At 37.4% G+C, this 243,793-nt stretch overlaps 3 protein-coding genes across 9 annotated transcripts; 2 read left to right on the top strand and 1 right to left on the bottom strand.

Moving 5' to 3' along the window:
- The first annotated feature begins 5,325 nt into the window (after window positions 1–5,325).
- terf2ip (telomeric repeat binding factor 2, interacting protein) lies at window positions 5,326–10,465 on the top strand. Of its 2 annotated transcripts, none has more exons than XM_026932478.2 (4): window positions 5,326–5,443; window positions 7,315–8,241; window positions 8,989–9,116; window positions 9,650–10,465. In XM_026932478.2, exons 2-4 carry the CDS (start codon window positions 7,329–7,331, stop codon window positions 10,244–10,246), a joined length of 1,638 nt encoding a protein of 545 aa, XP_026788279.2. In that variant the 5' UTR covers window positions 5,326–5,443; window positions 7,315–7,328; the 3' UTR covers window positions 10,247–10,465. The 2 variants fall into 2 exon arrangements, with proteins under 2 accessions (XP_026788279.2, XP_026788280.2); XM_026932479.3 differs by lacking the exon at window positions 5,326–5,443 and adding an exon at window positions 5,469–6,363.
- A 2,086-nt stretch (window positions 10,466–12,551) lies between these two features.
- On the top strand, window positions 12,552–149,031 carry LOC113538129 (E3 ubiquitin-protein ligase RNF123). Its single transcript, XM_053227327.1, has 39 exons — window positions 12,552–12,724; window positions 14,451–14,559; window positions 16,031–16,118; window positions 19,680–19,759; window positions 20,534–20,628; window positions 20,766–20,820; window positions 20,965–21,050; window positions 22,907–22,993; window positions 23,171–23,238; window positions 24,300–24,425; window positions 24,676–24,790; window positions 25,360–25,464; window positions 25,559–25,684; window positions 25,864–25,956; window positions 27,297–27,372; window positions 28,176–28,291; window positions 29,915–30,014; window positions 30,364–30,425; window positions 30,711–30,782; window positions 33,804–33,924; window positions 35,811–35,912; window positions 42,528–42,628; window positions 43,713–43,905; window positions 44,381–44,526; window positions 48,450–48,533; window positions 48,784–48,891; window positions 49,935–50,112; window positions 50,402–50,476; window positions 53,340–53,427; window positions 54,240–54,327; window positions 56,332–56,416; window positions 67,581–67,720; window positions 70,123–70,311; window positions 71,239–71,314; window positions 74,826–74,910; window positions 115,074–115,198; window positions 123,323–123,417; window positions 145,769–145,854; window positions 148,314–149,031. The coding sequence occupies exons 2-39, from the start codon at window positions 14,478–14,480 to the stop codon at window positions 148,411–148,413; spliced, it is 3,897 nt and encodes a 1,298-aa protein (XP_053083302.1). The 5' UTR covers window positions 12,552–12,724; window positions 14,451–14,477; the 3' UTR covers window positions 148,414–149,031.
- amigo3 (adhesion molecule with Ig-like domain 3) lies at window positions 87,200–106,224 on the bottom strand. Of its 6 annotated transcripts, none has more exons than XR_004580181.2 (3): window positions 105,243–106,223; window positions 103,256–105,047; window positions 87,200–94,204 (listed from the first exon to the last, which is right to left on the bottom strand). XR_004580181.2 is itself a non-coding variant. In XM_026933001.3 (3 exons), the coding sequence occupies exons 2-3, from the start codon at window positions 104,919–104,921 to the stop codon at window positions 94,127–94,129; spliced, it is 1,395 nt and encodes a 464-aa protein (XP_026788802.3). In that variant the 5' UTR covers window positions 104,922–105,047; window positions 105,243–106,219; the 3' UTR covers window positions 87,200–94,126. The 6 variants fall into 6 exon arrangements, 4 of the variants coding, with proteins under 4 accessions (XP_026788802.3, XP_053083301.1, XP_026788801.1 ...); XM_026933001.3 differs by having other exon boundaries at window positions 103,605–105,047; window positions 105,243–106,219; XR_004580182.2 differs by lacking the exon at window positions 87,200–94,204 and adding an exon at window positions 94,211–101,456.
- Window positions 149,032–243,793: the final 94,762 nt, after the last annotated feature.

The raw sequence follows: 243,793 nt of genomic DNA, 5'->3' as shown, positions 1-243,793 counted from the left end.
CTCAACAGTGAAACTATTAATATAATGAAATTACACTGACATGAACTTTGCATCAGGGTTTATAGACAATAGACCAAGATTGTGGATTAAATCACTTGAGTGACTTAAAAAGAAGAAAAATTGCCCCCATTATTAACTACTATTTTAATACAGAAAAGTGTGTACATATTCAAACACATACATTTTACATTAATAGATTGAAACCTCAAATGCACCCCCAGTACTAACCCAAGTTAGAGAAGGAAAAAGTGTGCTGTTTGATCAAAGGGTTAAATCAGTAATGCTTCATTCTGAATGTGTGTTGTTTGGCCGAGTGTTACATTTTTACTACCAGCCCATAAAGACATTAAGACAGAAGAATTTGTGATTTCACAGCAGCTGGCCATGAGCACTGAGCAAACCTCAATACTTCCTTCAACCACATTTCTATTTGAGGAAAAGCTGAACTGCGAGGAATAACTGGAGTGTTTACACAAGTCCTGTAAATATCCCAGCTATTTTCATACATTCTTTGCCTATTTTATCATCATCAAAAAATATTTTCGGGGTGGAAAATGATAACGAGGAATGATTGAATTGGGTTATTTTAAGCAAAGAGCGTAGTACAAAGAGAATGCATGTAATTAATTGTAATAAGTTGAAATAACAGTTAAATGTGAATGTTATATGAGGGGATGTGAGGTCATGGGAGTTTAAGGAATTGGAGCTCTTTGATTAAATGTTTATTTGTTGCAGAATTTAATTAGCAGGACTTATTATATACCACATCACTGTTGAATTGTCGAATCTTCGAATCTTATTTGCCAGGAGGTGTTGATTAGTTTTCTATTACAGCAGCTCTCACAGTAGTTCCGGCTGCAAGGTTTATATTAATGCCCTCGTTCTCATGTGTTATTGTTTCTATAGTAACAATTTAAACAGGGATTTAATCTACATAATCTAAACCTAATAATAAATTCCCCATAATCACTAATGTGGGGAAATTTTAACGTAAGTGTTTATTTAACATTTCTGGAAGGAGTATCCAGTCTCAGCACTTTGTAACACTCAGAGATAAAGCTGTAACTTTATGTTTTTTTGTCGTGGGAAAGTCGGAGGATGTTGTGTTTTGTGGTTTCTTGGTAACAAGCTGTGTTTTTTTTGTCTCATTTACTTCAAGAGAATGTGAAGAAATGACTGTTTATACTCTTCAGTGTTTAGCAGATGGTCCATAGCATTACATGTAACAATAAATGAATGAAAATTGTGCCTTCTTGTTCTTTTATACATAAAGAATTGTTGACAAATTGATGTATATAAAGTATAAATTGTGGTATGGGATGTGCTGTTATGGGAAAATAATCAACATCAGGGTGAGGTGGTAACAGTAACCACCCTGATCCTCGCGTCAGGCCACATCACATCACTCTGTCGTTGATTATTTTCCTATAACAGCACATCTTGTTATGTTTTATTCCTTACTTAAGAAACCATACTTAAGAAACAACAACAAAAAATGTATATAGAAAGTCTGTATAAGAGATTAATCTAAAAAAGGTTTTGAAGGGATTTGGAATTTTGTTGTGTGAAAAATGACAAGAATACTGATTACAAGAAATTTTGTGTTCATATTGGTGATGCTACTATGATAATGTCTGTAGAGGAAATTGGATTGGAGAATACTTAAGAACTGTTACTGAGAAAATGCTACAGTAATTATTGATGTACTGTATGTTTCAGCATGCAGGTCCGTCGACATGATTTAAGACACTCTCAAGCTTAATACCATTATTATTATACAGTATTTTGAATAAAATACTTTAAAGTAATAGGAATATGCAATCCTGGGTAAGCCCAAAATGGCAAAATATTAAGCTTTAATGATCTTAGCCACAAATCATTGGTCAGAAAATTAGCAAGAATGAAACAGATGCACTCAGATGAGAGCTCCGGTGCCTCCATTTGCTGTTTTACTTTTGGTGCAGTGAACTGTTTGGGGAAAAGCTAGAAACAGGGAAATGCACTTATATAGTCTTCTATATAAGTCTAATAAAAATCTAATCATTTTTTTTCTTAAAAGATTAGTCATTATTTGGTTATCTGCCACACCTGATGCAGCCCATCAAACACCACAAGGCTTAAACATTTAAAGAAATCAAAGGGAAAAGCTATCCATACTAAGTTCCTTTATCTATTTGTTTAATTTGTGCTAATTTCCTGACCAATGATTTGTTGTTAAGACCATTTAAGAGCTTAATATTATTAATATAAAGCTTAATATTGGGCTTGGCCCATTTTTTTTTGCCTAGGAGTGTACATACACTGTAAGGAATAGTTTAAAGTGAAATTAGGTAGAAATATTGTTGGAATGGAGTAATGGGTGGATAGCTTAAGGGTACATGGTTGGGGGACTAAAATTAGTTTTTGCTTAAAGTTTAGAAATACAGCAATCAGGTGGCCAGTGTTGGTTAATATCTTACACTTGTAATGTTTGTCTGGGATGCACCAACTACGTTTAAGCTTTAAACTCAATTCAATCAAAAAGATTCTATTCATTTTTAAACTTTAAATCTGGTTAACAGTAATCAGGTCGGGAGATCGCGAGTTAGATTCCCGACAATGCCACAGCCATCTGTGGACAGGAATCGAAAGAGCAAAAATTGACCATGCTCTCTTGGTGGGAGGAGCATACTATCCCGTGTCAATCACAGTGGCAATAGCCAATCATGGGCATCTGTGAGTTCATGTATGTGGAAGAGGGCAGATAGAGTTTCCCTCCGAGTGTTTTACGCTGTTCGAAAAGATACAAGGTTGATTGCACGTGTCTCGGAGGAAGCCCCACCCTCCCTGGTTGGTAGCTTTCATGTGATAGGGGGAGTGTTGGCTAGTAGGTGTGGCTTAGCAATACCAAATTGAGGGGAAAATGGGGGTGGATGGTGGGTGGGGGGAATAATGAGGATAATTTAATCCTGGTTTTAGTGTTAAGTTAAATCAAGATTGGTCCATTACTTGAAAAACAAATTTTAATTTCAGTTCTGGATTCATATTAATCTTGAGCTGAGGTAGTTAAAATTTCTGAAATAGCAGCATATATTAGATGGTTTGTGGAAAATGAATGAGCTCCTTAAGTTGTATAGTATTTCTTCCCAAGAATAGCATTGTTTTCTTTAATCTTTTACACCGGTGTATCCATCATGGCGGGTTATGTTCCATGTCAAGGTTTTTTTAAATCAGAGGTTATGATATGCTGAGCTATGTTTAACATTAAGTTTAACATTAATCCTAGATTATCTCTGAACGCTGTTTAATTTAATTCATGTTGGTGCAAGCCATGCTCTGATTTATGAAGATCCTTGAGCGCTACATGGATTTCCAACATAAACATCTCACCTATTGCTACTAAAAGCTCGCAGTTTATTACCTGTGTTGCTGTAAAACTAAAAAAAATAGCCATGTGACTTCAGTGTCACTTTGCCGTTCTCACTCGGGCCTAACACAAGCCCAATGATCACACGGCCAACATCAACAAGCCCACATAATGCCCAACTTTGTCTGCACTGGGACTGCAACACTTCAGAGTCCAGACATGATCGCTAGGCCAGCTGGAGGACTTGGCCCTGGACTGTAATGTTTTGTATAGAAAAAGCCCTCGGTGAAGTTGGTGAGGCTGAAAGCATGGTGTTATTGCAGGCTCGTAATCAAAACCCAAGCATGAATATTTGGAACGAGGCTCTGCATTGCACTGATTAATAGACTCTGCTGGGTTTTAAGAATGCAGCCTAGAAATAAAAAAGGTCTTAAACAGCTGCCTCGATGCTGTTGCATAAAATTATTCTCAGAATGTGGAACCTTAAAGGGACCTGTATGAGTAAAAACTGAAATATTTCCCATCTCATCAGGGCAAATTAATTATATTAAAGCATTTCATCATTCATCATTTTCAGCATTTCATCATCAGCTAATCATTTTATATGTGGTTGTTGATCTAGTGCTGTGTCTTAAATTGCGTACTATTATTAGTCTAGAGCACTTCTAAGTGTACATAAGTGTCCAGTCGGGTCACACTGATGACAGATCCAGATCACAAAAAAACAAAATGTGAACTGTCAAGGAAGAAAGATTAGATTTGTGCAAGGAGGCTAGTAATGTGAACACAGCCTAAGCTGGAAGGCCAGATTAATGCAAGCGTGATTTGGACAAATCATACAGTGGTGTAAAGGGTAGTACTGTTTCCTCAGAGTCCCTGGTTCGATCCTGAGCTAGGGTTACTGTGTGTGTGCTATGTTCTATCTGACTCTGTGTGGGTTTCTTCCCATTTCCAAAAAAAAAACACACAAAAAAAAACCTGTATGTATGTGGAATGGCTACTCTGAAGTTCCTAGGTGTGTATGAATGTGTGAATGGTGTCCAGGCATCCTGTCTAGAGTGCACCTCCACCTCACACCCAGTGTTCCCCAGATAGAGAAGAATAAAATACTAATTCTATTTCTAAAATTCATTCTGGGGTCACGCTTAGTTGTTACAATGTATTAATCAAAGTTAATATTATAAACATAATAATATATAATTTGCTGAAGACTTCATAATCCAATATCTCAGGCATTTATTTTAAAGTTTATGTTTTCTCCCCCCTTTTTTTTTTGGATGTTGGGATAAAATCAGTCAGTAATATTGTGGTCCAATAAACAATAGACTTGAGTAGACTTTTTCTAAGGCAGAGGGCTGTGAACTGTTTGTAAGCTGAGGTTAATCTTTTAAACTCTTTAAACTTTTACTTTTTAATTTCAGAAATCAGAAATCAGAAACAGAAAAGAAAAAAAAAAAAAATCATTGTTCGCCATCTAGTGGCTAAACCTCGGCATTGCAGTGCCACAAATCTGCCCCGCCCCCAGCTACGTACTACCGTACTAAACAGCATGGCGACGGTAACGTCACCTTCTGTAACTATGGTAACATGGTGGCGTACTACGGCAATATTAAGTACGCTAAAAAGGCATTTCATTTGTAAAATTATAAACGCCCATTAAAAAAACTTTATTCCTCATTCGCAAGATTATTTATTTATTTATTTATTTATTTATTTACTATGTGTTCATCAGCTGACGCTTTTCCCGCTAAAAGTTCTCAGTCTTAAAGAATGAAGCTACGCCACAGTAATCAATCTAACACACGGCCCCCATTATGGCACAATAAGAGTCCCCATTCGCGAAATTCCATTGCCCACAAGATTAATTTAAGTATATAATTTACAAGTTTTTATATGTACAGTATGAGATATGTGTATGTATATGTAAAATTATCTATATATACTATTATGTGCTAATGAAGGTTGATAGTGTGATTTTTTTTCAAAGTCTTGAACCACAAACAGCGTTGTCGTATGACTTTTAGTTTTATATGGTGTGTCTGTTTCTTGCTTCACACCTCAGCAGACAGTTCACCCCACTGTGAAACAAAAACAAAGGTAATGTTATTTAGATAGCATAGAAACAGGGCTTACTGTGTGGATATTAGCTTTCTAGCTAGAAGCTAGTTCTTTAATTAATAACTGATATTATCAGTGAAAGTCGGAGTCAACTGTTTTATGGGATATTTTATATTTAATAATTTATACTTAGCTTAGCTGCTTAGCTCTGCTTAATACTGTTTGGAGGCCAGTATTAATGCTCTCAGCTGAAGTTTGGCTTTTATTTACAGATTTATATATTTGTGTTATTGGCGGTTAGCAGGTCACGTGACGAGAGCCTTAACCGTCATTTTCACACCTCGCCATGTTGAGCTAATGCTAATATATTACTGAGGGGAAAAAGATGAGAAAGTGCACCACAGCTTTCAGTACATCACAATATCTGCATATTGGGTGTGTGCTGATTTAGAAAAATAATCAACAGCAGGGCTGTGTGGAGTTACTGTGACCACACCATGTTGATTATTTTCCAAAAACAGCATGTCGCGAAGTGTTTTATTCCTCTTATACCACAGCGGCTTGCCAGTAATTGCAAGTTTTAATTCATTAATGAACACATCATGGTTTTTATCAGTTTATTGTTTGTGTTATCGTTTAGATTATAGCAGCTATAAACACTCGTTCCCTCACCATCCTTTCTTTTTTCCTCTTTCTTGAGGTTAATTAAGGAAAAAAAAAAGAAACCAGAAAGTGCAAATGTCCTCCTCTGTCCTGAACACGTTTCTGTCTCAGAAAACCTAAAGTTACAGCTGTACCTAACGTTCTAAAGTGCCGACACCACAGACTAATTCCTAAAACGCCTAACAATATGCATTAATATAAACCTGTGATTTGAATTACATAAGGAACGCCTGTCAGAGCTTCTGTTGTAGAAAACTAATCAACACCTTCTGACCAATCAGATTCAAGAATTGATGGTAATTACAAATTTCCGACTTCATGTTTTTCTCAAAGCTTAGACTCAACAACGTTTTACATCACATTTAAAAAATATATATAAATAAAAGCCTGGCTGCAGCTTCCACAGTTAAAGGTAAAATGGAGGAATGTCAGGATTTAACTCTATAGCATACATCACCATCAGCTGTTCCTCATCATTTTTTCTAGTAATGACCCTAAGATAAAGAGTTTGGGGCTCTTTAGCTTGTATAATTTCACATTTAGAACAGTTAGAGATGCTAACAATATGCTTTAGCAGCACTATCTGTGCATTGTGTGAGTTGTTAAAGAAATGGCTCATTTTTTAATCAGAGGAAATGAATTGCTTGGCGTGGAATTATTGTAAACTTAAATATCATAATTCTGGTGTAACACAAAGATCTGATGCTGTAAAAAGTCGATGTGACATTCTTGCAGGATTAGTTTCTCCTGTGTGTAACTGATAATGTTGAAAGATGATGCTGAGCTTATATGCTTATATCTTGTTAGTGAAATTATTATTATAACTAGTTTAACCAGATAGATTAAAAATAAAAACCTTGTAATAAGTTAAACTGTTCATCAGCCGACTAGCAATGAGAAACGCTTTATTTCATTTTCCTAATGTACATGATTTATTAATTTTTTTAAATTATATTATGGTGTACCATATTATCAATCAGTGTGTTGTCACACCTCATAATAGTTCCTTTTATTTTTTGGGTTCATATTTTGCTATTTTTTGTGTTTCTGGTCCTGTTCTTAAAATTTTTCACTCACAATTCAAAATACTTTTGATTAACATAGTTATGGAAAATTTAAAAAAATGTCTTTATTATAGTTGTATATTTTTAAATTGTACATAAATTGTATATATATTTTTTTACATGTTTATTATTCTAAGTTCTGTAATTAATCACAGTTAAAATTTTTTATTTTTTTTTCCCCAGATCTGTAGTGAAGAATGTCAGTTATTAAAAAGGAATCTTCTGCCACATCGGCAGTCTTATTCCTGAATGTTAAAGGTGAACCTATGCGCTTCTTTATAAGACCCGGTCCCACCAAAGTGCAGCTTCAGCCTTTAATATCGAACGGTGGAGGCGTGCTTTGTCGGACCCAGGAGCCGAACGCCATTTTGTTAGCGGATCCGGGTGACATCACTCCTGCTGTTCAAGGTGCCGGCCATTTTTACATCTCCACTCAGTACATTCACGACTGTGTGGCGCAGAACCAGCAGTTAGACATCGAAAGCTACAGGTTCAGCAATTTACAGCCCGTCCAGACGAGGGCCGCATCACGGAAACAGCGAGGTACGGGACGCATGGGTTACTCTCTTGAAGATGACACGGCCATCTTGAATTTCATCAGCAAGCATCAGAAAGAAGCAAAAGGCAACCGGATCTGGCAGCAAATGGAGCGTCAGCGCATCACCAGTCATAGCTGGCAGTCCATGAAGGACCGATTTCTAAAGCACCTGCAGCATAAGCTGGAGCAGAAAACCCCTGAGCATAAAAAGAAAGTTAGCCCGTTGAAAGAGAGCTCATCTTCTGAGGATAATATCTCTCAGCCAACGCCAAAGAAGACGCCCAGAAAGAAAGCGGTGGTAGTTTCATCTTCTGATTCAGACGCCACACAGATCAGCCATGAGCATGAGGGAGGAACAAGAGAACAACCAGACCTCCAACCTTCACCTGAAGAAATCAGCAGTCCTGAAGATCCCGTCTCAGAAAAGAGGCAGACAGATGAAGTGAGGAAAGAGTGTGATGGTGATGAGTCAGTGCCTGAGGAGGAGCGACAGCACGACATCGAGCAGGCTGAAGTCTCACCCAAAAGAGCCAGAACGGACACGGACTCACCGACGGAGAACACGTCATCCGGTAATGTGCGAAAATGTTATGAGTCAAAGTCTGTGACTGAAAACTAATTTAGAAAAGACATCAGGTAGCAAATGACAAAGTGACAGGTGAACATTCGTTTTCTATTTCATCCCCAGCGGCAAGCGACAAAGCGGCGGTGCGAGAAGCGTCATTGAAATACGATTTTCTCAATTCTTTGACACCGTAAAGCGTCAAATCCAAACGATTGTCTCGAATGATTCCTTGGACCAATCCTACGCCGCGTCTGCTCAAACGGTTAGCTGCAAACTTTAGCTGCAATTACTGTTTGACACACAAAATGGAAGATAAACTAACCGTGATTTGTTTCATCTTATCCTGTTATATCCACCCTCTCATTAAATGTGTCTAGAAACAGCATGAACAAAAAAAAAAGCAGCAATGTAGCAAAGATCGTTGGTGCCTCTGGGGAGTGTATGGAGCTAGTACAGCTAGCTTCCTTTGCTAAACAATATAACAATAAACTCTAATCTTAGGATGAGACAGACATGAGAGAAATCTCCTCACAGTGTAACAGAGTCACTGTTGATTTTTACGTTATTTAGTTACCGTCTTCTTTACTCGCTGAAGTGAAACGTCCGTTATTGCTGTGATGATCATACACATATTATTATACATGTCATGGATGGAGACTAGTTTGAAAAATGCTGATTTACCACTTTCCTTTTATTTTACACTCTACATTTATTTGTGTTGCATTATCATTTTATTTTTGTTTTTTTCATTCAGGACCGAATGATCAGTTGTCGACTACCAGCGAGAAGCAAAACAGTAACAGTCGCAAATCCTCTGCACCCTCTGGGAGGAAGCTCGGCATACTCGAGAGAGCTGCCAGAGAATTTGAAGACTCTCAAGCGGTACAACCTTTACTTCTGTTTAAAAAAAAAAAATTGTAGATTTAGGAAAACTTGCATTACATTACGAAAACTAAAAAAAAATTTTTTTTTTTTTTTTTTTTTTTCTCCTTAAGTTTTCTTAATGTAATGCAAGTTTTCCTAAATCTACAGTTGCGTAGAAAAGTTTCGGCACCCCTCACAACCTTTGGTGATTTTTATTTATTTATTTTTTTGGTGAAGGAAACACCAACTCTGCAGCAAACTATGTAAAAAAATTCTCATGCAAATGTTAATGCATAGTTACGATCTATTTGATGAACGTACAAACTAGAAAAATAAAAAAAGTAATGGTGGCAAGTGTAAAAGTATGGACACCCTAATAGGCTAGTACTTATTAAGATATCACAGCTTGCAAATGCTTTTTCTAGTCAGTTAGGAGTCTCTTCTTTTCAACCACTCTTCCGTGATAAACGTTTTACTTCTGAGATGTTCTTGGGCCGTCTTGCATGCACAGACTAAACTTGCCACATAAAATGATTTATTTTCTTTTTCAGATTGATGGAAGTCAGGGAGACCAGCCTCTGAGTCAGGCATCACCCATTAATGCCTCAGATACAGATGAGTCTCAGATCATGGCAGCGCGTGAAAGAGCTTTAAGGGAACAGGAAGTGAATCCCGAGCATCCTAATGACGCAGAAGAGCCTGCACCAGCTACCCAAAGCCACAGGAGCACCCCAGGGCCAGACGACGATGACCCGGGTCCCAGCAGTGCCGCTCTACCCATAACGTCCAACGCTCACATGTTCCTCTTCCAGCAGGAGTCCCAGGAGGAGCTCAGCCAGCCGTCTGAGGAAGATCAGCTCTCGCAGAGTCTGTTAGAGACAAAGCAACATGTAGTTAGGTTGATGCAGGAATCTAAGAAAGACTTGGTTGAGGTCATGAAGGCGCTGCTCAAGGCCAGCGGTGATGTCACTTTGGCGCTGTCGTATTTGCTTGAAGGATATGATCCTGAAGTCCACGGGCCCATCTGGACTCGGCACGATGACGAAATGCTTCTTTCAGCCGATTCACTCGAGTGTGAGAGACTTCACGAGAAATACGGAGTCGAGAGAGTGTCCAAGAGAGCAGCTTTTCTGAAAGCAGACTTGTAGCATAAAAAAAAAAATGCTGTGTCGTGTCAGTAATCCTCCACAGCCTAAAACATGAAGTACTGTTTTTATTAACCACTGTCATTTGCTATAGACCACATTTTCTCCTTTATTATCAATACCATCATCCAAATCTGCTGTGAAGAAATGTTTTTATATCAATGCAATGCTTTTTAATGACTGTTTTGAAAACAGGATAATAAAATATATTTTATCATCCAATGTGTTGGAATCTTTATAGAAACTATGGATTAAATTACATTTTATTTTCAGCATTGTCCCTGAACTTTTCCTGCCCTTTCCATAAACAAGTAAAACCTTCTAATGAAAATGAAAGCGAAGCAAAAAAAAAAAAAAAAAAATTATAAATTCAATCTTAAGGCAATCACAAGCTAAACACAACCTGAGTTCTAATTTACACCAGTAAAATTCCCATGGTTTGATTTACCTTTTTTGACTAGCTTTTTTTTTAAAAAATAAATAAATAAATGGTACTGTGCAATAGTCTTAGGCACCCTATTTTTTTTTTAGTACAAACTTTGTTACAGATTTTTATTTTATGACTTCTACATTATTTGTACATCAGTACAAAAACATTAGTTTTCCAAACATTAGTTTTCCAGCACAAAATTAAATGTTACAGAGAAATGTTTGTATGGCAGTAAAGAAAGCGGCAGATTACATAAGAGACACTTTTCAGACAAAAAACATAATGAAGGCTGCTGGGTTTTGCTGCAGAAATAAGAAGCAAGTGTGACAGTCAAAGTCTCCAGAAGAACTGTGGATGCTTCTGCAAGATGCTCAGTAACACTTACAGCTCATTTCCTTATAAAACTGCACACACTGCACCTGAGACTACTATTTTTTTTTTAAGTGAAGGAACGTCACACTAAATATCGACTTTGTTTCTTTTATTACTGTTTACTGCTCTTCATAGTATTTTTTTAAAATGTAGAAACATTTAATTTCATTATTTTTGAAGGCATGTTTGCTCTACAGCATTTCTTTGCATGTCCCTAAGACTGTTGCACACACACACACATATATATATATATATATATATATATATATATATATATATATATATATATTCTCTACTCTTATGTCCAGCTGGAGCTTCTCCCCAGTCTCAGGGTTTTCCCAGCTGAAACCTTTTTCATCACACATTTTATTACCATGTATTACCATGTAACTGTAAAGCTTGACGTAAACAATTGATTCAGATCACTCTTTTAAATAACTGTTTCCTATTAAAGGAAAACTGCATCTTGACATACATTCACTGTGCTTATATTGAAATATTTGTTATGTGTTTAATGGCCATGGTGCTAATTTGTTGGTTGGTGCTGTATTTTTTGTTATTCCCGTGAGAAGTTAGCAGTTGTGCACTGTACTGACATGACGGGGGGACATTGCTAGCGCAGTTATAATGGTGCTTAATGGTAGAAACTAAGCTCTTAAAAACAAAAGAGCAAGAGCTGCTTTTCTCAGTCACTATTTCCCACTGACGTTCAGCATCATATTAATGAGAAATCCAGTGCTGAATAAGGGAGACATTGATGCAAATACTGAAAGTCCCAGAACACAGCGCAGGGATATGATGAGTATGATGGTGTTGATGTTGGTATTAGCATCAAAGCTGAAGGTTTGGAAGCTGATCTGTTTGAGCAGAGTTTACAGATGAGGAGGTGAGAGAGCTCAAATCACTAAAGCGCTGCTGCATCGCTGTCTTTAGGTGGAGATGAAGTGAGGGAGAAATCCAGTTGCACCGTTATCATTAGGTAGTATCATTAGGAAGTCTAACGGCATTGTGGGTCATTCACTCTGCACACCATTGACACTCCGCACACTGCACTTTGCCCTATATTGTTACTACACGTAACATACTCACATTTTGTACACGTAACATACTGCATATCTTGTACATCCATTTTTCCCTCATTCCTGTACATACATATCTTATTTCTTATTATCTTATATCTTATTATTCCTTATTTCTTACTCATTTCTGATTTTTAATCTAGTGTTTAAATGCACAGTCTGTACAGGAGTAAACCAGGTCTTCATTTCACTGCAAGTTATACAGTATACCGTATATAACTGTGTATGTAACAAATAAAACCTTGAAATTTAAACTAAAGAAAGCCAACTCAGAATTTCATTACAGAATTCATCTTGGAAGCCACTGAAGATGATATATTAATTAGAAGATTAGTTGTCCAGGGTGGATTTTCTTATTAAACACCCAAGCACTAGACTGAGTGTAAGCGCGTTTTTGAAATTCTAAGCGCGTTAGTCATTTGGCCCTGTCGGCGCGCCGTAGTTCGGACTCGGTTATCTAGCAGTGAACGCGACTCTTGGCGAAATTTAAAGAGGGGCAGTCCTGTGAGCAAAACAGGTAGCTCAGCGTTGAACTGTGGAGAAATAACAACACTGTCGGAGAATTCAGAGGAAAACCGAGTGTTATTTCAGCCCGGCTCGGTTCGTGTCTTTCTTTCTGCTTTAATATTGAAGTGTAGCTGGGCAGAGCTTCTGCGGCTGTCACTGTCAAATCATTGTAGCCCCTGAACTGGTAGTGCACGCGCGAGCTCGAGCTCGCTCTTATCGGTTAATCTGCTCACATCCTAATGAACTGCATTATCCGGTTTTTGCTTCACAAATAATTAGAAGCAGTAGCTGTTGCTAAGCTAACGCGCGCGAGCTGTGTGGATTACTCAAGCTTTGCTACTCGAGCTATCCTGCTTAAATTCTTTTCCCAATCGTTTTGTAAGAAACCCCGCCTCCTGCGCTGTGATTGGCTAATAATTCTTGCTCCTCATCATTCTGAGGATTGTACAGCAACTCTAGCCAATCAGAGCGCAGAAGGCGGGATGTTAGTAGCCAGTCATAGCGCAGGTGTCGGAATGCGGGTGGGACAAAAACAGCGAGTGTTGTCAGATATTGATTTGGCAACAAAACATATAAACAGACAGTAAACATGTTTGTGTTTGAGGTGAGATTTCATACGGATGGCTGTAATTTCAGTAAAATCCAGGAAAAGATAGTTAGAGCCCGTCGAAAAGATCTGAAAGCTGAATTAAAGATAATGTTTATAATACATTTTGGTCCTAACAGCATTGGTATGTTGTGTTCCAGTTATATACTGTGCATAATGGAAAGACTGTTTTTTTGCAAGCTGATATGTTCCAGCTGTTTTGTGCTTTCATGAGTGTGATGTGTGGTGGTGGTGTATTATAGGAAAAGTTCAGCTAAAAATAATATGCACAGAATTTTTAGTTGTTGAAAAATAACATAAAATCCACACATTATTCATAGGTATACCATCTTTACTCATCTTCTCATGTTATTAATATTAAAAGACAATTGTTTGGGAATAACTGTAAAAGAAATAAGGGTTTAATCCTGGCTGAATGTCTGGTGAATATATGACCTGCTGAACTTTTAATTGAAGTCAGTTCCCATCCTGCCTCGAAATCTGCCTCGAAATGCTAGTCTGATGTCCATCCCGCTGCAGATCACACTGAGATAAGAAGAGATTAAAGTGTGTAATGTGTGCTGTGAGTTTACTCAGACAGCTGTTTTACTGCACCAGGAGCCGTGCAACATAGACGGATAGATAGATAATAGATAGATAGATTCTTTATTGTCATTGCACAACGGAACAACGAAATTGAGTGTCCCTCCCAATGGTGCAGAAGAATAAAATAAAAGGAGTAAGGGGTAACATAAATATAAAAGGATAAATATTAACATAAATGATCAGATCTGTTCAGTGAAGATAGTAAAGCAGCTGAGATATTGCACTTAACATATTGCACATTTGAACAGTGTGATCTGGTAAGATTTATACATTTTAAATATAACAATAGAAATTAAAATTAAAATAAAACTAAGGTATTGCACATTACAGTATTACACATTCATTTGTGCAACATGCTCTTACATCAGAAAAATACTATGAGCTCTGACTTGTTAACTGAGTTTTTCTGAAACAGCTTTCAGAATTGACTAACGCTTGAAGTCAGTCAGTCCTTGTGCTCAGAAAGTAGTTACAAATATTTCATGCACATGACGTCATATCATATCAATTGTAATACTGAGCATTGTTATTATCACGCTGTTTCCTCGCTGATGTAAGTGTTGATCTGTTTGTGTGTCCAGCTTCGTGTTGATTTTTCTGGTGCGTGTGTATTTGTGTGTGTATCAGAACTGAGGTCCATTTTAACCTGGCAGTATGAGTTCAAAAGGGGGCGGTACAGCCCTGACCCGACGAAATTATCGCCTGGCATCAGATACAGACAAACCCAAAGCCACAGGTAAGAACGATTCACTCGGAATAACGAACTCTTGTAAGAGAATTCATCATTCAGCATGTACTGTGGTGATACACAGTACTGTGCAAAAGTCTTAGACACATGCAAAGAAATGCTGTAGAGCAAACATGCCTTCAAAAATAATGAAATTAAATGTTTCTACATTAAAAAAATACTGTAAAGAGCAATAAACAGTAATAAATGAAACAAAGTCTATACTTCGTGCGATCCTTCGCTTTAAAAAAAAAATAGTAGTCTCAGGTACAATGTGTGTAGTTTTATAAAGAAATGAGCTGTAAGTGTTACTGAGCATCTTGCAGAAGCAGCCACAGTTCTTCTGGAGACTTTGACTGTCACACTTGCTTCTTATTTTTGCAGCAAAATCCAGCAGCCTTCATTCTGTTTTTATCTGAAAAAAGTTGTCTCTTACGTAATATACTGCTTTCTTTACTGCCATACAAACATTTCTCTGTAACATTTAATTTTGTGCTGGAAAGCTAATGTTTGGAAAACTAATGTTTGGAAAACTAATGTTTTTGTACTGAATCAATAATGTAGAAGCCGAAAAATAAAAATCTTTAACACAGTTTGTACTAAAAAAAATAGGCTGTCTAAGACTTGCATAGTACTTTATACTTTAACATATAATAACGGTATGTCATCACACTCACATCCAAGTTTTTTTAATGTAGTGAGAATGTATCATTAGACTCAACACAATAGATACAGCATTGCAGTAAAAAAAAAAAAAAATTAAATGCATTATCTTGGCATCTAGTAATATTAAGATCACACTTAGACGGTGATTAAAGGAATACTCCAAGATTGTTAAACTTAATCTTTGCTCACAGCATTTGTACTGTATGTGTGGTTACCATGAACAATAGTTTTAAAATTTCCCTGTATTGAGAAAAAAATAGAAAAGACTTAAAACTTGCTTATATTGAAATTCTAAGTGCAGTTGTTAAGTTCTGTCAAATTTTTTTTTAAATGACGAAGTACATAAGACAAATTCAGAAAATACAGCAATAAATGTCTTAGGATGAGACAAACATGAGAGAAAGTCTTAACAAAGCTTTTCTTATGGAGTTTTTTTCTAACCTTACAACAGTGCAGCAAAACGGTAAAAAGTAGTTCCGGTTATTTTATAGTGAATAGTGTCCATGCGCCATCAGGTGAAAACTGAAGCGATTCCATGTTTACTGCATAAAACCAAATTCTCATTTCTTTATTAGAACATAGTTTGCTAATACCTTATGCCTGCTTTTCTAGGTTTTTGGTTTTATTAATTATGCAAATGTATGAAGTCTCATTTGCATAAATAAATGTAAGCTTTTGGAAAAGTTTCAATGCAAAAAAATACTTGTAAGAGTATCTGCAATCTGCAGGCAAAAATGAACCTGTTCACCTGTAGTGTCTTGCCTTAGCATCATGAATACAGTTAACTGTTATTCGTGCTGTTTTTTTTTTCCAGGTATTGTGAATGAGAAGTTGTTGAGTGACTACCTGCACCATGTCTTCCCTGCCTCCAGTACACACGGTCCAGCATCAGCAACCTACAGGTTAGAAAAGCTTCTTTCACATTTCTGCTCTGTGTTTTAATGTCTAAATCTTAGGCTACTCAAACTTTCCTTGCTGTTTAATCTGCTTATCTGAATAGTTTACAGAGTACATGTTAAAACAAGTTATTTATTCATTCATTCATTCGTTCGTTCATTCATTCATTCATTCTTCTTCAGATTTTGAAATTCTTAAATTGGCCTTGTTTGACAAACTGGATATGAAGAAATTTATTCATAAATATGTATGTAGTAGCACACAAAAAATGTGATATTTATGAAAATCCTGTTAGTTTTGAAAAAAAAATCATAACCTGTGTGAGCTCTTGAATTTGTATAAATTTGCTTATACTGGGTCTCATTAATTAAGCTGGATATGAACAAATTAATTCACACGAAGCATTTAAACAAGAAATTTGCTATTTCTGAAAATCATGTTAGTCTGGAAACTTTCATATCCTGTATGACATCCTGAGTTTGTGTAAATTTACATATAAGGAGACTCACTAATGTGAACGTCGACTGATTGGCTTCACATCGTATCGTTAGTGATGAGTTACTGCCATTTTATACACAGATTACATGCTCAAGTTTAAATCACTTATATATCTCATATATACACACATGAATTTAATGGAAATATGAAATTAACATTTTATATTAATGACTTGAAAAAAAAATCTAGAAATGAAGACAAATAAGGCTAGCAATTCAAGTCTGACAAAGGTAGTGATGCAATATAGAAGGAGTAAGTGTGTGTCTGCCGTTGCTGATGCGCTGCAGTGGCTGAGCTGCATTACTGGAAGATTTAGCACATGCCGTGATTATGAGGTGCTCTTTCGCTGTTTAGTTGCCATTTTGTCATTTTCAGCTCACTGCCTTTTATGGAGTTTTGTGGGCACTTGCTAATTTACGGCTGATTGATATTTGTCAACGTACACACATGAGTATAAAGAAAATCAGTTTTACCAAAACATTTGTAAATCTGGTGAGAGTTTATAGGTCAGTTTTGGCATATGACAAGTAAAAGGTTCATAAATGAGGCCCAGTACGTACACCTTCGCCATAGAGCAACATAGAGTCGGTTAAACATTTCTTGCTATCTATTTCTACTTCTATTTCACAGACTAAAGGATCCTCAGACCTCAGATCCTCAGAGACATGACAAATGCTGGTAGAGTGTAATTTGGCGCGAGGGTCTCGTTCTGGGTCCAGCGCGGGGCTCGGGTTACCGTTGCGGCTCTATAGATAGAGCATGATGGGAACTTGGAGAGTGTCAGAAATAGACATGGCTTAGCTGTGTGAAGTCACTACCCCTGATTCTGCAACACAGCTTTGCAGATCACAGTTTCGCTGGTGTGTGGTGCTGGTTATGATGATGAAGACCTTCTGTCCCATATGGTGCGGCACTTGGCACAAACACGATTTAACCTACAAATCATAAATATCGCTCACTTTAGGTTTGTTAACAGCTGCACCTCCTAGTGCATGCAGTAGTAAAGCGTACATCTGGTGCTCCTGGGTTTCTGGTATAAAATAAATGGCACATTTCTTCCCAGGATGTGAATTTGATTATACCACTGCGCTGTTGAATCTCGAATCTGATTGGTCAGAAGTTGTTAATTTTCTTCAACAGCAACTCTGACAGTTTCAGCTGTAATACAAATCACAGGTTTATGTTAATGCGCTTGTTCTAAAATGTTACTTTTCTATAATAACTACTCATTCATAAGAACTTGTATTATTGATGCTTCACATAATCAAAGAATGCTAATAAACATATGAAAAAAAAACATTATTTAACAAAGAAAAACATAATCCTTAATATTGTGAAGCATTCTGTTAGGAGATGGTTATTTAACATGTATGGAAGGAGTCTCCAGTGTCAGCACTTTGTAACAGTCAGAGGAAAAGCTGTAACTTTTAAGTTTTCTACCATGAGAGTCAAAGGATGGGGGAACAACCGTCATGTTTTTGTTGTTACTACGTAACTTCATGAGAATAAGAGAGGGATAGCGTGTGTATAGCGGCTGTAATGTACAAAAAAAAATGATGAGGACGTCGAAGATCACAGTGAAGAATAACTTTATTGCAGCATAGCAGTGACAAAGTACATGAAGCACACTGTGCTCCTGGGAACCTTCAATGCAGAAGATTTTTTTTGAGTCACAGTGTAGAAACATCTCAAAGATGATCCAGAGAAATAGGATGCACCTGAGCTAAATTTCAAGAGTCATAGCAAAGGGTCGGAGTACTTCTGTCAACGTGATATTTCAGTTTTTTCTTTTTAAGACATTTTAATAAGTCATCACAAATCTGGTTTTTGCTTTGCCATTTTGGAGTATCAGGTGTAGATTGATGTGAAAAAATTTTTTTTAAAGCATTTTAGCGTAAAAATAACAAAATGTGAAAAAAACGAAGGGGTTTGAATATTCAATTCAATTCAATTTATTTTTATTTGTATAGCGCTTTTTTTACAAAGGTCATTGTCTCAAAGCAGCTTTACACAAACAAAAGTAAAGTGAAGTGTGTGTGTGTGACGTCTCTGATGAGCAAGCAGGGCGACGGTGGCGAGGAAAAACTCCCTGAGATGGTGATAGGAAGAAACCTTGAGAGGAACCAGACTCAACAGAGAACCCATCCTCATATGGGTTTACACTGTAGTGTGCGTGTGTGTGTGAGTACAATGTGTGTTGGTGTAGTCCATGGAAAACAGCTGAAGCGTCTTCGTGGCAGTGTGAAGCATTGCCGGTGGACAGGTCCAGAGTGAAGGGGGGGGAGGTCTGGATCACCAGCAGCTCAGGAGTGATGCTCATCTGGTCCAGAGCGTAGGGGGGTCTGGATCACCGGCAGCTCAGGAGTGATGCTCATCTGGTCCAGAGCGTAGGGGGGTCTGGATCACCGGCAGCTCAGGAGTGTAGCTCGGCAGAAAGAGAAGGAAAGTGGTTAGGTACACTCACAGTCACCGTGTGGAGATAAAACTTAATGAGGAGTGCAGGGGACTCCGGCAGGACTAGCTATAACAGCATAACTAAAAGGAGAACCGGGGGAAACACAGACGTGAGAGATCCCTGATATGTAAGGCATACAGTCACTCTGCCGTCACAAACCTGAGTGACTAACGAGAGTGAGGAAGACAGCATCCAAACACACCAGATCACCATAACACTCAACATCCACGAGTCCCCCAGATTTACTCCTTTGTCTAAAACACTAGTTGCTAAATGCTAGGTTAAATAAATAAGTCTTCAACCTTGACTTAAACACTGAGACCGTGTCTGCTTCACGTACAATAACTGGGAGGCTATTCCATAATTTTGGGGCTTGGTAAGAGAAAGCTCTGCCCCCTGCCGTGGTTTTGGCAATGCGTGGTACTGATAGACAGCCTGCATCCTTAGAGCGAAGTAGGCGCGGCGGAACGTAAGGTACTAACATATCGCTTAAATACTGCGGAGCGAGACCGTTTAATGCTTTATAGGTTAGGAGTAATATTTTAAATTCGATGCGGAATAGTTTCAGAAGGCACTGTAGCTATGATCCTGATGACTTTTCTCGTCTTGGCAGAAAACCCTTGACGTTCCAGGACCTCGGCACTCACCTGGAGAAGCTGCTGTCCGAGGACGAGGCTGCTGAGGACAGCACAGGTCAGAGCAAGTCACTTCTCATTATAGTTATCACAGAAGAGAATTTCAGCGCACATCTGCACAAATTGCAGCATTAATTGGAACGTTATTATGGAATGTTATGCAAAAGTTAGCTACTTAGCTAACAGATCATTACCTAGCATTGCCTAGCTTTACATCTAGTTTAAACTTGTTGCGTTTATGCTGATTTGATAAAAGCTTTTTTTTAAATAAAAATATGAAATTCTGAAGTGAAAATTGGAAAAAGTAGCCAGACGAGGTTCCTTTGCTGCTTCAGGTAAATGTTTTGGCACCTTGTTTTGCAGTAAAGTTTTTATTAGTGTATATTTTATTGTAGTATTATAATATAGACACAGAAATGTTACTGTAGTTATATGGAAAGTTTCCTTCATACAATATTTTCCAAGAACACCAGATCGTTGAAATGACAGAAATCCTTTACAGTGCAGAAGTCAGTGTATATGTATTACAGAATATTACAAAACATGCTATATTATACAGTGGAAAACATTATAGATTATTGTATTATTATTAAATGACAGGAGGTACAGTGTTACACATTTCTTAAAGTAAAAATGTTAATCAAGTTCATTGATGGTTTGTGTCAGTTATCTTGATTTATATTATTTTAAGAAATGATTCAGTATCAGGCTTAGTATTATTTCAGAAGAACCACTTTTTGCACATGAAGTGTTGTCTGTAATCAAATATTTTAGGGCAATTTAACTCGTCTTTTTTGTTTTTGGCATGTATTCACCATGTTTTTGTCTGCAGATCATACAGATGGGCGACTCGGACCCTCTACCGTTGTCCTGGACCACACCAGTGGATTCGAAGGCCTCTTATTTGTGGATGATGATCTTTTAGGAGTAAGAATCGTTCATGTTACTCTGATGACATCACAGGATTGTAAATGTACTAGGTTTAGAGTTATAGCTGAATGATGTACTGTGAAGGTGACATTTTGTAGATATAATTTTAACAATCTTTCTTTTTTCAACTCAAGGTCATTGGCCATAGCAATTTCAGTTCAATAAGGGCTACAACCTGTGTATTCAAAGGTAATTACAACTTTACACTGAATCTCCTGAACCACAGTAGATCTTATGGTTATGTAAAGCTTTGTTTCTGTAGTGGAGTATATATTTTCTTGAAGCTCCTTTGTAATGTCTTGCTTGGGTTTAAACCATTGTGAAAACTTTCAGGGAAATGGATGTACGAGGTGCTGATCTCGTCTCAAGGTTTGATGCAGATAGGATGGTGCACGCTGAACTGCAGATTCAACCAGGAGGTGTGTGTGCTTGCGTTTAAAGCTGAATTACAGTAGGGTCCAAAATGAGTCCACACATTGATCTTTTTATTAAAAAAAAAAATAAAGGGTTCATAAACAAGATTCCATTCTTCTTTAACGTAAGAGAAAAGTTTGGTTCTTATTTATGTAGTGGTCTGAATCAGCTGGTAGTTGTTAATAAAGGCAACAATCAAAACTGTGTTTGGAGATTAAATTGATTGATAATTTAATAATTATTAATTAATCAATCATTAATAATGATCAATACTAATTTAAATTAATTAATTAAATAAATTTAGAATAAATGATCTAAAATTCCTGGAAGTAGAATATCCAAGTAATAACTAAGTATTCTATCTATCTATCTATCTATCTATTTATCTATCTATTTATCTTTTAAATAAACCTGCCATCACTACCCTTCTTTAGAGGACAATAAGGACTTTGTAGGCAATAAAATAAAGTTGTTTATGGGCTGTTAAAGCCACTGCTAAGAGAGGGAGGCAGAAAAGAGAAGGACGAAAGGGAAGAGATATGAAAATAAAAAAAGAAAAGCAGAAAAAATATAAAAAGGGAAGAAAAGAGAAAAAAAGAATTATGTACGCGTGCGTGTGCGCAAAACAGAAGTGAATAATGAAAATACAAAAAATATAAAGAGAGAAAGAAGAACAGCAAAAGGACCAAACTTCTTATGTGTCCTTTTTATTTTAATTTTAATTATTATGTGTACAAATTTTTTACCAAACACATCTGTAGACTTAATATTGAGACTCAAACACAGATATGGTGTCTATAAGAGCTCTTTAAAAACAACTGGAAACAATCGACACCCAGTTGGAAATTCTGATTTATTAAAGCACTTATTTGTCCTTTATATACTTTTATGTTACAATTATTACCAATCTCTGTAGGCCTAACTGATTTACTTTCCAAGTGCCTTTAAAAAATAAGTCATTTTATATGACAGCCTAGGTGTTTGTGGTAAAAACATATGTTTTCTTCTGCAATTTATGCTTGTTTGTGCTTCAAAAAATGCTAAATTAAAGAAAAAAATCTCCAAGTGTTTAAAATGTCTTGAGTGGAAGTGTGTCATCATTGTTCAAATAAAGGAAAAAGAAAAATTGTGTGCATGCAGGATATTCAGATATATTTTTCAAGGTTTCAAGCTTTAACAAAGAACAAACAAGAATAAAATAATAAATAATAAATAAATACATTTTGTAGGTAATTTAAAAAAATGTTTTAAGTATTATTCCAGGATAGTAGTAAAACATTGTTATTTTTTTTTAGATACTTTCGATGGAGCAACAGTTTTTGGATTTAGTTTTTTGGGCACTAGTTTATAATAAATATTTACACATTTTTTCTCTTTAATTTGAATTCTCTGCTGCATTTTTTCTCTTTAATTTGAATTCTCTGCTGCATCTTTTCTCTTTAATTTGAATTCTCTGCTGCATTTTTTCTCTTTAATTTGAATTCTCTGCTGTAGTGTCTCATGTGCATGAGAAACGTGCCCCATTTTATAAAAATGTATTTAACCAGCCCTTACATTATCGTATTCCTCACCATGTTTGTATAGATGCCATTTTGCAGAGTCAAGAGTCATGATAATAGACATGCTCTATGATCACACATTGTTCAACACCTGGAATAACATCAAGGGTTTAAACCTAAGTTTTTTTTTTTTTTCCTCTTGTGTGATGCAGGATGTTTTTTCATTTGTTCTTCTCTAATTTTCTGATTTTAACTACATCACACGGTGATGATTTAATCATTTGAACATAATGTAAGTTTTTTTGTGCCTCAGTCTTTATTCTGATCTCAGAGTCATGTGTATTTCTAAACTCTTTCTTTAGGAGGGAGTTGGAGACACTCCGGACTCGTATGCGTACGATGGTAATCGGGTCAGAAAGTGGAACGTGACAACCACCAACTATGGCAAAGTGAGAACACACACTGCTTCATGGAGTTCTTTGATTCATTACACACTGTTTCTCCATGACTGTGGATGTGTTTTTTTTTTAAGTTTATTTATTTATTTATTTATTATTATTATTATTATTATTATTATTATTATTTTTTTACTAAAGTGCTGTCTAAAATGTTTGTTTTTCCTCCAGTCGTGGGCTGCAGGGGACATCGTTAGCTGCATGATAGACCTCGATGAAGGAACAATTACTTTTTGTCTGTAAGTTATCTAATTCCGCACATTTCACTGTGAGCACGATTATTCCTCAAAAGTCGATTTACATATTATGCAAATTAGTCTGTAGTAAAGTGGGTGGAGCTAGATAGTCCCAAACATTAATATTTCTTATTTAATACATTTAATATGCATTAAATATTTTAAATATGTTACATTTTAATGTTAAGGAATAATAAATAAAGGTCAACGCTGTGGATAAAATGCTGCTTTCTGTTTATTTAAAATAAGAAATAAAAATGTGTGATCAAAAATTATTTTGATTTCAGTTTTGAGGATAATATTGTGATTAATATTGTAGCTATTACTGAATCTCATTACTTACTTCTGATATTTCTGTGGTAAATTAGTATTATATTAGTATTATATAGTTATTAGTATTATATTAGTATTATATATATATATAGTATTAGTATTTAAATTAGTATTATATTATTGATGTTGCTGTCAATCTTTATGCTAGTTTTGAAACTAAATGAAACATTTGAACTCATTTGAACATTTGGGTGGGCGATATGAGCTGACAGAAATACTGTGTTATGATTCACAAAAACATTTTTATGATACACAATATGCATCACTATATATAGGTTTGCTCACAAACTGTCAGAAATAAAAATGTTGCACTAAAAGTGTTATAAGTAATAATAATAATAATAATAATAATGATAATAATGATAATAATGTTTGTATCTTATTAATAAATAATTTATTATGATACATTTATTTTTATTTTAAAGCATTTTTATTCAAAAATATAAAAAAATAGAAAAAAGAGAAAAACTTTAAAAATCTATATTTTTATTGTTTAAAATGTATGTATCAATTTATTTTTATTTTATAATTTTACATATTAAGCTGCTCCCAGTCAGTTTGTAATTATTTTAAATAAATAAATAAATAAATAAATCACAGAAACATATTATGGCATAATTTATCATGATCTCGATATTACATTGCCATATCACCCAGCCCTATTTGAACGTATTGATTATTTGATCAATGTCGTGAGTCTGTATTCATGTTTGTGGCGTTTTATTTCTCAGGAATGGACAGTCCCTTGGTACGGCTTTCAATAATATTAAAATGGGTCCAGGGATTGCCTACTTCCCCGCGATCAGTCTTTCATTCAAAGAGTCTGTGGCCTTTAACTTCGGCAGCCGCCCACTCAGATATCCTTTTTGCTTCTCTCTGTTTGTTGTCAGGTTATTATTTTGTTATATTTGAGGACCTCAGTAGCCAAAAGATTGAAAGTTCAAATCCTATTGAGCTCTTGAGCAAAGCCTTTTACCCTCAACTCTGTGCCTGTATGGGATTTTGCCTGACCTCTGAGCCACTGTGGATGAAATGTAAAGGCTTTTATGTGAGTAACATAAACTGTGTAGCTTTAAGACGAGGTTCTTTAACCTTCTGGTGCTTCACGTATCCTGTGGAAGGCTATCATCCCCTTCAGGACCCTCCAACTGCTGACCTCATCAATGCCAAGAGGCTGCTGGGATACATGAAGAACGTGATGTCCACTGGTATAGACACACAGGTACAACTGATGCTCATGCCATTCTTCACTAACCTCTTACATTCAAGAGCAAAACTTACAAAAAAAAAAAAAAAAAAAAAAAAAAATTTATAGCAAGATACCAATTCAATGCACATGGAAAACGAACAGGAAATGACCTGGGCATGACCTGGGCAGATTTATGTCAAGGGAAAAGATTAGCCAAGATAGGAGAAGATAAATTTATAAGAACAAATGATTAAAAGCAAACAACACATATAAGATAACGCAGGAAGACAGAGAGAAACAGCAAAAGATAGAAACGAGACAACAATACAAAGCGACGGATTACAGTGAGCTAGGAGTGTGATATTGCTGTGTGGAGAAGAGGGTCTTCTGAATTTTAATTTGAATGATTTAATTTGAACAGAGAGGATCTATAAGGTCTTCAGGGGATCTTCAGGCGGTTGCAAAGGCATAAATGGAAGCTGAACTTGACAGTGGCTTGTGTCTTTTAAATCCGTTGTAGCGAACAGAAAATGAGGTTAAATATAATTGAGTACTCTTTTTTTTGTATATAATTTGTATATAAGTTTATTTCGTTTGTGTAGGAGGAGAAGCTCATCGAGAGGGATATTGCATCCTGGCAGCTTCAAGGAGAGCCCACTGTCCTGGTCACGCTCGCACATATCTTCAATTACTTCGCTCCTCTCATGGTTAGTATGTCTCTCAATACATCACATCTTAGGTGGAATTGTACTTTTGTCTTATCGGCTCAGGCAGAGTGTATAACGTGTGTGTATACTGCAGTGTAAAGTGTACCTGGTGGAAGACGTCCTGATGAGCTTCCTGCTGGGTATTCTGGAGGGCGGCGGCTCTGTGGATGAACATCCGCTAATCCAGCAGCTGCTCGAGCTCTTCTGGCTGCTCATGGAGGTGACGAGTGTGTGTTGTGTCTGTACAGGTGGGCTAGGAAGTCTAGGAGTCTCACGTCATTTGAAATGATAAAATACAATAAAAAACAAGTAGATGTAAAATCCATGAAAAACATTTCATAGTCAGTTTCATTCCTGTTTGCTTTTTGAGTTTTCTTTGTGTGTTCATTCCTCTGGCAGGACTTTGAGGTGAATGAGTGCCTGAAGCAGCTGATGATGTCGTTGCTCAGGGCATACCGCTTCTCACCCATTATCCCTGACCTTGGCTTCCAGGTAGGACACAGCAGCCCTTTGAGTTAAAACATTCTGCCCTAGCTGACAGAATCATTGGCAGGAATTGTTAATGGATGCAATACAGTACAGGAAGTGGAATATATCTCTGTCCAAGTTTTGGATTGTTTTTTTTTTTTTTTTTTTTTTGCTGAATACAACCACATTTTCTATCTTTTTGTAGATTAAAAAGTGTGGAGTATGCACAGCTGTAGTTCAAGGTCATGTATTAGTGGCAACTAAAATGGGAAAATGATTAATGTTAATGTTAAAAATGTTTAAAAATGTTAATGTAACTACCGGGATGTTATTTTACTTTATTTTCTTTTGTTTGCTTTTGTTTTGTTTTATTTTCTCTTTTGTTTTGTTGTTTGCTTTGTTTTTTTTTGTTTTGCTTTGTATTTTCTTTGGTTTGCTTTGTTTACCTTTGCTTTGCCATGCTTTGTTTTGCTTTGCCTTGTTTTGTTTTGCTTTGCCTTGCTTTGTGCTTTGCTTTGCCTTGCTTTGTGCTTTGCTTTGCTTTGCTTTGCCATGCTTTGTTTTGCTTTGCCTTGTTTTGTTTTGCTTTGCCTTGCTTTGTGCTTTGCCTTGCTTTGCCTTGTTTTGTTTTGCTTTGCCTTGCCTTGCTTTGCTTTGCTTTGTTTTGCTTTGCTTTGCTTTGCCATGCTTTGTTTTGCTTTGCTTTGCTTTGCTTTGCTTTGCTTTGCTTTGCTTTGTTTTGCTTTGCTTTGCTTTGCCATGCTTTGTTTTGCTTTGCCTTGCTTTGTGCTTTGCCTTGCTTTGCCTTGCTTTGCTTTGCTTTGCTTTGCTTTGCTTTGCCATGCTTTGTTTTGCTTTGCCATGCTTTGTTTTGCTTTGCCTTGCTTTGTTTTGTTTTGGCAGGCAGGTGTGCAGTGTGATGAAGGTGAAGGTGTTTAATTCTTAAAAGTAAATAAGTACCATTATTTAAATCACTCAGATTTGTTGTAATTGAAACTGGGAAATAAGAGTCAGATTAGTCAGTTAATATATAAGCAATAGATTCAATCAATGATCCAATAATCCACCAATAATCCATCAGTAAAAGAATATAGTTATTACATAACTTTTTAAATGTTTTTATCAGAAATACTGTCTGATAATGTGTGAAAAACTTGCTTGGAAATGGACATTAAGTAAAAGTTCACTTACACCAGTCTAGATTGTTTTTTTTTTTTTTGTTTAGGCTTTTTAGATTTTATTTAACAAGTAGAAGGGAAAAATAGTGGTCTAATAAGCCTGCTCATTTTCAAGCCAGTTTAAAGTCAAATGCAGTGAGATTGGGTGGACTTAATTCTGAAATTATTTCATGTGTTTTCTTCTAGATTCACTATCTGCGCTTGACAACCGCCATTTTACGCCATGAAAAGTCTAGAAAGTACCTCCTAAGCAATGTATTATATCCTTTCCGGACCAAAAACTGTAGTATAATTTGTAAAAGTCAGCTGATAATGCAGATAGAGCTCTGGAGCAAATCGGAGCAAATGTAATATGTATAGATGAAGGATTCATTTCGGCTTACACTTCCTGAAACAATAGATGTTGAAAACTAAACTAAGCTTCACTGAAGATAAAAAAAAAGTATCTGATAGAGGCTTGAAATACATTTAATGTAAGGAAGAAAACACTTGGGGATGTGCTGTTATAGGAAAATAATCAATGACTGGATGGTGTGATGCATCCTGATAAAAAGCTACTGAGTTACTGTTATTACCATAGTTGATTATTTCCCAATAATAGGACATCCTGAAGTGTTTTTATTCCTCATATACTGTACCACAGCAGTTTGCCAACAATTAGATTTATATTAATATTAAGAATGTCATATAGTACTTTATGTCCATTTATAGTTACACTTATATGGCCAAAAAATCTGTGAATTAATTGTTACTATAGAAACGATAATGTAGTAGATTAAGCACATTAATATATACATTCTGCAGTTATAGAAAATTAATCATCATCTTCTTCGCAATCAGAATTCAACAGAGCTGTGGTATAGTACGAGGTAACGCCCAGTTCAGAGTTACACTGTTGTTGTAGATAATAAAACTTAAACATAACTTAAATTGTAAGTTGATTTATTACAGAAATTGTAGACAATTTAATCCAAGCATAATATGAGCAGGAAGTGCTTCCTTTTCAGGAAGATGTTCCTGTTTCATTTAACATATACTGTTGAAAGCTCCTTGACATAGTTACATTCGACGTGCTGCGCTCTGTGGTGTTTTTCTACATCAAGACTCCTCTGAGGGTGAAGGAGGCCGGTTTGGAGGAGCTCATCCCCACCACATGGTGGCCAACACACTTCGACAAAGAGGTGAGGACTCACAGGTGGAGCTGTTCACCCTTTCTTTGGGAATTTGGGTTGGTCATGTAATACGTTTCATTTTTTTCGTTTATTTAAGAGAGATGCTTTTATCGGAAGTCATGTGCAGTGAGGTAGAGTCATGATCCAAGCACAGAGCTGACCAGATGAAGGTTAAGGGACTTGCTTAAGGGGAAAGTTCTGGGATTTGAACTCACAACCTTCTAGTGAATAGCTTAAAGCAACAGTTTGGTCAAAAATTTACAAAGTTTTTCCACTTACATCAAATGTAATCAATCCACCAGTACAACTGTGCTTCTTAAGGGTGTTTTCACATGGTTTCTTTTTATCTATCTATCTATCTATCTATCTATCTATTTATTTATTTATTGGGCCAAGGCACTTACCAGTCCTAGCTATTATTGGCTAACTAACTAGCCTAGCTTACTAGCTACATTAGTTTTAATATTATCAGTAATAAAGATGAAATAAAGTTTTTTTTGACTGAATGCAGCCACAGCTAAAGTCTGACATCACATCACATACTGCTAAATGGCCCAAAAATAGCCTTGCGACATTGGACATTTTGGCAGTGAAATATTTTTGATTCAACGTCTCTCATTAACGAACTAACAAGACCAATTTTTCGACCTGCAATTGGCCTTCATGTTTGTTTGTCTTGCTTGCTCTTTGCTCCACTTACGACCTGATTGTTTGATTGTTGAGGTCACTCCACTCTTTTCTGAAAAACTCTTACCTTAAAAGGAATAATTTGGAAGCTCTCTGCTGGGACAAACAACAATAACAAAAAAGCCAGACAGTAACACTTTTAGAAATGTCTGCATTCTGCCTTCCTTGTGACTGCTTCTTGTATGATTACATGAAAAGCGTGTCTGGTGTGGGGAAAAAAAAAAAAAATAGTGTGAAACCAACCAAAGTTTTCACTGGAGTTTTGCAGTGTAGGTAGCACGTGCTGAAAGGATGCAGTGAGACGTACTGTTATTTCTAAACATGAACAAAACTTGACCATGCAACTGAACAATAGAATGTTATGGCGGCCATCTTTGACAATCCAATTTGGTGTCTTTCTGTGCAAGATGACATACACGGTCCTACAAAGTTTGCCTGGAAGTTTGTGGATGTCAATATAATCCCAATTTTGTACTCTGTGGAACTAAAAACAAAGTTCGCCAAATTTGTAATATATGGGCTGCCTTTGCTGTTTTACCATATTTAAAATAAAATTCCACAGCCTAGGGTCGGCACCTTAAACAAGTTTATGAAGGTTTGGGAATGTATATCATGGAACAGATTTTAAGATGGAAGTATATTACTGGTTAGCTCTTCATAGCTCCAGTGCAAAACTAAAGAAGCAAATGTCAGCCACCAGTCGTCTTTTGGGGTAAGTGGATAATGTGTAAATGAGAATTTTTTTTTTCAAACCATTAGGCAGCTCTCAGACAAGGGTAGGAGCTTGGGGTTCTGCTGAAAGCTGTCTCATGTTGCCTTAAAGTCCTTGTTTTAAAACCTGCTGTAAAATAAGCTTTCTCATCATTAGACATGTAGAATTGTTGAGTGATGTATATATATGATGAGATATTATTGATAATATTGTAATATTCGGTCTGTATGTAGGGTAAGGACGAGAAGGACCCGAGACATGAGAGCGCAGAGGAGAGACTCAGGCGGCGAGCGTATGAACGTGGCTGTCAGAGACTTAAAAAGAGGATCGAAGGTATTAAACACACTTAGACCAAACATAAGATGTAACATTCCTGTTACCTTTTATCCATTTTAAGCCTTTTTTATGATTTTCTTTTTTAGTTTGGGATTTTTGCACATATTGTAAATGAAAATATATGAGAGGGCTATTATTATTATTAGTATTATTATTAGTATTAGTATTATTATTATTATATTATTCATTTAAGTTTTTTCTTATCAATATTATTAATTATCATTATTTTTGTTTGTTATTTTCAGTGCCAGCTTAAATCACTATTTAAGAATGTCACCCTTTCTGTGCGCGCGTGTGCGTGTGTGTGTGTGTGTGTGTGTGTGTGTGTGTGTGTGTGTGTGCGCAGTGGTGGAGGAGCTGCAGGTTCAGATCCTGAGGCTGATGCTAAATAACAAGGACAAAGGGACGGTATGTGAACCGAGCGGCCGTGTTTATTACACTTAACTGACGTCAGCAGACACAGCTGCGATTTTTATGGAGCGTCATCTGTGACCTTGTTTAATTATCCCAGACCTCGTTTAATCACTTCTGGCCTTTGTTTAATGATCTCACTCCTTGCTGACGTTATGAAATCAAAGTGTTTTTAACATGTTGACGCATGACACATTTATGTCCATTATTTATTTATTTTTATTTTTTAAATTAATTTATTTTTTTGCTGTCTTTAATTATATTCACATGTCTCCACCACAGGGCGAAGCCTCTCGATACATTTTCCTCAACAAATTCCGCAAGTTCCTGCAGGAGAACGCAAGCAACCGAGGGGTAAGAAAAGCTGAGAAAATCCCTGGAGCAGTAACTGTACAACCCAGTAGCACTGTTTTCACTAAATATCATATCAGATATTATATTATACTGATATATGTGTTGGGCAAACTGCTAGAACATTTTAAAATTGATGCGATCCTCTCTGAAATTTTTTTTTTTTGTTTGTTTTGGAAAGACAACCATCTTTCAAAAATCTAAAACTGTTAGGCTTAACATTGACCATGTAATTATTTCAGACTTTCAAATCCCATTGTACTGTCATGAAGGATTACAAAATTAATTAAATTGCAAGTATCGCTACCAGGATTTAGCAATCACAAAAAATGCTTTATGACATTTTCATATAAATTACATCGTTAAATACTATGGCACATGTAATTTGCAAAGAAACAGGGATTTGTAAGGTGGACGCTCCACATAAACAGATTAAAAATGTGTGTAATTGTTGATATGGTGAAGTTTTAAATTTAAGAGAGAAATAATAGAAGCTGGTGAGGGAGTTGTTTATAGCTGCTATATTGCAATTGATAACAGGAACTAAATATTCTGTGGACGCTACACAACATTAAATGAGACTATTAACGAATATTCATCATTCATGAGTTAAAAAATTGAAAATTGCTGTAGTAAAGGAGGAATAAAACACTTTGAGTGAAAGTAGATTATTCTATTATAAAAGCACACTCCTGTTTTAGTGATTACTTAGTTATCACAGTCTTACCATTTTTTTCTTTTGGAAAATAATGAGCAATTGTGATGTTCGTGACATCATCGTTTGTATTGGTTGTATGGGACTTTACTTGATCCCAGTGTTTTTATCAGTGAGTAAACCAGCTGTTGAAAAGTTCAGTCAGCTCCAGTTTAACTCTAACGGAGGCATTTGTTGTGTTTCAAAAGTCCTCCGACTCGGAACTGCAAAGTGGGTTTCGATGAGACAAATCGGTTGCAAACAATTTTTTTTACCCTGACATTTCTGTTATTATTTCCATCTCTGTGAAGAGCTTCTGTCCTGAGAAAACATTTCATGGCATTTTGTGTGACACCACAGAAAACCTGTTAGTCTCTCTAAAATGCTGGGGGAGAAAAAAAGGCTCCCAAGTGTGATTTTGTCTCTTCTTAGATTATGTCCAGCTCAGTGTTGTGGTGAAATTGAACATCGTTCCATTTGTACACTGCAGATGACTCAACAAATGATCTGTATAGTGTGTTCGGGGGTAATATAAAAATTCCTGGGGTTGAGGGTGAGTTTGTTCAGACATTATTTATCAAAGCTTGTACACTAGCTGACAGTGTCTGTGGTCTTCCTGCTATATTACTGTCACGCTGTCCTATTACACCACATACACTGTGCCTTGCAGAGGTATTAACCCTCTTGACACTTCCAAATTTTGTAGTGCTACTACTCGAAATGTCATGATCAACACAAAATAGCCTATAATATTGAAGTGGGGGTTTGCACAATTATTTACAAATAAATAAACTTGAAAGTTGATTGCGTAAGCATTCACCCCGTTACTGTGAAATTGCTAATTTATTTCTGGTACGACCAGATTCCATCAGAAGTCATAGAGGAGGTATCAAAACATGTCTGAGATGTAACCATAAGGCCAAAGGTAATGCTCAGTGTGATGCTACCACCACCATGCAACAATCACTACAGGGATGGTGTTCACAGGGTGATGAGCAGGGTTGGGTTTCTGCCAAATATAGTGCTTCGTGCCAAGCATCGTCAAACCAGATGTGTGCTGAGTCTTCCCCGTGTCTTTTGGCAAACTGAAAATGGGATTTCATACGGCCCACTCTTCCTTACAGCTCAGGTTTGAGATGTGTCTGGGCTATAGTTGTCCTGTGAACAGGTTCTTCCATCTGAACTGTGGATCTCTTCAGCTCTTTTAGAGCTATCCTTGGCTTTTTGGTTGCTTCTCTGGCTAATTCCCTTCTAACACCCGATCACAGACTTTTGGTGGACAGCCTCCTCTAGCCAGAGCCATGGTTGCAGTTCTTTCCATTTTTTAAAATAATGAATATAATGGTTCCAAAATACAATTGATACTTTTCCAGAACTTGCTGCTGTTTGTTTAGGTATGTTCTCTAACAAACTCTGGGGTGTTCCTGGAACAGGAATTTATATTGAGATTTACATTTATATTTACATTTATATTGAGATCATGTGACACACAGGTCACACACAGGTCAACTCTTAATTTAAACTAATTATGTCACCTTTGATGGAATGTGATTGGACCAGAATTATGTTAATGGTTTAATTTTTTTAATTAATTAAATTTAAATCAAAATTAATTTGTAAATAAATTTTAAGATTTATTAAATGATTTATTTTCAGTATTATGGGATTTTGTATACATTTATGACGTATAATCCCAATTAAGTCCATTTCAGGTTGTAACACTACAAAATGTGGGAAAGTTCAAGGGGGAGGGAGTGAATACTTACGTAAGGCACTGTTTTTAGAAATTTAGAAACAACCTATTTCTATGGTCTATAAACATTTGAACACTTGATGCTTGAATATTCCACCTCTAAGACAATCTGTCCAGCTATGACTTATGGTGAATATTCAAGATGTTTTCAGTCGCTATCACTTTTTTGCAGTGCTGATCGTGTTTTGATGTCTAAAATGCTCCCACTGCTGATTCAAGATGTTTTTTTGATGAGTATAAAGCTGAAGTGTCTCATTCCTGCGTCACTTTCTTTTACACCACATCTGCTCTACGTAGGCTAACAGCAGCGTTGGACTTGCTGACTAGCGTGTGATTCACTCGTGTACGAGGCTTCTAAAATAAGATTTCACTGTAGATTCTAAAATTTCCACAGTTTGTGAGCCATAATATTTTTTAATATTGTTTAATCCTAAACTAGTTAATCTCAGTAGTTTTAGCTGAAAGTGAAAAAAGCATTACTACTCAGATTAACCCCTCATGGAGTTATGGGTCATGTTCAGTGATGTGGTGTGTATAGTTGCTGTAAATGTATCTTTTTTTTTTTATCTCTGATTAGAACCCAACAGTTTTGTGCCCTCCTGAGTACATGGTGTGCTTCATGCATCGACTCATAACAGCAATCAGGAGCTACTGGGACGAAGGGAAACGCAAGAGGCCAGGAGCCATTAGCAGTGAAGGTGAACACACCCATCCTCCTTCTGTGTGTGTTAAAGTCTCAGTTATGGTCTGGCATCACTTCTATAGTTCAGCCATAATGGTTGGGTTGGAAGCCAAATTCAGTTATGCTGCTGTTTAGCACTGTAAAACACAGGAGAGCGGAAAGCGGAGATGTCGAGAGGAAGCTTCTATTCATTCGGTCAATACTACTTGACGCCTATTGAGGCTATATCTACTCACCTTATGTCCTACTTTCCTGCCTTACTTATTTACTTACTTACTCACTTTGATACTCCTTTTCCACTGAGACAATGATGGTGAGCCTTAAGAAACTCAGCAAACTTGATTAAGAAGTTTCTTAGGTTTCCTTAAGTTTAACATCCAAACCATTACCCAGTCAGACGTAAGAATTACCTAATGGATGCCATAACTTTAACAGCAACCATGGATAAGGTGTAGTTTATGCTTTTCAGAACATATTATACCATCCAAAGTCACACCTTTTAACATAAACAGACATGACAAAAACATGAAACAGAAAATAAAACACTTGGTGCTCTTATAGGAAAATAATCAACAACAGGCTGGTGTGGTGTGGCCTGATGTTAAATACTTTATTTTACTAGCAAAGTTGATTATTTTCCAGTAACAGCATGTGTTTTATTATTGTAATACCACAGCAGTTTGCCAACAAGTACAATTTTTATTTATTAATGTATGCCACATGATAGGTTTTGACACATCTGCGCAAAACATCCGCAAAACAAGTCAGTTCCTGTCACTTATCTTCTAACATCTTACCTCACCAACTGTTTTTTCATTATTCTGAAGTTACTAAGACAAAAAACATGAAGCTTGTCTTGTTGCCAAGAAACCAGAGAGCCTTCAGTCCTGAAGACTTTTATGTGTCTGAAAACTTAAAGTGCCACCAGTAACTCTGACTTTTATAAAGAGCTGACACTGGAGACTCATTCCACAAATGCCAAATAAACATCTCCTCTCTGAAAACCTCAATAATTATCAATAATTACACATTAATAAAAAATTTATTATATGGATTGTCTATCATTCAAGTCCCTATGATTGAATTGTTGCTATAGAAACAGTAATGTTTCAGAAACTGCTGATCAGAGAAGAATGGCTAGACTGGTAACTTAAATAACTTAAATAACTGAAATAACTAATAAGCATGGTTGTAATGAGTGGTTAGTTGATTTACCGTAGACTTGCTGTCAGCTCCAACACATCTGACCGTTCTCTTCTGATCTCTCTCGTCAACAAGGTGTATCCACTTGGAGAACTGTCACTCACTGGATGTTTTTTGCACCATTATATGTAAACTCTAGAGACTGCTGTGCGTGAAAATCTCAGGAGATCAGCTGTTTCCGAAACACTTAAAGAGCCCTTCTGGCACCAGCAACCAAAGCCCCTGAGATCACACTGAGATTTTTCCCAATTCTGATATTTGATCTGAACATTAACTGAAGCGCTTGCCCTGCATGTGCATGATTTTATGCATTGCGTTGCCGCCACATGATTGGCTGATTGGATATGTCACATTGTAATGGTGAAGAAATGATCCAGATCACCAGCTTTTTTTTTTTTTTTTTTGTCGGTGTAGGAATCAACATCAATGTCATGTCGGTGGAAAAGAGCAGAAATAATATAAATGGAAAATACTGTAAATAGAGAAACTATATAAAGAAAATGGTAGAGATATTGAACGGCTCCGGGAGATTGCAGTTCACAGTGTAATATGTGATGTATTGCACTGTATAAATGTTTAATCTTCTACACTATAAAAGTCCACATTTAGTCCCGAAGTTTACTTAAAGTGTTGTTTATCAGTTTTATGCTTCCTGCTGCTTTGAGTAAGGTTTCTTCTCCTTTATTTTGCTCATGATAGACGCCTACGTCCCCCCGCAGCTTTTCTACAACGGGAAGGTGGACTACTTTGACCTGCAGCGCCTCGGAGGGCTGCTCTCTCATCTCAAGAAAACGCTGAAAGGTTTGGAACATAAACTTGATTTCTTACTGTCACGCTGCATCATTGTGGCTGTGCTGTATCTTTCAGAAGAGGCAAGAAAAATACAGTAGGGAATTGTCTCTATCTTTAGCAACTGATCTTTATTGGTTGATGAACCACTAGGGGGAGATGAAGGTTAATTTGTCCAGTCATCAGTGACGTACAAGTCACTGAATGGCTTTCAAATCTATAAAATTGACCTTTTCAGAGGAATATGATGTATCTAGTTGCATTTTTGCTTTGTCTCAAGGATGTACTTTCCTTGCAGTATGCATCTGTCTTAAGCATTAAGTATTAAATCTCTGTTCACAGTTCATCATTAATCCTAATATCATAACATGTATATAACAATATGTTTATAGAAATATGGTATCGTTGAGAAACTGTTAACATGTTTTGTCCCCTAAGCAGAATTCCCAGTTTATAAGGATATGATAGAAATAAATAGGATTTAGGATCCTACGGATTAAATTTTTTTTTTTTTGGTCATTGAAAAATGTGCAGTAATAAATTAGGCTGTTCCTTTTTTGCACAATGTCAGCTTATTGCTTATTGAAAACTTGAGCATGTTAAACATAATAAGATAAAATAGGAAAAAGTCACAGCCCAAGTTAATACAATTATCACAGAAACACATACCCACCCCCCCCACCCCCCCACGCCAAAAAAAAACCCTCACACAGTAACACATACCTGCCTCCCCACGCCAAAAACACACCACAAGCATTAAATGATTTCTACAGAATGCAGAAAGGTAAATACAAGTTACAGTGCAACACCACCCTCCACATTTTAAGTAAATATACTCCAAACACTAAAGAATTTGTCAACAGACTTTTGCGTTGTAAATTAAATTCTCCCCAGGTTTAAAAAATTCATTGTAGCACAGATCCACTGATCTGGGGTGTAGATTTTTTTTTCAATGCAGAAGGATTAAATGCCTTAAAACATAGGTTTGGTTAAGACTGTCTGCCATTACACTAAAGAGGCTGATTGCGATCGAATGATACATTTGTCATGCTTCAGATATGGATACTCATCATGACTCTAAAACAGGACATGACCAAAATGAATGGAACATTCACTTAAACATATGCAGGCAATGAACAACCTGAAATTGCAGCAGGCCATTCCTAATGCAGATGGATGAGGAATGAATGTAAATCAGCCCACGGTTAATCACCAAACTCAATTCCTAGGTCACTCGCCCAAATTTCCTTTATTATGGAGAGGGAAACTTAGTCAGTCTACATAATAACTGTGTGTAATTTGGAAATATTTCCATATATATCATGGTTTAATGGCAAACCTGAAATTGAGAAGATTGTTGTTTTTGTCTATACTGTAGACCAGTGTTGAAATGGGTGCTTTTCCTTCAGCAGTTTCGCTCTGCTTTTTTAGATCATCAATAACACATAGTGAAACACTCTCAGGCACACATTATGTTCGTTTTCTTGTGAAACTTTTGAAGCGCTTTTTGTTCCTTCTCCATCGATCCTCTTGCCACTTCTAGCAAAGCGATGTGGATCACAAAGCTGCCGATTAATTAGCAAATGGAGAGCGAGTGCATCACGCAATACCCGCCATCATCATTCGGCGCAATCTGAGTCGGCCTTGCTCACCCGCCATCAGGAGGAAGCGAGGCTGCTCTGTTTTGATTTGTGACCTTGTAAAATTCGCAAACTGATGGGGATGCGATGCATGCCAAAGTCTTTTAGGGCGGCTCAGATGCAGATGGGTATTGATTTTCCTGAAGGTAGGCCCATCTTCTTAGAACAGCAATGAAGACGTCTGAATATAAAGACAAAGCAATTTTATACAGTTATGTAAGTTATATTGCAGCAGGCAAAAAGAGAATGGCCTGTGACTGTTATTTTCTGGTATTTTGTTCAAAACAAACAAACAAACAAAAAAACAAACAAACAAATAAATAATCTCGCTGCAGGCAGCGATTATGGGGCCAAGCACATTCTGGCCACACCCTGTAGTGACAGAGGAAGACCAGAAGCCATTGGGCTGTCATTGCTTCCCATGTTGCCATTGAGATATGCTAAATTTGATGGTAATATGTCAGTCCATCTCCGAGATATGGCTTCACTTCCTGCAAGTAAACACCTCACACACTTTAGCACACACACATATGCTTATTTTTATGCATATCTTTTGGACACTTTTATCCACTGCTTCACATCACACACACATTACCAATGCTAATTACAAAGGTTGGAAATACTATAATGTATTTATAATGGGTGGCAACATTCAGTTCAAGATTATTACATCACATTGATTGAAATTTTTAATTTTAAAAGCAATATGAAATCTGTGTTTCGTGTGTTCCTCCTAGGGTATAGCATAATTGCTTATGTAGTGCATGACATTTGATTTTCAGCCGTAGAAAAAAAATCAGCAGAAGAGCAGAGCTGAATGTAAAATGGCAAAATTACTTCTGTCATCACATTAAATTACTCGTAAAAATACAGTTTATTTTAAAAAAAAAAAGCTACTTCTGCTGACACATTTTACAGAATTCTTGGGACTATGATGGATTTTGCTTATAGCATGTTTATAATGTGCTGCTTTTCAATACTGATTTCTCTCTCACATTCCCAGTCCTCTCTTTTGCACTAACTTTGGAACAAAATTGATATGTAAAACATGATAAACTATAAAGGTTTAACCCATAACTTCAGCACAAGTGTATTAAGTGGCTGAGAAAACCCGTTTGGAAACCTTCCGGTCCGGAATGCTTGTTGGTGTTCGGACATGCCTCCTGTCAGTCATTTAATAGACCATTTATTCTACAGGCCGCCGTGGATCCTGGGGCAGGAGCTTTGTGAACATGGTGGGAATGGAAGTTGGGCGCAAGAAGTAAAAAAAAAAATGATTGAAACATCAAACTACTTAACTGTTAGAAACTCTATCTTGGGAAAAAAAAGGATTGATCTTACCGTAAGTTGGTTTACTGACCTGTAGGTAATATCAGCATGTGTTACCTGGTGGTTATACAGTTGCCTATTATATATTTTTTCGATAAAACGCACTTGTATGAAGTGAAAAGGAAAAACTGTACGGGAACAAACAGGAAGAGCCAATCAGAACACATCACTTTAAATTCCTGACCAATCAAGGAACATAAAGAGTTCCGATTGAGCTAAATGAAAAACATTCAACGTCATGAAAAGACCTGTAGTGTGTACTTTAGAAAACTTTAGAAAAAGTACTCTGTGTGAAAAGAGCAGAAGAAATATAAGCACACTTTTACCCTTTAACATGTTTGCATACTTCAATCACTAAACAATCACTAAACCTCTTATTTGCTATACTTCACAATACAAGCATTTGCATCAGTTTTCCAATTTTCATCCACTTTTTTGTTGCTTGATTAAACTCTTGATTACTTGTACACGATGCCTCTTTGGTGTCGCCTTTGAAAAAGCAGATTTTCCCGCTTGCTAATTTGCCACTGTCGTCTCCTGATTGAGTTCTTTCAGATGCCTATGATTGTTTCCATTGTTTTCGAGACGTAAATATGATTTTGACAGAGGAAAGATGATTGAATGCCTGTTTGCATTCTGTTTCAGAGTTGAAGTGAATCTTCTCTAATACGCTGAACAGAAGAGCATCTGAAACGTGAACTTTGCTCTCTCTCTCCACTTGATGATATTGATTCGTATTTAAGGGCAGCCCGGGATTTTCTATCCTGACCTTTCTTTCTGTCTTTCTTTCCCTTTAAATCCTCGTGCCCTTTTTATTCTCTTAAATGACTGAAGTGCAGTGTTTCACACGCTGCGTCTTCTCGTAGTGATTTTCTCTGATGGGTTTGTAGGCCAGCTTCGATTCTGTCATGACATCATCATCGTCATGATCGTTGGCAATTTTTCTGATAATGGCTATTGATGGCTGTCTTCTTCTGCGGGTTTGGCTGCATGTGCTTGACTTGAATGGTCTCATTATATTAGATCGAGTTTTAAAGTTTGGGTTGATAAATGGACGGTATCAAATTTAGTTCAGGTCCAAACACAATTTGAATCTGATCCAGCTTACGTAGTTTCTCGTTCCTCCAATTGTATCCAAACTTCTCTTGCCCCAAAATAATGAAAACCATTTGAGCTTGAATCGAGGACTGCCATGTTCCTTCGCTAACCTTTTTACTTTCTTCATTAAGTTTAATGTCCTATTTGCCCATTTCGCTCCAGTGTAAATCACTTGATTTAATTCAGCTCTTCTCAGCCTGTAGGTGAAAGATGGAATAAACCCAAGATAAACTCCAGCCTTATGGACAATCCCAGCACTTCCTAGATGAGCTTGGCACACACAGCCTGCTTCTTTGCTCAGGGCTGAATTTACAATCCTCGTTGTTCCATCGTTCTTGGCAAGCCAACCCAACAATAAAGAAAACATCCACTTCCAATTTATAACCCTTACACAGACACAGATTTATTGCCGGGTGTCATGGCAGAGGTCTCGGAGAGGTCACTTGCTCAGGTGTAATGAAGTTTTTTACATGGTCCAGCACGTAAAGTTAATTAAACATTATTCCTCACGTCACCAGTCCAGTTCAATTTCCTCCACAGGCTTGCAAATCACAACACATCAGCCTTGATGGGATATTACGCAGAGGGTTTGGTGATGGCACAGGCAGGAAATGTTAAATGTCGGTTATTTTAGTGGCCAAAATAAGTCAGAAAACAGCTGGAGCCAGCAGGCAAGTGCTTTTAAAATAAGTGAAAATGTTCTCAGAAGAAGAGTCATGCCACTCTGTCCCTGCTAAACCCCTGTTGTGTTATCTGGCACTATCTAACATAATGAGCGTTAGTATACAAAGCTGACTTCCTGTTTTCACTGACTTTGGACTCAAAGTGGGTGATTTAATGATGCTATATTATAATATTACAGTTAATAAACATTTTTTTTTCTATTGTTGCACTTGACAGGATACAGATGTCACAACGTTCATAGTTAGAGTCACAGTAACAATTGCATTCTCATATCATAGTGTATAGGATTTCAAGAAGGTACTGATGGTCCATACTAAACGAAGAACTAGAACACAGCACATAAGGACTTCAGATATGAAATAAAAAAACCCAATGTGCTCAAAAACAGAAGGCTTAACAAATACAAGAAGTATTTGTAACAAAAAGTAATATAGTGAATAATTTGATTAGTGGATGAACATCTAAGTAGGGTTTTGATATAATCCCAAAGAGGAGTTCGTATTTACCAAACTATAGCAGATCTTCATGTTCATTTATATAAATATATCAGATGTTCATTTCTCAAGGAGGAGAACAATACATATTTCTGAAAACATCAGTCAGTACGTCTGTAACACTGACCATCAACATACATAAAATGGATATTTTAGACATTAAATAATGACCCAAAGAGTCACACTGACAAAATAACTCTGTTATTAATATTCATTTTATTCAGTAATTACAGTGAAACTAATCAGAAAAGGATTTATTTGTTTGCGGAAAGGCTAGAGTTGTTGATGAGTTTTGGGAGAAGTAACAAGTAGCTGATTGGAGATTTGATACAGTACTGTATTTTTAGTAATTATACATTTTTCTTCATGCTTCATAATTTTTATATTAAGTGGTATTTTCCATTTGTTTTTATTTATTTTAAATGCTATTTAATTTTTTTAAATTTTTAATTATTTTATTTAGTTTTATAGAGTTTTTAAACATTTTTACATATTTTAAAATGCTATTTTATTTTTGTATTTTTTTTAAATAAATGCTGTTATATTTATGTTTATTTACTTTGTACACAGTTTTTCTTTATTCATTCATTCATTCGTTTTTACCTATGCTAATTTCCAAAAGAGACTCATTTTTACCTTGGGAGCAAAAACGCTGCCCAAAAATACCACACATATAAAAATAATATTTTGACATGCACAATCCTTAATCAATATTGAATTTCGTAAGTTGAATATTGCGGGATGATCAATTATCAGCATATTTCTAATCGCAATATATTTTTATCATATATCCCATGACTCATAGCTTGGTTGGCTTTCAGTAGGAGTTTTGTGTTGTATCGTCGTGATTTTGCGTTGCGCCCTTCACCTTTACTGCACTTAAACCCCCATACATTTGCATAATTCTATTTGTGCTTCATATTAATATTTATGTCAAGTGCAGAAATGAATTCAGCAGGAACACGTATTACTCTTAATATACATTTTTAATGCTGGGAGCTTGGCTAGACTGTTCGATCAGCAAGGCATCTCCAAAAAGAAGTAGTGCACAATTTTTCCCAAGGCTCTTGTCAAAAGCACAATGATGCATGACATGCAGAGCATTGATTTTTATTGTACTGCATATACACACAAACAAACACAATGAATAATACATGGTTATATGTCTGAAATTTTCCACTAACAAAGTCTTGGTTTGCAACTTTTTTGTCAGGTTCCCTAAAGGGACAGAATATAATGACTGCTGACTATAATATAATGAATTGAATATAATGACACTATAGTGTAAGTAATGCCTCTAATGAAGCTATGAAAGCTAGAACCATGTAACGAACAGTCACATTCTACACGTGTGTGTGTGTGTGTGTGTGTTAATCTACCAGATGACCTGGCAGCTAAAGCCAACATCATTATCGACCCTGCGGAGATCCAGGCCGCTTCTATGGACGATCTGGACGAGGATGATGAAAGTGGAGCAGCTCAGGTAAAGCCTCCTTCACGTCTCTGCTCTTATGCGAATACGTGTGAATGAAAAATGGTTCAGAAAGGGAATAAATGTTCCATGTATTTGGAAGTATTATTTCTTTCTTCATGTCATATAACTTGGTTTTGGATCTGATCTTTTATTTTCCTTTGCCTTTATTTAATTATATATATTTCTATTACATTTTTAGTAATCTTGTATTATATGATAGCGAGTCCTTTTGCTTTTTCATGACAACAAAGAGGAAAGAAAAAAAACACATGGGCGCATGCGGTTATAGGAATCAGCGATGGGGTGGTGTGATATGTGACATGACCTGACACAGTGCAGTTACTGTTAACACTCTGAAGCTGATTATTTTCCCATAATGGCACGTCATGAAGTTTTTTTTAAATTTTCTTCCACCCAAGAAAATTTTCCAATAAATATTTTTTTTAAATTAAAGAAACACATATTTTGTATCCGTTTATAGTTACATTTAAAGTTATGGGGCGTCTGACATTAGATCCTTACATAGTAACAGCTGTAAACAGTTCCTCCCTCACCAGGCTCTCTCTTTTTTTTTTTTTCTTTCATGAAGTTAATAAAACCTGTTAATAAGTTCTGTTACCAAGAAACTGCAAAGAGCTCTGTCCTAAAGACTATGGTGGAAAGCCACACCTCTTTACCATCTTTAACTCTCACTGTTACAGCGAGCTGATACTGGAGACTCCTTTCAAAAACCTCTTTACCATACCTACAATTATCAACAATGATCAACTGTATACATGGTGCCAGTGTGCATAAGTTAATATATACAATAATTAAGCTAAGCAAGAAATTATATTTTGAGCTTACACATACTGGGGCACTGTATGTTTTTCTTTAACATGTTTTCAAATGTATTTTTATGTAGTGCAATTCTTTGCTACAAAACTTTGTTTTCAAAATTATTGGCACCACTACAATTATCATTTGGTAAAAGCTGCTCCGTGCCTTTTCCTACTGTGATGGACCACTTGGACCATTATTGCACATTATCTCGAAGGGGGCCAATAGTTATGGAGTTGTGTGTGTGTGTGTGTGTGTGTGTGTGTGTGTTCAGAGGCCGTCTGGTGCAGCGGCGATGGGCGGAGCTTTGGCCAGGCCGAGCTGGCTGAGTTCTCCCACACTGGGCCGAGCCAATCGTTTCCTCAGTACGGCCGCAGTCAGCCTCATGACCCCACGGCGACCTTTGGCCCCGCCTGAAAAGGTCAAAGTGCGCACTCTGCCTGTGGAACAGAGGACAGAGGAGGACAGTGAGTTGCTTAAATGTTTAATGCTTCTGAGAACAGTTACTAAAGAAATGGTAAACATGGTAGACACACATTAGGATTGTCGGGTTCATTGTTCCTAGTCTGCAAATACCATAAGCCATCTCTCGAGCTTTATCGAGATCGTTTTGCACTTGAGAGAAGTCTATTTTTGTCAAATAGCACAGCATAATAATAAAGGCTTAATGTCACTGGTGCTTACATTACCCCCTGCACCCCCCCCTCCCCCAGTAAAACCCTGTCCACCTCCAGTACACTGCAATTTCCAGCCCTACAAAAGAAGTCAGCGGGAAACCAATTAGCTAGGCTAGGATTGGAAAGAAAAAAAAAAACAACTCCCCTGAGAAAAAGGTGCCACGTTTGTGAAACCTTGCTGGTGGATAATCTTTTTTTTCTCTTTAAAACTCCTAACATCTTTTTTTCCCCTCTCTGCTATATACCTTCACCCCTCCATCTCTAGTCGAGGGAAGCCATGGTAACGATGGGCTGTTGCTGGGGCGACCGTTGGAAGAGCCCGAGCAGCCAATCACGGAGAAGTCCCTGCTGGAGATCCTGGATGGGATTGTGATGATGTACAACCTGAGTGTTCATCAGCAGCTGGGCAAGGTGAGCTCCGCCAGTCTCAGTGCACTTCAGACTTTCCCTGGAGCACAGTGGTGGTGCATTAGACATCATGGAGGAAATGTTGTATCATCTTGCATGTTGCTTCGTGGCTCTCGAGGCTTGATGTTTCACTCCACTGTTTATGTGTATATTGACGGGATGTGAATAAAAAATTTATTCGATGTGCGCCAATTTCACGGCAGTGCTCAGGGCTGGGCTAGAACGAGGCTCAGGAATAATATTGTAGAAAACTTTATAGTAATATAGTTTTGTATTTCATCTTTTATATACGGGCATGCAGCTGAAACTGATTTAAAACAAAAATGGTAATGTGAAATAAGACAAATGATTGACAAGACAAAAGAGACACAAGAAGCGTAGGTCAAGCATGTGATTTGATTGAGTTGATTTTCCCAAGTTCCAATCTACCTTTGTTCCAGTGCTTCGGTTTGGAAAAACCTGGATGCCCAGAACACGGTCATATTAGTATGGCTAGTCGCTGAATTTGATTAACATATAAAGAAGATGAATTATTATTCCATGAATTATTTCTGTGTGATTAGCAAGAAGTCAACTGTGTTGTTCATCTTAGCGTATAAAAATGAGTAAAATTGGGCTGAAATCAAAGGAATTATGTCACAAATCTAAACTTGCAAAGCAATTAAGTAACCTTTTTCATAACACAAAAGCTGCATATCAAATAAAATCAAGTTTTATGGAGTAGAAAATGATGCAAAGGGAATTTTATTATTTTTTTTCCTTGTGACACCACGTGTGTTTATGTCAAAGAGCTTGGATAAGGTGAATGAATTTCGACTGGGAATTCCGAGTTGAAGAGTCCAGTCGTGCTTTTTCAGAGTTTTTCCAAGTTCCAAGTACAGTGGATTGCAGCAGTACAGATATGGTGTATTTATATCCAGCTTGGGTCACTGATTCTTATAGATACCATTTGTGTAAAAATAAGCTCCTCATATGGCTTTGGCTCTTGTGAGCTGTGCTTACCCAAAAAATCTCCCAGAAGTAAATAAATTAGTCCTAATTATAGCATGGCGGTGTAGCCGGGAGCGTTGCCACCTCACAGCTCCATGGTTTGATCCTGAGTTTCCTCTGGGTTCTACAGTTTCCTCCCAAGGGTTAAAAACATCCCAGTAGATGAATTGGAAACTTTAAATGAACCCCTCTGCGACTCTGACCAGGATACAGTCGATAATCAGGATGAATAAATGAACGTGACAATGAAGGGACATTTATAAAACCTAACTCACATTAACAGTTTTATTGATACACAAACTTTAGCATGATGAAACATTTACAGATTCTTCATTACCAATGAACATAAATCAAAAAGTAACAGTGAAACAATTAAAATGATATCTCTAAATATTGAAATAAATAGTTTGTGACTGAATGAAAGTCACGAGCTGTCCTTGAGAGTTGCAATTACTGCATGTGCTCCCTTGTAGACACGTTCTCTGTGTTTTACAGTCTTGACACCGCGACCAAGTTCCTAATTGAATCTTCAATCGAAACATTCAATCTCACTGACCGTAAGAACGGCATTAAACCCCACTACACACACCTGGCCGAGTAATTCCTCTCCCCGAATGAGAGTAGATTAGGATCTGACAGCAGCTTCAAGATATCTTTTTTGTAGTCTTCTCTGACATACGCTGTGGCAGGTGGATGTGATTCTTGCTCTGAGAAGTTTTTTTTTTTTCTGAGAAGATTCTTTTTCTGAGAAGTGCTTTGCTCAGCAGAGCTGTACAAAAACAGCTCCATCACTGTCAACACCATGGAGCATTGTTTTACCCGAATGGGATCCTTACATCAGCATATTTGTGCTGCCTGAAGTGTTTTACAAGAAGAGGAAATTTTAAGTTGAGTATCAGATGGATGTGTTTTTTTTCGCTTGATCTGCTTTCACTATTTTGGAATTCACTTTCACTTTATGTATTTATTTAATTAATTAACCTTCTTCTGCAGCACTGATGCTGTTTCTGAGAGATATCTTGTATATGGAGCTTTAGTTCACTGAGCTGTACCAACTGTAGTGACTCGAAAGTCATTACTGCGCAATGTGTAATTGATCAAACTGCGTTATTAAAAAGGAAGGATGTGCGAAAGATGACGTTCACACGGCACATCTCATTAACGGTATCCATAGCTGAGAGTTGGTCTCCATTATGTCATCGACTTGTATGCACGTTCACAGCAGTTAAGTCATATTTGATCATTAAAAAAGTCACACTATCTATACATGTTGATGGCTAATTCAGTGTTTCCTGGCATTACTGAATCGCTTAAATCTGCTCCGCCAGTGTCACAGGGTACTACAGAAATCGCCTGGGCTCTTCTGACATTTAATACTGGAGGTCATTTAACGCTAGAGCTTTAAGGAGGCTGAATGCTGGCCATGCAGTTGCTAAACCAGCTGTGAATTTCCCTGTGAAGGTTAAAGTGTTTACAAATTGATTAAGGTGGCTGGGAAAACTAGAGCTCTAAACTGGGTGATTTTAACAGCTTTTTGAAACATGCACTTGGTGATAGTAGTGGTTTTAATGATAAGAACAAAGTAATTATTATTATTATTGTTATATGTATTAATTGAAGTATATTCTTAATAATAATTATTATTATACAAGTGAAAAAAAATATACTTAGTTATGTATAGGTAATATAATACCTACACTATATGGCCAAAAGTTTGTGAACACCTGACCTTCACACCCATATGAGGGTCTTTCCCCAAACTGTTGGAAGCACAGAATGTCTTTGTTTGCTGTAGCATTACAATTTAAGAGGCTAAAACACGTTCCAGCATGACAATGCCCCTGTGCACAAAGCGAGCTCCATGAAGACATGGTGTGTGAAGGTTGGAGTGGAAGAACTCAAATGGCCTGCACAGAGCCCTGACCTCACCCCCACTGAACACCTTTGGGTTGAATTGGAACCTTGAATGCACCCCAGGGCTCCTCTCCCTACATCACTGAGATTTCTTGAATTGCAGCTGAACTCAGTCTTAATTTTTAAGCTTCACTGAGTTGGAAACTTGCTACAGCAGCACGTGCGTCTTAGATCATATCTTTCCATGCATTTAGTGGGCTAGATGCTGGGGTCAGCACAGTCAAGACACAAATCTCCGGACATAATCAGCTGTGATATTGGTAAGTGCACCTAATGAACTAATTGGATAATGTTTTAATAATCCGGATCATTAAAACATGAGCTCTTTGTTTCGGGTTTGGCGTTTGGCGGTATTTTGTGCTTCTTGATGGTGGTTTTGAGCTGTCCATGGTGCTGAAGTGCCAGAGTTCTTGCAGCAGTAATACTGCCATTTTTCAAGAGACTGCTGATGCACAGGATTATGGGATATGTAAGCCAACGGTTCATACATATGCACTGCCTTCAAAAATCAGCACCAGGATATCATCAGGCAGCATTATGCGGAAGTGCTTGATTCAGACACCATTGGATTCCGTCCTGATTTCCAATACCGTTCCAATAGGCAGCATTTTTTTTTTTAGACGTTTTTACACACTACACGTTTTACATCAGAAAAAAAAGTGAAGGTCAGATTTTAAGATTTCAGAGCTTAAATCAGTAACAGTGCCTTTTTTCAGGCATCTTGACTAGACTATCTACAGCAAAGCAATGCATCTTTTTTATTACCTTGTTATTTTCTGACCACACAGTAAATATCTGCTGGATTTAGTGTCCGTATTGCTTTCCATCTGCTTTCTGTGACCCCTTGACCTTTTCATTCTGCCACATTACTTCAGCTAGAGGACCACTGCCTGTTTCTATGGTACGGAGTTCTGCTGATGGCTTGCTAATGGTGACTTGATGACTTTCCATCAAAGGAATTACAGAATTTAAAGAATGTTTAGAGCTTGCATGATGACTGTGTTTTTGTGTGTCTCCCACAGATGGTGGTTGTGTCGGATGACGTCCACGAGTACGCCGTCGCTCTGAAAGACACGGAAGAGAAGATAGCCCGATGTCCAGGAAGAGTAAGACATTTACAGTTAGATGTAATCCACCAAGCCGAATGTACAATCCACGATTTTATCCGAGAAATTCCTGTCGTAGATTTGACAGGGAAGAGAAACATATTTAGTGCAGGAAAGTCTGTAGTTTTCAGAACTATATACTGTTGACAGTATCAAAATTTCACCATGTGAAGAGTTTTTCCAGGCAGCTGCACATATTTTAATGGTTTAAAATGACACGCTCAGGGACACTGTTCCATGCTGTGTGCAGAGAGCAGACATTCTGGAGGAACTGCAAAAGAGCCAGAAAGTGTTTGCTGAGAAGCTCGACCACCTGAGCCGCAGGTTGGCCTGGATCAACGCCACCATTTACTCCAAGGTACAGCACCACACACCATGAGAGAGAGAGAGAAAGAGAGAGAGAAAGAGAAAGCGCGAGCATTCTCTCTTTACTAAATCTACTTACAAGGACAAATTCGTATAGTGACTGATCCTTTTGCTCCATCAGGATATCAGGCTGCGACTCCCCTTTCTGACCTATAGGGTAATTTTACTGATGTTCTCTAAAACTTTAGTTGCTGAGGTAGACACTTTCATTCGTCCTTTAAAGAAAGGCAGACGTTTAAGCTGCAGCTGAGAAATAAACAGCGCTTGTCAGTGGTTATACTGCAAAGGCTCCAGGAGGTTGGCAGTCAAGGTGTGTGCTGTAAACGGCAATGCGTCAGAACAGACATTTTTCTGTAATGTGGGTGTGGAAGGGAATAAGCAGGAATCTGTATACAGAACTCTGAATAATTTGTGTAGTAAAAGAGTAGTGAGAAAACTAGAGGTGGGAATTTAGGCACATTATGATCTGGTTTTGATTCAGCTTGTTTTTATAAAATGATTTTCCCCAGTTGGATCACCTGCACCTTTGAAAATATAATAATAACATTTTCAGTCATTATGACAAGAATAGTCTTAATGTACTAGGTATGTAACTGTGTATCTGTTAGGGCTGAACTAATTTCACTTTACAAACATTATTTGAATTTTCTGCATATATACATATTTTAAGGCAAATAAAAGATACCACTTTCTGGTAAACAAAAGGTATTGAAAAACGTTTTGGCCAAATGAAACTCAACCAAGGAAAAATGGCATACTTTATATTTACGAGTTAGTATATTTAGCATATTTAATAGTTAACAATTCCTAACAGGGATCTGAAGTCACTGAATCCCTGAAGCCTTCCTATTGGTCATGTACTGCACTATGTATGCTCTATAAAGCCATTATTATTATATTATACCCTATGTAGTGAACATACATAGTAAAGAGGAAGCCATTTGGGATTTGATCTATGTATTGGAGGGGGCTTAAGTAATTTAAATTTAAACATCTTTAAAAACTGTGATCTTTCCTCAAATGCATGTGTTGTAGGAGAAGATGCTAGATGTCTACTGGCTCTTGCGTGTGTGCATCCGCACCATCGAGCACGCCGACAACACGGGCTCCTTGTTTGCCTTCACCCCTGAGTTCTACCTCAACGTGGCCATGAATAGCTACAGTGCCCTTAAGAATTACTTCAGCCCTTCCAACAGCATGGAGGAGCTCCCAGGTATAAACACACTGAACAGCTCAGTGCGGACTTGCACAGTGACGCTGGATAAAGATGTAAATTCTCTAAAACCTAGACAGTGAATGATCACATAGCATGATCTGATGTGCATAATAATTGTTTGTTATTAGCGTCCCCAGCACTTGTGTGCAAATTATCCCTTCAGAGCCATGTAAACATGGTGGAACAGCTTCTAAAATGGCATCCCGAGGCCAGTGTTACAGTACTGTTCTGTTTGCAAGTTCTCTTGACTTCACTTTTATTTAATAAGTGTGTGTTTGTCGTACAGGTTATGAGGACACGCTCACTCAGCTTGCTGCTATCCTCGCTAAGCACTTTGCAGACCCGCGCATCGTGGGCACAGGTAAAGCCGTGGCACTGCAGTAGACATTAGCTCAGTGTTATGCTTAGTGATAAAGATTTTAAAACAGAGCTCCTCTTACTTATACGTAGGTGTTTGTGTGGGGTGTGTGTGTATGTTCCCTTGTGAAAGCCCTTCATATCTTCTAACCTCAGTTAGGACTCAGTTCATTACATCATCGTAGCCCACACTCGGGTATAATAAAAGCAGACCCATTATGATTTATGTGGCAAATATTGAATTAGAGTCCTGGCCTGCATTCTCCCATAAGCTTCCTCTCGTACTTAAGTTAATGTACAAGCTCTTTCTCAAGACCTTTCTCTTTCTGTTTTTCCTCTCGTCCTTCTCCCATCATCTCCATCATGCTCTCATCACCTTCACCTCGTTCTCTCCCTTCGTCCTTCGCTCGCTCGCTCTCGTTCTCTCTCTCCCCCCTCCCTCCCTCCTCTTCCTCCCATTCCCCCTATCTATCTCTCCTAATGTCCCATCTATTTTCATTACCTGCAGCGAAGAGTACAAAAAGAACCTGAGCCAAAAATGTTCGGGTAATCTGTTAGGCAGCTATTTTAATGGGAATTTTTAAAAATCTAATATAGTCTGTACTTTTTGTGGCCTATTTGTCACGCAGATGAATTTTTCATATAAACTTCTCCTCTTTGCATGATTTTCTGTAATTCTGTGCAGCCCACTTGCACTTCTGTAGCCAATCACATCCGCTCAGACTAAATTCAGTTGTAACCTAGTGCAAATGTAAATTTGTCAGGCTTATAATCTTTAAGGATAAACGGATTACACCAAACCATCTCGTTTTAACATAGCATTAAAGGTGCAGTATTTATTAGTATGTGTATGTAATGTTTGTGTTTCTAATCATGTAATAATCTATAGTTTCATAGAGACTTGAGAGAAACTAACATACACCTATGCAATATCTGTGTATTTAGGTACAAATAATAAGAGATGAACCACTTTGTGTACTTGTGTCTGCTTATGAAAAATATCTCCTGGTTTATTAGCAGTGGCTAGTGAGCAATTAGTTACCCAATGATTAACAAAATAGTTTCGGTAATTATATTTTCAAGGGATTAACTACTGTTGTAGTAGATACTCTACTGTACTGTTGTAGAGAAAATAGCAAAGTAAATCATTGTGCCAAGGTTTGAAATTACACTTGCGTTGACCTGTGACACGTGTAAGCTTGTGGGTAGTTACTTGGCCTGCAAACTTTTTATTTTTTCTGTAAATTTACTTATTTACTTATTTACTTACTTTACTTAATTTGCTTACTTACTTTCCATACTTCCTTTCCTTCCTTCCTTCTTTGCTTAATTATTTATTTTCCTTCCTCACTTTACATACTTTACTTAATTATTTATTTATTTGCTTAGTTACTTTCCTTATCTTCATTGCTTACTTTACTTGCTTACTTATTTACTTTACTTACTTACCTTCCTTTTGCTTCACTTTCTTTCTTTCTTTCTTACTTTACATATTTTCCTTACTTACCTTAATTACTTACATACTTACTTTCCTTGCTTACTTTACTTTCCATACTTACATTACTTATTTTCCTTCCTTCCTTACTTACTTTACTTATTTACTTCCTTACTTCACTGTCCTTTCCTTCCTTATTTACTCCCTTACTTCCTTAATTTACTTATTTCTTTGCTTATTGACCTTTTTTCTTTTTTTACTTCTTACACTATATGGCCAAAAGTATGTGAACACCTGACCATCGTGACTGTGAAGATTTGGCCATTCAGCAACAAGAGCATTATTGAGGTCAGGCATTGATGTAGGGAGAGGTCTGGAGTGCAGTCGGTGTTCCAGTTCATCCCAAAGGTGTTCAGTGGGGTTGAAGTCAGGGCTCTGTGCAGGATACTCGAGTTCTTCCACACCAATCATGTCAAACCATGTCTTCCTGGAGCTTTGTGCACAGGGGCATTGTCATGCTGGAACAGGTTTGGGCCTGTTAGTTCCGGTGAAGGGAAATTGTAATGCTACAGTATACAGAGACATTCTATACAATTGTGTGTTTCCAAGTTTGTGGATACAGTTTGGTGAAGAACCACATACGGGTGTGATGGTCAGGTGTCCACATACTTTTGGCCATATAGTGTATTTACTTATTTATTGACTTATTTCTTTACTTTACCGGCTTCTCTACTTATTTACTTGTTTAATTAAAAAATCTTCTAACTAAAGTTTAGCTGGTGCATGTGGCTACTTGTCCACTTTATAACAATATCTGTTATGCAGTAGCAGATCTGTTTTCTCATTTTCACATGTAATAAACAAGCATCAGCGAGCTTGGCTGCTATCAGTGTGGGGGAGAAAATTGATCTCTGAAGCTATTTGGCACGATGCGGTCGTGCGTGATCAGATATGAATGTTAATAGATGTGGAATTAGATACCGTATAGCTTTTATACTTGGCTCTCTGGATGTAATGTATCTTATGACATGCCCGTTATCGATGTTATTGATTTAATTTCCTGTGCTTCTTTAAGCTCTTGTGTTCTCAGTAAGTCCATTTTTACACCCAAAGTGCTCATATGCTAATCAGTCTAGGCTTTTATACTAGGATTAAACGTGATTATTTTGCCTTGTATCTGTTGTGGAGGTGAGCATGCCATTAGTTTCTAGCTAGAAACGCTAGGTCCGGGTCGCAGTTTAAATTCCACTTAGGTTTATTGCAGGCTGCAACTTGCAGAGGTGGCCTTTGCAGATTGTCTTAATTTCAAACTTCTGTTCAAACTTCTGAGCATGGGAGTGAACATTTTATTGGAGTAATAAACTGTAAATGATTGTATATAGGTGGAAATGCATGTTTTCGCTCATCTGGTGGTCTTTCTTTTCCTCTGCAGACATTAAAGATTCACTGATGCAGGCTCTGGCCAGCTACGTGTGCTACCCACATTCACTCAGAGCTGTGGAGAGGATCTCTGAGGAGCAGTGAGTACATTACCCGTAGTCCCCTCAGAGATACACACACACACACACACACACACACACACACACACACACACACAAACAAACAAAGACACACACAGTGCTCCAGCTCACCTGCAGAACCTATTAAAGCAGAGCTTCACCAATAGGGTGCTAGCTGCTTTCTAAATTAACCTGCTGGGGATTTCAAATTAATGCAGTGTGAGAAGTGAATTTGGCATTTAGGGAAATGTCTTGGATTGTGACATGTAGAGATTCTCGTGGTGTCCGAAACAGAAGGCCATAATGCCTTGATGTCTTGCTGTCTCATAAGTCAGTTTTCTTATAAAGCAATGTTTTGATGGCTATAAAGGAATCTGGGGAAAATTGAGAGAATATTCTGTGACCACACCAACCAAATATTAATTCAGAAATCATTATTCGTCCATAAGCTGCTCCTCCTCTTGTCCACCGTTTTGTACAGGCTGGATGGTGTGCAGAATTATGGGTAATATGTTGGACAGTGAGGGATATTTGTATGCTGCCTTCAAAATCCCACAAGATGAAGGCAGCATTAAAAACTAATGTATTTAGATGTATTTGGACATGATTCGATACCTTTGTCATGGAATGCAGCTTTTTTTTTAATGTTTTCCATCCACTCTATGTGAAATTTTTAGTTTTAGGGTCAGGAGATGAAAAAAAAACCCAGTCAGATCCAAAAGTTTGATTCCCCTGGAAAAAAAAAGCTACTTTTGTTTAATCCGTAATGAAAAGCTTCCCCAGCAACAATAAGTCATACACTGTAAATAGTGTGACCTTTGACCTTTGTTTAGGCGGGTGGCTATGATGAGGAACCTGTTGGCGCCGTATGAACAGCGACCGTGGGCTCAGACTAACTGGATCCTCGTCCGCTTGTGGAGGGTGAGATCCCTTTCTCATTATCCTTCCTTTCGAATCCCTCCTTCTTCATCCTGCTTCCTTAGCCTTCTTCCTCATCCCTCTTCCTTTTCCTTTCTCTTACTTGCTCCTAGCTCACCACTCCTCCATTTTCATTTCTCATACCTCCTCTTTCTTCAGCCCTCTTCCTTATCCATCCTCTCATCCCTCCTTCCCCATCCCTCTTTTTCATCCCTTCTCCCTGTATTTTCTCATACCTCCTTCCACCTTCCTATTGCCTCTTCCACATTCCTCTTCGTCACCCCTTCTCCTTTTCTCCTCATACCTCTTTCCTCATCCCGTCCTTCCTTCCCTTTCCCCTTCTCCTTCTCTACTCCTTCCTCCTTTCCTCATCCGTTCTCCCTTTCTTTTCTCATACCTCCCTCCTTATTCCTCTTCCTCATCCCTCTCCTCACATCTCTCCCCTCATCTCTCATCTTTCTTATCCCTACCCATCTCTCCCTCTCTCCTTATCCTTTCCTTCGCATCCTGCCGTCCACATCCATCTCTAAAACTCCATCCCTCCTCATCTCTCCCATTACCATCTTCTTCAACTCTTTCTTCTCATCTCTCTCTACACATTCTCCCCACTTATTCATCCTCACGTCTCTGCTCTTCCCTCCTTTCTCATCCTTCTCAGGCTTCTCTCTAATTCTAAACCCATTATGTCATTATGTTATGTGTAAGAAGGTGATGCAGTCGGATGCAATTATTTTGTTGAATCCCTGTAGCCCTCAGCCCTTAGAACAACCGAGCACACTTTTATTAAAAGACTTGCAGCAAAAATGCAGTTATTTGGGATTTACATTTAAAAATCTTGAAGAGTTAAAACATGCATTATTATAGCAATTTACATTATTATTATTTTCATCCAATAAGAATCCAGTTAAGGATTTTTATAGTAATGTAATGTAATTCAGTGCTATGCTTTAGAACATACATTCCATACAGTGAGTGGATGAAAGTACAGAGAAATTACTTTTAAATGTTTCAAGATCTTACGCAATTAAAAGTGGAGGTCTCCAGCTAAAAATAAAACATCACAATATTCGAGTATTAAACAGTAAAAAGTAAAGATTTTTAATGGTTTAAATAAAGTGAATGTCATGTTTTCATGTGAAGAGTAGCCTTTATTACTTCTACAAAATCTTAGCTGATTTTTGTTTTAAAGCACCTAGACAAAACGTCTGAAATCGTCATTCAGTCCCTGTAAATCTGTTGATCAAAAGCATGATTAATGCTATATAGTTTGCTAATGAATTAATCATAAGTACAATATCATGATAATAAATAACCAATATTTACCAATAGCTAGAATTTGCTGCCTAGCCAGTTTGACGTAGCTACTGGAAATCGATGCTAGTCGAACCCGGTGTTAGCAAAGAACAACAGGCTAACTAAGGTGAATATAATCATGTTGGCAATGTTAGCAGTCTATTCTTTTTAGGAAGGCAAAATTGATGCTTCATTTTATACGAATCTTTGCTTTCTCCAGCGTATTGAAACATGTTGCTGAGCTAGGGCCAGGGACACTCGTCCTTAAGTTCAAAACCGCCGTCTGGGGGCTTATCCATCTTCATACACACAAGGATAACTTTAATGCTAACTACATTGCGTAGCATAGAGAGAAGATCACTGCAGATGACGAATTGGGATGATTCTTAATAGTGTTTTTCTACAGTCGTGAACTCAGATGCTAGAAAAGAGGTTGGTTAGAGAGCAATGCTTTAAAACTGATGTAACATAAGTGATAAAAGGAACGAACTTGTTTCACGGGCGTAGGTATCAGTAACTACGCTTCACATCAGGCTGTATCACACCACCCTGTTGTTGATTATCTTCCTATAGCAGTCTGCTGCTGAGTGCTTTATTCTTTACATGTTATAATCCAGATTGTCTGTCCAGGGTTTTAAAGGTTCAGCCTAACGCAGTTCCATCTGACTGAGTCTGGATTTTCATGATCACTTGTTATACTCTGTTCTTTTACAGGGTTGTGGGTTTGGCTACAGGTACACACGGCTGCCTCACCTGCTCAAAACCAAACCCGAGGATGCCAACCTTCCCAGCCTGCAGAGTGAGTCCCTCTTGTCTCTTACACGGTGTAAATCCATTTTCTTTTTCCAGCTGGATCATCTGTCTGCTCTAACTCGATACCGTTTTCCCATTTTTTTTAAACTGCCCCTACTCACTCTGTATATCATTTTGAATATTCTAGTCTATTATCATATGTAGACTTTTGCAGTATACACTATATACTACACTATATGGCCAAATGTTTGTGGACACCTGACCAATCACACCCATATTTGCTTGTTGAGCATTAGTGAGGTCAGGCACTGATGATGGCAGAGGAGGTCTGGGGTGCAGTCGGCACTCCAGTTCATCGCAAAAGTGTTCAGTAAAGGTTGAGGTCAGGGTTCTCAAGCCACTCGAGTTCTTCCACACCAACCTTGGTGAACCATGTCTTCCTGGAGCTCGCTTTGTGCACAGGGGCACTGTCATGCTGGAATGTGTTTGGGCCTCTAAATTCCAGTGAAGGGAAATTGTAATCCTACATCATACAAAGACATTTTAAACAATTGTGTGCTTCCAAATTTGTGTCAACAGTTTGGGGAAGGCCAGTATATGGGTGTGATGATCAGGTGTCCACATACTTTTGGCTATATTGTGTACTACACCATGATATCTAGAGACGTTTACTCTGATTATATCATATTAATAATTGTGCAAATTTGTCAGTTAACTCTTGAATGTACAAACATTTTTACAATTCGTTTTTATCGTGTTAATATTGCACTTAATATTAAATAGCTTGCTAAAATACTCGTTCGATTTTATTATGCACCCATCGTAATAGATCTCAGATAAGCTACCCGCTTGGCGCCAAACCACAAATAAGCTAGCCGCTTGGCGCCAAACCACAGATAAGCTAGCCGCTTGGCGCCAAACCACAGATAAGCTAGCCGCTTGTCGCCAAACCACAGATAAGCTAGCCGCTTGTCGCCAAACCACAGATAAGCTAGCCGCTTGGCGCCAAACCACAGATAAGCTAGCCGCTTGGCGCCAAACCACAGATAAGCTAGCCGCTTGGCGCCAAACCACAGATAAGCTAGCCGCTTGGCGCCAAACCACGGTTAATCTAGCCGCTGCTAAAATTTAGAAGCGCAGCTTTTAAACACTTAGTGATGGTAGTGCTGAACTCTGATAACAGAAAACAGAAAGAACCTAAGCTGAAAGAAAATGGCGGACAATGAAAAGGGTCAACCAGTTAATCAGGATGAAGTGACTTGCAAAATCTGTAACAGACAAGTCGTCACAAAAGATAGTAACACTGCGAATCGTTGGAAATGACCTAAATAAGGCTCTTCTGCAGGATTGCTGTGCTTAATCTCTGCAACAAGGGCAGTCTCAATACTCAACGTCACCACTTCATGGCTTAAACTTAAGTTACATTTTTTAAATTAATTTTTTGTCTGTTGTGGATGATTAAATCATTAATCAAGATTTTTTCTTATAATAAATTGCGATCTGGGGAAAAAAAAATCAATATCGTACAAGCCTAGTCATATGTCCCATTCTGTTTTTCTCAGAAGTGCTCTTCTAAATTGGGAATATTTTCCTTTTTCTTCGTTTTTTAAGTTTGTATAAAATAGGTCATTTACTATGTGTGTGTGTGTGTGTGTGTGTGTGTGTGTGTGTGTGTGTGTGTTGGGGGGGTATGCAAAATGTGTCAACCTTTCATGCAAAATGGCATTCTATTAATCATGCCAAAAACAATGCACTAAATCTTTCTCATCAGCACTGAAATGTGCAGCACAATGCGAGCGACGCAGTCTATTAATAGTATAAAAAAACGAATACTAGGTACAGCTGTCATCCATCATGTTCTGTAGTCTGCAGATGTGCGTTTATGGTACTTTTAAAAAAATGTCTCAAAGGCTGAGAAAGAATTCACCTGAAAGGTTTGTGTAGTTTTACACATAAAAGTAAATTTAAAATCTTGCTGATGCTTGGACCTCAGTTTTTGTGATGAACAACTGACATTCTTTCATCAGTCTTTTTGATTCCCAGTTGTACAAAAAATGACAAAGTGTTATAGAAATTGCACAAACTTCGTGCAGCTGGAGAAGGTGAACACAAAAGCGCTTGTACTTCTTAAAGGACCAGTTTATAATTTCTGAAATTTTTTAGAGCTCTCTATTGTCTGCAGGGTGAATTGCAATTTGAAGTGAAAAATATTGACATGACTTCCTTCTTATCTTCAAGTGACCCTATTAAAAATTAGGAACATTTCTGGGTCATAAATAGAGTATACTATTAGACTGTCAGATCTCCTGCATGGTAATATTGTGAATCACAAATTTTGACATTATTGCTATAAGTATCTTTGAAATTGTTTGATTATTGTAGGTCTAGAGATAAAAGTCTACTGATTTTATTCTATTGTCAATTATACTAGTTTTTAAGAAATAATAGTGATAGAAAATATTGGAATATTGCATGATACACTTTTATTTGATCAGAAATGAAACAGATCTTTAGTAATACCATTGTGAACTTAAATAATCAGCAAATCAAAATCTTAAAGCTGTAAAACAAAACCGATATTAGAAAAGTAATATAATATTTAATACTATGGTTATAATTAGTTACCTAAAGGAATCATTCAGATTGAAAGCTCATCAAATAGATTTGTGTTTTATGTCATCAGATATTATGTCATTTCCTGAGTGATGAGGTTGACAAGTTGAAATAAAAAAAGGAGGTCAAAAATACCCACAAATGAGTGAGTTAATGACAAACATTCTTAAACGGAGAAGGAGTTGGTGAAAAGTGTTTTCGGTTGTTGTTCAAAATTGCACCACATTCGTAATTGTTGATTTCCTATTAAATATTTATAGAGAGGTTATCACCGCTATATCACCGTGATTTACTGATACTGATCACTTCATAGGATCCGAGTAAAGATTGTCTTTTTCAACTTGGGTATATCATTCAGTTCCTACTAAAAACACCTTACACAATGCAACCTGAAATGATAAAAACAAAAAAGAATTATACTGCACCAGCCATATGTTTATTAAGGGAGGTGCAATGATGTTCATTTGGATGCACATTTTTAGTAGATCACTTGTCATACTGCCTACACACAAAGAATAGATGGCTAAGGGTCCGTGAACACTTAGTAGTCCATTTGTCGAGTCTAAATCAGAGAAAATGTCTACTTTTGGTTGATTTGCTACCTGGTTTGGTTTGGTTTCACACTGCACATAATTAAGTGACCGAAAAAGAGAAAAAAAAAAAAACATTGGCTGAAGTGTGTGTATGGCATCTAGTCCCATTATCCAAAACTCATGGCATTTCTGCTGCTCTCTCTGTCTTTTGGCTCAGTTCACGCCTTGCGAGTCAGTTCTCATATCTACAAACAATGCTGCAACCCAAAATACAAGTCCCGCAATTAGGTCCTTTGTTTGCTATTTGTTTTCATACTGCACATAATTAAATGCCAAAAAGCAAAAAAAAAAAAAATGTTGTCGGAGGGCCACGTACTCGTAAAACATACTCATAAATCTCTTTCATTAATTGGTCAGAAATATGGCAATGGGAAAATGAACTTTCCCCACATGAATGTTGGTATTGCAGAAATCACCTAAGCATTTAGAATATTGAGCCGCTGACATTCAGAACGATTAGATAATTATATCAATAACTAGCTAACTATATACATAACTAGATGTGTAACGTGTCCAGTGTTAATTTTCTCCTTTGGATTTCGGTTCAAATGTCCGGAACTCGTCGCATTTCTGCAGCACTACAGCTCTGTCCTTTGGCTCAGTTTGTGCCTCGCTGATCAGTTCAGCATCTTATAGGTACCAAAAAAAAAAAAAAAAAAAAGCTGCCCTTCACCCAAAATACACACCAAGTTTGATTTACTTCCTTCAGTTTCAGAGAACGAGGCAGTCGAGTCGCTTTCTCACTGCAATATAACTGTGCTGGAACCAGACCGGGACCTCCTCACTCAGCCGGTCTCAGACAAGGGTTACTTTCAGATGAACTAAACACTGCGTATGTTGTAATCGCGCCTCTTTTTTTTTTTTTTTTTTTAAATTTAAAGTTGGTCTGCTCTCCACCTGATTATGGGCATGTTGTATTAAAATGTCTGACATCCTGTGACATTTTACAAAACTACTAGTTGGTTTGGACCTCAGCTGGCCCCTTCAGTAAGGATGCTCTGAGTCAGTGGCACATAAAATAGCCACTGTGTGTGTGTGTGTGTGTGTGTGTGTGTGTGTGTGTGTGTGTGTGTGTGTGGGACATGATTGTGTGACTGAGTGAGAGTGTTACTAATGTGATCATTTTATTTATGCTTTCAGGTGAATAGGTTTTGTTTACGTTCTGTATGATTTTATTTTTTCATTTACACAGAGTAATGAAACAAGGAACACGTTCCTATCTGTTTTGATCGAAACAGTATATGATAATTTGGGTGGCTCTTTGGTGCAATAGGTAGAACATGAGACGATGTATGATGGTGATGTGTAAGAAATAAAACACTTGGGTGCATGCTTTTATAGGAAAATAATCAACCACAAGGTGGAGAAGACTTACTGTTACCTCCCCACAGTTGACTCTTTTCCTATAACAGCACATCCTGAAGTGCTTTACTCCTCTAATAACCACAACAATTTGCCAGTGATTTCAATGTATTTTTTTAAAATCCACATGTTGTACTTTTTATCCATTTATGGTTACAGTTTATGTTGCGAAACATAAACACATCACATCAAGGAAACAAAAGTTTGTACCCCCTTGTTTCTGTGTGGAGAAAGGAAGCTGTACCTCTATTTTACAATTTATCTGTACCAAAAATAATCATAGGAAATGTTTCTGTGTCCTTAAACAAGACGAGAAGCTAATGAAAAAAAGGTCAAAAAAACAACACTGCAAAAAAATTTACCTTGGCAAATGAAATTACTTTGAAATTATTTTGAAAATATCTGATGTGTCTTGTTATGGGATTATTATAAATCCAAATTATATGTTTTTAGATGCATTAACTCATTTTAAGCTTTATATTTTATATTATTATATATATATATTTTATATATATTATATTTTATATATTTTTATATTAAATTTTTATTAATTTAGAAAATATTTTAGAAAATATCAACCAATAGGACCAGCTTGTAATTAGTAAAGAAATGTGCAGAAATAGGTTCATTAATCTTATTTGTAATCTTATAATACAAAATACTAGATAAATATGACTATTTTTTATTTTTGTATATATTTATTTGCACTTGCTAAGATTTTCTTTACAGTGAACACACTGTGGTTTGAGAAGTGAAAGTTTCATCATAGTGTCCAGATCTGAGTTGAAAAAAGGCATGGTGTGACATCTGACAATATTCTAACAGATATGTCAGGACGAGGTAACAAAGATTTACCAAGCTACTTGGCAATGTTAGAACGTGGGTGTCAAAAAAACAAAAAGAAAAATGGTGGAGCGAAAATTACAAGCTCAAAGGATCCTTGTGGATTTTGTTCAGTTTGCATCTTGGATTGGATAGTCTAAAGTGGCCTGAGGTGTGAAAGTGTTTGTGTGAGATGGATGTACCCAGAGATGGATTAGCGTCCCGTCCAGGCTGTGCAGCCATTTTTTTTTTTCAGAATAGTTTCCAAATCCATATCCCTGAGTTAGGATGAATAAATGAATAAACATGTTGTTTGTTGGTTAAAAAAAAAACAAAAAAAAAAACTACAAGGTACAAATGAGTCCCATTGTGATTTTTCCTTCTGCTGTTCATTCTCAGTAGGCTGGTTTACTGCTGAGGGAAAAAAAAAAAAAAAAAAATTCATGATGCCTAAATTAGTGCCTTCCACACTGATACTATGAGGCGATGCATGACCTTACAACTTCTCAGCTTCTCATTTGTGTCTGTTCTTGACTTTGTTCTTTACGTGGGTTTTAATCCTGCACGCTTTACTCCCATTGTTCCTCTGGCCTTGTCTCTCTGCTAATAACGTCCAATTTTCTCACTCTCATTTGCATGACTTCCAGGAGATTTGTCAATTGCTAGTTTCCGAAGTAAGTTCCGCTCACATTTATTTTCCCCATTTTCACTTTTCTTCTTTCTGGTCCCCAGTGAAACTATTAGCACTCTTCTGCTTTACAGTATGGCTCGGCTCGGTAAATTACCCATGAACCCACTTTTAGATGTTGATGAAGCTGGTGCCCATGCTGAATTTGGTTATCTTTCTCACTCAGGTACTGTGCAAGCCAGTCTTTGCTGAGAAAGATTTTTGATTGATCAAACAAATTTTTAAAATTTTTTTTTATTTATTTACCCAGATTATTATTTTTTTCATTTGTGTGTGTTTACCCACATCACTGACATTTATTTTAAAGCTATTGAGTCACTTTGTTTTATTTTCATTTCACCTTTATTTTATTTATTAGCCATATTACTGTTTATGTTTAAGTTTTTATTTATTTAGACACATTAAAGTTTATTTACAGTTTCATTTTTATTTAGTTACTCACATTATGTTTTAGTTTCATATTTATTATTTCACTTATTACTTTTATTGTTTGATCTGATTTACCTCATTTTCAAGTTAGGCTGAATCCCAAATTTTTGGATTTCTGTTTGTTTTTTATTTATTTATTTATTTATTTATTTCACCCACATTAATGTTTTTTTACAGTTTCATTTTTTAATAATTTACTCACATGATATTTTTAGTTTCATTTTTATTTATTTAAATGTTTAATTTAATTTATATATATATATATATATATATATATATATATTTTACACTTTACTTTTTAATTTATTCCTTTTCTTATTTTATCTGTTACAAAATTATGTACCTGTGTTTTTAAGTGAATTCTGTCATTTTCAAGTTACGCATGATAAAACACCATTTGAGATTGAACCACAGAAAATATTAATGTGATCTGGGTAATTTGGCACTGGAACATCTCTCAGCTGTAACATCAGATTAAGATATTGGCACCTTATCTGTGTTTGGGTGCACTGGCACGGACTGTCTCATGATTAATGGCTCATCCTGCGAGGAAGACAGGCTAATAGTACCACCTCACTTTTTAATCCAAATGAAATATGTCTCATTTGAGTCATTTTTCAAAATTGTGAGTCTCATTTTACTAATCGTGCCACAAGTCACCTTCAACGAAACTCCTCCTACTTTCATATGTAGTGTTATGTGATGGGAAATAGACATAATGTTATGGCCAATTTCTTTATTTTTCTTTTTTCTTTTTTCTTTTTGATTTCTTTTACCGAGCCGTGCTGTTCTGTTCTATAACTAGCTACTGACTGCATCACAGTCTGTATGTCAAGTCTTCAAAGCTTTGCATATGGATTTTATAGATGCATGTAATTGTAAAACTTTCCTTAAGCTTTGTTTCAAGCTTCTCTCCCACTAGCTGTGCTACCTTTTCCGTACACCCTTTTGTCTAGTCTTCTTTCTTTTAGCTTATTATCATTTCATTATTAATAAAATGTGGTACTTCTAAATGGAAGATCTTGTTCCTCTAAGTTCTTACATCTCACATGCTAAGACGTCCTTGTTGCTGTTTGTTGACACAAGTACCTCCTTATTTGCTTTGCTAATAATCCTCTTATTATGGATTTGCATTCAAATGTATCAGTTGCTCTTTGAGCTCCAGTCCACTGAGACCTGTGGCGTAATGCAGACAAAGCCAATCTACTCAGGCCTGTATTGTCTAATCTAATGAAGAACATTGGGAAATCGACTTTGGAACAGCAGGTTCTACTAAACCGCAAACAAATGCGTTTTAAGAAGGGGCTACGGCTCTCCCGGAGCTCTTGTTGGAATAAACGCTCTCTTCATTTCCATGCACTTAATGCTTTGTAATTAGGAATTACCCATGCTTTTCATGTCATCAGCGCTGAAGCCCAGGAGGGGAAAAGGAGAGCACGTTTATCTGATTACATCCGCTGAGCTGTGAATACACTGCGGAGTGCGGACGTGTGTGCCGGTTTGTTTGAATCTATTAAAGACTGCAGATATGCCTTTGTGTTGTTAATGAAATCTCTGCAGTAGATCTATAAGGTTAGTGAGGGGGAAGTGTGGGATCAGTGTGATGTTGACAGTATCAGACAATAGAGTTTTACTTCAATATAAATCCAGCATTAACTGAGCTCTTATTTTCTCTAGATTGAAAAAAAGTTCCTTTTTTCTGCATCTGCTTCCTGCCAGATCAGAACATGTCTCAAACACACAGTTGGTTCCAAAAATCCCAGGCCACCACCAAGAGTTTTATTCCATGAAACACTCATAACACAGTGCGTATTGTCAAATTAAAGATGTGGTCATAAATAAGATCAGAGTTACAGTGTTACCGAGGTCATAATGTGACCTTTCAAGAAACAGTGTTTCTTGTAGGGACCCGAATTTCACTTTTCGAATACTTTACAAATTTTACATATATTTATATTCATTTATGTATTTCTGAAGGCACAACATTCACATTTGATCAATATTCCTACTTTTAGTCATCTTATATAATTTTCCTAAATATTCATTTACACATATTTTAAAATGTCAATTGACTAATTAAATGTTCTTTAAAAAAATTGTGACTTTTACATGTAAATAGCTCACATAACACAATTATGCTGTACCTTAAGCAGTATATAGTGAAAAATATTAAAATATTGTTGTAGGTGAATGAATAAAAATCTACAATTTGCAGCATGTAATGTATCATTATGATGTTGAATTTCTTTAGTTAAGCATCTACCACAACTTTAACCTTACGTAGTTTATTCAATACAAATGCATAGTGTAGAGCTACTGCTAATGTTAGCTCTGTCTATGGCAATATAAAATGAAAACTTAATAATATTATGCAGTCAGATAATAAATTGTAAAATAGTAAAAGTCCCTAGCAACGTGATTGTATTATACAAATATGACAAACATTGTCAGAGAATGTAGTCTTGGCTTTTCAAAGTTCCTGTGTGTAATGAGGATTATAAATGTGTTGATTACATAAAAATGCAGCGTTCCTTCATTTTACAGTTGTAGCTCAGCCCCACTGCTATTTCTCAGATCTGTCCCAAGTTAAAAACATGAAGTAGAACCTGTACACTGGGTTTGTGTATATAAAATGATAAAATTGTACCTCAATGAAGTTTTGCTCACACGTCGACGCCAAGTGAGCCGGCAAGAAGTCTCTGTTGTTTTTGTGGTTGGGGTAAAGCTAGGTAAACTAATTCTGTAAGCTAATTGATTTGTGTTTTAACTCGAATTGGACAGAAGAATGTGTCAAAAAGAGGAATTCAGAAATCTGTTATTGGGAAAAAAGAATAGAGTTGATGCTAAATTCATACAGAAGCTATAACTAATAGTAAAAAGCTATGTTCTAGGAGTTTTAAGTGCTTAAAATTAAAATTTGACAATTTCCTTTTTCGATTCACCATCAGACCCGTAGCATATTCAGATACACTTGGACAATTTCTGGACAGCACTGGCTCCTGCTGGATCGTAACCTCTTTGACAGTGTCCTTTTCTCCCTGTAAATGGTTTTGTCAGTAATACCCTCTTCAGAGCACCTTCATGGTGCAAAAGTGACAAAACAGTTGCACACCCCTGCCATAGGGAACATAAAATTGGACAAACCTGGGCTTGACTTTCATTTCCAAATTAAATCCTCCACCCCCAATTTGGAGATGTGCCCTGTCCTCACTTCTTCCTCTCTTCGTCTTGCTCTTTTAATCTCTTGCTTGCTGTTTTGTTCTTTCTTTTGCCCTTTTAAGCTCTATTGTTCCAGTGGGCATTGAGCAGCATGGAGGGACTCACTCCATCTAATTAAACATAAAGGTTATTTCGGTGTTAACGGACCACACCAGCCTATCAGCTGATTAGCTTCATTCACAGCTTCGTTTAGAGCATTTGCTGCAGTCTTCACATTGCTCTCCGGCTTTTAGCATGTCAGGTCAGGCTCTTTAACAATGGGTAGTATTGTATTACCCAGAATGCTCCGTGGTGCTCTTTTGTCTCACATAAAGCCCAAGAAATTGCAGGAATAACACTGGCAGATATGCCCTGAGTTTTTACTATTGGTATATGTACTTGATGCGATACTGTGGTCTGAGCATGCCTTGTATAGAGTACGTATTACCGTCCAACTCCAGTGATTCAACCCTAAGTGGACAACTGCGACGGATAGCTATTGCTTTTTCATGTGTCTCAAATGCATTTCCACTGACCACTGATCCGATTTTGTGAATAATGTTGCCTAGTTAAATGTTGTTGCTTTGTAATTACACTACATCCATTAAATTGAGTTTCCTTGTTGAATAAATACATTACTAGTTGGAATACTTACTTGTATACTAGATGGCCAAAAGTATGTGGACACCTGACCATTACACCCATATGTGCCCTTTCCAAAACCTTGGGCATTAACACGGAGTAGGTCTGCCTTTGCTGTTATAACAGCCTCCAGTGGAAGGGAAATCTTAATGCTACAGCATACAAAGGCATTCTGGACAATTGTATGCCTACAACTTTGAGGCAACAGTTTGCGGAAGGTCCACGTATGGGCATTGGACATAGACATTACACCCCAAAATATAGACTATATACTGCCTCTCAATTGTAGTATCCTGCTATATTATACTCTATGTAGTAGGCATAGCTAGTTAATATAAAGCAAATTGTGATCACCCAAATAATACTAGACAGAGCCATATTGTTTTTATGTTTTGCTGAAATCAACATTAAGGAACTTGCCATGTATTCAGAAACATTGACGTGTATTTTACATTGACATGGTTCATATTTTCATCTATCCTTATGGGTAATTAGGACTGTGACCTTTAAGAAAGAGGTCATCATGGATTCCACAAATGAGATCATTTTGGTTTAACTGTGGTCTTTTTACCATAGGGCAGAATAATTTTTGCAATCTGTTTGAATTAGCGTAAGAGAGGAACGTCAGTTTGTGATCATGTTGATGCAAACCTGAGAACTTTGAACAAAACCATGTCATCTGCTCAAGAACGCAATGCTCAAAGCTATGAAACCATTTCCGAGCCCCTTATTTTAGCATTTAGCTATCATTGCAATTATCATTGGAGTTGTAAGGCTTCTTTGGGTAAGGCTTCTGTATGGACTCTGGGTGTGGCCAACAGGTGTTTGGATCAAACAACATGCTTTTCTCTGATTGGTTGCAGAGCCTTGTCCATCACTCCTGCTCCAAAGGCATATGGCGGAGCTCCTGAATCAGGACAAAGAGATGGCTGCTAGCTTCCTCAACAGCGTCCTCAACCAGCTCAACTGGGCCTTCTCAGAGTTCATTGGCATGATCCAGGAGGTAAGCGAGTGTCAGTCAACACCTTTGTCGCCCTCTGGCATGAGCTGTGATATTTCACAGCTGTATTACCACCTTGTTGGTGCAGTTTGAAGCTGGTTGCTAATGTGCATACAAGAAAATCTTTGCATTGAGCAAAAGGCCTTGTCACAGTAGAGTTTAATGAAATATTACAGCTGTCTCCAGACTTGAACTGCTTGAAACCTTTAAATTATTCATGGCTGCAGTGTTCAATAATATTGTCATTACTGTCACCATTTGGTGTAGTGGATTAGTCTTTTCCATTTAAAGCAATATAATTTGCATACAAATGACTAAGTCAATTTTTAGGACTTGAACGATCGAGCAGTTTGTATTTGCAGCTAAGCGGAAACAGTGTTGTGTAGTTTTGTGGTAGCATACATGCTTTTAATTATTCTATTCCATCTTAATGGTATGCAACACTATGTTTACATCTTATCAAGTAAAAAAAACAATCTGGAGTATAGTTTAATTTTTCTGTTTTTGCAGTGCATCGTGGAAAAAAACCTCATGGTTGCCCCCACCATTTCGAATATATACATTATATGAAACATATATATACATTATATGTAATATGTAACAGTCATACATTACCCTTTTGCATGTGAGTCACCAGTGTTTCATCACCCCTGTGTATGTGGTACATGCTGATGTGAAACAAACATGACCCTCTTCTTTAATTATGCATGCAATCATTCTATAATGATGCCTTTGCATAAATGACCTCCACTTCAACGAGCTTGTGTTTTTTCCACATTCAGTCCTGTCTTCCTCTATAATTTGATTTCATGATAGAAAAAAGATGCCCATAAAGACTGATTTCGGAAGTGAAAACAGGCTTCCTGCCCTTCATACAGTCATTATTAGCAATGGGAGGCTTTAGACTCTCCTGGGAAATTGTGGGAAAGAGCAGGACTCCCTGGTCTGTCTGGCAGCAAATTAAGCTCTAGCAGGGGAGCTGGAAAAGCACTCTGCTCAGCCAGAAGCATCTCTTAACACAGCAGTGTGTGTGTCAGATAGACCCACCAGGTCTACATTTACTGATTGGGCTTTGATGGTCGGACTTCATGGTTAGCTCTTGCAGGGTGACTTTTATCTCTGATGAGCCCTAATTTAAAAGGCAGCAATCTTCAGAGGGACACAGTTGTTGTTTAGTAGCTATCTACTACTTAGAGTGGAGAAAACAGAGAGCTAGTGTAGCCATGTGGTGCTGTGGACTGATGAGAAATGCGGTCTTTACATGTTCTGTAGCAGAATAGCATTGTTCTTTTGGAGCCTAGCAGATATGTTAGGTAGCATTTGGTCTTACAGGTGTCATGCTAAACACTTTGGTAATAATGTATAGTAGAACTTTGTTAATCGGTTAATAATGGTCAGATGTTGGGACAGATGCTGTCTTCCAGTAGAATCCCAGATAACTTTCGGAGGCTGACAATGATAGATTTATCAGATGTTTTGTCATCTGGCCTTGGATCGTTTTTTTTTCTCACTTTATCACTTTACCCATAGAAAGGAACTGTCATCATGGACTATCAACCAGAAAAGCAAAAAAAACCAAAAAAACGGAAGATAGTGGTTAGTTTTCGGTTCGGTAAAAACTGGCCAAATATTTAATGTGTGTAAACTTGAAATAAAATGAGATGCTAAAAAATAGGGACACAAAGTTATTTGGGAGAAATGTGGTCAATAGAGTTTGTCCATTTTTTCCAGGGACAGCTGGAAATTATGTCACAGAAACAGCTTAACACCAGTAACTTGTGGTGTTATTGCAGTTATTTCTCTAGAGCTCCCTGGATTGGTAGGGCTCCCAGGGTTGGTAGAACTCCCAGGGTTCTTAGATCTGCCTTGGATTTGTAGAGTTCCCAGGATGAATGGACCTTCCAGGATTGGTGGGACTCCCAGGATTGGTGGGACTCCCAGGATTGGTGGGGCTCCCAGGATTGGTGGGGCTCCCAGGATTGGTAGAGCTCCCAGGATTGATAGAGCTCCCAGGATTTGTAGAGCTCTAAGGGGTTTTAGTGCTCTCAGGCTGTAGATCTTATGGGATTGGTAGAGCTAAGCAGGACTGATCGAGTCCCCCAAAATTGGTAGAGCTTTACGAGGTCGGTAGATGAGTTGGTATCCATGACTGGTAAACCCTCTCATTTTTGTCAAATTTTCTAAGCGGCAGTGACCACCCCTCCCCCCAGGTTTGTTGATTTCTGTAGGGTTTGTAGATTTTCAGCACTGCATTGCTAGATCTCCATGTTTGGTAGATACACCGAGGGTTGCTAGCTCTCCAGGGTTTGCGGATCCTCATAAAAAAGCTGGTTAATCTTTGTAAGCAGGATAACAGATAAACATCGTGGTAACAAATGGAGTAGTAATGAATCATTTTGTGACAGATCCAGCAGGCAGCAGAGCGTCCAGAGCGTAATTTTGTGGACACGAGGCAGCTGAAAGTGTGTGCCACGTGCTTCGACCTGTCTGTCAGTCTGCTGCGTGTGCTGGAAATGACCGTCACCTTGGTACCCGAGATCTTCTTGGACTGGAGCCGACCCTCAGCCGAGCTTCTGCTCCGTCGCTTGGCTCAGGTGGGTAAAGACAAATGATTGGCCTGATCACTAAAGTGGCCTTATTTTTTAGAGTAATAGAGCATTGAATATAGTTCTTAATGCATATTTTACAAATACATTTTGCCATGTACTTATATTATTAACTTTGTAAAGTGCCAGTGGTGGCTTATTGGTTAAGGCTCGGGGTTACTGATCAGAAGGTTGGGGGTTCAAGCCCCAGCACCACCAAGCTGCCACTGTTAGGCCCTTGAGCAAGGCCTTTAAACCTCTCTGCTCCAGGGGTGCCATATCATGGCTGACCCTGTGCCCTGACCCCAACTTCCTAACAAGCTAGGATGTTCTTCTTCTTCTATGATTATGCCCTCTATTTACACTCTTATAATAGAGGAGATACAATTAATAGTATTTTAATTGTTTTCATATTTCTTAATTAAATACATAAACATTTTTTTGGCCTCAGTGGATACGAAGGCAGTGTGTGCAACACAAACCTTTGTTAAGAATTTCCTCATGGGATTTCTCGTGTGCTTGTTTGTTTTGCACATTTTTTTAACACTTTATGTTTTGTGTGACAGGTGTGTGTGTGTGTGTGCCTGTGTTTTCCTGTTTGTGTTAATGCATGTGTAAGGTAGGACCTACCTACACATCCTGTCTTTGTAGGTGTGCGTTCATGTGTGTGCGTGGAGTGTGATTTTTATTCCTTTCAGAGGCAAGGTTATTCTTCCCTCTCATTCACCCCTTTTCTTTCTTTTTTTTCTAGACAAATATTTATATGTAGACAATATTTATGTTTGAATTAAATTCATGGCTGTCTCCATTCACTGTTCTGAACATCTTTCCTGAAAGCTTTTCACACCTGCACCCCAATGAGTGTGAGAAGCATAAATAGCTCAGAGTACTTGTGCTGTCTGGCTAATGACAGGTCTTTGTATATCTGTCCTCCAGCTCCTAAACCAGGTACTGAATCGAGTCACGGCTGAGAGGAACCTCTTCGACCGCGTGGTCAACCTTCGGCTCCCAGGTAACACTCGCACATATTCAGGATTGTTCTTCATAGATGGATATTCTGTAAGACCACCATAATCAGGACTGACCTTTTCATGTCTTTCCCCATGTGTATTATTCATTAGTATCCCTTGTACTTAGGAGTTAAATTTAGATTAACTCTTTCATTTATATGAAAAGCAAGCAAGCTGAGCTCCATTATGGTAATTTGACTGAAATACAAGTGGAAATATAACAATGATGCTGTATTAAAGTGAAGCAATGCTAGTTTAAAGCCTTTGCTGCGTCATGTAGCTCTGCCAGGAAAGAATCACACAAAAACTTGTGCAAATTATGCAGTGCCACCAGTTGATCTTTTTAAAGGATAGTCAATCAATTCATATCAATAGTCTATCGATTCACAATACTGTCTTCAATATTTGATTCATTTGATTCGCAGAATACTTTGAACAAAATTTGGATAAAGAAAAATTATGACTGAAAACACTCATAAACACTGCAAAAAAGTGTGCATTTTTGCCTGTGTAAAACTAAATAAATTAAAAATTGCTGTGAACAGAGCTTTAATATTGTAAACAAAATGTAATACAGGTTCACCATATCTTAGAAATAAATAAATAAATTTATAAAACAAAGTCTCTGACACAGGGAAAATGATTGATTGAAACATTATGAGCTCCGTAGCAGCACCTGAGATGCCATTTTAACTGGAAATAGAGCTACAAAGTCGGCTAAAATGCCCGTCCTCTTTATCTCTTTAAAATCTCTTTATTGGGCATCATAGATCACAGTGGCGCAGGGCTGATGTTGTTTGAAAGCTACTGAGGAGCTCTTTTTAAATGTTATAATGTGGTCATGTAACCATATAACGTCAGGTGTTCAGATAATACAATTGTATTAGATGCATTATTAATAGAATGCTGATTCCTGCAATGTGAATTACACATTCCCACGATGCACATTGTCAAATTTTTGCATTGCGATGCATCGTTACGCCTCTTATTTATACATGCATATCATTTTTGGCTAGAACTACCACTTGACCTGACTGGCTTCTCTCTTATTGTATTTATCACCTTAATCTAAATCCTGCTCATTTGAAAGTCATCAGAAGAGGAGACAGTCATGGCGTTAAACCATAACTCAATTTTGCCAGAGGATATTGAACTTCTCCTCAGCCCCAAGTGCCAATTTATCAGACACGACACAGTAGAATGACAATATTCATAATGCATGAAGTCAGGGTCACCCTCTTAGCGCTAAGCACCGTGAGCGGCAGCGCCCGAGGACGTCTTCGACAAGGTGAGCTGTATATAGATCTGTTTTTTAGCAGCTAGGAACTTGATGAGTTTGCACCGAACATTTTCGGTCCTGTTCTGAGAGACATTTTGTAAAAGCGAAATGCTAATGCGCTTGAGGCAAGCACTATAAAGCATGAGTAGGAAAAGAAAGTTAGTGAGATAGAATTCAGATAGCATAGATAGCATCTCATTTCAGTAACGTCGAGTCTTTTTCATTCGACCCTAATCGACATTTCTGGATGATTTATACCTTTAATATAGGCTCTATGCTATGTTATGGTACGAAATACGCAGGTTAAATCACCACCGCACAAGTAAGAGCTCAGCGTGAATAGGTGTACATGTCAAAAATGATAAATGTTTGAAGGCAAAAATATTGGACCTGACAGGATCCATCAGTTTCTGTTCACACCAGGTTTACACATAATCATTCAGAAATGCCACATGTTCTATTTAGCAAATAATCCATGCTCTAAATAATTGCACTAAAGTGATTCTCCACACTTCAGGAATCCAATTATTAGGTAAATGTCATCCAGTATCACCTCATCGTCTTGAATGGCTTGAGCCCAGTTTGCATTGAGGGCATGACAGACGCATTATCAGCAATGCCACACAAGTTACTGACACATTTACAAGATTGCCACACAAAATCTGCCACTCGGTAAATTGCCTTCTCCGTAAACTCTGAGATGAGTTGCACTGCAAATCGTGTTTATCCAGGCTACATGAACATGAACATAAGCATCTGTTTTACTTTTTGCTTTTCTCCAGCATGGCCTGTTTTTAATTTCTGATTTTCTTTAAGTTTCTTGAGCAAAGAATATGTCTCATTTTTTATTTTACTGAAAGAGATTGCTTAAGTATAATCAATCTGCTAAGACGTTTGCTGGCTGATATTTGATTTCTTTAGTTTTGCACTGGAGCTACGAACTTTATGTAGTTAACAAGTAAGGGAACCTAACAGCTCCTAGTTTAGCATTGTGCAAACTGCATGCAGAAATCATGATGTACTCGAGTTGTTCAGTATCTCAAACAGACTGTATGTACTGCTATGTTTAAAAATAGACAAACTGACATCACAGAGCTGAAAATAGTCAAGGAGACGGATTCTCTTTCTTTCTAAGGACATCTTTTGGTAGCACTTACACATCAGGCTAAGGTTGAAGCCTAGTCTAAAGTTTAACAGAAAAATCGATTCAGGTGCTAATCAGGCTCTTTTCCACTTCAGAATATTACTGCATATTGTATTGTTCTTCTCTCGTTGTACTTTTTAATAATTTTTCACTTTTTGTAATTTTAATCATTTTTGTATTCCTTTCTGTTTTGCTGTCAAATGTTTCTTTTATTGCTACATAAAGATGTTATTTTCTGCATATTTTTTCCATGTTTTTCTTTTTTTTTTTTTCTTTTTTTTTTTTAAATTTCAAATGTTCTTTTGCTTTTATCTGTTTATTATTTTTATTTATTAAATTTTTTTTTCTCTCTGTGTTTTAAGAATGTCTCTAATGGTCCATAAAATATAACTATATGGCTTATAAAATCCTACAAAGCAGGGAGGTGGGGACGAGTTAAAAAACAAAAATATAAACAAATAAAACAGGAACCTGAGCCGAGTAATGTCTTGAGGTGAGAGTGTGATTATTTAGACGTGCAAGTTGGAGTGCTTACTTGTTAGCTACATTAACCTCGTAGCTCCAGTGCAATTCTAAAGAAGCAAACGTCAGACTAGAAAATGGTTAGAAAATGTTTGATGGAACACTTCCTTTAAAGTTGGAGTGAACTTTTCAATTAGGTGTAGTTCTACAGGGTGTCCCAAACATCCCCATACATAGGGGCAATTAACACTTTTTAGCAAGATGACTTACAAAATTTTTCATACTTAGTTTATATTGTATATATTTTTTCAGATAGCCTTTAAGAATGCCTTTGACAAAAGATGAACGTATTGAAATCATTCTCATGGCTGGATTGGGAAGCTGTCGCAAGGTTGCGATGGACTTTAACAGGAAACATGGCAAGCACATCACACACGACACTGTTACCAAACTTATTAACAAATTCAAAAAGACTGGAAGTGTTGCGGACCAAATGAGAAGTGGAAGTCTACGAACATCCACTGACGAAGGCACAACCGAAACAAGACTGTTTGCCTAACCTATCTTTACCAAGGGTGCCAATAATTTTTTCAGCTGCTTATATCTGTGTGTGTTTGTGTGTATACAGGGCTGGAGAGCGTGGATCATTACCCCATACTGGTTGCAGTTACGGGAATTCTGGTGCGAGTCCTGGTCGACTCCGAGAGACAAGGGTGAGTCCTTGACCTTCTTGCCTCATTACAGCTTCAGAACAAATAAAGCTGCCATTTTTGGAGCTTCAAAGGCTGCCTTTAGTGTTGAAAAGTGAACACGGCCTTACAAAAGGCCTCTCAATGCTCAGTAAACAGAAGTCGAAATGTCTTGTTTACTGGATGGCCGATTTTTGGCAGCGCGACTTTCCCGTAAGCCTTCAGAGGTCAAGTTTCTTTTTAAAGACCTCGGTAGCTCAGAGGAACTGAAGCAAGTGACACAGTTGTGCTTGTGCGAATGTGTGTTAGTGTGTGTTAGTGTGTGTGTGTGTGTGTGTAACCGTGCCCTCACTGTTCTCCAGGAGCGTCTAACACTAATTGCCTGCTCTGTTTCCTGCAGCGCTGTCTGACACCTCCTGTGTTCCAGTGTTGCACATGTACACGTATCTCTAGACGTGTTAGTTATGTCAGTAGGATTAGGGGCAGCATGCAGCCTGTGGACACACTCATTAATTTTTTCACATGCTGGACATCTCAATCTGTTTTACTCCTTACCTATTTTCATGCACTGACCTACAAATGAGGCTCGAGTGGTGATAAATTCTTTGTGCTGTGTAAATATTCCATGGAAAAGCTCAGCGCTAGGTGGTGAAACTGTCATCTGTCACGCTGTGCTCTGTCTGGAACTTGTCAAAACCCGGTGTTTGTTTCAGTGCTTGTTTATCAGACCATGCTTGATAGAATCTGGCTGCCAGGATAAAAAGAAGATACACTATATGGTCAAAAATATGTGGACACCTCACCTTCACACCCATATGTGCACTTCCCCCAGACTGCTGCCATAAAAATGTCTTTGTGTACTGTAGCATTACACTTTCCCTTCACTGGACCTAAGGGGTCTATTTCAACCCTGTTCCAGCATGACAGTGCTCCTGTGCACAAAGCAGGCTCCATGAACACAGGGTTTGCCAAGGTTGGAGTGGAAGAACTGGAGCAGCCTGCACAGAGCCCTGAACTCAACCCCACTGAACACCTTTGGGATGAACTGGAACAATGACTGCATCCCAGGCCTCCTCTCCCAACATCAGTGCCTGACCTTACTAATGCTTGTGTGGCTGAATGAACACAAATCCCCACAGCCACGCTCCAAAATCTAGTGGAAAGCCTTCCCAGAAGAGTGGAGGTTATTATAACAGCGAATGGGGAATAAATCTGGAATGGAATGCTCAAAAAGGACATATGGGTGTGATAGTCAGATGTCCACATGCTTTTGGCCATATAGTGTAGATTTGTTGGTGGATCTTTACAACAGTTGCACAGTTTCTCCAGTATACAGGCTATTTGTGACAGTTTGCCACTTCGCTGGGGCATTCTGTCAAGCGTTCCCTTTTCACAACTCCTTAGTTCTTCACGTGTTCAGTCAGAAGGTGTTCATAACAGCAGCTCGAAAAGTAATGGTGGGCAAATCACAGGTTTGTAGTAATTCTCTGGTTCTGATAAGGTATGATTTCTATAGTAACAGCTATCACAGGGACTTGTAGAGAGGACAGTCTATATAATCTGAGTCTAATAATAAACAGGTTAGAAATGTGTTGTTATTTAGCAACGAAAAATGTGTAATTGTTGATATGGTGAAGTTTTCTGTGAGGACATGTTTATATAACATTTATGGAAGGAGTCTCCAGTGTCAGCGCTTTGTAACAACCTGAAGTTTTGCAGCATGGGAAAGTCCTAGGACAGAGGATGTTGTATTTCTTCAGTTTTGCGTTGGTTTCTCTCTAACAAGCTGCAATTTCTTGTCTTACTAACTTCAAGAGAAAGTAAGGGACTGAAATGTAATGTGATAACAGGAAATAAAATGCTTCATGGACACTCTATGACATTACATGTAACTATAAACTGATAAAAAAAAGTATAAATGCTCTTCTTTAATAAATAAATAAAATATTTGCAAACCTTTGTGGTATAAGAGGAATAATAAAACACTTTAGTAAAACACTTTAATTCACTGCATTTAAAAAAAAAAATTTGGTGTGTGAAGTGCTTGTTCTACTTTGAACCTTCTCTGTTGTAGGTTTTATATAAACTGTTAACTATTTGCATGTAAGACTCCTTTCAGAACATACTGTTTGTTTTTATATTGACGTAGGATGTAAGTAGTATTCATATTTAAAATATGTGAAAATTAGCTCTCCAAAATATAACATTTAGTCAATACGTTTAGGAAATGTGTTTCAAAATATATATGCTAGGATGCCTATATTTTAAAACGTGGGCTTTTAAACATTCGAATATAGATTTTATTGCCATTGCATTCATAAAATATGAAAATTCAAATTAGTATTCGAACAGTGGAATTCATTCTGACAGCCTTAGTATATGTGTCTAGCTATTAAAGTGATTTAATTTTTAAAAAATCCATAAAAACATTTATAATATGACTTCAAACCATTTAGTATTGTTAGCTAATGCTGCTCATTTTTTTCCTTTTATCTCATTGAGATACAGCGCCATTTTGCACCATTCGCTAATGATAACGTGCTTTTCTTCAGCTCTGCGTTTTGGCCTGTTAAGCTGAACTGCATTTGATATAATGGTTATGATTGTTTCTTCTGAAGCACTTCGGCGTCCATCAGGCTCTGCTGATCATGAGCCACATGTCTCGCTGTGTGTGGATAGAAACCCTGCCAAGACTCATTCTTCTGAGATTTGCTAATTTCTGCCTTTGTAGATATAATTTTGCTGTTTCCTTTTTCCTGCTGTCCATTAGAGGAGAGGCTGTGTGTCCATTACACGGCTGAAACTGTGTGTGTGTGTGTGTGTGTGTGTGTGTGTGTGTGTGTGTGTGTTCGGTCGTCATGTCCTCTATTACTGCACACGTTCACCGGCCTGAGCTTTAAAATTTCTGTCCATTTTGCTCTCAGCAACATTGAGTTTTTTTTTTTATCTTCAATTCTGTCTGCTCTTAAGCAGACATGCAGCTAGCAAGGGGAATCATAATTATTGTGTCATTATGTTAAAAAAGACAGGAAATCTCTCTCGTATTTTTATTCTTTTTTGTATTAGTTGAGTGTTATTAGTATTTATTTAATGCACGCTGTTACATAAATACAGTATTTTCTTTCTTTATACTGTATTGGCTGAATTATTCATTTTTTAGGGGTTGAGTATTATGTTTTTAAAAAGAATTTTTTAATAATAATTTTAATAATGTTATTCATTTTAGTACTGGCTAAAAATTATTATTATTTTTTTAGTACTTGGTGAGTATTAGTTCTTTTAGAACCAACTGAGTATTAATGTTTTTCTTTACTAGTACTGGTTGAGTATTATTGCTTTTTTAACTAGTAGTGTCTGAGTATTATGCATATTTTACTACTGACTGAGTATTATTAGTTTATTTAGTACTAGTTGAGTATTATTAGTTTTTCATAGCACTTGCTGAGTATTAGCTTTTTAGTAATGACTGAGTACTTTTAGGTTTTTCTTAGTATTTGCAGAGTATAATTTTTTTATTTACTAGTACTGACCGAGTATTATTTTTATTTTTTTTAAACTAGTACGTATTATGCATTTTTTTTAGTACCGATTGAGTATTATTAGTTTAGTTAGTATTGGTTAAGTATTTTTAGTTTTTTTAGTATTGGCTGAGTATTATTATTTTTTTCTTAGCACTGGATGAGTATTAGTTTTTTAGTACTGCCTGAGTGGTAGTACTAGTACTAGTAATGACTAATGTTTTTCTTAGTACTTGCTGAGTATTAATTTTTTATTTTTTTTTTTTTTTACTAGTACTGACTATTATACATTTTTTAGTATTATTAATTTAGTACTGGCTGAATATTGCGAGTTTTTTCTTAGTACTTGCTGAGCATTATCTTTTTAGTACTGGCAGAGCATTGTTATTTTTTTTGTACTGGATAAATATTATTGTTTTTTTATTAGTACTGGCTGAATAGTATTATTTTGTTGTTTGAGTATTAGCATATGATGATTGTGATTAGGAATAATATGATTAGGCTATACAAAGGTTACTTTAAAACACCAAGTATTACACATGCTACAAGGAAGCTGATGGCTGGAATGATCCAGATGGAAGTCAGGACAGATCAGCTCTGCCTGTATGGATGAACATCTTTGAGAAAATACCCATGTAATTTCAAAAATATATGACCTAGTTTGTAGGTTTTATGGTGTTTGCCAAGCCAGCAGAGCCCAGCATTTTTGTCAGGACTGCTCTGAAACCTGGAACCCAACAAACAAGTTTACTCAGAGCTTTGTTGTCTTCTTACCTATTACTGAGAAAAGGATTGGTGCTGTTTGCTCTGTCTATTTGCTAGAAGTTATTGCATAAACCTGGCTCGCCCTTAGTGTTCAGAAACTTTTTTTAAAAGCTGTTCATCCCTTGATTTTGTTTGTCAGAATTGAAGTCCGTCAATTTTTTTTTTCCAAAGAAGGTCCTTTTGCTCATACTATTGTTTTACCTGAGGCACTTTGAGAATAAAGAGTCAGAACCAGTGAGACCTTGTCAAAGTGTGAAAAATGTAATGTGAATCCGGCTAAAGATAGACTCGCCCCAAGGCACAGAATCAGAAAAACAACAGTCACCCAAGGCCTATCATTCCAGTTCTCACAGTATATTTCTGTCCTGTTGTGTGGAATGTCGTGACATCCTACCCAAGTTGTATTATTCACAAAGAATCTGGGCCAGACGAGCAGACACAGGGCTAGGCATAATCAGACTTACTTGGTATGCTGGACTTGAATTCTGTCAGAATTCCACCTGCAGTCTTACATTTTGAGAATTTGCTCAAAAAATACATTTGTATACATCATACAGGCTGTGAATCCAGGCTTGACCGTACAGAATGCTAAACATTTGCTCTTGCTCTTGCCTTCTCCTCCTTTTCACCCTGTGCTTGCTTATCCCTCCAGCCTTCTCAGATAAGACATGGCCTTTTCCTTTTAATGTCAGCCAGCTCGCACTACACGTGTCTCTATTTTACGGCTTTCATCTTGTCTACGCTCTTCACATAGTACTGATAGGCTGTAACTCAGTCATGATGTTAATTTTTCTATTTGAAGAAAATTCCCGCTTCAAAAGATGACCTTTATTGACAAAAATAATTTGACTGTATTCATCTCTTGGTTAGAAGGCACAAAAAAACAGCAAAGAAGACCAAAAAAAGCAAAGAATTTTCTTTGCAGTTTTGTGTAATGCTCTTGTAGGTTGTCGCTCAATTAAACTTTAGCGTGTTTTATTTAACTTTAAAGGTGTATTAGGCAAGATTTGTCCAAATCTTTCGAGATTAGGCCATTAATGGTTAAGTAGGTAGAGTTAATAAGAATGAAAATAAGACTCGAATGATTTTTTTTTTTTTTTAAACTCCTTCAGCCCACCCCCATTCCCACCCAAGTACACAAAGCTCCGATCCCAAAAGCTACAGCGGTTCCACTTGAGTTAGCATGCTAACTAGAATTATCAATAGCAAGGACTACCATGACACCACTTTCAAGCTGACTTGCCATTTAACTGCTTGAAAGTCAAGTTATAACACTATAAACATGCATAATTCGTCTCATGCTGATTTATGAGAATGGTCAAGACTGTCTTCGCAGTACTTTGCAGTATTTTGCTTTGTAATGAACGCTTGTAAGCTTTAAGCCCTGGTATTAGCATTGTTATCATTGTTAGCATCGTAAGCTACATGCTAGGCCATTCAGCTGCTAGAAAACCAAGTTATAGCACTCACTGTATATACGCAAAATTCGCCTCATACTGGTTTGTGAGAAAGGTCACGAATGACTTCACTGTCCTGTTTTTCTTTGTAACGAAGAAGAGAGGTATCTACTTGTAAGGCCATTCAGACAATTCAAAGTGTTATACGGATTTCGGTTATGTACCTGTACAGTGTCCAGTGCTAATTCCGTGTCCAGCTTCATTCACTTCATCTATATTACATTACTCCATAATGGAAACGTGCTGCCTATATTTATTCTGGTTTTACTGCATTTCTTGCTTAATATTTTCAAAGAATTATCTGGCTGTGCTGGGTGCGTTCCGATTTCAGACATATTTTTTTCTTTCCAAACAGACTGTGATGGGAGTGGAGTGAACGGGTATTAGGGAGTGTCTATAAAATGACTGACAAGAGGCCCATGTAAACACAAACGCGCACTCTGGACCATAACACAGCACTCTGGACCATAACACAGTTTTCCAAATGGGTTTTCTCAGACATGTAATGCATTTGTGCTAAGGCCATGGCTTAAACAATTATTCTAGTCACGTTCTATACATTTTACCAGGTTATTTGTGCACGTACGAAATAAAATACATGCTCTATTGCACCTTTGAAATGGCTTTTAGTCTAATATTTAATGCATAGATTCAGTGAATTAATGCACGGCATAGAAATAGGTTATAATAGAAAGGCCTGGCGGGGGTGGGGGTGGGGGGGTCGGGGGGTTCAATTAGCACTAAACAGTATGATCCCATTATTATATTCCACTGCAAAAATGCAGAACAGAAAATAGCCCCAGAAACACCTATTCTATTTTAAGGAAAGTGAAAGAAATTAAGTGCCACTGTACTTGGCACGTCACACCCAGAGCAAAATCCTTAATGAGGAAAGCACTGGTGTGACATGAGGCACCTTCTGTCATGCCGAATCCCTGCCGAGGGCTTTGCTTGTACACTGTGTCCTGTTTTCCTTCTCCATATTTATTCTTCAAATGTCAAATATTGTCATTGTTTTTCCGTATTGGGATTATTGAAAACAATGATTTGAATGTTTTTTTTGTTCTTCAGGTAGATTTGTGCCTTGAATCTAGCATTCAAGCAATAATTTTCTAACTCTTTTACTTCAGAATGAACTAATCAAGAACAGTATTTACATGACGATAAGCTAATATTAAGGTCATTCATGTAATAGGCTAATTTTGAATGTTTATATTAACGCGCTTGTTTCTGTTGCGTTTTACACAGGGATTCTAAGACGTATGTGGCACATGATATAAGACTAATAATAAATGGATTAAAAATGCTCTGTTATTTAACAAAGAAAAATGCACTTGTTGTTATGGTGAAGTTTTCTGTGAGGAGATATGTTTATTTAACATTTATGGAAGGAGTCTCCAGTGTCAGCGCTTGTAGCAGTCATTAAGAGGAGTGTGCATTTTGCGGTTTTTCGGTAACATGACAAACTGTCTTATTAACTTCAAGAGGATAAAAAAAACAGAAGCTGGTGAAGATACGACTATATAGCTGCTATACTGTAAGTGATAACAGGAACTAACTTGGTCTGAGGCCGTTCCGTAACATTAAACATAACTATAAATGGGTGAATAGTATGATGTTTGTTAATGAATAGAAGTGGTCATTGTAGCCAAATTGCTGAGGTATAAGAGATGTGCTCTCTTTGGATATGTGAGATCCTATAACAGTATGTCCCCAGATGTTTTATTCCTTGCATAAGCAACTGGAGAATGGCTATTTGTTTCATTGTAACTAATCTACATACAGCAGAAAGATGAACGTGTTTCATAAGTAAGTAGTTAACGTTTCCTTGAGTATTGTGTGAGAACCGTGCCGGTTACATTCTCACGATGGAGATGACTAAAACATGAGTAGTTAGCTTGTTTAATCTGATCTTGGAATAAAGTATTAAGCACTTGAAAGTAACAGATTTTGTTCTTGGTATTCAATGATTGCCAATTTAATACCAGCTAATTTTATTCCATTATATCTGGCTGGCAGTTCAGCTTAAACTGGCTAGGGACTGGCAGTGGTGGCTGAACGGTTAAGGCTCTGGGTTACTGATCAGAAGGTCAGGGGTTCAAGCCCCAGCACTGTCAAGCTGCTGCTGTTGGGCACTTGAACAAGGCCCTCTGCTCCGGAGGTGCTGTATCATGGCTGACCCTGCGCTCTGATCTCAGCTTCTTGGCAAGCTGGGATATATGAAAAACTGCATCTCATTGGCTCTGTACTCGTACTCTGCACAATGACAATAAAGTGGAATCTAATCTAAAAAGAAAATTTGCACCCATAGTTACTTACTTTTTACAGATATTTTCATCATTTGTGCCAAATGGCCTATGAATGCTTTATAGCATTTTAAAGCACTGACATATAACTATGTAAGTAATAAACCAACTGCTAGTATAATGTGTTCTAACTAGCTTTCGGGGATTAACATTATTCAGCTGTTTCCACAAAATTAGCCTTAAACTCCTTTTGTACCAAATCCATATGATGTTTTTGAGCTGAAAACCTGATCTGGGAGAAGTCTAATTGACTTTCTCTTAGGAACTTTGTATGAACCCTGTCATTATTAGACCTTCATGAACAATTTGACTCCCATCAGTCTGGTGATGTTGCAGGATTTTATCATCAACTCGCTCCCAGAGTCTTTCCAAAACTCCGCAATCCCATAATTCTGATCACTTGTTTGTTTGAGGCACAGTGTATCCACAGCGGTTTTCCAGAGACGTGGGCTCTTTCCGGTTGATGTGGCTGAACAGCATGTCCAGACTGGAGGAAGGTCTAATTCTAGAGTTCGCTTGTCCACCTGGGGAAAGCCAGACCCCTACACACTTCATTTACATATGCATCAGTAACTCTTTATAAAATAAGTCAGCGTTATGGGATTGAGATGCTGGCTAAGGGCGGTAAAGCTCACAGGCTCAGTTGATGGAACAAACTGTGAAAATGTCCACTTGACCAACAGGATATGAAAGCACTACAGGAGTCATAGTATTATGAAACAAAGCTGTATTTAAATAGGAAATGAAGGTCCAAATCGACTAGACTATCATCAATGCATGACAAAACAATGTCTTAAATACATAGGCATCATCTCATGACCTTTAATTCAACTGATAACAGATGTGATTAATCACTTGGTAAAATTATAGTCAGCAGGTTATGTAAATAGTTCATTAATTCAATTACATTGTATTAACTATTCATTGCAATGAAATCCAGTTACCGTTGCTAGACTAATGAGATTCAGGTTGTTCGAGAGAATATTAAACACTAATTACTAATTACAACTTTTCTTTCCTGAAAAGTAAAAGCTGGTCCTGATTCGTTACTTACGAAGAAGAAGCTTATATAGACCCCTGAGTGAGACACGTTACTCGGACATCAGCCGTGCCTCCTGGTTGGAGAAATAAAGTGGGAGACTATAGTGGTTTTTTCAGAGCAGAGCCAGAGTTTATTTTCTTAAATGTTGTGCTAGTGGGTGTCAGAATTGTAAAAGTGTTCGTAAACACATTTGTTTTTACTGCATGCTATCTAATCGGACACCTTTTGAAGCCGGCTGTGGTTACAATTAGGAGGGATAATTGGTCCAAGAAGCTCCATCTAAGTAGCTAACTATCATATCACTGAATTTAACAGAATTTAACAGGTGTAGCTTGCTACTTAGATAACATGCCTAATTTATATTTAACAAACAATGGATATGTTTAGCTAGCTAACTGTATTCAATTTTTGGCAGCTGTTTGGGCAGCATCTCAGCTTACAGTGCTACGATGTCCTGCATGCTGTAAACATAAATAATTACGTCTTGAACATGGCCACAAACAAGAAAACTGAAAGCCTCAAGAGACTTGAGAAGTATATATGTCTCTCTATTATCACTTAGCATCATTTAGCCTCTGACAGCCAACAAGACCTTAGTTTAGCCAAATAGCACTTCCTGTCTTTTAGTGCTAATCCATGATAATAAGTGGATAATATTTTAGCTAATCTCAATCCGATTCCTAAATCAAATTCTGGTTAGATACTTCAGACAGATTAAACACGTAGCATCAGGTTGGTAGGCTAGTTGCAACCAGGTTATATGCACATCTCTTTTTGTTTACAAATACCAAAGGGGTCTATAGTAAGTGTCTTAAAAGTTGTGATTATTAGCATTATTGTTACCGAGCATTAACTGGGCAGGGATGCAAATGTTTCCAAAAGACAACTGAAGGAAAGAATGAATGTTTGAAATTCAATGTTTTATTGATTGTGAACAGCACAAAAAGCTATTTAGGAAGCATAAAGCATAGGATTAACAGCTCTTCACACAAGTAATAAGCTATTTAAAAGCAAATAATTTAAAGAATATGCAATGCTATTGTACTTTATAATAAAAAAAATAATAAAAAAGGGGCCAAAGAAGAGATGATATTTTTTATGCTTGTTCAAGACAATATTTATAGATAGATAGCAAGTTAAATTTGATTTTTATATTTTATCTATAGTATAAAAGTGCAGCTAAGTAAAATGTTACATTACCTTGATTTTTTTAGGCTTGATTTTTTTTTCCCTCCAATACTTTTTGTGCTTATGAAAAAAAGAAAAGTCCAAACATCAAGAATTAATTTGTTCTTGATGTTTGGACACTTTTTTTTTTGGTCATTAAAGTATCACATTTTTCTCTTTGAAGCTTCTTTCTATCTCAGACAAACTGTGTTGACTGTAGAAGTGCTGATGTATGTCATCAGCCTAGAACTTGGATCCATTTTCACTTTGCAGTTTCATTTTCTGAGCTAAATTCACAGTTAAAGTGGAATTGAATTTGACTCTACTGAAAACAGGGAAATGTATTTTCCAGTGTAAAGCATTGTTATTCATTATGGGTGATGACTTTCTATATTACTGACATCCAAAGTGCTGGAGAAGTGAAGCAGAATCCAAGCTCAGCTCAGCACAGCACAGAGCAGCTAAATTTACAGGTTAACGAACTAACTCGGGCTTCAGTCTATCTATGTCTAAGATGATACTAAAGTGAGCAATTTCTTTTGTTTTGTGAGCAGCCGAACCAATAAATCATCTTCTCGCAACACGTTGTAGCTTCAGACTTGTTGTTTCCTGCTGCTGTCTCTGTGTGAGTCGGTCATTGGCCTCTTCAGACACTGTTATAAATGGCTGGTGCTTTCTTTTGATGGTTTTTTGGAAGGTGTGAGGAAGGTGGGAGTCGGGGTGGCAAAAGGGTTGCCATGGTGATGACTGGTGCTGAACAGAGTGCAGGCAAAGATAAAATTGTGTGGAGTTTGCAGCTCAGAGCTGGTGGAGGCACAAAGCCGCAAGAGTTACGCATACCACAGTCTGAAAGAAAATGTAATAATTGCATGTGCAGAAATTCTGAAAGTGACCACTTTTCATGGAAGCATGGTCTCATCACTGTTAGAATTCACATGATCTAACTTGTATTAAAGGTACATAGGGTTAAAGTGAGTGCATAGTTTGCCATTATGCATAGTTTTTTTTTTAAAAACAATTTAATTTAGGTGAAATTCACTCTTAGGTCATTACATTCCCATTTTACGTTTATTCATTTGCCTCATGCTTTTATCTAAAGTGACTCATAAGTGAGCCAGAATTTAATCTAGAGCTCTTAAAGGGATCATAAGGCTGAAATTATGCTCACTGACCAAAAACAAGTTCAGTATAGTTGTAGAATAAACAGAGAGAATCACACCCAGATGTCATCTCTGTGAGGAGCTGCTATTAATCGGTGCATTACTATACTAAATTCTGAAAAAGCAAAAACCTTTGTGCCTAAACTAATTCTAATCCTAACCTTAACCATAATACCCAAAGAAGTATTTTGGTTATTTTAGATAAAAGCTACTTTTCTTCATGGGGACTAGCTGCAAGGTCCAGTATTCATATCATTAACGGGACATTTGGTCATCACAAATGGCTAAAGACCTCCGTAGACACAATAACAGAGGTTAGAGTATGTGCTAGTACTCAGGAGTACCGTAATCAGTACACTCTTTAATTCTATCTATCACCCTAAAGCTTCACTCTATCGCTATGTAGAACCGAAGAACAGGTTACAAACAAAACCCCTTCATGATTCTCGAACGCTTAGAGAACGCTTAACCCAAGGCATTCACACAGGAACACAGACAGATTCCTTCCTTCCTAACTTCCTTCCTCCCTCCCTTCCTTCCTCCCTTCCTTCCTTCCTTCCTTCCCTCTTCCCAATCAGCTGTCCTTTATCAATCAGCTGTCCCTTGAAGCCAGCCAACCACATCTTCTCGAACTGTTCCCTCCCTCCCTTTTCTCCCTAATTTTGTCTTGGCCAATTCTTACCCATGAAGCAGCTCTCCATTTAAGCCAGCCAACCGCATCTTTTTTGAACCGCTGCTCGTGCTACGTCACAGGCTACGTCGGAGGAAAAGCGATATCTACCCTCTTCCATATACCAACACCTACGATTGGCTAGTGTCACTCTGATTGACAGGGGAGATAGAGTATGGCCCCAACCCCCCCCCCCCCCCCCCCCAGCTTTGCTGTCTTGGCTTCCAGCCGTTGATGGCTGTGGCATCGTCTGGATTCTCACTCGCAATCTCCAGGAGATAGGGCGTGCGCTTTTCTGTTGTGCCGCTCGGAAACCCGAAGAAGAATAATTTACAGCTTACTTCTTGCATTAATACTTTGTTTCAAAACTTGCATATATTAAGCTGGAGTTTGAGAACCACTATGTATATGAATTTATAATTCTTTTCAGAAATTTCACATACAGACTTCATGTACGTCATCTCATTTTGTCATTTTCACAGTTACATGTTTTAATAATAATAAGCCAACTGCAAAAATCAGGATAAATGAATTGTTTAGATGAACTACAGTTAAGATTAGCATCTTTACAGTTTTGGAGGCAAAGCTTATTAATGTAGGTACTGCAGCATTCATCACCTACAAAACTACAGCAAGACATGAAGGCATGTCAGATGTTGTAGAAAATGGCTGTAGCATTTCTGGCTACAAAAGATTTTTTTTTTTCAGTAGTGCACTAATGGCACATTATTGATCTCTTACCATTTCTTGCAGCCTTGCTCTTTTATTTTGTATTGATATAGTAATAAGAAGGCACTAAGAGAAAACTGGAGCCACTTGATTCTGCTCAAAATTTCATCTGAACACCCACCCACCCACACACACACACACACACACACACACACACACACACACACACACACACAGACGCCAGATGTCAGCTTTGACATATTGAGATTGAGATTGATAATTGGGTTACATTGGGATAGTTTAAAAGGCCTGGTCAATGTCAATGTGGGGCATCAGCACCTTAAATTAAAATGTAATATGTATAATCTAATAAAATCAGCTGTGTTTTATGCGTTATGAGATAGAGTAGTCAAATTTTATTCAGTCTGCTTCTCATCGCTGCTTGTAAGTCAATTCCAAGCTTTTCTGCCCTGATGTGAACTAAAGTAAAGATTTCTTTTAGCATACAGATTCAAGTTTAAGCCTCACAATATTAACACTATTGTGATATATTTATTTATTTATTTATTTTTTTAAATTTTAAATGTAATGTAACAGAATATGAAAATCTATGACCAGTATGCGAATATGTACGTGTATGCCCAAAAATAGAAATAAGGATTTATTCTCATGTCAATGTTACTTTCTAATTTAATTTTAAAGATTTATTAGGTCTGTAATAGAATATATCATACTCAAATAAACTCCATAAACTATCTATAAACTTGTAGATTCAAGTTAAATGGTTATGAATATGACTTTTTTAAGATTAAAACTCAATGGATCTCTGAAAGTAATGTATTCTCAAGAATAGATCTAGTATTATTGCTGTTTTATTTTAGATAGCCATAAATAGAAATAAAATTGGCTTAATAAAAGAAATAAAGAAGGATTACTCTGTTTTAATTGTTTTGCAGCCTATAATATCACCTTATTGTGAAGTCTACTGATTTTTTTTTTAACCCTGTCTATGATATTCATATATTTGTGACATCCATTAATCAGGGCACGCTTTCTGGTGACTTTCTGATAACATTATGATATTAGACCTGTTTTCTGTTAGTATTGTTCTCTTTCTAAGTCTAATTTAGTAATATATGAAAATATATGTTTATGTGTTTACTGCAGAATATATGATTTTATTATTATTATCATGCAATAAAACATAGCTGTCCAAAATGCAAACCCATGTCTGGCCTTCCTCGTACACCACGCCATAGTCTACTTACTCTAATTATGTGCACCTTTTATACGAGGTCAGCTTTCTGTGCTCTCGGAGCCTGGGGAGCTGAGCTCATCTCCAATTATCCCTTCACATCTCTCCTTTTCTCCTCCCATAGCGTCTATAATTATTGGGAAGAGCCAAAAAGCTTTGCGGGAATCGTGCCAACATGGCCCAGTCTGATTGCTCCGATCTCGCATCTCTCTTTCTTTCTTTATTTTCTCCTCCTCGGAACTGAGCTGGAGCTGACCCGAGCCTGAGCAATGCACCGCAGATGCAATATGATGCTCCGGCAGTTTCAGTGGCTCTGCTGATTAACTGTCCTCCGTCTTGTGTGCTTAGCACGCATGACGCATTGCCTCAGTTCACAGCTCTCATTATTCACCTTCAGGTTTCTGCTGAATGGTGGAATCGGGACTAATGATCTATGACTTGTAGCTTCATCATGTAAAATATGGGGGGAAAAGCTTCTGAGGTTATTAAAATCTCTGAAATTGGTCATTAACCCTTACATTATGTTTAGGTCAAGATTAAAATTTTTCTGTGATTGCAAGTGAAGTAGGTGACACAAGGTGAAAATGATGTGTTAATTAGTGTTTGCAAATACAAAATGAAACGGCGATGCCTCTGGCACTTCCACCATCTGTTACTTCCACACACACACCTGCTTTCAGGAACACCCCTACCTTAGAAAGGGGCTATATGTGCCGATTTACATCAGGTTTGTCTTTATATTGCTGATAACTGAGGTAATATTAGTTAATTAATTCGGATATACTGCCAAAACGATGCTGATCTGAAACCAAGAACACTAATGCAAATTATTTATGTGACCACCACTGGAAAAATATTATGAGCAATGTCTGAGGATTTGAAGTGAAACTAGTATAGTTACCAAATAAAAGAAATAATTAAAAGAAAAAAAGTTAATTGTGATAAAAAGATTTGACAAAATATCATAGACAATTGTCAGAGGAAAAACAGCAATGTAAGTCTGACAATATTCTTGCTTTTTTTCAGATTTTCTTCTCCCTATTTTCCTCCTAATATTGGTCATTTGGCAGTTCCCCACTCCCACCCACTAGCTAACATAACTCCTATCACATTACTGCTACAAACTGGGAACAGTGAAGGCTAGCATGTCCTTCTGCCAAGACACATGAAGCCACCACATCTTTTCAAACTGCTGCTCGTACTATCTCACAGGGCAGTGTAACACACGAAGTGAAAAAACGCTAACCGCCCTCTTCTGCATACACGAGCTCACAGACAACAACGATTGGCTCGTCTTGCTCTGATTGACAGAGGAGAGAGAGTACGCCGTCCCTCCCACCCAAACACCATGGCCAGTTTTCCTCTGTTGGACTCCCAGTCCCGCATGGCCGTGGCATCATCGGGATTCAAACTTATGATCTCCCGATGGGTTTTGTTCAGCACGTTGGATAGTGCATGTTCTCAGAAATTAACACCAATGTTAACATAAACAGGGTTCTGTTTCTAGCTGAGAATATGCAATGTGCATTTTTGATGCCGCTTTCTTTATTTTGTATATTTGACTTTTGTGTATGTTTTATGTTCTATTATTTAAATGTTTTGGTCATTGGCCGGGTTTATTTTTTGCTGGTTGCTGGTTGTGGCCGAGCTCCACACCCAAGCTTGGGCGACAAATTTCACTTTGCCTTGATCTTCCATGCATCAGTTGTACATTGGTTGGATTGGTGCCATTATCTGCAGCTCCATGGATCCCTGGAGCACCACTTGGAGTGGTGGTGCCCAGTAGTCATGCGCATGTGTGACAGTTTCAGCCATTTTCATGGTTTGATGTGTGTCCATGAAATTGATGAAAATTCATAGTTTGCCATAGTTTTTGTGCCAGGCTTTCCCGCTTCACTCCCACATTAACCACACGTTATCTGGATCTGTTCTGTTGGCTTGGCTTGATGAAGTTCTGCCAAAAGTGTGTCTGTGTACAACATTTTCATTAGCATAATTCCTTCCTACTCAGTCACAAAGCTTAGGGTGGGCAAACAAGTGATACATTAGTGCTAGCTTCAGCCTCCATTAACATGACTGGCACAGAAGTGCGTCTTAGTTTTTGTTTGTTTTGGGTTGATGTCTTCCTTATGGGTGTATGAATGTAAAACCTTCTGTACATTAACAAATCTAGGGAAAAAAAAATCATAAAATCATATATCTGTAGTGAAGCCTCAATGAATTTCTTATTTTTTTCTGTTCTTCGTTTTTGTCCCACTTTCAGGGATGATTCTGAAGACTGGAGACCAGCTAGACTTAATCAAAGGGTACATTGATTGCCACCTTGCAGGCAAATGTGGCCAGTTTGCTGACAAATGCAGAAAAACAGAGTGCATTTTAATGGAACTTTCATCGAGTGATGGAGTATATAGATTTAAGTAAACTGTCTCATCACCACTTCTTTTAAACTGAATGTTAAGGCTTGGATTAAAAAATGAGCTCTATTGGACACTCTATTTAGACCGACCTCTTGTAGAAGAATACATGACAATTCGCCTCGATTACAGTTGGTTAAAAGGCATTCGGTGCACTTTGTGGTAGCGCACTAATTGAATTGTGATACAGAGTAATCAGTTTAGCAGTATAAGTGGAAGGAAGCGGTTTGGGGTGGAGAAGATGCTACAATTCACCCTTAACCCACACCTACCCTTGACTTAGCCATAACCCTGGGTTTCCTTGGCAATTTGACTTTTTTGGTTTGGTTTTTCCATCATACGTTGTTGTGAATTGGCAGACTTTATAGGTGACATCATCCAGTGATGCTAGAATTGGCAGTTTGATGGTTCAGTGGCTGTTGTGGTTCTTATAACTTCGTTCATTCTCAAGATTAGATTCTTGTAGATAATTTGCAAGGTTGTATCTAGTGGCAACATCCACCATAATGGACATGGTCTGGTGAAAGCTTGGAATGTTTAATTTGTTGTTGCTGACAGATGTTTGAGACTAGGGTGCAAACGTGCTTGAGACACCAAGCAGGAAGGTTAAATATGGCCCTGAAACATGAATCTCATTAATATCCGTTTTACCGCGATGTAAACTCACCACTCATTAATGGCTTTCTGTCTTTTGACATTTGCTCTGTATATCTAATCATGTGTTGAAAAATATTGCAGAATGCATAGCCACCCTGCGGAGATCTCTGGCTAATTAATACAATTTTGATGCAACTTTTAACCCTCATATATTCCAGACATGACTGAACTTAGCAATTCTAAGCAGTGCTTTTGATGATAAATTACAGTGAGGCTAATTTCAAAAGATTCATTTTTTTGGAACTAGGCTTGGTGTGATTCTTATTTTTATCAGTTAAACTATATTGAAAAACTTCTGAGCAACAATTCTTTCATTCTGACACTATTTGCAGTTTCTCATTTTTGCTCATTATTGTCTGGAAATTGCTTTTTGTCAGAGAAAGAGGTTTTATTCGTGCTCTTGTACATTGCATTTCTTCTGTGCTTGGAGAATTTTGTTCTCTTTTAATGTGGAGAAATGATTGCTAAAAAATGGCTAGTGCAGGTTCCTGCACAAATAACTTGATGGAGGTAAATAATATTAGCTTGACTATTCATTCTGTTGATTTCTTTCTGCATCCAGAAGCTATTGTTTAATGGTATCTATTTGTTCTTCAGAAGACAGGTAGGAAAATGGGTATAAACTGAATCACTGAAGTGTGTTGTATCTGCTATCTGCTATCATTCTACAGTGTGGAAAATCATTCTATAATATGGAAAGCCATAACAGTAAGGAAAACAATTCTCTGAGCAAGTGTGTCTAAACTTTTGACTGGGTAAAGTAAATGTGTACTTAACAATCATAAATTCATTAGCTAGGCCACCAGGCAAGCAAAAGCTCCATTGCTGCCCAGCAATGTTTTGGTTGCCTGGAAACTTAATTGACTAAGTTATAAAGTGGTAGCTAATATAATTTAATTACACATGTCAAGCTAGTTAGTTTGTATAGTTAATACAGACTAAGATTACTGAATGAGTATATGATTATTATCCTCTTTTAAAAAGTTTCTACTGTAACACATCCTGTTTGTGGCCTCAAGAAAAAAAATTGCGTTTCAGCTACGAGCTGTGGTGTTCAGTCCTTACATCACACATAAAAGATATTATTATTATTATTATTAAATTTTGTGTCATGTAACAACAGTTTACTAAAATATCCTTCATATGGGATTCCAGTCTAACTGATTTGTGCAGTAAAACTTGCTCTTCTGTATTCCTCTTACTATCAGTCTTTATGTTTGCGCAGTCCCAGTTTCTTTGTTAGATTGTGAATATAATCCAGGCGATGGTTTGAGAACTTTTCCCCCCATTTCACTAAGCTGTTGAAATGATTTTCAGATTTTTTTTTTTTTTTTTTTTTGCTGACACTGTATGTTGCATCTTCTTGCATTTATGTGGCTGCTCTGTTGATTGATGAGCAGTAAACGATATTATTTATGTTCACCGCACTGGACACTCTTTCACAGATTGAACCTCACTATTGGGAAATACATCACCTTTGATTTGTGCTCTGTTGAAATCACATCACTGGGTTTGGCAACCGCTGAAGCGAGCTTTAGGCGATGGAGAATGCTTCCTATTGTGCTCAACTTGCATCTGTTTTCTTTGTCCATTATCTCCTCATCTTGGCCATGTTTGAAAATGTGTTGAATATAATAAGTGGTGTTTATCTTTTAGATGAATTTATTAGCACTTTGATTTGTTTCCTACAAAATGTCATTCATATTACTCAGTATTAAAATGTCATTCTCGTTACTCACACATCAGTAAAGTCACTCACACTACAGAAATGACATACTTTTGACACTTATTGTTTTATTGTTCAGACTTTATTGTTGTCCATGCCTTATTCTCGACATCATTCAGATTCCTTGCTGTCAATCCACACCCATTTTTGATACCCGCCTGACATCAGCTGGACCACGTTACTTCATTCCTCATTAAGAGCTTTTGAGAACCGTGACAGCTTCAACCAGGCATCTACAGTATCACCAGTTTTGCCGTGGCATTTTCGTCATGGCTTCTGCCAGTGAATACAGCGTGGGCAGAATCCATTCCATCTGTTGTGTCTGAAACAGTGTCCCGTAAATTCATTGTTTGCTCTGAGAGGAATTATCAGGGCTAAGCAGACTTTCCTTGAATTTTCTGGCCTCGCAGTTGCGTATGCACGCCTCTCGAACGTTACTGTGGAGTCGAAAGAGTGATCCATATGTCAGGAGTGAGTGAGTGTTTGCCAGCCGAGCGAGAGAATTGACACACCTGGAGAGGAGAAAGAGGAAAAAAAAACACAGAGCAAAAAAAAAAAAAAAAGGCTTGAAGCAAAAATTATACACAACGGTGATGGCTTTGTGTCCTTGTAATGCAGTTAGTGTTCTTTATAGTCGTATAATTTGTTTCCTATAAAGATGCACTGGTCAATATATTTAGTGTATTTACTATTACAAATAATGAGAACAACACAATGAAGTGTAATTGTCAATACAATGTGATCGAAGTAAGTGTATCATAAGGCTGACAGAAGAAGTGCTTGAAAAAAAAAAAAAAACAACGAAACATGCTGGACTCCTTGGTTGTGTTTATATCCTTCCTGTCAGTCAGGTTACATACACACCCTCAGTTTTACTGCTCATTAATGCAAACATGGAGGAATAAAGTGCTCATTGCTTAAGCACTGTGAGATATTGTTGTGGGGAAAATTTGTAATGCTGTTAAAAAGAAATAAAATTTGGAAGCTGGTTTTCGAAAATGGAGATACCTGCTGACTGGATACTAAATCAGCTACATTTCTCCTGGACATGTAAGTTATTAAAGTTATAAACAGTCATTAATGTTATAAACTGGTAAAGAGTTTGGATCACCAGCCAAAAAACAACAATAAGTTATTTGGTGTGTGTCAGTATTTTTTTTAAAGCTAACTTTGTCATAAGTAGAATGAGTGTAAGATAGTTAGCTATGTTTTGATAAACCAGCAGCCTAAAAACCAACCATTTTGTATTAAAAAATGTCTGCAAGTTGCTTAGATTGGATACATTTATCTGGAAATTGACAGGTAGAATGTTTCTGTAGACTTGTGAATGGTGTATCAGTGTTTTGTGTGTATAATTGCCATGTGTGCTAATTTTGCCTTAACTTGCTAAGTAGAATGAGGTGGATCTAGCTGGCTACCAAACTAACTCTTGGAGATTCTGGTAGGTGGGACTTTGTGAAGATGGTCATGGGTGGGAGGTAGGATCAAGGAGTGGGAAAAACCATTCCGATGTTTTTGGAGTTCACCTTTCAACATGTCCAAGTAGTCCAATTGAACAGAATTTCACAACTTGTTCCATTGCACACTTGCACATTTGTATTGCTAACCATCTGAGCAGCTCTGTGACTTGCTAAGAGTGACAGCTTTGCTCTTTACATGTTACCATTAATGAAGTGGCTGTCCTTTTAGGTGATAGGGAAGTGTTATGATCAGCATGACTCGATAAACCACTACATTCAGTTGTTTCCAGTGTGCATGTGCAGTTCCGGCTAATAGTGTTAAACACCAGAAGAAGACTTTGAGAATAAGACTTGAGAGTTTGAGAAGAATCTTCTGTGGCTCATTAAAGTCACATGTGTTACATGAACAAGCATTTTACTGTTGTGAGTTGTGTCATTTGATGTATTCTAACATGTAGTTTGTCATTGTCTATAAACAGTGTTGACACACCTCTTTCTTTTTGATGATGAACCCTATTTTCTGTTTGAAAATAGTTAATAACTGAAACATTGCAATATTTTGCAGATCTTAAATACTGCCACATTTATACCTGTAACCTGGGCTTTTTTTAATCTTTTAATTTTCTAAAACAGCGGCTCTGAGAATGAAGCAAAATACCCTCTGAAATGGGACGCCGCCATTACAGTACAAGAAAGTGCCATTTTATTAAAAATATATATTATTCCACTTTTGAGTATATGGTATAAAGAAATATAGAGTGGTTATTAGAATTAGCAACCTTTCTATTGGCTTCCCCTCAGCAGGTGACCAATGTTCCCAAGCAGCAGCTACTGGTTCAGTACTGCTTTTTTTTTTTTTTTTCTTTTCTTTTTTCTTAAACACACCAACCAAATGGAGCTCTGAGGGAAGGCAGTACAAAACTGTGCCTTGCTGTGTGAAAAGTGAAGTGAATAGGGGCCAATCTTGAGAACAGCTCTGAGCACATCCATAAGTAATGTTCAGGTCTACTGAACATTCACCTTAAAATAATAAATGTTGATGGAGAGTGATGGAAAAGGTGTATCGCCAAACGTATGTAGAAACCTGACCATCACACCCCTATGTTCATATTTAACATCCTATTCCAGATTTAGACCCCCCGCCCCTCCCCAAATCTGAGGCTGTAAGTAACCTCCACTCTTCTGAGAAAGCTTTCCACTGCATTTTGGAGAAAGGCTGTGGGGATTTGCCCATTCAGCCACAAGATCATTAGTGAGGCCAGGCACCAATGTTGGGCAGGGACGCCTTGCGTGTAGTAGGTGTTCCAGTTCATCCCAAAGATGTTCAGTGGGGTTGAGTACAGAGTTCTCTGCTAGCTACTCGAGTTCTACCACACCAACCTTGGCACACCATGTCTTCATGGATCTCGCTTTGTGCATGGGGGTATTGTCATGTTGGAACATGTTTGGGCTCAACCCTTCCCTCTAGTAAAGGGAAATTGTAATGCTACAGCATACATACATTCTAATCAATTGTGTGCCTCCAACTTTGTGGCAACGCTTTGGGGAAGGCCCACATATGGGCGTGGTCGTCAAGTGTCCACATAATTTTGGCCGTATAGTGTACATTGAGCCTGGGTTTGGACCCAGAATCAGAGCTGTTATGTTAAGTATTTCTCTTTTTAAGACTGTAAATTCAGGTGTTTGTGTTCGAGAAACAGACCAGGGCTGTTTAGCAAGTGTTATTCACCCAGACGACTTCTGTTTTGAATAGATATCAATGGCAGCCATTATCAGCGTGGGTTAATGGTAGAAGGTGATATTGTGTTGTGTTGACACTCTCTCCTGAAATGCTAATGTTTTATTGACTTTGTGACCATTGTTTGGTGCAGGCTCTCATTTTCTGAGCTGGTCTTTGTAAATTAAGTATTGTCAAGCCTCCACTCATCACCTGCTGATTTCGCTCTCCTGTTTAAAAGAGTTTAAGCGAGTACACAGTTGCTGGATGGGATCATTTTTAGTACCCTGCCGTCCTGTCATCTGCAGTGACTCCCCTGCTATTGGATCAGAGTGAATCCATTCATCTTTAGCAGGGTACAAATCGGCCCAGCAGTTGGCCTGCTTCAGTTATCTCTTTCAGCTGAGTTCACAGTAGACCATCCAACCAAATGTTTGGAGCTCTGAACATCTAAATATTTTGTCACCGCAGAGATTTATGTTAATATTCTCCAAAGCAGAGCATATAAGGCAATGGCCTTGGAACATGAGATAAGCTAGATTGTTTTTTTTTTTTTTTTTTTTTTTTATAAACTGATTGTCCATTTTGAACAACACTGAGCAGCACAGCTGGAACCATGTCATTGGAAAAGACCCCAGATGGCTTCTCAGTAGCGACATGATTTAGTCTTGGCTCTGGATTCTTATTAGTGATGTCAGATAATTAACTTAAGCCAACTCTAGCCTTTAGCTTCATGTCTAAACATCCTGTTGAGCTACATGTCAGAGAGTACACACACACACACACACACACACACACACACAAGGAGGAAAATCCTTCAGGGATCATGGTAGTGATACACAGTGCTGAGCAACAAATACAGAAGAGCAGCAAATGCCTCAAGTCAGTGATGTATTGGCAAGAACTGGAACTTAATATGTCAATTTGGAAGGAGGTAGTCCAGGAATAGCTGCCTTTTATGAGTCGGTATAATGGATTCAGTATGGAGCACGGTATAAAGCGCCTACATTAATGATGAATATAAAGTGACTGATAAACCAAGGTTTAGCTGAAGTGGTGGATCTTCATTTGTTTTGTTCAGGACAACTTAATTGTGGTTCACCTGATCAATCGCTTATGTCCATTTCCATAATACCAGCTGGTTTACCTACACTATTTTTCAGCACAGCACATTGATATTGGTTTGCTGCTTGTTCTGCTGAGAAGTGAAGTTTGGAGGATTTGATGAATTCTTAATGGAGGCAGCCCTCAGGCTTTCACTGGAAAACCATTCATTATGGAGAGTGTCCTCTCAAGATATACTCGCTTTACTCTCAAACACATTAGAGCCCTGGCTAAGACATGCACAGCGTATTGTAGTCGTGTTCAAAACACATTTAGAATCATCTTTTTTTAAGATAACACAATAAATGAGATGAGATTAATATTAACAAAAAAGGTTTGTGTTTTTTTGTTTTTTTCTGTGAGTTGGACTGCATGTGCCAATTCAATTAGCATCAACTTTAAAGGGCAAACCAGAGGCACTGTGGATGATTTATCTTGTGTGAAATTTACAGTCAAACACGTCCAGGCGTTATTTGTAGAGGTCCGCTGACTGTTCTGAACCCGTGTGCCTGTGTCTACCTTTGAGCACACATTGTAACAAATATAAGTATATTCATAAATACAAATGCTCTTGAGTGAATACTCTTGACGATTCCTAAACCAGCCCTATAAACTAGTAATAAATTAAAGGGCTACATACAGACATAGATGTAGTATTGTTTGGAAAAAAACTAACAAAACAGAAAATGAGTAATGCTGACATGCTGTGGTTGTGGATGGACCACAAGAGGTGTATTTTTGTGTGCATATATGGAAATGTGGTGTGTCATCAATTTTGTGTGTGTGTGTGTGTGTGTGTGCATATGTGTATACACTCACCGTACACTTTTATAGGAACACCTGTACACCTGATTATTTATAAAATAATGCAGATGCAGGTCAAGAGCTTCAGTTAATGTTCACATCAAACAGAATAGGGAAAAACTGTGATCTCTGTTACTTTAGTCGTGGCACGGTGGTTGGTGCCAGATAGGCTGGTTTGGGTATTTCAGAAACTGCTGATCTCCTGGGAATTTCACATACAGCAGTCTCTAGAGTTTACACAGAATGGTGTAATGGTGTAAAAAACATCTTGTGTGCCAAGGGTCTGCAGGCTGAAACACCTTGTTGAGCAGACTGGTCTGAGCTGACAGGAAGTCTATAGTACCTCAAATAATCAGCTTTTAAATCATAATTTAAATCATAATTTACAACCGTGGTGAGCAGAAAAGCATCTCAGAATGCACAACACATCAAGCAACGAGGTGGATGGGCTACAACAGCAGAAGACCACATGAGGTTCCACTCCTGTCAGCCGAGAGCATGAATCTTTTATAAGGCTATCGTGGGCACAGACTCGCCAAACTGGACAGTTGAAGACTGGAAAAAGAGCAGAAGATTGTTTTTTTTTTTATCTTCAGCTGTCCAGTTTGGGTGAGCCTGTGCCCATGATAGCCTCAGATTCCTGTTCATGGCAGACAGGAGTGGAACCCAGTGTGGTTGTCTGCTGTTGTAGCCCATCCACCTCAAGGTTTGATGTGTTGTGTATGCTGAGATGCTTTTCTGCTCACCATGGTTGTAAAGAGTGGTTATTTGAGTTACCATGGCCTTCCTGTCAGCTGGAACCAGTCTGTCCGTTCTCCTCTGACCTCTCTCATCATCAGACCCTCCGCTCACTGTATGTTTTTTTGATTTTCTTGCCACTCTATGTAAACTCTAAAGACTGCGTGAAAATCACAGGAGATTAGCAGTTTCTGAAATACTCAAACCAGCCCGTCCAACAACCATGCCACCATCAAAGACACTGAGATCACAAAAGATTTCTGATTTTTGATTTTTAAGTAACATAAAATAATTTTTCATAAAGTTCACTGCGAACACTAGCAAGTGAGCTAACAGAAGCTAGCTTGACAGGATTTCTGACAGGATTTTTAAGTGATATTAATAAATATTTATATTATTTACTGCAAATGCTTGCCAGATGACTAACAAACTAACCTGACATGATTTCTGATATGATTCTTATGTCATATTAATGAACGTTTGTATACTTTACTGCTAATGTTTGCTAATAAAGTAACCTGGCAGAATTTCTGATAGGATTTTTTAAGTAATATTCAAAAGTGTTCAAAATCTTCACTGCTAATGCTAGTGAGCTAACACGCTAAACTGACAGGATTTATAACAGGATATTTGAGTCATAATAATATATTTCTATTCTTTACTGCTAAACTTGGCCAGATGATTAACAGAATCTAACATGACAGAATTGATAGGCCATTTTAAGGTAACTTGACCTATTCAGCAATGTTTGCAGCCAATATATGAGCTCAGAAAGCAGTTTGTCTGTGCCACCTGGTCTGTAGTCTCTGGACAGACTCTTCCTGTATACAAGCTTGTGGAAATTGTTCTATTTTGATGTGATGCTGCTGATTTAGATGATATCCATATACAGAATTGGGAAAATCACAGTTGATTGCTATTGCATTCTCAAAATGTCACTGCTCTGTTTGTTCCTTTAAACTAATGATGTTTAACATCACGAACCTATCTTTGTATTGCTTTTTCCCATCTGTTAGAGATTCCAGTTTTAATTAGATAATTAAGTTGACATCATTTGCATCTTTTGCCTTCTTCTGCAACTTTTACATCCCATTACACGCTAAGAGCTAGCCAATAAACACAAGCAAATCAATTACACGTTCACCCGTTCACTTCACGGTCACAGACTGTTAAGCAAATCTAATTGGATTTCTCCAGTAGAGTGTCTTAACAGTGGAAAGCTTACTGAAATGTTAGAAGATGAAAAAAACGAACCACTTTTACCACGTTAAGCGAGACGTATTCACATTTCCTTTGGTTTTTCATTTTATCTACATCTATTGCATCCCGTTACTCAGATGTTTTTTTTCTGCATGGTGATGTCTGTCATTTCTCATAGAGTACAGGAGGGAAGCCCCTTTTTTTTTTTTTTTTATTAAATTGAAGTTATGTAGTGGAAACCAAAGGACGAGTAGGGAATCTTTAACAGCCGTGCTGCCTTCTGGCGCAAAATTGATGGGCGCTATAAATAAAATTAAGCTATATGTGACAATAAAATCTTGACTATGGGTTCTGTTCTGTTGGTTTTGAAAGCATGTGTCTAACAGAGAGACACAGATGACAGTCCCATTGTGTCATCTGTCTTTCTATCTATCGAAATGACTGTATACATTCATATGCAAGGAGATTTTTAGATTGATTTCAGAGACTGTTTGACTGTAGTGCATGTTTGATCATGTTGATCTGCACTTGAGGTGAAGGCAAGGTCAATATTGTATGTGTGTCTGTGTGTGCACGCATGTATGTGTGTATTCCTTTCCTCTTGGTCTTGAAAATCAGCCTCTTTCCAGACACACACAGATGGCAGAGTCCCTCATAGGCACAGACGTTATGCAAATGAATCAGGGCTTATCATGTTCAGCTGGCAGGCCTGGCTTCCTTGGGCTGTTATGGCTGCCATGGCTAATTGGGAGAGATTGGACCTTTTTAAACTCGGGACCATGCATGCACAATCTCACACACACACACACACACACACACACACACACACACACACACACACACTCTTGCGTGACATTCTATTGACATAATTATTAATATAGCTAACTAACGCTATGCCTACACCTAAATACATCAGTAAACAAAACAAAACCTGTTGGCTCTTTTACTTTTCCCTCCTTGTGAGGACCTGATAAATGACCAATTAAAGTCAAAATTTTAAATTGCTATTTTTTTGGGGACATTTGGTCCTCACCAAGACGTAAAGACACGCTCACACATACAGACACACACTCTGTCCCTCTCGCTTGATACTAATTGCAATGGATTGGCCACATGCATCCGCCTTTTTCATGTGAATTAAAGTTAAAATGTCTCCTGAGCCCTTTGACATTGAACTGTATGACAGTTTTAACCTGTATGATGATGAATGAAGTAATCAGGCCAGCCTGACAGAGTTGCAAACCGCTCACAGACATGGGGTTGAAGCCCTCATCTGCCTCAAGAGCTGCATACAATCCCCCGTATCTGACTTGCATCTTACATGGTATGAACGCAGACACTTGAAAGGGTAATGTAAAACTATGGCTATAAAAGTAAACATCACATAACACAGTGCTAAAGGCAGTGATGACGATGATGGTTTTGTTAATGATGTTGATGATGCTTGTCATGCATTTAGTGCACTTTAATTCAAAAACAGATGAAGAGGAGGATTTAGTATGCAGTTAGTCAGGAGGGGGAGGGCTTCGGCACTAGGGTAATATTCCGTAGTAAATATATTTTAGTTTGTATGTCACAACACTAATGCAACTAATGCAATTTAATTTTTTATCTTCCACTTACAGAGCACTTTGGAGGCAGTGTCTTAAATGGCCAGACTGAATTGCCTTTGTAGTTTATTATGTGGCTCCACTGTAATGTAATTTTCCAAAACAGCACAGTTGATCCTAGCTTTTTGTGCCGTGACAAGAAAGATTTGTTTATTACATATATGTACTTTCTCATACTTCAGTTTAATCAATCTTTGTGATGTGGACAACCCTTCTCTTGTTTCTTTGAAGCATTCATATGCTTGTGTACAACAGTGTTGCAGTCATTTAGACCCAGAAAAACAGTTGACAAATAAATATTCCATTGATCTGTTGATAACCTTTGCAGTAATCCTAATCTTTACCAATAATGAGGAAGGCATTTACCTCTGGAGTCGAAGCACAATGGTTTATTAAGAGTCTGATAAAGAAGGCATTTGTTTGGGGGTGGGGGAGTGGGGGATGGGGAAGGGTGGTGGAATGTCCAGTACACAATTTGTTTGCTTTAATCCAATGTATGGTCCATCTGTAACAAACTTGGTAAACAGATTGACCAAAAACATTTACAAGATGTAAATGATTCCCCTCAGCCTTATCCACACTCTCACAATTTGCCAAAATTCCTATAAGGGGCACATATAAGTAGAAAATCAGATATGGATAATTTCTTTTTAAATTTTAGACTTCTTGTTAAAAAATTAATTACTACCACATTCCATCCTCTATAATACTTGTGCTATTTTTGTAGAATAATGGGTTACAGTCCAAAGCAGAGGCATATAAGCTCTAAACAAGGCATCTACTGTACAGCTGTCATTCTTTCAAGGCTCAAGCAGGGTTAAAGGGCATCCAAAGCATCATGCATACCTTTCCCTGTACCACTGTGCACATTTCCTTTTAAAGCTTGATGTACATGTTCAGGGCAGTGTTTGGCTACATCTGTTTTCTTACCTGTCCTGTGCCATTTTTGCTTTCTACTCTTTGCTTTCCTGGGTTTGCTGTGTTCCCTGCTTTGCCAATTGGCTTGTCAAGCCCTCTCCCTGCTCTGTCCTGAGAGGCAGCAGAAGTTGCAGACTGCCACACTGAAAGACCCACTATTTTAGTGGAATGAAGGATTGGGGTTGAGGGCAACCTCATGCTATGCCACAATAGTGGTGTCTGAAAAGACTGAGTTGAAAGAGTCAGCATTGTTTCGTAGTACGTGCACCTTTGGATTCTCGGAGATCAGTGCCTCCTTGGGCCTCCCATTTTGTACCTCCTTGATGGGCTCCAGAAAGACCACATGCTTGTTGTTACTGACCTTGCGGCCGGGACCCTCCGTGGTGGCAGGTGGCGTAGGCGTCAGGATCGAAGACTGGGCACTGCATTCATTTGCAGGACTGGGTGTTGCAGGTAGTGGCTGCTTGCGGCACCAGCAGCGGCAGGGCGTCAGATAAAGGTATATAAGAACCAGTACTAGGCTAACCACACATCCCAACAGGGTGGTAAAGCCGGTGTTGAAGGGCTCGGGCTCATGGGAATGCATCGTCACTGTGATGTTTACCTCCCATGTCTCGTTCCGTAAATGTTGTCGGTCCAATGCCATGCACCAATAGACACCAGAGTCCTCCACTCGCACTGCAGTAATCTCCAGGCTGCCATTTGCATACATTCGCATTGCATCATTGTTGCCTGGTGGGACAATATATTCCTTGTGAGGTGATACCCACTGGTAGGTGAGATGTTGCCCCTTCAGTGAAGTCTTACATTCCAGCAACACTGACTCTCCCGCGTCCACTTTCAAATTATTCTCCGTTTCCCACAACTGGTTCTGTCCCTTTACAGTGCAGTTTTCAAAGAAGCGAGTGTGTTCAAGAAACTGTACTGAGGCACGAGGTTCCCCATATACTAAGCATGTATGCTCCACTTGGTAATCCCTGACTGAGATGAAGTTTTTTTGCTCCCATTGTTTGAACATGCTGTACATTGCACACTCACAGATCAAACTGTTGTTGTGCAAGAATAGTCCGCCTTGAACTGAAGCTGGCAGAGCTGCAATGTCCTCAACAGGTAGCTTGGGCATACGGTTAGAGCTTAGGTCCAGTGTAACAAGGAAAGGATGGCTGTGCTCCTGAATGGAGAAGAATGGGAAATCGGTCAGACGATTATGGCTGAGGTAGACCTTGTGCAGGTTGCTCAGTCTGATCAATGCTTTGCTTTCAACTCTAACAATATGATTATTGAAGAGAAGCAACTCCTCCATTCCCACAAGCTCTTGGAAGTAGTGATTTTCCACCTTGTTCAGCTGATTCGAGGAAAGGTCAAGGTGGCGCAGACTGCTTGTGTTTCGGAAGGTTCCAGGGGAGAGGTTGCTCAGATAGTTGTGGGCCAGCCGCAGGGTTACGAGATGGGGAAGTCCAGCGAAGCTGCCTTCCTCTAGCTTGGTCAGATGGTTGTGGTTGAAATCCAAGGTGGCGGCCGTCACCGGTAACTCTTTTGGTATCCACTTCAGTTCAAGATTGCTGCAGCTTAGGATGTCTGATACTTTAAGGCAGCCAGCAGGTAGGCTAGCCCTGGCCAAGTGCAACAGGAGTGAGCTAAGCATCAGATGGGTGGCCACACCCTGAGCACACAGCATTGTGCCGTCAGGATGCTGCTGGAGGTTGGCAGAGCAGCCAGAGTGCTACAGGGGTAGATGCCCACACATTAAGAACACAGTGGTTTAGATGGGATGGCAAGATGGGATCTGGAGCACACTCTAAATCTGATAGGAAAGAAAAATTGTAAGTAAACAAATTTCAAACACTGGTTCAACTAAGCTAAATAGCCAAAGAGGGAAAGACTGATTTATCAAGATGTTATGCTTGTAATTATTACCAGTTTGCAGTGACAACCACATTATTTACCAAGGTTCTAATTTAATCCAATTGATGAAAGTAACAAATAATTTTTCACCTACCAATTGTAGGAGTTTACTCCAAACATCCCAGTAGTTCCAGCTACTAGTAGTGGCAGTTTGCTTGTTAATAGGGCTGTTTTTTTTAAGCACATTGATTATGGAAGCTGCTCTAGTTTTGAGTGTGGTAGCTCTCACGGCAGGGAGCTTTCAGGAGTTCAGGAGCCAGTAGAGAGTTGTAGTTTCTGCCCCATGCCCGACACAGATATCACCACTTCTGCGCTCCCTAATCTTAAAAGTCTGTGTTGTCTTCTAGTTGTGGCATTTGATAATTGCGGGAGAGCCTTAAAAGAAGATTTGGTTGGCTGCTGCAGATTTGAATAAGATCTTGAAGAACGTCAGCATTCTGTCCAGCTTAGTTAAAATAAGTATGAGCTGAGTGCTGCACTCATGGCAGTTCAGAGAAGCAATCTGTTTGCTTTACGCAAAGGATTTATGAGTCATTACTTACAAGCAGAACCATGTCGTTTTTGAAGAAAGCAACAGCATCTCTTTATTTCAGAAGTTAAAAAAATGCGTCCTCAAATTATTTCATCAGTTCCAAACTGAGCGTTGCACTCTTTCAGTCCTTTGTTTCCACACTTTCTTATATCCACGTGGCATCAGGAGAACCGATGTTTATCGGAGGAGTTATCCACCCTTTATGCTCTTCTGGTGCTTCATTTAATTTCAGAAATTTAACATATCCCTCTCTTTTGTTGAGTCCCAGCCTCTGCTTTTCTTCCTTTGTTTTGTTTTCTGTGCTTTTCTTTTTTTCTCGATCTCTCCCACTCTCAGGCTGTCTCATACAGAGCCTGTGTGTAGACTATGCTGTCTCTCTCCCTCTGTCTTGCTGCCTCTCTCTCTCTTTCTCTCTCTCTCCACTCTTACAGTTTCACAGTCCTAGAGGAGGGGCATCAAGGGGTTTCTTCCCAGCACTGATTGGCTGGCGCTAGGAACTATGAAAAGAAGGACTGTTCACTGTTTTTCTCCTCCTTGTATTCTTTCTATTCTATTATGTATTTCTCTTTTTAAAATGTATTTCTTTTTGGCAGGTTATTTCTTCCTGGCTATGGCTCAAGGACTCATTGGTTTTGCTAGTGGTTGTTGGAGTCAACTTTAATTAGCGGGAATAATGATATTAATGTCAAGCAAGGGAATAATTTTGAGCCGTGCACTTTTGCCAGTAATTAAAGTTTGAGCTTTTTAGCAGATTTTAATAATGTATATATAAGATTTTAATATATTGTAATATTAGGCAAATATTATAAGCCAGAAGCATAAAGACATGATTCCATTATGCATTTATTAAAATCAGGGTATTAAGTTTGTTTTAAATAAAGGGGTTTGGATAATCATTTTCAATCAAAAGTTTATTGGGTTATGTTGTGATTGAAATACCAGAAAACAGAAACTGGTTAGTAGTAGTGCAAGTAAGAGTTTTGTTTGCCATCAAATGGAATTATAAAATCCTTGTCTACACAAACTGAGCAGTATTGTCACAATCTGCTTTTAGTGAAGTTTGCTTGCAGTACTGAGCAAGGTTTGACAATTTTCCTTTGACTTGGTTAAATGTAGGTTTCTACAATGTTTATATTAATTCACTCTGCATATTTTTATTCGGACAGTTCTATGCATTTTTTGCATTAGAATTTTTATTTTTGCCTTATCTGTGTAAAATGTTAATTATAAATGTTTTGAGGAAGTCATAAGGCATTGTTTTTAAATTGTAATATCTCTAAAAAAATTTTTTTTAGCATGTTTCTGTGTACTGTGTACTTAAATCCTTGTGATCTGTTTGTATGTGTGTATCAGTTGACCAGGACCTTTCTTTGCCTTTAAGTCATAATTGCACCAACCGTGACTGCTGTCATAGTTCATTACACTCTGTGTACCCACAGCTTCAGTACACTCCCACGCACAGAAACAAGGTCCTGCTGACTTTTTCACCATAGCAGCTTCTCTGCTGGAACTTATTTGAAAAGTTATGCACAGCTATAAATGAAGGAACGAAGGCAGCTTTTGCAGGTTAACTTGTGAGAGGATCTTTGGTCAGCTGATTTAACCAAAAAAGCTCAGCTACAAGAGCAAGGCCAGGTGATTTCATTTCACTGTGTTGTGTAATGGTCAATCCATTATCTGTTCTTGAAAGTGTCTGGATCACGTGATTTCTCAGAGCGTATTTAATAAAAGTAGACCAGACTTTACTTCTTGGTTATGTCTCTCTTTGGCCAAATTGATTCGCAGATCTTCACCTTGGCCATTTTTTCAGAACAATACAGTCTCAGTTAGAAAGTTTGAAGGTCAGCTTGAAGCTGCTTCTATATGCTTCCTGACAAGTAGCAATTTGCTCTTTACACCTAGCATTTTTTCTGTGTCAGGGATCATGAATAACTCATCAAAGTGCTAAATTATTATATCTCTCCTAACATCTCTACATTGCTGCTTACAGCTTGACACATCCATCTGCATGGGAACACGTACCTTTTGCGGCATGTGCAAACTGCTGGCATGGTCATTATATTTTGGACAGCAGTGCATATTCATTTCAGTTCAATTTTATTTTTTATAGTGCTTTTAACAATGGGTATTTTCACAAAGCAGTGGGATGTTCATTTAGATCCCTAATGAAAAAAAATGAGGTGACAGTGATAAGGAAAAACTCACTGACATAAGGAAGAAACCTTGAGAGGAACCAGATTTGAAAGAGGACCCATCCTCTTCTGAGTGGCACTGGGTAGTGTAATTATAAGCGTATGCTGTAAAGTCAAACAGCAGAAAGTGTGTTAGAAGGATGTTCAGTATGAGTATATTGTGAATAAGAGTCCTGGGTGAGCACAGGACAGGTTTTTTTGATTACAGCAGCAGCCTAACTCTTATATACAAATGTGCAGTATCTAGGAGAGATTATCCACAGGTAATGGTGAGAGATGGATGTAAACCGTTTTTGGGAATTGCAATATATATGGTATCCATGTGAGACCATCCACAACAACAGAAAAGTGTAGAAGAACATTTAGAACATTTATAACAGTAATTTTTTGCCAGTCGTGGAAGTGCAAGGTCTTGATAAAAAAAAATGAACCAAAAGACAGTTGTGTCAAAAAAGGGTGGGGCTGAAAATGGACTTCAAGATCTTTCATTCATTGGTCAGAAATACAGTCACAGAAAAATGGAAACACACCATTTGTGAGTGTGCATGAAAACCACTAAAATCAAGCAAGCATAAACAATTAAAGGATTATATAAATAACTAGTTCAAAGCATAATTAAATTTCTAAACTGTAACCAGCATCAGCGTTTTGTTTCTTTTTTATGTTCCAATGCTTGAAATAACAATAACACAGTGCTAAAACTGTCTTTTGGCTCAGTTCGGGTCTCACTTGTCAATTTAGCAGCTGTCTTCTCAAAAAATGCTTCCCTTAACTCACAACACACAGCTTGATTAATTCACTTCCTGCAGTTGGACTGAATCAGTGACGAATCACATTGTTAGTGCATTTAAACTGCACTAGGGTTCAACTAGAAGCAAACCAGACTCAATCGGTTCCTCACTTTTTCCCCCTCATATTGAGGGTGATTGTCTAACCGAACCGAACCAAAAGAGAAAAAGTGCAAGAGCTTCATGCATATGTGAACACGTCCTTAATCTAATTTATATTTCACAATAATGTTTATTTCCTTGACGTCTAATATTGACAGCTGATTTTTACAGACATGAGTGGAGGTAATAAATATAAATCATATGAAACTATCGGCTAATTCTTGGTTATTGAATGGAAAGATAATGTTTCATCACTGATTATGCTCTATAATCAAACGTGAGGTTTACTGTCCTTACATTGCATACCTTTTTGATTTGTGATCCTTCAGAGACGTCAAATTAAAGAACAGAAAATGGAAATGCGGAAATGGAAATTTTTTCTTTTCAGAAGTAACTTTTTTTTTAAGCCTTCAGGAGAACATTGACTCACTCAACAGACAAAAGGATTCCTGAGGGGTCTCTCAGCTGCTGTTGTCACGCATTAAACTTACAATGGTAATTATTCTGACTGGCATTCGCTCACAAATCAATCTCTCTTTGTTGCACTCTGAAGAATCTGTAGAAAAAATTAAGGCTTTCTATGCTGAGCTGACACAAGCTCCACAAAAGCCAGAAGAGAGGGTCAGCGTCTTGTGGTGGGGAACATGCCTTGGAAGATCGACCTGTATGGTCTGTTCTCTCAACTCAATCGAAATGCGTCATATGTGTAATTTAAAAAAATGTTTTTCTATTTTTTTTTCCCCTGATAATTGGCAGCAGCTACGGTAGACACAAGCATAAGAAGTACTTTAAAAAAACACAAAGGAAGAGTCTGAGGTGCTCATTTTTTCATTTCGGATATTAAAAGTCAGAATCATCCTTGCAAATTAAGAAGCACAGAAGATGAGATGGACGAGATTAGTTTCTGCCATCACTCGGTTTTGAGGTCAATAAACAGTCTATTGCAAAGGAAGATTTAAATCAGTATTAAATTATTTTATTTATTGTTGGTGTAGTGCCACATAAATCACCAAACAGAACAGTACAATAACACTAAATGGTACATTACAATATAAAAATACGGTTCAATACTGTTGAGTACAGAAATGCTGTACAGTGGAAATGACCATTATATTATAAATGTTAAAGAATTACAAAAAGCATACAGGTAAGCGCTGTGAATATGCAGCAAGCAGCAAGTGTTTAGTGCATTTACAATGTTACTGATAGATGCAGAAGGTGGGATTACATTACAATGTATATTATATACTGTGTAAGGAACAAAACAACTCGATGCATCCTGAAGCATTGCGGAGTTACTGTTACCACCCAGTTGATTGTTTTCAAATAACATGTCGCTAACTGTTTTTTTTCCCTCTTGCAACGCACCTACAAGTCCCAAGCTGTTTTATTTCTCTGTGGGTACAAGTAACACACCAATTTGCCAATGCTAACATTTTTTTTTAAATCCATTTATAGTTAAATTTAATGTTGTGGAATATCCACTCATCTGAAGACTTTCCTGTGTTGGAAAGCTTGAAGTTACAGCTTTACCTGTAGCGCTGACATGGGAGACTCCTTCCAAAAATGCTAAATAAACATATCCTCAGAGAAAACTTCACCATATGAACAATTACATGTTTTTTCCCTAAAAATCCAAATATACAAGTGCCTATGCAAGTTGTTACCATAGACAGATAATGTATTAGAGCAAGCACATTAATATAAACCCTATGATTTGCCTTGGAGCCAGAACTACCTTGCAGCTGCTATTATAGAAAATTAATCAACACATTCTGACCAAACAGAATTGAGAATTTAACAGCACTGCGGTATGTTTGCGTGTTATTCTTATATCTGAGTCCTCTCAGGGATTAACCTTTAGTTAACCATCATAGTCTAGCTTGCCTGTCTTCATAATTAGTGAAACAGCATGCTACCTCTGTTCCTGTCGATAGGACCTTTGCACGTGTAAAGTGTCTCCCTTGTGAATCGCACGGTGTGAACATGCCTGGTGAGAGAGGTGTGTGCCGTGTGTACGTGGCATGTGGAAGCAGGCCCAGAATGTCTTTCCCACAGTTAGCTGTTAACATGAAGCCTAGACTCAGAATGGTGCCTGTGACTGTGTGTGTGTGTGAGAGAGTGTGTGATTGGGGGGTTGCAGACCCTCTTCATCCACAAATCAGCCCACTGCTTTTAAAGGCCTCCATCTTGGAAACACCTGGTAGTTTCCTGCCATCACAGTTTTTATGAATATTTTAGCGATTTTAATGTTAACTAGAGTGCAACATGTGGTTGTGTGGTTTTGTGTTTGTGTTTGTGTGTGTGTGTGTGTGTGTGTGTGTGTGTGTGTGTGTGAGAGAGAGAGAGAGTATTTTAGTGCCAGAGCTAAGAGATGAGTGGGTGGGAAATGGTTTACTGTGACAGCTGTAGAGTAAGAGGTTTTGTGTGTGTGCGTGTTTGTGTTTGTGTGCGCATTTCTAGTAATGCGTTTTGGAAAAACCCCTCCCAGCTACATCCTGCCTCTTCCAGTTGATCAGCAGGAGGGCAGCCAGGTGTGTCCGTGTGTGTCCGTGTGTGTCTTTGTGTGTCTGTGGGTGTGTCTGTGCGTGTCGGTGTCTGTCTGTGTCTGTCCTTGTCTGCCTGTGTGTCTGTGTGTGTGTGTTTCAATGTGGGAGACAGTGTGATTTGTAGTCACTGGAGCCATGCTGACATTTATTTGCTTCAGTTGTTTATCTGGGTCACCTGTCCACCCCTGGGGCTTTAATTCAGAGTGTGAGTGTTTGCATATCAGTGTGAGTGTGTTTACTAGTGTCTGCATGAAAGATGACTTATATCTCTGAAATATTGAACATATTTCTCTGAAAGTAGCATTGATGCATCCTCTGATTGTCGTTTTCTACCAGTGATTAATCTCAAAATGCTCTATACACTTTTACCACACAATTGGCTGACAAAATTGGTTAACTTGATATTTTTGGTCATTGGACTGTCTCTCAACCCATTAGTGACATAGAGGTGTTTAAAACCCCTTGATGCACTCACTACCATGTCACTGCTGGCCCTGTGGTGGTGTCTTTTCCATGGATGGACGAGGTAAATGGGTTGAGAAACAACAGATGGATTACAATCAGTAGTTATATAGACACCTGACCATCACACCCATATGTGCTTGATGAACATCCCATTCCAGACTTAGTCCCCTCTTTGCTGTTATAATAACCTCCACTCTTCTGAGAAGGCTTTCCACTGTGGAGATTTGCCCATTCAGCCGCAAGAACATCATGCACTGATGTCGGGTGAAGAGGCTTGTTGCGCAGTCAGCGTTCCAATTTACCCATAGGTGTTCAGTGGGGTTGAGGTCAGGGGTCTGTGCAGGCCACTCAAGTTCTTCCACTCCATCCTTATCAAACCATGTCTTCATGGAGCTCACTTTGCACAGGGGCAATGCCAAGCTGGAACGTGTTTTAGCCTCTTAGTTCCAGTGAAGGGAAATTGTAATGCTATATCATGCAAAGACATCCTATACAACTGTGTGCTTCCAACTTTGTGGCAACACTTTAGGGAAGAGCCACATATGGGTATGATGGTCAGGTGTCCACAACCTTCTGACCATATAGTGTACCTTCAGAGTGACCTATATGTTAGCTTCCCAGATAAAATGGTCATTATAGTGGACAATGTGCATATAAATAGTTGCTGCACTGCTAATGGTAATGCTAAACAATCCTTTTCAGGAGCCTCACAGTCAGGAACTAGGTAAGACAATATAAACATGTATACATTTGTGCTGTATGTAGATATGCTGTTGAATGGTAAAATATGTTCTCAAGGCCAAAGGTAAAACAATCCCCTGTGCCATATTATACTCCTGCATTTGATTACTCAGTGGTTTGCTGGTTTCCTGAACTATTACCATCTTCATCACTGGCACCATGTTGGTGAAAAAGGGATATGATTCATTATTGCTATTAGCCAACCGATTTAGCAAACAGATGGTACTCTAGAAATTAAAATATCCAACGTCATCTACTATGGTTAAGTAATGAAAATGCTTTGATCATCACATATCAGTACATGAAAACCTCGTTTCCCGAGCGCTTACATTATGTATTCTGTGTAGGTGTTGAAAAAGTGTACGCAAAAGACTGACGAAGGGAAACTGGATGTAAACCGCATGGAGCATGGGCTTGTGTGGGTTAATCGCTGTCTTCTCTTCCTCGCTCACTTTGTCCTTGGTCTTGGATGACTGTGTGTTGATGGCAGGAGAAGAAGTGAAAGAGCATTGATGTGCTGTCCTAGACAAAGCTGTGAGGCTCGGGACTGTTTTTTTCCCCCCATCTTTGAAACAGTAATATGTTTACACTCTGTGTGTATCAGTAGTGGCTGAGAATGCAACAAGAAACAACAACAAGGTGTCTATTCTTAGACGCATGTTTGTTTCTCACTGAGGTGTTGTGTCTGTGTGCTGTCAGCACAAGTATGCTGCTGGTGTTGACCTTCATCACATGTAAGCAGTCTATGACAGGCTCTGTGTTTGTCTGTCCCTCTGTCTTCTTCTCTGTCTCTCTTTATCTCTCTGTCTCTCTCTCTCTCTTGTTTTTTCTCTCTGTCCTTTCCAGATATTCTTCTTTTTTATACGTCTGGAAGGACTATTTCGTAAAAGTTGAACACATCTTTTTTGTTTTATGTAGCTGTCTAATAAATGTCCCTGCGATGTCTAAAGTCATATCTGGTTTGTCGTCTTTCTCTTCTTTCTCTTCTTTCTGTGCCTGTAAAACAGATTGTGTATTTACAGTTGCATGTAAACCTTTGTATACCCATAGACTGAAATTAAGAAGACAGAAATATAATTTGCCTTATGATCTTAGTTTTGTCTATACATATATATATATATATATATATATATATATATATATATATATATATATATATATATATATAATTTTACCAGTTTTTTAAGTGTGTTACCTTTTATGGCTGTTCCCTCATCACATGAACAAAAACGGTAGAATGTTTAGGTTATAGATGATGTTTTGGCTTATCATCTTATCTTGCCTAAGGATTTGCAGATATTTCTATTTAAAAAAATAATTTGTAAAATTGTAATTATAAGTGTTTTATTTTTTTTTTTACCTATAGAAACCAAGGGGGGGTGAAAACATTTGCTCTCTAGGCTGTTATAACCAAGGCATGGCAGATATGCATCTTTTTTTTTTTTTTTAAATTAAAAAAGGACGGAGACTATGGCATGAAAGTGATATTGCATTTCTGTCAGGTAATTATTGTTCTGTAGTCACACTTTTTCTGTATTTGTATCTAAAATGGAGTTTTCAACATTATGTTATACCCTATGTAGTGATCATATGTAGTGAATAGAAAACCAATTGGCATTCAGCCTGTGTGTTCAAAAAGTGAGGATGACAGATGAGTTAAGGATGACAAATTTTTTTCCCCTGAATCTCAGGTAGCATAAAAATGTAAAACTATCAACAACAGGAAAGTAGTGTGTACTGTGGGTGAAACATTGTGGTTTATAATAAAGTTTATGATGCTTTCTTTCTTTTTTGATGACAGCAAAATAATTTGAAACTTTCTTGGTTTATGTGATATGAGCACATTGTGTATCACTACTGATATTCATTCAGTCTGTGTGTGGCAGTAGGTTTGTTAGGGGTCGCCACAGAGGCTCATTGGGCCATATGTTTAATCTGACACAGGTTTTATGTCGGATGCCCTTCCTGACGCAACCCTCCTATTTTATCTGGGCTTGTGACTGGCATTGAGAGTGCACTCCCAGTGGCTGGGTTATTAGTATTCGAATGTATAATTTAAAAAAAAAAAAAAAATGGTAGCCCTAACCTCGAGTGTTTATTTTTTGACAGAAATGTTTGATACAGTTGACATTTTTCAGTGAAAAAAGTATAATCCTACATAAATATCTGATCAGCAATTTTGATTGTTGTATCTAAGAATGGATTATTTTCCCTATTCCTAGTTGGTTGTAGATTGAAAGTTAATGCTTAGATTATTTTTGCACACTCATCCATGACGCCATGTTGATTTCTTTTAATAAAATAAATGAACAACACCCATTACCATTCTGAGTTTGTGTTTTGTTTGGCACTTTGTGAACCTGTTAGTCAGTGTGTGTTGCAGTGGATGTTAAAGTGCACATACTGGTATTGTGTGTGTGCACAGAAGTGTGTTCCTGTGGATGTTAATGGTTGCGCTTGGTTGCATCGTGTCTGTGTGATGTAATATGAATTCTTAATGTGGGATTATTAAGCATGTGCATATCACTAAAGTCAGATCTCGGTTGTGTGTTACAGGATCGCTAAGGCTGCCTCGGTGCTGCTGTCAGACCCGTGCTTCCAGCTTCACTCTATCCAGCACCTGCTGGGACGGGGAGAGGCCAGTGCTGGAGCAGATAACAAACACTTCTCACTACACTCTTGTGAGTTTACTCGTACAACTTTACAGTTTATACTTACTACACGGTATTTGTTAGCATTATTCTAGTCATAACTAGAAAAAGTCTTTGCAAAAGTCTTAGGTACATCTTAAGGAAAGATGCCTTCAAAAATAATGCAATTAATCTTTTTTTCTACATAAAAAGTTTCTTAAAAAGAGCAGTGAACAACACAAAACTAAACAAAGTCAATATTAGGTGTGACTTCTCTTTGGTTTTAAAAATGTATCAGTAGTTTCAGGTACATTCTGACAATGGAAATTACCTGATAAGTTTTTCTAAGCATCTTGGAGAACCTGCTAAAGTTCTGGAGACTTTGACTGCAACACTTGTGTCTATTTCTTCAGGTAATACCTGACAGCCAGCATTTATTTTGTGGTCTATTATGTAATATAACCTTCTTTACTGACATACAAACATTTTATGTAACATTTTGGTTGGAAAACTAATGTTTGGAAATGTAAAATGTTTTTTTTTCCTTTGCTGACCCAATAATATACAGTCATAAAATACACATCTAAGGCAAAATTAGTATAATTAAGCAATATCGCACAAGACTGCGAACATACTGAATGTCAGCACGGCTGTGATTCAGTCGTAGGCGTGAAGCTGCAGTCCGGGTGTCGTAGATAATCGTAGCCGTGCTGATATTTAGTATAACTGCATGATTGCGAGTGTGATATTGCTTTTATACCACAGTTCTGTAAACAAGATATTAATATTGAGTAAGTGACATTTCAGGCACAGTATGGACAAATGTTATGTTTAGTTTTGCTCCGCTAGAGGAAATAGATCCCAGTGAAGCCACACTCGCTTTATAGCACGTCAGCAAAACTGGCGTCCCTTCTTTCATTTCATCTTCATCTGATGAGCTTTCATATTTTCAGTCAGAAGTTATATTCCTGAAAAGTATCTTTTGCCACGTCCACTGATGATGTTGCTAACACTACTGTAATAACTGTTTCGAACTTGAAAGTGGAGTTTTACATAGAAAAAACAGACAAGCAGAGTGATACACACAGTGAAACGTCCTAGTGCGGTTGTACTAAATATAAGCAGTTTTGGAACGCCGCTCAATCAATCATATTAGTGGACCAGAACTAACTGTTATATTTAAAAAAATTTGGCGCCTAAGAATTGTCACAGTACTGTCTATCTTTTGGTGCACTTTTCTGGTCATGAATCACAAAAGCACTCTGTTTGGATCTGTGCACTTCTGGGCACTGGATCGTGACAGGAAAACAAGACATAGTCATTGCATTGAAAAACTTCATGCCATTACATCTGGGGAAAAAAAGAGTTTTTTAGTGTATAACACTCAATCGTTGGCTATTTCCAATGTCACTCAGACGCCTTCTTTTTAAAGTGTTATGTAGCTGTTCTTGGTCAAGTTTTGCAGTAAAAAGTATTAGTAAGTTAGGAGTAATTTATCAAACCACAGTACCCTTTATACAGAAACCTAACATTGACCTATAGGCAAGTCAAGGGCAATAGTTTGCATCAGCCAAGATTTTTGAATAAAAAGGAAACTGTATCTGGATTATATAATTTTATCTATAGAAAAAAAGGATGTTAAACATAGAATGTGGCTGCGTCCTGTAAGAAAAGTCGGTAGAAAATGGGGAAGCAATTTCACTATTTGATTTGACTATTTTTGTTAAACTCCACACTTAGATTGCATAAATTCCATTTACATGTAGCATTTATTGCTTTTACAGAACACTGAAGTGTTGTGTTTTATTTTGCTTAACATTCACAAAACACTGACTACACCTTTAATTAATTTCTTCTGTAATTGAACATTGTCATCTGACAGATAAATGGTGTTTGTGCAGATTGGCGAGTTTTTGCCAAGAACATTCCATGAAAATGTAGCACTAAGTGCTTTTAATAATCCCAAAAAGCAGTTAATAATCATTATCTTAGCACAGCCCAGAAAAATTACAGGTATCTCTTTGAACGCAGTCATGCAGCTCTTCTGTATGTCCTCCTACAATAGGTTAAAAGCCTATAATCATCATCAAGCAGTGTGAATTGCCAGGATCCTTTAAATAATTTCTGTTCAGCCTTATTGCATAATGAATAAATCAAGGTTGATTAGGGACCTCAACTGTTCATATGCAATCTATAAACTCTGTAGTCATCCATAATCCATTTACAGTACATTTAAGCTGTTGCTTTTGCATTTTTATTCAGAGGAGTTAATGGAGTGTGATTAAAAAAGAGGCTAGGTTCGAGAATTAGAACTTTTTTAAAAAATGACCGTTGCAGTAAAGTAAAAAGAAAGTTGCCTTAAAGGAACAGAGCAATATTTTTCCACCCTAATCTCTTTTTACCGCATGTGTAGCGTATGTGTAATTACCATGGACAAGGATTCCACGTTTTTAGAAAAGAAGAGAAAACCTGTTTACTCGAAACTCATTTCTAATGTAACTCTAAGGGCAGTTCAATTCAATCAATAAACATTTATTCAGAACATATTTTTGCTGAATACTTTCAGGAATTAATCAGTCAACAGTAATTGTAAATGAAGCTCTAAATCTGTAAAACTTTCACAGTCCATTCACAGAAGGAAATACTTTTCCACAGGGAAGAATTTGAGCTTGTTACAAGCACAATTTTGTGGGTCTAAATGCACGCACCACAAAACTTTTACAATCAAATAATTAATTTTTGACTGTTTTGCTTCAGTGCTTGAAAGTTAACCATATGAACAGTTCTGGTAAGATTTTCTCTCATTTCTTTCTCATCGCACTCGAGTCTAGCAGTTATAGTTTTTAATTTACATTATGTTGTGTATTTTAAATTGTCAAATTTCTGTCCTTGGCTTGATACAGATATGGTGAAAAGAGATTAGGCTGAAAATTAAAACATTTGATCGGATTTGAAAACGTTGGTCTGCTTCAGCTTCAGAATCTGGATTGCAGTCAATAGAGAAAATCTGTGGGAGGGGAGAAAAAAGGTGGTGGGTTTCAGTCATCTGTATGATGCACAGTGTAATAAAAATGCAGTCAATGTGGGGGGAACAATTAATTACCCCCTTTAGCAAAATCAGCAAGTTGTTTGAATAATTAGGTTTAGCTCCTTGAATGCGTTGATAAATAAGCAGTATCTTATTGTGATAGACCAATTCATAGCAACATTAAAGAGACTGTCTGCTATTGAGCAAAATTTTAAATTTAATTTCTACTTACCGTTAAGAAAAAAAAAATATCAGTGTAAAAATTTGGGCGCTGGAATCATTTGAAGGTCTGAGTGAACTTGATGCTCCTATATGTCACCTCTGTGTTCACTTCTATTATTTAAAACTGAAAGGAGATTGATATTTGACATTAAGATACCTGTCCAAGCCTGCACTGCAGTGCCATTGATTGTTTCCAGTCTTGCTTAGCTGGCCTCGTGGTGCAGTGCATGTTACAGACGTTAAGCCTTCGTCACCCTGAGCTGTATAGTGTCTTCATAAATTATTTAGTCTAAATGGATTTGATGCGTCTGCACTCCATGTAAGGCTTGAAACAGGTTTAGCTCGAGAGACTTGAATGGCAGAGGGGTCTTTAAGAGATTCCCAAATCAAGCTGCTTAGGCTCGAGTGCTACTTCAACCCTAAACATCCACCCAACATCATGATCATCTTCAACTGGCATTTTTTTTTCTTTTTTTAAAAAAGTTTACAAAGGGAAGAAAAGAAAGAATAATTTAACAGGGCAAAAATTATTTGTGGTGCTCATGAAAGCCTTCATGAAAACTCATGAAACTTTTCACACAGACCAATATGTTGTTCTCTATGTAGAGAATTAAAGAGAAGTAAAATATTTCACTGTGAAGTAGTAAACTCACCTATTTCTTTACCTTTAAAAGGCTCTTCATATTATCATTTGAGTGTTTTTGTCTCTTTCAACTACCAAAAGGTCATGGCAAGAAGAAATGTTACCTACCGGAGATGGAAAAAAGTACAGGCACCCTTTGTATTAAAGTCATTTCATACACAATCTATAAGATTTATTTATGTAATTCATTAAAAAATGAAATTGCCCCAATGAAATGCACTTAAAGAAGGTGACTAATGATGACTACTGTTTGTGTCCCTCACATTCGATAAGACTGATTTGTCAGTATTGTACAGCTGTATGACAGTTTATCAGATGACTTCAATTTCCAACTCACCATGAGGCCTGTGTAGCTTGGCCTCTTACTGAGCTGTCCGCCTGTTGGACAAGGACATGCCTTGGGCTGCCTGGTTCCCATGGGGACTGTAGGGTCTCCATGGACACCATGGCCAGTTGCCATTCGCTCCCTCCCCTCTTTTCTTTTCTAGCCCCCTCATTCTCCTCTCTTGCTTGGCACCCTTTAACTGGCTCGTTGGGTATCGGAGGCCATTTCTAATGCAGTGCCAGATGTTTGCCTGAAGCTTTGTTTTTACATTTACAGTTGCTCATTTGCATTTGTCCAGCAGGACTTAGAATTGAGGTCAGATCCAATCTGATCATAGAGCTTTTGCTCTGATCACAGCAAAAGAGATCACAGTGAAAATAGCTGTTCATTTATTATCACTAAGAATATAATTTAAGACTAAAAATAAGAATATTATCACAAGAAGTCATATAGTCTATTAATAATATATTATTGGTGGACATCAGTCTAAAAATTTTAAACCCCCCTTTTGTAAATGTGATATATATTATACCCAGTCTTTTAAGGCCATGATTTGCCTTTATAAAAATTACTGCATATCCTTTGAGCAAATATTGAATTCTCTCAACTGTATTATTCTTCCTGACATAGCTGTTCTAGTGTCACCATATTGTTGTGAATCTTTATCCATTCTTCCTGACATATCTGTCATACACTGCCTTCTTCAAAACAGGTCTGCAGGGCAAGATGGTCATGACAAAACCTTGCCCCTTTTCTTTTGGTTTTCTTTCAGTTTCAGACTATTTTTTCTCTTGATTTTGCTTTACATTTTCGATTGTTTTGTTGCAGAATAGAATTTTAAGGATAAACGCAAAACAACCTCTAACAGAGAATTAGGATCCATGCGCAGAGGTGCTTTAATACAAAATCCATGTAATACAAACATACAAAATGAAATCACTGCTGAGATCAAAGATGGTAAGCAGTCAGTATGCAGAAAACAGTGCAAACAGGCCAGAGGATAAGCCAAAGAACAAATCAAGAACACAAACAAAGGGTCAAACGGAGCATAAACGATCAGGAGAGTAACAAGACTCAGTACTTGCACAACTGTTTGTCAAGACTTCACAATGATTGAATGTTCTTTGCATGTTTATATACTAGAAAGTCAGGAAGTGGAGTGGAAATGGAATGGCAGACGTTGCATTAGAATTCCGGATACTGTGGCCTCTGTGGCCACAACCTTAAAGCGTTTTCTGCATTTGCGGGAAGTCAAACCAATTTACCATCTTTTTGTTACCTGTCAGAGATTAAAGTAATTGAAAGTCCCTTAATGGTGGTATTCACCAGTCTCTGCTGATTACTTCATTTTTTTTACTCCATTTTGTTAGAAGGAGCTTCCTGCTTCCTGAATTCAGAAATATTCCATTGCCTACAAAACGTGATTGTGTAATATGGACTATCAAAGCATTATAGGTTATACTGAGAAGTTGAAGGTGTGCCAAGGAGATCAGGTAAATGCACCATGAGTTCTAAGATGAGGAAGACTTCACAAGATGTTTTTCATAAAATGGGTGTGTTCATAGTCCATTGGTTCAGTGGTTCACACAAATGGGAAACCTTTGGCTGTCTTCCAGCTGCCAACTTAGTGGAGAGTGTGGATTGATCCAGTTGCAGGGAGTTGCAATATGGATCTTTTAGAGTGATTTGAGAAGCTAATTAATGCCTTGATGGCATGGGGGTGAGCATGGGCTTTCCTTTTGGGCAAATGCTGGAAGAAAATATTAGCTAAAAATGTCATTATCTAAATGCTTGTCTTTGCATTTGCATCATTAACTAATTTGCATTATGCTGTTAATTTTGCTGTTGTTTTCTAGAACTGTTGAAAAGACCTCACAGTTAATGTTTCAAATGTCTAATTTCTTCTGAATGCAGCAAATATTTCATTGACACAATATTTTCAGAACCACCTCATTAATATGCAGCGTCAATCTCACATGCATATTGAAGTTACCAGATGTGACATGTTCCCATCTGCTCTATCTCAGCTAACACATGTGGTCTATGAAATTCTGCTTGAAGTCACTGAACAGTTGAATATTGGCTTTCACTATATTTATTAATAGCCATATCATAACCTTCATTTTTTCACAGAGCCTTCAGCTTTGACAGGCGATAATTACAAAAGCATGGACGCTGAGCAACAGGAGGCAAAACAACCAGATTGAACATTCAAGAGATTTAACAAGTTAGAAGTTTAGGACTGTTGTCTAAATGAAAATCAAAGGAAGTTCTCACATTGGGGGACAACTAATTCCCCTTAATTATGAATAATTAAAACGAGCCTGCCCATGACTAAACATGCAGTGGTAAAAATCGAGTAGTCTGAGAAAATTGGGCCACCTGCACACAAATCCATCACTTCAGAACACAATACAATGCTGGTCACGTCAGCGATGATTGCAGATTCTTTCCCTCTTGACATCTTGCCCATCAGAATGCTGAGTGGGTTAATGCAGTTATTATCCAATTGGGATATTTATTAGTCTCATGGTCCATCCTCTTGTCGTTGAGATAGCTGCTGGCATCTTGCTCATTAGTCCAAAATGCATGGCAGGAGCAATGATGATTGGCAGTATCAAGGCCAACTTAGGAGCTTGCAGACTAGACAGGCATGAAATTGCAATTGGGGAATGAAACCGGAGAAAGCAAGGGAAGACTAGCAGAGAGATGGCTGGCTTCTCTCCACCCCACACTATAATCATCAAGTTAATCTCAGTGTCCAAATGCATTTGTGATGAGTCTGGCTGGGGCCAGAAGCACCCAGGGCTCAAGCTGTTGATGGATGGAGTAGCAACATAAATGAGACTCACAAGACACTGCCCCCTCCTTTTTTCCCCCCTTCTGTTCTGCCAGTCAAGGCTGATGTTGATGAAATGGAAACCAACAAAGGTTCTAAATTTATATTCATCTTTATATACTATGCTTGTATAGAAATTATACATTATTGGAATTATATACTATGCTTGTAGTATATGGAATTATATCCTATGCTTGTATACCTGAGAAGAATATGTAATCTGTTGTGAACCTCTACTCATAGTTCCTCTTAAGGATCAGTTGTCCAACTGTGGCATACATCCATCAAATCCTGCTTTACCTGCAAGTCTTATGATGATGATAATGTATGAGGAGTCACATAGACTCTCATTAAATGCGTATTAGATATGCAGTTGTATATGAAAGGAACAAACATGACGGGGTTGTTGTTGTAGCAAATAATTAATTGTGGGGTTTTTGTGGTGGTACCCAATGCCAACGAGTTACTGTTACCACCCAGAAGTTGATTATTTCCCCAAAACAGCATGTGCTCAAGTGTTTTAGTCCTCTTATACCATATTATACCATATTAAGTTGCCAACATTAACATTTTTTTATTTATTGAAAAAGTTACATCATCACTTTAATCCATTTATAGTTAAGTTTAAGCAGCTGCAAACAGTTATTCTAACAGTTATCAGCCTGTTTTTTTTTTAAGTTAATAAGACAAAAATGCAGATTGTTGTGTCCTAAGAAACCTTAAAACCCTCGTTCTGTATACTTTCAGATGTCAGAAAACGTAGGTTACAGCTTTACCTCTGACTTTTCCAAAGCACTGGTACTGGAGTCTCCTTCTAAAAATGCTAAATATAAATGTCTCATTACAGAAAACTTCACCATATCAAAAGTTTCACTTTTTTTTTTTAATTTGTTTATGACACGTCCACCAAGTCCTCTTAAGTTGTCACTATAGGATGAAATATATTAGAACAAGAGTGTTAATATAGAAACTTTCTGAGCGATCAGATTTGAGAATTGAGGTTTCAGAATGAATTCTTTTAACATTTTCTATCTGACAGAACCTTTTTGGGTAACATTTGTGAACCTGCTGCAAGGTCTTTGTGTAATATGTGTCACGTCTGTGTTTTTCCCTTAAAGATACAGACTACATCACTGCAGAGGAAGCACAGAAAGTGGAAAAGATGCTGGCTTTCCTGACCGAGGAGTCCAAGCAGGCTGCAGCCACAACAGCGGTGAGTACATAGATTTAAACACGTACCTATATCAGGATCCCCATACAATTACAGCTACGGCCCCCGCTCCAATCAAGGAGAGAAGTTTTAATATACATTGAACTCTTCAATAGTTTCATCTCGCTGTTTTTCTGTACTTATCGATATATCAATAATTAGTAGGGGTGTAACAATACACCCCGGTCACGATTTTGATTCATTTCACAATACTGGCTTCATGATTCAGTTAGATTCAATTTTAATGATGAAAAATCACAAAAATCAGAGTTCACCATATCTCTAATTAATTTATAAATTCTCTCAAAATGCATCGATGCATCATTACATTCCTAATAATTATCTATAATGCCTGTGAAATTGCTAGGTAAAGCACATTTATCAATAAGGATGTGCATATTAAGCCAAATATTAACAAATTGTCATTTTTCTAATTGATGTTATGTTGAAAAAAAAAAAAAAAAATATATATATATATATATATATATATATATATATATATATATATATATATATATTACACTGGACACTATTCTTGCACAGAACATTCATCTCTGTTTTTTTTTTGCTGTGCTTTTATTATTTACATTAATTATTGCTTTATATATTATACAAATATTGCATATATTATATCATATTATGCCTGTCAAACCCGTAAACGTGTGCTAGGATGAAGCTTTAATTGAAGTGGAAAATTGATACTTGATTACGCCACATTTCAGAAGTGTTTTTTCCCTCTCCTAACAGTTAAGTGATTATCTATACATTAACTCAGATATTGAAATTAGGCAGATGGCACTTGCCTATTAATCAGGGCTCTATTGTATACTGTAATGATTCAATTCGCATTATTAGCTGTTACAATAACCTGTTTCTCTTTGTCTCTTACTGTATGAAACTTTAACAACTATTGTACAGTTTTATTAACTTTTCAAAGTAGCTTATTATCCCAGCCCTTCAAAAAGTCTAAAAAGGTGACTAGAATAAATTTAATTTTTCCTTAATATTTTTTGCCCCGTGGTTCCTGCATGGCCTTTTCAAAACCCTGAGTGGTGAGACATCTTCATGATAATATAACACAAGTCCCATTGTGTTTCTGCTACTGAATCACTTCAAATGACCCGAGGACTGAAAACCTTTATAGACACTAGAGCTGCAGCACTCAAGTTCAGATCTTGGATTCTAGTTTGGTCTCAAGATGTTTTCTGTATTGACTTGGACTTGTCTTGGAATTATTGACAATTGTATTTGGACTTGTTTCTATGTTTGGCATTGATCTCGCTAAAAATGGTCTTCGACTTGACTGAGAGTTTGTAAAAAAAAATAATGTTTGTGTTGTCTTTTCTTTTCACAAAGTTTGAAGTGAAGAAACCCAATCTTCTAGAAAACAGCTTAATCACTGGTGTAATGCACAAATGAAGCCCACTAGTTGAAGTAAAGGCTTGGCCTTGAAAAGAATTTGATGGTTTTCATTTATGATCTTGACTCTCGCTTTCATTTGGCCTCAATCTTCACTTGGCCTCAACCCCCTTAACACTCAGTCTTGACTTGATCTCAGCTAGTCCTGGTCTTGGACATGTCTTGGATTTGACAGTGGTTGTCTTGTCTACAGCCCTAGTACACACATTGCTTAACCTCAAGCAAACACGATCCTGGATGAAGGCCATTTTTTTAAAATGACCTTATATCAAAAAGCACTCTAAACCCAAACACCTGAAGTTTGCTTCAGATTGGATAAAATGTCCACTTACTATCCTATTTGCATTGTATCACTTGTTTCTAAATAATTAACAAGTCATTAGTCATTATAATGCACTATAGAGGGTTTAGTAAAAGCCATTAAAGTGTTTTTGAGGTCAGATTAAAGAGATACAGGAGGATCCTGTGGCTTGGCTTTAATGGACTGAGTGTGTATTCCATGTTGGGGCGTGCACATTTGCTGCTCCCAGCTCTGAGAGAATACCGCATAGTTCGACTGCAGAAAACAGAGCTGTCTGCAGTATGAAATATGATCTCCGGTGCCTTCCCTTCCTAAGCAGGCCGAGGCAAAATCGGATTTTATGTGCTCTAAATGCATCCATGATTCAGCCAGAACCCTCTCTTACATTAGAAAGTCAGACTGGCCTTTAATGTAGTGCTCATGTGGTGAAAGGTGCAGGGCCATTTCTCAAATTCCACATGACTGCATTTTGGAGTATGAAGTTTACAGTGTGTTAGAGAACAGCTGCAAGTCTGGTCAGTGTCAAACCGGAGTCTACTCTGCATCATAAGGCAAGCACAGAGTGCTCATAATACATCATTAGAAGGTTGAGGAGATGAAATGAAACTTGGATTGGTTTTGAGTTTGCACTCCTGTGCAGGTGTTAACTGAGGATATTTACACTCATCATATCTAGAGAGATCTTTGTAAATAACTAAGTGATAAATCAGTGCTTTCTCTCTGGTATTTTCCAGCCAAATAGTGTTCACCATATAGGTTTATGGTTTTTGTTTCAAGGAACCACTGAAGGGTATTTTTGTTCTCATTAATATAGAAAATTACCATTAAACATACAGCCATGCACATACACAAATACATGCCACATACACTTACACAAAGAAAACATTTGCTAAATGGGTTGATATTAAATTTTATTATTCCAATCACTCTCTTTTTTCATGTTTTACAATATTATTGCAATATTGTATTAAGGTCCTAGGGAGCATTGCGTAAAATAGACTATATGGCCTATAAAGTTGTGGACACCTGACCATCACACCCACGTATAAGTGGTTCTGCCACAAAACTGGAAGCACACGATTGTCTAGGATGTCTTTGTATGCTGTAGCATGACAATGTTCCAGCATGACAGTGCCCCTGTGCACAAAGAGAGGTCCATGAAGACATGGTTTGACATGATGTATAAGAAGTCAAGTGTCCTGCACAGAGCCCTCACCTCAACCCCACTGAACACCTTTGGGATGAATTGGAATGCCGACTGTACACCAGGCCTCCTCTTCCAACACGAGTGTCTGACAAGCTCGTGTGGCTGAATGATCACAAATCCTCACTGCCACGCTCCAATATTTAGTGGAAAGCCTTCCCAGAGGAGTGGAGCTTATTATAACAGCAGAGGAGGAATACACTTGGAATGGGATGTTCAAAAAGCATATATGAGTGTTATGGTCAGGTACCTACAAACCTTTGGCCATATAGTGTATTTCAAATGTTTACGATTTAACAGCAAAGTTTGAGTAAAAAAATAAGAGAGTAGCACATATTATATACTTATACCAGCTATATGCATAGTTCTAAGCAGGAGATCATTTCAGATGATCTAATTTCCTGAATCACACCTAGCTGACACACCCACTTAAATAAGATCTCAGGAAAAAATTAGTAGTAAAATATGCAATTTTGCATGGAATTAAACATTTTTCAAACATCCCCTCTGTAACATCTGTGTCAAATGTAATTCACCCCAACACTGCTTAATCTAAAATGCCAGGTCCAATTTGTTTTTAATTAAAGGAGCAAGTGACTTTGTGATTGCAGCTTGAGTGACTCATCATGAGTAAAGTGGAACTGGCAACATAATTTTTATTGTTTATTGTCACTAACCTGCTGATAACATCTCATTTCATTCACACACTTGAAGTGGTTTTGAATCCTAATCGTTTAAATGTCAGACTTACTGCCGCTGAAAATGTCGCTAATCTTTTGAAGTGTTTCTATTTGAAAAATAAAATGATGCACCCAAATAGGGGTGGAGCTATGAAAACAATTGCACTATGACAATATTATGTTATTTACATGTTTACACTACATATTTAAAGACATTCAAACTTTATTGTTCTGATCAGCATTATTTCACTTGTTTTTTTAACTTAAATATATTATATTGTACTTTCTGAAATAAAAGGTCTATAGGAAACACAAAAAGTAAATAAAAGTTTACAGACTGAAGCACATGAACAAATTATATGAAATGAATCATTAAATAACTTTTATGGCTAATGATTTACAATAATAATAATAGTAATAAAAAAAAGACTAACACTGGAGACTCCTTCCAAAAATGCTAAACAAACATCTCCTCACAGACAGCAAAGGGGGTGAATACTTATGAAATGACAACTTTTATGTTTTTTATTGTAAAGAATTTTGTAAACTATATTGATTTCTCCCCCACTTTAATATTATGGGATATTTTGTGTAGAGTCATGACATACAATCCTAATTAAGTTCATCTCAGGCCCGGGTTTGTAACACTAGCAAATGTGGAAAAGTCCAATGGGGGTGAATACTTCTGCAAGGCAGTGTGTCATGAAATACCACATAAGAGAACATTTCTCTGTTAGAAGTGTGTGAAATGTGCTGGCATTATATGCGGTGAGTTGGAACAGCGAGACACACTTTAGGATTATTCTCACTCTGTGCAGACAGACTGAAGCTAATGGACGCTCCTCAAACGTGTTTATTAAATCATTACTGTTTTTGAAATCCTGCCCGCCTGGTAGCTTAGCATCTTGTTAACTGTGTGTGCGTGAGTGATTGAGTGTGTGTGTGTGTTTGTGTGTGTAGGCTGCTCTTGTGTGTTTTTCCACACTCCCTGACATTTGTTTACACGTCTTTGCCAAGAACAACAGGCCTCTGATGCCCAGGCAACCAGGCGCGCTGTATGTCTTTTGTGCTCTCGCCTCTCGTGCTCTGTGTATGTGTGTGTGTGTGTGTGTGTTGTGCGTGAGCACACAGTCTGTTAGTAGTAAAAAAAAAATGGTTGAGGTTAGGCTTCCACACAGCTCTCTTTACAGTGAAGCGAAGCACTCAAGTGGTGTCTGATTACCAGTAATTGTTCCAGTCTATCTCATTCATCGCATTTCTGCATTTAACAGCCCCCGATTTATTAGTTTGGAACTGATGTTTTTGTCTGCGATTGAAAGGAACCAAAAAAAAAAACCTCCCCCAAAAAAACAACCCAAAAAGTACATACCGGTATAATAGGAGTCCTGGACTAAGTGTTTATTTTGCAAATAAAGAGGCTGGTCTGTTCTTATCATGATTCAACATTGAAAAGTGTCCACAACATGATCCCGTTCAAGCCTGGCACGACCCGCTCCTGCAGCCATCTTGTACTTATTTCCTGTCACAGCTAAAGGTTTGGATCAACATCACTTTGGATAAAAACAAATGAGTAAATGGAAACCTGTCGTACACTTTTTCTGATTTTCAAAATGATCCTTCTTTCAGAATCTCCTGCGGATGCTTATTATGTTTTTTTCATGAGATTATCGACTGTCAGCCAAATAATTTAATAATTTAATCCCTCGTCACTCTGGATAGTGGGTGTGTGATTAACCAAAGGCAGCGAAGGTTTATTTATAGGCATAACGCTGTGAGAAAGTGTATTGATTGACTGACACGTGTGCTCGGCTTTTACTCTGACGCTGCTGTGACGAGCACGATGACCTTATTATACTGCTGCGTGACCACCTTATTTCAGTTACATAAGTAAAAGCTTCCTGCTTCACATTTGATTTGGTTTTTTGATTGGTATGAGGTTGCATAACATTCAGTTCACTTCATTCAGTCTCATACAATTAAACATGATGAAAATGATTGAAATTCAACACATTAAATAGTCATGACAAGAAACATGCTCATTTACACAGAATGCAAACTATCAAATGCAAATCTCACCCCTGTGAGAAACCAGTTTTAGTCTCCACCAGGAATGATGTAATCCTCTCAATAAAGCTGAAATTAGTTAATACAGGACATATTTATTTCACTGTCAAACACAATCCAGCTCATTATTCTATTCCACTGTGTATGCATATATACATATATGTATGCATATGTACATATATGTACATATATATACAGACACACACAGTCGGGGTCATAAGTTTACATATGCCTTGCAGAAATCTGCAAAATGTTAATAATGTTAAAAAAATAAGAGGGTCATAAAAATTGTGTTTTTTTTTATATATATAGTTCTGCCCTGAATAAGCTATTTCACATACCAGATATTTACATATAGTCCCCAAGACAATATAATAACTGAATTTACACAAATGAACCAGTTCAAAAGTTTACATATGCTTGATTCTTAATTCTGTGTGTTGTTACCTTGATGATCAGTGAGTGTTTTTATGTTTTGTGATAGTTGTTCACGAGTCCTTTGTTTGTCCTGAACACTTAAACTGCCCACTGTTCTTCAGAAAAATCCTCCAGGTCCTGCACATTCTTTGGTTTTCCAGCATCTTTTGCATATTTGACCCCTTTCCAACAGCAGCTATATGATGCTGAGATCCATCTTTTCACACTGAGGACAATTGAGGGACTCGTACACAACTATTACGAAAGGTGCAAACATTCACTGATGCTCAAGAAGGCAACACGATGCGTTAAGAGCCAAGGGGATTGGTGTTAAGTGTTATTATTCTGTTTATAGATCTTTTTTTATTTAGTACTGCCCTTCAGAAGCTACATGAGATATTTACATGTTTCCACGAAGACAAAATAATAATTTACACCGATCATCCTGTTCAAAATTTTACACCCCCCGGCTCTTAGCTAGGCCCCTAGCCTAGCTATTTATAGCATTTTAGACGGACTTCAAATCTGTCTTTAAACCGTCATTTTGTCAATCTGTTTCAGTGGTTATAGTTTTCTCCTCATTAGATGTAAAGCTTAGTCTCGGATGACTGGACTGTGACTGTCAGTGTTGCCGAGATGGCTGCCTTAGTCTCCTGTAATGACTTTGTTCTTACATCCAAATATTGCATTGTGTGCTGATGTTTTGTGTCACTGCTGACATTTCTGTTTTAGCCCAATGTGTCTTTCAGGTTTACAGCATTTAATAAAAAATTGCACGTAGTGGACGAGTTGAGCTGCAGCAGTGACTGGAGTTGACGTGTAACGGTAATGACTTGGAATACAGATATAATATATTGAAACAGTACTTTTTTTTTGGAAAAAAAAAAACATTCTGGCAGTACAGTTTAAGAGAGTGTGAGACTTTTCAGCAGAGGGAAGAGTTTTCAGATGGCAGAAGGAAAGACGCTTTTTCTGAAGTGGGTTGTGTCGTCTGTATCTGGGTCTTCCAGATGGAAGATACTGAAATACGACATGTGCTGGTTGGGAGGAGTAAGCGGATATTTACAAAGCTCTTTTCCAGACGTATTTTATGTTCAGAGATTGCACTGTTGGTAGATCATATCCAAATATTTTCGAGGCCTTGCACACAGTGCCTTCCAGTTTCCTTTTGGTGTGTGAGTCAGTGTTGCCGTAGCAGTGTTGCTGCTCAGTATCAGACCTTACTACTTAAACAGGTCTTTATTTTGTTTTTTTGTTTTTTGTCTGGAAACTCACATCTGCCTAGCCTTCTTCCTGAATTTAAAGCAGTACACTATTGTTATGAAGCAGCTAATTAACTAGCTAACATTAAATCTTTCAATAACATTCAGTAGTATCACCTAGCTGATATTTAGTTTGTGAAATGTAAAAAAAAAGTTCCATTAATTTCCCAGCAGTGAGGAAACACCAACATTATTGAGAATTGTCTGTATATTAAAGCCACTACCATTTTGTTCTGCAAAGGTGCCTTACGCAGCTGTTTTGGAGTGAGTACTTTATTAGGCTTTTGATAGATGGCTGTAGAAATGGTGTTTGAAAGTCTCATTTATACACACTTATACTCTGGCTGGTATAAGCAGACTAGCAGGGCTAAGCTCTCTGTCTTTGTTGGTGCCAGATGGGCTGGTTTATGTATTTCAGAAACTTCTGATTCCCTAGGATTTTCACACAGAACAGTTTCTAGAGTTTACACAGAATGGAGCGACAAACGGAAAACACCGAGTGAGTGACAGTTCTGTGGGTGGAAATGTCTTGTTGATAAGAGAGGTTGGGGGAAAATATCCAGATTGGTTCGAGCTGCCAGGAAGGATATAGTAACTCAAATAAACACTCTTTACAACTGTGGTGAGCAGTAAAGCATCTCAGCACGCGCAAAACATCAAACCTTGAGGTTGATGGGCTGCAACAGCAGAAGACCACATTGGGTTCGACTCCTGTCAGCCAAGAACAGGAATCCGAGGCTATCATGGGCACAGGCTCACAGGCTCACCCAAACTGGGCTTCTGAAGTTTAAAAAAAATCACCTGGTCTTTTTCCAGTCTTCCGCTGTCCAGTTTTGTTGAGTCTGTGCCCATGATAGCATCAGATTTCTGTTTTTAGCTGACATGACTGGAACCTGATGTGGTCTTCTTTCTAGCCCAGACTGTAGATTCATGCAGTTTATTGAATTTCACGTATGTTCTTTCATAGAAGTCGGTATCGTGAACACGAACAAGATGGATTATTTACTCCATCATCATTTTTACTCCATAATGCCACTGGTGAAACTAAAAGTAGATAGCACATATTCCAAAATATAAAGTATTACACAAAAGGACAGTCTACATAACCTTAAGTTTGGTGGGGTTTTGTTCTGAATGAAAAGATTACAGTTTGGCATTCTGGAAAAAAAACAAAAAAAACCTGTATGCACCCAGTCTTGCTTGAAATGCAAAAATCAAAATCATGAATGCACCTATTAATAGATATTAGATTTTGGTAAATTTTAATCTGTTGTCACGACTAGACCTCTCTGCTTATACTAGTGTAATGCCAAACAGGATAAAGTAGCTTTATACCCCAAAAACAATTTTTAGTTTAATTAAGCCATTGCTGAATATCTGCTCTGCTCTAGCACCGATGTCTCCTTCCAAAAAAATAATAATTTTTATCTTGGAAGCAAAAGCAGTCTGATGGTTTGGGATGGGGGAGTGGCATTTTAAAGAAGTGCTTTGAAGTAATGTTCTGCTGGGAAGCTTTACCCAATTACCTGGCTTTTTGTTCCAAGCACTTTCTGGCCTGAAGCAGAGCTGCAATTATCTTCTCCACAACAAACGTGCTGCCTCCCTTTTAAGCTTCAGCAGGCTTGAAAGAGAGTCAAGTTTGACATTTCTTTACTTCTTTACCCTGAAATGTAATAGAGTTTTTTATTTAACAACTCGACAGAAGTGCTGTGTACAGTGGCTTTTAAAGTGCTCCTTGAAATCATATCTAAAGAGAAGCGCTCTTTTGTGCTCAGATTGTATGGTCTTTGATTTTATTGCTTGTTTGAAATTGGGATTTGTGAATGACTATATAACATTTTGACATTAACATTAACAAGATATTAACAAGACATTAACAAACCAAAACCACAAAAACAGCAGCAATTTACAAAGCGCAACAGCAGATCAAAAAACACAACAGTAAATTCAGAAACACTTTAACATTACCTGTTGCTTATTGGACACAGTATATGACTATCATAAGCAAAAAGAATCAGATTTTTTTCAGTCTGCTATCTGGGTAATCTAGCGAAAATGATTTCAAAAGTAGTTCCCTATAGTTAGTTACTAGCTACTTACTAGGCGCCCGAGTGGCACAACAGAAAAGCATTTGCCCTGACATTGGGAAATCGCAGTGTCACAGCCATCCATGGCCGAAAGCCAAGGGAACAGAATTGGACTCTGTACTCTTTACTCCAAGGGATGGATTACTCGCTGTCTCCCCTGTCAATCACAGCGACACTAGCCACTCATGGGTGTCTGTGAGCTCATGTATGTGGAAGAGGGCAGATAGCACTTTCCTCTGAGTGTGTTATGCTGCCCTGTGATGCAGCGATTTGAAAAGATGGAGTCGGCTGGGTTCACGTGTTTTGGGGGAAGCATGTGTTAGCGTTCACCCTCTCAATTGGTGCGTGTCATATGATAGGGGAGACCTGGCTTGTGGGTGGGAACTGGCATGTGACCAAATTGGGGAGAAAAATAAGGGGAAGAATGGGAAAGTTACTTATCTTCTTATAGTGTGTAGCCCCTTCTTTAGAATAACCCACCTCCCTTTTTTGTTTGTTTTAAGAATATAAAAGTTGACAGCATATCTAAAATAACATCATATGAACACTCTTGATTAAATATATATAAATATAAATAAAAGCATCAGTAGATTCATTTCAGCTCATACCCAAAAGTATGTGGACACCTGTCCATCACTGCTATATGTGCTTTTTGAACATCCCATTCCAGATTTATTCCCTCTTTGCTGTTACGGTAACCTCCATTCTTCTGGGAAGGTGTTCAGTGGGGCTCTGTGCAGACCAGTGGGGTTCTTTCACTTCAGCCTTGGCAAACCATGTGCTCATGGTGCTCGCTTTGTGCACAGGGGCACTGTCATGCTGGAACAGGTTTGGGCCTCTTAGTTTCAGTGAAGGGAAATTATATCCTATAAAACTGTATGCTTCCAACATTATGGCAACAGTTCTGTGAAGACTCACATATGTGTGTGATGGTCAAGTGTCCAAATACTTTTGGCCGTTTAGTGTACTTGCTCTTACTGTAACCATCTTCCAGCTGTCTGTTTTCCGCGGTCTCTCAGATCGACACATGGAGCAGCCATGAGCATGTGATGTTTAATAAGAACGTACCCTTTCTGTTTTGAGTTAATGTCGGTGTGTTGTTAGTTTTGCTGTTGTCTTCTGATATGCTGATTTCTTTTTGGTTTACGGATGTGTTTTTCACTCACAGGTCACCGTACAAGAGTGATGAATGCAGTATGAATAATTTGTTTCTGAGCTGTGCTAGTTTATTTTCATTTTAATATTTCATATCTCATTTACTTTGAACCTCGGCCTTTAGGATGGTGTCTCTCGAAACATGTTTATCTAAGGTGATGCAAATAGTGTTTGAAGAAATCCATAAATTAGTCGTAGCTCGGGATGGAAATTTGTGTGGAGTATTCATCTGTGTTACTATCTACCTTAATCATTCCCGCTCTGTGGAATCAGATCTCCAGCCTCATGCTGTGCTCAGTGCTGTAAACATCTCCAGCTCTTTGTGAAATACCACTCTGCCTGTGTCAACTAGGGCACATCAGAGGAAAGGTCACTTGTCAGATGTGAGCCAGAGTTCTGTGGAGATCTGAGAGCTGATGCTCCTCTTACTGGGTGAAACCTTCGAGCAGCAGTGTGAGTCCTCAGCTGGAAATGCCCTGGTTTCCAGAATCACAGGAAACTGATACAGCACTAAGGACTGCTGATGCAGCGTTGCAGCAGAGATTACAGCTGGACTAATGAAGCAGGACAGGCAGATGTATTAAACTGTATTTAGAGGACCCTAAGTCCTGCTAGTGCCCTGGGCTGGTAAATATTGACACATAAATAAAGAAAAAAAGGACAAAACATTTTTGAAAAGGGGGCACTTCCAAATGTGCAGGAGGAATATCCATTAAAAAAACCATGTGTCCTGGAGGAAAATCCTGTGCATGCTGATAGTGAGTGATGAAAGCAATAGCTCTCATACGGGTAACAGCTTCAAAGTTTTAATGATCATTACTGGAGAAGGTGAAAGATAGGAAGAAAAAAGAAAGGTAGAAAAGAGAAAAATAGAAAAAAAAAATATTGGATGGGGGGATTGTTGGAGAAAGAAATAATGGATGGATGGTTGAAGAAAGAAAGAAAGAAAGAAAGAAAGAATGAAAGAGGGTGGATGGATGGATGAATGGAAAAGAAAGAAAGGACAGGTGAGAAAGAATGGATGGATGGATGGATGGAAGGAAGAAAGGAAGGGTGGAAGAAAGCAAGAAAAATAAAGATAAAGGATAGGTGGTGGATGGAAAAAAGGAAGGAAGAAAGAAAGGATGGGTGGATGAAAAGAAAGAAAGCACAAACGAATGAAAGAATGAAAGAAAAAAGAAAGAAAGAAATGAAAGAAAGAAGGGAGGATGGATGGATGGATGAATGGAAAGAAAGAAGGAAAAGATGGGTGGGTGTATGGGAAAGAAAGAAAGAAAGAAAGAAAGGATGGATGGATGGATGAGAAACAAAGAATGAATGAAAGATGGATGGGTGGATGAGAAAGAAAGAAAGGATGGATGGATGGATGGATGGATGGATGGATGGATAGATAGATAGAAAGAAAGAAAGAATGGGTGGATGGGAAAGAAAGAAAGAAAGAAAGAAAGAAAGAAGGAAAGAGAAAGAAAGAAAGAATGAAAAGATGGGAAAGAAAGAAAGAAAGAAGGAAAGAGAAAGAAAGAAAGAATGAAAAGATGGGAAAGAAAGAAAGAAAGAAAGAAAGAAAGAAAGAAAGGTGAAAGAAAACTGGGTGGATGGAAGGATAAAAAGCCAGCAGCAGTAAATATATTTGGGACTTGCAGCTGTGCAGGATTGCTGAGTGCCTCTGTGCACTTGGAAGTGAACCCTAATTTAAAAGAAGTGCATTATGGAAAAGAACAAAATGAACTACTGCAGTACCATTCAGATGTCCGGTTGCCTGGAACTGTGGAACTGTATAACTGTATAACTGAGGAACTACGGAACTGCGGAACTGTGGAACTGAGGAACTACGGAACTGCGGAACTGCGGAACTGCGAAACTGCGGAACTGCGAAACTGCGGAACTGCGAAACTGCGAAACTGCGGAACTGTGAAACTGCGGAACTGTGGAACTGTCCTGTCCTTCACTCTCCGTAGGGAATAAGGAGATTTGTACTCTATAGGATTCTCAGACATTAATGACACACAGCACTGAGATTTAATCACATTTTGGGAAACAAATGTAATGAATCTTAAAGATACTCATGTGAACTTTTAGCAGCTTTTCCCTGTGTGCTTGGTTTCATTTGAAATTGAAAGGTTCAGACTGCGAACCTACAACCTGCATTTGCAATTCAATCTTTCTGGGGAGCGCCCAGACTACTGTTTCTTTCCCTAAGAAGAAAAACAATTCGCATTTCAAATGTATTGCCCCCCTCTTCCCCTCCTTTCCATTGAAGAATCTTCTGGTTTGTTTCTGATCCGCTGTAAACCAATCCGACGAAGACGGAACTGCAAAGCTACCTCCACCTTTGCATTAGTAGTGTATAGCAGTGTATCTTTTTCTTTTTAGATGTAGTTTCTTTTACGTAAAGCGAATGACCTTGTGCTGTGTTTAATGAAATCTGATCTCTCTAGTGATGTGTGCTGCAACTTAAAGTAAACAGAGAAAAAAAAAAAAACATGAAGGAAAATGTAGTAAGAAACATGACTGGCGCTGCAGGAACACAACACACACTGGAACAACAGGGTCCGGTACTCAGAACTCTACTGTAAGGTCATGAAGTTAGCTCACCTGAGTCATAGTGAATGGTGACTGGGCATGAAGGAAGGAAGAAAGAAAGAAAAAAGAAGGAATGGCATGAAGGAAAGAACAACAAAGGAAAGAAATGAAGGAAAGGAAAACAAAGGAAGAAAAGCTAAGCAACTAAGCAAGAGGGGAAAACAAAGGAAATAAACTATGGAAGGAAGGACCCTAAGGAAGAAAGGAAGGACACTAAGGAAGAAATGAAAACTTAGGAAGGAAGTAAATAAACTAAGGATGGAAGGAAACAGAAAGAAAATGAAGGAAGGAAGTGAACAGGAAAGAAGGAAGGAAACAGGAAGGCAACTAAGGAAGGAAGGAAACAGATGAAAGCAACTAAGGGAGGAAGGAAAAAGAAAGAAACAAATAAGCAAACAGTGGATGGAGGAAGAAGAAGAAGAGGGAAGGAAGGAAGGAAGGAAGGAAGGAGAGGAATATAAGAAGGAAAGGAAAGGAGGAAGGAAGGAAACTAAGGAAACCAAGAAAAGGAGGAAGAAAACAAAGTAGCAAAGGAAGGGAGGTCGGGAGGAAAAAAGCAATGAAGGATATAAATGAAGAAAGGGGGAAATGGAGGGAGAGAGAAAGGAAGGAAGGAAAGAATAAAGGAATAAAGGAAACAAGGGCAGGGAGGGATGAATCTAGGAAGGAATGAGAGGAATAAAGGGAGGAAACAAAGGAAGGAAGTGAAGGAAGAAAGAATGGAATGACCACAAGAGAAAATAAGAAAGAAATAAAGAAACAAACAAACAAGCAAACAATGGAAGATGAAGGAAGGAAAGAAAGGAGTAAATGGAAAAAGGAAGAAAGGAAGAATTGAACTGTAAAACCAGTTGCAGTCATACTTTTGCATTCCTAAAGCTGCAGTGTCACATATTCTTACACGTTTATTATTCTAGTGTAAGATGCTAGTGGATGTTAACCTTTTTGCTGGTTCATATAAACTCTTTAAACTCTTTATGATCGAGATGATGCTGTAGTGATGCTCTGTGCTTAACCTGATAGTGCTTAATCCAGAAAGTGGCTTTCAGCAGCGTATCAGGTGTTGAGAGTTCATGAGGTTAATATTCTCAGTAATATGGCTTTAAACAGCGCTCATTCTTTGCACCACAGTTCGATCACTGTAGCGTAATTGCAGATGGGGGGGTCAGTGTATCCCCTAACAAGTCTCCAGACAATCAGTTCTTTTGTTTTTCTCACACTGAATGACAAGTTGTTGTTGATGCCCTATTCTTCAAGGAATTCCACCTTCTCCCTTGTCTTATTACTGACAGTGATCCATCCCATGACTCGGCTGTCATCAGTGTGCTTAATGAAATGTCATGCTTGATGAAACAGCTGTGGTGCAATAGGGTGGAAGTGGGCAGTTATTAACGTGGCCAAACAATTTGCATGAAGTCATACATGCTGTTTTTCTTAGGAAAAAAAAAAGTTCCATGTAGCACCCTAAAAGATTTCTTCCTGTGGGGAAAAACTCTGAAAGTTTCTGTGCAGAACTCTTCAAGGGTTTAAGGGTTTCCCATTTTAAAAAATTCCCAGTAAAATCCTTTTTTAAAATTTTTTTTATAAGCCTCCATTTAGCTTCCCTCAAGCTGTTATGTAAGGAATAAAACACTTGGGGTTTGCTGTTATAGGAAAATAATCGATTACAGGGTGGTGTGGAGTGGAGCTACTGTTATCACCAGGAAGTTGATTATTTTCCAATAGCAGCATGTCCGGAAGTGTTTTTTTTCCCACTGCGATTTGCCAAAAAGAATGACATGCCATAATTTTTGCACATATATTGACATATAATGTTGTGGAACATCCACAAAACAAGTTAGTTCCACTTATCACTTATGTTATAGCAGCTACCATTACAATCTGTTGAATTTAATAAGAAAAATTGCAGCTTGTTACAGAGAAACTACAAAGTGCAACTTCGTCAGTCATGCAACTTTGTCGAAAAATTTAAAGGAACAGCTTTACCTCTGTCTATTCCAAAGCTCTGAGACTGGAGACTCCTTTCCAAAATCTTCTCACAGCAAACAATATCAATGATTATACTGTGTTAATAAACAACAGCTGTTTATTATTAGGCTTAGTTGTCACTGAATTTCTGGAATACAAGTCACTATGAATTAGCTGTTACTATAGAATTGATAACATGTTACAACGAGTGCGTTAATATAAACCTTACAGACGGAACTATTGTCAGAGCTGCTGTTATAGAAAATTAATGAGCACCTACTTGATCAATCAGATTCGATATAAGCTGTGGTATAAAATAAGGTAACGGCCCTTAAGATGGCGTCCAAGAACCTCCAAAAAAAAAAAAAGGGCATGTTGAAAATACTGTAAGAAACCAGACTTGTTCAGAGCATGGTGTTTGGTGTATATGACATCCAGTGATCTTAAATGCTGATGCAAAGCCAATAAACAAGCTCTTTGCAATAATTGTTGCATTGTTAGTTGTTAGGGCAACATTGACCAAAGAACCACTTGCCGCTATTAATTGGAACAACTTGTTCAGCTGAATTTGTTCGCCGATGAGGTTTGCATGCCTTACCGTATGTCCAGGCAGACTTATGGACTGCCTTGAAAAGAAATCGCCACTGCAGCGGTTCTTTGAGTGTTGTCATGTCAGCACATTTGCACTGGCTGGAAAGAAATATATCACTACCATCACAGAATGCTGGACTTTTTCAATGTGCCTTAAGCCCTGAATCATATTCCCGAAACCAATAGCACATAATTCTAAATTTTATTTGAGTCTGGTTCCAAGTTTTAAAATCAGATCTAGTATGAGATCTTGTTAAAGGAGGCAGAATGAAGATCATTGAGAAATCTTGTTGTCTTGGTTTTTTCAGCATTTCATTTGGCATGCAGTGACTACATTTTGGAATGTCAGCTTCAGACTGAAAGATTTGCATATATATTTGATTAGTGTATTAGTTCCCAGCAGAGAGAGAAAAAAAAAAAACTTGAGCTTTTCAGAGCAGAATATACTGTTGTGCCGATAGCGAATCCAGTTTTTAGCTGTTAGAAGTGATAAAGGGTACTAACTTGTATAGATATTAAAATATCTCAGATGTTCAACAAAATTAAATGTAACTATAAATGGATAAAAAGTGCTACATTTCTTTGGCAAATTGCTGTGGCATAAGATGAATAAAGCACTTCAGGATGTGCTGTTATGGGGAAATAATCAACTATAACAGCACACCTTATTATTTTGTAAATAATATACACTTGAGGGTTTTCTTGGGTTTTCTGTATTCCCACCTGGGATAGGCTCCAGATCCACACTGACCCTGAGCAGGATTTGTGGGCCTCTTCACATGATGTATTTGTGTAATAAATTAGGATGAGTCTGAGAGAAGAACCAGGGAAGCATATCCCATTCCTCCTCAAGTTATACAGATAAATTGATTTTTTTCTTTCTTTTTTGGGGGGTGAGAAACTAGCCTTTTCCTCTTTTTTTTTTTTTTTTTAAAATATAGAGTTTTAGTAATGAACCTGTTCAATGGCAGGTTCATTACTGTTCATTACTGTGTATGATTCAGCAGTTCAGCTCTTGAAAACCAGTCTGATGCATCACTGAAGGAGAAAAATATACAAAAAACAGGCATAAATAAATAACAAGCGTACAGATTTAGACTCCATCCTTGATGCTGTCAGTGGCTTTATTTTTGGCTGCTGAGCCCTTCGATTTTGTCAGCTTTTGTTTCCTCCACCATTCAACTTTGTACACTTTGATATCTCTAATGCACACTTTGACTCTCATCATTTTCCCTCAGTCACCATATTAGTAAAGCGAATCTGCATGACAAATGAATTTACTTTGCTCTGCCTCATCATTTATCATCAATCAGTTTGGCAGATGATGTCTTATATTTATATTAGGTTTTGCTTGATGGGACTTCAAAACCGCACTGCAGATGGTGGGCTGCTGAGATTGATACTTTCAATGCCCACTTCTTTAGAGCGAGAGAGGTTTCTGAGTGTGTGTCATGAGGGCAATCAGAATGCATGGAGCAATTTTCTCAAAGTGATCTTGGTCAATTGGTTTGTCGGGATGCATTGATATCATATGCAATTTTCCAGACTGAGTACACTAAATGACCAAAGGTTTATGGACACCTGACCTTTACACTCATATGTGGTTCTTCCCCAAACTGGTGCCACAAAGCGTGAACTCGAGTGGCCTGCACAAACCCCACTGAACACCTTTGGGATGACCTGGACACGCCGACTGTGCCCCAGGCCTCCTCACCCAACATCAGTGACTGACAGAACTAATGCTCGTGATGCTGAATGGACACAAATCCCCCAAGCCACACTCCAAAAGCTAGTGGAAAGCTTTCCCAGAAGTTTGGAGGTTATTATAACAGCAAAGGGGGACTAAATCTTGAATGGGATGTTTAACAAGCACATATGGGTTTGATAGTCAGGTATTCAAAAACTTTTGGCCATATAGTGTACGTGTACATGCGTTTTTGTACTTGTCGATACCATATACTGATAACGACTTTAGAAGTCTACTTAGTATTAAGCAATCAGTGACGTCATGGAACATTTTAGTTAGCTCTGTTTATGTTGGTTACTGGCGTGTGCTGCTGTCAATGAGCTCCTCGTGCTGAGGTTTATGGTTAAGATGTCATGGCATTTAAACATTATATTTAATAAAGAGCACAAGGCTGACATGAGATTGCAGCGCAGTATCAGCAAGCATTCATTCTGATCATTAAAAATGATTGCAAGTGCCCTTAATTGCACCTTGTCACATGAGCAATTTGTAGACCCAAAGTGTGCATATTTGATATACGAGTACTCAGTGCTCGCAGAACTGAAGTGCTCTCACATGGGACAGTTTCTCTGCATGCTCTTTTCACTGCTCCATGCTCTGCTCTTTGTGTGTTACTGTTTAAATTCAGTACGAAATTTTATCAGGTTACTAGTATTGTAAGAAGACACTGTAGTGTCTCCTCTTAAAATTTCCTCAAAGCACAGTTTGCAGTCTGCTTCCTCTAGTGTAATGTAGCATAGTGTCATGTGGTAGCGGATGTTGGAATCAGAGTTTATATATATATATATATATATATGCAAGTAAATGAGTACCAGTTGGGCCAGTATCTGTATCAGTGCATCCTTATTGGTTTATGATGGTGAACTCCATCTTTGTCCAGTTCCCACGTAATGATTTCTGTATGACAGATTATATAAAGTTATTTCAAAAATATAAACTCAGTACGTGAGGATGGTCAAGGTTGCCGCAGCGGAATAAATGAGCCTGCCCTCTATTACCATGACACAAGATCCCCATCTGGGCACTTAGTGGTAACAAGTGAAGAGAGAAAGAATGTGGAGAGAGTGAAGGAGATTTAGAATGGACTTGTATTTCCCTCCATCCTGAGCCAACCACCAAATAGAAACTCAATCAGTCCCTCTGGAACCCATTCGACTTTGAGAAGGACATATTGAAGAGTAGATATGAACACAAATAGCTCTAGTCAGTTCAGAGTACTCTGAAGAAAAGTTAGCACGCAATTGATAGCCTTGCTGACTTTGGCAATAGTGCAACCTGAGATGAATACACTTCCAAAGATGCAATTTACTCAGTACTAAAGTGCAAAGTCCTCATGAACCCTTGCATTCTTCTCTGCTGTGTGTGTGTTTTTTTAAACTGAGCAGGGGCATGCTGGGAGAGACACTAGATGTTGCTAAATCTAATCTCTCTTAGTTGTTTATTGTTTTATATAGAACACATCTGTTGAAGCCTTTAACAAGCAAGATGGAAAAAAAATCACCCCAGGAATTAAGAGGGTTACACTACTCTTTCTGTAGTGTACATACTGTATATTGCATAGATTGCAGCAGCCTTCTGGAAAAAAAAAAAGCAGAGCTAATTCACGCTGCAGTAGATAGGAGTGGAAATTGATCAGCACAGAACCAGATTTATGGATCATCTTAAATTTCAAGAGTTGGCTGTTTGCAATATGTATATGCAGTGAATGAAATGAGTTTTGTAGAGTGCTAGTCCTGCTTATTTTCTGACAGTATCCATTAACTTAACCACTAGCCTCATTTCCTCCAGAGTGGTGACAACCCTGAAATGAAACCACACCCCTAAAAGCTTTCTCAAGGGGCCAAGGACTAAAGGATGGATAGAAATGCTTCTTCCTTCCTGTTGTTTTTTTTTTTCTTTGCTGAAACTCACTCAACTCCAATCAAACTGTTATTTATGTTACTACTCTTAAAGCTTAAACTTTTAATGATGTGAAGTTCAAAACCTAGCGCAGCAACATGACCAGCATGGGCGCTTGACCTTTCTTAAGTGTGCAATATGTCATTTTTAGAGCCCACTACTTCCTGTGGGGAAATTTGCAGTTGTGATGAAAACATGGACAAGACTTCTGCTTCTCTCTAACAGCTGAAACTACGTATGTGCTTAAATAAAAAAAAAAATATATATACCATTGGGTACAAAAGAACACATAATGACTAGCTATTTCTCAACAGAAGTCAAATATATATATATATATATATATATATATATATATATATATATATATATATATATATATACATACACATATATACAGTTATATACACACTTCATTGCAGCCACACTATAAGTTGTGACACTGTTTTTTGCTGTGCCCAAGCCGACACACAGCATCAAGGGAGATATGTATATATGTATATATATACAGTTATGCTTCAATTTGAACAGCACCTGATGCCTGTGTGTTTCTAAATACAGGCTCTGCTCACATTGTGCTGGTCCTTCCCACAGCATAGTGCGGGTTCCACCCACAGCATTGTGCTGGTCCTTCCCATAGCATAGTGCTGGCTCCACCCTCAGGTCCTCCCACATTCTCAGATTTTAGAACCTTTGCAATTCTACCTGCTTGGCAAATAATTACATAGCATTTCTAGTACATTCCACATAGGACAGTATAAATTATTTCATAGCATTTCTACTACATTCTACATAGGAAATTCTAAATTATTTAATATCATTTCTAGTCCATTTCTAACACAGGCGATTGCTTTAAGACTACATGAAAGCCCATTAAAATGTGACACTGAAATGTTTACCAAAGAGTCTATATTATTCTTCAATCTTGATGGAATTTAATATTTTAGTGAATCAAATGATCAAATATCTCACTGTTGTATTACGCTGTTTATTCATGTAATTCAAACTGTTTTCTGTAAACAGCGCAGCCCGTGTGAAAATCTCTCCTTTCACAGCGCTAATACGCACTAAGCTGGTGCATTTGGTGTTTGTCACACGTTCGTGCATGTGGTGCTTTAATGGGACAGAAGATTAATGCTCATTGGACAACAGGCTTTAAATGCATCATATGTATAGTCTAGGATAGACGGTTGTACTTCCTCTGTTAACTACCAGCCACCACTGGTTTCTACATAGGAAATTATAAATTATTTCATAGCATTTCTAGTACATTCTATATAGTTTGGGTCAACTGTAACCCACACTATCTTTACATTCTAGCAATTTCTGTGGAGGAAAATTACTGATATTTTAACTTTAATCAATATATCATTAACCATATAACTAGACACAGATTATTACCTCCTTGAATGACAAATGTCTGGAGTTTATTTCTGGGCTGGAAATATGTAAATAGATCACACTATTTTTTAAGGTACCTATGAAATGTTTTCATTGTTATAGTTCTTGAACTATGTTACAAACTGCACCTTTAATATCCATACATAAGTCTGGTTAACCAAGTGTACCTTGGACAGCATACTTTTCATGAGTCATCTTACAATATCACAGTCCTACATCAGTATGGTTTTATATAACAAACTCAAAAGAAAAGCACACCAGCTGCTGTGAGCATCCCACTCCACCTTGATGCAATGTAGGCTTTAGATCTCCTCAGAGAATCAGAGTATCTTTACCTGCTTGAGGCGACACAAGCTGTCCTGACCCTCTGTCCTCCTCTACACCATTTCACTATTCATATTCCCAAATATTTCACATTTCAACCCAGCAGTCAAAAACTGAAAATAGTACCTTGTTGGTTTGCTGAAGATCCTGTGATGTGATGAGATTTTTGAATGCTTCCTTTTGTCCTTTTTTTATATCCTTCATATTACAGAATAGCTAATGATAGCTTCAATAACAAATCCAATTTGTTTTTATGTCAATGTCGATAAACACTAATCTGTAAAGCAGGTGCTATATATGCTGCAAGTGCACATTTTCAGCAATGGGATGATGGTTTATTATCCCATACCACAGTTCCGTTGAATTCTCCATTCTGATTGGTCAGAAAATGTTGATGAATTTTCTATAGCAGCAGTTCTGACAGTAGTGCCATTTACGTAAGGGGATTAAAAAAATGTGTGAAATTGTTGATATATTGAAGTTTTAACATCTTTGGAAGGAGTCTCCAGTGTCAGTGCTTTGCAGAAGTAAAGCTGTAACATAAGTTTTCCATGGGAAAGTCTTCAAGATGGAGGTTCTTGGTAACATGACAAGCTGAATTTCTTTTTTTGTCTTATTAAAAGATTGTTATAAAATATAATGTTATAATTTAACACAAACTAACAGATGTTCCACAACATTAAACTATGAACTGATATAATCTATGAACGGGTATAATCTACTTCAGGGTGGTAACAGTAACTCTGCTTTGTGTCTGTCCACATTACTCCACCCCATTTTTTTTCTATAACAGCATGTCCCAGAGTGCTTTATTCCTTTATTCCTTCTCAGCTGCTGTTGTTAATGTATATGTAATGATATGGAGAGGTTGCAGTGTTAATGGTGGGGATCGATAAAAAGCAAAGGATTATAATCATTCCAGAATGACGTTAATGGTAGCGGGTGACGATCTGACTATGTCGTAGTTAATGCCTGTCTTAATGGTCATCCGTGTGCTCTTGTAATGATGGTACAAGGAGTTTAAATATGTTCCCTCATCTGCATTATGAGCTTAAAGTAATACTTGAGCCAGGAATGCTAATTTGGTCAACAGTGAATTAAATCTAGATGAGAACAGTTATCACGATCTCATTTGGATAATGATAAGTGGCCTAGGTTAGCCTTTATTGCTAGCAATATTAGCATTTTTCATTCAAGTTCACCTTGTGAATGTGTGTGCGTCTAATTTTCATCCTTTTTTTTTTCCTCTCTGTAGCCCACCAGTGAAGACGACCTGTGTCCCATCTGCTATGCACACTCCATATCAGCCATCTTCAAGCCCTGCTCCCATAAATCCTGCAAGTGAGTTATCACCCACTCCTAACCTCAATGTTTGTTTGTTATTTATTTATTCATTTATTTATTCATTTATTTATTACACAAACCACTCACAGCCTCTGATTGATCTAGGCTTATCGGGATCCATTTAAGAGATTAACATAATTAACGCTAAGTAGCTAAATGCCTTTTTTGCTGTTGCTCACTACTTAAGAGACTGACAGCTTCCAAAAACTGGATTTATACAGTCTGACAGTCAGTGTGCACTTCAGCTCAGTATTTCAATCAGTCTGGTTAAGGCAGAATATTTATTTTAGTTTTCTGTTCCCATGAATCTTGAAAAGTCTGGACATGTACACTCCTGAGCCAAGCCCAACATGGCAAATATTAAGCTTTTAATGTTTTAGCAACAAATCATTGGACAGAAAATTAGCAAGAATTAAGCAAATGTATTCCTGAGAGCTCCTGTGCCACCATTTGCTGGTTTACTTTTGCTGCAGCGAACTGTTTGGGGAAAAGCTAGAAACAGGGAAATTCACTTATATAGTCTTCTTGTACGCAAAGGTAAAATCATCATAATGATTAAAATGTTTGATATAAAATTCAAACTAACACATGCCTGGGTATACAAAAATTTCCAAAAATATCTTCTAGGATGTTATTTTTTTCATAACCATATAATGACTAATCTTTTATCTGCCACACCTGATGCAGCCCATAAGGCTTAAACATTTAAAGAAATCAAAGGGAAAGCTGTCCCGTACTGAGTTCCTTTATTTATTTGTTTAATTCTTGCTAACTTTCTGACCAATGATTTGTTGTTAAGACCATTAAAAGCTAATATTTTTCCATTTTGGGCTTGGCCATTTTTTTTGCCCAGGAGTATACAGACTGTTTGTTTTGGTCAGCTGCCTGGAAAATATGAAAATGAATAAAAGTTTTTAGAAATATTAACCAAGGCTCTGGACAAAAGTGCAAATAATTTAGCATATTTTCTCCTTAGTTGGCATTAAGTAACATTAAGGTTTCACAGATGATCCTTCATTATTACAAGTAACATGGTAAAATGGTTAAATTGTATACTTTAAAATATTAATAGTGAAAAAAAACAGCCTGTGGCTCTGCACTTGTAGTCCATCACCCCATATGTTCGTTCACTCCAGTTGTCATACGTTTATGTAAAGTCATTTATGTTGCCTTGATTTTACCACAAGAACCCCATTAACAATCCCACAAGAATCTTGTTTGCAAAGACGTCCTGACTGAGAGGCGATCATTGCTGGTATCCTGACCAAATTTTCATGACCATGCTGCAAGCACAAAAATAAAACCTAAGATTCAAGCCAATTTAAATTTTATTTGTATAGATAGTGTCACAAAGCAGCTTCATAGAAATCTAGATATAGATATTTGAATCAAAGGCAACAGGAACCCATCTTTTTCAGCTGTAAATCTTATAGATTCCATGTTGATGCTTTTGGTGGTATATATACCTGGCTTGCCGACAGAACTTACAACAAATGTGTTTTCTATCATCTTGTATCATATTCATTCACGTGTGAGCCTCTAGGCCATAGCATTTATGACATTTTATTGATTGTATTCTTTAAGTGATGCATGATGTTTGCTCTCGTGCTCGGTGTTGCTATATTTAGTTATATTTGGGTGAAGCAGCTCTGGGGTTGCATGACATAAATAGTGCACACCCACAAACCTACAAATTTGTATGAAATTTTAAAGTGAACAGTAAATGCAATTTTAGAGCCAAAGTGACTACCATTATGATTATGAATATCACGCCTTCGCAATCAGACCATGAAAATAGCAAATGAGCCCAAACACACAAGTTAAATTATGTTTGTGTCCACAAAATAGGTGTTATTCTTAAATTGCTTGTGTATATCTGTGGGTCTCCTGTGGTGGTTGTGGTTTGGATTTAAATGGCTTTAACAGCGAGTCATCCTCACTTCTAATATTTCACTAAATTTTTGCCAGTCTAAGATGAAATTCACTGAGCAACAGTTGCCATGTATATTTACTAAAAAGAATTAGAGCATTGGATCTCAAAGCCACAAATATAATGTTGCCGGAACAAACAAATCCCGGCATTAATACACTAACGGATGCCTCATTACGCTACCCCATATTCTCTCCCGGGGCACATAGCTTTAATATAGTGCCTGTCTTTAATATCCCATATTTAGTCAAATAGCTGAGGCAGCAAAAGTGTCAAAATGGATTAAACCATTGTGGCCTTGCATCAATTCACCCAACAATTTTTTATATTTGTATGGTAGTAGCTGCAATACACTTTGTCCTCAGCAAGGTGTGCGTTGTAAAAAGCTGCCAGAGCATGACTCAGCACACTCGGATATAACGACTGGATGTCACTGATAACCTGCTTGTCTTTCTTTCTCTCTCTCTCTGCCTCTCTCTCTCTGCCTCTCTCTCTCTGCCTCTCTCTCTCTCTTTTGTCATTTCAGAGCCTGCATCAATCAACATTTGATGAATAATAAGGACTGTTTCTTCTGCAAGGCTACGATCACTGGAGTGGAAGATTACAGCAAACCTGCTGGCTCTTAGCATGCCCTTTAGATGCGCACACAGACACACACGCACACACGCATATACACATACACGCATGCACATATACACACACTGAAAATCAGCGTCCCTTACCTCTCCAAAGACTGTTCATCAACACACTCTTACGTACATGCTGGACAACTATACAGAACAGTAACACACTCAGCATATCATTTATTAACACTGGACTGTGACTTTAAGACACAGCACGCTCTCCATGGCACTGTTTCAGCTCGTGCCAGCTGGTAGAGGTCTGGCTCTAAATCATAAAACATGGCCGGCTGACAGAGGGACGAATGGTGAGAGACATTTTATAATCTCCTTCATCCTTCTTCCCTCTGATCACCACTGGCAACCGCATTACATCTGCGTCCACAGGCCATAGATATTGATCAGGACCAATGCAGGTGCTCGCCAGCGTCCCTCACGAGATCACTGTCTGATCTTGATAACATTTTTATATTCGAAAACTGACAGCCATATTTAAAGTGGCATTCATTTCTGTGACAGATTCTAGAGAGAGGTGTCTCCATGACTGATCACTTGATTAACCAGTTCATAACAGCTTTATTAACATTTTATAAAGCATTAAAGGAATACGCAGGTGTTTTTTTTTTTAAATAACTTCATTTCTGTTCACTGTATCTGTAGCATGCGTGTGATTATAATGGACAGTCATTTCTAAAAGTTTTCAGGTACTGAGGAAAAAAAGAGAAAACCTGACTCGAATCTCACATATAATAGAACTCAAAGGGGCAGTGGTTGAATTTCATCAATAAATGGTTAAAATATGGAAGTTTATAACACAAATTCAAAACTAACCATTAAACGCTCATAATAAAGATCTTAGGATGTGACATAAATGGGAGAATTTCATATTAAACCTGTCTTACATAGTTTTGTTTAATACTACGTGCACTTTTTTATAGTTTGAGGTATCCACCTCATTCACAGTTATAAATAAGAAATAAGACATTTTCCATCTCAAATCCCATCATTACAAACACCTTTGTCTAAAGAATTCATGAAATCCTTCAAACAAATACATATTTTACATAAATGACAACTGCCCTTCCTGACTTCCATTCTAAGTAAGTTTTAAGAAACCTGGTGTTTTGTTCTTTTCTCAGTACATGGAAATGTGTTGAAGTTAATGTCCCTGGTAACGACACACACTAGAGATATTGTAGCTTGGGATTTGGTTGAAAAACACCAGAGTATTCCTTTAATCAGATATACTGTATAGACAGATCTGCAATTTCAGGTTTTACTTATGACAGAATATATAAGTTGCACTCACTGGGTTTGTGATAACACTTTTAAGATAATTCAGGTCATTTGAACGTCTGAGCTACACAGTATTCCCGAACGTTTTCACGCCTACAGTCTGTCCTTTTGCGGTGTCTGATTACATCCTACCCAGGATGAACCCTTCTGTTGTCTGTTCTTTCACACCTGTTTGTCATAAGCTAAATGTCAGGCTTTATCCCATTCTCCAGGCGCTGCTCTTTCTCTTTGCCCTCTGAGCAGGTGTGGTGTTTTTCCACCGCGAATGACGTCCTCTGTGTCTGTTCTAATGTGCTAGGAGTGTATTGAGAACTAATGTTGTTATATCATAAATTCCCCTTTTTCCTAATTGATTCCTATTTGATTAGTTTTATGTTTTGATGTAGATCTTGATCACGTTGAAGGTTAAGGTTTCCCACACACACACACACGCATGTATGTATTCAGAGATCAAATACGTATATAAACTTTGCCCTAATTCTGATACAACACACTAACTATCCATTGACTTTTCACAGGTCCCTTTAATGGAGATTAGGGCAATGCACTTAAAAAAGCATTTATTTCAAGCAAGTAAATGTATACTTGTCATTTATGCATTTACAAAGAAAGGTCGTCATCACTTTCCAGATGCTCCTCACTGCAGAACAACAAATCCAGTGTGTGAAATCACACTCCATCTATCTCTAATCGCAACAACCAAGAATTGGCTAATTTAGAACATTTTTGGAGACTGATCTAGCTAATCAGCTTGGCTAACAATACCCCAGCAGCCAGACTCATCCACAGATCCACAGAATGTCTGATACCTTTTGTGCACTTATCTGGCGACAAGCTTCAGAATCTTTAAAGTTCCAATCTGATTGGCTCTCCGTATTTCTATATGCTGTATATGTGCTTCTGTACACCAGTTTCTGACAGGAAATTTTCAGAAACCTTTAAACATTGTGAGGACAGTACATTTTCTTGGAGGAAGATTAAGGTACTTGATTGAAAAGACATGCGTAGCATTGCATCTTTAAAAGCTATTTGGTTTGTTTGAAACAGATAGTGGCAAGTGAACATGGAAGGCCAGTTGCTTCATCCTGGGAAAGTTGACAGTTCTTAGCCATGCTTAGTGACAAAAAGCAGCAGACTCTCCAGTGACAGGTAAACACATGGAGCTTGAGTGTACGAACGGGTAACTTGTTGATTCAAGTTTCTAGCTAAATGAATGATATCTCTAACAAACCAAGTCCCCAAACTAGCCAACATTTGAATTAAACACTATTTCAAGATATAGCTTCTCTGCTTTTAAACACTAGCCAGATAGCTACCAAAGTTAACTACCAAGCATGCTTACTAGCATTAATGTAGCTATTTTGTAGTCTATGAATAGTACATTACAGGATTATTATTTATTTTGATCGTTGGAAGAAATGAAGTTGGATGGTGTCAGATTCCCTTGAGTTAGTTAAATACTGTGACTTTAACAGATATTTGCTAGAAACCAGACCGCTTGTAGAGCTTCCCTTTGTTTCTCTGATGCTTAAGTATGAGATGTGAATAGAATTAAGAGTCAGTATTGGCGTTGACTGATTGAGACATAAGCCCTATATGGATTGGACTAGTTTTATATGGCCAGGTGGAGTAATGTAATTTTTACTGGAGTATCTCTGGGATTTTAGCCCCGTCCAAATCTGTCGTGTCAGTAATTCATTACAGAATTCATTACCTTATTTACTTTCTATAAAATGACCAGTAAAATGAACCCCAGGTAATATACAGTATTTCCTTTCAAAATTGACATGTTGGTAATATTTATATATATGGGAAAAGTGGGTTTGCGCTGTTTCTTCAGTATAAAGACACTCCAGGAAGCTTTTTACTATTGTTTCATACAAAAATGAAATCAAGCCTTAACCTAGATTTGAATGCAAAACAATAAAATATGGATGATGTTTCTAAAGCAATGCTTCTGGGTTTTAGGTAACTCATTTAGTTCCTAGTACAGGTATAGCCATCATGCTTATTAACGGCATGTGATTTACTAATGATCCAGCCGTCTCCAAACTATATAGCATTTCTGGAGTGCTAAAGTGTTGTATAATCTCAAGTCAACACTTTGATTTGGCTCTAAGTCCACTCACTGGACCTCTGCAGCGACGACCATCTCACACTTTCTAGCAGACAGTGGAGGTAAAGGAACACATGATGCACTTGTTTTGAGATGTTGTGATTGTTTGTTTGTTTGTTTTCACTGTCCAAAGTTTAAATGTGGTTGTCAAAATATGTTACAATTTAATTGCCGTCTCATCCCAGAGTTGGCAGATCGTGTCATTGGGACTGTTCTTGTTTTGTGGACATGGAGTGGAAGGGACATAAATATTGGCAACTTGCTTTCATACATATTTTGACAACTGCTATTCATATTTGGACTGTTGAAGTATTTCTCACTATAAAAATATTCTTTTCAAACTAGGGGGGTGCATGTTATGAATTTGGGAACCCCATATCTAGCTCTTACTTAAAGTGTGTGGGCGTGTGAGTGTGGGCGGATATGCGCTTGTGTGTTCTCAAATATAATTTAACAGTAAAAAGGGTTCCTGCTCTCAGGCTTCAGTTTCAGTCAGCCAAGGGGTTTTAGGTTGTACAAGCAATATTTAATGGACTGTTGTTTTTATTTTGCTGTTTGGAAAAGGGGAGAGCATGGACTTCGTCCACTTCTGTTTCTCCTTCCTGAGTGAGAGTACACATATATATTGATGATGTAACAGCATTAAATTATTTATCCAAACAGATAGGCTACTGTGGTTGCTTTACTAAATCTTGGGGTGGTTGCTTTTCAAAAATGGCCTAGCTGGACCATGAAGACAGAGGAAAGGATTGCATGGAGAAAATGCTCATCCTGTGCATTAGCTCTCTTGGTGGCTACAGACGATTGCTGGACTGTAGCACCTCATGATGTCCTGATGATCCTAACTTCACCATTTCTGAATATAAAATTACATACCTGATAAGATTCTTGCTGACACTGAAGGATCTACAGTGGTTATAAAAAGTCTACACACCCCTGTTAAAATGGCAGGTTTTTGTGAAATAAAAGAACGAAACTAAGATAAATCATGTCAGATCTTTTTCCACCTTTAATGTGAAATTGCAAAGTACGCAAATAAAGTGAAAAACAATCAGAAACATTTTAGGGAAAAAATGAAAAATAATAACCTTTCAATAACCTAGTTGCGTAAGTATGCATACCCCTAAACTAATACTTCGTTGAAGCGCCTTTTGATTATATTACACCACTCAGTCTTTTTGGCTAAGAGTCTATCAGTGTGGCACATCTTGACTTGGTAATATTTTCCCACTCTTTCTTGCAAAAGCATTCTAGAGCCGTCATATTGTGAGGGCATCTCCTGTGCACAGCTCGCATCAGGTCACCCCACAGATTTTTAGTTGGATTCAGGTCTGGGCTCTGGCTAGGTCACTCAAAAACATTGATCTTCTTTTGGTTAAGCCATTCCTTGGTTGATTTGGATGTATGCTTTGGGTGATTGTCATACTGAAAGGTGAAATTCCTTTTCCTTCAGCTTAGTAGCAGATGCCTGAATGTTTTGCATTAATATCGACTAGTATTTGTAGCTATTCATGATTCCCTCCACCTTGATAAAAGCCTCAGTTCTGGCTGAAGAAAAGCAGCCCTAAAGCATGATGCTGCCACCACCATGCTTCACTATAGGGATGGTGTTCTTTTAGTTATGTACTTTTTTTTGGAATTATGGAATTATTATACTTTTTGGAATTGGTCTCATCAGACCATCACACATTTTCCCTCATGGTTTAGAGTGATTAATTGGGCTTGGATGCTTTTTGTGAGAAAGGGCTTTAATCTAGCCACCCTTCCCTATAGTCACATGTAATCAGTACTTATGAGATATTCCTACAACTCCTTTAATGTTGTCATTGGTCTCTTGGCAGCCTCTTTGGTAAGTTTTTGTCTTGTCCTTTTGTGAATTTTGGAGGGACGTCTTGTTCTTGCTAATGTCACTATGCTGCCCCATTTTCTCAGTTTTTTGATGATGGCCTTCATGGTTCTATGGTACATCTAATGTATTGGAAATTCTTTTATACCCCTCTCCTGATTGATGCCTTTTGATAAGCGAGATATACCATACATGCTTTGTAAGCTTTTTGCAGATCATGGCATCAGCAGTCAGATGAGACCAAGAAGATATCAAGAAAATCCTACAGAAACAGCTGGTCTTTATTTGGGGTTAATCGGAATAATTTCATTGATGACAGCTGAATGATAATTATTTTTGAACATGGGACTGCATGTGACTGGTTCATTCTGATCACAACCACACCCCATTTATAAAAGGGTGTGCACACTTATGCAACCAGGTTATTGTAACTTTTTTATTTTTCCTATTTTCCCTAAAATGTCTTCTTATTGTTCACTTAATTTTTATACCTTGTAATTTCACATTGAGGGTGGAAGAGGTTCTGACATGATTTATCTTGATTTCATTTTTTCTTCACAAAAACCTGCCATTTTAACAGGGGTGTGTAGACTTTTTATATCCATTGTAGGCTCTAGGCTATGAAGAACCACTGACACCATCATCTACTCCCCAATGCAATGGTTAGCGAGTAGCTGCTATGAATTAGTCATCATGTATATCTTGCACAGCATGGCACAATGTGCCTTTTCAACTTGTTTTTTTTCCCCCTCACTCTACTCCCAGAAACCTTTCTTTCTGCTTCTGTATGCATGGCATGTAGCTTGGCAGTGCTTTTGAGAATCTCTGGAAGAGTTGCTTCTCCAGCCTGGCCTGGTATGGTGATATAATTATTCACAGAGCGGCTGTGTCTCAAATGCAGGAAAGCTCCGTGCTTCTCCAACCTCTCGTACAAAATTCATAGGAATTGTAACGATGGTGAACCCACCTAAGGTGCTTACTTAATATGGTATCATTAGTGTTCAATGTATGTGTTATTATAAGCAATTCTCACCACAGCATAAATTGTGTTGGAAACAAGTTTTCTGTTTTGGTCCTGAGAGCTTAATTACAATTTGGTGGGCATTATTCCTTGATAGTCAGATTTGGCATGACCCTTTCTTGTGGTCCTTTTACTGGCAAAGATGCAGTAAAGGCTTTAAACTAGTAAAATTAATGCATTATTGCATTTTGCTTCAATCACGCAAAGCCTCATAGAAATTCAGTTATTATTCAGTAATAAATATTCAGTTTCAATAAATATTCAGTTATTATTCAGTAACTATTATTAGTTATTTAGTAACTACTATACTTATTCAGTAGCTACAAACTAAAAGGAAAGGTAGGTAAGTACAAGATGATTAATGATCACCTGTATATACAAAACACAACCATTTTGAAATGAAAGCATTGTTAAACAAAAAACAAAAGCTCTGTGAAACTTCTTTTCACTTCTTCTCATTCTGATTTGTATAGTTAATCATATTCTCATTAGTGCCATCATTCTGTGCCATTATTTAATTTTAAACAAATTATGGTACTGAAGCCCTGCCCTGCTTACTGTTCCCATAAACCGATCATGCTGCACTCCCTTCTAATTGAACCTCTTATTTTTTTTAAATTGAGATTTAATTTTGGGTATCTGTAACAAAAATATTAACGCTGCACATTTTAACAGCTAAATCTAGCTACAATTTGGCTACAGTTATCCTGCTGAAATACCCTAATAGGTCACTTAACAATTTTAACTTGTTGAATGTTATTAGTACATCTAGGTATATTAATGTTGTAGCTGACATTAGCTACACTAATATTAGGTAAGATACTAGCTAGCAACCTAGCATTTTTGATAGCATTAAAAAGGAAAACCACCCTGAATGACTTGCACCATTGTTTATAAATAATGTGTGAAATTCTGAGTTTACAGTTTTGGTTTAAACATCAATATGTTGGTCTGTTTTCACCATGAATAACGGCTTCCTACATTATCCACAGCGCCATTCGACTACCTGCTGATAGTGGCACTAGCCCTTGCTTTATCCCTACTTAGGGGCGATGCAGCAGCACTTTAGTTATCTGTACAGATCTGCTTACAGTGAGCTTACAGTGAAACCAGACTGTTATGTTTGCGACATTTTTTGTGTTATTAAACACCACTGTAACTGTGCTAGCAATGTCCTCCTGTGACATTAGCCTGGTAGGCTAACTTCTCACAGCAATAATGAAAATACAGCAGCAAGCAACACTTACGCACAGGAATTAGACTAGAATGAAGTTTTATATTTAAATTTACCTGCTCAAAAATACTCATGTAAATGCTCCCTTGTGTTAATTATGTTGATTATACGAAGAACAAAACTGGATGTCGGGTGCTTGATTAAATGTTTAGATGTGAAAAGTTTAGACATGAACAGAAGCATGAGACCATACTTGAGCAAAATAGGTCTGGAGCCTAAAGGCTTGTATGAATAGAAGTATTTATTTTTCATTTTCTTTTCTACTTTTGAATTTTTTCCACTTGAGACAGTTTCAGCCTGTGGACCATTTCTGTACATCAAAGACAAAAGAATGATTACTGAAGTCATGAGAGCCAAGGATGATGCCCAAGATAGGGAACCATGTCCGTCTTAAGATACAAATTATTAGTGTTTTTCATCCTCCTTCTTTCCCTCCATTCCTCCATCCCACCGATAGCCCCACTGCTGCATTGCAGCCCGGCCTCGATCCCTTCAGCACTCCATTGATCAGCCGCATAGAAACCGAACCCCAGGCAGAGTGCTGCGGACCGTATAGATCGCCCGCGGAAATAGCCACAGCGGGGGTAAAGAGAGAGGGACATGGGGGGAGAAGTCAGAAATGAGTGAATCCTCTCTCCGCCTGCACGGCTGCCTGTGCATATTTATAGCCCAAACAGGCCCGGGATCGATAGGGCCCTCGAAAGGGGACGTGACGTGTTCTGTTAGGACCGTACGGGGAAATACTGGGAACTACACTAAACAGCTGTCCCATGATGCATTGTGGAGGATCAAGGAAATAACTTCTGTGGGGTGGAATTTTAATGATGATTTAATGCTAATTACTGTTTGAACAGGAGGTATTAGTGTGTAAATATCAGCTATATTTGTTGCTCATGCCCAAATATCAGTCATGTTTGTCCATGATTTTCTATTTAAGCCCTAAAGATCTGATCATCTTTTAATCTGTAAAGGTCAATAGGCCGTAGAGCCTTGCTGGTCATTCAGTTTCCTTCCACTTCATGTTGGGGGTCACGGCAACACGCTTGCTCAGGAGTGCACCATACGAATAATATCTACAAATTATGGCTATGTAAGGATTTTCTGAATGTTATGCAAAATTAAGACATAACACATTTATTTCTACTATGATAATTTCTTCATATATGTTATGAAGCTTGGCCTTAATTAGAAATTTTAATAAGCATAAAGACATATTCCTGAGACGAAGAATCACCTAGTAAACATAGAATTAAAAAGTGCTGCTGTTCTCAGGCTTTTAGAAATGATCATCATGAAGCAGCTGCTGAGTAGTAAAGACTGAAGTGAGTCTACCATCTAGTGGCTTTTTGGTGGTGCATGCAGTTTGGTCATATAGTGTTTATGTTGATGAAGAGTGCAAATTGCACCTTAAAAATCCTTCAGACGTGGACCATTACAAAGTACCTAAATCTTCAACTCAAGTAAGAACTCAAGTAATGAGTGTGGGGGAAAATGTGAAACTTGACAGATCATTTCTAAAGACTATGCAAAAGTTTTTATACCCTTAGTACAAAACTAGTCAAATAGTGTATGTTAACTTATAGAGTTCCACTTCTGACCACTTTTGACCTCTTTTTCTGTCCTCCAAGCAGCTTTTGGATCCTCGCAATAGGAAAAGTTTGTTGTAAAATCTGTTGTAACTCTGCCAGGTGTGATATTGATATTATGCTTCAAATTCTGAAGACCTCTGTCTTCTTCTAAAATGATTTCCTATAAATTTTGGATTGTTGCTTTGTTACAGGATACACCCACATTTTATTTTTTAACATTTTTTTCAATTGTATTTTTGCAGATAAAATAGATAAAATAGAACCACACTTACATTTAAATTTCATGAGGGATGCAAACTTTTGCACTTGTGCAAACTTTTTACAGACTTGTTTGCATTCCATTTTATTCCACTCTTATTCGCTGATATACTTTCTGACTTTTGTTCTGTGTTAGCAATATGCCCAGCGATTCTTAATTCAATTCAGTAATTCAATTTAGTTTGATTTAATTACAGGATATTTAGTTTGATTTTAATTCAGGATATTTTTTATTGCTGGCTTACTATTCAGCAGAACTGTCAGATAATATGCCCTGTCATTTGGAGACTGAAATCTGATGCCGAATCCTGTCGTAGCCATGATAGCCAAGAGTCCACAAGAGTGGGAAGGATGATATTGCTCTTTCTCCTGCTGATCTTTGAGCTCATTTATAGAGAAAAATGCAGTTAGAGTCTCCTCCAAGAGTGTTCATCTAGCACCATTTTACCATGTACTGTACTATGTTCACTTTGTCGAGTCTCCTTGGCTACATGCTGAGCACACTGAAAGCAAAACTTTTAAGTGGGTTTTACGTCTAACTGCTAATACAGTGTGGAAGGAACTAAGGAATTTGCTCCACTGAATCCAACAACACCTTTGCTAACTTTTTTTCATTTATGTTGGTCACTCTAGTAAAGTGCTTCATCTACATATTCACCACCATGACCTTTTCCACATTTTGTAACATTACAACCTGGAATTGATTAGAATGTGTCATGCAAAATTTGGTTTGTAATATAGTTTACAAAATGATTAACAAATAATGAATGTAACATAACTGTTATATTAACATAACATAACATATACATCACTGCATAAGTATTCAACCCTGTGAAAACCCTAAATTAGTTCTGGTGCAACCAGTTGCCATCCAAAGTCACATAATTAGTTGAATTGAGTTGGCCTGCATGCAATTAAAGTGTCAGATGATCTCGTTATAAATATACCTTTGCCTGGAATGCCCCAAAGCTTGTTAGAGAACACATCTAAACAAACAGCATCAGGAAGGCCAAGGAGCTATCAAAACAATTCCAGGACAAAAAAATAAAGCACAAAATTTGAAGATCCTGGAATGAAAATGGAAAGAAAATAGCACAACCACAACTCTGCCTAGAGGAGGCCAGCCATGAAAAGTCTGGGTAAGCGTTAGTCAGAGAAGCAACCAAGAGGCCAAGGGTAGGTCTGAAGGGGATGGAGAGATCCACAGCTCAGATGGCAAAAGCTGTTCACAGACACTCCACAAAGCAAGAAGATAGTCATTATTGGAAAAAAAAAAAGCCATATGAAATTCTGAGTTGGAGACTCAGCAAACATGTGAAAAGGTCCTATTGTATGATGGGAACAAAATGGAACTTTTTGGCCTTGGCACAAAGCATGATTGGTGGAAATCCAACACTGCTTATCAGCCTGAGAACATCATCCCAACAGTAAAGCATGGTGGTGGTTAGCATCATGTTGTGGGGATGTGTTTCATCATCAGGACGGGGAAACTGGTCAGTGTGAAGCGCAAGATGCCACATACAGAGCAGTTGTAGAACCTGCTTCAGTCTGATAGACACTTGGAACTGGGGAGGAGGTTCATCTTCCAACAGGACAATTACCCCAAGTTGTAACACCAAAATTCAGAAAAATTTAAAGGGGGGAATACTTATACAACGCACTGTATTTATTCAGGGTATGGAATTAGCACATTGCTAACAAAATTCAGATAAACCAACACTAGCCAACACTTACTTCTCTCTGGATGAACATCATGGTTGAGTTCAAAACCCAGAACTGCCAGACAGTCAATTTTAGGTCCTTGATTAGAGCTTTTAAACCTCAGATTCTCAGTTGTATGGATGATATTCTGCTTGTAAGTCACTTTGGATGAAAGTGTTAGCAAAATATAAAAGAGTGAGGTTAAGTGTGCTCTGTAATAGTAACATTATTGCATACCTGGATTCAAGAGTGCTCTCTTACTTCATCTAATCTTTATCTGACTCCATCTAAAAAACTGATGGCACCAGTGTAGGCTCTAATGTCTTTAGTGGAGCCAGAAATCTTCAAACCCAAATGCTGGCAATGAAACATACAAATCACTTAATCCAAAGGTCCCACAGGCCCTGAGGAATAGAAAAACTACTTTCTATTCTAGGACAAAGTAATACTGGGAAATCTAGAAAACATGGAGCTCATCTGTGCCATTTTAAATTGTATAATTAGAATTCATTGCTGCTTTTAAATGGATTCTGAGTGAGAATTTTTGTACATCATTTCACTGCCAAAATAAATGCAAAAATGTTTTTTTCCGAAGGGAAAATAAGTTTTAAGCTGCCCTATCTTGAATAAAATAGTTGGTTTGGTGTTTGGAATTTTGGCAAATCTGTCATCCTGTTTCTAAAAGCCTCCCTCGGGGCAAGTACAGACAAAGATGTTTCACGTCTGATTGGAGTTTGCAGCGGGTAAACTGCACACACGGGATATGCCGACATTTCAAATAACAAAGAATTCTCTGAGGCTGAGTGAAAATTCTCACCTCGGGGAGGATGACTGCCAATGATGTGAATGTGAAGTTCAGCTTGAGGTGCAACAGGTTTAGGGCATCATCCATACGGAATGAATTATTCATTTTGAATGCATGGCTAACATTTAGATTCTTTCCAGTAATATGAGCACTGGGACATCTTTTAATTACAGTATCTCCTGCAGCTTAGGAATATGTTTCTTACTTATGAATTGGTAGCCTACACAAATCATCACAGGACAGTCCATGAGCATTTTTAATTAGCAATCAATAACGAGTGTATTTCCCTGAAGATAAGGCCAGTGATTATTGGGTACTACGGAGCTTCAGATTCAGTAAGTGGTTCTTCAATCTCTTGTTCCGCGTGGCATGAGAGTGGAGGAAGACACATATTTAAAGATCTTTAAAGTGCTGTTAAGTATTTGTAGGCTGTCATTCAGAAGAGAGTTCAGTGATGGAGGCATGACTTGCCTGTATCCTTAATGTACTCTCTTAGAACAAGAATATTCTTCAAGGGTTCTTAAGTAAAGGCAATGGCTATGTATAGAACTGTAACAATTCAAAGAACCATCTGAGTTCAGAAAAAATGTTCTTTATGTGTGCTATTGAAGTAATGCAACAGTTGACTCAACAAAGACAATTCTATCTTGCATGTGCACTGTATAAAAAATAATAAATATTAATTATGTATAGTATCTTTACTAAAAAAAAAAGGCAGTTAACTAAGTTTGGCCAAATTTATTTACTTTACTCAGTTAAACATACTATAGCTATGTCAAATATTTGGTGAGAAAAGTTTATGTAACCTTTGCTGTAAACCACAAGAAGGGCGTAGCCACAGGCGATAAGGACTAGTGATGTGTCGTTCGCATATGAGTCGAATCTTTGAGAAGAATGCACATTACTGCCATCTTAGTGGCGTTTGTTAAAAGCTTGACCTTCAGTTTTTTCAGGAAATAATACTTTCTGTCACTTTTGAATTACAGACCTGTCAACCTTGAGGCATTTTGTGTAGGAGTGCAGCATTTTAACACCGGAGTATGCTGGTATGCTTCCGTCAAAAATATGCCAAAATTGCAGTCTCTCTTTTTTTTTTTTCCCCTAATAAAAGTGACAGATGAGCCAATTGATGTGAGTCCGGAAGGATTGACAGTTGTGTAGAGTTTCTGAACTCTCCAATATTAACTGACTTACTTTGGAGGCCCCAACCCCTGTCATCTCAACTCGAGTGTCCCGTAGAATGGAGAATGTTTTGAGTTCATTATTGTGAAATAAACTCTTGTGAATTCAGTTCCCATAGATAAAGCATTTCTTTCTGGCTTTTGTTTCAGCAAATCTCTGGTCCTGATGGTATTTCTTATAAACCATTATTGTTATTTAATATTACTTTCTGAACCTGAGTACCCATAATCCGTAGAGCTAGCCTTTGGAAAGAATTGTCCTTCTGATGTCTTAGATTACACAGATGACTGCTGCTGTTCTGCTCCTACACACCTGATAGATGACATTTTCACAAAGGTATGACATGCCATTGGTCTTGTTCTTTTACAGTGAAATCATTAGCTGTGCTGTGTGTCTCCAGGCATGGGTCAGGCTCACGTCTTGAGTTTTGGTGATGCAGTGGTAATTGAATAACCTGTGCAGGTCAGGGAGGTCTGAGAAGTGCAGACATATACAGTAGGCTCATACATATCTTTTTTGTTTTTGTTTTTTAACCAGTACCCAGTAATATTCAGTGTTACCTTAATCGTTTGGCAAAAAATTACACTTTTCATTTGTAATTGTTTTGAAGAGTCTTATAACTCTAGGTAGGCCGCAGTATAATATGGGTGTCTCCTAAACCTCCTCAACTCACAGACCCAGGGTCCCTGGTTTGACTCTGAGCTTGGATTAATGTCCATGTGGAGTTGTCTGCTGTCCTTCTACCTCCCAAAACATTCCTGTAAGCGGATTTGTGACCTTCAGTTGCCCCTAGGTGTGCATGCTGCCAAGTGATGGACTGGCATTCAGTGTCCTCAGGATACTCCAGTGTCCTCAGGACTTAGGATCAACCGTGATAAAGCACTTACTGAAGACAAGTGAATGAATAATATTAATGTTTTCGAAGGCAAATCGCTTGTTTTATTTTTTTAGATGCCTCAGATTCTAATTTTCACCTGCCATGCACTACCCTGGTGCATGCCTTTCTTAGTTAATATAATTAAGAAAAGTGAAACAGTACTTCTGGCACTGCTAACCATCACCAAGAAAACTATCCTGAGGAATTGGAAAGCAAAGAATACCATCAATCTCATTCACTGGAAAAATATAACAATTGATTATAGACCAGTGGAAAAACTGCGTCGATCAAAAACAAAACCACTGAATTCGATTCTGTCTGGAAACGACTTATCATGTACTTACTGTACGTCAGTGACCCCTAACTGAACCCCTATACTATAACAAGAACAACCCATCACAGCAAGAATACACATTCACACACACACACACACACACACACACACACACCAAATTATGGTGTTGTTAACGTAATTACTATGAACACTACTATTACTTTACTATTATTATCATTACTATATTTGTGTTTATTTTTTCTGGTATATCTTGCTTTTTTTGTCTGTTGACTGTCTCTGTTTTTAATTTTTTTTTTTGGTGTTGGTTTTCTCATTTGTAGTAGTTTGTATCCGCTCTACTGGAACCTCGTTGCTTGTTGCTATTTGTAATTTGCAAAGCGGACACTCAGATTTAAGAAATAAATCAGATTTACCCTGCTATCTAAACATAGCTTTAGATCTCGGGTGATCTGCTATTTTTTTTTATAAGTAGATACAAAATACTTTTTCAAGTTGCTTTGGATAAGCGCTAGATGGTATAAATGTAAAAAGCTATTACAAATATGTCCAAATGTTTAATCTAAAACAAATTATGGAGTAAAGAGAAATGAAAGCTTTTGGCTAGTTTCTTGATCCCGTTAGCTAAGCGTAGCTGCCTTCATTTCTGTTCTTCAAACATGTCATCGTATCTCTAAAAGCCACTTGGCTCCCTCTACATTCATGGACCTTCTTCAGTGAAACTGTTTGTGTAGTCAGCAACACATCAGAGCCGCCGTTCCACATCAGTGGAGGTAAAAGACTGGCTTAGCTCCATGATAAGCAAAGGATATGACTGATATTTGTCATATACTTCCTGAAGAGATGTAGCAATACACTGTTTGCTCGCAGATAGAGAGCGAGAAAGAAAGACATAGAATCAAGCTGTGGCTCTTGGGCTGACCTCGTTGTGGCCTTGGTGTGTGTTGATGTGTGTGTATGTGTGTATACACTGTATCTTGGTGTTTTGTTGTGGCTGCTATCACATTGAGCAGCTGACATTAGCCTGGAGCTGTGGTGCTTTCCTGTGAGGAGAAGTAATGGCCTGAAAAATATTTTTACCCCCTGACTGTACGTTAGCGGTGTCAGTTTGTGCTTATTACGTAATTTCGAGTAAGTTTTATGCTTCTGGAATATATTATTAACCTGCACCCGTGAAATGTTATGACTCTGCAGAGGCACTGTGGTGTAATCTTGCCTTTTCCTGTCTTGACAGTTTTCTCCCAAAATAATAATAATACACATTTATTATATAGCAGCTTTCATACATTAAAATGCTTTACCAAGGGAAAAAAGGGAAATAAAAATGTAAAAATAAAAATAAATAAAAACCAGCCCAAAGCAGAAATGAGAGAAAAATAAAATATAAATTCTAAGAATAAATAATTCTGAAAATAATAAAGTAACCATAAAATAGATAATAATTAAGTAATTAGACTAATTATCTTAGTAATTAAGATCAAATCATAACAACAAATTAAATAAAGCAGGGAATTATAGCTCAGAAAAAATGCATTTAATATTTAAAAATGGAATGTGGTAAAATATATTTTTCATTTTTTTTTAAATTATTATTTGATTAATTAAAATAAAACATTCTTAAGAGTTCCTTGAGTTTAGGTGCATATACATGAAAATCAGCTTCTCCACTTCTTTTGTGTGTTGTTCTTGGAGCAAAATAGTCAGCATATTCAGTTAGACTTATCTGATATATGAATGTTAGCTTTATATATGAATATAAATATATTTATATATTTATATTTACATATATGAATGTTAGCTAGTTAGGTTTCAAAACAAATAATTGCTCCAAAATGTTGAATTTGCAGCAATTTCCTACATTGGCGTAAAACCAAATACGTTAAACTTGTCATCAAGTATTAGCAAAGACATTTCACAATCCACCAGTCCTGCCTTTTCCAGCTGTGATCCCATACACTTGGAATAATGAAAACACCACCCCGGAAAATGCCTTCCTTTCTCATGTCCAGCCGAGGGTATTCGCCTGCAGATGGGGCTGTTGCGCTTCACTGAGACAGAAAACTAGCTCCAGCACCGGCTGCTATTGCGCACATGAATATAGAAGCCAGTCCAAGCTGATTCAATCAGATGCACTTCCCAGATCGAATTTGCACTGTCTGAGAGGATTTGCTTCTCCCAAGTGGATGGGCAGCAAAAAAAGGAGGAATGGATCCTTTAAGGAGGTTTGAACATGATTGTGTGTGTGTGTGTGTGTAGGATGGCGTCACTGCAGGACATTCCCGAGCAAAGAACATATTTGCTTTCGATCACTTTCAAGCACAAAGCAGTTCCTTCAATATGTTATTAGACTGTTATAAACTTTTGAAGGTTTTGAAGGTTCTGAATTTGTATTGTTAGGTATGAACCAGTTTCATAACAAGTATTTTTGTTCATTATTCATATGTGCAGGTCAGTTAGGAGAAGGCGCACATATGGATGTGATGCTCGGGTGTCCACAAACTTTTGGCCATATTGTGTACAGTATGTAGGTAGTACAATACAAACGGATGCGATTCCATACAGACAATAGAAATATTTCATTTGGTCAGATCGGTCACCACTACACGTTGAAACCAGCTCAACTTTTCTCATAACACTGCGACTGAAGTTCTTGTCACTCTCTATCCCATAATCGCTTGCACATTTTTTCACTACTCGCTGTTGGAAATAAATGAGGGTGAAATTTCGGGTTAATACATTCATCTGCAGTGGTCATCTAGCCCAAGGCCTCTTTCATACCTATCAGTCCTTTAGCTGAGTCTGAATCAGATCAAATCAATACTTTGATCTGTGGTTTGGTTCCTATTGGGAGTGGTTTGGTTTCATACTGCACATAATTAAACAAAGCAAAAAGAAGCCAAAAAAATTACAAAGAAATTTACTAGATAATTATATAAATAACTAGTTTTGCATATTGTATCCAGTGTTTGTCTTGTCTTTTTGTTCAGATATCCAGAACACATTACATTTCTGCAGTGCTACGGGTTTACATACAGGTAGGCTGAGTTTAGCAAAACTATTCACTTCCTTTAGATTTAGAGTTGAATCACTTTCTTACTCCAATCAAACCATGCTATCGTTCATTTGGAAGTGGACAGAGACCTGGTTAAACGAACACCACCACACAGGAAAGTGCATCATTCAATTCCGTTCAGATGGACCAGTGCAATAACACTGGTACCACTTAGAGATAGCCGTTATCATAACTGCATGTTGTTTTCTTCATGTTCAGGGATATTTTCTGTGAACAGTCTGGCCAAAGTGCAAAAATTGACACTTTTTTAATAAAATAAGGAGTGCTGTCTCATTGGAAGTCTAATTGGAAAACCTGATTTAGTATTCAGACCATGCAACATATTTACCTAGAGAAGGTATTCATAGACTCTATATTTGTTCATGAGGTTAAAGGTGTAGTTGCTTCTGCACCCCTTTCAGCATTTTCTGTAGAACCACTATGCCGAACAATTTATTACACAATAAAAAATTAATTATATTGTCGTCAAAACAAGTTTTGGGTGACTTTACAGGTTCAGTCTGTAATGATTCACAGTGCTCTAGACATGGAATAATCATACAAATTGAAAGACCTTTGATTTGCTTTCTTTATTTAAGGCTTTTAGTAGGTTGAGTGTGTTGTGGGGAAGGAAAAAAGCTAAAACTTTAAACATCACAAACAGCTCGTTTAATGCAAATTCTTGCAAATCTGAAATCATGAGACAGATATGTGGACACTTATGTAAATAAGTAGCGTCTACTACACCTGAAAATTCACTCGCTGCTGCTGAGGCATATCACCATGGGATTACTGCGGATGATACCACACAGACACCGTAAAGATGTTCTTACTTGGATAGCCTAAAGACTGTACATGCTAAAAACAGTTTACGCTCAAGTATTAATCATTGAACCTCACTTTGACACTATAAACTTAAAGTTAAAACACTAATGAAATCAGAAATGACTATATAGTATACAGTTATAAAAGAAAAATGATTTATAATTGTACTATCTGGTGTCACCCAGATGAGGATGGGTTTCCTTTTGAGTCTGGTTCCTCTCAAGGGTTCTCCCTCATGACGTCTCAGGGAGTTTTTCCTTGCCACCATCACCTCTGGCTTGCTCATTAGGGATCAGTTTAAATCTATATCTGGATTTCTGTAAAGCTGCTTTGTGACAATTATTATTAAAAGTAGTATATAAATAAAATAGAATTGAATTGAATGTAGATATTTGGAATGTATCTCAGATGGTCCTCACTGTAGTTTCCTTACTGTCCATAAAAAAAGGTCCAATTTGTCCCACTTTTCTCCTTTTGAAATTACAACAAATCCTTTAAAAGGGGAATGACACAATATTAAAGTCCTGTCACTGAAGCCCTTATATACTGCTGAATTTTATTCTCCGACTAGATTTCTATGTCTTTTCTTTATGGTGCTCCATCTTTTCAAATGTCGACCATGTGACCATGGCTTTGAGACATGCACCTTGAAGATATAGCTCATTTCTCCTTCAGCGGTATCAATTGTAGTGCAAGGATCATGAATAGCGGCTTTTTGATAAGTTGAGAATGAGCTACCGGTGAGGTGATGGTTGTGCTGCTCACTAATTTATGATATGTACGTAGCTTTGTGAGAGAAAGAGAGAGAGAGAGAGAGAGGGTGTGTTAGAGGAAACGGTGTAGAGAAACCTAAGGATATTGGTTGAAAAGAAGAAAAATAGATCTTGGCTTAAATGGCAGCCTGTCTGTCCAGCCATTTGGATGATAATGTGTTTTCTCCCCCCAACAGTTCTTATTGAGAAAAGTGGCAGACTTCTTTTTTTGAACGTTGTCAGTTAAATGGAATGCTGGCCAAGAGCATCACATCTGAAATGCATGAAAACTTCAGCTCAATTGTCTGCTTTGAACTATATTAACTTGAATAAATGCCTAAAATAGAACTGTCACTAAAAGTAAATTGTAGAAACTCTACCTAAGCAGCTAATGCTAGCTGATTTGTCCAGAAGGCTGACTTCCGAAGACTTCAGTCCAAGCATCTACTGAATGCTAAATAGATTAGACATGGGAATACTTTCTACATGGTTTGGATTTTGAATGCATTTTCCTAAATGAATGTTCACAAACTTTTCAATAATTTACTCGACTTTTATATGCTATTGACGTTCATTAATCTTTTCTCACTGACATTTCCTTAGTTGATTGGAGTTTGTCTACTGAGTTTATATATAATGTACTGACTTATTTGTCTTATAATGGGAGTGGAAGGAGCCTAAATACAGACCACAGTTTGTGGTGGCTTGCATAAGTATTCACCCCCCTTGAACTTTCCCACACTTTGTAGTGTTACAACCTGGGACTGAAATGGACTTCATTGAGATTATATGTCATGAAGCGCCACATTTTTCAGCTGAATTGGAATGCACTCATCTTTGGTGTAACCAGAGCTTTACTTGTGATATGTGCAAATAAGACACAATTTTCAGTTCAGGAAAACCTGTCATTTTCAGCACTATAGTAGAAATTGTCATAATTTGACCACCTGAACGGTTTCCTTGGGCTGCCACATGTTTACATTCTTCAAAAAGGGGTTAGTCAATGGGTTCTTTCTATAGTTAAGGCCCCTTAGCTTCCTAAGCTTCCTTTTCTGACAGGAAACCACTTTGTGGTTGGGTTCTACATAGAGTCTTTAAAGGTTCCCCTGAGGAACAACTAAAGAACCTTTAAGTGTGGCGTTTTATCTAATGTAGATTTTTTTTTCTAGCATGGAGTTTTAACCTAAAAGGCAACTCATAAAAAATATATAGCTTCAGCAATGTAAGTGGAGTCAGTTGGTGAGAAACCAGTTAGTGTTTTCCTTGCAGTTGCAGTTCATCTCGTGGGCAGCAAAGAGCTCTAAATATTCCAGATATTTCACCTTTTACTTCACTGTTGACTAGAAATCACTAGACACGCTCATCAAGACAATAATAATGTGTATCAGCTTTGATCTGTATACACTCCCTCTTGCATATAACAAACTCCAAAACATTCATGATTTGCCATCAGAGTGTGTGTCCTGAGCTGGGTTGGAGTGTGTGATGGATGGCTGCATGCACTGAGCTGACATAGAGTGTCAGATGTGGATGGGGTCAGCAAGCAGAAAACATGACAGGACATACTACATATTTGGATTTGTTATGCAGCCTGAGGGAGGGCATTCACCTCAAAACACTCAGGAGACAACACACACACATACACACACATGTATATAAAGTTATATAAAGGTAGACATGCCAGTCATGTCAGCATTATGTTTGAATTCTGGCTCTGACAGTTCCTCAACCTCAGCTACATCACTGCAGTTCATAATTGGTCTCAATTAGAGATGTGTTTGGGGCAGTTTATTTAATCTCGTCGAACTGTTATTAGTTTTTCTCCAACAAATTTAGCTGGTTTATTTTCCCAAAATGTAAACAATGTAAGAGCATAATTTAAACCACTGTGATCCTTACACAACGTGATCTTTGCAGACAGATTCCAAGGCACACTTTTCCAAATTGTGTTGGTGAAATATATTACGTTTTCTTGAACTGAGGTGTCAAAGTATATCATTGGCAGAAAAAGGCAATTTTGATCAAGACCTAATTTTTTCATCACTTTTTGGCTTTTTGTTTTTTCCAGACTTCAGCCACAGCGACTTTCCCAGTTTTCCCAGACCGCCTCTCAAATAGAAATAGATTTGAACTTGACTAGAATAGTTATTCCCCCATCCTGATGTCCTGTTACTCTCTGTATGTTTCACATGTCCTCCCCATGTGCATATGGGTTTCTAATCACCTACTAAACACACCGGTAAGTAGATTGGCTGCTCTAAATTGCAACCGTCACCAGGATAAAGCAGTTACTGAAGATGAATGGATGAATAAATGAAATAAACAACTATGTGAAAAAACCATACGTACTCTACCACACAATTTGCACACATTTAGTAGCTAATCACAGACTCTACAATGCCACATTTGTTTCTTCTGTCTCACTATATGAACTCACAGCTTGATCAAGTAGGCTGGGATTCCTGCATAACTAAGGTAAGATATGTACCAAAGAAATCACCCTTGCTATCCAGGGGGCATCTCTGGCTTATTTAATTACCTCCTGGATAATTTGCTTTATTAATTAAAACTGCTTAGAGAAGTGCAATGCATGATTAAAATGTGCATTTACTTGAAACAATATTAAAAAATGTATAGTATAGTTTTAATCTTGCTCTCAAGCACAGCGCTGACATTTTGACAAATTATCTCATTAACTTAGATTTTTATCTGGTAATTGTACTGCATTCTTTAGGCTGAATAGAGAGGCATTGCATATCCACGTGAAGCGCTTTCATCTGCTGAGGTGCACATGATTGGTTAGTGATTTTTGCGAAAAATCATTTGTGTAATTAACTGAATTGCAGAAGTGCAATGGAGAAGAACGGGATACGATTTTACCTCAGCCTTTTGGCCAATCATTAATTTTAGAGCACATCAAATAAACAAGGCAGGAGTTAAAACTGTAATTATAATTTTAATTGATTTTTTTAATGGCTGGGTAAATAATGTATCTGCTACCTTGTTTTAATAGCAGTGGCATTATTAAGTGTTATTATTTGTGCCAAAAGGTAAGGTCATCAAAGCAAAGAATCATCACATCTATTATTTGGATTACTGCAAAATGTTAAAGAAGCAGTTCACAATTTTAGAACCCCCTGCTGTTTGCAATGTGACATGCAGTTGCAGGAAAAAACAATGGCAAGAGTCGTTCTTCCCTACGTCTGACTCTGTTCCTGTATTGAAAATATGTATGCCACATGGGTTTCCTTTTAGGGAAGATGGGCAGAGTTAAAGGTTTGGTTCTGTTTAAGAGGGCAGAGCTAATTTCTCAGCTGTAATGAAGTACTTCGAGAGACCCACTTCATTACAATTCCTTTTTTAATTTTTACTACACACTCTTAGGGCATTTTCACATTTGGTCCAAATACTTGAGTCCACACGCAGGACTGATTTCGGGTTTGTTTGGGGTCAGGGCTCATATTCGCAGGTTTGGGTTCACATAAATCCATTTCTTCTGCACTGTATGTGGATCATTTGCAATTCCATAAGTCAATTTTGTGCATGCAAGTTTGCAAAATGGTGGCACTAAGTTCATCTGTTTGCTATTTTTTAAAAGTTATTTTCCTGTGGTACCAACACTCCAGCAGCAAAGAAGACTTTTTAGATGCATGGCATATCATTGTGCAGGAATACCTGCAACGAGGAGATGATCTATAAGAAGATTTTTAATCATGCAGGCGGAAGAGACATGCATTTTTCACTGTGTTCTCACACCTGATGTGGATCGTGCTGTAGTTCAGTTGAAGCGAACCCCAGACCAACGTTTTCAAGAGGAGCAGGGATCAGATCTGTGGACAGCTCCCAGGCTCAGAAACAACATTCACACTTAACCAATCGTACCAAACTCAGAGCCTAAAGGAAAAAAAGTGTGAAAATGACTTTAGAACACAAAGGTTCTATGTAAAACCTTACAGCAGTTTCCCTATTAGAAAGTGTTTCAAGTGTTTCAAGTTTTTGGAAGCTAAGTTGGACAAAAAAATAAAATAAATTTATGAGCTAGTACACTGAGGATTAAAAACCTTCAAAGGACTCCCCAGTCCTGTGTTTTAATAGCTGAGAAACAGACCAGGCTAAGAAGTGGTAGCTAACATAGTACTGGCAAGCTAGTTAACATATAATAACAACGTATGGCAAGCTAGTTAGCTAGTTAAGTGAGTTTATACAGACTAAGGGAAATGAACAAGTATATGATTATTATTCTCTTCTAAAAAGGTTTTTTTTTTTATATTCACTATGCACCCTTAACAAAAAGTGAGCAAGTTGTTGGCCAACATTTCAGCTATCTGAAATCAGGCCTGCATCTTTATTTTCTCTCAGTAGATTGACTGTTAGAGCAGGAGAGTTATATGATGGCTTTGCACTGAGATTTTTTTTGTTATCACATACGTGTGTTCCTGATTTTGTCTGCCACATATGCATGCTGATAAATCTACCCCGTAAAAACCATTGTACTGACAGCCAGCTCACAAACTGCAATCACTGCTAAAACACTCAAAAAAAGGAAACACAATGTTTCTCTTGTCTTCGGTCTGTTCACAGTCATGGCCACTGTCAGCTCTCCTCACTGCAACACAAACAGCCTATAAATACATTCTTAACCACAATCAGGTGTAACCACTCACTCATTACCTGCTTGGTCTCTGCGATTCCTCCTCCCATTCACAGCTGGTGCTTGACCATGCCCTCAGTGCCACACTTCTGTTTTTCAAAATCAATAAGGAGTAGCTTTTTTCTTTGTCTGGCTGTTGAACCTGCTTGTTCAGTGGGCAACTACAAATAAATAATTAATAGCCCTGGACTTGAAATCTACTTGTTCCAGGCAAATGAGTTGCTGTTTTGTCCACACTTGCCTTAATTAACCCTTAAAGAACCTTGACAAACACTTTCTATTTCTATATCTATTTCTAATTATTGCCTAGAAGCATGTTACAGTTTACAGACTGCACCTTTAAATGTACACTGCATCCCTTGTTTTGCAGCGTAACTGTGCATATTATATTGGGTTTGTACAGTGTTAGAATTGATTATAAACTAACACTACTTACGTACAAGGCTCTAAATGGTTTAGCTCCCACGTATCTAGCCAGTCTTCTAACACGTCACAATCCATCACGCTCCTTAAGATCTCAAAACTCCGAACTTCTGGTAGTTCCCAGAATATCAAAGTCTACAAAAAGAGGTAGAGTGTTTTCGTATTTAGCTCTTAAACTTTGGAATAGCCTTCCTGACAGTGTTCGAGGCTCAGACACAGTCTCCCAGTTCAAACGTAGATTAAAGACATATATCTTTAGCCAGGCATACACTTAATACATACCATAACCTTGTACTTCAGTACATCTGTTTAATTGCAAATTATGATTTAGGGCTTACTAATATTATGAACAGCAGCTACGCTATTTCCTTTTCACTTTTTTCCCTTCTTCTACCCATCCCCGAGGCACATAGAGATTGTGCCAGCTCCAGTAGACGAGGCCAACCCTATGAGGATCCTGAGGCATCCAGAGATGGACCTGCTCCAGCCGGTTTCTGCCTCGTGAGGATTTGGGTGTTCGAAGCAACGCTGCCAACCCTATGTGGACTTTGAGGACTTTGAGGAAGACAACAACCTACGTGACTATAAATAAATGCAGAAAGGACATTGTTCATATCACACTCTCCAGTGTCACCCAAATGAGGATGGGTTCCCTTTTGAGTCTGGTTCCTCTCAAAGTTTCTTCCTCATATCATCTAAGGGAGTTTTTCCTTGCCACAGTCGCCTCACTCGCCTCAGGCTTGCTCACTAGGGATAATTTTGTCTAACATCTAGGACTGTTTGCATGCTTTTTGTTTCTTATGTTCTGTAAAGATGCTTTGAGACAATGTTCATTGTTAAAAGCACTATACAAATAAAATTGAATTGAATTGAATTGTTTACTCAAGCAGTTCATGTGGCTTTGAGGTAAAGAACCCCAGACACAAGAAGATTAGAGGACATACACAGCATATGGATACATAAGACTGCTGCATTAAAAATCCCATGTCTTGCCCTGATTAAGATTAAGACCATGGATTAGAAATGACAACCTGATGACACCTCACTAGTGAAACTTGCAGATCTGTCCTCAGAAGCCAGCTTATCATAGCACTATTATGATATTCCAATCACCCCCTAACATCTAATCAATATCAAAACCTAGTCGCATGCTAAAAACCTCCCAGAGAGGAACTCGATAGATTCTCAATTATGTCAAGGGAGCAATTTCGGAGAGCCGAGTTGTGACAGTGTGAGACTCTTATTCGACAAACACTTCATCACTTATGCCTTGGTGTGCTGAAAATGCATAGCTGAATGCTCTAGGCTCCATTTCATTCTCGTGAAGCCTAATGACTGCACATTTCTGTTGCAACCATCATGTTCTATCACAGATATTGACTCTTCCCTGAAAGCAGCACAGTGTAATGGTATAAAGATTATTGCATGGTAGTTTAATAACAATAGGTTATGGCTCGCTGTTTCCCCAATTCTATCAGCGAGGGGAGAGAGGTGCTTTGCTGAATGGGTAACATGGAGGAATCCATTTGGGGAGACTTGTTTTTATTCTGTTATGAGTTAAAAGAGCATACTACAGAAAAAGTATCATTTAAAAAAATTGAGAATAGTTGCCACAAAAACTGCTGAGGAACTTGTGTTAGAACTTTTGGGAAAAAAAAAAAAAAAAAAAAGTAGTGATTGGTAGTATCGTGTCAGGCCAGTTTTATAGCCAGGGCCTGAGAGTCGTAAATTAATATTATGAATGACTAATAAAATTTGACTTTCACACAGGTAATATGTCAAGGTTACATTTCCAAGTACGTGAGACACATAATTCTCGTGATCCACCTTGAAAATTGTTCCAGGTGTTTCCATTGTGGTTTAATGACAATAATATATATATATATATATATATATATATATATATATATATAAAATTGTTGTTTTGATAAGCTTAATTTGCATTTGTTAATTCATAGGCATAACTTAAAAATCCTGAGGATGCTGGGGGACATGTCCCATCACTTTTTGAAAGTGAAGTCCATTCAAAATACAGCATATGAAGAATAAAACACTTGGGGGCTTGCTGTTATAGGAAAATAATTAATGTTTTGATGTGGCCTGATGAGTTACTATTACTACCCTGAAGTTGATCTTCCAATGATTAACAATTACAACAACATTCTTTTTATACATTTATAGTTACATGTATTATTGTGGAGTAACAATTACTTCCTGTTATCACTTACATTATAGCAGCTATAAACAGTCGTTCTCTCACCAGTCTCTCTGATTTTCTTTCTCTTGAAGTTAATAAGACAAAAAAAGATTGTGATGTTACAAGAAAGTCCTCTGAAGAGAAACGTATACATTTTATTTGTTAAATAGCAACACATTCCTTTTTTCTGTTTATTATTAGTCTTTAAGTATGTGGAGCATCTGCCATACCAGTCCCTGTGAATGAGGTGCTGTTAATATAGAAACGATGATGTATTGACGAACGAGTGCATTAATATGACTGATTGTGATTTGAATTACAACCAGAACTACTGTCAGTGCTTCTGTTGTAAAAAAAAAATTGACCAATCAGGTTTGAAAATTTAACAGTGCTCTAAAATATAATAGCTTATGTCAGAAACTGATTAATTTTTTTTTCTAAAAATATCTCTTAAGCAATGATATATATTTTAAAAAAAAAAAATCATGGTAATTCATAACACCCTGTCTGCAGGATAACACTCCTTGGATTACTTCATTTTTGCTTTTAACAGCTCCCAGAGAAGACACAGTGTAGGCGATGCAAATCATATCAACAGAATTTTAAAACATCCATCATTCTGTGACTGTGGGAGGTATAAAGCTAGATTTTAACACTGCTTAAAATGGAAGCTTTTCCATGAGACATACTTGCTATACAGTACAAACTAACTAAAAATGTTTAAAAAAATTGCTTTTGGGGAGCTTGTAGTCTTGGTTTTAATTTTAATCAGGCCTAAATAAATACCTAAATAAAAGTTTAGCAACCTTAACCAGTTACCTAAATGCATTGCTCTAATGTTACCATGTTTTCTAGTTAGCTAGTTACTAGTCAAGCTTGCTAACATCTGATAATTTCTCAGGAATTGTACTAAGTCACATCGCAGTGGATTACAGCAGCATTCTTGCTGGAATATTGACACTGGCTTTCATTCACATTTAATCTCGTCCTGATGAACTGCTGTTAAATTCCCATATAAAATCGCATGTGGCTTAAGAGTTCAAACTCAACAAACTAAATAAGAAGTTGCATTTTTATACCTTGCCTGTGATTAGATATCTTGTATTTTACAGGATCTGTAAATCTCCCAGAGGTGGCACATTGTGACACAAATATGCTTTATAAATAAAACTATCTAACTTTACTTACTTTCTTTTCTCCCTACCTACCTACTTACTTACTTAGTTATTAACTCATTACTTATTATTTACTTACTAACTTACTAACTTATTACTTATTACTTACTTATGGTGGTGCAGCGGGTAGCGTTGCCGTCTCACAGTTCCAGGGTCCCTGCTTTGGTTTTCTCTGGGTTTTCTAGGTTCCTCTGACCTCTTAAAAAGATGATGGTAAGTGGCCTGGCCCCTTTAAATTGCCCCTAGTGTAGGCATAGTGCTCTGTGATGGTCTGGTGTCCCATTTAGGGTATTTCCACCTCATGCCACGGGTTCCCATGATAGGATCTGGATCCACTGTTACTCTGACCAGGATAAAACAGTTACAGAAGATGAATGAATGAATGAATGAATGAATGTAAACTATCTAAAAATTGAGCTCCAATTTTACAACGTCAGTCAAAATACATTTGGACTTCACTTTATATGATACATGTTATGAAATTGGAAAAAAATAAGATAGTGTTTCTATACTGGTGCTTTTCATTCATTTCCCTGGTGGAGAAACAGATGAATGAGCATCTGAACAGGTGCTCATGAGCTCAGCAGGTGCTGTCCTCAGGCACATCAAAGAATGGCAGCAAAAAACTGCAAGCCCTTTAATTATGTCCAATATGGTGGCGAGGTGTCTAGTCTATGTGCTGGATAAACAGGTGCTTTTGCATGACACCAAGCAGGTGGTGGCAGCTGCATCAACCTACACTGCAACAAACACAATTTATTCAGACAGAGGGGCAGCCCCTGTTTTACACCAAACTCTGGCTGTTTTGCAGGGTAAACACACAGGCCTACAGCAAGACGCCTCTCCTGCTGCTTAATACATTTCTTCTTGAGCAGTAGACATACATCAGGGCCTGTATTCATCAAGTGTCAGAGAAGGGAATCTCGTAAATGCTCGAAAATTCTGAGATTAATGCAATTGTGTTTAATCATTAATTAATCATTGATCATTATAATTACACTGTGTTTTACTTGTTTATAAATAGTTTATTATATAACCTTATATTATATAATTACATTGTTATATAACCTATTATATTACCGAAGACACTTGATGAACACGTGCCAAGGACTTCAGAAGCTGTCTTGTCACATTTCTCCATCCTGAGCTGAGGATCCCTCGAGCGCTATCACCACCTCCATCTCTTTCAAAAGCAAATATGCATAAGAAGCCATCCTGTAACATCCAAACTTGCATGCTCTCCTGGTGAGGAGCATTTTAAAGTTTAATACGCATCCTTAAGTAAAGAAAATATGTTATTTATTTATAGTTGTGCCAGCTGTCTCTCTGGTGTTACCTTTGCCTGTCTTGCATCCTTCCATTTTTCGTTTACAGGCATGCTGATCATGCGAGCAAACAGCTCGGTCCTCATGGATCAATGGCTCTATAAGAGGAATGCCGCTTTTAGAGACTGCCATGGCACATTGAATTTGTAACTACGGGGACAATCAGCTAAACCCAAGAGCCTAGATTGACCCAGATGGTGTTTCTTCAAATGCCACATGCAAATGCCATTCCATGTGGGAGTATTGTGTGTTTTTTGGTCTTTAGATTTAGTAAATATAGTCATTTTACGAATCACTCTGTTTTCATATGTTTTCATCTTCAGTAACCTTTATCTTTATCTTGGTGGATCTGTAGTCTATCCTGGGAATGCTGGGGGCGAGGTGGGAATAGACCCTTGATGGGAAGCCAATTCTTCACAGATCACCACACACACACACACACACACACACACCCCTAGGGACAATTCAGAGTTGCTGACTTTGAGAGGTAGGAGGACGCCAGAGAACCCAGAGGAAACTCACGTGTACACGTGAACATGCGAACATGTGAAGCTCCACTGCCAGCACACAGACATTTCATGCATGTGAAGAGCAGAAATCAGTCATTTTGCTTTGGCAACCTTCTCTCGAGTAAGTCGCATTCTCTCTGCAAGGAATCACATTAATGCAATAAATAGATGGCAGGTCAGTCTGCTCATCCAGATGTTAGAGTGGATTTCTAAAATGGTTCTGTAGTAATGAAGGCCCCAGGGGGTGAGGAGGCCCAGCGATCGGGTCACAGGAGGAGAGATAAATTGTTATTGGGTCTGTTGGCATTGATTTTATGTACCTGGCTATTTACTGCGAGAAAAGAAATACAATTATTGTCTTGCGGGCAAAAGCGGTATTTCATGCTTTTAAGTGGCTCTTGCTTTTAACCGTGTGTGCCAATAATTGAATCTTTCAAGCCAAACTTCTCTGTTCGCTGACAGTGTGGATATTGGAACTTTGAAACTTACTGTGGAACCTAATGTGCAGTAATACGATGCATTACATCAGAGCATTGTGCAGAAATTTATTTCTGCTTATAAGTGTTTTCCTTTTTAATCTGGAATGAATTTGGGAAAACATAGCAGTGAATATTTTTCCATCCTCCCTTAGGAAAATAAAGTAAATTTTGATTATATCATTAATTATCAAAGATTTGGGCTTGGAATGAATGAACGAACGAATGAATGAATGAATGAATGAATGAATGATTGCACGAACAAACAAACAAACAAACAAATGAGCAAATAAATAAATAAATAAATAAACATACTTTCTGATGGAGGGCTGGATGGATGGATGGATGGATGAATGAATAAATAAATATATAAATAGCTAATCAAAATGATAAAAAGTTCAGACCTAAAGGCACTCAGGTATTTTACAGTAAATGTAAATTTTAACTGAAACAAGAAGTCAGCACATTTTTAAATCAAACTTCATAACTATTCATAAAATATAACTTGTCTGAAAAGATATCAGGGTTAAGGTCAGGGTGAAGGACAGGGTTAGCATTTCTGATTTTATGAATTCATGTGTAATTTTTACATTTTTAAAAATTAAATCAGTTTGTTTTTTACATTTTGTACATAGTACATTTAGTGTATAATGACCAGGTGAGACTGAAATTATGCAAAGATGATAGCATGTGGTGTCCATACAGATTGCTGTGGATTTAACTGGATGTTTTAAGTGAGGGATAAAACACTTGGGGGATGCGTTATAGGTAAATAAGTTACCACCCCTAAAATTGACAACAGCATGTTCTGAAGAGTTTTATTCCTCTTAGGCCACATCAATCACCAACAATAACAATTTTCTCTTAATTAAAGAAAGATGCCATACTCTGTAACTGTGTATAATTACATTTAATGTCATTGAACATTTGCGTAATAAATTAGTTCCTATTATCACTTACAGCAGCTATAAACAGTTCTACTTCCTACTTCTTCTTCTACTTCTACTTCCTCTCTCTAATAAGAGGAGCTTGTTGTGCTACTGAGAAACCTCAACCTTGAGCCTGAAGATGTTCCCATAGCAGAAAACTTCAGCTTTACAGCTGACACTGGAAAATCCTTCCAAAAAATGCTAAATAGGAGTCTTCTCACAGAATAGGTTGATATTACAAGGAGTGCATTAATGTAAACCTTGATCTACTGTCAAAGCTATGATTATAGAAAATTAACCAACATCTTTTGACCAATTAGAATCAAGAATTCAATAGCACTGTGGTATAAATTTACTTTAAATAAATAACAGTTAAAATGCACAGAAATGTGACTGGATTGGTAGCCGGGTAGAAGAAACAAATATGTCACAATCTTTGAAAATACTTCAAGGGTCTAAATGAAAAAGTAATGAGTAAAATGAGTGTCGTTTTCATGGAAATTTAATTAAGAGTGCAGGTCTTAATTCCCAGTTATACTCTGTTAAGATCCACTCAAATGATATTTTAAGGATAGTAGTAAAATATACGAAGTATATTTTAATAAATACTGAGCTAACTACCATCTCTGATTATACATTGTTCCCCTCCTCCTTCATTTCCACACCCTGCTCCTCTATTATCAGACAAAGAAAGACCCGTTATCAGTGGTTTACACATAGTATTAATGTTTATCAGCTAGCCCTGGCATACAACATAGTGAAAGGTTTCACATTGCCCCTTATACCGATAACATTTTGGCACAATTGACACCGCACCATTAATTAATTTCAAAAAAGCAACATGTATGTCTAAAGGTTATCCTTTTGTTTCTTTGATAGTAAAAATCCAATTACGATTAAAAAAAGAAGTTGACAACAATACTGCTTGTAACTAAATGTGCCTTACAGAAATAACACCCCTTTTTAACCTTGAACAATATGCATGTCAACTAATCGAGACTTGTTTTATTAAATTCCGATTGGAGATAGAAAAGTTCACAGGATACGGCAGTGCTGTAATGAATTCTGCTGAAGAAAATATGTTGTTTTTCTTTCTGAAAGATTAATAGAGTGCATCAAAAACAAGCTGAACCCAATTAAGATAAAAGCAGACATGCGACTAAAGACCTCTGAAAAGTTGTTGTCGTCACCAACTTATCCATGTTTACTCCTGGTCTCATTCTTCATAAGCCTCCTACACAAATGATCAGCAGCAAAACCTGGTTTTTATGGCACAGCCATCATTTCCCATTGGAGAGAATGTTGCTGCTTTGCTGACGTCACGACCCCTTGGCACTGCACTCAAAGTTCATTCAAATTAAAGCTTGGGTCCAAACCCAAGCCAAGGTTTTCAAAGTTTTCAAAGTGCAACCAGTAAAATGAACCCTCATATGTGACTTAGCAAAAACGCGTGTCTCAGTATCCAGGCTTGACTTTGTAGCCCTGGAATCAGTCGTCCTTGCTCCATAGCTCTCGGATGACATTAATCTCGACATTACTTTGTCGAGAAAATAGAGTCTCATGCATTCATTTTTCTCCTGTCTTCTCCAAAGGATGACGAAAGATAGAACGATTTTCATTTGAGATTTAGATACATGTTCAATTTAGAAACATGCAGAATGCCCTAGTTCTATGAATGTGTCTTGATGACATAGCACTGCTTCATTTTTACCTTTGTGGTAAGCGAAATGCAAAACGCTGATCTGTAGGCACCCTTCCAGAGGCAGAAATTTGACTAACAGAGCACCGTTGAGCGATGTCATGGCAAGATTTTCCACTCTGTCTTCTAGCAAGTGATCATGCATATCAATGCAGTGTGGTAATTTTTGTCTTTCTTCAATACATCACCACTTAATCTCAGTCATTTGGTACTATGTAAAAACTCTAAAGGATCTTCAAGGTTAATGGTGGGCGAGGAAGGTGGGAGCATTTAACTGTATAATCCAGATTCCTCCTTCTCTGACATACAGATCAATTACAATTTCTGCCATCTTCAAGAAATGGATTTTGCAGAAATACTGGACTTAACGGATAAACCTTATCAGGCTAGTGAGATTCTTCTTGGCTGGGCTCGCCCGGTCTGAGTGGAGATGATTGGACTTGATTAGGGACAATCAAACTTGGCCTGCCTTTCTGCTTACTTTGCAATCAATTCTTGGCTTGCTGGAGGAGCTGATTTGGTGCTGAAGAACAGTGTGATGCTATCACCGGCTTTTCTGACAGGCATCAATGCATGAGGAAGAGATTTCAGTAGGGTGTTTGGGGATACCTGGAGACCATCTCGCATTCTGTTGATGCAAACAGTGAACATAATCTTATATTGAAATGTGCATGGCATTGCTGCTTGTCCACTGAGCATGAGACACACAATGAGTTTCTTTTAATGGCTGCGAGTGACCCGAGGCTGGGGTGCCAATTCTTTAAGGCAAGTCACTACAGGTGAATAAGGTCTTTTTTTTTTTTTTTAATTAAACAATAGACATTACCTTACTATTTATTTACTGATATTCCTACATTTTTTGTATTGGAACTTAAAAATATGTACATTTACTGTATTTATGCAAATGAGGCTTTAGCTAAATAAATCTGCATTAATTTGCATACATAATAAACCTAAAAATCTCACAAATTTCACTATAAAGACACCAGAAAATTATTTCTTTAGTGTTTAACCAAGAAAACACCACTGGCTGTTACAAAAAAATGTAATTTTTGGCAATTTTTCAGTAGAAAATCTTACGTAAATCCAATATTATTCAACATTTTGGGAAACTCCTCTGCAATTCCTCTTCTAATTAGGGATAGACATGAACATTTAAAATTTCACAAATGCAGGTCATCTAGAAACTGAGATTTTTGGTTCTGAATATAGAAAAAAAAGTATTTTGAAAGAAAAAAATAAATTAAAAGAACAATGATTTAAAGTGGTTTATTCAAGTTACTGTGGTTTATAAAATTTATAAAGGAACCTGATGTGCATAATATCATCACAATGACATATATGGGTGAGTGGGTGGAGCTTAAACCCTTCATCAAAGTTACTAAGTTCCAGACAATGCGGTGGTTTTTGAGTGGATGAAAACAGAGAAATAAACATTTTTCTGTTTTGATATTTTGCAACTACAATTTAGAAGAAGATGCAATTTATCCAAAAATCCGAGACAATTCTAGTGTCTACCTGTAGTGATTTGCCTTGAGTGAGAATAGACACAAGTCTGAATGCAAATTTTGTTAGATGATGTTAAAATCTAATTTCATTATTTGAGGTGAAATCAATATTGTTCTATTGCTAGGTAGGACCTACAATGCCATTATTTTATATCCTATGTAGTGAACAAACATAGTGAATAGGAAGCAGTTGCATTGTATGTAGTATACAGAGTATACAAAGTATCCAGAGAGACAGGACTTTTTGGACATCAGCTGTGCAGAAAAGTGCTTCTGAGAGCTTGTGAAGCTGACTTCACCTCCTGATGAAGAGCTTTTGTTTATAACTGTATATAATTATAAATTATAACATCATGGCAGTGTTGTTAATTGTTATGTTTAACTTTATTAACTTTGTCAACATTACCCTTAATATAAAACAAGCCATCAACATCAGCATTTGAAAATGTCCATGTTGTTTCATCTACGTAACTGTTTTTGAGTCTTGTAGTCATTTAATACAATATTCGATACTTGTTACAAGCTTTTTTCCCTTTATGGGAGTGAACAAGGGAGAAAAGCAGGTATATGAATGAATACAATAACCAGTCCATATATGAGACTGATATGATATATTAGCCCCGATAGATTGTCAAAGATTTATTCTATTTTGAATACAGTAAAGAAGATGTTTTAGTATTTCTCTGAGGTTGTCAGCAGGGTTAGAGGCATTGCAGGCTAGTGTGAAATGAGGAAATGGAAAAGGAAAATGAAGCTGTGCATTCTTCCACAGTAGAGGTAGCTGACAACCTTATTTCCCACTCATGTACCGTGTGCAAGAATAAAAAAAGATTTGACTGAAAATATAGTTTTCCATGAATGTACACTATAGTAGGTTATTTTTAAGATGCTACTTTCACCAAGTCTATCAATTTTTAATCATATTAATAAATGTTATCACCAGTGCATAGGTGCATAATTAATTAGAAAGTTAAAAAATGAATAGCCTTACATTATAGCCCTTCAAAGGCTCACAGAAATGCTGATGTGGCCAGGACAGATTTTGAGTTTGACACCCCTGCACTAAGGCATCAAAAGATGCTAAATTAGCCAGCACTGATTGCTTGAACTACTAAAATTCAGCAGCTGTGAAGCTTAGAAAAGTTTCAGGAAGGTGACTTGTGCTTTATTTCAACCAAAGGCCTTTGAAGTGAAACAGAGCTCAGAAAGTTCACATCAGGATTCGTTCCCAAGCCCTCCAGCGTGAGTTTTTAATCAACGCTGCATCCTCTACACAAGCAAGGACAGAAATTATTGCCAACTCACGGGGGGCCCTATCAATCATCCAATCACAGTCTAGGATCATACTGCAGCCAATCAACATTCCAAATGGTAGATTATTTGCATCCCACAGTTCCATGATTAAGGCATGGGCTGTAATTATGCCAGGCATGGAGGCCACAGCTATTTTTCATCAATGCCCTTTGCAGGCACTGCCAAGATGGGATGTTGACCTGCTGTTGGTGCCCCAGGCTTATTAATAGCTTTGATTTCAATAATTTTCACAAGGGGTCGGTTTATATCAAGCTGCAGGCGGTGCTGCTCAATGCCTGAGCTATATATGAAACCCCTGGCGGAAATGGGTGGTTAATTTTACAGATGTAATTATGAACCTGTCAAACATGGTAGAGGCATTTTTGATGGTGATTACCTGGGTGTGATTACAGTGCTTTTATTTGTACATGCAGTATATGTGGTGGCAGTGCAATGCATAAAATAATGCAGATCAAATATAGATCAGATATAGATCAGAAAAGATATAGATCAAATGCTTCAGTTTATGTTCACATCAAACATCAACAGTTGGAAAACATGTGGTCTTTGACTGTGGTATGGTTGTTGGTTGTTGGTTGTTGGCTGGTTTGAGTATTTCAGGAACAGTCTCACATAAAACAGACACTACAGAGTTTACACAGAATGGTGTTGATGAGAGAAGACAGAGAAAGACGGCCAGACAGGTTTGTGCTGACAGGAAGGATACAGTAACTCAAATAATCACTCTTTACTACCGTGTTAAGCAGAAATGAAGCAGAAAAGCATCCCAGAACACACACATGATGACGCTTGAGGCAGACGGGCCACAACAGCAAAAGACCACATCGGGTTCCACTCCTGTAAGCCAAGAACAGGAATCTGAGGCAACAGCAGGCACAGGATGACCATAACTGGACAGATGAAGATTGGAAAAAGACCAGGTGACATTTTTAAAAAAAAAAAAAAAAGTTTTTTATTTGTTTTTTTCCCTTCTTTTTCTTTTCTCCCTCTTTTATAGGCTTTAACAGTTCAGAAAAAAGGTAATGTATTATGTTATATATTGCAAATGAAATCGTTATTGTCTCTACAAGAGGACAATAATAAAAGCAATAAAAAATTAATAATTAAAAAACAAACAAACACACACACACACAAAAACACTTCCCTTTCAGTCATTGCTATTTCTATTTTAAATCCTTAAGATGTTTGTCATTTGCTATTTGGAATTATTCTGCTTTCTTCCATAGTGGCCTTTAACATAGTAATAACAAATGATAGAGTGTTCTTACTGGTTGAGCTAAAAAAAAAAAAGTGTATAATTTTATCAGTCATGCCATGAAAAGATGATAAAATGTTACTGATATCCAGCATTCTCCAATTAAAATAAGTAACACAAAATAATTCACATGCTTGATCTCTTACGCTCTTACTTGGACCACATCAAAAATTTTTTTCTTTTTTTTAACCGCATTATCACAGTTATTAGCACAGTCAAAATATTAAAATTCTAGCCTCTTGTGTAAAATATTTCTTAAAAATATTTCAATTTAATACATTAGCATTAAATTCCAGACAGTACTTTTCAAATATTGTAAAAAAAAAAAAAAAAAAAGAAGGAAAATGTGTGTGATAGTCTCTGCATTAAAGGCTCAGACTTGCATTAATACTGTCTAGGCTTTAATTTAGCTTTAATCCTTACTTAAATATCTCTTTTCCTTGATGCCTAGCTCTTCTTTCTTGCTCTCTCTCTCTCTTACACACACACACATACACACTCATTCACTCATATGCAGGGAAAAGGGTTGAACTCCATTCCAGCCTCCATTCTTCAGAATAGTGAAGGATTTCAACACTCAGAAAGGAAAGATAGCATCTCTCAAAAAAGGACTTCTTTAATTGCCTATCACTCCCAGAAGATTACTCTTTTGCTGTTATATTGGCAATTGAAAAAGCACTTCGGTGATATTTTGACCAAGGCGTCTGGCCTGACTGTGGGTTTGTACCATTCAGTTAGCTGCAGAAATACATTTCTATTTGTCCTGCTAAAAACAATCGGTTCAGCCAACGTAACAAAAAAGGAACAGCTGTAGTGGACGTGCATTGGCATTTAAGAAATAATCTGTTTTTCATCCTGTAAAATGTATTCTGACTTGGTTGATAAATATCACTCAGCAGAATTGCTCTGGAAGCCGTTTTACTATGTGTGGCAGTTGAAAAAAAGAGAAACACCATTCACACTGGCAGAAGTCTGACAGGTGCTATTTCTTTCCTTGCTGACGAATGAAAGTGACAGGACATGCTAACTTTAACAAATAGTTACTGTGTATCCATTACTTCTCAACACAAACAGCCCGTGGCCTTGTCGGGTTTGTGAAACGAAAGCCCCTCCTGTTACAGCAGCTGAAAAACATTACAATCACATAAAACGCCAGATTAGTTTATAAATCATGAAACAAAATGAAAAGCCCCTTGAAGTGGAAGCCCAGTTTCCACGTGTGGCTTTTTTATTTATTTATTTATTTATTTTTTTAACATGTAGGCTGTGAAATCTATATTTCAAAAGTCCCACAGATTCAAGATACACAGATTTGCAAGTTTATTAGGTACGCCTTACCATATAGGTGCACTCTGTAGTACTGACTAGTCCATCAGTTGCTCTGCACAGTTTGTCAGCCCCCTCTACCCCGCCCATTAGTGGAAAGACACCTCTATAGCACCACTGCTGTGCAGATATTATTTAGATTGCGTTCCATTTTCAGCACAGCAGTGACACTGACATGGTGGTGCGTGTGGCGCTGGTATGAGAGCTGGGATTTTTTTAAACACCTCAGTGCCACTTCTTGCTTGAGAAACAGTCCACCAACCAAAATATCCAGCTATATAAAATTCCAGATAAGTAACTAACATGGCTGAATGGTGACACCAGTTACCTCTTAATGCTTAACCATTAGTGAATAGTTTATGACTATAAATAAGACAGTTTTAAATGGTTATGTTTTGTTTCATAGTGATGCTTCTTGTTGCTACTTTTAACTAGTGCAATGAACTCATGAGTCACATCTGAAACAGGGAGAATAAATGCATACGTTTTTGTCTACTCACCTTTAAACGTTCTGTTTCATCAGCAGCTTTATTTTTAAATAAGCCATGTCATCACTTCAGACCAAATAGAGTATAAAATGAAAAATCTGTGAAAGTATAGCACTCTAGCTAGTCTGTGGGTGCGTCTCAATCAGCTCCTAGGTCGTAAATCAGTATATCGTGTACACAGGTTCGGGCACTGGTAAGGACCCTGGCTCATTACACATTGGGACAGTGATGACTCTATTTCTGGTCACGCGACTACGTATTTGCATTGTAAAACTTCACCTCTGGCATTTATCAACAGACAGGACCAATATCTTTCTGACATTATATGTCATAAATTTGTTAGCTTAAGCATACGTGTTTCTGTCATGGTACTTCAAGCAGGATCGTAGGCTAGCTAGTGGATTTTTAAAAATCATTAAACACTTAAAAGTCATTAGGCTCAAACAAACCTTATATAGAATGTCAAATAAAGTTAAAAATCACAAATGTAAGTAATGTTTTGAGAGCTACAACAACGATAAGAACTTACATTTGTAGAAGAAGTTGGTTAAGAATTCGTCTGTTCGTTGGCGGAGTTCGTCCACCTTTTTTTTTTTTCGAGCTGAGAGGCTTCAGAAAATATGACGTAATTTCCAGTAAAGGAACATAATAGTGAGCATTGATGCTCCCTGGTTTTTGCGGTGCATTGTGGGATTTTGAGATTGAGACAGACATACCAAGCCTTGTTCTCTCATGCATGATATTCTGTTTTTTTTTTTTTTTTTTTTTAATATCTAGCGTGTCTTCTGGTTTTTGGAATTGGGTTTTGTCTACCCAAGTCTGCTTGCTCATCTCATGACCCTCTCCTGTTTTTTGACCAGTTCTTGTGTATCATTTTGGATCTGTTTGCCTATCTTTTGAAAAGCATTTACGTGCAATTGCTCTGCTGTCTGTTTTACATAAATGGACATGTTTGGATAAGTCAGATAAGTTTAGAAAACCTGAAGCTCATCTAATTTTTTCATACATCTATTGGCTGAGTTACACAATTTTTTTTTTTCCGAATACTCAGTTTGGTCCCCTGAAGTACTTTACTGTGTCTGTAACCAGAATGCAGTGTGCTAGTTGATGAGCCCTGCTGTAGTATCTGAATCTCCTACAAGGTGTGTTTACTAAAGCGCCCAGTAAGTGCACAGTGTTGCTCCTGATGTATGCATAGCAAACACACTACGATGTCAGTATAATTTTAGTGAATTTTTTCAAATAGGGTTGTATGTTCATCATGCTTACATTAAGAATAACCATGAACAGTCAGTTCAATATCTCTCAATACGGCAGAGCCCACTGAAGTTCGATTGTCATTGATCCTGTGTTGAAAATGTTCACAAATTTGTGATAGATGGTGGACATATTGTGTAATGTTGGACTCATTTAATGATCATTTCAATGAACGCATATTTCTTTTGACTGTATCATATTAGCATTCACAATTCATATCCATTAGGACTCTCAACACCACCTGCCTATCTAAGAAGGCCCAGCAGTGCCTCCACTTCCTACAGAGGCTGAAGAGAGCCAAATTCCCCCCCACCAGCTTCTACAGAGGGATGATAGAGAGTATCCTGGCCAGCTGTCTCACCGTGTGGTACGGGATCTGCACAGCTTCCGACCGCAAGACCCTACAGCGAATTGTGAGAACAGCTGAAAAGATCATCAGAGTCTCTCTATCCACCATTGACACTTCATACAACAACCGCTGTATCCGCAAAGCCACCAGCATTGTGTACGATCCCTCTCACCACTCTCATGGACTCTTCACCCTCCTGCCATCTGGCGGAGGTACAGGAGCATCCATGCCACCACCAGCAGACTCTGCAATAGTTTCTTTCCTGAGACAGTCAGATTACTCAACACCCTGCTGCCTGCCAACGCTCACTTGCGCTAGTCAAACACCTAACCCAGTATGACTCAAAAAACACTACACACCTGCACTTTCCAAAGCTGCATCAGACACTTTCTATTATGGAACTCCTTTCTGCTGCCAGTATTGCTGCTATAATTATTGCTGCTACACTACTAAATAGTTTACAGTTTACAGCCCATGTCCCGTGTATCTATTGTTCTGTTCAGTGTATGTATTGTCCTGCACTTGTCTCACACTGTTGTGTATTGCACTTTATGTAGTCTTGTGCACTATTCTGTGTTGCACCATAGTCCTGGAGAAACGACATTTTGTTCCAATGTATACAGGCTATATAGAGGAATGACAACAAAACCCACTTGAGTTGACGTGAGTATTATGTTAATGAACTAGCTGTTTTTTTTTTTAAAGTGCCGTGAGCAGGGTTGCCAGGTTCCGTATAATGTCCATGTATTGCAGATGTATTCTGCAAGTTAGAAATACCAATGTTAAGTTGTTTCCTACAAAACGACTGAAAAAAAGAACAACGATACTTTTTTCTATGTTCGCACATTTTAGGCTAAGATTTTTTTGTGGTGTTGTTGTTTCGAATTTAGTAGAAAACTGGCAACCCACCCCACAAACATCAGCTAGCTGTTCTTCAAAGCTCAACATTAAATTAAAAACCTCGTGGTCGTGAGACTTTTTTTTGTTTGTTTCTTCTAGTCCCAGTCCCTGAAGCTGGCAAGTTTTTTTTTTTTTAATGAAAATACTCCACCAAATTTTCATATCTGTATTCTTATTTGTCTGTTCAATCTGTATTAATTTTTGGTTACTCCAGTAATATCTCCAAAGTGACGTATATGGTAGGTTTATCTGAGTAACCGGATGTGCATTTGCCGAGTGTGTCATTGTGAAAACATCTAAATGTGACATTTGCCAGAAGGAGAGAAGTTCTGAAATCTAATTAAGCATGACCTTTTTTTTTTTTTTTTTCCAGACTTTCACATGTTTGTTGGTGTAAATGATAAGATATGTATTATAATTACTAAAAATGTAATACTAATTTCTGATTACTACTTGGCATCTTTCTGGGAGGGAAAACATCCCTCATATTTGTTTAGCTGCCTGATTGTGGTGTGAAGTCATTGTGAGCTGAAATGCAATAACTTTGACAAATGGCTACAGTAGAGCGAAACTGCAGGATCATGCATTATTCATACTGGCTTCAACTGAAGTGTGACAGTGTGTGTCTTTCAAACTCTGTCCAGCCGTCAGAAGCAGTGCTGAGCACACTCTGCTAAGGGTATCTCGCTTCTGAGACCCAGACATAAGGCAATAAGAAACTGCTTCCTGACCCATCAATGGCTTCTGAAGGCGCCTCGTCCTAATGAAAATACTACTGCATAGGCAGCTCAATCTCAGTTCCTGTCCTCACTCTGTCTGAACTAATGCTTTCCACAACCAGCAAATGGACCTAAAGAACATGGTAGGAGCAGATACTAGACCATAAAAAACACAGCTTGACATTGCCAGAAAAGACTCCATTTATTCTGAAGTTCAGCTTCAAGCTGAAAGGGACTTGTCCTCTTTCAGTCAATTTCACCTCAAAAAAGCAAAGCGTTTGAAGACTGAAAGCGATCGGAGGACATTTTCGCAAGATTATATAGCACTGTTTTATCTGTGTGGTGATATGACATAGTGATATCAGGGTGACAACTGTTTTTAAGAATTAAGTAGCACAACCTAGCCTATTACGTTAAAGAAAAAGATGTATGTGGATTTTTAGAGTGAAACTAAAAATTATGGTATGATTGAAAGGGTTACAGTGAAAAGTGACTCCAAAGTCAGATACTTTCTCTGTTTGGACAGGAGATTTATCACATAATGATACTTTTATTTCTGGCTTGACATAATCAATTTGACTTAGCCATACATGCTGCGTTTGATCAATAGCAGAAATGGTAGGCATATTTTGTCCTCTGCGACATCCAGTATCTTGTACTCCCTGTCTAACTGCTGTAATAAGTCTCTTTGCAGGAATACCTCTTCCATGGAATTGATTTTTTTGCGCTTACGTAGATGCCCACCCGGCCTGTCTAGCACAACCGGGATCTGATCGTTTTCATCTCATTATACTTATACCATGAAGAATTTCTCGTTGCTTTCTCTCTCGCTCTCAGTTTTCCATGTCTAAGTCCTAAGGTGAGTGAGGACTGCAGAGCGAAACGTTCTTTGTGCTCCCAATCTAACAGCTCCTGGGGGTATTTCCAGAGCTTTCCGCCTTTTGTGCCACTGATTTCATCTCTAGCTTGACTTAAGTGAACTTCTTCATAGATGAGAGCAAAACTCAGCTGTGTATCAGAGCTGGAGATGGAAAAAGACAGAGATGGTGCAGGAGATAATAAGGGAGGGATGGTGCCATACCCATACTGGACGGCTGTCTAAGTGAATGAGATTTATGAGTACTTGAAACCCTGTTTTTTTTTAAAAAAGTGCTAGGTTTAAATGGTCCTGAAATAATTTTGAGTACCAAATGCTAGCCAGATTGGTTTGCGCCGACAGGAAGGCAATGGTAACACAAATATCTATGCTCTACAACCATGCTAAATACTGTTAAAGACTGGAAAAAGACCAGGGGACATTTTTCCAAAATTCACCTATCCAGTATAAGTGAACCAGTAATTTTACACCTTATTTGTGCTATAATGATGTTAATAAAAGATCAGTTACATATTTAACTGCCTAATACATCACATAAAAGTGTTCCTTAGTATGTTTTAATCATATTTTTTTGTTTATCAGCTGCTATGCTGAGAAACATGATTGACCAATTAGGATTATGCATTTTTGACACCTTCCCCCTTCACCCCTGAAATTAATTCCTGGCTATGCTACTGTGCCAGTCCGCATTATGTCAAAGAGCAATGCATTGTGGTCTGGACAAATTATTGACTAAAAAAGGCAGAGTTAAACCATCTCAGCTTGGGTTTTCAGAATCACTAAAGTAATTGGCCAGGAAATGTCTTCTTGGTCAGCAGGATGGTCTAGAAATTCCAGCTATGCTGGCAGCACAGACGAATAAAACTAAAAAAAGGAGTCTAGCCCAGTATGCTATTTCAGACACTTATTGTAACAACCAATTCCTGCAGAGTTAAATCTTTGAATCTGACATCATGTAGGAATGTGGTAATACCTCATTCTTAGCTAGGTAGAGAACCCATTGGAAGAGTTTCCTATTCTTTGGATTATTACCCATTATCTCCCAATTTCTCCCAATTTCCACCCACTATCCAACTCTCCCCTATCACTTTACAGCTACCAATCAGGGAGGGGGAAGACTAGCACGTGCTTCCTCTAAGACACGTGAAGCCTGCCACAGCATCTTTTGGAAGTGCTGCTCATGCTACATCAGAGAGCAGCTGAACATTTGGATGAAAGCATTATCTACCCTCTTCCACATACATGAGCTCATTGACACCAATGATTGGGTAGTGTCACTCTGATTGACAGGCGAGAGAGTAATGCCATCCCTCCCACCAAGATAGCACTCTCGGACATGGATGGCTTTGACATGGTTGGGATTTGAATTACTATTTCCTGTCTCCCCTTATAGTGGCTCCTTCTACATGAAACAAAGATTTGGACATCTTGATTAATCTTACTGCTTTGTTGGGAAGATTTTTTGTTTAATCAGCCAGTTATTAAGGATTACAGCAAGGAAAATTTGTAATCTACCGAATAGAGGTTATTTACCATTAGGCATTTCAGGAACAGCTTGTAGAGCCATAGAGTGTCTCTGTAGCATTGTTCCCACTCCTCAACTTATTACTTTATTGTCCCTGACACCAATAGTTCCCTCATTTGCTTATTATTCCCTCTAATAGTTCAGAGGCCAGAAAGAGATAAGTCTAGAAATCTAATTAAGCACAACCTTTTCCCACTGCAGCCTCCTGGCCCAAATGAACTAAATGAGTAAAAATGTAAATAATGAGGACAATAATGTGATCTTAATGGAATGGCAATCAACAATTAGCGCTGATGAGCGCTGTACATTTTTTGCCTCTCGTCCTCACAGTGCAGGGAACAGTGCTGTTTTAATCTCGGGTCTGTCTCAAGAGTCCTGGAGCGAGCTGTAGAGTCATTGCTTAGTGAAGCTGCTCAAGGTGAAACTCTACAAATCCCCATAAGCCTCCATGCTAATACGGCGTGATCCTGCCTCTTAATGGTTCAGCTGGCGCTCCGATGCAAAAAGCTGTGAATATTACACCGTCATCCATCTGCCAGCGATGACAAGTGGAAACCTATTCTGCATCTCAGATGGGATGAAAACGTCAGCAGGTGGAGCTGCTAGTCCAGGCTCTGGCTGGAATATATCACTCACTGGTGGCAAATTTGGCAGGGTAACATTTGTAATGGCTACAGACCCCAGGTGCTCCTCTGTCTTATCCTGCCACTGAGAGAGCATGAGACAGCGCACTGATTGTAGCCTCCAGACAAGTTGCATTACGTCTGCCAAAAAGGGTAAGGGTAGAGGGGGGGGGGATTACATGATCAGGTTCTCAATAAGATACTGGCTGTCAATTTGAGAAGGAAAGAGATTTCTTTCAATCCGCGTTCAAATCAATCCACTGTTACAAAGTGGGGTACTTAAACTATTGCTCAAAGCCCCAAAAAGTCTAGCAGTTGGCTTCAGGCGAATAAGTGCTGCTCTTGGGGTGAATGTGTGTTACACATGATTCATTAACTTTGATTTTTTTTTAAATGTCATTCATTTTTTATGTGATTACTCATAAGATTAATTTTTCTACATGATTTATTCATTTTCATGTGTGATTTTTATACATGATGATTTTTTTTTTACAGATGATTTTTACACATTATTTATTTATTTATTATTTACATAATATTTTTATCATTAATTTTTTACAAATTCATTTATTTTCATGTCATTTTTTCACAATTCATTTATTTTCATGTCAGTTTTTACACGCCATTTATTTTCACATGATATTTAAAAATGATTGATTAATTTTCAGGTGATTTTTTTTCTACGTATGACACATTTATTTTCCCTTATTTTTTTTTTTACATGATAATTTATTTTCCAGATGTAAATTTTCACACATGATTTATTTATTACAGTTGTTTATATTACATGTAGTTTTTATTGATCAGATATTATTCACGTCACATGTTTCCTCGAGTCCAGATGTGCAATTTCAGGGCACATGTGATCACGTATTATTCACAAAACCACACATTAAAACACACGGTCACATATCAAATGTATGTGATTTTTCTGTGAGGGCCAGAAAATAGATTGAATGAGAGATGAGCGGGGACAAAGCATTGCCTAGTAAACAGCCAAAGAAGTCAAAGCTGACAGACGTTTTTTTTTTCTTTCTTTTTTTTTTTCCAGTGGCTTTCTTGTGGCCACCTGTGGAACACCCACTCGATTACTCAACTCATGTGGGATCAAAAAGACAGGAACAGATCAATAATGCTTCTTTTATAGTGGCTAAAATCCCAGGGAGAGCAAGAGTGAAATCCAAGGCCTTATTTAAAGGATATGGGTTTAGTTTTCATCACGCTATATCAAACGAATGTTGCAAGGAGATGATCAGATATCAGTGTGGAGTTCTCAGGAATTATCTGAAAAAGGGTTAGAAACAGCTTTGAGATACAGTATGTAGGTCAGAATGTGCAGGATTGGCCAACAAGAAGTTATTTGAAATGACTTTGAAATAGTCCATCTTTAAAAAATTTACCAGCTGCTGAATTATAAAATCTGCTTATTTGAACGCCATCGGGGGTTTTTAAAACATATCAAAGGAAGATATCAGGTCATGTTAATCTCTAAAGACGGCATGCCGTATTCAGGCTCAGTTATAAAAAAGCAGGAAATCGCCTAACAAGTTCAAACCAGTTCTAGGACTTGGGTAGAAAGTAACGCTTAAAAACAAGTGGAAATGCTAGAATACAATTATTTAGTGATTAAAATGAGAGATATCGAATTGGATGCCATGCAAAATCTATATCATCTCTCATAACAGCTCAGAGTTGTGACAAAATCATGGAAATTAACCATCATTAGTGACACGATCTCTATGATGACTATGTTTCAGTGATTTTTTTAAATAAATGCAGTTCTGGTATGTTTTCAACACAAGCTTGCAATACTTTGCTTGCAAGACTATTTTTCTGTATCCTGGTTTCTATTTAGCATGCCATAGTTTTATAATAAATGTGTAATTTTACATATAAAGTTAAAGGAAAGTGAGGCAAGCACTAGCAATCAGACAACTAGCAAGATTCAAAGATTAGCATATTTAGTGAGCACTAACATAGTATAGCACTGTAGTAATTACTAAATTTTTTAAAAATATTTTGCCTATTGCTCAGCCATGCTGTGCTAAAGTTCAGACAAAAGCAAGTAGTAACATTAGCTTCAGGCATATTAGCTTGGTATCTAGTTTGTTTTGCTAGCCATTCAAGTTGCTAATCTACAAGTAAATATGTAAATGGCTTGTATTTCCTTAGTGTATGACCAAATTGTATCTAGGCATGCAGTGTATTAGCACTTAATCATCTAAAACCTTTCCAATCTTATGAGTGTGAGAGAAATTGTGTAGCAGGTATTCATTTATTTTGGGTGTCTTAGCTTTAATCTTTAACTTATCTTTTTATCTGTTGTACAGCACTTTGGTAAATTTGGGTTATTTTTACACATGCTCTAATAAATTTGATAAATTGTTTTATAGCTGGTTTCATTGATTTAGATCTGTGTACAGTCCACCATATTGACTGTATATATTGTGTGCATATTGACACATGACTGTATTGAGTCATGTGCGTGAAACTGACATTTCCTGTACACAGGGATGGGGATGATATGAGTCTCTGATATAAGAAAGGTTTGATGATTTACAGCAGATGCTTTTTGAAAAATGCGTGATTATCAGAGTCTGATTTTTTTGCCTTATTTCATCCTTTCTTATACAGACGAATGTCTGATTTCATCCTTTCTTATAAAGACGACTTCACGACTGAGTTCCAGCCAGACGATCTATGAAAGGCGCCTGGTTAATTCTTTGAACCGTGTTCAGGATTGAGTTAGGTGAAAGCAGGGAATGCACTTATCACTAAGTCATACTGATTAAAATAAAGTGAAACTTTGGGTTAAAAAAAAGCAAACATGGCAAGGACGCAGAGTATATGTTTAGCTCTAGGCAACTGGAATTTCAAGACCCTTTTTGCCTAAAGCGTTTTGCAAACCCGAGGTGAAGCCCGGGTTGAAATGTTTACTCCTCTTAATGTGACTCAGTGTGAGTGTGAAGGATTTGAGATGCTGCTTGCTTTTTAAAAGGAACTTCTGCCAGTCTTGGCTGCTTTGCCCTTTCAGAACTGCTGTTAGAGGCGTCAAGCTTTTTTTCTTTTTTTTGAGTCCCTGGAGTGCTGCAACAGGGTGAGAAATTACTAGATCGAACAATTTTCCTCTCAGTAGAATAAAAGCGTGGCCGCTCCTGTTGATTTTAAGTGGAATACAAATATCTCACTTGCTGATTTGTCCCTGTATAAATAGACGCTTACCTTCGCCTTCATACAGCTCATTAGCTGGAAGAGAAATGGCTGCTGTGCTCTCTCTCTCTCTCTCTCTATCTCTATCTCTCTCCTCTACTGCATCTTTTACCTCTATATTTTCAAGGTAAATGATCTTTCGCTTTGGCTATCCCTGATCCCTTCTTCTCATCCTTGCGACTCCAGAGACTCCTTTAAGAATCTGCCCTAAGGCTTCATAATGGATAAAAAAAACATATCGAAAAATGTTTGATACCCCCCACACACACACATTAAATCTTTACACTGGCACACACACACACACACACCTACACACAAGTGCATCACATGACGTGTGTTCTCACATTAGCGCACTAATGGAATGACCCGTGGATGACCTCGTCAAACCTGAGACGGCTCATTTAGCGTGTCGGGAAATGCAAACACTTCCATGCAGAAGGTTGACAGGAGCTCCAGGGAGCCATGCTACTCACAGAAATGGCCTTAAACTCTCACAGCGGAGGCAGATGATTACAGGCTGTGTGCAAATCATGACGTGTGAGCACGTGAGAGAGGTGCTGTTAGATAATAAGAGCTGGACGCTGTAAATGTTATGTATGCAGATTTTAAGCAAACTCATTAGTGCTTCTGTTTTCACCGGTTTCACTCAGATGGTCTCATATTTTGCTGAATATTTTCAGGTTTTACACATGAGAACCAGGTTTTGAGAGTCAAAACACTTAGCCACAGCTCACCCTCTCTGTCAATTTCTTTAGTTAATTTTTTAAATTGAACTGTTTAATTCCATTTTTTTAAAGATTCATTTCAAATTTTGGGACAATTTGAATGTCACATTATTTCATAAGTAAGCCAAAGTAATTCAAAGAAAAGAATGAGTATGTATAAATGATGTATACAGCACTATATTTCTAAATAAATAAATAAATAAACAATCATTGGTATAAATATATAACACATTGATAATAATAATAATAATAATAATAATAATGATAATAATAAAAATAAATCACTCCATTTGTCCATCTTCCTTCTTTTCCAACTCTCTCTTCCTCTATCGCTCTACCTCACTCTTCTAATCACTTTCTTTTTTGTTCCCTCACTGTCTCTAGTTCTCTTTTTTCATCCTTTTCTCCCTTCCTTCCATTCATCTACCTCTATCTACTTTCTCTGCCTGTCCCTTTCTGTCCCCTCTACATCCAACCACCCACCCCCTTCCCATCTGTCTCCACCTTCCTCCTCTTCCCCATTTGTCTCCACCTTCCTCCTCTTCCCCATTTGTCTTCCTTTCACTGTCTCTCTCTCTCTGCATCATTTTCCCTGTTTCTCTCTCATTCTCTGTCCCTTTACATTTCTGTAACTTTATAATATATTGCTAAGAAAGTCATTACTGTCCTCTGAGGAGGGGTGGTCATGGTCAAAAAAAAAAAAAAAAAAGGCTAATGAAGCACAACTGTTCCAACTGTGGATAGCTGAACAGATTATTTCTTTATTTGATTTTTATTTGATTCTTCATTTAAAATGTATTTCAGTTGGACAAGGATAAAAAAAAAAGAAAGATTTTGCTGCAGATATCAGACCACAGTCTACTGCCCCAGTGCCCCAGTGTTTTGTTCCTATTGCTGCTGTAAGTTCCTTCAAAATATTGGAATGAGCCTCGTACCAGGGTTGTGTAGTGTTGTTATCTAGGCAACGGTTGCGCTTTAGCATTCCTCTCTGCCCCCTATGTGTAAGTAAAACAGCCGTACACACCACAGGTGGGACATTTAGTCTGCCGCTTGTAGTGCCACAGTGCCACAGTGCCTGTTTCTATGGCCGCTGTGAGTTCCTTCAAAACACTAGAATGAGCCTCGTACCAGGGTTGCATGGTGTTGTTACCTAGGCAACGGTTGCGCTTTAGCGTTCCTCTGCGCCTCTTGTGTGTGAGTAAAACAGCCGTGCACACCACAGGTGGCACAGGTCTGCCGTTTGCTGTGATCCACCCAAAATCCCTCTCTCTCTCTACCTGTCCTTCTCTACATCACTTTCTTTGTGCCTATCTATCCATCACACGCTGTTTCTTTATTCTGATCTCTTTCTCTTTCTATATGTACAACCCACTTCATAGTTTCACCTAAAAATGCACTTGCTTTAGCTCCTGCTCCTCAGGTTATGCAAACAGTAGTATATTTCTTACAAACTCATTTATTGCATGTGCACTATTAATGGCACCTCACTATATATATATATATATATATATATATATATATATATATATATATATATATATATATATATATATATATATATATATATATATATGTATGTATGTATGTATGTAATCACACAAATAGTAATTAAATACAAGACCCACCAAATTTATTGTTGTAAGTCAGCCAGCTAGTTATTTATCATGATTTTGTCACTGCAATCATACATTATTTCAAACATTTTGCTTTATTGTTTTCTTGCTTTATATAAAGTGTTTTATTTCTAACCAGCGTATCAATCCATAATAGCTTTCACATGCTGTTTCTATTTCTTTTACATGATTAAAGCACACAAACCATCCTAATCCATTCAAATAACAATCCTTCTGTCTATATTATTTATGATACTAATCTACAATAGCGTAAAGATTGTGCGGCCAGTAGCTGCAGGGTGAAATGTATAAAAGTTGAGGCTTATTCTGAGTTTTTGATTGCTTTCTCACTTATATATTTGGGTATCTGTATAAACCTGATATTTGATCTCTTTCATGCTTGTTGATTACAGTTGTAGACTTTGGACTGTTACACATTTATTCACATATCCATTTCTGTGAAACTACTAAAATATTGATGTTAAAATGGAAATCTAATTATGTGCCATTATTAAAATGTTACTGGGTTTAAAGGGAATGAGAGGAGCTGATCTGATTAAACATCTCAGCAGTACACCTCCTGATTCCTGGATTTGATTGGTCAGAAAATGTTGAGTAAATTTCTATAACAGCAGGAAGTTTATACTAATGTGCTCATATTAATACATTATCACTTCTGTAGTAAAAACGTACACAAGGACTCGTATGGTGGAAGCTTTTTTAAGCACTTCAGTTAAAATATCATCATAATGCTTAGCAGTTTTTAAAGAAGAAGAAGAAAAAAAAAAGAAACGTGGTATTGTGCCATCTCTATGGAAAAGTCTTCAGGATGGAGAGCTCTGTGCTTTCTGGCTTTCTCAGTAACAAGTTGGGTTTTTTCTTATTAACTTCAAAAAAAGAGATGCTGATGACTATTTATAGCTGCTATAACAATTGATAACAGAAATAACTTGTTTTTTCCCCCCATAATATTAAACATAACTAAAATTATTAGTGTTGGCTAATTTCTGTGGTACAGTATAAGTGCAATAAAAACATTTTGAGATGTTCAGTTATAGGAAAAGAATCAACTTAAGGGTAGTAACAGTAACTCCTTTTCATGTCAGGCCACATCACCATTCTGTCATTGATTAGTTTCCTATAACAGCACACCCCAAGTTTTTTTATTCCTTACTTACACCTGCAACCCTTTTTTTCCTGATTGCTCCACACTGAACTACACGGTCAGTGTAAGTCTAAAAATATATAAAAATCTGATATTAAGACTTAATTTTTGTGCTTTTGTCATGATATGATTACATGACATTTTCTAACTTTCACCTTCTTCTGCTTTCTCTGTCTCTCTGTATGTCTTTCTGTCTCCCCCCAATTATCCCTCCTTCCCTCTTCCTTTCTGTCTCTCTGTCTCACTTCCTTTCCCCTTCTATCTCTCCCACTCTCTCACTGTGTTATGCATCAAGGTATGCTGCTCACTAGCATTCTCAAGCAGCATGACACCTCGCACATTACCTTTGACTCATTAATCATAAACACTCTGACTGTGATCCCAAATGAAGCCTCCAGTGTTGACGCTATTAAAGCAGAGAGGAAATAAAAAACCCATAAACACAGCAACATCAGCAGCTACAGACTAGAGTCATAGTCAAGGAGCATGTTAAATTATTCAAAGCTAAAAACTCTAGTGGCCACACAAAGGCAGCTCAACGCAATTCAATTTGCAGATTTGATGCCTTGTGTCTTATGAATAGAACAGATTTTTACATGCTATAATATTAACACCTCGCAATTGAGAAGTACTTCTCAATCTTTGAAGATTGCTTGAGGAATACTGTAAAAGCATAAGCTTATTGAAAGAAGGATTACGTGGGTGGAGTACTTGATCTGATGGGAATGTCAACTTTGTAATTAGAGATCATATAGAGAGCTTTTTTTTAAAGGTGAGATGGATTTCGACTTCTCTATGAGTTTCATGTGACTTTCAGGGTACAAATGTTCGTCCTTGGACTTGTTCCACCAAGAACTAATCTTTTGTAACTTTAATACCTGAGAAGTAAATATAGTGTTGGTGAACAATGGGAAAATCATAGCTATAAGCATCCAGTGCAGAAATATAACCAGGGTAAAAGTTTTCTAATATAATCTCATCTTTATCTAATGCAATAGGACAGTCCATAAATAGAAGCCAATGACTGGAACCAGATCTCGTGTTAAGTTTAAGTTAATTTAAACAAACAAAGACTGGCATTTGGGTTTTGTTTTGAATGAAGTCATAAGAAAACAGCAGCAGCTTGTGAAGATAGATTTTTGGTGGGGCAAGCAGACATTAATAAGGATAAAATTAAAATTAAGTTGAGAGGCTATCATGCTTGACTTGTGCTGTAGGCTACTATCTAGTGAATTTTTAGAGTAAAGTCAACAACAAAACCGTCATCCAGCACACAATCTAGCAGCTCTTTTTTTTAGCGGTTTTATTCGTACCTTCAACTGTGTTCGAGGTATTATCAATAACCAGGGTTATTGCAGGTTTCAGCAAAATTTCCAGCCCAATTACAGCTGATTAAAACACACACACACACACACACCCCACTTGAAATGAGCTCAATAATTTGGACACTGGAAAAGGGAAACTTCTTTTCTTTAGCCTTTCTGAGGAGAAACAAGTATTTCATATGTATTTCTGATGTACGGACATTATCCACCATAATCCCCATTTCCCTCTTCCAATCCTTGCAATATATCTTACAATACAAATGGTTCTGTACACCATAAACAGACACTTACTTAAATATGCACTTACAGTTTGCCTTTTTTGTGGAAATTTATTAGACTTTATTCTGATTATTTACTATGAAACAAGATCTTAGCCCCAGAGTATTTTTAACCTAGCCCAATCTGGCAACCCTGTCGTTAACTGTCCTGTCTGCTCGTACTCCTCTATTGAAAATGTTCCAAGAGCGAGCATGAGGCAGAGAGTATCCCTGCTCCTATTAGCGCTTGTTGCAATTCTCATTTTTTACCACTAGGTGCAATAATATGAAGAACTTCTGAAGATTAATATTTGTTGAACAGCTGAAATAAATGCTGGGACGTCTGTCCCCATGGATGAACCACCACTGTAAGAAAAGGAACGAATGCTTACCTCGCACATAACCATCACCTTTTCTAAGATGTTATACAAATGAAAATTGTTACAAAATTGTTTTAGATAAGGTTGGTGATAGGCTTTCCCTGCCACCTAGGGCCATTTACAATCTCTCGGAAACCTAACCATTAACAGCTATGACACTATCACTATTCAAATCTGTGATCTCTCCATGACAGGGTGAAATCTTAAACAGCTAAAGCCAATATTTCTCCCTACTCACTTAAACAGCAACCCACACGACAAAAAGACAGCCAGTGACTCAGCTGGGTGCCACCTGGGTGCAGAGACAGAGTAGAGTCTTGATGCATGTCAAAACAAAAGGGAGGTGTGAAAGCTCCCTAACACAATATTTATCTGTCTATCTATCTACAGTCAACTCCAGAAGTATTTGCACCCCTCAAAGTAAGCATCCTTAAAGTAAGCATAATTGAATGTTTCTGTGAAACACTGGTTTCAAAGTGATCCACACAAAGGAAGCTCCACTGGCCCTTTATAGTGTTATTTTTATGGTATTTTTAACGTATTTTACTTGTGCAGGTCAATAACCTCGCTCTTATGTTTTAAAGGCTTGGTGATCAATGACAAAGGACTGAAAAAAAAGCCCACACCAGTTCATCATCCACTTCCACCCATCTGTGCCTAACCAAATTACAGTTAGCCCAGTCTGAACCTGGTGCTTTAGTGCCTTCTGATGATTAATTGCTATTTAAATATTAACTGTTCACACTGATTAGAAAGTGTACCTTCTGCTTCACTGAAGACACACACACACACACACACACACACACACAAGTCACAGAGCAGGGGCGATCACAGACTTACCGTTCATAAATTCTGGCACACACATCGAAATCTTCAATTATTTAGTGTCTGCTTGTCAGGAAACACACCTGCACTCCCAGATGAACCTTGAGGCTCCATTAGCCTGTCACACTCATTTTCCTCCTTTTCATCACACACAGGCTGAACTGAAGCAGTACTTGAGGACCATTTAAAGCCTTACAGGTTTAGCTCAGAAGACAGAACAGGAAGCAGTGGTGGACCTAGAAAAGGTTTTCAAAGGGGTGCTTTTACAGGGTGGTGTGCTCATAAATGGAGCTTTTTTCATGTGTTTTGTTAACATGTAGCTGAATGTCTTGTTTTTCACACTTAGTTTCCAAAGTTTCTAAACATTTCTAAATTCCGTGCTAAAGTTACATTTTTCTAGACTTGGGAGAAGTATGAGGATCTGTGTGCAGAGTATATAAAACATAATCCAAAGTCAAAGTGTAAAGCAGGCAATGGTAAAACAGGGAAGGACTCCAATCTTAATCCCAAAAGGAAGTAAAACTGAGAATTAACACACCTCAGGCTCTCGAATGGTGCAATAAAAAAGTGTTTGCTCAACTGCCGTGAGTTCAAATCCTGACAATGCTACAGCCATCTGTGGCAAAATTGGCCATGCTTTCTGCGTGGGAGGGATGTTGTTACTGCCTCTTCCTTGTCTATCAGAGTGACACTAACCCATCATGGGCATCTGTGAGCTCATATATGCGGAAGAGGGCAGATGGAGCTTTTCTCTGAATGTGATATCACGCCCTATTGCTCAGCATGGAAAGCAATTCAAAAAGATGTGGTTGTCTGGCTTCACATGTCTTGGAGCAAGCATGTGTTATTCCCACCCTTCCCAGTTTGTAGATGTGATAGGGGAGAGTTAGCTAGTAGGCAGGAACTGGCAAGACCAAATTGGGGGAGAAAATGCATGGAAAATAGGATAATCAAGGCCAAGAACTTATACAATGGAAAATATTGGCAAGACTTCGCAATGACTACTGAAATAATGTGCTATTCAGACCAGGAACAGCAAGTGAACAAGTGAATTAGAACACTGTCACTGGCTATAGAGTCTGTGACATACCTTTATCATTTGGTTTCACATTACACCATTTTTCAAGCACATAAAATGGTTTACACATGTCAGTGTTCTACGATTGGTCAGGAATTTGGTGGCTTGTGCTTTTATGGAAACTCCTTATTAGTTAATGCACAAATGCGACTTTTACTGAAGAAATTCAGCTCCAGTATAGGTAGCTATCATTATTGATTTAACTTTCTAGTTAACAACTTAGCTAGATTGCTTCTGAACCGGGGGATACATGTATTTTAATCAAGCTAGACAGCACGGTGGTGCAGCAGGTAGCCTTGCTGCCTCACAGCTCAAGGGTCTGGGGTCCAAACCTGAGCTTGGGTTACTGCCTGGGTGTAATTTCACATGTTCTCTGTGTGGCTTAGATCCAGGTTCTCCAGTTTCATCCTGCCTCCCAAAAACATGCTGGTAGGTGTGAATGCGATTTGCATAGTGCCATGCAATGGACTAGAGTCCCATCCAGGGTGTATTCTCTGATAGGCTTGGGATCCACTATAACCTTGAATCATGCAATATTTGCTTTTTCCCCCAATTTGAACTTTACACTGGACTGTGTAACAGCTGATTTGGTTAAGTTTCTCTAAATTAGGATCATAGCAATGCCAAGTGTTTTATGAGCCAGTGATGGCCCATTTGCATCTGGGTCAGAAAGTGACACAAATTGCCACCAATCAAATCTAGTGCTTGTGTGCCATTTCAGATTTTGGACTGAAACTAGCCTGACTGTGGGTCCTGATCCATATCATGAGATAAGGTCTTATCAGGATTCAGTTGTAGCTGTGTTCTGGCAGATGCATATGAGCTCATTGCTGTCATTCCTTGGCAGAATGTGGGCCAAATGAGAGTGGCATTGTATGTGTAGGCAGGCACTGGACCATTACTCATTATCTGGGAAATGCTACTTTTTCCATCTTTACTCACTTACCTTCAGTGACAGCTCTACAACCCAAACACAGTAAGTCACCCATTGGAGTAGTGTGTTCTAAACTGGAGTCGTGTCTCAATTTCTTGCAATCGTGAGCTAGTTATCAGAAAATAAGCTTGTGTGAGAAGGTAAGGTTCTTCAGCTCTTCCAAACTTCAGTTTTAGATAATGCCAGACAGCTAGCTGACATAACCAATGGTTACGTATATCTGAATAATTAATGACACAAACTAAAAATAATGATAATAGTGATAAATTCTGACAAACCTCTTACAGCAGTTTTCTAATTTAGAGTAGTCTTTAGTAAGAGGTGGATCTTTGTTCTGTGTTTTGAGTTGGCTCTTTGAGGCAATTTGGAGTTGAATCACATTTGAATCACATTTTGGTGGCAGAGAAAAATGTTCAAAATTCATCAGATTTTCTTTCCAAAAAAACTCCATGAAATAGTTAATATACAGTAACATTAAATAACAAATGTGTCTATGGAAATTTATCAGAGTAAAACTAACTTTTCAATTTGCTTTTAAAGTTAAGTTCAGAGAAAAAAAGGAATAAAGTAATGCACACCACTGAACGTAGAAGTATTTTCAATTTACTGAAGTAAATATTACATTACATTTATGCTACAAAACAGTTGCTAGTTATTATAACATTACCTTATCTTTTACAATTTATTGCTTTCATTACTAGCCCATCATTGCTTTTTGCACTTCGTTAATAGATGTTCTGAACTTCTGCTAGCAAAATAAATAGTGCATCCCAGCTTTACCACTGGCTGCCATTCAGTAAATGTTACTTTGAGCATTTTTTTTGCTGTACAATTTTGAAATTAAGACTTTTCTTGCTTAAATGGCTACAACAAGCATAAGTAGTTAGTAGTAGGGATTAGTAGTATGGTAGCTGTATGAGCTAGTGCATATAACGTAAATAAGCCTTAATAAAAATAGAACAAGTAGAACTTGACACCAGTGACATCAACAAGGATGCCTCTGCCACAAGTCTAGTCCTTCTTGTTACTACTTTGTATGCCAGAAATACTCTTAAAATATACTACAAACAGGAAGGAATCTATTAAAGAAAGCTATTTCTAACATTTGACCATGCTGTGGCCTTGAACCTGTTTAAAACACTTGCAAAATCTAATCAATTCATCTGCTGGATACAAAACAGTGATAATTCCATATAAATCCTGCAAATATTCAACCACTTGATCTTGAGATATCAGAATAATGGGAATCTTGGACAGAAGCATGGGTGGACAGATACACAGATGGACAGAGAGACGGCGAAAATTGAATATAGCCACAAAAAAGGCCATGAGTTCCTGAACATGAAGGTGCAAGTAACATATCTGTTTGACAAACGTGAAGGAAGGTATTGAAGAAAAACTATTTCAGACATTTGACCTTGCTGTGACCTTGACCTCATTTGGAACTATTCCAAAATGTAATCAGTTCATCTGCTGGTTACAATAATAATTCCAAATAAATCCTACAAACATTCAACCCTCATTCATAAAGCGTCCACCACTCGGTGAATTGTCCCACATTATGGCAGGACACGAACAGATTTTTATTGAAGCACATGCCTCAGTAAATTTGGTTTGGCATTGTTGTGTTCTGAATAGCACCAGGGTAACTTGTTTAGAAGAGTGTCGTAAAATGCAGGAAAAAAAAAAATCATTTAATGCCATATTGTGGCATTTTGCATTTCCATTATAAGTGTTCTCAAAGTGTGTATAAAACTTTCTTCTCATCTCTCACCAGACGTGCTCTATAAATGAGCCAAATTTTCCCTTCTGTGAGTCTATGCACTAAAGTTACCAGGCCCATCTGTGAAATCAGATGAATGTGTTTATGACTAAACGAGTTCATACACCTGACCTGATGAATAATCGCATCCATTGAATCACTCTATCATTTTAACTTTGAATCTTTTTCACATTATATCACAAAGCATTAAGACAAACCTCTCTGAATACTAGTTAACACAATTTTATTGAAACATGAGTGAATTGTTGATCATAAAGCTTTATGTTTCTGAGTATAGCTCTAATAGCTATAATTGTTTATGATTGAGACAAGGAAAGGCCACGTCAATCCCGATTTCCCTGCAGTAGATTATCTTCCTCCCATCATGTGGTCAAATAAAGCCTCCATATTTAAGCTCATGGGGTCACTTCTCATAAACGGCCACTGAGGTTTATTTATATTCTGTCTTCTTGTTTACCCTCTTGGCAATATCCTAAGACGTCCATGCGTCTGTCTAAAAGATCATACCTGCCTGCTAAAATCTTAACCCCATCCTGAAGGTTTTGTCAAAACCTTGGCACATGTCTAAGATAATGTGCAGTATGTATCCAAAAGAACCTCCTAATAGCAATCAGAAAAATAAATAGAAAACGTTTGTCAGGAAGAGGCACAGGGAATATTTTATAGACTGCCACACTTCTAAATGTGGATTGTCTTGACTGATCGATTCCTGAAAGCCATTTTAAAGTTTTGATTTGTTTTGTGACATTTTGATCTATGGCTCACTGTGAGGTACGCGAGACAGATTTGCCCAAAATAACGTTATTAAACACCAAACAAATGCCGCTAGATCCTTAAAACTGAAATGGACAAAGAGTGATCAATTACTACAAATATCAATATTTCAGTTGTACACAGTACTACACAAACTCATTTGAATTCTTTCCATTTCTTATCTTGATGGGTCTCATTTATATGAAGCACTGATGAATTACATTAATCCCTTTTCACTCTATTATACTGTTAGAAGAATACACAATTTGTTCACTATATTTAACTCTTATTTGTATTTCTATTTAGATCAGAAAATTCAATGTTACAGATAGATATTTATATTTTGGACCATATCAAGTCAAGACAGTATAAGTAAAAATGCTAATTTTGGTAACGTCAATTAACTCTCAGATTTTTAAAACATAAATTAACATTTAACATTTCTCTTCAGCTGTATTACTAAAATATCAAAGCTCAGCAGGAAAGTGTTTATTTCACTGTTTTGGTTGACTAACACATTATTACCACAAATTTAGCACATTTGACTCAGACTTTAGCTCCGCCCACTTGGAAAAAGTCACCTATAAAATCGCACTGTCTGTTTTTGCTATATTCAGAACCTATCCCTACTTATAAGGAAATTCCATATTAATTTCCCATAAGTTTGATAATTATCAGATTTATGTTAGATTAATACTAATATATACTAAAACAATTTTTTAAAATAAATTTTATAACAGTGCATGAATTAAACAGTAAATGATTTTCTAACAAACTGTTCTGTAAAAGTCTTTCTCTGGAGAGTTTCTTCACAGTGAAATAAATATTTTCATTGGAACATCTTTCAAAGACATGAGATATGCAAATGTTTGCATATTTCATTAGACAAAGCCTTATTTGCATAAATAGATGTACGATTCTCAAAAAGTAAAAAAAAAAAAAAAAAAAAAAAAAAAAGAAAACAAAAAACAAAAAACAAACAAAAAAAATATCAGCAATCAATTGGCAAAGATTAAGTGGGGCATCTATTGATTTAAAAATGACTCTACTCACCAGTATTTTCTTGCCGTATATACTCAATCACATTTCTGAGTAAAAAAAAAAAAAAATCATCCAGACAGTCTGGGATCTGAGACAGAAGCAGTGTACCACGCTCTCTAACTCTGGAACAACCTGCAAGGCAATTAGGAGAATTTATGCAATTTTAAACACAAAGGAATTTTATTATTTGATTTATTTATTTGATTTTTTCTACAGGCTCAATATAGTAATTCGTTTGATATTTGGAAACATTTCGTTGTTTTTTTGAAGACACTGTATATCTGCTTTACAGAATTTTTTTTTTTTTTAGATGTGCATAAGACTATTGAACAGCGCTGTACATAAAGTTTTAATGCTGTAGTGCATAACTTCAAATTTTAGATATTAAACCCAGCATTAAAAGCATAATAATCATAGTTATTCTTGTTATATGATTAAATAGAGTCAGTAGGAAAAAAATGCTCAAAAGCACAAAGTTCTTGTGTTGCTGCTAGTTGCCCTGTAAATCCTGAAATATTACACAATATTATACTTCAAATATATTCATATCGCAATCTTTAGCACGATTTGAATAGCACTTGGATGTGTACTGAATGGCCACTTGTAACCACCAGATCTAATGTTACAAAATTCATTAACACTTCCTATGGATCCTGTGTTCATAATGCATTATAAGTGCATTCATATCATGTTACATTGCATACATAATACCTTAGAATGCTTGGCCATGTATAAATGCCTATAATTATACTTTATTATGCATGAGCATGAGGACTTCATAATATCACATAATATGCATAACTCATTATAACTCATTATATGATCTGTTCATTAGAGCAGATCACTAAAGTTGTAAAATTGTATGATCCAAGCCTGTATTATGTAATGAATAAATCACTTCTTGGAAGTGCTTTTATAGGAAAATAATCAACAATGGGTGGTGTGATGCAGTGTGACGCAAAACAGGATTACTCTTACCACCCCAAAGTTGATTCATTTCTTAGAACAGCATGCCCTGAAGTGCTTACCACAGCAAATTGCCAATGCTAGCAAATTCTTATTATTTATAGAACATCATTCCATTTTTTTTTTTTTTTTTTAGCAGTTTTTAGTTTATAGTATGTTTTAATGCTGTGAAACATCCATGAAACAAGTTAGTTACGTTACAGCGGCTATAAACAGTCCTGGCCTCACTATCCTCTGTTCTTCTCTTTCTTTAAGTTAATCAGACAAAAAACTTAATAAGACAACTGTTACAAAGCACTGACCCTGGAGATGCTAAATAAACATCTCCTCACAGAAAAATTAACCATACCAACAATTAAGCATGTTTTTAAAATCTGTTTATTTGGAGCATCTGCCATAATATTTTAAGTTGTTACTATAGAAACAAGAAATTTAACCAAATATGAATACATTGACTGCGATTACAGATACAAACAATAAGCAGAGCATTCCTTTTTTTTAGACCAGATGTGTGCAACAGGATCTCTCAGCATGGAACAAAAAAAAAAGTTGCACAAGTGCAAGGTTTTTACTTTAATGTGCTCACCAAAGCTTCCTGTATAGACCACGCCCACTTCAAGTGCAAATACAAATAGAAAAACTGATACAAATATTTTTTAAACAGATACTGATAATGCCGATTGCCTTATCCCAGTAACAGAAATAATAACATGGTATTGTAATATTGTATAAATAATATTATATGTCTACTATATAAAACTTATTTATACTGCATTATAAATACATGACTCATAGAAAGTGTTATGCTTAAGCAAATGGTTATAATAATATCTGTCCCTTTAAAAAAATTCAAACAGTACAGTCTTAACTGTTTTAGTAACTAAGCAGTCATGGCATACCAGATTTAGTTTTCTAGCTCTACATCTTGCAAAATCCACTCTTTTTATAACAAACAAACAAACAAACAAACAAACAAACAAAAATCACTCTGAGATGCTAAATGAATGCTGTCCAAGAGTTGTGGTTCGACATAATTGCACGTATAAATCACAGGAAGAGCTTATGCCTCTGACTGAAAATACTCCTGTGTGCAGGAGAGTTAGTTAGCAAGTTCTCTCAAGTAAGGAATGGGTATAATGAGTTCTTAGTAGTTTCATTAAGCAAACCTGTAAAGACAAGGAAGATTATAATGGGTGGAAGGAAATAAAAAATAAGTTAGGTGTTGACTATTCTAGACAGAAAGATCATATTAAATGCACATCCTTGGGTAAATAATGTCTCATAGACATAGTTTATATTTAGCACAAACACTCGATTTGGTCATTTATAATCTTGATGGCTCTGAATGTGAAAGGCTGTTTTGTCCAAATGGTTTCCCGACATTTCCTGAAAAACCTGCCATTTCCTGCTAAACACCTTTCAAAGAGATATGTATTTGGTGGGAAATGGGCTGTTTCCCTGCTGAAGTGCTTTCTTAAATAACATGTAAATAATTAAAGAGCAACAACGATGATGTTGCGGTGCTGCCAGAAGTGTTGTGTGAAAGTCTCTCCACAAGTCTTATACTAATAAAATTGATAATAACCATGTATTCTTAATAAAGTTTGACAAACAACAAGGAATACTTGGATGTCTTAGAAGTGAGACACATCCAAGGCCTGTATTGGGTTGCAAAAGGTGTTGGATACATAGGGAGTTTCATTTGCGCTTGACTTCTTATATTAACCGAAGCTCTGTGCTACGCTGTATGATACAACGTGTAAGCCTACAGCAGCTATCTATCTCTGTTACGCTGGGAGAATCTGACATGGTCTCATCTTGACTCCTGATTAGGGTTCCTTCATGTGTCCTAAGGGATGAAAAATGCCCTTATCTTACTCCGGGGCAATCTGGGATTGGCTTTCGCCTGGCCCCAACATTTGATTCAATATTGTGGTGTAGCCATTAGTACACGGAGCCCTTGTCATTAGACAGCACATCAGCAGGACGGCTGCTGTGTTTTCACGTTAGACCTTCTGCAGCATGCTCAATGTCCAATTTGCTGGGTTGCTTGGTAACAGAACATATTTCTCCTTTCCTCTCTGTGTGTGCCGGTGCTCGCCCACTCATTCTTCATTCCTCAATGCTGCATTCGGACATCAGGTGGTGTTTTTTTGACGCAGAATGCCACATTTCTCAAATTCCTGTGTGTAAGTACTTGAGGCTGTAAGAACAGAGCCCAAATCCATCAATTATATATAAAAAATGAATATGCATATTCTTAAAGGGTGTGTTTCTTTAAACAAGTTTACATCACTGTTCATGAATACTGTTCGTCAAGTCAACAAAAGTTTGTTGTTATTGACTCAGGAGGGTTGTGCAAACTTTTTTCCTGTACAGTGTAAAAAAAAAAAAAAAAAAAAAAAAAAAAAATTTTTTTACACAGCATAGCACAGATTTTATGAACATAATCCAACTATTCAAATATTAGACACATTAGAAAAATGCCATCATTTTATTAGGTTTTTTTTTATTATTATTTTGAACATTTTTTATTACACAGAACACAAGTTTGAGATCATTCCCACAGTGAAGCATGGTGGTGGTAGCATCATGTTGTGGAGATGAAATACAGACTTGAAACTAGGGTGGAAGTTCATCTTCCAACAGGACAACAACCCTGAGTATACCGCCAAAACTACACTGGAGTGGTTCACATCTGAGAAGCTGAATGTGTCAGAAGGGCCCAGTCAAAGCCCAGACCTCAACGGTCTCCATCCAATCTGACTGAGCTTGAGTGATTTTGGCAAGAACAACAGGCAAAAAAAAAAATAAGGATCCAAAGAAAAATAAGTGCTAAGTTAATAATTCTTTAAATTAATAAGACAGAAAAACTGAATAAGAGAACTATTAGAAAGCATTGACACTCCTTTGAAAAATGCTAAATAAACATCTCCTCACAGAAAATTTAACTATACCAGCAATTAAGCATGTTTTAAAATCTGTTTATTGGGATCATCTGCCATAACAATGTAAGTTGTTACTATAGAAATAAGAGATGTAACCGAATACAAATACATTATGATTGCAAATATAGATAGGAATGATAGGCAGAGTTATGCCCCCCCCCCTTTTTTTGTTTAGAAGAATAGGCCAAAAAAAAAATAAAAATAAGGATCCACTTGTGCAAAGCTGATAGAGACATATCATAGAAGACTTGTAGCTGTAATTGCAGCCAAAGGTGGACCCAGGGGGGTGAATACTTATGCAACCAACAAATGTTGAGGTTACCTTGGTATCACAATAAAAATAATTTGTACCTTCATATTGTAAATCAAATGGTAAGTCTATTTCAATTCCACGTTATAAAACTACAAACATTTGGAAAAGTTTGAAACCTTATGTATCAAATACTTATTTAAAAATAATTTTATTAAATTACAATTAAATGGCATTAAAGTGACTGGCGTAATTATTGTTATAACTATAATAACTAAATAATAACTGTAAAGTTTTGATAGTAGTCGATCTCAATATTGTGCCATCATTAAAAAAATAAAAATACTAATCACATATATCATGGTCCTTTGAAATTTAAATATACAAAATAAAGTTTTGTATTAGTTTTTGATGGTGGACAGAAACCTTTGGATTCTGGAAAAGGCTTAACCCTATAAAAACCAAGTAACTATAGTAACTTTACACGTTATAGTAGATTAAGTTTATTAAAGCTGCTTTATTTGTTCCCCCTTTTCTCCCCGATTTTGTCATTTGCTAATTCCCATCCACTAGCTAAGCTTACTGGGTAGGGTGAAGGCTAGCATGTGCTTCCTCTGAGACACGTGAAGCTAGCCACTACATCTGCTTCTCATGCTACATCAGCTTAGCACAGTCAGAGGAAAGCGCTATCCAGCCTCTTCCACATACATGAGCTCACAGACACTCACAATTGGCTAGTGTCACCGTGATTGGCGGGGAAGAGAGAGTATTCCGTCTGTCCTAACCACTATCCACTCACATCTATGGATAACGGTGGCAACGTCCGGATTTAAACCTGCAATTTCCTGAAGATAAGGTGAGCATTTTTTTTGTTTCACCCCTCATGAGCCCAAACGCTTCCAAATTTCATGGAGGAAAAAACAATAGCCATTCTTGCTAATCAGAGCTTTATTGCCTGAATATTATTGGTGCACTGTGATTTTACTTATTGCAGATTCAGCATCCACATTGTAACAGTTAACACAATAACTGCAGCTTATTTGAAAATTTTATGGTGTTTCCTCTGCAAATATAATATTATTGACCAAATAGCCTACCACCTATATTACGACTTTCTCAGCACAGAACCCTTAGGGAGAATGGAGGATGGTCTACCACCATTATAATGTTATTGTTAGTTACAGTACATCTCATCCACCCAGTGTGACTCAGCCTCCCCAAAATCTGTCTGCTGCCATTATGTCAAAATCTGCCATGCCACCCACGGACGCAGCTCTCAAATTGGACAAGGTGTGGGATGTGAGTGCATGGACATGCAGAAGGCACAGGGCTTGGCATGAAATATCAACGTCCTGCAAGGTCAAAGCAGCCAGGGCCCCATCTGTCAAGCCAGGTCTCTGGCATGTGGCGAGTCCCAGCAAGGCTGAAAGCTGCAAACGAAACGCCATCAATCTTACACACTGCTTTGTTTGTCCGTCTCTGTTTCAATCGAGTTAGATGATCGGTAAAAAAACCAGAAAGCGTGCCCTTTTCAAGCTATGACCAATAGCAAAGATTATAGAAGAGGAGAGCACGTTCTGTGCTGAGTGAAGTACATCAAATATTGATAGTACATAGAGCAGTGATTAAGCACATTGTGATACCCTCAGAATTAAACATTGTGTGTACCATGAAACTAAATGTGCTATTTAGAAGTGTGGTAATGAAAAAAAAACAGAGAGGGAAGTAGAAGAGGCTCTGGCAATAACCCTTTTTTATTACTGCCATTTATCAGATGAGACATGTGACTTGATGGCTTCTTTTTCAACAAGCTGTTACAGCTTCTCAGCCCACTTTTGGATTTGAGTTGACACTCAGATCACTCTTTTTTATTTTTATTTTTAAAATTGAATCTAAGAAAACATACATTTAACCTTTAAAAACCTGCATTTTACCTTAAAAATCTCAGGCAACAATAACTCTCTCTTTTACAAGTTCCTCTTGCTGATATTTTGCTGTTCAGTGTGTAACAGGGTTGAAAATAGAATCAGCAAATACACTAAATCTGGTTTACTAGCATCCATGCTAATGGTATGAGGACTTTAAGGACATTTTAAGCTAAAATTCTTATTTTATTTTTTTCAATGTTTAATTTTTTTAACTGATTACTTTCAAAGTGACCTCATCAGTCAATATGTCAAACAAAAAAGTATGAGTGAATTCAGTTTTCTTCTTCTTATGATTTTCAGAAAATCTGGATGATGCAACTTCCTGTTGAAAATGTGACTTGTAGAATATTCTTATAGATATTTTATAGGGGTGAATGTGTTCAGGTAACAGGGTTGAGTGACCTGCTGTGAGAAGTAACGTACATTTTTCATAATCTATAAGAGATGACTTGGGGAAAAGGATATTTCAAGCATGAGATGTTAAATGGAGTCACGCTTTAATGTAAAAATTAATCTAAAAAAATCTTTTAATTATTATACTGCATTTCAAAGTAAAGTGTAGTTATAATGGGCTGGGACAGACTGTTTTCTTCATTTTTTTCATTTTTTAAGTTATTTATCTGAAATATGGACATAGGTTGTTGTGAAAGATATTTTGCCTATTTTTAAAATGTCCTCTAACTTTACTTATATATATAATATATAAGTATAATATATAGTGAGTGTAATATCAATGGGACACAAATGACACCCCATTATGATCTCATTATACTGTTAATATATCAGCACAGAACTGACTTTTTTCTTTCTATTAAATATAATTGCACAGTAATTCCCTGAGCTGATAAATATGGGCCTTTTATATGGTCTTCAATAAGCATAACCTGGGGAGGGCAAAGTTCTGGTACATTACAATACAAAGATTTCAGACATAGTGCTTTAGTGGTTTCTGAAGCTCTGAGGCCAACAAACACAAGACATAGAATGTGACCTCTAAATTGCAAACCCTGAGAGAAAGAGAAACGGGGTAACTAGGTGAGTAAATGCCATGCTCTGAGTGTCCAAAGCTTTGGCACACCATCACTCTAGAGTCTTGTAGCAATGCATTAACATGTGCCATTTTGACACAGCAGGATTGCTTCATTCCACTTTGATTTGTTCCTTGTAGTGCTAAAGGTGACTAAATCTGTTGTACACGACTTAAATGAAAAACATGAAAAAAAAAAAAAAAAAAAACTGCATCGAATACTACATAACGCTGTAGTTGTAGTTGACTCAGACCTGGGTTTGGTTCTATGATTAGGATACCATTTATTTCCCGCTAATATCATAATTACAAATATGTATGTAAAGTAAATGTGTAAAGCCATTTAACATCTCATGCTCGAAATATCCTTTTCCACTTGTGATCCATTACAGGTTTAAAAAGTATTTATTTTAATTGTACTGCCTCACAAACCTACAGCATGACTAATGCATAAATGTTGCAAACATACTTTCACATAAATTAATTTAATCAATCAAATAATTTATCAAATGTTCAAAGTGGCACTCTTTGCAATAAATATTAAAAATTGTAATCTTAGCAAATCCTTAATTATATGTGTGATTAACATGAGGACATTTTGTGGAATTTTGCCAATATTCCCCAAGCACTTAATTACTGGAAAAATTACATGAGCTGACAGCCAGTTGGTGTCTAACTTTACTTTAAGAACATGACAGCAATAGTACGAGCATTTGAGAATCAGTAACCCTATAATTTAGATTTAGAACCAAGTGCTAATATCCGTGCTCAGTTCCCATTTTATTAGAGACACCTACCTAACTTGAATATACACTTATTAGACAGTCAACATGCCATATAAATGCCCTTTGTAGGTGTAAAAATTACTGTAGTCCATGTCTCACTGGGTATGACTCCATAGAACCACAGCTGACTAGGTATTATTTAGTTGTAGTATAGGTATTGTAAAAAAAAATCATGCAGATACAGGTTAAGAGCTTCACTTAATATTCACATCAAACATTAGAATGTGGAAAAATATGATCTCAATGTCTCTTTGACTATGGTATGGTTGTTGGTGCCACATAGTCTGGTTTGAATATTTCCAAAATTCCTGATCACCTGGGATTTTCATGCACAATTGTCTCTAGTGTTTACACAGACTGGTGTGAAAAACAAAAAAACATCCAGTTAGCACAGTTCTGCTTCCAGTTCTGCAGGTGGAAACCCCTTGTTGATGTTAGAGGTAAGAGAAGAATGTCCCGTTTTGGTTCAAGCTGACAGGAAGGATCTGGTAGCTCAAATAACTACTCTTTACAACTGTGGTGAGCAGAAAAGCATCTCAGGATGTCTTCAGTGTTCTGTGGTTGATGGCTACAACCGCAGAAGACTGCAAGTTCCAGTCCTGACTTCCAGGAACTAGGAATCTGAGGCTACAGTGGACACTGGCTCACCCAAACTGCGCAGTAGAAGACTGACAAAGAAAGACACAACCCTTGCATGGCTTGGCCTAACAGCACTTATCATTTTTTGCCTAATGACTAATGATAGCAGTGTGTTTGGCAGTTCACACGTATATGATTTGGTCCTACTCTTATGACTAGAAATGTGTTAGAGAATGGGTTGACCCACTATTTGATGATTCCAGTTGTAAGGGGTGCATCCACTTTTTTTTTAAAATCAGTATTGATTTCCCCCTTATTATTCATTAACGACTGTGAATTATTTAGTAACTACAGTGAAACTAATATTGGTTGTAGTTATGAGAGTGATAAATTTAAGTAAGGATCTTCCGAAAGGGCCTTGGCAGCTGGCTTAAAGACTTAACTATGACTGCCTTGTGTGTAACAGGGTCTCCAGATGTTTGTTCAGGTCTTGAAAATGGCTGCCTAGTGCTTGAAGACCCACTCAAAATGCTCAGGCCTTCGTGTTTCAAGTCACATGCACTTCTTTTGCAGTTGTGAGTATTGATATGTTCCTGCTTCCTGGTTAGGATGTTGCCGTCATCTGGAATTGCTCTGTCAGTGAACACTGTTTTTCTGATTTTTCTTGTCAATCCTTGTCAGTCACTCTGTGGGTGTCTTCCTGTCACTTTGGATTTCCATGTCCCACAGGATTTTTTTTTTATCTCCCATTGTGTCACAGTATCAGTTGTATACAGCCATGGATTTATTATTTCCTTACACCAGTACTGTGATTTGACATATTTAAAGTAGATTCAATTTTGAGCATCCTGCAAGGAATACACATTAATCCTGTTTCTTTCAAAATGGCCTTTTTTTTGCCATGGAGTTCTATATTTAAATGCTGAAATCCTGAGCGCACATGTAGTTGGGGATTGCATGACTTTAAATGCATGCTTTCCAATCCTTTTAAGAAGAATGCTATTGCATACAAGCCCTGAAGCAATCTGTTGTGAACTAGACACCATGCTGGTGTTATACTCTAAGCCCTTTGATCCACTAAAACTCAATTTTAAATTAAAGCTACAGGATGTAACGTAAATTTGGAATTTCATCTTCCATGGTACAGAAATGCTATATGAAGCTATTTGAAGAAGTACATTTTATAACATAGGTTGCACTGTGCTTTTATACAGTATGTGGATAAATCCCCCAGTCAATACACATTAGAATTCAGGGCTGCTTCCCAAACCGCATAATGAGCACTATGTAGTATGTCTAAAAAGCAATGACACCAGTGATAAACTATATAGTACAGCCGCGTGCCATATGATATGATGATATCATTAAATGCCACCATTTCCTCAGTATTACAGAAGTATTATGAGAAGGGGAAAAAAAATCCTTACTGTGCAAATCAGTGGGATCTCACAGCATGCTGCTGTGTAGGCTCACATCTTTTGGCATCTCCAAGCCCAGTAACTCTAGCTACCTACCTAAAATACAGTGTAGGGAACAAACCTATCACTTCTGGTCGCTTCCAGTGTGTGTATTTTTATTATCTGGTCTGTGTTAGCATACAGGTGTTAGCTAACCAAAATACACAGCACAAAATTTAAGTTACACACCATGCAGACAACCCAGATGACTCACTCTGACTTGATATACTATAACTGAGTCTGACACCTGATATACTGTAACTGAGTCTGATACACCTGATATATAATAAAAAGAGAAACATACAGTATAAACACCACCTGTTTGTCAGTAGCCTCCAGTCTGAGCTCTCTTACTCAACAACTTCACAACTGGGTAATGACACAAATTCCACAATCGGGCTAATTCAGAAGATTATCATCTATCATTCACTAGCTTCTGACCAAATTAGAGAACCAATAAATGCCTTATCTCTTCAGCAAGAAACAGCTAAAAGTTCATCAGTCCTGAATCCTTTTTCCTCTTAGAGTACAATATCACACTCTTTCACTCTCTTACTCACTTCTTCCCCAGGCTAACATTTCTCATCTGTCACTGTGTATCTGGACTTCTTTCATGCCTAAAGCTGGGAGTGTGATGATGTTTGATGTGTATGAGCTGTCATATCACGTGTACAAATGTTCCTGTAATTCCCACCCAACGCCCCTGAATTAGCGCTGACTGTGAATTACTATTATGGGATCGTTAGATTCACTGCAAACCAGACCAAGATAAAGCGACTACTAAAGCTGAACAAAGGAATGAATTAATGAATAGTTTTTCCTGATTGGTAAGCTGTACAAAATGACATTTTATACAGCTACACTTGTTCATTGACTAACCTATGTACCTGGCAATCTGGTTAAGAGATGATGAATGCCTGTCTAGTATTGCGTTTTTGTTTTTGTACTACATTGGGTATCAACTAATGCCTTATAAACCCAAATGCATTATGTGGCCACTAAGGAAACTTTCAGAATTTGTCAGCCGAACATAAAATACACTTTATATTATAGATAATAAAATTACTCCAGAAATAAGGATATTGACCCAAGATAGTAAGTTAACTACTAGCTTATATTATAACTACTAGGTTATATTATACCTCTTTAGAGTCTAATTCATTACCAGTCAAAGTGAGTAGGTGTGGAATAAAATGGCCGTGGAAGTTTGAAGGATAATGGCGGGGAAATGGGGCACTGAAAGGGTAAAGCTTGCCTAGGGTACACAATGTGCTAGGGCCAGCACAGCTTTCACCACTGTATTACTGAAGTCTCTCCTTCAGTTCAGAGTTATTACAAGCTTGAGTTAGCCCAGTGTGTCAGGGGTTCTTTTAGATTAGACTTGCTCATTCATCGCAGATGGTATAGGAAAAAGCCATGGAGCAATATGGTCTTACAAAGACACCTACATCTCTCTCTCTCTCAATCTTCCTGTAAGGCAGAGTACTGGTTCTTCAATAGTGCACAACCTATTGTTAGGACACTGAGAGCACAGCAAATCTTATTTGCCCAAAAGAAAACGATCAGAAAACTGCCTATCCGCATTTCTTTTAAATGCTGTGTATGCCTACCAACAGAAAGATGAGTTTATAACAATATTCTTTTATCATTTGGTTTAAAACCAAAAGTCATCATTATGTAATGCAAAAAAAAGAAGCTTGCGACATGAAGCATGCAACTATTAGCATATTTATAGGTGCAGTTTTCAAGAATACATATTTAAAAGTCTCTAAATAGGCAGCCAATGACAGCATAGCATTATTTCCACAATTCACATTTACATCATTTTTGGGTTTGGCATGTTTTTCCTGTGTTTGCATGGGTTTCCTCTGCGTTCTCCAGTCTCCTCTCACCTCCCAAAAACATGCAGTAGTTGGACTGGCCAGACCTAATTTCTCTTAGATGTGAATGATTAAGTGAATCTGTGTGTATTTAGTGTCCTGAGATGGACTGGCATCCCATCCAGGGTGTATTCCCACCTCTCCCAGTGTTCCCTTTATAGGTTCCAGATCCTGACCAGGATAAAGCACTGACTGAAGATGAAGATCATCCTTGGAAGTAGAGGTATGTATCAAGACTAGGTCCTTGCCAGGTCTCAGCAAAATTTCCAGCACAACTACATCTAAAAAAAAAAAAAAAAAAAAAAAAAAAAAAAAACCTGAAACTAACCCAAAATATTCAGGCAGAAGGGTGATGCAGTTTTCTTCTTTATCTCAGTCTTTGTGTGGGAAACAAGTTCACCATGGTGTGCATGCATTTCTGATTTGCAGTATCTGCAATACCCCCCCCCCCCCCCCCCTTCCCTTTTTAAATCATTGCCTGGTATGGCCATTATCCACTCCATGAGCCCCCTTTCCCTCTCCCAATCTTGGCTATGTACTGTATCTTAGATACACTATCTGCACTTACACTTTCCCTTTGTTTGCCATAGCCTATATTTGCAGACATTGATAAGATTTAATTCCAATTATTTGCTATAATACAAGATCTTTGTGGCTGTGACCTACTGTATTTTAAACTAGTCAAAAACTTCCATCCACAGACTTGCTTTTTCCACCCACAACCTTGTTCCAAAAGTAGCCCAATTTACACGCAAAAACTTAGACTCTGGCAACCCTGATCCTGTGGGACACAATAAAAAAGTTGTAGCACATTTTTTCTCTCAGGAAACCAGGAACATGCAGTGAAATATGAGCACTTTTCCCCCCCAGAAAGGTCACACCTGAATCACTTGTTTTCTATTGTTTCAAACTTTCAAGTTCCAGAAACTCATGGGGTCAAAGTTCACCTAGATAAATCCTGTGCAAAAAGAAACGAATCGCTGCCAGTGGCATATTCCCTTTTTCACATTCCCACGTCTGTTCCAGTTTAAGAGCTTATTTTTGGGGTATTGGACCAAAGTTTATTTTAAAAAATATAGTGGCCAGGTACAAAAAAACAAGTTAGCAGGATTACTCAAGAGTTTTTGTGAGTGTGGTCACAGAATAGGAGGGGAATGGGAGGATTAAAAATATAGTCCTGCACACAGCTCTGCTCAGATGCTTCAACTCCAATAAAATTACTATTATACTACAATAAGCTTACTATAAGGATGGCTTTTAAAAAGTTATTTTTTCTTACTCACAGTTTTGGAGACCAGGTATAGTTAAATTGGTTTTTGAAGCAGAAGAAAGTATCATCTTTGAAAGTGCCTCAGCAAACATTTATATTTCACTGTATTAAATTATGTATTTGTTGTATTATACAGGCATGAAGTTGGCTTGCTTTTGAAGAATAGAATAAGCATGTTTGAAAGAAAAGTAGAAAGGCAACTTTTTGAAGGTTTTCAAACAGCCCAGTCAGACCATGAAGGCCTTATGATTGGCTTTGCTGTTTACTGGCAAACCTCTCAACCTCATTTTCTCAAACACCTTTCGTTCTCTTTTTCATCCTTCCCTCACATAGCCCATGATAATGCTCTCTCATCCAGCAGAGCGCCTCTGAGAAGCAAAGGCCCATCCCTTAAGCACGCAAAAGAAGGCAATTTCCTGAAAGCCAAGAGCCGACCCTAGTGTAAGTATTTAATTATGCCCATAGTTCAAGTCTTGTGTTCCTCCACTCATAGAATTAATCGATTGGTTCTGGAAGAATGGACCAGTGGAGGTGGCATGGAAAAGCTGGGGCAGTGCTGGTCAATCCCTCAGAGCTAATTATGCTCTCCCTCTAAAACAGCGCTGTTCTGGTCAAATGAATGTCTCATCCACCAGGGCAGGAGTGTTATCAAATTGCATGCTGTTTTTTCATTACAGTAGAACAAAACACTGGTTGAGACTTAAAGAAACTTAAATCTCAGTGTGAATTAGACTGTGCATTTTTTTCTCCCCTTGACCTGCTGATAAATAGAATAGATAATTCCACGACTGGGGTCGCACCGATATTACATTTACATACATGTAGTACGTAAAGGTAAAAGGCATTTTAAAAATAAATAAAATGTCCTTCATAACATCTATTTGCGCTATATCTTAAAATATAATCATTAAATACTTCAAAAATATTCATTTTGCAGGAATGTGTGAATCCATTTAACATCTAATGCTTGATAAATCCTTTTATACGGAAGCCCTGAACCACAAGGTGTGATTTTTTTAAATTGCCATGTCATTATTTTGACTTACTAACTCATTATTTCAAGATAATATCTCATTATTTTTACTTAGTACTATAATGAGTGACTAAGTCAAAATAACAAGACACTAAGTCACAATAGTGAAGAAGTCAAAATAATTAGATACCAAGTCAAAATAATGAGATACTAAGTCAAAATAATGACTTAGTAAGTCAAAATAATGAGTTACTAAGTCAAAATAACAAGATAATATCTTGAAATAATGAGCTATTAAGTCAAAATAGTGACATAGCAAATTTTTCACACCACAAGGGTTTCCATACTTTTTCGTGTCACCGTTATAGGTTATGAAAATGTACATTATAATTTCATTAACCTGCATTAATGCATGAATCAGAGCAAGCATGCAACACAAATGAACTGCAACATAACACAGAGTGGGTAGCACAGGAAAGGCATACACCCAGAACTAACAACACTGACAAAAACAAAATAATGCAGTGTAACATGACACACTATTCAAGGCATCATATGTCAAGATGGATGTCAAGCATACTGACAGACTTTGTGTGAGGGAAAGTGAGGGAAAGTGTCAAGACACCTGTGAGAACTGCATCAGTATCCAACAATGACAGATACTTTGTCCTCTATTGAAAAGGCTCCCAAAAAATCAGGGTGGAAAGAATAGGGGCCAGGAGTCTCGAGAGTATTGAACCACTGAAGTTTTCCAGCTCTCATTACACGCTTCAGAGCAAAAGCACAAACCATCTAACCTCCTTTTAAATAAAGCCCTCAGAGAGACATGGTCAATCAGCTGGAGGTCCAGTGAAAAGCCACGCTGGCTAATGCTGGGATGGGAACACAGACCTTCATGGTTGATGGAATTTATCAAGCTAAAGCACTGGTTTTGTCATAGAGGGTTTGAGTCGACTGGCTAAAGCTGGTCTTATCCCAAATCATAAGCTCTTTTCTTTGTGATTAAGAAAGAGACCTTGATTTCTTATCCCAGAAAAGCATAAAAGCTGTGTAATCAACAGAATCTTTTACATGGCTTTACTAAATGCAATAATTTGTTAAACAATTACATAACAATGACAGTCTGAAAGTCCTGCTTGAATTTTTTGTGCAAACTGAGCATTTAATTTGATTTAATTTGCTGATGCATGTTTCAATACATGATATCTATTATGAGTGTAACACAATGACACTATCCGTATCCGTTTAATGCTCCAAATATATGTATCCCTATCAGTATTCTGATTTAAATCCAAAGTGGGCATGGCCTTAACAGGAAAGGTTTTTTTTTTTTTTTCTTCTACTATGCTCTCGGAAACACTGAACAACAGCACCAGCACTAGCATTTCTCAGTTCTGGCTCTGACAGTTTCTCAACCTCAGCTATATCACTTGAGATTATAATTGGAAGGAATTGGAAGGAATACTGTGTTGGCTATAATCATGAATCAAAAGAGATATGAATCAGAATCATCTGGAGATATAAAAGAGATAAATCTGGGCCTAAACCCTTAAGCTGACTATGGCAAGGGAAAAAAAAATCCCTTGGGACAGGGGAAAAGAAGAAGCCCTTAGGAGCATTGGAGTTAAAAGAGGAACACATTCTTTAAGCAACAACTACTGGGCTTTTTAATGGTAAGCTTATGATAAATTATATAAAGAATAAAACAAACACTTTGGGGTATGTTGTTATGGTAAACCAATGGAGTGGAGTGGAGTGGTTTGATGTTTTTCTTCATCAAATTTATTGATTAAAAAAAGCAGTTTTGCTATGATGGCTTAGGACTACAATTACCATGATAGCTTTAGGACTGTAATTGCAACAAATAGTTTCCATCAATGAACAGTTGATAATTTCAACAAAATAGACTTCATATGAAAACTATAATGAATGTCCTGGTTACACAATTGCACTTTTTGACCATGTAGTACACAGTTATAGAAGAGAATTATTTATACAGTAGTTGCACTATCCGATGTCACAGAGATAAGGATGGGTTCCCTTTTGAGTCTGGTTCCTCTCAAGGTTTCTTCCTCATATCATCTCAGGGAGTTTTTCTTTGGCACCATTGCCTCTGGCTTGCTCATTAGGGATAAATGTATACATTTAAAGTATATATCCTGAATTTTTTATTTCTGTAAAGCTACTTTGTGACCATTGTTAAAAGTGCAAAAGAATTTAGTTCCTGTTTGGGCGCCCAAGTTTGAATCCCGATGATGCGAGATCAGAATTGATCATGCTAACTAGTTGAGACAGATGGCTTTACTCTCTCCCCTGTCAATCTGAGCACTAGCCAATCATGTGCATCTGTGAGCTTGTATATGGAAGAGGGTAGATAGTGCTTTCCTCTGTGTGTGTGATGCTGCCCTGTGAGCAGAAGTTTGAAACAATGTGGGGCTGGCTACACATGTCTCTGAGGAAGTATTAGATATAACACTGTACAAGGACTGAAATACTGAAAGTACTGATGTGAAGTCAGTGAGAGGAATCAGACGAGCACCAAAAACTGTCAGGAATTATTATAGCAAACATATTTTCTGAAACCCCCTGAGCAGCCTGGAACCAGCGTTGCTTTTAGAGCAGAGCTAAGCCTCATTGCTCTGATCAGTAAGACTCTTCTGAGCCCCACGATTGCAGTTAGTTCACATTGGGAGATACATATCCTTGATCCACTAATGTTTCAGCCAGGAACTAGATTGGTTGCTTGATGCTTGCTTCTGAGTGCTCCGAGGTGCGTCAGAAATTATGGCAAAATGAGAAGAATTAGAAAAATAATTAAAATAAGAAAGAAAAGGTGGATGTGATACTGTTAATCACAATAGTTCTCTTTGGCCTATGGTTAAAACTGGCCTATATTATGCATGGGGAATAAAAGGTGATCTTAATTAACTTATTCATCATCTGACAACTAAAACCCTAGTGGTCATGCTTATTTAAACGAAAAACAGTTTGAATTTTTTTTTTAAATTGAACATAAATACAGAGAAACATGAAATAATTGTAATTTGCATGGATTCAACAATATTAAACCTAGATTAAACTTCAAGCAACTGTTGTATATCCATCACCTGACAAATAAAACCCCGCGGCCATACTTAGCACTATTAGCATACTTAAATTTAACCCCAATCTTAATTAACTTATCCATCATCTGACAAATAAAAACCTGCTGGCTAAGCTTAGCACAAAGTTTAAAATATTCATTTATAATAAATTGAAGACATACAGTACTGTGCAAAAGCATATCCATAGCTATTTTGAAAAGTGAAGATGCTTTAGCGAAGATGAAGTTCTTACAAAGTAGGGTGCATTAGCCATGTTTTTCCTCCTACTATGATTTATACTAGTTGATTTGCATAAAGGCAATTGTTTGGAGGCTGAGCTCTCGGCAGAATTAATACATGCCGCCATTTTGGTGGCACTGCAGGCGTCTCCCCTGCTGCTCGGCCTGCAACAGCACTGATTAGCCATCTGATTAATCTCCACCACCTGCCTCGGTGGCCCAGGCTGGGAATAAGCTGTTGATGGAATCCACAATTGCCTATGCTTATTAGATGCAGCCTACAAAAGCCCAGGAATTACCCTTCTGCACACAATTTAACCTAAGAGCAACATTCAAAAAATTTTTTTTTAAAGAATCACAGTAGGGAAATTGAATCCAGAGATTTCAAAGTGTGCTCTTGTGCTATTATCCACAGGCAGCAGTTCTCATGTAAAGCCTTTGGCTATAATCATCTGAGCTCAGTGTTTCCCTGGCACCATGAGTTCCATGAAATATACAATGCGGATTATACACAGTACAGAAGTATAGAAATCTCTTGTTTCAGAAATATTATACGAGTCACCTGATTATTATTCTTGCTTTTCCACTCAATCAGAGGGGAGGTGTTTGAAACCAAGCCACACTGTGACTCAAGCTTCCAGGCAATAGGAGATTTTGTTTCAGGTTCCTTTCAGAGCACCATGGGGGCCGACCTTTCAAGGAGTGTTGAAGATATTGAGTTTTTGAACTTGAGTAACTTGAGCAACAAAAACACCCAATCTTGAAAAGATCAGTTTTGTCCAGAAGTTCGCAAAGTGGTTTCTTGTGGAAAAGAAAGTCAAAAGTTTCAAAAGTGAACTGAGGGTATATATATATATATATATATATATATATATATATATATATATATATATATATATATATATATATATATATAAAATTTTTACTATATTCAGTGTATTCCTAAGAAGGCTTTTCCAGCTTGCACAAGCACTAGTATTTTCACTCATTTAAACCAATTAAATTAAACCAATTAAAAAATTAAAAATATGTTCACATAATAAGCAGAAACGTTGTTTCTCCACAAACTTTTTTTTTTTTCCTCTCTAATGAGCTTGCACATCTGAGTGCTTTCATGTCCGGCTCATTTAGATAACATCCTGGCCTGGACAGCCAAGGGATCATGGGAGCCTACAGTGACAGCTGGAGGCTCTCAGGTGCCGCCACCCCTCACAAGGTCACCCAAGCCTGACCAGTGAGCAGACACACTGCTGCCAAACAGGCGCCATTGCTCTGCTGTAAAACCGAGTGGCCACACACACTGCAGAGTGAAGTGTGTCATATAAATCTGCTAACCCTTTGCCCTGGAACGCTTACTGAGATAGATTGAAGGGCAAGTCTCGTTGGTCATGACTCTAGGCATAGTAGCACATCAATCAGACTCTAGATTGCAGAAAGTCTGGGATCCTACAGTACTAACAAGGGGTCAGGTACACAGGACCCAGAGCTATAATTAGAAAAAGAAAATGATTGGCTATGTATAGTGCAGTCAGCTCAGGGTGCTGCAATGTCCCCAGGGTGGGGAGGAGAGTGATGCAGACTAAATGACTAAATACAAATGAAGCAAGGACAAGTGTATGTCATATATATACATATATAGCTTGCACTGCTCTGCTCTGCTGATGAAGGACTTTTATCTGAAATGTCCTATTGCTCTAGAAACTTTGTGTACTCTCCTAATCAATAAATGAATCTGGAATGATTGACAGTTGTGTACCTCTCAGATATTAACACCCCCTTGAAGCTGACTTGATTTCCGTGCATTAAAGGTGTGCTGACGTGGCTTTCTGTCAAGAGAAATTGCAAAAGTTCATTAATGCAAAATTAAATCTATCAGTGTATATTTGACTTACAGTTGAGGCCAAAAGATTACATACACCTAGGCTAGACATTCAAACTCAATTTTTCACAGTTCCACACATTTCATGTTACCTTTCTGTTACCACTCCATTGCAGGGTAACTATGCCCACACACACACATGCACACACACATTCACAAGTAGGGGCAATTTAGCATAGTCAGTTCACCTATTGGCATGTTTTTCGGAGGTCGGAGGAAACCGGTGAACCCAGAGGCATGGACTTTTGGAGAACATGTGAAACTCAACACAGACAGTAATCTGAACATAGGATCAATCCAGGGATCCTGGAGCTGTAAAGCAGCAGTGTTACCTAATAAATCAGTAACAGTTTATTACTATTACAGTCCATCAAAAAAATGTCCTGTTTATGTTTTTAACTGTTTACTGCATTTTTATTTTTAACCCTTCCCAGAACTACTGAATATTCCTCTTTGGGGTTGGCAGGCCTGCATCTTCTTAAATGCAACATCTTTAGATTAGAAATGTTTCCTTGTTGTTAATGTTCTCTTCTTGTGGGCTCATGTTGAGGTTTTCCCTCTTGCTGCTTTGTCTGCCTCTGGCTCACCATTAAAAACATTGCCATCAGTTGATAATTACACTATTCTTGTGCTGCACACATATTAAATGTGGCCTTTCAACAAGTTTTATTTAATAGCCATTAAATGAAAATGAATTATCTTGTGTGATGAAACGTGGCTGAATCTTTTATCTGTGTTTGTGGCAAAAGCCACTAATTTCTCTACATGCTCTGTCTCGTTGAACATCTGCATCAAAAATTATTTTCTGATCACAGATAATGGAGCCCGAGGCCTTTACATCTGGAATGTGGGTTGCTTGGGAAGGTGTGTAACGTTTAAACGGATGGCATGCATTCAAATCTGTATAGAGAGGGGCTATGCGGTGACAATTTATCATCATCTTTTTCATCAGAAGTGCTGATCAAATGCATTTATTATGTTCCTTTTGTGTTTGGAAGAACAATTATGTGTAATATGATGTAATTGAATGTAATGGATGTGTACTCTTCGACAAATTAAGAAAGTAGTTACAGGATACATTTAGGAGTAATCATTTTGGATTAGTCCTCAGCTCGTTTGTGGCCCAATCATGATTACTTACACCTGCTCCTAGCTTATAGATTCATTAGCATTAGTCTCGCTTAAGTGACAACAGTTTCACACTGTGTTGTCTTGTGTTTTGTTCCAAATGCCTAGTTGTGTTTCTGTATCCTGACTGTGTTTAATGATTATGGATTCTTCCTGTTTGGAATCGTCACTTGGACACCTGAGTCTGTCAGCTCATTGTTGTTGGAAGTATGTAGGACTTTGTCATGTCCAATCAGAGATATGCTATAAAGAGGGTAGTACAGCCTTCTCTTTCAAGGAAAAAATACATAAAATAATCATATTTTTAGAATCTACATCACTTTTCACTGTGGATTATTTTTTATTTTTGTGGATTTCTTTCTAGTTCAGACTATAGATTCACACAACCGATCAGTTACAGTCGTGTCAACTGGTTACAGAGAGTGAAACGCTGCCTAGATTTGGTGCCCATTTGGGCTATCTTATTTCAGCCTGCTTTACTGACACATCCATGACACGTCATAACCAGTGATTGAGAAGGCACACGTGAAATATGATAGCAAGTAGAATAAACATAAATGAGGTGAGATTACTTTCTCAATAATTCATTTTTTAAAAATGCTTTTTTGGAATAGAAACTAGAAGACAAAAAATCTATGCATACAACGTCCAATCCAAGTATGAATGACAAAACTGAAATATTTGTTGGCATAGCTTTTCTGTTTACCATGTTTCCTATTCCAAAGAGACACGGCATGAGTACAGACATGAAACTCTTGACTTAGGAAGCACAATTGGTGCAGCATTTCTATTTTTTCATTGACTGTGTTCCTATGCATATGATAGTTTCCTATGCATATGATAGTTTTATGATAGATAGAATAATTTTATGCCTATGATGATGAGACTCTTTTTAAGGCTCCACCTTAAAAGTTTCATGATATTAAGGACAAGTTCCTGAAAAGTAGTAGAATTTTTATCCCACTATATCACTATGTCCAAGGGAAATGAATATGCACTTGGTTAGCCCCTAAAAAAGTCTGCAAAACTGTATTAGTACGTCAGATTTCTCTGCATCTCTAGGGTTTTGTGACAGTCTATAATGATCTCGAGGGTACATATCATTCAAATTGGAGCCTTATTAGGGAACGAATGGTGAGTCAGAGGTTTGAGATAATTTGTAGCTGTGAGAGCTGCCATCTTATCATACTGACACTCTCTTATCACCATAATGTAAAGTGAAACTGCTGCCTGACAGAAATGTATAGTGGCTATAAGCCTTAGTGTGAGTGCATGTAGCTAATATCTCTAATACTTCACTACTATTAAAATCCATTATCAAACTCCAACAGTAACTGTAGTAAGTGTATCCGGGATGTAAATCCAGAACAAAAATGACTTGTTTTGTGTAGCCAAGTCTATTCATAGATTTTGGATCTTTATTTATTTTTTTTTAAATGAACTGAAAAAAATGACCATACCAAATCTAATTTAATCTCAAAGATGCCCCTTAATCAGACCTGGCAGCCTTTGGGAATTCATCAGGACCCTTACAGATGTGTTCATGTCTTCTGCCTGTTTTACAGCAGATGTGCACCATCACTGCTTCCAATACGCTCCCATTGTAATCAGTGTTGCATTTTATACCCGACATGTGCAGAATTCTTCCCTTGAGCTCTATTTTGCATACATCTACATGATTTCTAGCTATAAAACACAAACTACAATATTTGTGATGTACTATGCAGCGTAAGCCCATAAAACAAATAGCACATGAGCTACAGATGGGTGACAAAGAGTGGACGAATGCAGAGTGCAGATGCTTCCAGGCAGGTGTACTCAATTAACATCCTGCCATGTTCTGTAGCATGTATAAAAATGCTAAGTACGCTCAATTGATGTTAATTTTACTTGGTCCACTTGTCCCTTAAGAGGGAAGCATCACTACAAATCAATAAGTAATAATCTGTGTTATTCCAAAGCCCCGATTCCCTCCCATGATGAGTGGTCAACAGGATGATCTCATGTCAATCCATAGGCCATGATGGATGACATGCTTTTCTGCACACCACAGTTGTAAATAGTGGTTATTTGAGTTACCATAGTCTTCCTATCAGGCCATTTTTCTCTGATGTCTTTCATCAACAAAGCGTTTGAGTAAAGTATAAGCCGGAGCATATGACAGTAAAGTTCTTGAATCTTGAATCTTATGTGAAGAAAAATCTGTCACCTGACAAAGGTGGTGTGTCAACTTTACATTAAAATTGAACAATGTGGTCCTTATGGCAACTGGCAACTGTAAGAATAAACCATTATTAATGTTTATATACGTAGATTTCTGTCATGTCATGAATGGTTTATGTAGCTGTCATGAAGCTGCAGGTTATAGCCGCAGGCTGTTTTAGTATAAAATCAATTTTTTTAATAAAATCCAGCAAAATCACTCATTTAAATCCCTGCAAACGGAGACTAGATTGCCTTATTATAAAGCTATCAGGACCATGTTGTGTGAATTTGTGTTCCTAATCTCACAGGAAGTCGTTTTGTCTTGATATCTCTAATGAAATCTACTAATTCATTATCTTTATATTGTTCCCAAAGTGAAGCTTCAAGATTAAAAATAAACTATTTTCAGCAGGTCTAAATAGAGCCTGTAGGTCTAAACATGGAGCTAAATAACATCAACATTCCTCCCAGGATTGTTACAAGTGCATGAAACATTTATGAATGAACAAGCAAACATATAATACAAACAAATGCACAAAAAGAGGAAAGGAAGTTGAGCTGATCTATGAACTGAAAGGCTTAGAGAAATATGAACAAATTAGCAAATGATAAATCTCATCCCATCTGACTCATGGGATTCGATCTGGCCTAATTTCAATGTGTTTCTGACCAACTCTGGCAGGAAAATCAGCTGTATGTGTAAACTGTGAGGGAGCTACGCTGGAAGCAATCTAAAGCTGAACAGACAATAACTCTCTGTTTGAACATCTGCAATTTCTTTGGAAATGATTCCACAGTTCGTTGAAGAGCAGCTAATTAGCAGACTCATCTTTCCTGTCATATATTGCTATACCTACTTGGGAGTGCTGCAAAGGTGCCTCTTCCTTGACTTGTGAAACAGGCAGCTGCTTCAGCAAATGATCTGTAGTTGCATAATGGCTCAGAAACTTCCATAAAAGACCCAGGAAACTTTGTCAAATCCCAGATAAATGGTCTAAGCAAACGCATATTGCTCCAAATTAAAATATATCTACATTCTTGCATTTTCAAGGAACAATTCATGGTGTTTTCTGTTGCTTTGGCAAAGAAGAGCAAAAAAAAAAAAAAAAACACGAGGCTGGTGAGGAAACAACTGTTTAATAGCTGTTATAATGCAAGTGATAGCAGGAACTAATGTTAAACATAACTACAAACAGAAGAAAACATATGATGCGTCATCCTTTATGAAAAACTGTTAGTTTTGACAAATTGCTGTGGTATAAGAGGAATAAAACTCTTCAGGATGTGCTGCTATTGGAAAATAATCAACTATGAGGAGGTAATATTAACTCTGCTTCACGTCTGGTGATGTCACACCAACTCATCATTGATTATTTTTCTAATAATAGCATACCTCATTATGTTTTATTCCTTAGTTAATAATCACACATCTGTTTGAAATGAAAAGTGGACTGACCTTTAAGATAAGATACTGATTAAACCAATTAAAGGTAACTCCTCTTAAATCATCTGGACGTGGTTCTAATGGTAACGCAGCAGCCATTTTGGATGCAGAGCACCAACTGGTTTTGCTTTGACTAATCCAAATTCAAAACGATGCCGACCGAGGAGACTAACGGCCCCAAAATGAAGATGAGTTTGTAAAAAACTACAAGTTTATAAAAAAAAAAAAAAAAAAAAAAAAAAAAACACAAATAATCTTGCACTGCAGGCACATCATTATCTTTGTGCACTGCTGTGTGTCCTACAGTGAAGCTTTGCACAGACTGCAGCTCAAATCACTTTAAGTTAATCCAAACTTTTGAATAATTTTAGAGAAACTGTTGCCTGGGTACACAAATGTACTAATATAGTATTTTAGAGTAATTACACTGCAAAACTTAGAAGCTCCACTTGGCTTTTCTGATGCTAAATAAAAGTCATACTCATTAAAGCAGAGCTAAAACATATGTCCATTTCCAGGCGATTTCTCTCAAGGCTGTTTCAGATGGTTGGCTAATTCGGCTACAGGGCAGCTGAAGAATTCTATTTGAATGCGGACATGTTATTCCGGTTCCAGGAAACAGTTTTAAAGTAAAAAAAATTTGTAGTATTATCAGCCAACTGCTTAGAATATTCTCATCATTGGTAAACACAATTTCTCCTTTTCACTCCTATGTAATCTCACTGATGTGCGAAATATCCATTAAAAAAAGTTTAAAAACTCAGCACAAGGAAACTGGGAACAAAACTTCCATGATTTATAAGAAGCAGGTTCACAGTGGCTACGTTTACATGCACATCAATATTTTGAATTGGAATTTGGCAATTTGGAATTTGGCAATATTCTAATTAGTACTGAGTCATGTAAATGCCGCTATCTGATTGCTCAATTTGGATTAAGACAGTATTCTGATTCCCCAAATTCCGATTCCCGCCCCTGGAATATGCCTGTTTTAATCGGAAATTTGTAAACACCTTATTCAGAAAATCCACTGAAAGGAGATATATGCGCATGCTCACTCTGCAAGGAATTGTGGGTGCTAACAGATGCTTAGCTGTAGGCTAAGGTATTTAGGAATAGCAACTCAGGCATACCTACAACAACCATATAGACAGGAATATTCCAATGCCTGTACGCAAATAAACATCGTATTCGGAATATGGCTTCCACCGAATATAGACCTTAAATGGAATTTGATGTGCATGTATACATAGCCAATGACAGCCATTGTGCCATGTTGAAGTTCACTCACCGGGATTACTTATACTGCTCTTTCACTGAACAGCTCATCTCAACTCAGCACACTAACCTGATCTCACTTTCTCTCACCATCTATCAAAGTACTAGTGCTGAATTTGGTTATGCTTTTTGACCAGTTACCATGAGAGTCAAGCCATGGCATATTGGGTGGAGGTAAAAACTAGTGTAGGCTATTGGTGTTATGGTTTGAAATTTTCATGGTATTATAACCTAGTCTAAAAATGAGTTCATGGTATTAATTGTCCATTTAATTACCCATGAACAGGTGGTGAAAAATTATTATTACAAAGTCTTTGTACAAAAGTCTCTTTGTACATTCTTCAACATAAAGCCAATTATTTGTTCTTTTCTTATGTTTAAGTGGCTTTTCTATAAAATATCTTGCATTGTTAGTATTTATCACATTCTTTTTATAAGCTGAAACGTTGATGTTAGTTGTGTACGATGAAGTTGGAAACATGCTAGGAGTGGCAGCAGCATTAGCAATGTAACATGTTTATAACCGTAGTAGATCACAGAGCCAAAGGGTTTTCAGTGCCACAGCATCCCCTGTTGCTGTAGTACGCTGTACATGTTGCTGTAGTACGCTGTACATGTTGCTGTAGTATGATTGAGACCATGTCCAGAAGGAGGGGGTTGCAAAATGTTGGTGAGTTGCAGCCAGACACAAAAGGCATTAGATCCATTAGAAAAGGCATTAGGGGGAAAAACAAATGAACAAAATGCATTTTAATTGGTATTTTGAAAAACTTAACAGTGAGGTAACCATCCGATCATACACCATGACTAACTGTGACACTGAAACAATCCTAGTGATGACCACTGATGGTCAAACACAATTGCCACAAAATCCGGTTATTACTTGTAGCTTTTACTTGTCACAACTAACAAAATCCATCACAGGTTCCTGAGTCTTGTGACAGTGCTCAGTAGACAAATGGAAAAGGAAAAGAAAAAAAAAAGAAAAAAAAAAACCCCTCATTGAATTTACTTAATTTAAACATGTACATCGGTTCCACGTTATTGAACTGAGTTATCAGTGCCGACATTCTCGCGAGATTTCATAATGTAATTGGTTTTACGTTAATTCTCTGTGAATTGGTGATGCTCACTCTACATAATTCAATCTAGTAATTAGGAACTTGTTTAAATTAAGTTTAGTATAAGCAATGAAATCACATTTTGATGAGAATCTTCATATTTTTATGTAAACTCTACGTAATATTCTCTTAAATCTGAACGACCACATATTCCATTTTTTTTTTTTTTTTTTTTTTCCCCCCCCAGAGTAAGGTACTACTCCAAAGTTCCCAGATCTGGTCTTTAGGTCCGTGGTGGTTTTGTGAGACATAGAATATAATCTTTTGAAGTGCTATATATATATATTTTAATATCTTGAAGTCTAAGAGTTTACTTTAGCTTGCCATTCTGACAATAACTTGTTGAGCTGTGTTAGCCTAGCTCATAGCTAGCTCAACTCCACAAATCACTTTGAATCACCTTTTGCCCAGTGGATAGAGAAAAACTTTTGTACAGGTCCAGATCCTCTTTGTGTGTACCGACATATAGTATAAGCAAAGAAAGGGCTTGAACTATAAAATCTCTTTCAAATCCCTTTTTTAAAAATTTATGCTCACCATACTGGATATGTAACCTTGTGTGCATTACTCAGTATTTGACTGTACCTGAAGGTAGGTGACTATTGCCTAGGGCTGCTTCTTGCCAGGGGCTACACCAGCACATTGTGTTTTATAGAAGAGCTCTTGAAACCTTGTGCTCTGTGTTCTCGCTGTCATGAATTTGATTCACTGATTGCCAGCACACCCCTGCTGTTAAATTCTCCTTTTTGATTAGTCAAAAGGTGTTGACAGTGGCTCTGACAGTAGTTCCATCTGTAATTCAAATCGTGGGTTAATGCAAACTAATCTTAATGCAATTAATGCGCACTTTCTAATAGTTATTGTTTCTATAGTAACAGCTAATTTACAAGGGTTTGTATGGTGGAGTCTCCACATAACGTAAGACCAATAATAAACAGACAATAATGTACTGTTATTATAACAAACACACACATATAACTGTTGACATGATGATGTTTTTGTGAGTATATATTTACTTAACATTTACGGAAGAAGGTTGTCAGTGCTTTGTAAGTCAGTATGTTTTCCACCACAGGAAAGTCTTCAAGATTTTGTGCTTTGCAATTTCTCACTAACAAGATGAGCTGTGATTTTATTTTTGTTTTATTAACTTCAAGTGAGAAAGAGAAAGAATGAGAGGCTGGTCAGGGAACAACTGTGTCTACCACCCCCTTGTGCCTTCTGTTATGTCACAATCATAACGCTAGTTTTTTCTTAATGATGTATTTGCAAAACAAAAGATGACATTCCCAAAATATTTTCAAATCTGTACTTTACATACCAGCAAATGTTGGCACAGGAGGACTCAGGAGTGCATTTGTTTGATTCTTGCTAATTTTCTGAACGATTTGTTTTTAAGATCATTAAAATATTAATATTTGTACCCCCCACCCTTTCCCCCTCCCCCCAGGATTGTACATACATGAGTTTTTAAGATTTTTCTGCAATGTCCTGAAGAGGTTATATGACAGCATATTCTAATTGACTCACAGATCCTAAGCTTGTCTCTGCTGTTAGCCAATGTGAGTGCAATGTCAAATCCATAACCCTGGAATTGTCCATTAAAAAACTTAAGTTCTACTTGAAACCTCTATGATCAGGAATCTTGGTAGGATCTTTATACAATGCCCCAAAGACATAAATTCTACATGGAACTATATCTATATCTATATATCTATCTATATATATCTATCTATATATATATATATATATATATATATATATATATATATATATATATATATATATATATATATATATATATATATATATATATATATATATATATATATATATGTATACACATATATACACATATATAACTGTCAGTTGAGGATAACAGACACTTAACATGTTAGTGGCACTGAACATGCTACAAATTTCATTGCATTGTTCATAGAAATTAAATTTATGGCACATAGACATCACTGTCTACTGCACATTTCCATGCACTGTGGGAAGTAAGGCACAGTGCAGCATGGCAGCTTTCCGCTGTGAGGTTAGGTTGCTCTAGGGCTTCTTACAATCAGTTGACAGTTGCGCTTAAGGCAGATTAGATCTTTGGAAAAAAAAAAAATGGTCACAAGAAAGAGGAAGATCTTTTCTATTCTTCATGTTTCACTGCACTTTTATTTACCCACTAAAGTGCTTACCTGTTAACTATTCAATAACTAAGTGAACGATGATGAAAGCACAGAAAGCAACGTGAGAAGCCTCAGGTTCTTCCTCATCCCTGACCGAGAGACGAGATTAAAGCAGACCAAGCCCTGACTTTATTCTCGCCCTGTGAGTAGGATGTTAGTGGTAGTCCAAAAGCTGGCTTTTGAAGACAGCAGGCCAACATAACAGCAGGGAAATGTAGCCACAAACAACAGCACTTAGGTTTAGTATCAACAGGAAATCTCTTTTGAAGCAATACAACCCATTTCAGAACAAAGAGTTTAGCTTGTTGAAACTGGTACCTGATGTGCTAGTGGGAGAGTTTTTTTTTTTTTTTTTTTTTTATTTGGGTCAAATATTCATGCCTCAAACTCATTGTAAAATACACATTACAGAAAGATATGTCCAAGGTTTTCAGGTACAATCAAATATCAAACTTTTTAATTATAGATTATGAAAGTAAGTTCTGAACAAATCAAAACAAAACAAACCTTTTATATTCTGCAATTCTGATATTGTATTGTAACAGACAGTAATTGTAAACGATACACCATGACATATGTCTAGCTAGGTCCAGCTAATGTCAAAGCGCCTATCTTATAAATTAAGAGGTGACCATTTTCATTATAGGGTCCTGACTTTTAAAACTTTTTGACTTTTGACTTTTAACCATTACATACTAATATATTATTTAACATTTGGCTTGAAGTGAGTTCTACAAACCAAACTCTGTAGAGGTTTTATATTCAATTTTCAAAAACATTGTTACTGTCTTTATATTGTATGACACTTTTTTTTTTTTTTTTTTAAACCAACCTACAGTTGAGTACAGTTGCATCCCTCATGTGTATTAATTAAAAAAAAGATTTAAAAACCTAATTAAAAAAAATTTAATATAAGGTGTATCCTACAACAAAACTAATTATATATATATATATATATATATATATATATATATATATATATATATATATATATATATATATTAGTTTTATTGGTAAACAATCACCTTCAGGGTGGTAACAGTAACTCTTCATGTCTAACCACATCACACCACCCCTCTCTGATTAATTTCCTATAATAGCATACCACCAAGTGTTTTATTTGTTACCTATAGTATATAAAATGATCAAGTGTTGAACATTCCAATTTAGGCTATTCCCTTCATCTCTTGGAGAGAATTAACGGCATACGCTTTCCTCTGATGCAATTCTTCTCTTCTTCAATTCATCCAAGTCTTTGGATAGCCAATCAAAGGTTGCTAGGCGACAGTGTGAGTAACTATTTTCTGGGCCAGCGGCAACTCAACTGGTTGATTAAATTAATCCCATTAGGGGCAGTGAGCAACATAATGATCAGCCTCACAAAGCATACCTCTCACCTCTGTATCTGTCTTTCATGGTTGCACACACACACAAGCTCCCACACACTCCCACACACTCCCACATTATTGATATTAGCATTCCTCTACTCGGCACACTGATTATCTGTCTGGAGATAGACAGCATTGTAGAGGCCACCGCACCATAGTTCTACATTCTTCTACCTGGGAAATGTTTCTGCTTTGGTCTGAGTCTGTGCTGAAACCAATACTTTTAATTATGTTGTCGACCTAATTAAGGGTTTCCCAGCAGCTACTTAGCTAATCAATTGATGACATTGGTCAAAAGACTGCAGTAATATTAAATTAAAACACAGTAAAGTAATAGGTTTTCTAATGAGTTTCTCCATTTAAGTAAATAAACTAAGCAGTGATCAGACCAAACACCTGGCAAACCAATTCACTGAAGGGGAAAGGACATGGGGCTTGAAAGACAGTTACTGTTGCTTCTTGTCGACTTTATACAGGTGAACTTTGACTTCTTTTGGGTCATGTGGGCCAGTAGAAAGCAAGAAGTTGGGACTGTGATCTCATTGTTTGGTTAAAAAAAAAGGAGCTACTAATTAAGGAGTGGCCATGTTGTCTATTTTCCTACTGTTGCTCGGTGCGCATCTGGGGGGGAAGACATCTCATCTAGACTTCTCACTGATCTAAAAGATTCATTCAGATTTGTTTGTTGATTCATTGGTAATGTGATCGAGCACTTAATGGTGCAGCACTCAATCTTCAGAAAAGCTACCGCTTATACATTATAAAAACATCTGTGGACAATCATAGTTCTGCCTTAGCACTTGTAATTCAACCCTACAGACATTCCGACAATTTATGTGAGAGTCATAATCAGTGCTACTGAAAGGTGAGTGATCCCTGTTATTAAATATGGTGCGTGTATTCACAACTGTGACATCATGAGATTAACATAATACCAGGGGTTGGAGGTGTTGAATTGGTGTTAAATCACTGGGGTGAACATGTCAAGAGGACACATCCTCCTCACTGTTACAGTTTAACAAAAAAATATAGTATTTTGCAGTGTAGCATTGATTAAGCTATTACATTAATGGACTAGGTATTTACAGTATATGGTTAATATGAAATATGATTTTTAATTTCCTGCACAGAAAAAAAAAATCATTAAAAACCACCAGTTTTCTTTAACAATTTGTCCACTGCTTGCAAAATTCTGTATGTACTTATCTCCTCACAAAAGTTCAGAAGAGAGCTGTTCAAATATTTAACTAGGTTTCGCCGGGGCCAGAGCCAAAGATATTTCATATAGGTGTGACATATATCAAGTAAAAACAAGTCCAGACACTCACATCTTAGAAAATTTCCAATTAGATGTAAAATATAAAATAGTAAATAAGGGTTTTTATTCTTTTCTTTCTTTTCAATTAATGTGGATAAAAGCTGACACTAAGAATTTCCTCTCTATTGGTGTAAAGAGTGCAGTAACTACACAGATTTGCCTTCATGTGGTATTTTGAATTCAAATTAACTCGCATGTCATTTTCACTTTACACACCTACCCATACTGACATGGAATAGAAATGAAAGTCCACATAGCAGCGTATATTTGTTCATTTTGTACGTGGATGTGGTGCAAATATAGAAATAAACACTGGCCTTGAGACCTTCACAGACCTTCACAACTCGATCAAGGTGCTGAAGTGTTTCAGATGTATACCATTATCATTAGTTTGTAGTTGTGAACAGGGCAGCCAGCCTGTAATTTCACCCATAATTCCACCCACCAGCACAGCATGCCAGGAAGTGGGTGTTTGTCTGCCAGCAGCCATCAGAGTGTATAAATCCTCCTGCTGTCCTGATAGCATCCCAACGGGAAAACATCTGCTTAAGGACAATCAGTAGCACATCAACACCAGATCGATCCATACTGACTTTACTTTTTATTTACACTGTTCTGACTAATGAGCGTTTGTGTATTCTGTGGATTAATTGGTTCTTATATATTTTCTTGCATGCTATGTATGGAACATTTATTTATCTACCTATCTACCTATCAGCCCATCCATCCATCTATCCACTAAAAGATATCCATCCATTCATCTACCAACCTATCCATCCATCCATTTTTTCCAACTATAATGAAATCTAATATAATGTGTTATATGCATCAATCTTTGGTACATTGGTCTGAATGAATTGCTAGTTAGCAAATAAATGCCCATCCATCCATCCTAGATTAAATAATAAAATGTTACTCTAAAATTTTATTAGTTGGTCTGAATAAACTGCTAGCTAAACAAATTACTATGTAGCTGAATGTTAGCCAAATGTCTATATCTATCCATGACTGAACATTCTGAAAACACAAAATTAATGGAACAATAATGTTCAGAAAACATTAGCTAGCTAGCTAGCTAGTCAGACAGTATAAAATATTTAGCTAGTTAGCAATTGATTCAGACAAACCTAGAAAAAATTGTGTTTGTATTTTTGTTAGTAACATTATAAAGAGAAGCTATCTGCTTTCCATTAGCACAGTAGGACATTATAGAACATACAGCTAACATCAAGTGTGTAAAACCAGATGTTTCATAGGGACACAATTCGATACCTTTTGATGTATTCATATCCATCCACTTTATAGTCTAACATCTTTAAAACAACAATTTGTTGCAGGTCATTAAAGAATGGTAGGCATGTGTCCTTCATGAACCATTTCTTTGTTCACATTGCTTTATATATATGCATGCTGTTGTGTGTCTGTAGGTCTCTCTAGATGTAAGCATTCCTCACATAAATAACCATTGAAGTCTTAGAGGATTTAAATTAAAATTTAACACAAAATTTCATCTTTAAAACAGGTTTGATACTTTATATGTAATTGTAATATAGCACCTCATCTTGATATAATACTTAGGCAATAGTCAGCAAATGAAGAAATGCAAATATTTTATTAATATAATGTTTTTTACTTTCATGCTTTTCCACTCCAAAACGGCTCCTTTTTTTTCTATCCTGCAGCAGACGATCGATCTCCAAGGCAGAGGATGCACCCAGTCAATGCACAAATTTAATGGGACGTGAACACGGAAATTAAAAACCATTGGCAAAAAAAGTATATAAAACAAAAACAACCACACACAGTAGCTTCTGTGCCTCAGGTACTGACTGAGCAGCCAGACTTTCCATCATCGCCTGACAAGCCGTAGGTTTTGATACATCCTAAACTGGTTAAGGAGATGATTTGAGCTTAAAGACTTTCATATTTGTGCAGGAGGTTTTAAAAGGTTACATATTGCTCATAACGGATGAGGTTTAAATGCAATTTTGCTTGTTTTGTTGTTAAAACAAGTTGGGTTCAAGGAGTAATCGCAAATACAGTGTTGTCTCATTACAGTGAGCTGTCTCTGTTAAACTATCTTAGAAATTTGAATCTTGGCTCAAATATTCACACACACAAAAAAAAAAAAAGAGTAGCACTGCATAAAGGTATCATTTAATATGTTGTATAATGCAGTATCCGGTAATGCAATACTAAATTTGTAAGTATTTTGCCTTTCAAGCATCATTACCACCTCACAAAACATGCTCATAGGTGGATTGGTTAAGCAAAATTTTCCCTAGAAGAAGATGAACATGAAGATGAAGGACTGAACGTCATGTTTATGCCCTTCCATGTTCTGACAATATGATACTCAGCAGGCATTATGTACAATAATATCAAACAATAACTGGGGAATCCCTATAATGATTGATTCTAGCTCAATCGTAGCTTAGGCCTCTACTATAATTTTCTTAATTGAAGATAACTATTTGGTTGAAGAAGGCATATTGGTTAGCATCTATAAGGAAGGATTGAAATGTCTTGTAATGGTCTTAACAAATCATTGTACAGGAAATTTGCAAGAATTAAACAAACAGATAAAGGAACTTAGTATAGCATAGCTTTGCCTTTTGATTTCTTCAAATGTTTAAGCCTTGTGGCCCTTGATGGGCTGCATCATGTGTGGCAGATAACCAAACGATGACTAATCTTTTAAGAAAAAAAAAAAATCCCAGAAGATATTTTTGGAAAATTTGGTACACCCAGACATGTGTTAGTTTGAATTTTACATCAAACATTTTAATCATTACCATGATTTTACCTTTGTGTACAAGGAGACTATAGAAGTGAATTTCCCTGTTTCTAGCTTTTCCCCGCTGCAGCAAAATTAACCAGCAATTGGTGGCACAGGAGGACTCAGGAGTGCATTTGTTTAAACTGAAAGCTCAATTATTGTAATCCATTCAAAAATATTCAATGGAACCCTGCAATCCCAACTACTGTATATTCCAAACAAAATGGAACAAAACAAAAGTCAAACTGAGGGTAGATATCTAGCTAATATTTCTGTACCTAGCACTTTTGCTTTTAGCCTGTTGTCACCTATATATGTAGGTCTTTATATGCAAAATTATTGTATTTTTTTTTTTCCACTAAATTGGTCTAGTTCAATTTGGGAAGACCTGCCTATTTTTGATGTGCTTTGCTTTTTTGAAATAGCAAATTAGAGTTGCCAACATCTATGATTTAGCCATAGCATTTATAAATTTTAGCCCCTTGCTAGGGGTTATGAGTTGTAATGTAATGAGTTATTGATATAAAGAGACATGGGAAAAGTGCCTTTCCGCTTTTTCAGATAAAGCAGGAGTTTAAAAAAAAAAAAAAAAAAAAGGCAATTCATTGAAGGGGAAAGGATGTGGTTATGGCTTGTGGTGGTTTCTTTTACTTCATGCTAGCTTCATCTTTATCTTTGACCTATGAATTCACTAGCTTTTGCATTGTGAGTCAATAGAAGCCAAGTGGGTGGGACTATCATATCTTTGGACATTACAAAAATGGAGGAGTTGCTTATTATTAAGTAGTGGTTTGCTTTTCCCTAGTTTTCTTACTATTGTGTAGTGCACATTTGAGAAATAATAGTACTCTTGTCCACAGATATACTCTATAGTCTTCTGTGGTCAGTTCCTGTTCCTTCTCCCTGCCTGCTATGACTTTCTTTAGCAACGTTAGCAGCTCTGAATAATTACTTGGCTAGAATTTTGCTAACTAGATTGAAAATTCATGATAGCCAGTTCTGACCTCTATGTGTTCAGACTAGTGTGAAAGTGACCATTCATTTTCTATGTACATATTGTACATGCGGAGGCTGAAGAGAGCCAAACTCCCCCCTCCCATCCTGACCACCTTCTTCACAGGGACAATAGACAGCATCCTGACCAGCTGTCTCATCGTGTGGTACGGGAACTGCACAGTCTCTGACAGCAAGACCCTACAGAGGATTGTGAGAAAAGATCGGAGTCTCTCTACTCACCGTTGATGTCTCTTACTACAACCTCTACATCCGCAAAGCCACCAGCATTGCAGACAACCCTTCTCACCCCTCTCATGGACTCTTCACCCTCCTGCCATCTGGCGGAGGTACAGGAGCATCCATGCCACCACCAGCAGACTCTGCAACAGTTTCTTCCCTGAGGCAGTCAGATTACTCAACACCCTGCTGCCTGCCAACACTCACTTGCGCTAGTCAAACACCTAACCCAGTATGACTCAAAAAACACTACACACCTGCACTTTCCAAAGCTGCATCTTTCACTTTCTATTTATGGAACTCATTTTGCTACTCAATAGTTTACAGTTACAGCCCGTGTTCTGTGTATTTACTCTCCTGTACTCATCTCACACTGTTGTGTATTTGCACTTTTTGTAGTCTTGCATACTGTTGTGATGTACCATGGTCCTGGAGAAAGTACATTTCATTCCAATGTATACAAGCTATATAGAGGAATGACAATAAAACCCACATGACTTGACTAGGAGCCACAATTACGACGACAGCGGAAAGCAACAAAGCGGCATGTGGGTTAAGATTTTCTCAACTTTATGCAAATTTGGC

Source organism: Pangasianodon hypophthalmus, chromosome 20 (assembly GCF_027358585.1).
Source record: "Pangasianodon hypophthalmus isolate fPanHyp1 chromosome 20, fPanHyp1.pri, whole genome shotgun sequence".
Lineage (NCBI taxonomy): Eukaryota > Metazoa > Chordata > Actinopteri > Siluriformes > Pangasiidae > Pangasianodon > Pangasianodon hypophthalmus.
The sequence above is the reverse complement of the archived record's forward strand: the minus strand, read 5'-3'. Positions and strand labels throughout refer to the sequence as shown.

What these genes read in the sequence shown, in the direction of transcription:
- terf2ip (XM_026932478.2), top strand. Translation starts at nt 7,329, where the DNA reads ATGTCAGTTATTAAAAAGGAATCTTCTGCCACATCGGCAGTCTTATTC. An exon ending in GACGGAGAACACGTCATCCG is followed by an intron (nt 8,242 to 8,988) that starts GTAATGTGCGAA and finishes TTTTTCATTCAG; the next exon opens with GACCGAATGATCAGTTGTCG. An exon ending in AATTTGAAGACTCTCAAGCG is followed by an intron (nt 9,117 to 9,649) that starts GTACAACCTTTA and finishes TTTCTTTTTCAG; the next exon opens with ATTGATGGAAGTCAGGGAGA.
- LOC113538129 (XM_053227327.1), top strand. Translation starts at nt 14,478, where the DNA reads ATGAGTTCAAAAGGGGGCGGTACAGCCCTGACCCGACGAAATTATCGC. An exon ending in ACTTAAAAAGAGGATCGAAG is followed by an intron (nt 30,015 to 30,363) that starts GTATTAAACACA and finishes GTGTGTGCGCAG; the next exon opens with TGGTGGAGGAGCTGCAGGTT. An exon ending in ATGAAAGTGGAGCAGCTCAG is followed by an intron (nt 42,629 to 43,712) that starts GTAAAGCCTCCT and finishes GTGTGTGTTCAG; the next exon opens with AGGCCGTCTGGTGCAGCGGC.
- amigo3 (XM_026933000.2), bottom strand. Translation starts at nt 104,921, where the DNA reads ATGCTGTGTGCTCAGGGTGTGGCCACCCATCTGATGCTTAGCTCACTC.